The sequence below is a fragment of the Besnoitia besnoiti genome, chromosome II (genome assembly GCF_002563875.1).
Source record: "Besnoitia besnoiti strain Bb-Ger1 chromosome II, whole genome shotgun sequence".
Lineage (NCBI taxonomy): Eukaryota > Apicomplexa > Conoidasida > Eucoccidiorida > Sarcocystidae > Besnoitia > Besnoitia besnoiti.
The window spans coordinates 4953418-5227473 of NC_042357.1; the positions used below are offsets into that span (position 1 = coordinate 4953418).

Here is a 274056-nt window from a genome sequence, read left to right on the forward strand (position 1 = left end):
GCCGGCGCATTCTACACACACTTCGCTCTTGCGTGTTCCCCTCCCTTCCCTCGACACTTTGAAAAGAACCCTGGGCTCGCGACGCGGCGCTCGACTCCCCCTCGCCCTCCCAGCCGCTCCTGCGGCCTTCGACCAACAAAGACACACGCCTCTCTCTGTCCATCCTCGGGTTGTACAGCACCTCTATATCGGCTCATTACTCGCATGTTATTGAATTGTTCCTGTGTTGATCCCCGTCGGTATCCTCCGTCTGACTCACACGCCTGGATGTCCGCTCACAGTCCAGGAGGTAAATGGCAGCGCGTCGCGCCTCGCGGGTTTGAGCGTGCGACCTTCCCAAAAGTACGTCTCGCTCCCGGATCGACTTCCGCCTTGTCTGTCTCCCGGCCTTTCCACGTGCAGACTCTCTAGAGCCTCGCATCCGGAGCCTCACGCGCGGCCTGCTGTCGCTGTTTCCTGGCACGGGTTTGCGCGGAAGACGTCTCCCTCTGCGCAGCGCGAGAGGAGACTCCTTTCTAGCGCCGCCTGCCGAGGATGCACAAGTTGTGGGCGCCGCGTTTGCGTTGCCACTTGAGCTCTCCGCGCGCTCGCCGCGATCAGTCTTCGCTCAGTCGTCTTCCTCGCTGCTGTCGCTGGGGTCTTCGTCGAACACAGCCTGCAGCGCGACGCCGACACACACCGGAAATCTCGAACTGAGGCAGGTAGATACTCGCCACATGCAACCGCATGCGACCAGCGTGAAGGCAAGAGTTTCAACTATCCGTCTCCTCTGCCGTTTTTGCAGCTTCATGTCTCAGCCATTTCCGTTCAACATTCTCTCAAGGGGATTTGCCAAAAAACTTCTCCAGAGTCCCCCTTTCCCCGTCGCGCTCAAACGCCCACCCAACCGGCTTCCGTTGCTAACGCAGGCGGACGGAATCTATGCCATCGCTTGTGTTGAGCCAATTACGCATATAAATATAAATAAGTGTATGCACGGTGCTCAGTTGCGGAGAGTTCGGACACTTAGAACTGAGCTCAGTTTATGGCTAACCCCCCCCAAATAATAAATATATATACATATATGTATACATGCATGCGGCTCCATGTTCTCAGCTGACTGAACCACGGCGCAAAAACTGCGGCTTTCAGTTTGCTTTTTACTTTGAAGAGATCCGCGAGCGGGGGGCGCGTTTCGCCTGTATCAAACGCCTCCATGGCTGCCTCCCAAGATACCGCAGCTGCGACAGGCTCCAGCGCAGGCCCAGTAGTGGATGCGCCGCAGCTTGTCGGCAGCTCTCCGCGCGTCGTTTGATCTTGCGCAATTGATGACGCAGCGAGCGAAGACCAAGTCGTCTCGTCCCTGTCACTCTCTGAGAAGACGAAGTCGCCGCCCTTGGGAAGCTGCTGCGGCTGGCAATCGTCGACGCAAGGCTGGGAGAGGACAAGAGACAGAAAACGACAAGAAGAGCTGCGAACAGCCAGACTCAAGTGAGTGGAGTGCAAACTTTGGCAGTCCAGAAGCGCGAGAGGAGCCTGGCAACGCAGAAGGCCCAGCGACGCCGACAACCAGAAATGGGTGTCGCGCCTAACGCGTGAACCAAAGACACACAAAAAAAACCCTGAATGGAACGCAACCGAAGCCGCATTTTGCTCGACTTTTCCGAGGGTCTTCTGCATATGAACAGAGTGAGCATTTCTCAAACGCCTACGGGGTGGAAAGACTTGTAGTCTGCAGAGAGAGGAAGCAACTGCCCTTCACATGAACACCCCAGACGCTGTGCAGCCCAAGAAGGATAAGACATACGGAGAAAAAACCACGGAGGGGCACAAAGCCCGACGCCCAGGACGCAGAGATCGATCAAACTAGAGCGCGCTGAGAAAAGCACTCAGCAGCAGTCTAAGCAACGCCGAGGACAGCATGAGGACACAGGACATACAAAGGCGAATGCGAGGCTTGCAGGAAGACACTGTTCGCCCGGAGAGCTGCCGTTTGGATTCGAAAGGTCGGTAGCAAGGTGGCTGCGCGCTCTCTAACACACATCCCTTAAGAAACAGAGAGACGCTTCGGCGAACTCGAATGCAGGGAGACGAGTCACTCACCATTCTTGCCCAGCGGTTCGGAATCCCTAGTCGGTGGCAGAGCGTTGGATTCGGCGCCCAGTTGGCGGTTGTTCGCCTCGACTTCAACAGCGGCAGCATTTTCTCCAGTGTGAGCGTCCCGCGCGCTTCCTCGCCTCCCTCGTCTTTGCGCTCTTCGCAGCCGTCGCCCTCTCGCCTTCTGCGCTTCCCCCTCTCCTCAGCCTCCTCCTCGTTTCCGTGCGTCTCGCGCCGTCTCCGCCCCTCTCGCCGCCTGAAACCGCCTAGGGCCTCGTCGGGCCTCTCGAGCCCGCCGCCCTGGGCATCTCCCTCATCTTCCCCTCGTTCTTCGCTTCTCTGGAAGTCGGCCGACCCATCGCCCGAGGCCCTGCCTGTCCTCTCCGCGCGCTCTGCCACCGTCGTCTCCGCCTCCTTCCCGAGTCTCGCAGCGCCGTCGCAGCGCTGTCCCTCCGGCATCGGCGCTGTCCCTCCGGCTTCGGCTCTGTCCCTCCGGCTTCGGCGCTGTCCCTCCGGCTTCGGCGCTGTCCCTCCGGCTTCGGCCGGTGGGCCTTTCTCCGATGGGGTCTCGGCTCCGCGGACGTCGTCGAGGAAGCCCGCCGCGAACGCCCGCTCGCCCAGCGAAGCGCCAAACGTGCCTTCCTGCCACGCCTCCGCCGCGCATGCCGCCGCCGCCCGGCGTGTCTCGCGCAGCTGCGCCCGCAGCAGCGCCAGCCGACGGCGCCAGGCAAGGAACTCCTTCGCTTCGCTCTCATCCTCCGCGGCGGAGAGCGCCGACGAAGGAGCAGGCGCGGACGCAGGCGGAGACGCAGAGACGGGCTGAGGGGAAGTCGAGAGCGGAGGGAGAGACTGCACAGACGGCGCCCCAGAGAGCGGAGAAAACGCTTCTGCTTGCTGGCGTTCTGCTGCGGCCTCTTCGCGCTGCGAGAAGGAACGACGCCACACCCAGACGCAGCACACCCGTGCGGACTCGAAAATGGCGCTCCAGCTCGCTCCAAACACATATACGAATAAATATATGCATATATATATTATCGAGAGTTATTTTGTGTACCTATAAGAAGATGCCGTGAACACGCCTTGTCAACAGCTCCGTGCTTCCTCACTCTCTCCCCCATACAGACGTGGAAAGCCGAGCTCTTACCTCGCTTTCTTCGACGAACAATTTCCACCGCATGCGTTTTCCCGGGTTTTCTTTGATAACCACTTCGATGTCTGCGCCCACGTCGCGGATTTGCCTCTGCAGCGCGTTCCACTGCCTCTCGAGTTCTTCCTGTTTTCTCTTTTGAAGCTGGTGCTTCTGGTGTTGCTCCAGGTGCGCCGCCTGCGGGTAGAGCTCGCCCTCGCGAGTCCACTGCGGCAGTTTTCGCCTCACGCGGCTCCACGCGAAGAAGGTTTTCCGGTTGTTGGCGGACTCTGTCTCTCTCGCGCTCGCGCCAGCAGCCGCGCTCCCCCCCGCCTTCTCGTCTCCGTCTCCGAACAACCGACACAGAATTCTCTGCTTTTCTTCCTCTGGCACGCCTTGCCACAGCGGCAGCTCGCGTCCCGGAGGCGCAGGCACCGCTGCGGAAAGAGGAGCTGCAGAGAGAGGCGGAGGCACCGCGGCGGCGCCCGACGGCCGGGGGTACACGAACGGCGGGGGCAGGCCCGGCGGCTGCGTCGGGCGCGAAAGAGCCCGCGGAGGATCGCCCGTCGGCTCCACGGCGTCGGAAGGCGCCCCCCGCTGCCGCATTTCCGGCTCTGCGTCTCCCTTTTCGGCCGCGTACTCGCTCGCCAGCACTCCCCAACTGCGCCTCGAGCGCCGGCGCTCCCAGCGCGAGCGTCTCTCTGCATGTTGCCCCTCGCGTCCCTCCCGAGCGCCTTCCCGAGCGCCGTCTCGATCCAGCCCTGCGTCGCCTTTGCCACTGCGCCCGCCGCCCGCCGCGTCCGGGCTCTCCGGGGCCGAATCCGCGCGCATCTGCTCGCCCGACTCCAGCAGAGCCGCGCGCCTCGCGGGCGGGAGCTGCGCCACGCCCGGCCGTGCCGGAGAAGCTAGCGCAGAAGGAGGCTCCCAGAGAACCGAGGAAGAAAACGACGGGGGAGGAGGCGGTCTATACACGCCGTCGAACCGAGGTGGCGGCGACCGAGGAATGAACCTGCGGGGGAGGAAACCAAAGAAAGAGAGATAAACGTATCGCCGCGCAGGCCGGATCAAAAATCCGTCAGGGGCAAGATGGAGTAGATGAATGGAGAACTTCGCAGTGCTCAGATACACGCAAAACGAGATGAAAGAAGTGTATATATATACACCTACAGTTTATTGTACGTACCGCGATCACATGCATTCATCCATGTATAGGTATAAGCGACTACAGGGCGCGATGCATACGTATTGACATAAATTGCTATACGGTATACGGTTTGCTGGGCGTGTGAAAAAGAGTCATCCTATCTTGCACGGAAGGGAGAAGAAGACTCTAGCAGCGCCATTGCTTGACGAACTTTGTGTTCCGTCGTCATTCGCCTACCAAGCACTTATGACTGTTTGCTGTTTCTTTTCCATATTGAAGAGACGACTGATGTCAAAGTCGGCAGCCTCTTCTTCGCTTCCCTCTTCTCCACCACCCTCCAGCGTGTCTGCTTCTCTTTCTTCGCCGTCTCCAGAGACCTCGGCGAAGTGCTTGTGGGACTGGTAGTTAGAGGACTCGAATATACGCTGCCCATCGTCGTCGCTGTCTACCACCAAGAAAAGTTCATCGTCTCCGCCGCGCTGTTGCAACACGCTCCCGCCAAACACCTGAACGGCGCCTCCAGTCGACGAACCGGGGCAAGACGCCGACAAACTCTCCAGGGCTTGCGGCGAGACTCGAGGTTGCTCTCCGTCGCTCTCAGCGTCTCTCGAGCTCAGACTCGTCTGTCTACAGGCCCGGCGCCGGCCTTCTTCAGGCTGCGCAAACGAGCCCATTGGGGCGTTCAGGAGGTCAGCCTGCGCCTCTTTGCCTTCGGCAGCGATGAGCAGAAGCTCTTGTGCGTCTCTGTGGAGATCCGCGAGTCGTTTGTTTTCCTTCTCTTCCTCCGCCAAGAGTAAGTGAAGAAGCCGCGCCGTTGTCTCGCGGTCTTCGCTGTGAAAAAGCGCCTCTCGCCCTTGGTCACGCGCCGACCCGCCCTGCTCGCCGGCTTGACTCGCGTTCGCCGCGCCTGCTGAATGCGCTAAAGCACGTTCTCGTGTTTTCGCGGCCAAAAAACTCCCTCTGGCAACCCCTTCTTCGCTTCTCCTCTCCCTCAAGAGCTCTGCGTTTCTGTCCCCTATGCGCGCGCTGCATGCGGCGCCCTCGCTGAGGTCCGCGTCGTCTTTCATCTGCCTCGCACACGCTTCGGCCTCTTTTCGCCGCCTTTCTCCCAGGTCCTCGACGCTCTTTTGCAGGCGGCGAAGTCGCTCGAGGTGCGGCGGCAACTGTGGGCCGCTCTCCTTCTTTCCTGCGACCTCTCGCTGTCTTTCGGCGTCCGCCTCTCCTCGCTGCAGCACCCGGTTGGGCTCGCTGTCCCCCCGCCCCGCCTCAGGCCGCGGCTCTGCCTCTCTCGAGCCTTCGAGTCGGCGGCTCTCCGCCTCTAGCGCGTTCCTGAGTAGCTTCAGGCGCCTCTCGAAGCGGTGCTTCAGCCAGCCAGTGACTCGGCAAAAGGCGTCGACGCGCCCCTCGCGTCTCGCCGCCCCTCCCGCGAAGTCTGTGTCATCCTGCAAGCCCTCCTCAGCCATCTCCATCGCCCCGTCGCGGCCGCTCGCTACTCTCGCCTTTGCAGCTGCAGCCGCGCGCAGCCCTTCAGGCGCTGCTTCTTCCACTTCCTCCGTATCTCGCTCCACAGGAGAGGAGGAAACAAGCTGCGTTGACGGCTGAAGCCGACCAAGAGGCGGCTGCGAGAGGGCAGAGCACACAGGCGCGCGCCGGGTTGTGACCTCCTGCGCGGCGAACGCAAAGAGCCACATCGTCGAAAATGGCGATACACGGATGGAAAACTGGCGTAGCGAGGAACGGGACCCAGCAGGAACGCAGGAAACCAAACAGACAGCTGGAGAGCGAATCGCGCGCGTCTGTAAAGTGGCCTAGTGCATGAATACACGTGGACGAAATACACATAGGCAGCTATGCCGATGCAGACAAATACGCGTCGGTCAACCCCAAACCGTAAAGAATCTGAGGCAAACCGGGATGCACGGACCGGCGTGAACGGCCATAGCCACCGCGGCGCATGCAAACATTTGCACAGGAGTTTCGAGAGAGGAAGAGAGCGCATCTTGCTTCCTACACAGGGCCTCAACGTACACACATGCGGCGTCAGGCGCTCATGCGTGGAGACGCACACATCGCAGCGGGTTTTGTGCGCTTCCTGCTAATGTTAATGGCCTTTCAGTGCCCCTCGCGTACCTGGAAGTCCTCTTCGTCCATAAAGTCTTCGGGCCGCTGCGTGACTTTCTCTCTGTTCATTTGTCTGTCATGCCGCGAAGAGCGGAAGCTCTGTGAAGTCCATCCTGCGCGGCAACATGAACAACACAGATTCACGCAACTGGCGCAATCGGCGTACAACGTGTTTGCACTCAGAACCCGCTCTCTCCCTCACGCCTTCTCTTTGCCGTTGCCCCTAAGGTGTAGTTAACTCTGCCGCTCTCGGCGTCGCGCTCGGCTGCGCTTCCTCTCGCACACACATTCTTCTCCGTCATCTCTCTCGTTGGCGCGCCTCGATGGCGCGCTCTTTCAACCTTCCTCTGTCTCGCGCTGCCATGCCTCTATGCGCCCGTGGCCTCCCCCCGCGCTTTTCCTGCTCTCCCTGGGTCTTGGACACCCTCCCCCTTCCCCTCTCTCTTCGCTTCGCTTACCTTCTTCCGAGCCTGCGGTGTTCCTGTACCCGGCGGAAAAGCCGCCCCTGAACGCTCCATGGAACTCCTTCTTCCCCTGCTCATCGGTTGCCCACAAGGTCGCGGGTTCGAGGCCAACTTGCGCATTCGATTCTGCGGCTTTAGCTGCAGCAAGAGCCTCATTGGCGAGGCGTTCTGCTCGGCGAGCGCCCTCATGCAACAGCAACGCCCTCTTCTCTGCCCTCTCCGCGTCCTGCTCAGCTTCGCTCGCTCGGTCTCCTCCTTCACTCCCGCCTGCCGCCTCTTGGTCGTCTCCGGCGCGGCGAGCCGCAGGCGCAGCAGCTAGCTGCCCCTGTGCGCCTGCGAGCGCCTCTGGCGTTGCCCTGGCGCCTTGTCTTATGTCTGTGGGTCCGGGGCGGGCAGCTGGCAGCTGGCTCGCCAAAACTGCGCGTTTCGCGCGACGCGCAAACGCGGCGAGCTGAGCGGCGTGACGGCGGGAGGCGGCGGCCGCGGCGGAGAGCAGCGCAGGAAGCGAAGGCTGCTCATGTTTTTTCAGACCCTTCTCCGCGCGAATCGACTCATACAACTCTTCCAGAGAGAGCGGACAGAAGGGCGTTCCTAGAAATGCCGAGGGCCTCGGCGTCGCTTGAAGGTCGGTCATCCTGGTGCCCGCGGGGACACACGGCGAAGGGCGAAAGGCAACACGCAGACGAGGAGCTAAACCCTAAACCCTAGAGCGTGGCGGAATGCTGTGCGCGGTGGGAGGACAGACGCCAACGAGGCGTGCGAAACCAGCCCTTAGCTCGCGTTCGTTCTCTAGGCTAGGAGCCACACGGCAGGAAACGGCATGGTTGTTGAGAAGAGTAGCGATGAAAAGAGACAGACACCACGCCGCGAACACCCGCCACGCGGCGGGCGACACGGAGGAGCCCAAGAAACCGGGTGAATCCAAGGGGGGGAGACGCACAGCGACAAAGAAGAGAGAGTCAAAGGCGAGCTGCGAGCAACGGTTTGAGGTAAGAAAGCGGGAGGAAGCGCGTGCCTGCTGCGCCTACGGCTGAAGCACATACCCAACCACGTGAGACAGACAAGAATGATACGAAGGAAGAAGACACCACAGAAGAAGGGCGGAACGAGAGAAGAAGCTGGAGAAGAACAGAGTAAGAAGACTGTAGAGCGACGACGTTTCAAAGAAGAAGAGAGAGACAGTAGAAATTGGCCAAGCTGATGAGACGAAGAGAGGAAAACTGTAGGAGAAAACTCGACAGTCCGCGCTAAGCTGGGTCGCAGTTTTCGCTGTGGTTCAAAAAGACTAGAAAGCACACCGAAAGACGCACCCAAACTCCTTCGCTTTTACTAGGGACGCTCGTGGCCACGTGGTACGATAACTCCCGCTCATAAAGTCGATGAATCGTAGTAGAGATCGAAGAGCTCGAAAGGCAGCGCATGCTCGTTGCATGCGCTCGTCCGAGCCGGAGCTGGAGAGGACGGCGTTCCCAACGTCTGCATCATCAGAGCGTTAGCAATCCTCTCTTGCAAAATCTCCGCGTGAAAGGATGCCAAGCAACTTTATCGAAAACAAGCTGTGACGACCTTTCGCAACTTACTCTAGGTAAAAAGAAGAAGAATACTTGAGCGCGTGGTGCGGTCATCGAGTGCCTGCAAGTGAACAAGTCTGCCTTTTTTTCTTCGAGCGCACGGAAACAACTGGGGAGGACTGAAACATGCATCTACGCACTAGCGAGATGGATTCAGAAGAAGAGCCTCAAATCTAGTTCACGTCGTTTGTATACTGCGAGCACACTAGCAGGGCTTAAAGGATATGCGCGGCGGTGACAGTCGGGGGGAACGGATGTAAATGGTTTACTGTCGTTATAAAGAAGTTTGCTTTGAAGCAGCGCACGGTGGACACTCACGGAAAGACCTCTATTCCGCTTCGTCCCCTGCTGGCATGCCGTCCCCAGAGTAAGTTGATCCGCTGCCCTAGGCTACAGCCAGGTGCTTTTATCTGCAACGCACATGGAGGCGCAGCGAAGACCTTGTGACTCGTTTCTTGCCACTTCCGAGTGAGAGCACAAGGTAAACGGAAGATGGTGCATCATGGGCGAACGCACGGACGAACAACTCACACAGCCCGCCCAGTCACGTTTGCGAAGTCGCACGTTTCCGCCACCGCAGCTTGCCCCCTCCGCTCCCCGCCTTCCCCGCCACCGCCAAGTTCAGCAGCCACCTGCTGGGGTAGGTAACGGGGGAATACCGGTGTATAATGCCAGTACGGAGGGCGAATAATCGTTCGCGTTCAACGAAGGAAGTGACAGACAGCATAATGGTCTTACACTTCCACCCATCGGCCTACTCTATGGAAGACCGCCACTGCTTCGGAGAAGGCAAAAACGGGCGCGTGCACTTTTTCCGGCATGCTGGTTTTCAGTGTGAAAGTGAACGCCCCCCCTGGATGACAAAGGGTCATTTTCGTAATACCACTGCAAGTTGTTCCCTACATCTGCTACCTCGTACTATGGCAGCCGGTGCATCAGTGGGCCGGCAGCTGGTCGGTCGCTGTTCCATTACTGAATTTTTCTCTCTGCATTCTAGCCATCAGGCGTCCGGGTCCCTTACCGGAAGCCCTAGAAATGCAAACAGCGCGCAAGGCGCCCGACCGCGTGTAGTCACTCTCTTTACTAGACAGTGCAAAACATACTGCGTCTCCCGCGGCCAACTGCCAGCCCTGCTCCACCACGGACTCCGTGGCGGGTTAGCTTCTTACGTCAGCACTTTGCCCCAGAGCCGCTCAACACTGGAACGGGTAAGCACAGTGGATCAAATGCATGCGAACACCGATCGATTAGGGCGCAGAAACCGTCAGACCCTGCAGGCATGCTTCCTCAAGGAAGCGTAATCTTGCTTGCCAGCAAGATCCCTGATGTGTATCCTGGCAGGCGCTGTGCGCGCTCAACAGGGAGGCTCACAAGCGAGGTATGCATGAATATGAACTATACAGCCGCAGACAAAGGGGTCAAATCGACTTTCATCTCTTTTCAAAGCTAGGCGAGGCAGATCCGTGCCTCCACATCCTGTGAGAGATGTTGCCACAGTCCACTGCGGAGTCAGTCTCCGCCACGCAGGCCAGTGCATCGCGTGTGCTCGTCCATTCAGATCCAGTTGTCAAGCACCGGAGATTGACACGGAGACAGCCAGAAGGCCACGGGATACGGTCGGTTCCCCCCAGCACTTTTCTTGCTGAAGGTGGGGATGTAGGCGGCGGCGTCTTTGGAGACCTTCATGATTCGCACATGACATCTGATGAGTGACTGCGTCGCAATCATTCATGTGGTTCTGCACCGCTTATGCGTGGTGAACCAGGAAATGACCCCACTCATAGTTTCTTACTGTCCATCGTGGACATGACCCTTGAGCGCTTCCGGTGGCTCTCTCACGCTGCGTTCCTTGTCCTCGGCCCCCACGCACGTTCATTCACCACGTGGGGATAGGAGGGGGACTCGGCAGTTTCGATGAGTGTACGATCACTCTGACGCATGCACGCTAGTTCCACGAATGATCTCCTTGGAGTTACGCGAATCAGCACCAGGTAGCTGCACTCGTTGGCTGCGTATTCAGCCACTTGTCTTTCAGCAACGATCTCCGACAGTGCTGCTCTATTCTCCAACACGGCTGCCTCGTCGCTATTGGTTTACGGGCCTTCCATGTGTTTTTGTAAGACACACTCACAAGCTGGAGCAGGCCGCTCGCGTTTCTGGCTGTCCGTGCGACCGACTCTGCGCTCTGAAGGAGGTCGCGGACCAACTACACACTTCCTGGATAACCATCTGCAGAATTATAGGTGTTAAGCAGGACTGTTTAGCTTCATGTTTTGCTGTCTAGTGTTAGTTTTTTTACTCCGTTCTAGAGGACGAACTAAAAACTGCCTCACTGAGTTTTGTCTAGTCTCAAAGGAACAAAGTCGCTTATGATGTCGAAAACTCGGCTCATGCAGGTAGCTCCATGGCTTGTCTTGGCTGTGCGTCCGATGCGTGGAGCCACCGGATTTCTGTTTTCGTCGTCGTCGGGGCCCGGTTGGCAGGAGTTGTCAGCTGCCGATTTTTCCAACAAGTCGAGCACTCCTGTGGCGAGCCAGTGGCATCTCGAATTCCCGTTTCACTAAGCTAAGCTAGTAGAAGGCACGTCATGGCTGGAGCATCAGGGCAACGCCGAGTCAACAGACAACCCCCCTGGTAGCCGCGAAGCAGTGGGACGGCTTTTGGCCCGAATTCGCCGAGGTAATCGGCCTACCGAGGCGGTGCCCAATGGAAGTGAAACAGGTCAAGAGCCGCGCATGTCACTGAGGCAGAGACTCGCGCAGAACTGGAGAAGGGCGAAGGATGGGATGGGGTAGAGACTCGCCCAGCACTGGCGTAGGGCGAAGGCAGTGATGCGTCGTGCCATCCCCACGTGGGTTTCTCGCCTGCCTAGCAAAGCACGAGCGTGGTCACGCAGGCGTGAGGACCTGATGTTTCCCGATAGAGAGCCGCACGACATCATTACTGCCAATATGATGGATGACCTGGAGGTTGGATTGGATTAGTTTCGGAAGGAGAATCTAGGAGAGGAGGCAACGAACAAGGGCACTGGGGAAAATGAGGGGATCTCCGTCACTGTTGTCTCGGCGTGGAGCGGAGAGATCAGTCAGATCAACATTGGCCGGCTTTTCGGAAGGGGTTCCAACTCCCTCGTGTATTTGGCGGAGAATGTTGGGACAGGTGACAAATTTGTTGTCTGAAGATGTTTGTCACACAGAGCTCAGACGGGACAGTAGACACGTCTCGGTCTCGAGATATGGGCACACATCTCAGTATGATTCCTGGTGTTGAGACTCCTCAAGAGGCTCGTGACCGCCTGAGACTTTTGGTTGCGGATGAAGCAGTGAGCATAAAGGATGAGGAGACGTTGAAAGTAGTTAAGCCAACATTTGCGGACGTACCGGTGAAGAATTTCTTTCTTCGCCTGCCAAAAGCAACGGCGGATCTCCACCCGTATTTCGGTGCAATGAATTCTGTTCCCCTCCTGGGTGAGCATGATTCCTGGGGTCGACACGTGTTGACCCTTCGCATAATACGGATAGCAGCTATTCTCCAGACTCGAGGACTTGTGCACGGAAATATTAAAGCGGAGAACCTTTTTGCGATGCCGGGCGGACGGGTTGTTCTGGGCGCGCTCGGCCGCCTGCGGGAAAACGGCTCTTTTGGACCAGTGGCGGGAGTGAAGCCGACTCATGCACCTCCTAGGTTCAGTAGAGGCGGAGACACCGCGATGTATACATTCGTCCTCGATGCCTGGCCGGTGGGGTTGTTCGTGTACCAGGTGTGGTGTGATTTTATCTTACCGTTTTACTTGCATTCGCCAGGAGTTGTAGGCACCGGCAGAAGGCGAAGCATGGATCGAGAAGGAAATAATAAGCTCGATTTGAGCCCTTGTCGTCGCATGCCCGATGCGGTTTCGAGACTAATCAAAAGTTCCTGAACTTGACAGCACGCGACGGCTCCTGGCCGTGACCGCGCTCCGGAGCAGGAAGGATAAGGTGGTCCAACAAGGGCTCACGGGTTTATTCCCTCCGTATTTAGAACGCGCATCGGGGGCTGCGTAGGGCTGTATTTCTTGTGTGGCCGCTCCGGCGATAATATGGCACCAAGGTACTGCGGGCGAAAAAACACGTGGGGAGAATGCAACAACCAAATAGCTTTTTGATGCCATCACGTTGACATGCAAGCGTTCGTATATGCTGTTCTAAGAGGCTGGATGCTGGCCTTGTGCCGTCGGGCACAGTGAACACAGCAAGATGTCGATCAACTCGCGTATTCGCAGGTTTGCCTGATCTCCTTGCACAGCGACTGATGAGCTTAACAGAGATACAAACCATGCACCACCGTTCACATACTGTGCTGACATGCGATGCTCTGGTAAAATTGTGATGTGAGTCACGCCCGATGCAGTCATCCTTTGCTTGCGCCCCTTTGAGCCTCGCAAGTCGATGTGCGAACAACGGTTTGGCAAGACAGAGAGCAACCGGCAGGGACTCTCTTTTTCTAGGTCGTCATCTCCATTAAGCGTCGCTTTTTAGAGCACGGGGGAGTCTGGCGTGCAGCGCCAGCGTGCGCACCCTCGACTTCACTGCAGAGGCCCATCGACGGGCAGATGCTGCCGCGCGCAGGCAGACACCCTTCGGGCGGAGCTGACAGCAAGGTTTGGCTTTTGCGGTGCGATGCGACACTCGAATGGCATTTGCACATGCCTGCCTCGGCCGCAGCTGCTTTGGCGTCGTCTTTCGCCGACCGTCCAGAACTGACCTTGGTGACCCAGCAAGGTACACACGGTCTTCGGCATCCCAACGGCGGAGGCTCTCACGTCTCAGGCGCCGGCTCGTGCACATCATGTGAGATCCTGTGGTGTTGCTCATCCGCGTAGTTAGTTGTTCCCGTGTACTCGCAGCGCCAGAAGACCCGACTCGTGCTGACCGAGGCGGGAAGGCCGGTGTTTGTCTTGCGCAGGCCAGCGCACCATGGGCTACACAGACGTCAAGCGCAGGCTGGGTTATGTACTTGCACTGAGTCCACATGGACAAGAACGATGTGGCAGCGTCCCTCCAACCTCTGTTTCTGGGAAAGTGGCTTATCAGGCGCACAGAGGTCACCGTCTTGCGGCGCTGAAGCGTCATACACTGAGTGTGTCCGCCATCCGCGTAGCGTCTTTGTCTCACGCGAAAGTCAGCAAATGCACACTTCAGACACGTGAAAAAAGGCAGTTCGTGACGCTGTAGTGCTCAGGTTCCAGTAGCAACGCCGTCCTACAGCGGCGTTCCTCGGCCGCCGGGTGCTCGTGGCCAAAATGCACAGGAGGACCCAAATCAAGTGACGACAACGGAATGCCCTCATTGCTCAGTCAGAACCATCCGAGCAATCTCCATTTCGCTACTACGTGTAGTGGCAAGCCAGAGCTACGATGGTGACATCTGCGTGTGGACTCGGGTGTGCACCGCACTGTACTGCGCAGTCATGGCAACAGTGATATCGTCCTTAACAATGAACTGAGGCGCTATATAAGGCACCGACTCTTCAGCCTCGAACTCAGCGCGCGTCGCTGGTCGTGGATCAACACGCATCTGTATGTTGTTGAGAGACGCTAGCAACCGGTAGTGGCGCTGTTGAGGTACAGCATCTACTCCTGCCCTGCACCAGCAAACGTGCACGTCGGTTGCAGAACGCCCGGAAGGTGTAAATAAGCCCTCGATTGAATGGAGTCGTTGTACGTGAACAGCAGTTTGCTCTCCAAAAGACAACTATGTGAGAGTCGTTCTGATCAGAACCAACACTGAATGTGAGAAACTGGGTGGCTCAGCTCTTGAACTGCGTCACCTCCCCAACGTCGACAGGGCCAAACACTTGATAAACGTTTCATCTTGCATCATGCAGACCTCGAAGGTTCTGTCTCGGTGCACGCCATTACAGCGAGGATCACATTATTTGCGGTGCGCACAAACTACAATGATTTGATCTTTGATATTGAATGCAGCAAAGCGTTACATTTACGTTGCCCCATTTTCAGTGAAGGAGTGCGTTCGTCGCTAGTGTCCTCTGCCTCCAGCAACAACGAAATCGCAGGGTGTACTTTAAGCAGCGTACTCGTCTGTTGGGAACGGACGGGTGTGCCCAAGCCAGTACGGTTCGTGGCATGATAGGAATTCAAATGATTCCCTCGTGCGACGGCAGGAGATGCGCTGGAGATACGTGGCCAGCATTAAGACATTCAAGATCTAAACCAGTAGTCCAACTCGTAGTATACACTCCTCAGAAAGAACTGATGCATAAATGAGATATAGCAGCAGTGCGTCCCCACTCTATCGTTCTTCGAGCCGCATTTGCGCAGCCTGGAGAAGACACCTGATACTGCGTCGGGGGCCTGCTGCGGCGCCATTGGGCCGCAGCGCGTCGCAGCCAGCCCGGCCGCCTCCTAGCTGCAACGTCTCCCACGCGATGGAATCCGCGACGGGACAAGGTTTGCCACGACGCAGCTCGGTCATGTCTTGCCAGTCCGTCGGGTAGCGGCCCCGGGGAAGGTCTGGAGCTCATCAGTAGATATTTTTGGCTGGCTGGTTCTTTCGGAGTCCAGACATTCTATACTCTTTTTATCTCACGGGCGTCATTGCCGGATACGCATACCACTCTGCATCTAGAGTGTGAACCTGGAAACAGACATCAGAGAATAACCACGATGGCGATGCATGTCTTCATATCAGCCACTTCGCTGGTGTTCGCTGCGTGGCTAGCGCATGGAGCAGACGGACTGTGGCAGCCCCATTCAAGTCCTCGGTCTCGGTCTGTCCTCAGTCTCCACCCTAACGGGCCTGGCGAGGATGCAATCCAAGCAGGGAAATTCCATGCAGACTTCTTTGAACTGAGGAATGAAGACTTGAAAGGCATGTCGTGGATTGAAGGGCCCGGCAGCGCCGGCGCACCACGCGAAGAGGCTACCCAACCCGCAGGACGATTTGCAAGGTTGTTTGAAAGGCTTCGTTGGGGGAAGCGGGCGAGGAGCGAACCGCCGGCTACGGACGAAACACCTGCAAGGCCTCGGTTGTCGATGGGGCAGAAACTTGCTCAGCACTTGCGGAGGGCACAGGCAGGGTTACGTCGCATCGCTCCCAAGTGGCTATCTCGTCTAAGGGCGAGAGTCCGAAACTGGTGGGCACCGGAGGGGCCTATTCCAGTTTTTCCCGAAAGCGAGCCTGAAGATCTTCTCGCCCGCCAAGTTGTACAACAACGGATGTGGCTATTAGAATTACGACGAAAGCGGGACCTTGGAGGCAGTCAAGAGACACCTGTCGCTTCAGTGACTGTAACCTCAGCGTCCACGGGTGGAACGAAGCAGCTGAAGGTTGGCCCGCTTTTCTGGAAGGGTGACGACGGGTTTGTGATGTACTCGGCGGAGGACGTAGAAACAGGCGAAGAACTTGTTTTGAAGGCCGTGACCGCGCACGGGGCAGATACAACAGCAAGCGTGGCGGTATTGCAGGCTGAGGCGTCATGTCTGAAAAACCTTCAGAACATCAACACCCCTCAAGAAGCTCGAGACCGGTTGCGGTTTCTGCTCCCCGACGACACGTTCACTGTGGCAGAGGCGCCGCCGGCTAAGGCGTTATCCTTGTCATTTTCAGAGGCGCCGGTAGCGAACTTTTTCCTTCGCATGCCCAAACCGGTGACAACCCTCCTCGCGTACCTCCAGGCGATGGAGAAAGGCGTATTTCACGGAAGCGACCACAGGCCGCTCCAGCATCTGCTGACCCTTCGTGTCATACGGCTGGCGGCGATCCTGCAGACGCAAGGACTTGTGCACGGCGGGTTCACGCCTGATAATCTTCTCATGATGCCCGATGGCCGATTGATGCTAAGCGGGTTTGGCGTCGTGCGAAAGAATGGATCCGTGGGCCCGGTGACAGATGTGAAGCCAACATATGCGCCTCCGGGATTTATGCGTGGCGGCAAGACCGTGAAATACACTTACGCGCTCAATGCATGGCAGCTGGGGCTGACTATCCATCAGATCTGGTGCTCTAGGCTGCCATTCCGCCTGAAGACGCCGGGTATGTCGCGCGCCGGAAACAGGCCAAGCATGGATCGGCCGGGATACAATATTTTTTATTTCGATGACTGTGATGTTATTCCTTCCCCCGTAGAAGGACTTATTAAAAAGCTCCTGCACTTCCGCGGCTGGCGCCGTATGCTCGCTCTGTCAGCCTTCCGCAGCTCTGAATATGAAGCGATCAGACGTGATGTTGACTCACTGTTCGAAAGCTATAAGGCAGACCTACGCCAGGAGGAGGTGTCGGCTCAGCCCCAGGTCCCCCGACCGGGGCGGCGGATAGCCAGCAAACGCTGGGCGAGAGTCAACAAGCGGTGGGCGAGGAGGCAGCTAGCATGCCGCGCCTATCGACAAGTCCCAGAGAAGGTGACGCTGAATCGATGACGGTGTCCAGCAAACCCATTGCAGATGAGGGAGCCCCCACAGATTTAAGTGGTGAGGGAGACCAGCTCGAGAAATACTTTTCGGCTCAGCCTCCTGTCTCCGCCACCGGGTCCCCAGCGACTGATAGTCAGCAAATGCAGGGCGAAGACGGTGCTAGCATGCCGCTGTCATCGGCAGGCCCAGGAGAGAGTGAGCCGGGAGCAATGGCTCTACCTGGCGATCCGGGCACGGAGTGAGGTCCCCTCGCAGATTCGAGTGGTGCGTCCCTTTCAGGAACGCAGGAATGAAGAAGCACCAAGCAAGCATGGCTTTGCAGCTCGAGTCCTCGGTCCCCTATCACACTTCTTTGTTAGCCATTCTTTATATCACTTGTTGCGCATCCGAAAGTCCTTGCAGGGATTCGTCGTTGGTGACGCCCACACCCAACGCGATTGTTGATGTGCCGTGCCGGCGAAACGTTCGTCACTGGGGTGAGAAAAATGCGTTCCGCGTGTTACGAAGGGTGGATGCGCGGCTCCTCTGTGGATGTCTTTGTTTCAATAGAGTTTTTGCTGTTCACTGGTGATTGAATTACCTCGAAATTAGCAACGTTCAACTCGCAGTGAACGGTTTTCGAGTCGAAGGTCTGTTTCCGGTTTCTATGGCTTTCGCAAAGCAGAAAGGCATGTGTGCTGCACGCACCAGGATCGCCTCGTCGCTTAACAGGGTCTAAAGGACTAAGTTACTATCTATTGTTGAAACGGCGCATTGCCAGGCAAAGCGCAGCCGTCCCTTCTCCGTAACACGCTCAAGAGCAGTACAGAGGTAGTCTATACTCCTTAGCAGAGGCCTCATGTCTACCTGCGTCATAGGGTTACACTGGTGTAGCCTCCAAAGTGAAGCATAAATCAGCCGCCGTGACTACAGAGAGTGTCCTCAGGTATCTGGCACCACATCAGCTAGAGACGTTATTCGGTCCAAGTCCAACATTCTGTTCAATACTGACGGGCTAATTTCACTTCTCCTGCCAGCCGTCGGGTGCCGCAAGAATACAAAATTTTGCCTCGTGCGTTGACCTAGCTTTAAGACTGTCCCCCCCCCCCCCCCTCCCCAGCAACAGGCGCCTGTTGTGTGGCCTGCGCGGAGAAGATGGGCCAGATATCACTGGCTATTCCTGCTAAGTGTAGATCCGTGACCACTCTTTCCCTGCTACCGGCGCTGCACTGGTCGGATGAATACGTGCGTTTGGAAATTTACTCCCCGCACACCTGCAGTACCAAATTATCCCAGGAGGAGCCACAGGATACGCATATCGTTCACGAGACCTACCCTGCCTGCCTACGCACAGAAACTTGCACCTCGAGATTCAGAAACGAGGATGGCTGTCTGCGGACTGGCCGAACAGCAGAAAGCCCGTAGATTCGCGCAAACGCTGACCATGCAGGCGCATTGACGCGAGCGACGATATCGCCACGTGGGCAGAAACGCGTGAAAGACACCGACACGATGACTTATGCGGCACTGTTCGTTTTCTGCTTCACAACGTCTTCCTCGTTGAAGAAAGGCTCTTCCCTTCCGTGTGTCTGTCCCATCTCCCTCCCATTTGCCTCTTATTGGCTCTCGAATGACAGACTCGTAGTGTCGACAGGCAGGCACGCACACGTCTTCTTTGCGTTTGCATACTCTGACAGCCGCGCTGAATGGCCATGAGTGATAACTCGTTTGTACGCGAGGAGGGTCTGAACACCCACGGCAGGTGCGTCAGAGAACGAAGGGAATACGGTTTCGAACCAAGTACATAATCGCATCCGAGGGTTTAGCGTGGAGGCAACTGCGGAGATGCCGATGCGCATGTCGCATCACGCGCGACGGAACCAGCAGGCCGCTGTCTGCATGCAAAGCTCTACCCGGATGCATACATACAAATATATATATATATACATATATATACACACACGACGAAGTGTCGAGACGCAGAGAAGCTGAGCCGTTTGTCCGTCTAGACAGGTCGTGCATCGATTCATCATCATCATCTCGCATGCGTATACGTGCAAGTGAAATACAGACACGTACAGTTACGAACAGTTGGCATCAGAGCCTATGCTCTTCAGCGGCCCGGTGCCACATCCGCGGTCGCCGCCAGCTATTGTCTGTGAATGGCCTCCTCGTGCAGAAACGAACAAATACACGCATGCGTGCATGCATGAGGCTCTCCGCCTCAGTACAGGGGACCGCGCCTGCGACTTGGTGAGACTGAGCGAATCGTCCAGCGGCCGACGTTTTGATTCATTGATGCATGCGCGTGCGCTGCCGTGTTGCAGGCGAGCTGTCAGCCGTCTCGTTCACCGTCTAGCCGCATTCGGTGTGAGGCGGTATGCGGCGAGCGACCTGAATCCTCTGCGAAAAGGTGTATTTCTCCGTTTTTCTGAGACGCCTGGTGGACGCTGCCGTTCTCTCCCGCGCCATGCTCTCGGCCGAGGCTCTCGCGCAGGAGCCTTCCGTCGAGCAGCTCGCAGCCCCGCACGCGCGCGCCTCGCACTGACGCAGGCGACGTGGGCGAGCAGGCAGAAGACAGCGAGTGGCTTTGTCGCCGGCGGAACTCGAATGGAGACATCGAGGCAGAAAAGGCACTGTGTCGATCGAACGCCTCCTCCTGCCCTGCGCAGCCTCTCTCGCGCTCGCGCTCCTGGCCTTCCTGCGCAACTGGAAACAGAGGAAAGGACGCAAGCGTTTTGTCGTGAAACGCGGGGGGCAGGGCCCAAGTCGGCGAGGAACAGCGCGAAGCTTCGCCCATGGAGGTCTCATCGATCGTCGCGCTGCTCTCCGGAGACAGCGTGTCCACCGGGCAAGCAGCCGCCAACGAGGAAATCAAACAAATCCCGCCATCCCCCCACAGACGCGGACTGCGCGAGGACGAACCTGAAGCCGCAGAGACACCGCACACGCGAACGCGGGGCCCTACGAAGGCGTTTCCTCCTTCGCTAAATAAAATAGACTGTATAGTCGAAACATCATTATTATTAACAATAGACCCCAAATACGAGAAAGTCAGATAATAATAAAATAATTTACTTTGCAAACGCACCCGAGCATACACATCCATATACATACATCTACATATATACATATAGGTGTATATGTATAGACGTGTAAGTGTGAGTGGTATTTCGAGACGCGTGTATGCGCGTACGCACCGAGGACCGCACGCGTTGCCGCAGGCAGACATTCCGTATCAACGCATGCGAGTCTCTCACGCGCGGCGCGTTTGGCGCCGGGCGCCTCCTACTCCGGCCTACCGCGTCGTCGCGTGGGAGTAGCCAGGGCGAGTCTTGACGGCCGCAGATTCGTCGCGCGCTTCGCCGCAGCCTCAAAGAACAACTTGTCGTCGCCGATGGTCTGAAAAGGAAAGACACGGCAGCGAAGACACCATCCCCTAAACCCTACCTCCTGAACTCGAGGCCCAACTCAGCGGTAACCAACGAACCGCGGCGGGAGGGCGAAGAAGGCGACGCGCGCCGACGCGACGCCGGCGAACCCAGCGCGCGGACTAGGAAGCAAGGAAGGGGGCAGCAGAAGACGCACGCTCACAGACTCCACCGGTTTAACAAGTCAAACTCTACCCGGGAAGCGACCATTAACATATACAGCTGAGAGCCTCAACTTGGGTGCCACCACTGCCCAGAGGACGCAACGACGGTACGAAAGCCAGGCGCAGCAGGCCCCGCGCACGGAGAGGGCAAACGAGACACAAAAACCTGGGAGGCAAGAGAGGCCGAACCCAACAGAACCCGCATGATACGAGCTTGAGCAGAACGTAGTTTAGGTGTTGACCCTTGGAGATGTACAGCTCTCACCCTGGAGAGGAACAGGACCGCCTGCGCGTCCGGAGTCAGGGCAGCCACACGGCGGGGTGAATGAAGCACGGGAGGCGCCAAGAAAACCAAGCGACCTACTTTGAGCGCAGACATCCACTCGTCGCACTCGCGGGCGGTCGGCGGCCGAAACACGCAGGACGAGCGCGCGGAGAAGAAGCGCTTCCGCCTCTCCTGAGCCACAGCATAACGCACGCGGCGCCGTCTCTCCACTTCGACTGGCGCAGCCAAGTACTCGTCACACCTCTGGCCTCCTGGGGAGCGCTGCCGAAAGCTGGCCGTACCTCCCTCACACCTGTCAAACTCTACACGCACCAAGTGTGCGCAACTCAGATAAACATAAAGACACGTTTCTGCTACTGTGGCGACGACTGACTACCTGCACACCCTGAAGGGTTAGGTAACCTCGCACTGCCTCAAGCGAGAGCTGTGACAAATCTAAACTTGCTGTGCAGGAATGAACACGCAGCACAGCAGTTTTTTGTGAGCCGCCCCTCTCGGGAGGGCGATCGGATGCGTTCTACGCTCTGATACCCGTGCATGCATCACGAGTTGCTGAGTTGTCAACTCGCGGTAAGGCCGCATTTTGTCACACGCGTGCGCATCGTCGCGCGTTCGCCTACTCGGATTTCAATCGTCGCCACCTTCTGGTCTCGCATCTTGCACTTGCGGACCTGTGAAGGCAAAGCACCGCCGCAGGAGCATTGGTGAGCACGCAGGCAGACAGGGCCGCGCGCCGCCCCCAACGCGTCAAGGGTGCCCGCGCCCCGAAAAAAAATGAGAAAAAACAACCTGAGGCCAGCCGCAGCGAGCGAGATGACGCACATGCATGGCCCGCCCAGCCCGCCCTCGACAATGCCACGCACCCCCGCGTACATATCTATAGAAAAGTGACACATATAAATATCCAAATATAGATGAAGTGACACGAGTTCCGGCCTAGTGCAACGGCGTTCGCTGCTAAACCATAAACTCTTTCCCTCGTTGGACAGGCGCGAGGCGCCGGCCGGCGTCCGTGCGTGGCGCCCGCCCCGCCGGAGGCGTGCGCCCCCTTTCGAGCTCTCTGAGCTCTTGGGGCGCGAGACCCGCAGGCCCGCGGCTGCAGCTTCTCGGCTGCGGCTCACCTCGGCCTTGGCGAGGCAGATGCTCCAGCAGGCGGAGCGTGCCTCGAGTGCGTCGTCCGACTGCTTGAACATGTGAAGGAAGCGGTCCCAGGTGAGCAAGAGGTAGCCTGCGCGCCACTTGTGCGAGAAGCCCGAGAAGGCGCTGCCCGCGCCGCCCGCCCCGGCCTGCCGCTCCACCAGCGCCTCCTTGAAGACCAGGTGACTCGCAGGCAGCGGGCCATACTGCAGCTGCTTCGCCAACTGAGCAATCAGCGGGCACTTCACGCACGCCGGCAGCGTCAGCGCGTCCACGAACGCCCGCCCCTCCGCCGAAACCGCGTCAAACAGACCTGAACGCCCGAGCGCATCGACGGACGACAGACGGACCGCGAGCTCAGATCTGAGAGACGCGTCAGGTGCCTCAAAAATAGAGCCCGAGACGCTCAAACGGATACAATGGCCGCCACAGTTGGTTTAAAAAGCAAAACGAAATTGCACGGAAAGATTCACGCCCTTGAGCGTCCGAGGACCGGCTTGGCTCACCGCAGCTTTTCAGAAGCGAGCGCACCGCGTTGACATCCTCGTGTTCCTCCTCGGTGGGTCGCCTGCGTCGGTCTTTGTCTCTCTCCACGCCTGGCGCGGCGGCGCGTTCCTCGCCCGCGGCGGAGAAGGCGCGCGACGCCCCGAGGCTCTCCGCCGTCTGCGCCTGTCTCGAGACGGGCTCCTCTCGCTCTGGCGCGTACGCGTCTCTCCCGGCGCGAGGGGAGCCACCAAGCGCCTCATGTTCGCTCAGTCGGTGTCCTCTGTCGTCCGCTCCTTGTCTGCCGTCGTCTGCTCGGCCTTCTCCGTCGCTTCCGCTCGCTTCGTCTGCGCGTCTCCTTCGCCCGCGGGCGGCGCTGCGCCGGCTCAGCAGGGTGCCGGAGGGAGCAGCGTCTCCGAAGTCGTCGGGCCCTTCCTCGCGGCGCCCACTGCGCGCGCGCTCGGCTTCTTCCTCGGTCGACGCGCCATCTGGAACATCGGCGAACTGCGCCGTGTCCACGAGGTCGCTGTGCGTCGGCTTCGAGTAGGACGCGCTCTGTCGGGTGCGCGCTCGGGAGCGCTTGGCGCTCTTCTCGCTGCGCCTGCGCCGCTCGAGGCGCTCCACGCCGCCGCCCGCTCCGAAGGAAGGTGAGCTCGGCGGGGAGGTGCTTTCGAGGCCGCGCGACGCCAAGCTGCCGTCGAGCGCCGGTCCCTGCGCGGAGACGTACGCGGGAAAGTCCTTGGTGCACCACAGCTCGCGGCGCTTCTCGCGAAGCAGATACGCATTCTCCTGCTGACTCTGCCGCAGGCGGTCGGCGATCTGAGAAACGGCCGACGCCGGCGAAGAGCTGAGCGCCGGGCGAGCCGCCACACCCGACGAGAAGGGCGCAAAGCCGCCCGCCCCTGCTGGCGGCAGCCGGCGCACGACCTCGGCCGAGGAGACGAGCCCAAAGTCCGGAGACGAAGGAGAAAACAGAAGCGAGTCTCTTCTCGAAGTCGAAAACGCAGAGGAAGGCGACTCTGCGCGCAGGCACACGCACGCCATCGAAAACCCAGCCGCATGCGTCGCGGCTCACACAAACGGCGGCGGCGCCAGGATCCAGTCCGCTGTCGACCCTATGAACCCGCCACGCAGAGGGGACGCGTCAGCTCGACTGACAACAGGATGCGATGAATACGAAGAAGAGAGAAATACAACGTCTCCCCGTGCGTGCACGCGCGTAGGTATGCAGAGGGAGATTCGTTCGGACTCCTGTCTGTTTCTGGACGGCCTTTCAACTGCGAATGCGCACGCATGACGCGGTGCCTTTACGGCAGGCTAGAGAAGGAAAGAAGCCGCGAACAGGCGATAGAGCGACGCCCTTTGCGCCGAGTGCTGGGCAGAAAAGTCTCATTCGCTCACCGAGGATGTCTGAGACTCTGTCGAGAGTTAGAAGGACGACGGAGAGGCAACTTTGAAGCTTCAGGAGGAACGACTGAAGCACATGCCGCAGCGTGTCGCAGCGCCACTCTGGGAGAAGAGAGAAAAGAGAAAAGCCCAGACAGCCACGCGCGTGGAGAAAGCGAAGCAAGTGGACTGACAGAAGAGGCGAGTTCGCGAGGGCGGAAGACGAGGCTCTGGAAAACACACGGACTAGCGACCGTAGAATGTAGAGACAGGCAAGCGTGGAAGACACACACAGGGCACACACAGGGCCCACTCAATACCTGCAGGATTAGTAGAACCATTTAACTGAAAGTATAAGATGTGTATTACAACTGGAATGCAACCTATGGGCGAGACGCTCACGTGCACGTGCGACAAGGAGGACACTCCACGACACACCAGAGACTTGCGCGGTCTCGAGAGCCCGTGGGAAACCAAAAATAGGGGAACTCCGTGGGGCGTCTGCGTGTGCCCTACTTTCCAAGCACTGGAGTTCAAAGAGGCAGCAGAGAAGCGCCCGCACGTGGATGAGCTCCTCCTGTTGAGCTTTCTGAGCCTGCAGAACGAAGAGCCCCACACAGGCGAATCTACGAGCGTGCCGCTTTATACCGTACCTGAGAAATGGTACTTTTTAGCATATTATGCGGTGTTGAAAGTGAGCCCATCCAAAGCTGCCGCGTGGCGGATGTCGAAAGATACGTGTGCGTGCGGGGTGCCCACCATACACCAACACCCTAATCTAGACGTTTGTGCATGCGCCAGCCTAAGCTGTCACGTGCAGCTATGACTGTTCACTTACAACTCCCGCAGAGGCAACCCGTGCAGAGTCACATAAATACAAACGCATGCAACAACGACACTTTGAGGCATACGGCTTCGCACGAGAGACCAGACGAGACGGCATTCCGTCTATTGCGTTTGGTGAATCGAGACGGCGCGGCTCCTGAAGACCAATCAGCCCGTCTGCTTACTGCCGCCGCGAACTTCCGCTCAAGCAACCAAGTGCACTGAGGGCTCTTGCGGGTCGCCCCTGCCCCGCCGGTCGCGCCGCCTGCGGGCCCGGTCCCTTGGGCTCCACCGGCCTGGCCTTCGCCTGTGTTCAACGCGTGGAGAGTGTCCTGCAGAGGCGCAGGAAAACAGAAAGACAGAGGTGTTTCAGGGCCGCGGAAAGCCGCGAACATCACGCCTCGCTATATGCCATCTACCACCTGTGAAGGCGCCCGCTTACTGCACACGGGGAGGCAGATCTCAAGAAAGCATCTGGTATGCCCTCGCGCTGTCCGGGGACACCACAATCCGCAAGTTGCGCGTCGCTCCTGTGCGTCTATACGAGCCGCTGAGCTTTCAGGCGAGCCGCAAAAATGCAGGCACGAGGACGTGGCACCCCTGGGTGCGCAGCTGCTCAGAGGACGCCGCGGGGGAGCACAGCGAAACAGGCGACGAGGAGAATGAGGACAGCACGGGATGCGGCGAGTCGGGCCTCAACGAGAGAAGCGACACGAGGACGTGGGCGCCGAGGCAGAGAGCCAGAGACGAGTCCGCACTGAGCCGAGAGAACGATGCGAGAAGACACAAGAAAGCGAACTAAGCAGCGCCGCCGCGAGGGAAGACCCGAAAGCACGAACTCGCAAAGGGTTCCTCGCGTCTCCAGTCTTACCCGGGAAGACTCTTCACAGGCTTGTTCGTACGTAATCCACGCCTGCCGGCAGGCCTCATCGGCTTTCAGGGCCTGCAGGCGATACTGTAGACAGGGACGCGCGCAAAGACACAGAGAGGACAAGGGGTTAGATGCCGCGACAAGAAGAGCTCCCACAAAGGATTCGATACAGCCGCCATGGGCGTTTTGCAGTCCCCCTGTATTTGGGAGTTGCTTGCGCCTCCATCTCTGTCATGCGTTGTGCCTCGATCCCGCCGCCCCTGGCGTCCAAGGTCTCTAGAACCTGCGTGGGCGTCGGCATGCCTGCAGAGCGTGTTGAGGGATGCGAGAACTTATTGTCTTGAGTCTTTTTCTCTCCCCCGGCTCCGAGCGTTGGCTTTTCAACCATTTGCGTGTTGTACGCGTGTCTGTTCTCTTGCGTCTGTGTGTTTCACAGTTGCTCGTCACGCGGGCTGTGGCGTGAGGTCTCCGGCTCCGGTGTGTGGCTCCTCTGGAAGGCGTGTGCGCGCTTCTCACCTTCTTGACGGTGTCGAGGTGCTTCGCTGCCGTCCGCTGGTACTCGGTGCAGAGCTTTTGAAGAAAGTTCTGCACGAGCTCGGCGTCGACAAAGCTGCCGAGGAGTTCGCTTTGCAGTGCTGTCTGTTGATTCATTTCGAGGAGGCCGAGGAGCCAGGAGCTGGAGGACATCGAAGGGAAGAGCGTGTCCTGCACGGCCTGCTGGGTCTGCCCACACACGACCAGTTGCCGTTTCTTCTCGCTCTCGCCCTTCTTGTCCTCGTCGGAGCCCTTGCCTTTTTCGATTTCCCTTCTGGACAAGCCCGTCTCGGCCTCCGCCCCTGCGTCGCCCTCCGCGCCTCCCCGCTGACTGTCTTCGCCTGCGCCGCCTGCACACCCGCCCAGGCTGGTCGCCGACGCACTCTTTTTCCTGTCCCCGACGGACAAGCCGTCCCCCGAGGAGCTAGTTTTCTTTGCGGCGGTCGAGCCGCTTCTGCCAGACCCAGACTCGTGCCCCGTCGAGCCGAGCGAAGGCCGACCAAACTGCGGAGTGAGCTGCGACAGAAACGACGCTGCAGATCCCCACTTGTTGGCCTTCTGCCACGACACGCCGCCCGCGGGCCCCCGGTGCCCCGGGCGCTTCCCGCCCTTCGCGTCGTCCCCCGACGCCCCCCCTGGTGGTGTCTCCGAGCCGCCCGCCAGAACCCCCGTTCCGGGGGCCGATACGGGTCGGGCCCGGTCCGGGTCGGAAGAGACACCTGTCTCCGCAGACTTCCACGCGCCAGAAAGCGGGCAACCCGTCGACGCCGTCGACGTGTCGGAGCACGCCGTGAACGGGCCAGACGTGAGGGAGGACGGAGGCAGCGAAGACGAGGAGGAAGATATGGAGCGCGGATCAGACGACGGTGTGGCGTAAGCGTGCTGTGTTGAGAACGAGATTTCCTCTTTTCCATCTGTGTCGTTGAAAGAAGACGACTCCGCAAAAGAATCGATCGGCATGTCTTCGTACGTCGACCCGAAAGACGCACTGTGGGCGTCTTCGCTCTGCCGGCCTCGTTCTCCAGTGAGAGCATCGTCTTTTTTTTCTGTGGAAAGAGTAGGCTGACGGGTCGCGAGGCGCTGGCGGTCTCGCTCGTCAACTTCCCCGTCGCCGGGTTCGCCCTCCACGGAGACGCGAGACGAAGTTCGCCCTGTCTCGTCGCCTTTTCTTCGCATCCGCTCGCGCAGAGAGGACGAGAAGTCAGGAAAGAAAAACAGCGCCCCGGTTCGCTTCCGGCCTCCTTCTGAGGAGACCGAAGAACGTTTTCTGCACTCCGCGCCGTCGCTGGTCCTCCGCTCACCGTCCGGCGGCGTCCCTACACCTGAGTGGGACTCTTTCTTCAAAGCGTCCACCGCGCACGAGGAGAAAAACGTGGATCGCTGGCGTGTCTCCTCTGCATTTGCGCACGACGACAAACTCCTTCGGCGGCGGCTCGTCGCGTCTCCCTCGCCGCCGAACGCGCTCTCCCGGATTCCTTCTCGCGCTGTCGGCCCGCGGCCTGCCGCGTCGCCGCTGCGCGCCGTCGGGTCCGAGCACGCGCCACTCTCTGGGGCTGCGTCCTCCGCCCGCTTCCGTAGCTCCCGGGTCGTCTTCTCGCTTTGGAAGGCGCCGGCCTCTGCGGGTTTTTTCTCTCGCTGCGCGTCAAAGGGGTCGACGGCGGTCTTCGCCTGGAGCAGCGAGAACGGGTTTTGCTCGTGTTTGATGCGTCCCGACGCGACGCACTGCCGCAGCAGCTTCGCGAAGTCGCCCTCCGCCTTGGCCCGGGCGCGGAGGTACTTTGTCGTCTTGCGTGTGACTGCGACGCTCTGCTCCACTGTCGCCGCCAGCACGGCCGCCAGCACCGCGGTCAGACGCCCTACCGTCGTGCTCCGCGCCTCGCGGTCGCCCTCCCAGTCCTGCATCGGCAGCAGACAAATCTTCCGGCAGGCCACGGCCTGAAACAGACGCTCTGCGCTCTCACCGCCAGCGCCAGTATCCACATGAGCCGAGGGCGCTGACGCCGCCCCGCGAGGACACGCCATCCCGGGGGAGCCGGCGCAGGGACCGGCTGCGGTGGAGAGGACGAGGCCGTCGCGAGGGTGAGGGCGCGCTGCGACAGTGCAGAGTCGGTCGGGAGGGAGAAGGCGAAGGGCGAGTCGGCCTCGCGCTCGCCCGCCGACCGCGCGGAAGACGACAGCCTGCGCGAGAGCTTCCCAGATTCGAGGGAGTTGACCCGAGCGTCTCGCAACGGATCCGAACTCGACAGCGAATCAGGAAAGACGGACTCAAACAACGCCTGCCGCGGCCCCACGAAGGGCGAAGGCTCAACGGCAGGCGCTGCAGACTGAAAACTCTGCCATCCATCTTCCTCGGCTTGCCACCAAGGCGCATTCTTGTCTCCACTCGAGGGCCCTCCGTCCCCCCAGTCCGCGCCCGCGTGTGGCGCCTGCATGGACATCGCGGAGGAGGCGCAGATCCAGTCGACGTCGAACGCAAAGGCGTCGTTCTCGCCTCCTGCGTGATCCCGCTTCTCGAATTCTTCGGCGAAAGCCGCACCGCGCGCCTCGCCTTTGGCGCGTGCCGCCCCGTCCTGCCGGCTCCCCGCCGCCCCGCCAAAATCGCCTTCCTCCGTGCCACCCCTGCGCAGCTCTCGCAGGATTTTCTCTCCCTCTTCTTCCTCCCCCCCAGCAGGCACGTCGAACGCGGCAAAGGCCGCCTGCGCGCTCGGACTCGCTCTCCCCGCGGCCTCCCGCCCCTCGGCCCTCGCGCTGAAGCGGTCTCCCGGGGCTTGACCTGCCGAGGGCGAATCCACTCCGGGTGTATGTACACCTGGAGCGACGCCACACTCGCCCCCCGAAGTCCCGCGCCTTTCGTCTACCGGAATCCGCGAAGCAGAGGCCCGGGAGGGGATCGCAGAGGCGCCGACGAGCGCCGAGGCCGCTGTCCCGCCTGTCTCGATCTCGAGGTCAGCCGTCAGAAGGCTTGTTTCTGTCTCCTCCTCCCCAGCGGCTTCCCACAGCGCGACGACGTCCACAGCTTCTGGCGGCCCGCAGCCGCCGCGTGCGCGCGTCCACGCTCCTTCATGTGAGTCCGCGGGCAGGTCTGCGGCGCCTGGCGCGGTCGAGTCAGAAGCGCGCACCAAGGATGCAGACTGCACGAAGACGTCCCCCGCGGCGAGGGCGGCCTCGTCTAGGGGCGGACTGAAGGCAGAACCCTGCATGCTCGGTAACGTTGCGAAACACACGCGCGGCACACAGCGCACGCGGGCGCATGCTTCTCGCGTAAATGCTTGAAACGAAGCTGCAACGAGGACCGGAGCGTCAAGCAGCGGCGCAGATGACGAAACGGAGGAGTCCAGCCAAATCGCGGAGACAAAGGCATCGAATGCGTCTAGGAAGAGAGGGAGGGACGAAGACAAAGAGTTTGACGCGGAAACACGCAGAGCAACGCCACGAGAGGAAGCGCCGAAAAGCGCGAGGAAGTAAAGGGCACGGAAGGCCGGCACAGTTGTGAAGAGTGAAACAAGGAGATGCGGCAGGATAGAAGGAAAGAAGGAGGGGCGGAGAAGAAGGTGGATTTCGAAATATGGCGAGAAGAGACAAACAGTCGCGGGGGAATCTGGGCTAGCACACGGCCCGTTGAGTGCGTCAGGGCTCTCTCGGGGGAGGCAAGCGTAGACGGACAGGCGAAGTCTCTCTCAGAAAAGGAAAAAAACCGGAATCCGGGCGGAAAGAGATCGCGAAAGGAGCGGCGAAAACGGGTTATGACATGCTTGCAGAAGAGAAGGTCTGATAAGAACGTCGGGCAAGCTCTGCGAAGGCATGAGGACAGCTAGCCATGCGCTGCGACGCCTGTAACAAACGTGCGCGATCCTCTCGGATGCGTTGGAGCAACAAACGCAGAAGTCGCAGATCAAAGATGAAGGAGGACTGGGCGAGGCCCGTTCGACGCCTACAGCCGCCTCGGTGTAGTGGGTCCCTCGCCGGGCCGCTGCCGTTGGCCGCCAGGGTTCAAAAGCGAGTTGAAAAACCACGTCACTTTCACACATCGAGGTGGAGAGAAAATACAGGACCGCCGGAGAGACGCTGGTGCACGTCACCCTGTGGAGGCACCAGACCGTGCGAGAAAACGCAGAATGTTTAGCCTTGCTTCAGCAGAGGCGGGAGAGCTGTTTCTGGCGACGGCGCGCGAGACCTACGGCGAACTTCCGACCGAAGAGGCGCCCGGCGAGGGCCGGATGTGTGAAGCCCTGGCGGTAGGAGAGGAGAAAAACCGCGGAAAAGTTGCGAAAAGTTTTTTCTTGGGGTCAAACTCTCGAGGGTCGTGCCGCAGTCGAACGGAGAGCGATGTGCAGGCACCGCGCGCCTCTTGTCGCCTCGCTTTTTCGCACGGAGGGCGAACTCTACGATGGGAGGCGAGGCCGTCGACTGGGAGGAAGGGCGGGCTCGAACAGCCCTGAAAAGCGAGATTGGAAACGCCACAAGTGTGCGTTTGGGAGGAAAACATGCTCAATGATGCCGCAAGGAGGGCGCCGCGCACCGCGCAGACAAAAAATGCGAAAAATCGACGGCACGCTCGGCGCGCTGTGTAAACAGGTCAAGACAAACGGGGAGAGGGACGCCCGTGCCGCCAGACGCACCCTCTATATGTCCGTGAAAAAACAACCGCGACAGTCGTGCATTCGAGGCACCTATGCCACGAGAAAAGGATTTCCTCCTCTCCCGCAGGACACTGGTGGAAAAAATGCAATATGCGGTGCGAAGGAAGGTACAGGCGGATGTATGTCCACCGCAGGGCGCCCACGGGAAACCTTTTCTCCAGAAAGAGTCGAGGAGTTTCCGATGATTTTGTGGAGAGCAGCGGTTTGTGACCACCCTACGCTTCTCTCTTGTAGCATATTTCCGCCTCGGAAAGAGTCGTCTCCAACAGAAGTGAAGGTGCATGTGCAATAGAGTTGCACATGAGCATCGATTATGGATGGGCACGCGTGTGGCACACGTATCTATCCGTATGTTCACTTTAGCGTCGAAGAGATCCATACGTGCGACAAACTTTGGTGAATACGCTCACTCCGCATCGGAGAGATTTATTTGCCTCTTCCTGCAGTTGCAAACCGTCACAGTTGCTCGAATCTGTCCGCCGTATTGGCCTGACGGACGACGAAAGGCCGTCAGGCTCACTCACGCATGCGTACATAAGTTTTCAATAGATATAGATATAGATATTTATTGTAACGATCTCGGCGTGTGCCGTGAAAGTGCTGCGAGCACATTGACAGGCGAAAAGAAGACCACGCGGGCACTTGGGAAGGAGTCAACCGCGCATGAACAGCCTTGTCGAGAGCCTCTCTTGCGCGTGCTTCTACTAAAGGCACGAATCCTTGGTAGCTCCTTCAGTTTTTCCCAACTCACCAGAGTAGTGCGAGCTCTCACACGAGCGCCTGCATGCCTCATCATAGTTCTCTTTGTAATTCGTGCACACGAGGGGAGGCATCGGTTCTATTGTGGCTACGAAACGCGCCTTCAGCGAAGTAGGTAGCTTGTCTGGCGCGGAGCTGCGGCTTTCCGCATAAACACAACCTCACATGTGCATTTGTAGGCGGATTCAAAGCTGTAATTGCAGCGCGACTGCATGCATGCGCCGATCTGTGCATCCTTTTGCCATACACGACTTATCGTGTGAAGCTGTCTTCTCGCAGATCGATATCAGCGGAGTCAATCCGGCTCGAAATGGAGACCCTTTCGCAGGGCGGAATGCTCAAAATAAACGAAACGGCCTGGAGTTGTCGCTCGTGGTACTGGGATCCCAACGCCGACGTCGATGCCCTGCTCTGCGTGCGGCTCTCTTGTTGTTCTGGTGGTTGTATGCCACACGTTTCGCCGGGTGACTCTTTTGACTCTGAGCCACGGATGCGTGTGTGGCAAACTCCTCTCGATCTGTTGGCTGAGCTACGCTTGTGTGAGCGGTTGATTCGTCAAAGGGCGGCGTTCTGTCACCTCAAGGAGTTCACTTAGTTCGGAAACTGCGGGTGATGCCTCCATCGCTCTCACCTCAACGGCGCTCTTCCCATGCAGCGCGGAGCGCGTCCGCGCGGAAAACAGAGACAGGAAATGGAAGCGACTTTCGGTAGGCTGGCGCCATTTCTGCTAAAGCCTGCTGACGCGGCAGCTCTCGGCGGCGGGGCTCTAAAAACAGTGATATTCCCTCCGAAAAAAAGGTTGTCGGTGTCGATACACAGGCTTCACACATGCGCCTTTACCCGAGGAAAGCATACAAGCGTATACGCATCAAACGCTTGCGCATGCGCCGTCTAGAAAGAAAAGGTTCTGGGATACGTGCCCGCATGCATGCGCGTGAATATCACAGAAATGGCGAGATACTATCCGCGCGTTGATACATGGAAACAAGATAACTGGAAACGGCGCGCTTGACGCCCACAGATGCGCCGTCAAGAAGCGGCTACTTCTCCTCGGGCAGAACATTCCACCGGCGGAGAGCGTCTTCGAGGTCATCGAGCGTGAATTTTTCGCCTGCGGAAAAAAAGGCGCACAAGCTAGTCATGCTCCAGAAGAGAAAAGACCGCGAGACAGCGGCGCACATCCTTTACAGCTCTCTGCGCCGTACGAGGATGACCCAAACTCTCCGGACGCGTGGCGCTGCGCATTCCTGCATACGCGTTGCAGTCTGCGTTTAACAGAGTACTCCATTTCATCACAGACGTGGACTAGTTCACATGCATCGCACGCAAAGGCGTAGTTTGGGGTAGGGGGGGGGGGGGGGGGGCTGTATCTCATTCCTTCGCGTACGTTTGTCATTCGTTCGCAACCCATAGCATGACACATATCTTGAGAAAAACGCAACTCTATCTACAGGCGACCATCCCTTTTTTGTCCTCTAGGTTCAACTCTCTGCCACCCATGCGCCTGTCGAGGTGCGCTCTGTGTGCAGAGGCATCTGCCTTTGTAACTACACACATAGATGGAGAGGCATAGCTAGATAGATTCACAGACAAAAATCGATACAGGTAAATCTATAGAGGTGGATAGATAAATGCATATGCACATGCTTGTGCACATAAGCTCTGGTATCTGAAACAGCTATGGCGTTACAGTGCGATGGCCCCCCTCTGTAGCTCGCGTGCGAATGTGCTTCGCCCGACTGACACGAAGGCAACGCAGTCACGAGGAGAATACGAAGCCAGAGCGTGCGGGTGCAAACCGAGAGGTGATTCGCGAGTTACCTCCGAGTTCGTCAAGTCCGACGATGGAATGCTCAGTCTTGCCATCTATCACCAGCACCAGCTGGAAAAAAAAAGCGAGAAGAAAAGCTGAAAAAAGATAAAAAGGGGCACGAGCTGAAAAAGAGCGGAAAAGACGCACAGCATAGAGCGCAAGGACGCCGCGGACCGAATGCAGCTACAGAAGCGCTTTAGGAGTGGGATCCTTTCCAGATAGACAGGCCAGTGGATAAACTTTCATGCACGGCTGAGGCATGCTCACACAGACGCATAAAAGCGTATGTCGGAGCGCATAAAACTGTATATTAGTGAATCTATATATCGGTAGGCGCCAGGCGAATCCCGCACACGCAACCCTGTCTCGGTTCACGCAGACAGGCACGGAGGAGACCGTGGGCGACCCCAGAGACAGCAGACGACAGGAAACGCGAGGAGTGAGGAGAGACTCGGGGAGCGTGAAGAACGCCGGCTGTGGAGTTCGCAAGGAGAGGGCGTAGCTTACCGTTGGCAGACACCAGATCTTCAGACCTGCGCAAAGGAGGGAGAAAAGGCGAAAAAAACTGTTTTCGGAAGTCACGCACGGTGAAAGATTCGCCACGGCGCAGCCCCGAGGGAACGCATTTCCGCTGCCTGGCGTCTTCCTCTGTGGCGACCGCGCAGGAGTCGAACAGAAGACGTCAATGCGAGTTCAGGCGCGAGCGGAGGAGACAGCCCGCCCCTTATTCAGTGCTCAGTCAGGGGAGATCGCGTCGCGCAGCCGCAGAGAAGAGTGAGCGCGGAGCAGAAAGGCACGAGAAAAAAGAAATGTTTGCAGCATCGCAGGCATCGCACTCAATCGGCTTGCCCTACAAGTGCTGCTCTGCACACGCGTTGCATGAGTCTTGCACAGAGCCACCTGTCCTGTCTTCGGGACTGAGCAACGGCGCACGATGACTCCTGAGGCCAGATCGACAAGCGCGGGATGTTTTTAGAAAGCAGTTTTCGTTTTCTGCCCCGGCGTCTCTCTTTTGTGAGCAAGCGTACGTTCCGCGAGGAAGGGGGACTTCTCGGCGTTGATTTTGATGCACCGGACGTCCATGTGGCGATGCGCCATCTGAGCCAAGCGCGCGTCAACGATCTCACACATGCGGTTCGAGGGCCGAAAAAAGTGAGCCACCTGAAAAGAGAAGACGAACAGGAAATTCCTATCACGTGCGGGCACCCGAGAAGAGGAACAGAGGGTCGCAAGCGGATGCAGACGCTGCCGAGGCGCCGAGAGAGTGGAACCGGCAGCGAGTTGCAGAACAGGGAAAGAACGCGAGGTCCGGGTGAAGGGCACGCGCGAAGAGCGCGCCTCGAAGCGCCCAGTGGCAGGGAAGCAGAACAAAACCAGAGTTAGCCCCGGGCGCAGGACGTCGCTGGTTTCGTGCGAGTTCCCAGTTTCTCTCCTGTCTTCGAGCTGCGCGGTGGCTGCGTCCCTCTTCTTCACCCGTAAGGCACGAGCACGCAGCAAGCGGGTGTTTCGCGTCGGGGCTTTCAGGGCCTTACCAGTTTCTTGGACTCGCGGGCGGCTTGGAAGAAGGCCTTTTCGTCGTGGAGCTCCTGGAGGCCGCCGTGGCCCTTCTCCCGCATCTTCTCGCGACGCAGCTGCTGTTGTTGCAGCTGGCGCTTCCGGCGTTCGCGGAGCTCCTCGAGATCGTCGTCGTTGAGGTCTGCGTACTTCTGTGCCTGCTCGGCGTTCGCAGCCTCGAGCGCCGCGTCGAGGTGCGCCTCCTTCTCCTCCAGCGCGCGGAGGATCTGCTCCTCCACGCGCTGCTGGAGAACTGCAGCTGAGGCAGGATTCGCCATTGCGAAATCGAAAAAAAGACGGAGGAGACTCGTGAGGGACGCCGAAAGAAGCCGGGAAGACAGCAGGAGTGAGGGCGACAAAGAAGGGCGGCAGAGAGGCGACGACGAGGGCACCAGAAGAGGCAGAACACGGATGTGTCGCGCGAAGGAAGGCGCGGAAGACAGGCGAGAGACAGCGAATGGAAAAATTGGGGGGAAAATCGAGTGGAAAGCGGAGAAACGGGTGAGCTAACGATCACGAGCCAGCGGGAAGACACGGGTGCGAGACAGGGGTAGAGAAAGGAGCGGAAAGACCAGAGGCTTCTTGAGGATCTCAGCCTGGGTGGACAGCCGAATGTTGCGTAGTTGCGGAAGTTTACTGCGAGGAAAACGAGCCTTTTCTCTGTGGCTCATCAGTGGAAACGCCGCACAAGACAGGCGGGAAACGCGGAATCAGTTCGACACGCACGGAAGACAGCAGATTTTCCTCGCCCGCGAAACGGTCTGCTACGAGATCTGCGTGGACTGCAGAAGTGAGATAAATGTACGCAAAACAGAAAGAGACAGACATTGAAGAGAATACCCGAGAATTCAGCTGTATGTACACCCTCCAGTTCGTGCCCGCCCAGCGCCTTTTCGCTCTCACCCCTTGCCGGTGTGCGACGGCGACAGCGCAAAGTTTTCTTGAGAAAAGCGTCGAGACGAAGGGGACGCTTCGCTGGCATCTCGAGCCAGCGGAAAGCCAGGTTAATCGGTCTGAAGTCTGCCTCTCTCGCTTCGTTTTCGACTCCAGCGAGGTCTGGCGAGGGCCCTCGTGATTCTCTGCGCCATTTCGGCTCCCTCTTGGGTAGACACGTTTCACATTCCAATTATCTGGGGCGGATCTCGCCGCGGACAACAGCGGCAGCAAAGGAGAAACGCAGTCGCAGGCGGTCGTGCGTCGATATGAGACGCAGTCTGACTTTTATGAGGAGGAAAGAGCCACATATTCTCGTCTTTTTCGGATTTTCTAGCTTCCTCCGCGCCCGCCGTTTCCCTTCTTAGTCGCGGCTGCGGAGCTGACGAGTCGCAGGCGGGGTCGCGGCACATGCGGCGCGCGAGAAAAATCGCGGTTTTCAGCGCGACGCGAACGGCGCATGCGAATCGACAGGCTTGCAGATTACGCATTTACTTCCCATTTCGTTTTTCCTAGTTGTTTCTTTGGCCTCAACGCTTCTTCGATCAGGAGGAGCTTCCGCTAGTCGCGCGAACGGCCTCACCTGTCATCGTATCTTCAGGTAAACAGAGCGGGTAGGTCGAGAAAGTCCATACGCCCAGCGTCGGACCCCGTCGAGCTGCTGGCCCGCGGTATTCGAGTTTTTTCTCTCTAAAAAATCATAAAAAATTCAGGGCAGCGCCTCTGACTTCCAGGCGGCTTGTCGGCATCAATTCCGCCGCATTTTTTTGCTGGAAAATCCGCTCGCCCTTCGCCGCGACACGCAGCGTGGGTTGAGCTCCGGACGACGGTGAAACAGTGGGGCCTACGCAGGCCGCTGCGCAGTCAAGAAGGCAGACTTTCACGTATTCTCTTCGATGAGTGAAGGGAGAAAAGTCCGGGTTTTTTTGCGTCGTTCTAGCCAGGGAGCGGCTACCACGTGTCTGCCGCTGAGTCGAGGGAAAAATCAGCGCTCTGACATCCTCGCTGCTTCTCTGAAATTCGGCGCGCTCGTTGTGGAGCCGTCCAGTGGTTCGGTTTTTTACTTTAAGTCAGTTGCGCCGAACTTCTGCTTCTCTGGAGGCGTCTTAGACGCGGGCCTGAGCAGGGATCTTCCGAGGCCGACTCATCCAAGATGAAGACTTAAAAAGCTCGAAAAGGGCGCCAAGTCGCGGGTTGCTTGCCCTCCGTCTAAGGTCTCTGTACACCGGAACTCTCTGCACCACTCGACTGTTGCGCGTCTCGTCTGAATCTGCCGCGTTCAACTCCAACGAACATCGCTGCCTCCAACACATATATTTATGTGCATCTATTCATTTGTATGTATATATGCGAGGCCGTTGCATGCTGTTTCTCGGAACCTCTTTGTTTGCGGACAAATGCACGCGCATGCCATTTCTTTGATTTTTATCTACTGTTCTTTCATTTCCGCGGACAGGCTACACGATGGCGCTCGAGGAGAAGAAGCCGGAGGGCGAGGAGGCGCGGGCGAAGCGTGAGGAGGAGGAAGACGAGTTGCTGCGGAACCTGACCGAAGTCGAGTCTATGTGCCCCAGCTGCGAAGAGAATGGAAAAACGTTGCTCCTGCTTCACAAGATCCCTCATTTCAAGGAAATCATCCTCGTTTCTTTCTCCTGCCCTCATTGCAACTACAGCAACCGCGAGGTGCGTCCCCGCGTCTCGCGAAAAGGGAATCAGACGGCCGAATGGCTTGAAGTTTGGCCCTGCAGAGTACTCAGATGGAGAGGTATCGTTGTCCGTCTGTTCCTGTGTATGCTGACGAGCCCTGTGGCCTGTGGCGACCCTGCGAGCGGCTCAAAATGCACTGGATGTCGTCCCCTTCGAAGGCCGGGTTGCAGATTGCGAGAAAGAATGCTTGTCTGCGCATATGCATGTGTCAGGGCGTCTGTCCCGCTGCACATACTTCTACGGATTTTCCCGGAACTGGGAAATAGCTGTCCTTCATTTCTGGCCTTCCCGTTTGCCTCCGCTCGTTCGCCCGCGTCCGCGAGCTTGTTTCCAGTCTTCCCTCTCGGGGGCCTCTTGCCTGCAGAGAAGTGTCAATTTTCTTGTCTGCGTGCTCCTCTCTCTCCTTCCTACATACACGCTCCTATATATATGTATATGTACATGTATATGTATGTATGTGTGTATATATGTTTGTCTATATATGTGTATGTTTGCTTTCTTGACGCGTAGAAGCAGATCCGCTGCTTTCTGGAAGGCGCAGAACTTTGTTTCCTCTTGCGTGTGTTTTGCAGGTTCAGTCAGCTGCGGCTTTGGCGCCGCAGGGGGTGCGCCTCGAACTGACCGTCCGCAGGCCGGCAGACTTTGACAGGCAGCTAGTCAAGGGCGAGCACGCCACAGTCATTCTCAAGGAGCTGGAAATCGAGATTCCGCCAAAGAGAGAGCGGGGAGAGCTCACCACCGTGGAGGTAAAGCCCACAGGATACCGCAGAAAACGCACGGATCCCGGACTCTCGTCCTGCACACATGTCTGTACGTGTCAATATATATGAATATATATGAACATGTATTCTTCTCTGTCTCACCTGTATATACATGCATGCATATTTGTAAGTGCCTGGCGCGTCCCTCTCCTTCTCTCGTTTGCACTGGGGCTGGGTTTTCAGCATTTGGCGCGTTTAACCGTTGACTTCGCGGCGCTGCGGACGCCAGCGCGGATGAGCATGTTCCTTGAGCGAAGTGTGGAGGCACGCCCCTCTGCGCTCTCTTGGCTTCGACTTGGCTGCGTCTTCACGAAGTCGGTAGGCAGGTAGATCGACGGATGTGTGCGCGTCCATGGCCGCACCTCGCCTTTCTGCTTCTGCGGCGGTCGCCTGGCCTCGCGTTTTTTGGAACTTGAGGCCGTTGCCTGCGCCGAGGAGCTTCCGCTGCCCCTTGGTCCTGCGCTCACGCGGGTGCCGCTGTCACTCGCGTGTCTGTTGCCTTGTTTTCTTCAGGGTTTGACTCGACACATGATTGAGACGCTGCGGCTGGACCAGCCGGCGCGGCGCGTGCAGTGTCCGCAAGTCGCCGAGCAGATAGACCAAGTGATTCTGAAGCTGGTGCGGTGCATCGCGAGCGACGCCCTCGAGACGCCCTGGACGCTGATTCTTGACGACCCCAGCGGCAACTCGTACATCGAGGCGCTGCCTGCCGCCGCCGAAGCCGCAGCGGAGGTGCCCGCGGGGACCAGCCCCGAAGACTTTGCGCCGCTCGACGGCGGCAAGGCGCGCGACTTCCAAGTTCGCATCACTCGCTACGAACGCAGCAAGGAGCAACTTCACGCCATGGGATTCTACGAGGCGCAAAACGACGAAAAACGCGCCGGCGAAGAGGAAAGAGAAGGTACGCAGCGCGCGACGCGCCCGCCAGCCATGCGCAAAGACCTGAGCTGAGGACATACAAGCCTATGCAGACGAAGACGTAGCTGAGGGCGGAGTCCGAGCACGCAGATGCATATATGAACATATATCTATGTATATGGGCCTGAAACCGTGTATACGCGTCAATGATCTCTCTATAGACACCAGCCGCTTACGCGAAGAAGTGCGAGAGAGTTGCGGGCGCGCCTGCACACCTTCGGTGCGTCTGCCTCGACTGTGTCTTGGCACGCGTGCGCAGTGTTTTATTCTCTCTTCGTTTCGTTGTGAAGGGGGGGGTTTCCATCGCTCTGCCATCTGCATTTCTCGCGGGGAGCGGTGCGGATGTCGTGTTGGTTTCTTCCGATCTTCAGGCGCGGATATTCCGGCGCAACTCCGCGAGGGCGCGAAGCCGCACGTGTGGGATCTCTCGCAGCCGCTCCCTGAGGACGTGAAGGCGACCGCGGCCCGCGACGAGAAGGACAAGGTTTTGGAGGAGGACTACGTCTTCTCGCTGCCCGTCGCGTGCCCGCACTGCGGCACCGAAGGCTCCAACAACGTGTGCGAAATCGACGTGCCCGGTGAGGGGGACTAATTTCAGAAGTTGTGCTTCACTCGTTGTAGAGAATACAGTGTTATGGCTGCGCCTCGGCGCATTTCGGGGGAATCAGCGAGATTCACATCTGCGCAAGCGTGGAAAGAGAGAGGCGAGAGAAAAAGAGACAACGAGTTCTCTTAACGCGGGAGGGTCGAGGATGTCGCACTGAGGCAGTTAACTCGGCAAGATGAAAGGAAGAGAGGCGCGAATGTGCACGTCGAAGAGGGGAACGCGCTGAAAAAGGGAAGAAATAAAGAAAAAAATCCGGGAAAAAACCGAAAAATCAGAGATGAATTCAGGCCCTCTCGAGGTGCCTCCCCGGACGGAGACAGATGTCCTCATGCGCGTCGCCCGCGAGAGAGAGAGAGGCACGTAAGGATGAAGTGTGCGTGTCTGCTTGGTTTTCAGGTTTTAGGAGATGCCTGATCTTCTCCTTCCTGTGCCAGAACTGTGGAGGGCGCCACTCAGAAATTAAGGCTGCGGGAGCGTTCGGCCCCACCGGTCGTCGGTGGATTTTGATCGTGAGTCACTTTTCAATTTTTTTCCCCTTTTTCCTCTTTTTTCCGCTACAGCGAGTGGCTCGTATCCTTCAGATTCTCGCGGGTCATCAGGGGTCACCGTTTGCAGATTTCGTCTTTCCATCTCGGCTCGTCTCCGTTTCAGTCGGCGCCCTTCTCCGTGCGGCGCTTCTGCGGTGGCCTTGCTTCTCCGGTCCTCTGCGTACGTTTCGCTGCTGCTTCCCTCCTTTCTTGGTGTATCTTTGTTTCCTTGAGGCCTCCTGTTAATCGTTTTACTCTCGCGTGTGTCTGCGGGTGCAGGTTGAGAACGCCGAGGACTTGAACCGCGACGTGCTCAAGAGCGACACGGCTGTCGTGGAGATTCCTTCCCTCGACTTTTCCATGCAGGGCGGTGTGCAAGGAGGTACGTCTTCCAGCTCCATTTTTCGTCACGGCTAGAACTATTTTTCTCGATTCTCTTTTTCCGCGCTCTTCTTGTTCGGGTGGTGAGCGGCGGGCGGCGCGTGTGAACCTGTCGAGGAGATGGAAAGTGAAGGTAAGGCGTATGTTCGTTTTATGGACTCCAGTGCATGCGCGTGTGCGTCCATTTCTTTCTGCCGCTGGCAGGAAAGATGGCGACGCGTTCCCACGCCTTCTCCTCCCTCTTTGTCGTGTTCGCGAGGCTCTGATCGCTGAGGCGGGGGGGATTTTTTGGTCATTCCCGTCTGATTTCCTTCGCTCTACCCGGAGCCCTCGTATAGGGTTATAGTCAATCTTTTCGGATTTTAAAACTCTTTTCGGCTATTTTTTTTTGTGCCGACACGTAGGCGAGTTCACGACCGTGGAGGGGCTGCTAGGGAAGCTCGCCGAGGCGCTGGGCGAGTCCGCCCCGTTTGCATGCGGCGACAGCGCACCAACGGAGAAGCGCGAAAAGATGTCAGAGGTCATCGAGAAGATTCGCGCCCTGGAGAAGGGAGAGAACTTGCCTTTCACCTTCATCGTGGACGACTGCGCGGACATGTCTTTCATCGGGAGGAGGCGCTCTGCGCTGCTCGAGGAGAAGAATAGGCACAGGAAGGCGAAGGAGGCTGACCAGCCGGCGGAGAAGGCCGAGGGCAAGCGCGAAGACGCCGAAAGCTCCGCGACGCACTACAAGGACGGCGAGGCCCGCGAAGAACTCGCAGAGATAGTGGACGAAAAACTGAGTGAAGAGGATATCAAGAAAGCGAAAGAAGGAGACGTGCTTCTCGCCGTTCAAGTCGACGCGCAGTTGGTAAGCAAGGGTTTCCTCTGTGTACTCATTCTTTTCGAGTTTTCGAACTGCTCGCGTCTTCGTCGTCCTCTCCAGTGTCTGTTTTCTCTTTTCTTGTCCCCCTCGTGCCCCGTTTGCGCAGTTCCCTTCCTTTCATTCGGACTCGCATTGGCGCCTGCTCAGCGCCTCCAACGGCCTATGTCGTCTGCGGTCGCGAGGTGTCTTCTCGTCCTCTTTTCCTCTCTTTCTTTCGCTGTTTTTCACTTGCCTTCTCGTCGCTAGCGCGATCCTTAAGTCCCAGACTGGAATGGAGTTATCTGGGTGCGACCGTTCAATCAAACCAACGGCGCCGGTTTAATGAGACAAAGTTTTGTCGGGGAATTAGCTCCTCCTTCTCGTTTCGCCTCCTTCGCTTCGCGCTCTGAGGCTGAATCGTGCGCGGTTGCTGTGCGCACGGGGTCGCGCTGTCTTCGGTGTGAGCGCCTTCGGTCAGACGCTCAAGTGTGCCCGCCTCTGCAACCGTTTTGCATCTGTTTCTTTTGTTGGCTTTTCAGACGACAGAGAGGTACAAGCGGACGAAGGAGCAGGAAGACGATCTCGGCCTCACGGACATGCAGGTGTAGAGAGCCTTTTTGGGTTCCGACGTCTCTTCTCGAGCAACTCTCCCTCCGCGCTGCAATTCCATCGTCTCAAAGGCCTCATCTGGGCCGCTAGCCGCCGGAAATCGAGTGCATGCGCCTCTTGCCGCGAAGGAATAGGCTGCACAAAGAGGAGCGAAAAGTTTTAGGGCGCAGAATTTCTGCGCGGCGGCTGAGATACGCGAAACGGCAAGCGAAGAGCTAATACATTGTCTATGTAATGCGCAGACCCAGAGCCCCCGGAGGAAGTTTTCGCGACAGAGACGACGACGGAAACTGCATGGAGAGCCAAGAGGAGGAGGTGAAGGAGGGAAATCTTTTTTGACAAGGGCGGCGAGCGCTGCTGCGTTTTGCAGTGTCTAGGAGAGTCCGCAAATGCAGAGAATCTTGTCGTTTTTTCCGAGGCTGCAGGGTTCACTCCCTCTCGCGCTCATCGCCGCGCAGTTCCTCGCGTGTGGTTCGATTTTTGTGCGTCACCAGTCAGAGTTTTTCGAGAAATTTCCCTTTTTTCGGTCCGGACAAAGAGCTGCGTAGTTCCGCTTTTCGACGCAAAAACGAAATCTGAGTTCAAATCGCGAGGCCCCACGACAGCAGACACCTGAGCGGTTCAGCGCAGGCAGAGGTGTAGAGTTGCGCAGGGTAGTGTTGGTGCGAGCGGCTGGCGTATATTCCCGCAGCGGGTAAACCCTGCGCTCTATACGCCTGTGAAATACGTCCACGAGCTCGTTACATCACAGCCACGCATCAGCTTTATGCATGCAACATGTGCACTCTCAAATATACATGTATGCGTCCTCCACCAGCACGCTCACACACGCACGCATCGGCAAATATACATGCGCATGCCTAAATATATATACGTGTAGACGCATGCACCTGTATAAACACACATCGGCTTCGGGCGGGGGGGAGACGGTTTAGGGCTCTTTCATCCGCCTTGCTCGAGAGGAGACTTCACTTTTCTTGTGCAAGAAGCAGCTTCGTTCTCATCTCGTTGATCAGCCACCTGAAAGAGACATAACATAAGTGGATACATATGTGACGGCCAAGCAACAGACCGAGGTGCAGAGCGTAAGTGTAAGCAGCTGAGATTGAGAGACGTCCGAAGATGAAGGAAAATGTGTACGTCGATGGAGAGCCAGACAGAGAGAGCGGTACCTCGAGCGGGGAGAAGTGGACTTTCGAGATGTATGAATAATCCTGGTTCAACAGATGGTCTGACGGCTGGCGATACAAACACCATTATGCATGTGCACACGCATATATATATAAATATGAGAATCAGTTCACTGCTGGCAGACAACGCACAGCGAGAAACTAGCAACGAGGCGAACGAACGCACAGAGACCAACGGTCTCCTCGCATCTGACCTCTTCTTGCTTGAGGCATCGGGCAGCGCAAGGTACTCCTCCGCAGAAAGCGCGACCAGCTCCCAGCCCTCCTCAGCCAGGCATCTGCGCTTCGTCTCAGTATACACTCGGCTCTCGAATCGCTTGAGGCAAAAGACAATACATCCAGAGCTCGGTCGGATGCGCATTCGCTGCAGCTCGACATATATATATATATATATATATATATATATATATAGGTACAAACGTTTACGGAATTAGCTTTCTCTTATCGAGTTAGCCGCGTGCGCATATTGCATACACAAATATATATATATATATATATATATATATATATATATATATATATATATATATATATATATATATATATATATATGGGTGTAGTCTGCAGCTTTGATTTGCCACGGGAAACCCACGCGTGTGCATTCACTCCGACCAGAGGCTCGCTTCCATACGAACGCCCTGGGTGCGCGCATGCATGTGGATAGACAAACAGATAGAAGCACATCGAGATCGTGAACGCAGGTGCGCGCGATCCGCGGCACCACCCACTCGACTCGATGCACTACAAAGCGTGAGAGCGATGTGTCCATGGCTTGATATATATAAATATATGTATATATATATATCTTTTCGTGTGTATGTGTAGTTATATATATGCGCGTCGTTTGGTGGCTTGGCTCGACAATAATTTTTTTTTTGCATACTTTGAAAGGCGGGTAGAACAGCCAGGGCGTGTCCCACTCGAGAAATGTTTTAGTCAGGGGCGACGCTGTCTCGAGGAGGAACGGGCCCTGGAGGTGAGGGTGCAGCAGAAGCGCAGGATGTCGAATTTCACTGCGAACCTCGGAACAGGCGTTTTCCTCACGCGCATCCCACGGAGAAGATGCGAACGACGTCTCAGTCGTCGCTGTGTGAGGCACAGAGAGGTGAGAGGACGCCTTCTCGAAATCTGGCGATTCAGCCTTCGAGTGCGACTTGTTCGTCTCTTCAATCAGCTCCGCCAGTCCCAGCAGGAGCGGCGCGTTCACGTGCGCTTGATCAGCTGGCGGCAGAAACGATGTCAGCTGCAAAAACCGCACCGGCCGCGAGACAGAAGGCCACCCAAAGTCCCACTAAACGCCTTCCACGCGCACGAAGGAAGCAATAAAAAAAACGAGACACGCCGTCACACAAGCAGATCGCTGAGCCGGTGTTCGCAGAATGGAGTCCCACAAGGACGACGCAAGCAAACACCTACTCCTGCTAAACTGTCCATGCAGGCGAATCGCCACGCAGCGAACTCTGTGCAGCAAGTGTGCATTTAGTGAATTCGCAGAAAGCTATACATCGGCGCATATGGAAGTCTCGACCAAAATTTTTGACAGTGTTTCTGCAGCCTGACGCCGCGTCTGCGCCGGGTTCCCGCTATCTCGAATTCAAACAGGCGTCGGGTTATACTTTCAGCGGCGCCTCTCTAACAGTCGCCAGCCAAGCCCGCAACGACGGCGACAGGATTTCGTAGACCTGGGAGAAGCAAAGAGAAAAGCGGCGCAGACAGACAGCGCGTAGATGCGAACTTTGCACATCACCCTACATGTCCACGCGCCTGTGGTGTCTAGCGAGCAGAGAGGAAACACACTTTATCGGCCGCAGGCGCAGTCTCCACAGGGACCGCAGGGTTGCTACCGCACAGCTTGCCGCAGACTGGAAGCGTAGACTTCAGAAAACTCACAGTTGTGTGGTGGCTGAGAGAGGTAGAAACGCGAACGAAAGCAGACCTCTGCTCGAGGGCGAGTCAGTGGAACCGATGAAACGAGTTTTTCTTCCTACATTCGGGCGAAAGACGCGCAGGCGAGCTTCCATAAGCTTCAAGGGAACGAGCGCCGCGTTGACATTTCGTACTGCCCGGCGGTAGTCCGCTTCGTGCTGCGGGAAAGAGAAAGAAAACGCGAGCGAAGACATGCGGAGTGTAAACGCACTCGGTGCAGCAGCTCCACTTCTCAGCGAGCAAGGAAGCCCTCGGAAGGGCGTGGAGAGCGAGATGTGCACCAGAAACGCGTGGCGATGCCCACGCATGCAAGAGTACCTCCCAAAGCAAAGTGTGCGGAGGAGCGCGAAGATAGACACAGAACCCGTGAGCCAACGTCATGTGTAATGCCGCATTGTCCGGAGCTAGACGGACAGACAGCTAGATAGGCTGGTAGAGAGAGATGGATAGAGAATTAGAGAGAGATAGAGAGGAAAGAGAGGTTCAGCTGTATACAGAGAGAGGCAAGCTTTCAACGGGTCGCGCGGCGCGCTACGAACCTGCTCTGCGTCGAGAGAAGGATATGCGAAATTCACTCGCAGGCGCAGCTGCCGGAAAAGCGCCACCTGCGAGACACGCGAGAGAGCTTGAATCCAGAAAATCAACATCTTCTCACATTCACAAGCGACAGTAAAGCTCTTGATATCGCTAGAAAATACAGTAAAGCTGCAGCATGAAGCAGACACCGACGACTCCGCAATGCGTCACCTGCTTCCGCTCGGAAAGATGCATGCACGCCAACGGGTCCAGGCTAGCGCAAACACTTTATGTTTGTGATATTGTGAACGAATGTAACTCGAACTCGCATAGAAGAAACGGCGTTGATAGTCACGCATGAGCAGAAGATTCATCTCTCCTGACTCCACTTCGCGGTCCACAGGTCTCACAGGCGCGGCTCCCTGCGCAGGCAAACTGCACTGGCACGCCCTGGACATATATATATGTATATATATATATTTATATACACGTATGCATGAATATACATATGCATACATATTTTAGTTTTTTGTATGGATATTTACATATGTGTGTATGTGCGGCTGTGAGCTGTTGACGGTGTGTATCGGCCGCTCTTCGCTCTTCGCCGTTCGGTCGTTTTGCTCTGCCGCAGCTTCAGCTTGCGGCTGCTCCACGCACCACGTTGCTCGGCGATATCAAGTCGCACATGACTAGCGGGTAGCCCAGCGAAATGAGCAACGAGGGATCTTCCCAGGCGCGTAGCCTGAGCGGAAACAGAAAAACTACAAAAAAACTGAAGTCCGCCTCGCCCCTCAAAGCGGAAGCTGCGCGGCCCGCAGGTCACAGGCGAAGGTACACTCCGCGCACGATACAGATCTGGAAGCATGCATCGACATGTCTGCGATGCTGCACCGACAACAGCTGAAAATAGAACGCAGAGGCCTATGGGACCTGCGCTTCGCCACTGGCATGCGCGACAGAAAACAACTCAGCGGACGCGACTCGAAAGTATATCTCCTGCGAGGTTGGGAGGCCCAGAGTTGCAGCGCGACTCCCTCTCGAGACGTGGCTCGTCGTCAGTTAGGCTCCGAGCCTGCACTGCAACGCAAGGCGAGTCTGACCGTTTGCCGCAGATGACGTTGATCTTCACGACGTTTTCGATCTTCTTCGTGAGGCCAATCTCTGTGCACTTGGGTAGGAAGTCCGCCAGACTCTGCGACGCGAAAATGAGAACATACCGATGTGCGTGCGCGAAAAGGGGTTGCGAACCAAGGCTGAAAGTTGACTGCGTCCGTCCTGGCTTCACCGCTGTCCAGCCCATGTTTCGCTGCACTGCCCACCTGTCCCAAGCTACGTTCGGAAGCGACATGCAGCGACTTTTTTTCGGACTTTCCTCTTTCTTGAGTTACCTGTCCAGGGAGAAAGGCGAGCCGCGCCACAAGATGCGAGCCCAGCACCGCCTTGAAGTGTCGAGACACGTGCGGAGAGTTGAACGCAGCCTGGAAGATCCGATGCAGCTGCCAGGGACGGAGCTTCTTGTCCAATCTCTCCAAGACTGTGAAAAGACACACAGCGCCAGACAGCGCAAGACGCAAACAGAGACTCAAGAAACTCTGAGAAAGGAAGCGATGCCGAACGACAAAGCCTGAAGGCGCCCCACACCTGCTTCCGAGGGCTGCGGAGGCAATAGGCAGAAAAACCTACAGGCGACGACACACAATGGAGCGCAGGTTCTCTGAGGAGGCAGCGCCGCTGCTCCACAGCAGCACTCTGGATGTCCGTGGACACCCAAGCGCAGCTAAGCGACTGACTCCCGCATCCAAGAGGACACACTAATAAATGCATGAATACAGATATAGACATGTATAAATATACATCTGTATGTGGGTACAGGCATGCAATATTTGGACCGAAATTATAAGAGAGAGAAAAAACGCCATGCAGTTTAAGAGCGTCTCCTGGAATCGCCATCCAGAGTCGCAGCATTCCATGAACTAGTGCGCCTTCCATTCGGCGCCTTGCTGTACGATGTAGTGCCCCGAAAGACAGAGGACTACTTCGATGCCGGCGATCGCCCGAAGCCATGCACTGTGACTTCCACGCATTTTCTTAATGAGCAAGTTCCTGCGCGAAGCAGGCGAAAACATGCATGTGAATGGAGCAAGGGAGGTAGACAGACAGTTATATATCTACACACAGAGATCCAGATACCGCAATATAAAGGTGATGTGGAGAGATATATGCTCGCACACAGCATGAGCAGGTAGATGGGTAGAAGGATACGCGGTAGCGACACACGCAGGCCGCTCAACGCTTCAGAGGACAGAGGCGTTAAGTCACCTTCGGAAGTGAGAAAGTCGAGGAACTGTTCGTTGTTTTCCATCTGGCCCTTGGTCATGCCGTAGAAGATTCTCGCGAGGCACTCGCCGTGGAACGCGGTGGCGCGAAGGCCCGCCTGTCTCCTCAGCTGCAGGACGAGGTATCTGTCAGCCTTCAAGAACACCTCCGCCTCTCTCTTTCTTTCTTCGTGCGCCCTCGTTTCTCGCTGGGTCCGACCCTCCCTCCCTCCCGCGGCGGTGCCCCCCTCGCACCTCGGCATCGACTCGCAAGCAGAAAAAGCGAACGAACGACTGGCAGACTGAGAGCGAACCGACCTCGATGCAGCGGCCGGGTTGGCATGTCCGGTCACTTGTCTGTCGCTGGCGGGACTCCTGGTGGGTAGAGACAGCGTGGCTTCCCTCGCGAGCTCTAAAAGCACCGGTCGCGCGTAGCCGAGCGTCTGTACGGCGCGTGTGAATTCGCGGGGCTTGAGCGAAGGCAGAAGCGACGTGAGACGCTCCATCAGATGAGTCCACAGACGCAGCTGTGCGCGTTCAAAATCTGTCTGAGCAAGAAACCCGCGGGGACTGAACAGTGCGCCTTGAACGCCGCTCGCTGCGAAGTCTGGAGAAGAAAGAGACTCGCCTTCGCGGGCGCCAGGACGCGACAGCTGGCGCGCCGAGTAGGGCGGTGAGGACGAGGCGGAAGAAGAGGCGTCGGGAGAGAAAAGTCCCCAGGAGGGTGACCACGAAGTGGAGCTCAGCCGCGCATCTACGCTTGGTCCCTGAGTGGTTTCCGCAGCAGATTCAGCGGAAGACGAGGGCGACGATGAGACGGTAGCAGCCACAGGAACGTAAGAAGGCGCGCGAGGGCCTGAAACGTCCAGGCCGCCGGCCTCCGTTTCCCTGCGTCCTTCTCCGCCGTCCCGCAGGATGAGGCTCGCACGTCCCAGCACGTAGAGAAGCTCTTGCGCGTTCAAAGTGTTTGGCGAGAGAGAAAACAGTTGGTCATCGGGGATCGGCGAAAAGAGAGGAGACGCAGATGGCGCGTCCAGCTCCGTGGGCGGTCGTTTGGCCCTGTGATGCGCTGCGCTGAGAGAGAATACTTTGATTCGCGACACCTTCCCGGACGCTCCGCGACGGCGTGTTTTCTCGCCAGGCGTCTCCTCGCCATCGCATCCTGCAGCGGGATCGCCCGCTGCCTTTTCTGTCCAGTCTGGGTCTGTCGGCCTGCGCCTCGACTCGCCGGTAGCGTCCGCGAGCTCGCTCTCGCTCGCGCCCAAGTTCATCGCCCGTACGCTCTCAGTCGTGAACTCAACGAACGCGTCGCCTGGGATGCCTGGCGACGACAGCGAGGCCCCTAGTGCTTCGTGGAGAAGGCGTGCTTCTGCAGAGGATTCACTCGCAAAACCCAGAGACAGCGTCGAGGGGCGCGAGGCCGCAGCGCGACAGCCCTCGGCATCCCTGGCCTGCTTTCCGCGGCAGCCCTCTCCGGGTTCGAACCCACGCCCAGCGTCGCTCGCGCGCACTCGCAGCTGCTCCGCAGCCGCAGACTTGGCTCGCTGGCAGCGCGAGGGAACTGACGAGGACGCGAAGGAGAACGAGGCCGGCAGGAAGGGGCAAGGGGCTCGGGGGACGGCTAGAGGCTGCTGAAGCGGAGACGACGACGACCAGAAAGAGAAGGGAGAGAAAGGAGGACGCGAAGGCGTGCGAGCCGAGCAAACCGCGTCGGTGCGAACCGGTGCGCCAGGCGCGCAAGCCCACGCCCGGGCACGGAGAGGAGGCGAGGGACCTTTACATGCCGCAACGAACGATTGCTGGAGAGGCGACGACCCAGAAAAGGAGAAAAACGGGACAGACGAGCAGCAGAAAGAGGCAGAGGAGAGAGAAAAAGGACAACCCGAGAGAGGGGCTTGCGAACGGAGACAAAAAAAGAGGGACAAAGGGAAAACGGCTTGTCTGGAAGCGGCCGCCGTGTGAGCGGAGGCGCAAACCGGAGCCGACACGAAAGCGCGCGCGTGCGGGAGCGAAGACGGCGGACTCGAAACAGAACTCGAGAGAGGACGCGACCCGCAAGCCGGTTCACAACCAATCCTCCAACGGGCGGGAGTGACCGGTAAAGCCTCTGAAGGCGAAACAGACGATACAAGACGCCGGCTGCACCCTGGAAAGGGCCGTCGCCTGGCGGCGCGCGCCAAAAAGCCTGACCGGCTACGACGGCGCGCCGGCAGTCGAGACAGCAAGTGGCGCGGCAAATCAGGGGCCGTGGACTTCAGCAGCTCACGGGGCGGAGAGCACAAGTTCATCGACAAAGGAATGGTACTTCCCATGACGTCTAGTGCGATGACACATGGCCTGTGCTTTTGACAGACGGAGCAGGCCAGTGCCCACTACAGTCAGTTGCCGCCTGCATGCGGGGTATGAGGGCGCCCACGGGGCTTTGAAGGTCGTAATAAAGACGAGAGAAAAAAGATTCAGGAGGAAGACAGGCCAACCGAATACGCAGCTCCCCCCCTCGAGGGGAGAAGGACGTGGAAGACGACAGCGGCGCGGTGGCAGGACGAAGGAACGAACAGGGCCGCTGAGCAGCAAAGGCAAGAGAAGACACGACATGAAAGAGCCAGAGCAGAGGGGAGAGTAATGCATCGAGAAAAAACGCTAATACTCCATAACGTCTCAGAAGAAAGAGGCAGACATGAAGGAGCGTCGACCTTGCTCTGAAATCAGTGCGGCGCGCGGCAGTGTGGGATGAAAAGAGAAGAAGCATGCGAGAAGGACGCGAGGGCTTCGATCGGAGCAGTGCAGACTCAAAGAAATGCTCGCCCTATTCGGAACTCCGAAGTGAGGCGCGCGAAGAGTTACCAAGCAGCAGCGAGCGGCGGTCCACCGGGTGTCTTTACACGGGCTCACCAAGCAACCAGCGGCTTCAGCAAATCCAGAATTTTTCTTTACGGCACTGCGCATGTAGACTCTGAACAGAGAAACGACAAGTTGTAGCCCATCTGCCACGACGGCGCTGACTGCATGGCCAGCTTACGACGACGTTGCCGTGCCGGGACGCGCGCTGTATGGTCGCCTATTGGATCTCTCTCTCAACCTGCCATGCCTACACACGCACTATATGAAGACTTACAAAATCACAAACGCGCATGCAATGCGCGCGTGTACTCGCTGATCCGTACGTATGCAGATACAGACGAATCGCCATCACAGATGCAACGTGGCATGCATCCCAAGCGCCTCGGCATTCCGCACCGTTTGAGGCGAAAGAGTCACGATATCTGCATGAGCCCCGCGAAACTGTCTCACCGCGCAATCCCGTGTGGTGCCTGGTAAAAGCGTGTATCCTGTTTTTTTAGCGGCAAATCTCCGCTCCAAAAGCCTGTTGCCTCAATGTCGATGCTCTGAGACTGCAACGGCGCTGCATGCAGAAAAGTCAAGTTTGAAAGAGTGGACGCTGAAGGAACTCACTGAACGTCCATGTTGGGACCATAATGATTCGACAGGAACACGGGAGGCAACTTGAAGCTTGATTCCAGTCCGCTTTCTCACAGATTGTGGTAGTGTAGTCGTTGAGCTATGCGGTGTCATTGGCTGTTGGCAACTGCACGAATCTGCAACTCTACACAGCCCGGGCCATGCGCTTTTCCATGTCCTTTCTCTCGGATTCGCGCCTCTCGTGTGACTTTCACTACCCAGTTCGTGTGATTTCCTTCGTGCGGGGGTACAGATGCCTTCTGCTTCTGCGTGTAGAGGTGTAAAACGGCTTCTCGTTTCACAGCGGTCCTCGATGTACCAAGTCATCCGTAGACCGGCACGCCGCTCGCGTTTGGAGTCGTCTGGGTCCCTCGCGTATGCAGTCAATGCAAGAGAAGGCAAAACTTCATTACGTGAGTCCTGCCACTGTATCAACTCTAGTGACGCAAGGCAGGAACTCGGCTCCTCTTTTAGGAGGCGCAGGTTGTCTTCGTGTCGCTCAGCGTACCAGCCAACTGTAACGAGACATGGACGCCAAAAGCTGTACATCAAGTCCGGTGCCGTGTGATCGATGCTTCTCCGCAGTCTAATTTTTCAATCATCCTCAGTAACTCAGCAGAGCTTCGTTTCGTCCCCACCGTTGTTTGCTAAGGCGCAGGAGATATTCTGAGCGAGCGGACGCTCCCAACTGCAGAAAGGCGCACGCTTGCGTGGTGTTGAAGACCGTATAACAAACGCTCGGCAGACCCAGGCCAGGTCAGGCGAGTATCCTAGTGCAGACCTCTCAGCCCAGAGAAGTGGGCCAAAGCACAAAAGTAGCCAGCTCTCGCGCTTCCCGTAGATGTTCCGAGTGTGTGTGGAGGATATGGTTGTGGGCATTCGCTGCAGTGATGAGTCAAACTATCTCAAGGATATCAGTGGCTCGGCCTCAACCCACCTCGAAGACATAGCGAAGATGGACGGTCCCGTTCCATCTGAAATCACTCAGACTAAACATATTTATACATGGTGTTCCATGTAGGGCGGTTTTGGCTGTTGGTACTAGGTAAACGGCGATTCGAATATTTTCTTGAGCTAATATTTCGTACCACAAAGGGAAGTCTCTCTGTGGGTAACGAAAGCCAAAACGAAGTACCGACAGGTTGAAATTTCAAGGCCAGAGCTTTACCTGGCTCGCTGGACCCGTTTCTGTCGATTTGAAGGTTCATATGGCAGCAAATGGCACAACGTAAGGCGCCTTGTGCCAATCTAGGCTGATAACGGGCTACAGTCAGGGTGAGTGCACAGGAAAGGCTGATAACGGAAGTTCATCTTCAGTCTCCTGTTTTCCTGGAAAGAATTCGCTTGGTTAAGCCCCGCAAAGGCAGTAGCGCGGTATTGTCGCCCCCAGGCATAAAACTACGCTCCGGTGCCGGGATGCCGTATTTCTGTGGCGCTAGCGTGGCCGTTCATGCGCTAAAAAATTCTGAACTATCAAATAACGCTAGAAGAATGGGGGTCGCACCCAAGACCTCGACGAGCAAATTCTTGCCTCTTCAACACAGTCGCTCCTCATCCGAGAGAGGGAAGCGGCGAGTCAATAAAGGCTTGAAAAGCTACCGCATCACGGTATGTCGTGTGTCGGGAAAACAAACAGTTTCCACTCTACATCACTCCGGTGCCTGTAGGGGACCGAAGAGCAAGCGCGAAGGATCCACGCCCAAAATGCAGCATTAGGCACCGTACAAGTCCTTGACAGAATCGTGCCGTTTAAATCGGTCGCGTTCTGTACTCCCCCCTCGCACGTTGGCAAAAACAGCCAGTCACACGCACTACCAAAGCGCGATTATCTGTAGATTTGGCGTACCGTCTCAGTCTGCGCGCCGTCAACAAGGGGCTCGTCGCAAAAACGCTCTACGCCCTCCCACGGCCAAAGAACTCTTTCCGCGGAAAAAGGCCCACAGCGCCGATGCAGACAAACGCTCTCTACTCGTCCCGGGACAAGGACAAGGTTACCGCTACGACGCGTCCACCTCTTGGTACAGTGCATGCCCAACTCCGGTGCGTTCTTATCGTTCAGGGCCGCCCCGCCGTAGATGCTGCCTCCGGAATGCAAGCATCTCGAGACAGCGTGGTCGGTACAGAATCAAATCTGGTACATATTCAAGTGTCCCTGTGCAACGATCTTGGCACTCCCATTCCGGATCGGCCTTGCCGACAAGGCACGTGGTCGTAGCGCCACACAAAGATCATAGATTGTGATACGACTACGTAGTCATCTGCACAAATCGCTGGGGGCTGCGGCGTCTTGTGCGACGCAGCGAAACCAGAAGCTTTCAATCGACACAACGACAACGACGCAAGTATACCGCGCTCGACTGCAGTCACGTCTGCGTCGCAGAATGGGGGGCAGGGAAGGAGGCTGGCTTCTCGGGTGGTCATATGCCTTCCTTGCTGTGTATTGCCTGGCAAGATTCTAGTCATACTGCGGGGACCTGTCAGGCTATCGGGCGGCGCTGAGAACACGACCGCCATAGACGTTGTGTCACCCTTTAGCACGACGTGCATAATCTTTGAGTATTTCCGCGGGAGTTTATGGTTTTCCGTGTTGTGGGGTCTGAGTCCGTAGCTCGCTCTCGTTTCGCTCGCTTCGTCATTGTTCGCGTCTTCTTTGACGGCCTGTCGCTTGTACTGGCAGCTTGCTTTCTGCAATCGCTCAGGAAAGTACGTTCATTACAGCCTGGTATCTCGAATTGACCATCTATATCCCCTTCGTACTGGTGCTCGTTCATCATTTTTGTCTCTCATGATGCCGGATTCTTCGCGCCCCCTTGGCGCCGCGACCCTGCAGTTCTGTACGGGCCGCTCTATGTCATCATTCGTTGGCCTGTCTTTGATACTCACCGCTCAATTCTCCACTATTCATGTGCGAGCGAAGGAGGGCCCCGGTACACTGCAGACTCATGGCTCGAACATATTTAGTTGTTCTCCCCACAATGGGGACCCCGATAGTGCTGAGGCCGCGGTGACGCTCAGTCCGGAGAGTCCCATGATGTCGTTGGAGTGCTCAGACGGAGGCGAGTTTATGCCTCGCTACGGGACGCTCTCTACACTGCTCGACGTGTGCAAGTCGTCCGCGACAAATAAAAAAGAGTGTGAAACATCTCGTGCCGCACTCACAGACTTTGTCCCCAAGGCAGAGAGGCAGTGGTATTCGACAATCCAAATCCTCAACGAGCAGAAAAAACCGAACGGATACAAGTACACATTCCAGGTTCCAGATGAAGGCTTCCCCCCAGTCCGGACACAATACAAATTTGGGTGTCAATACGAAACTGGCGAATATTGTATGCTCACCGCTACGGTTGAGCCTGCATCGACGCGCGCAGGTAGTCAGACGGCAACGTGTGTGTACCTGGAGGATGGTCCTGCAAATTTTCAGCTAAATATGACACAATCTCATAATGCCATAACTGTTGCGTGTGGTAAACTCAGTGTCCCTTTGCCAGAGAAGCATCATTTTGAGTACTGTTCTGGAAATTCTGTGGAGCCAGAGCGATGTGTGCCGAAGCCGATGACAGACATCCTCCCTCGGTACCGCCCTGTTTATTGGACTGGCACCAAGCAATCCGTGGAAGGAGCAGTCTTCGAGATTCCTGAGGAGGACTTCCCCTCGAAGCCTGTATCGTTCCGTATCGGGTGCTCACGCTACGATGGTGCGGGTCCGTACTGCAATATCAAAGTCAACGTGGCTGCCGCGGCCACGACAACGGAAAGAACAACTCTTGAGGCACCCCGGGGGCAGGTCACGCCGCCGCGTGGAGGAGGCAGTGTCACTTGTAGCGGAACTTTCTCACTCGGGTTGGTGGTCCTAGGAGTTCTACTCGCGGTATGAGTACCGCTGCCACTGAACGTAGGGCGGCGGGGGGCGTTAGCGGCAGCCTAAGTAGATGCTCTGTGCCGCGTGTTCCCGCATCTGTCTATTGAGGGAACGCTCCCGCCACAGAGCGAGCTCAAAGACGCTCTGCATCTAGAAATCCACGACGAACGCAAAGTTGCGTGTGCCGCGTTCCTTTACGGAAGTCGGGAGGGGTGCATTCCGCATGCCTCGATGTGAGATGTATCGTGAGACTCCGATTACTGGCCAACAGACGAGCATCGTGTGGACAGTGGCATCTGCTGGTGAGGCTTTTCGGAAGAGCTACGCACTCTGGGCGTGCATTTTCTGACGTTGTCCGCAGCTTCCGTCACTGCCTACAGTCGCTTATCGCCGCGTGGGTCGCAGGTGGCAAAATGCCATTTAGGCCAGCTCAGTTTGTAGGGAGGTTGTGGATGCCGTGGACGGCAGCCATTGAACTGCCACGACGATCCGCTGCTGAGAACTTCGGCGGGGTACTCTGTTTGTGTCAAGCTGTCTTCGGCCCTGGTGGCGGCTCCGTATAGTGTCGTCGCCTCTTGCGACAGCCCTCCCCCAACTTCCCTTACGAGAGGTGCCTCCGCTCGAAAAGCCACCACTGCCGACATTGCGACGAGCATGTACGCGAAAATGTTCACGTCGTTTCTCCGGCGCCTACGAAAATGCCAGTTGCGTACACTACGCATGCCGTACCTGAAGAACTCTGTCCTGAACCTCCACTGTGTGTCACCTCCGCGAGGGTGGCTGGCGAGCCAGGTAGGCGTACGTTTTGCTGGCGGCGTTCTAAAAGAAGCGTGCGCGAAAGAACGCTGGTAGAGTAATCGATAAGAGACAGTGCCGATATCTCAACAGATGTAGTCTCCTGTGCGCCCACCGCACACCTTCAAGAAGGAAACAACTGCCGTTCTCTCGTCGCTTTGCGGATCACTTCCACGCTGAGCGGTCGGTCACCTTCCGTCCGTGATCCCGCATTCCAGTCGCATCAGTGTGCTGTCGCAGGCGGCCCTTAGAGCAAACTATGATGCGCACGTCATTTAGTTCTGTAATATTGGTAACATTTGATTCGGTGCAGGTCCGCTGGCGCAGGCGTCTCCATGGGACAAAACGCTGCGATTCGTTCAGCATCCGGAAGCCGCGCTATAGGGTTTCCAACCTTGCTCGAACCGCGCCCTAGCCGGTGGGATTCCAAACGGGGGGGGACGCACTACCTGACGCTGGGGGATGTACCAGGATATTTGTTTCCGTGTCGAATGGTAACGAGCTCTCCACATCTGTATCAGGGTTGACGCAGGATCATCACAGTTTCCCCCTATAGACACCGCAGTACGCAAGTGCGCAGGAAGGGTGTAAAAGAAGAGTAGAAAGAGGTGAAACGACGCGCTGTCTCGTCTCAATCCACGTGGATCATCGAATCCGGGGCGCGTCGCGCCCAGCGTTGTCGTTAACAACGAGGAACTCATAGCGCTTTCGATGCGCCGCGCTGGGCGTGCTCTGGGTTTGGGTCCGTCATCGGCGCTGCAGCTATTTTTTGTCTCTCGCCAACTGACAGTCGCAAGTCTAGTCTTCCCTGACTCCTCTTGGTACGACAGTAGGTATCGATTCAAAGGGTTTGGTTTCGTGTGAAACTGGTTTGCCTTCCGTGCATTGTTACTCCTTTCTTCTCAAGCGCAGGGTTTGCCTGTCACCTACTACTCGTTTGATTTGTTTGAGCAGCAACCTCGATCATTGCGCTTGCCGGAATGCCGCCAGCTCCGTATCGCAAAAGCAACTCGGGGGGGTTACTACTGCAGTTTCCTATGGTATGCTTTATGCAGTTGATATTGGCTTTGTGCTCCCTGCTTTTCCTTGAGCTCGACGCGGTAGGGGTACACGGGAGTTCCCGGGTCGGGAAGTTAGTGCAAAAGAACCGGGACATGCGCGGTGGCAAAATAGTGCAAAAGAATCAAAATGAGTACAGCTGTTCTCTGACGAATGGTCAGGACATCTCTGCAGAAGCTGCTGTGGTGCTGAGTCCTGAGAATCCTGAGGTTTCGCTGGAATGTACAGGTGGGGGGGAGTTCATGCCACGTGATGGCGCGAAGGAGCCGTATCTCACAGTCTGTCCTTCATCAGCAACATACAAGCAGGACTGCGAACTGGAGCCCGTGTTGCTTACATCATACCTCCCGAAGGCGCAGGCCAGCTGGTATGCCATAACACCAATTCCTGTAAACAACGATGAAACGCACGGCTATAAGTATGTTTTCAAAATACCCCCCGATGGATTTCCGCCCATTCAGACGCAATACAAGTTCGGATGCCGATACCCCACACACGAGTTTTGTATGCTTACCGCTACAGTGGAGCCTACAAAAGCACCTGCGGAGGACCACAATGTGACATGCGTATTCTCGGACGAACGGCCAGTTAATTTCGAACTGAGTATCTCAGAAGACAAGAATTCAGCCGCTATTGCTTGTGGTGAATATGCAATCCCCCAGCCCTGGCCTGCCTACACCAACAGCTATTGCTCAGGGGGATCTGCGGAGCCAGCCGCGTGCGCGCCGAAACCGCTGACAGACATCATTCCTGGATTTGAAGCGGCGTGGTGGCGGGGCAGGATGCATTCGAGCCACGGTGCTGTGCTCACAATTCCTGTAGGGAAGTTCCCTCCGCAGCCTGCAATTTTCGTTGTTGGCTGTTCGCGCTATGTCGACAGGGGACCAGTTTGCAATGTGAAAGTTAGCGTGGCTGCTGGAACAGGGACGAACCGTCAACAGCAGGACGGCAGGACCGGAACCATTATGACAGGATCGGGCAGTCTAACTGCGTCTGGAGTAGGTTTCTTGCTTGCAGTGACGCTGTTGGTTTCTGTTCATTTCAACACAGCCGCGTAGCGTCATCTTCCCCACTGATAGTGTCACAGGTGGACCGCGGAGAGCGGCTGCGGGATGTCTCGAGCGGATTGACTGCAAGCAGTTGCGCGTCGGACAGGACAACGGAAGAGAGTTCGTGGAGAGACCCGAAAGACCTTGAAACCTGAGACAGTAGAACTGGACCCCTTACCTGCGATGCTGAAGAGCCCCTTGCGCCAGTGATGGTGACAGCTCGGCTTCCCCCAATCACCGTAAGGTGGACTGTCATTTTTGGTCGGGTATTCTGCGAGGCGCCCTTGGCACCTTATTACATCTAAGGGGGGGGGGGGGTTGTTGTGATTTTTACATATCACGTGGAAAGTGGCGAGGGAAAAGTGATGCGGATGCAGCACACATCTGTCAAGCAATGAACGCATGCAGTGTAGACGAAGCTGGTGTGCAGGTATCAGTGTACCCCTGCATTTGCTGTGGAGTGATTCAAGGAATTCTTCGGAGAACTGTTAACCTCTCAATGGCACTGTCCTCGAGGGTATCGGTCTGATGTATTGGTTGTTTGCCCAATGCAGCAAGTGTATGTAGGGACATCGTCTCTGTTCAAGTTGTTGATGACCGTTGTATGCTGTCGGCGGCAGTGGTGGAGTGCCACTTTATCTGTTCTGTGTGCGTCACGCAACTGTGTACTCTGTGTTTTAGTCGAAGAGGCTATCGTAGCGTTGACTGTAAACCTGTTGAGGACTAGAGCGTGTGATGTTGACACAGCAATACGTGCAAGCCGCGTGTTTAAAGATACTTTCCTGTCGGTTTCGCTCTCCCGGTTTTTGGAGAACCGAAGGAGACAGGGATGATGAAATGTGGCAGTTTTACCGCTGTAGCTCGCCTCTCAGATTTTCCGCAATACAGCGTATAATCGGCATAAAGTGGCAAGGCGGGGAACACAAGGGGAGTCGTCGCCGCAGGGGAAGCTCACGAGTAGCCGCATATCCTGTGAGTGCGAAGCATTGATGCGCAGCTCCGGAAGGCACATCGCAGCCTATTCAGGTTGCTGAGCGACTTGCCGGCAGTAGGCAATAAGTTGTTCGCTTATGCAGGCGCGTACTCCGGCGATCGATGTTGCGGCTTCATTTCTTCAAGTGCATCAATAACTGCGTTTGTTCCTCGGAAGTTAATGACGACGTTTCACTGCTTGAAGGCCCAGCTCTCCGAACTCCAGTTTTCCCCCATGCGTGACACTCTCAATTGCCCTTCCCGAATTACCAGCCGAGCAGTGCAAATCGCGCACTGGTACTGTCTGTGTTACATCCACATGACAGAAGCACGCATGTAGAGCACCGGGGCTGCCGCTACTCACCCGTGCGTGAAAACGGTGCACGCGGTTCGCTCAGCTTGTGACTTCCGGGCTGTGGACAGCTCGCGCTGAAACTGTGGAATTTAGTTCACTCTGGCCCCTCGCTGCCAACAAGGCAGAGAGAGAGGAGTGGGAGGGTGCGTTTGCCTTACGTGGTTCGGTCTATGCAGACGTCTTTCCTGAAGCTTATTTTACTATGCTCGGTTTACAATTTGTCTCTGAAGCAGCAGACACCAAATGTATCGAGATAGAGAAAAAATGATACGTGGGCCGGGGCGGCTCGATGGCGCTGCATCGGGGTAGCGAGGGGCCGTCCGGTTACTACGGGGGTAGGGCGTTCACCCCAGTCCGCAGGCAGGGCGGGGCGAATCGCACGGGGAAGCAAATCGTAGAGAAGCCAGTTTTCTCTTCGCCTGCTACGTGGTGCCGCTTTCCAATTTACTTAGTTTTATAGACAGCTGAACCGTCGCGCGCAGCGACTGAATTGTATATTTCACATGCCGTTCTATTCGCTGAATGCGCTCCCTGTCTTGAACACCGGGTTTCTCTCCCGCCGTCCGTCGCCTCTGCAGCCCCGAAGACTGCGCGGGCTCGCCTTTGCGGGTTTCCTCGCATACTCTAGCCCGCGCGGTGGAAATCTTACGCGCGCAAGCAGCGGGACACGCGTTGGCTTTGTTTAGCGGTAGCTGCAGAACAACTGCTTTTCAGTTTCTCCAGCCTTTCCTCTATCTATCTAGCCGACGATAACGTTTTCCGCCCCACAGGGTATCAGCGTGGCTTCTATTTTCTTTGGCAGGGTTTCTCCCTGCTGGAGGTCCCCAACATGTAGTCGTAGTACAGAAGGAGCTGCGTCCAATAGTGATGCTGGCTGAATTGATTTTTCGTAGGCTTCGTGAAGAGGTTCCGTGAAAACACGGTATTGCTTTGCAAGATTTCTGCTCTCCGTACCGCTCGATACCTGCCCCCGTTCCTTCCTTTTGCCCTTTGACAACTCCGTCTAGCGCAGCTGCTACACGATTCGGACCGCTTGCTCTTCCGGTTTTTCCTTCGTAATCACGATGCCACTGCCCTGGCGCTATCGCGACGAGAGGGCAACAGGATTGAGCGCACGCTTTTCCACGCGCGCCTGTGAGATTCCGTTGATCCTGACTGTATGCCTACTGCTTGTCAGTGGATGCAACGCTCGGCTCCGCACCGAAGTTGAGACCCTGGGTACCACGCTCACACGCGCCTCGGATAGTTCGAACCACTACATTTGTTCTCCGAAGACGGACGCAGGTCCTGAACTGCTCGAGGTGGGCGGTGAACTGGAAGACGGCCCGCCGGCTACGACGACGACAACATCTTCCAGCCAACCGAAAAGCATCGGTAGAGCTTCTGTGACCTTGAATCGCGAGTCTCGTGCGTTGACTTGGGAGTGCAGAGGTGGAGGGGACTACTTGCCCTTCAGCGGGCTCGAAAGACGCCCAGAAGTTTGCCCGCTGTCTCTGACGGAGAGAAATGACTGTGATAAAGGCAAGGTCTTTCTTGCGGATTTCATTCCGCAAGCAAAAGCGGACTGGTTTGCAGTTACAGAGATTCAAGAGGTGGAATCCTCAAGAACGACTACGCTAACGGACACAGAGGTAGAACCGGCAAGCCATAAGTACGTCCTGACGATCCCAGAGAATGGCTTCCCTCCCGTCCCGACGCGATTCAACCTCGGGTGCCGCTACTCGAACGGAGACTACTGTATGATCAGCGCCACAGTCGAAGCTGTGCACGCTGACGCGGCTGAGCAGACGGCAGCATGCGTGTATTCTGACGAGAGCCCAGTCATTTATGAGCTGAATATGTCAGAAGAGAACAACTCTATCAGACTCATTTGTGGCGTAGACCGCTTTCCTCAACCGTGGGTGTATGGCCACGAATACTGCTCGGGGGATTCCGTCGACCCAGGCAGGTGCAAGTCTAGAATGATGACAGACATTCTTCCCACCTTCAACACAGACTGGTGGAAGGGGATACCAGAGTCCTCTGAAGGCGCTGTTTTTACAATTCCCGAAGACGACTTCCCCGTGGAAACGACCTCGTTCCTCGTCGGATGCTCACGACTCATCGACGACGCACCTTTCTGCAACGTCAACGTGACGGTGGCGGCACGAACGCGCCCGATGCGGGAAACAACAACCCCGCCTCCCTTGTCTGGCGCGGTGTTTTCGGAGGTTGGAAGCCTCCCTGTCTCGGTATTGATCCCTGCAGTCCTGATCGTGGCACATGCAGTTGCGTAAAAGTAGCAACTGCGAAGAAAGGGCGGTGCAGAGCTCGACGGAAATCCGAGGAGACCTTCCCTATGCGACAAAGTATTTCGCGCGTTAGAAAGGATTGAGACGAAGGAGCAGGGGCATGCACGGTGGAGAGACGCTCAAAAGCGCTGCGTAGCCGTTATGGCTTTTGTTCACCATCATCATGCGGGGGGGCGATGGCGCTCCGGCATGACCTTGCGGTGATCATGTCTGTCGCCCGCCATTGGCTCCCACTGGTTTCGCAGCCTGAACTCGGTCGGCGGCGTCCAACTTATTAACTCGTCCACCGTGGAACTTGTGTTTGTTTGATGAGTCGCGGGTGCCGTCTCGGATAAGACCCCATGATGATGTCATGTTTTCACGGGAACCGGCTGACCAGCTCCTGCGTCGCCCCGGCAAATAGAGTCGCGAGCTAGTGTGTTCGCCATCTGGCCGTCTGGGTAGTGACATGCCAAGGCGTAGACGTGCAGGAACGGACGCGCGCCGCCAACCGCAGAGGGAATAAGCACCCGATCAGATGCCCGGTGGACCTGGTAGCGTCAGGGGTGTGGTTGGACTGCAGAGGGTCCGCTCGGAGCAGCCGCCGTTTTCGACTAAAAATTGTTCCACGGCACGGCTGCCCCCCCCCCCCCCCCCCCGGGCCCTCCAATTAGGGAATGTGTCGGATTTCAGCCCTCCATGAGTGTGCTGCCGACTGTCTCGGCGTTGGCCAATGAACGAATCGCAGTTGATCGCTTCCTTTGTATCCTGCACGGCACGAGTTTGTTGAATGTATTATCAGGTGCATACGCCGCCGGGGTCCCGTCATCGTTGGTATCCTCCCCATGCCTGAGCCATCTGAAGTTTGTGTTGATGCACTTTTTAACTGCCGGCAAATCGCGTCTTGCAAATATGTCCGCAGTTCAGATCTTCGAGTCACATGTACCGTAGACAACCACTTGGAGAGGAATTTGGCGCGCGGGAATGGTGGCGATGTTGCACTTGCATTACCTTTAGCGTTCGCGGCCTTCGTCAGGCAGGCGGTGGTTGGCGCCAAGAGTGACAAAGATGGAGTTACACTCAGAGAGACAACTACGAATACGTGCACATGCGCCGGCGAGGGACAAGCAAAGGCTTCACATGAAGGCGAGGTCACCCTCAGCCCAGAGAACCCGAAGGTGTCCTTGCAATGTAAAGGAGGCGCGGAGGGGACTTTTCTGCCTCGCGGCGGCACGGCGGGCCCCGACCCCAAGATCTGCCCAGTGACAGCGACGAACAAAGGCGAATGCGACCGCAGTGAAGTCTCCCTTTCAAACTACATCCCACACACAAAACCTGGATGGTATGAAGTGACACCGCCACAGAAGCAGGGTGGACACAGCGGCACCAAATACGTCTTTACGTTACCCGAGGATGGCTTTCTCCCGGTCGAAACCCGGTACAAGTTCGGCTGCTGGTGTGCAGATGGACAATTGAGCTGAATATGTCAGAAACAAGCGACTGTGTCACAGTCATTTGTGGCCGTTACGGTATCCCTCAGCCGTGGCCAGAAAAGTGTGCGCGTCAAATTATGACAGCCATCATTTCGGGGTTCATTGGTTACTGGTGTACGGGTAGAATGGATCCTGCTAAAGGGCCTACCCTCACAATTCCGCACGACATGTTCCATCCGCATGCTACGTCGTTCGCTATCGGGTGCTCACGTTATATTGATAAAGGCCCCTTCTGCAACGTGAAGGTTAATGTGGCGGCGTCGACTTTGCCAAAGAAAGGCCAAGGATCCAGGGGACTGGGCAGGTCCCAGTCAATGAGTGGAGCCCTATTCACGTCGATAGCTGTTGCCATGCTCGTAAGTTTACGTGATGTGGCGTAGGCTCTGTTGCCACGAAACGAGCGTACGCTTTGGTGAAAGCAAAGGCTCCACTGTTGCGCATTCCGTCGTTTTCGTCCCCTCATATGGTACAACGCGTGAACCGAAATGCGTTTGAATGCAGCGGGGAGGAGGATTATGCTTCGCTTGTGTGCCCGTCTGGAAGCGCAGCTCGAATGTAGTCCCAGGTGCTCTACCTTGAGGAAACTTCGTTTTTGCGAATTTCGAGGCAATCGCATCGCCTCTCAGTCCGTGGTCCGTCCACTGCGGGTTATGAGTCTCCCTGGTTGAAGCGTTCTTCCGCACTACCGGCAGGTTCGGTAGTGTTCAGCCTTCAGCCCTTAGCCGGCATTTTTGTGTTTGCAACATGCCTCCCGCTTGTTCCAGTGCAGCGTGATGTTCGACCGGCACTATATGTTGTCCTGGGGAACGTAGGCACAAAAAGATAGGGACTGCCGACTGTTCTGGCCACATCATAATTCAGACCTGCCGCACCTTTGAGAGAAAACAGCCACTATCGTTCCCGGAGCGGGAATGCGCGCTGGAGACCTTAGCAATACCAGAAATTGGCAGTGTGCATTGCTTACAACACCAAACAGGGCTGGGAGTCTCAACATGGAGGGATAGAGGAGGCTAACGGAAGCCCACTCGGCGGCATCGCGTCCGAAGACCTCACTGCGTTGCCCTCTCTAGCGTTAACATGCCTCGCCGTGCGTTCGAATGCAAACACTTCAAGCCGCTGGTTAGCGTGTCCGAATCGTTCTGACTGCCCGAACAACAGTAACCGAGGTAGCCAGCTGCATCAAAACATCTCTTATAGTCGCGGTGCCCCACCACGTGCAGGGGGCCTGTGTTACGTAGAAAGCCGTGCCTTACAAGTATGGCTTATCACATATCATAGTCGTGCACCACCTCTGATGCTGAGAGTCTTCGAAGGGTTCTATCGTTTCTTTCTTCCTCTGCGACGCGGCAACGAAAAAGCATCGCTTTCGCAGAAGCCTGCAGTTTCAAGGAAGGATATTTTGCAGCCGAACGCAATGCGCCGACAAGCGGCGGCAGACGTGCCCGTGGCAGCCGAATCGTGCGGTCTTAGAGCAGAGAAACGGGGATGAGAACGGATAACCCAGAATTTCCTCCCAGGGCGAAATCGCGAGTTTTCCTGGGCATCTGCATACGTGTGCTGCGTCCTCTCTACGGATATCGACATGTGCACCGCTTAAAGAATCGGGAAGAGAAAACGCACTCGTGTAGGCACAAATTGGTGGATGCTCTCTTTACCACATCACCAGGAGCAGTTGCCTCCACAAGACCACCTTTGTAGTAAGAGTGACACGTGGCAGCGGCTTTTAGCCGCTGACGCAACTCTCCGTTTCTGTGCCCAGCACCGTGCATCTCTCTAATGACATACAGGCATTGCTAATGCACGTGACAAGCCTTCCTCTAGCACTTGAAGCAACTTCGAACACACAACTCTAGATGTGAACTCGATTCAAAAGATCTTTCGAGAGATGGTCATGCGCATTCTGCAGTACGGCACTCACACCTACTGAAGGCTTCCAGGGCGCTTTCGCAGCCTTTATTATGAAGAGTGACGAGCAATAACTGCCGCCTGCTCCCCCCGTCCCGGTTCTGACGCGACGCTGAAACTGCTACGCGTGTACCGGCGTACAAACAATGTGTGCGTATGCTGACACGACTTAGAAAAAGGAATCCGACACTTCGAATGTCGCAGCCTTGCTCATGCGTTAGGTGCGTCCGGAGGTCTTAAACTTCCACTTGTTTTTGCGCGATTGCTTCTTGGAGCTGTGAGGATTGTCCTCCTCAGCGCAGAGAACACAGCTGTTTGCAGCGGCTGGCCTGTCGTTCTAGACAAGGGCGTGGGCGCTCTGGACTGCCCCCGCGGGAATCCGTCGTGAATTGCTACATTGAAACCGCACTCCATCGCGCCGACACGCGTTGCAGAACACATGCAAAACGCCTTCGCGTAACCGCAGCTCCTGATTCCTCTTTTTTCTCCGCGCTCTGCCCTCCCCGCTCTGCCCTCCCCGCTCTGCCCTCCCCGCTCTGTCTCAAAAGACTTGACACTCCTCCGCGGCCCGCCCGCTCGTCCTCGCTGCCTCGGCTCGCGGAGTTGACTGTGCGAAGGCACGTGTCTTGGCGGCGGGGGCTCCGCTGATCGCGCAGCCGCTGAACTTGGTTTTTGCTTTCGACTGCGTATGGCGTCTTTTTTACCGCATACTGCATGAAGTGCACTTTTGTACGGCCGGAGCAACAAACTCCAGCTTGCCCCCTCAAACTCATCTCTCCCGTCCTGCCCTCCTCGAGTGCTCTGCCCGCGCGCTCCGCGCTCGACGACGGCTTGACGCTCTTCCGCGCAACAAGCCATAGCCGCGATATTTTTTTTTGCTCCGTTTCTTACTGCAGGCTCCCCGCTCCACATCGAGTGCCACGCGTCGCACGACAGCTTTTTCCAGTGTGCATGGAGTCGAGCGGCGTCGGCGTTTTCTCCCAAGATGACAGCGCCCCCTCCCCCGAATACTGGCGGGACGAGCGGCGCCGTCCATGACCGTGCCGGTCCTTTCAGTCCCGCGCTAAAGCCTGGGCTTGGATCTTGCGCCTCATGTGTCCATTTTTCCTGCTCTTCGTACTCCACGACCGCTCCACCGACCCCGCCTGCTTCCTCGTACTCTCTGCCGCGGTTCTGCGGCCTCCCTCCCGCCCCGCGCCCAGGCTGCGCATCTCCGCGGCAAATGCGCGCCGCCCCCGTTTCGGCTGCAGCCAGACCGCCGCAATTTGCTGCCCGGTCTGCTCCCATTCTCAGGGCGTCTTCTTCCGAGTCCTCGGTCCCTCCTGTCTGTGCCTCTGTCCCCCCCCTCGCTCCGTGGTCGCCGCCGCTCGGCTCCGCGCCAGCCAGGAACGGAGGTTTCGAAAAAAATCCCTTCGCCCTGACGGGGGCGCTTTTTCTGGGATGGGGAGGCGACGAATCCCGTGGGGTGAACTCTGACGACCAGCAGAGAGAAGAGGGGAGAAGACCGTTCGAGGAGGGAAGCAGACACGTCCGCCTAACCGCGGACGCATCACAAAGGGGCAGGTCCGCAGACGTGCCTGCGCGAAGGACTGGAGCCTCGCTCGTTTTACTTTCCGCCGGAAAAGAGACAAACGCCCTCTCCGCGGAGGCACTTGAGAGCGGCGAACTCGAGCGCAAGAGAAGCGCTTCACAGGGAGGAGGGGGCTGCTACGGGCCTGCCCACGCGGGCGGCGAGAGAGCCGCGGCGCCCAGGACGGATGCGCAGCCGACTTCCGCATCGCAGATGCAACTGCGGATTGAGGAGAAAGTGAAGCTCCAGTTTCTGAAGCTAACTGACGGGTATGCGTCTCAAAGACCAGCCGCGCGTCTTCTCAGCAAACATCAGACCTCCGGCCGCTCGCCCCAGCACGCCGCTGCACGCGGCTCGACTGCCGCCTCCCCTTTTGCGTTTCCAGCCTTGTCGCCGCTGCCGCCGACCGCGGCGTTTCTCCACGAGAAAGTGCAGCAAGAGGTGCATAGAACGACTTCGCTCCCTGCCCCCTCTTTCGCGCGTGCAAGCCGCCGCCCTTCTCTCTCTTCGTTTTCTGAGGCAGCAGCGAAGCACCCCGAGAGCAGCCTCGCTAGCCAATCCGTCGACGCGTCGCCGACCTCGCCAAGGGGGAGCATCCGGACTGAACAGACTCTTCTTTCGTCTTGCTCCTCCGTCTGCAGCTGCACAGAGGCGTTTCCGCTCAGCGCCGCCTCGCCCTTGCCGGGGCAGGAGGCCCCCGAGGCAGAGCGCCAGAGCTGCAAAACCGAGGCTGGCAGCGGAGAAGAATCCCAGCAGGAGAGCAAATCAGAGCTGCGCCCTACCCTTGTGGGAGACGGAGAAAAAGGAGAGACAAAAAACTTGAAGCAACCAGGGGAAGGCAGCGAGGAGTACACCCGCGCCGGCAGCCTTCGGGAATCAATAGAGACAGAAAGAACATCTCACCGACCGCTGGAGGGGGTCGTGCGAACTGGCACAGCTGAGCAAGCGCCAGGCAGAGAGAGCCGTGACCCCAAGGAGCCTGTTCAAGATACACCTGGGAGCGAGAGCGGGCATCAAGCTGAAAACGCGTCCCTGGGTTTGCAGGCAGACAAAAAGTCGCTGTCGCGTTCCCCCTTATCACGCCCAGCCGCCCACTCTTACTCCTCTGCTTCGTTGCCGTTCTCCGCCTCTTCGTCCTCGTCCCAATACGACGCTCGCAGTCCGTCGCACGCGCCGTCTTCCTGGGACGAAGAGGAGTCCGGTTTCTGTTCCCTGCCCGCGCGCCGCGAAGATCGAGACGCCGACGCTCTCGCGAGGAGTGCCTACAACTCCTCCATGGAGCGCGTAGTGTCTTCGCCGCGCCCCCTCTCACCTGCGTCTCTTGACCGACGCGCTTCTCCGCCCCTTCGACGCGGAGATCGCGGCGGCCGCCTTCCGTCCTATTCCTCTCTGCACTCCACTGTGTCGTCGTCGTCCATCTCGTCTTCCAGATTCATGGGGCTGGCTCGCACGGCGCAGTCGCTCCAGGCGCGGCTTCTGCTCAACTTGCAGAAGAAGCGCGAGGATGAAGAAGAAGAGTTCTACCAGCTGACCGAGCGGCAGGAGCGCGAGATCTCCACTTTGCGGCGTGAGGTCTCGGAGCTGAAGAAAGCGCTCAAGAGCCAGGAGAGTCAAGAGGAGTCTCGCCAGTCTTTCCTGCGCGAACGAGAAAACCAGTTAGCCAGCGCACTCCAGGACAGAGAGAAGGCGCGCGAGCGAGAGCGGAAACGGCGGGAGGAGAAGGAACAACTCGAGGACCGACTGCGAGACACCGAAGAGCGTCTGGGCGAGAAGGAGACGCTTGCGAAGATGGAACGCAAGAACCTGGAGGCAGTGTGGAGGAAGCGGCTCATGAAGGAACGCGAAGTCTTCCAACACGAAGTAGAAAAACTCCTGAAAGCGAAGGAGGAGCTCGAAAACTCTCGCAAAAAACTCGCCAACCAGGTGAAGGCCCTCCGGACTCGCTTGGGGCGAGCCGCGCCCTACGCGGTGCCCGAACCGAAGAAGGACGGAGATCAGGCAGAAAAGGAAAGCGAAGGAAAAGCGACAGCGACCGCTGCGCCAAGTGTCGCGCAACCAGACTTTCAGACGGCCAAGACTCATGAACTGACCTCGTTTGTGGCACTTCCACCCCCGGCAGAACGTGAAGAAAAAGAAACTGAGAATGAAATGCATTCCCAAAAGGAACCGAAGGGAGAACGAAGAGACGTAGAAACGACGAAAGAGGGCGAGCGCCTGAGCGCCAACTCCTCGTGGACAGGCGTCGCTTGCGGTGAAAAAACCGGAGTCCCTCACCGTGTTTCGGCAGACCAGGCACCAGAGTCCCCTCTGCCCGTCTCCTGTTTGGCTCACGGAGACTCGCAAAGTCACGACTCTCTCTCTTCTGCTCCATGGACATCCGCCAAGCCATCTACAGGGCTACAAGCGGAGGATCGAACCGCCTTGACATCGCACGCGGCCGCTCACGCCTCCCCTCACGCCATCCACCCCTCTGCAAAGAGCGACAGAGACGAGACGCAGCAGGGAGATAGAGAGCTTTTGCGCTCGTTCTCCTCCCCGAGGAGACTGCCTCTCCCGATGCGGCTGCTTCGGGGCGCGAGCGAACGCGACATCACGTATGCGAGGAACCCAGACTTCCAAAGTTCGCCACCTCTGTCGTTAGCGGAGGAGCTCGCAGCTGTGGAGGAGCAAAGCAGAAGGAAAAATGATGCGGAAGACGCGGAGAAGAGGACGCGGCGACAGCGGAGAGACCCCATAGGCGACGTGCGAGTGAGAGCCGCGGATTCGGCTCTTGGCGATGCAGACGCCACTGGGGCGACGGATATGACAAGGTTACCGGGACAGAGGGAATGCACAGAGAAAGCCAAAGCTTCTCTCCTCGGGTTCGATCCCCCGATCTGTGGAGTTGCTGCGGCCGACGCGCTGTCTGACGACACAACGACGTGCTCGTTTTTCTCGCTTCCCGGCAGAGACTGCGACGACGCTTTCGCGCAAATGTCGTCTCTCACGCTGTCCACGGCTTCATCTTCCGCGTCTCTGCCGGCAGTTGAGAGGCCGGCGCCCTTCGTTGACCTCGAGGGTCAGCAGCTCTTGAGGGAAGAGCCAAAGGCCGAAGGCGGTGGGAGCCAGCGAGAAGCGTCTGGAGCCCCTGGGGAGAAGCTGCCGCTCTTGGCGAAAGCGGCCGCAGAAGGCCCCGCCCCGCCGCCTGTGCGTGCCGCGAGCGCCGACTCCAAGGCTGTCTCGTGCCCGCGGCGCATCCGCTCGCTTGTGTCGATTGTGCGTCTGTCCATCTTCTGGCTCTGCCCGAGAAGGAAGGATCCCGAGCTCCTGTCCGACGAAGACGTGGTCGCCCCACGAAGCCACGGGCGGGCCGCGGACTGCCAGGGCTCCGTCCCGCCCGAAGGCGCGCGCCCGCCAGACGAGCAGCCTCTCCTCGCTGAGGAGGAGGGAGAGGACGGAGAAGCAGCGGTATCTGGAAGCGCGGCTCTCGGGTGCCACAGAGAGGTAACCAGCGCAGTCATGCGGCCGCAGGCGCAGTGGGTGTGAAGCAACCGAGCTCTCCTCCGGCCCCGTTCGGAATTTGGTCGTCGCCAGGGGCACGTCTTTCACAGCTTGTCCCCGAGCGCTGGAGCAGGAGTGGGATCTCTGGCGACTTGTTTTTGAGTGAGGGGAGGAGGGGATGAGCTGCTCTCTGCCCAAGAGACCAAGCAGTCACGTGGCGCCTTCGGCGCTAAGAGCCATATTCTGAATTTTCATCCGTGCATAACGGCGGCAGGCAGCCTAGTGAGAGAGGGGACCCAGAGCGAACAGCAACAGCAGAAAAACAGCAGAGGGACGCGTCTGCTGCGAACTCCAGCAGGTGTCTCTCGCTGCTCCGCGCACCAAAAACATCCGGCAATAAACTCAAATTCAGGCCGGCGGCAGTGGCCGCAGCGTCCCCTTCGTGCCACAAGCCTTCACCATGACGAGACGCGCGTGCAGGGCATTGCCGCCGCGAGATGAAGCTAGGATTTGAAGCTCTCAGTCCGACATACGAAATATATTTATCTGTGTAACGGCGAGAGATTGCGCACGTTGCCGCGCTTCCATGCATCGTGTCAGCCGTGTGCATCTGCGGATGACGCTTCGGAGCCATTCGTGTCCGTATTTCAAATCTGCTCCAAGTGCGAATGTGAATCCGCGAAGACGAATTTTAAGTCCCCTTGCAAGGCGCCAAGCATGTCTAAGGGCCCTTGAAAGCACCTGCAGACACGTATACATGTAATTTTGCGAACGTATCGGATGGGCATGCGGGTGCCCATCCAACATGCACCCTGGGGCTTGCTAGAGCATTTCCACAAGGCGTGACCCAGATCCCTCAGCCAGCAGGCCAAAGAGAAGACTCATGCCATTGACATGTATGACTACGCATATACGTATATACATATACGTAGTCAACTCCCCTATCCTTTTTGAAGAGTCTGCGCAAGCCTCGACCGTGTACGTAGTGCCGGCTGTCGTTGGCTGGCTTCCTGTGTTTCCATATTCGTTTCGTTCCGTCTGACTTTTCCGTCTGCGCCTTCCCATGAGGAAGTTTCCCAAAGAGGGTGGCGGGCCTGCGTCCTTCTTCGTGCTTGCATGTCTGCTTATGTGACTTCGCAGTTCTTTTTAAAACACGCATGGACGCGTATTTTCTCTCAGAACGATAGTTACAGCGCCCGCAGACTGCGGGCTGCCATCGACTACCCACTGACGCACGAACCCGCGGTTCTTTTCATGTCGGTTGATCGCGCCCCTAGACTGTTTCGCAGGCTCGCAGCCGCCTGGTGGAGTAAGAAAACTCGACTTCTGACGTCTAGGCCTACAGACGTCCAGCGGTTGCAGAAACCGAGATGAAATACACCGCTCAACGCCTCTACGACTAGGCTACAGCCACGTCCTCCTCAGCGAGATCAAAGTGTGTCATACAACTATATGTGAATACATACGTTCCTCTCCACGCGGACACGCCTGCAGCGGTCTACTGCTAAGGCATTCCTCCAGAAGCTCTTCTGTTCGCAGCTTAGGTGCCTGGAGACGATTAGCGACACAAAACTACTTTCTTGAGGCTATCTCCGGTTCCGCGCCCGCATGCGCAAGAGCGACCCCCCGTGTCAGGACCGTGCCTCGAGGGAGTGCCGAAGAGAGAAAGCTCTTGCGTGCGGCTTCTCTGTGGACAGCGGGGCGTCTGTCCGTTCGGCAGAGCTGCAGCCGCGCAAACTCCGTTCGGGGCAGAGGGGCTGGGTCAGTCTGGAGCCCTTGGCGAGGAGAGCCTCGCTGACAAATCAACAAGCCAAAACGAGTGTCGCGACCACCTCAATCGAGCCACAGAGACGTGCACATAAATTGGAACCTATGTACAGACATAGATTCGCTCCTGTAAGGACTCTCCACAGAGTCTTTGTCGGCAGCGCACACGAGAAAACCGTAGTACCTTTTCTCTGCCGGCATTCCTTCTTCGCCGCTCTGCAGATCCCCCATTTCATCGAGTGCAACTAGCGCGCCTTTCCACTGGAGATGCTTGCATGCAGGCGCGATACGAGGGCGTCGAACCCGCGACCGACAGAACACCCAGTGCCACGCACACACATAGGCAGCTCGGTGCACATGCACAGTGAGAGGCTGAACCTACAGCCAGACCAGCGTGCCGACACACATCGCGAAAGCACTCACCACTCCATCGTGGTGATGCGGAAGACCGAGCCGTAGAACAGCGTGAGGACGGTTCCGGAGAGCGCGATAACGTTGAACGGCATGCCTGGAAAAAGGACAAACCAAAACCAGACGCACGCCGCGGGCAAAGAGCTCTTTTCTGCCTCGTGTGGCTTTCAGACGGCAGGGAGGACGCGCTTTTTCTCGTTTCTAGGGGTCAGCCGCATATCGGCTTCGAATGCGTAGAAGCTGTAGGGGTAGCACATCTCCCGTCAACGTTGTTCCACGACCTGCGCCTCCGTTTCTCGCTTCTCTTCCGCGCAGTGTTCGCCCCTCCGAACCCTCTATCTAAGCAGGTCCCCGCCACACCGCTCTTTGAAACCCTAAACCCTAGAGCTCCTTACTGAAATCGGGGAGAGGCAGGTGAACGATCATGCCCTCGGTAAGATGCCAGTTCCACGAGTCGCGCTGCCCCGGCGCGTAGAGCCCTTCGGCAGCGACTTCGAGAGACACATCCATGCCGCCAGACTCTGTGGCCTTTTCTGCCGCTGGAGGCGCGTGGGCCTGCTGCCCCTGCGTCTCGGCGCCTTCCGAGAGACCCCGCCGCAGAGGGAGACTCGCGCACGCTGAACCCGCGCGACAAGTGAGCGGACTCGACAACACCGACGCTGGCGGCGGCCAGTAGAACTGCGAGCTCGGCTGCGAACGGGCACACACGCAGAGCACACGCGGGCGCATGCATGCAAGTCACGACCCCGGTGAACCCCTCAGGTCTCCCTGGAGAGCAGAGTGCGTACGCGAGGGAGCCCGCTTGTCGAGCCATGACCTCCGCGGGCCTCCAGCCCCTGCCGACGCTCCCGCGCAAAGACGGAAGACTCAACAGGCTGCACAGACTGCGGAATTCAGTCCTTGAGACGGCGGGCGAGCCTCAATCCGTTTGCGTTCCCTCACGCGTGCGCGTAGGTGCCTGGAGGGGCGGGGCGTCCCCAACAGGGCTGCAAACGTGCGCCTTCGATGCTGAGGCACATGCGCGCGTGTGCATCTCTTTCGGAGTAGTTTCGAAACTCCCCTGCCCCTCTCGCGACAGAAAGCGCGAGAATGCACTGCGCGTCAACATCAGAGAAGGCCTCTACGCACCCCAGCACTGCGAAGAGTCGAGACGCCCCTCGCCTCCCCTCCCTGAACACCCGCACTTTTAGCCCTCTATCCCCGGCGTTGCCGTTGTATCGCGCGAAACCTGTACGCTCACGGTCGCAGACACCGCCCACAGCTAGCCGCCTGCGGAGACCTCTGAGAGGACAGAGGAACGCGCGGGTGCGCCCTTCGCATCTTTTCGGAGCAGCCTGAAAGTCTCCACAGAGCCCCTCGCGGCGCGCCGCTCACCCTGTCGAGCACAATCGCGCCGCCCACGTCCGAGCCCTTGTCGGGCGAGAAGGCAAAGCGACTCGCAGGCCAGTAACGTTTCTCCACGCCGACGCTGAACTCGAGTTGACAACGCGGAGGCAGCGCGAAGGCGAGCGAGAGAGACGCGGGCACTGGGTTCTCGATGAAGGACGACGAAGGCGCCTGCAGCCGCAAATTCAGCGCGCGCGCCGCCGCCGAGCCCGCCCGGAACGGATGCGTCGCCCGCGCGGAGCGGAAGGCCTGGAGCGCGCAGAGAGCAGAGGAGACGAAGAGCCGGTCCTCCAAACGGCGGAGAAGAGGCAAACTCCAGCGCGGCAGGCCGGACAGAAGCTAGAGCGAAGCCGCAGACTTCTCGCGTTTCCCAACGGCGACGAGGAAGAACAGCCGCGCAGAGAGACCGCGCGCAGAGGGACCGCGCGCAGAGAGACCGCACAGGACTGGCGAAGCTCGAGGCACTCAGCAGCGTGGATCGCTTTTCGTGAAAGTGGCACACATGCTTCCCACGAGAATGCGAAAAATGAGACGGAGTGAGGACTCCGCTGACATGTGAGTGGATCACGACATCTCATTCTTTCCCATCTGCGTTTGCGGAAAAACCTGAGTACGCGTGTTCGCCCCAGATTTTATCCCGATATCTCCGCCGCGCTCACCGCTTCGCAGGCCGCGGCGTCGCCTTCTGCGCGCGATTTCGATTTGAGAGGCTTCCACGAGAGACGCGCGGTGTGCAACAGAGGGAAGATGAAGGGCGGAAAGCTGTCAAAGTACCGAATGGAGCGGCTGAGCTCGCTGCGATTGCGGAAGACCAGAAGCCACGCCCCTGAACACACACGCGGGAAAACCGGCTCAAAGCGCGTTTACGGCTGAGAAGAAAGGAATCGAGCGGACGGCTGCGGCCGCAAAAGAGATGGAAACCGACACAGCCACGGCGCGGCATCTGGAAAGACAAAAGAACGACCCAAGAGACAGAGAAAAACAGAAGAGGACCGCGTCTGCATGGACTCTGCAGGCTTACCCTCGCATCCTCCCCCCGACTTCTCGTCTAGTTACCCACCCCCTCAACCCTAGTCTGCCACTCAGCTCTAGTCTCTCTCGCCGGCTCGCAAAACCTCGCTCACTGCCCCCCCCCTATTTTTCCCGGCGCTCGGCTTCAGGCTTCTTTGGCGAGCCGCGCCTCCTCCTCATGTCTCACCCTCCATGCGCTCAAGCTTCGAGCTCAAAGTGCCTCTGCCGGTCTGCTGGCGCTCGATCTCCAGCGCGCTGCCACTCATGCCCGGAAAGCGAAGAATTTCAGACGCAGACCGTGGAGCGTCGCCCTCGCGGCCTGCCTCGGCGGCGAACGCGTCGAAGATGACCAAATCTGAGGACTCGTCGACTCTGCAGCCAAGCGCGAAAAAAGCAAGCGGAAACACAGCTATTCAGCCTCTGGAGGACGTGTCCACGCAGAAAACACATTAAATACAGAGTCACCTTCGGCACCTGCCGAGAGGGAGAGGGCCGTGGCGAAGCCTGCATCTTTGCGTTCGCATGACCGAGGACCCTAAACCCTAACAGTCTACCGCGAAAATCGGCTATTCTGTCGACTGATTTGAAACACTCTTTGCGGCGCTTACTCGTAGACGGCGAACATGGATCCGCCGGCGGCCGCGGCGGCGCTAGCGAGGGCGGCAGCGTCTCTCTGGGCCTCTTCGTGACCCTTGCTCCCTTCCTTCTCCGGTCTGTCTCGGCCTGCCGCGGGCGAGCGCGGGAGTCGCAGAAACACGCGCGAGGCGGAGGCCGCCACGCAGGAGCGGAGCGGCGCGCGGGCGCCTTGGCGGTCGACGAGGTGGAAAAGATCAGCCAGCGAGAAGGGCACTGCGAGGAGAAGCGAGCGACAGACAGGCCAGACATCGAGGGACGGCACTCGCGACCCAAGACGGGCGCCATACGCTGCGGAGCGAAACATAGCGAACCTCAGAGAGCGGGGCGGGGGGCGGCGGGGATGGGGGGGGTAGGGTGGGTACGCCGGCCCGTCGGTAGGGACGCACTGAGGGGCTCGCGGCCGCGGCGAAGCCCGGCGAGAACGAAGGCTGACGCAACTAGCTTGAGCGAGTTCGCTACCGCGCGATTCAGCTCCCGGGCTGCACCGCCCTCTGCGCAGTTTTCGTACTTTTGCAGCTTTTCTCACCTTGTCCGGCCTTCGGCGCCTCGAGCACCACCGTGAGGAGCGCGCGGAGCTCGACACGCAGGAAGGCGTCGTCAGCCCCGCCGGCGTTGGCTGCCGCCCCGCGGCCGCGCCCGTCCGCGCGCGCCTCGCCTTCTTCGGTGAAGGCCAAGAGGCGCAGCGTCTTGAAGGGCGACGACGCGACGGCCAGCGGATGCGCGAGAGACAGCAGGCCCGCCTGCGAGGAAAAGGGGTGAACGCAGAATAGAATGCGTCTTCGCGACGCAGACAACAAACTGTAGACGAAGAGATGGATATGCTCAGGAGGCTGGCCGTGCCGCGCACCAGAAACTTGCAAAAGGACTCGCCGGCGCCTATGGACCCCAGGAAAGGCACAGCGCGATCCCCGAAGAAACGGATAGAGGAGAAATGAAGTCAACCCAACTGAAACATGTGAATCCAGGCAGAGATCACTGCATGATAAGCATATGGATTCTGGCATACACTGAGTGCAGATGACTGCAGTCGCACAGTTCTCTTCACGTCACACGGGAATACGTCTACATATAAGCAAATAGATATATATATATATGCAGTGATACATACATATATGTGTGAGTACATATGACGGCATACAGCCATAGCGTTCGAGCATAGTAGACCCCAAGCAGGGCAAAACTTTCAAGTTATAATAACCCATTCACTGACAACATGGAGTCCTAAAATGTGGTCGCATCACCACTCGGGTACTGAAAGCTCGACGCGCGTCCTCGTCTCGCATTTTCTGCGTGCGCACCCGGCGCCTGCACGCGACATACTTCTCCTCGACAGGGCAAGAGCTCGCGCAGCGAACTCAGGTTCTCTGTGCAGGCGACTTCCACCGGCGAAGCCGCAACTTGGAGCTTCCAGGGCGCCTTCACGTCTCCTTCGTCGGCCGCGGCTGCAGCACCGCCCCAGTCAGCCAGCGCGCCGCGCGCACCGTCGAACCCCGCGAGCACGGCAGCCGAGAGCGCGTATCCCAGGTCTTCGTTTTTCAGCATCGAGAAGGCGGTGCACATCACGCCGCCCAGCGAGTGCGTCAGCAGCGACCAAGTTCTGCAGACGGGCGCGCACGAACCCACGGCAGTGTCTAGAGTTTACGATTTTCGATCAGCGACAGCGAAGCCAAAGACGAGAAAAAAAGACCCCAGTCGTCCTCCTTCGGAGAGCTCTACACTCCGCAGGTCGCCGCGCACCGGGCAGCGCCTCAGCGACGCATGTCCATCCCAGCGCTTTACTCTCTCTCTTTGGATAGGACCGAGGGGGGTGAAAAGCGCACGACATGAGATGCGGCACTGCGTATCTATCCGCACTCAGACTCGCTGAGAACCCGAGTCTCTGCCTCTGAAGCTCGACGACCCGCTCACACGCCCGCCCGCGAGACGCCCAGGCGAGCAGGCCGCCAGGCTTCGGCGGCTGCTCAGCGCCGATCCTCAGCCTCGCCTGCAGCCCCTACATGAAAGGTGAATCACTCACGCGAAGAGCGCGAAACGCCTCCTGGCTGATGGAGTCAACTTCACGGCGGGGAAGCGCCTCACCTCTGCGAGTCGTAGAGCGGATTCGTGGAGAGCGCCGCGCGCAGGAGGGCGCCGGGCGGCTTCACCGGCGTCGGAGGCGGGCCCCACGCGGCCTCAGGCCACCTGCCCTGCGTGAGCGAGGCGTCGAAGAAGAGAATGGGTGGCGGCAACGACGCAGGCAGGGCCGCAGACGGCGAGGCGAGGAGAGACACGTCCTGCTGAAGGTGCAGCGTCAGCAGCTTTCCGATCTCCTTGGGAAAGATGTCGTAGTGCTGATGCCGCGTGATCGCTGCCTTCTCCGAAGCGAGCGCTGCAACAAGCAGGGCAACGAAGGGAACCGTCTGGCGAAGAAGGAGACACTCCCGCTGAAAAAGGCCCGGGTGCTCGAGAGGCGGGCTCAGAAGGAAACAAGTCCATCCGATCTAGGAACGTCTTCAGTCTCATATGCATGTACATCACTGTGGAGGAAGCCCCACAGTCTTCACACACGCAAAACGCAAAACAGGCAAGACGGTTCGCTGCGAAGCCAGGAGTGTTTATAGATCTATACGCGCACAGCGGCGAAGGAATACGCCCACCGAGTGCTCTCTGGTTCCCTGCGACACCCATTCCGGCGTGCATGTATGCGCCGCGAGGCGCCGAAGAAGTCAGCACGCTTCGTCCTCTCAGCGCGAGACGAAGCGCAGCTTACGGATCTTGGTCTTCAGCCGGAAGTCGAAGTGTGCCACAAAGAGACTTTCGTTCTTCAGGCTCTGCAAATAGAGATTCTCGGTGAAGACATCCAGATCCTCGTTTATCGCTGCGTCCTTCTGCGCAGCGTCGTCTGCCTGGTGGGATTGCGCGGGGCGTCCCCCATCCTTTTGCGCGCTCTCTTCTTGAGAACGGTGCTGCGTGGCTCCCCCTCGTTTCTCTTCCTCCTCCATTTTCTCTCCCCTGGCCGCGACGTCCGCCTCCACGGCGCCCCTGGAGGCGGCGGAGCCCGAAGTATCCTTTTCGAGGGGCAGGTCCCTGTCCGCGCCACCGGCCCGGCGAGTCGGCGCGGGAGGCGCGTCGGCGCGGACGTCGCAGAGCCCAAGAGACACGAGAAGGAGAAGCGAGGAGGCGAGGAGTAAGAACGAGGAGAGACGACCAGCTCGCGCGCGCGGCCCTCGCATGCCTCGCAGCCGGTGCCAGCCAGCGATGGGGACGCCAGAAAACAGGCCGGAACAAGAGAAAAGAGCAGCGACACGAACCCCCGAGAGAGACGGGGGAGCAGACCAAGAAAGAGAGGACGCAGATGGGGGAGAGGAGGTTCCCTGCATATCCTCGGAGCGAGGCGAGGCACAGTCTGTGAAGTGGATAGACTTCATCGTTACCGTTGTGTTGCGAGACAGAAGAAGAAGGGATGTCGTGGAAACTAAGAGACCGGGCTCTCTCGAGACCCGGTCGCCGACTCTCTTACAGCCGAAGTAACTGGGAGAGGACTGAAGATTGCTCGTTCATCTTTCGCCCTCGATCGCCCGCATGCGCATGTGACCCGGCTCTCTCGTGCTAAAGAGAGAAGAGAGCAATGCTCGTAAAACCCCACTGACGGGTGGCCGATGTGCTTGAGGAAGCAGACACATAAATGCCTATGTGCGCGGATGCATGATTGCACACTTGCACAGTTAGACGCTTCGGGTGATACGGAGAGGAACAGAAGAGACGAAAAAGCCTCGATACGATACGTGCACCCGTCTCCGGGTACGTCCGGCTAGAATGGATGCTGGATGGGCAAACAAACACGGACGCGGACTTCTTTGGCTCTTGGTCTAACCGCAGACGATAATCTGTACTCTGGGGCTTCGGGGGAGAATGGGGACACGGAGGAGATGCCGCGCGCTTCGTAGGCATCTCTGTCTTTGGCAGCCCGCTAGGTAGAGCCACGTGTTGATGTATGAGCTTTAGTGAGATTCTCAGTGGAAACTGCGCAGACGAATTTCCCCATAGGGAGCTCAGAGGAGAGGCGAGAAAAGTCGCCGTCGCCGGCGCACGTCACTTGACAAGGAACGATGACGAGAGACACTCCTTCACGGTAACGGAAAAAGGTAGCACGGCGAATCAGCGCGGATTAACCATTGCCACATTTCGGGGAGTTTCAGTTTCGATAACGCATCCGCCATCGAAGGAAGATCGACCTTGCTTCCCTCGCTTGTCTTGCATCTTGTAACACCGTCGGCCTGCGGTGTCTGTACACCGGGTCTCTGCGGGTCAGGTGGACGTACACCAGAGGCGCGGTTTGCGCAGGAGCCTGGGGGAGCTCGCAGTCAATCGAGAAAAAGGACCGGATCAAATTCGGCTTTTTTGACTCAGTTGCATTTCTTCTTTCTCTTTTTTACACGCGCAAGCTTCTCCGCTTCGGTCGCGGGAGAGACCGGTGGCCACGAGACATGAACGCTCCCAGGGGAATCGGACCGCCGAGCGTCAAGCGCGCCGAGTGTTCCGCACTCGGCACGCACACGTTTGCGCACACAGCCGAGTGTCAAGTTTTACGCTTAAGTTCACTGATTGACGCGAAGCCGGAGGGTAACCCGCCACATAACGCCACGCAGAATCTTTAGCCACTTTGACTTTGTTATGAAGCATGCAAAAGGCATCCTGTTTTCTGACATTGTTTCCCTAGATCGTTCTCGGGTTTCTTCGAGTTTTTTTCCGTTTGGAAAACGACCCAGGTGACCAAAAATCCGCGAGGCTTGTCGATAGGGTTACCGTTCCGTAGCTTTACCGCCTGTATTTCCTTCGGCTCGGAGAAACGCGCGAGTATTTTGCTTGACAGACAGACTAATTTGTCGAATTCGTGCTTGTCTGATCTCCCTTGTCTTTTTGAGACGGGGGCTTCCTCCTTTCCGTCGGATTTTGACGGCTACCAGCGGTGCCTCGGTTTTCGCAGTGCCGCGCGTCATCGGCGTTCCGTGTGGCCTTTCTCCGTGAGGCGTGAGCAAACAGAGGAGTCATTTGATCGTATCTCCGAGCGCGCTTCGCTGACATTCAGGCTCGCGGAAAACCGCGGAAACTTGCTTCTTTCGCTCCCCAGTCTTCTGGGATTGACGTCACCTCCGGCGTGCGCACAGCCGCGCCGGGCCGACTGCGTAAGAATCAAAAACTTTCGCATCTGCAGGTTCCATCAAGTGCTGCTCCTTGGCCAAACAACTAAGAGACGCATGTCTGCGTGCCTCTCTCTCTCGTTCTCTCTCGTAAGTGTGGCCCCGCCTGCGAGCGAACCGTGGACTAGCCAAGGGACAGCGGGGCGACCCTAACCCAAAATCCAAGTTGGCATGCTGCCCGGAACCGACCCACGGCTGTGGACCGCCCTGTGCGCCGCCCGCCGTTTGCGCGTCCTTCGTCTGGGCGTCTTCTGTCGCGTGGCGTCTCCGCGTGCTCCGCTGCGCAGCTCTCCGCGAGGCGACGAGGGGCGGCCAAGGCAAGAGAAGGGTCAGAAGGGACTCCGGTTACTCTAATCGCCGTCGGGGAAGGTCGCGGAAGGCCTCTGGACTGCGAGGGGCATGGCGAGGGCGCCGCATGCAATAGGGACTTCTTAGCGCGACAAAGGGGACAACATAAAAGAGGGAAACCGTCCACAGAGAAACAGTGCCGGCGGCGTCCAGAAGCAGGACGGAGCAGAGGCAGACAGAGAAGGACTCGTACGCAAGCTCCGACCGCGATCAGAGACGGAACGCCTTCAGACAGACCCGCGGGAGAGACGCACTAGGCGCGGCAGAGCGGCAGTTACAGTCGAGCAAGGGCCGGAAGGCCACACGCACCCGGGGACGAGACTCGAAGCGGCGGAGAGGAGGAAATCGCGAGCGAACGTCCCCGAGAGGAGGCGAGGAGACGGGGCGACGACGCGCAGAGAAAACACACACAGCAGTCATGGGGGCGGGATGGTCGGACTCGAACAACATTTACATCTTTGTAAATGAGCCAATTTACTCCCCAGGTACGCGCAGGTGTGTTTGCTGTTCCCCTCCAAAGGACCGTGTTTTCTTTCCATCTATCCTCCCCTTCCTCGATGCGGACTTACGTTTTTCTCACGCCGCTGTCGCTGAGTTTGCTTCACTCGAGATTGCTGCCTCCCTCAGGCGAGCAGGTGAATGGAGAGATCTTCGTGAACGTCGTCGAGGACATATCGGGCGGCCGGCTCATGCTCTACCTGGATGGAGAGGAGGACGTCAACTACACAGACACGCAGTAAGCGGCTTTCCTGTTGTTGAGGCGGTCTCTGCATGCCGACACGTGGCAGGTTGTGGCGGTGCAGCAGGGCGAAGCGCGGCTTCGATCTTGTCCTGTCGTGCCGATAGGCACGCCACGAATCGCTTGTGCGCGCATTGTCTATGGATACTCGAGGGAACGTCGGTATTCGTGTGAAGGGCTTTTTCCCACGTCTCCGTTGAGATCGCGTTGCATGAAAATGGAGTCACTCGCGCCGTGTCTCCGCACACGTGAGCCTCCCTCAAGGCGGCCCCGTGAGCTTGTGCGTCTCTCCAGCGTGGCTGTCGCTGTGCGGCAGTGAGGGAGTCCTCTTCAGGACTTTCGATGCGAATTTACTTCACTAGTTTCTCTCTTAGTTGCCTCACTTGCGCACACTTCGTTCGAGTTTCTTTGCTGCCCCAGTGTTAGACGGTGGACGGTGCATGCGATTGCAAGTGCGGGCCGCTCTCGCGTCTGCAAAAAAAGAACGTACGATACGTGGAGGCTCTTCCCATCTTCCTTGCACACTACAGATGCATGCATATATATATATATATGCATATATATATATACATGTACATATATGTATGCTGCATCTATCTTTATACATATAGCTACTTACATACCAAGGCGCATGTTTACATATTTGTGTGTATATCTGTTCGTGAACGGATATGTGTTTCCGGCACATGACTGCGGGCGTCAACTGTGTTCTAGCTCTACACATCTCCATCAATATATATATGTATTTAGGTCTATACAGATAGGAGGGCGCGTAGACGCGCGCGTGGGTGATCCTGTGAACGGCTGGTAGTGAGATGGTGTGCGTGCAGGGGGCTGCGGTCGACGTATGTAACGGAGAAGAAGCTCTACTACACGGCGTCAAAGAATCTGTACACATTCGAGAACGGCGTTCTGCCGGCGGGGAAGTACCGCTTCCCTTTCTGCTTCGTCCTGCCGCCGGCGATTTGCCCGAACTGCAGCGTTGCGGGCCTCGTCGGCAAGGGTACCAAGACAGCGCGGTGCGTGTCCCCCCGGGGCCTGCTCTGAGGCTAAATCGCCTCAAAAACCCGCGCGTCTGTCCTCTCTCTCCTTCCCGACCCCATGCGGCTGCCTCCGAGGGTCTCTCGCGCCTCAAGCATAAGCTCGCAGCAGCCGTTGTGCCTGTGTGCGCCTCTCCAGCCTCTGCAGGGGTCGCGCGTCTTCGCCGACCGCGCCCAGCATGCGTCAGCCGCTGCCCCGTTGAAGCCAGGCGCGTGCATCCTGTCTGTCTCCATTTCCAACCTTGCGTAACAGTCCAGGGGCCGTCGCGTCGACGGCTGTTTGGTGGCGGCTGTGGGGTTGGTTCTTGTTTCCTTCGTCGCCCTCCTCCTCCCCCTCCTGCGTGTCGCAAGTCGTGGGCCTTTTCTTGCATGCCCTCGTCGCTCAACCTCCTCGCTCAAGCCCTTTTCTGACTCACCCTGTTCGCTGCCATCTTAACATATAAGATCACGTTGTGACGCTGGTTCCTTAGTTGCAGTTACCTTTGTACTCTAGATAATTACAGTTGTCACTTTAGCGTTCTGTTGGGCCTTTCGTGCCTGGTCTTCTCGGCGTCCTCTATCTCGCCGCGTGTCTGCCCTCTTTTTCTCTGTCGGTTTGCAGGTACGCGGGCTACGTGACGTACAAGATTCGCTGTCAGGTGGAGGAGACGGTCACGACACCGCCGCCGGAGCTGTCCAGCGTGTCGCCGCCCGTGGCGAGCGCCGGTCTGTCGATCTTCACGGGTCGGATGAACGACGCGGCGTCGTACTTGTCTGACGACTTCGAAGTCATCGAGGTCTCTGGCGACACGCCTGAACAGTTCGACAACCTCATGAAGGAGGCCCCCCTGAACGGCTTCCTGCGAAACAAACTCTCAAAGTCCGCACGGACAAAACCCGTTGGCGACCTCGTCCAGGAGGTCGAACTGGTGAGAAAGAAGCAAATGAGACTTACGACACAGCCGCAAGGCGAGATTCACACACGCCGCCAAAAGGCGGCCGAACCCAATCCGGATTCAGCATTTGGAGGCGAAGAAGAAGGCGATCCTAGCGAGCCTCGCGTCAGGCGGGAGGGGGGGATGGGGGGAGGGAATGATGGCATGGGGTCGCGTCCGCGCCTGCGCACACGGGGACGGCCACGTAGCATGCGTATCGCTCTCACACGTATATGTACATCGGTTTTACGTCGCGCGCGTGCAGCATCTGACGGCCTCGCGTCGCTCCCTAGTTTGTGCTTTTCGTCTGTAGTCCATCAAAGTCCCGACAGAGGAGCCCAACGTCACGCAGAGCGACATCGTGCAGCACTTTCGAACGCTCGGATGCGTCCCATCTGGCTCGCTCGCCACGAGCGTCACTGCCGATCGCCTGAGCTGCTTCCCGGGAGACGGTAAGAAATATAAACGAGACACCCGCGTGCGCGATGTGCCTGTAAAGCTGCTCGATTATACCTAGCTGAATATGTATTCATTTGTGTATCTATGCGTGAATATCCTCATTGGGATGTGCTCGCGTATCTGTTCTTCACCAGAGGATTCGTCCCTGTGCACGTGTCCGTGTATGTATGCGCATGCATGCGCTTGTGTATCTGTATCTATGTCTATCTATGTATCTATCTATCTTCCTATATATACGCAAGTTTGGATGTGTGGGGGTAGACATGCATGCATATCTGTGTGTATTCATGCGGGTTTACGCACGTGTATTCGCAAGGGTGTGTGCACGTGTGTATCCGTGTGTGCATCTATTTATCGATAGAGCTTGTGTATGGGATGAGTAGATGCTGTCTATTTGACATAGGCCATGTTAACTCGTATTAACATATGAGTTAACATGGCCCTATGCATGCATATGCATGCATACAAGTATGCACGCGTAGATACATAGCGTTTTGAAAATGATTGTTCGCCTTCGCACGCGTTCGCAGGTGTGACCGTAAACGTGGAGATTCAAAACAGGACGAGGAAGCGAATCAAGGATGTCGAGGCGTGCGTGGTTCGCGAGGTGGTAAGATCCCCCATCTCTGTTGCTGACATCTGCTTGTGAGGCGGATCTGCCTCAAGTCGCGTTGGTCACGCCTGCAGCTGCTTCGCTTTGAAGGCCCTCGACGCTGCACTCTGTTTACTCCTTTCTTCCCCCCAGCGGGCGCAGCTTTTCTTTCCCTCGTTCCGTACCCGTCTAAGCGCATGCACCTCTGTGTTCCTGGCTGGTGGCATCGTTCGCTTGGCTCTTCATTTCGCATGCTTCCCTACCACTGCAGAGTTTTGTCTACGCCGTCTCAGACGCGCATTCGCAGAGAGGCCACATGAGGCAGCGGGGGTCAGGCACCGCACGCTGGAACAGCGCCGCGCGAGCTTTTCAGAGTCTCTGCCTTCCGGTCTATAAGACGCAGGGTTTTTACATATGTATATTTATATGAGCGTACCTCATGCAAAGGTCTTGCAACACATTGGGTATATGTGCGCAGGTTCCATACATAGAATTGGACGTGCCGCGTTTATATGTACGAATGGATACGAGTAATGTACTAAATAAAACTTGTTTTAGTAACCTTTTTCACAGACATATTCGTCATTCCACCTATTTGTGTGTGTTCTAGAAAGAATCGACCATTTAACACGTATACATTCGTCTTCGTAGACACATAAATACTCATATTGATACATATGCATGCATGTCCGTAGTGGATATGCATGCGGATCCAAGCTTCTCCGAAGGGTCGTTTTCGTAGGCTTGTTTGTGGGTGTTTGTCTTTTTGTGACCATGCATCATGCAAAAAAACGCACCCAAGGATGGGTGCGTTGGTGTGCTGCATACGTGTGAGTTCTGCGTCTGTTGTTAACTCCAGAGGCAATCGGTTTGATTATCGGAGGTCTTGCAGTAGTAATGTGCGGATACAGATCTACGAGTGCATATGCGTTTATACACAAGTATGCACGTATCTGCGTGGATGCGCGTGCGCTTGAATCGCGTGCATGGCTGGTTACGTGTGCCTTGTTCCCCGGGTTTCGAGGCAGCGAACACCTCGGAGGGCTTCCGTTTAGTCTCGGTGTCCGTTTCTCTTGTGATTTTCTACAGATCTTTTCAGTGAATTCGCGCGAGAAATTCACCGCGAGAGAGGTTGTTGCCTCCGAGAAGGTCCCCGGCATTCCCCGCCAGAAGGAAGCCAAGGCCTCAGGGCGCGAAAGCTTGCACATCACCGTCACCATGCCTCCCGGAACCCAGGTGCGTGTACCGTCAGACCTGGCTTTTTGTTTCTTTATTCTAACGCGTGTCGGCACTCTCGCCTCTGCTGCTGGTGTGATGCATGCGACAGGCGCATGTGTCTGTGCCAGTCTCGTCCGCCGAGCGCACGCCAGCGGGGTGGTGGCGTTCACAACTGGAGAGTGCAGAATCTACGCACTTCACGCGAGGCGGCGGGTGAGAGTGTCGTCCCATGTGGCTCTCCGGGGGCACTCTCTTGGGTTTTTTTGCGCACGTGTGTGCGCAGCCAACGATGTCGAGCACGCTGCTGCGGCTGCAGTACAAGCTGGAGGTGGCTCTGAAGCTGGGCGAGAAGCCGTTTGTCTCCTCCCTGGACTTAGTCGTCCTGAAGAAGTCGCAGACGCAGAACGAGTACCTCGCAAGTCTCAAGGCGCCGCGCGGTTGGGACGGAGTCGCGCTGTTGCCTGGAACCGACCTCGCGATGATCAAAGTGAGCAGCCGATTCCCGAGGAACACACAGAGGAGAGTGGCTAGGCGGGACGAGGAAAGACGGCAAAGCAGAGAGCGGCCGCGCGGGAAGTTCAGCGGAGAGGGAGAGGTTTCACGCGCAGTTAGCGTGCGACTGGCGCGCGGCACAGGCCACTGAGCGAGATGGCAGGCGTGGGTCTGCGGGGAAGCGCAGAGTGCACAGACTCCCTTCGCGACGCGTCCGCTCGGGTCAGCGCGAAGCCATAAGACTGGTTGATAACGTAAATACTAACAAGCCGCCTGTATGTTAGTAGTTACGTTATCAGCCAGTCGTTCTCGCACCGCTCGTCACGTACCAAGTATACATTCGCACTGTTGATTATTTATGTCAGTTGCTGATCTACAAACAGGTCACAGTATACAATATCTTCCATACATGCACCGAAACTATAGCTATGGTAACATCCAATGTTCACGCTCATGGACGCAGTATCCAGGACCCGCTGGGCTGTTTAATTCGCGTTGCGCGTGTGTCTCCAGGTGCGCGGCGCGCCGAGCCCCGACCGCGGCGAGTACACAGGCATCGGGACAGTTATTTTTTGATTGTTTTCGCGAGGCGGTGCCGGTCCGTCGCTTCTGCGTTTCAGACAGCTTCGCGCAAGACAAGGAAAACGAAGTTTTCTGCGGAAGCGGAGAGATCGGATTTGATCGCAGGGCGCCTGGCCGCGGCCCCTGCCGAAGGCCGCGGGGGCCGAACACATTTTTTAGGGCTCGATGGGGTAGACCGACAGTCTCTGGTGTTCCAGCGACAAAGAGCGTACCGCGTCAACTGGGCTGGGGCATTGCGCAGTGGGACTTCGCACACGTCTTCGGGCTGGAAGTGTGCGTGGCCGCTCGGACATCTGCATGAGCTGGTCTGCAGAGTGTTTTTCCTCAGAGGATTGCGTGCGTTTCAGGCGCCGCTGTCGGCTATCCGACGGGGCGCTGCGTAGCGAAGGCTAGGAAGCGGGGTTGGCACACGGTGGTTCTCTAATTAGTCGGCGGGACGTGCCGCCTACACGCAGGTTCCTGTGTGGTGGAGTACGCAGGACGCGCGCGCATGCGCAGTAGCGAACTTGGGAATGTGTAGAGTTCTCATGCACCAGGACGGCGTGCAGCGAGCGGCGCAACGGACACGGACTTCCCTGTTGTATTCTTCGCGGGGAGCGGAGGCCGCTGCGAGGCTGCGTGGCACGCATCCGCACACAGACCAACGGGGCGACGCAGGTCTGTCTTGTCATTCGCTTCGAACGTGCCTCATTTTTTTGCCAAGGCGTTTGAGTAGTTCCACAGGATGATGCGCTGAACCCAGCGCGTGTACCTGCGTCGAGGAGTCGCGAGGCGAAGACGTCAGCCGGCGGTGTAGCTGTGCGACTGGTTCCGGAGCTGCGGCTCGTCGCCCGGTCGCCTCTAGAAGTAGTCCTTTCAAGCGGAGCGGGGAGGGGGGCGGCGGGGAGGGGGAGAGAAGGGCAGGTGCGGACGTGTGAGAAGTTGCAGCCTGGATACGGATATCCGATGCGTCACAGCAGGTCGACGGATCCGTTTCTTCAGAAAACGTCGCTATATCTATATAAAAATATAAGTCTATACAGGTGCACGTACATCGGCGAGCGCGTGTGTCAGTAGATACCCAGCTTGCCGTGCCCGTTGGCGCGTCGGTGAGGATGCCCACGGAGGAAACGCTTACACCACAGTAGATCTCTGCGTGCATAGGTGACATCGCTCAGGTGCCTCATGCAGGCGTCTGTTGAATTATGTTTGCGTCGAAGCAGCTTGCGTGTTAAGGTACTCCAGCGTTCTGTTGTCTGTGAGCAGACTTATTGACAGGTCGGCATGTAGTTGCACAGCATGCGTTGCTACTGACTGCGAGTGAGCTTCACTCTTGTCGTTCCGGCGTGCATCAATATCTCTATCTCATCCACGCTAGGTCACACACGTATGTCTTTGCACTGGGTGTCTGGGGGCAGGCTTGAGTAGCGGACCTGGAGGACCTGCAGTGTTGAACTAGAGTGCGTATTGGGCTGCAGGCCTATTTGTGTAGAGGTGCCGTTATTTGCCCCGAAATCGTAGGGCAGAGGATTTGTATTTGAAGCGTCTCGCATGCAACGCTAGGAGCGAGCTGTGCGGTCCCTCTCGAAGGTGCTGCACACATCTGTGCCGCCGATACACGCTCGCGTAACCATATACACACATACGTACATGCAAACAACGGTCTGGCGTCTTGGTATTGCGAGCGGCAGGGGCCGCAACCTGGTGAGTCGTTCAGCGGAGAGAGAAGCGAAAACGCCTTATTTTTTCCCAGCACGTTGACGCAAACACCCGAACTGCCGTCGTGGCGTTCTCTGAGGCGGATAATCGCGCTCGACGCTTCTCTGGCGCCGCCTGGGTCTGACCCCTCCGTATCGATCTGCCAGCCTCACCTTGCGCGAAAGCGAAACTGGTCTATCTAGCAGCTTTTCCGCTGTCTGCAGCGTACTCCTTCGTTGTAAACTATTGACTTAGTGCCGACATCGGCAAACCGGAGCCTCGCATTCACCCGCTCAACGCCAATCGTGCCAGCACCTTGAGTGCGCAAACCGAGCGATAGCGGCAGACAGCTTTTCTGTCGACGGGAATCACGATCTTGTCCAGCTGGCATACGCTGAGTGCAAAGCTAGAAAGACTAGTTTTACTGTTCTGCAATTTGCTTGTGCCCTTTCGTCTGCATTCTTCTTGGTGTCGGCGCTGCCCATGCGAAGAGAGGTCTCTGCGGTTCATCGGACTTGGCTGACGAAGCGTTCCGCAGACGTGTGCGTCTGCCGGAGCACGGAAGAGTTACTTAAAAAGAAGTCTGCAGATGGTGAATACACGCGATAGCGCAAACACGTGAGACACGGCCAAGCGAACACTGTGAGGGCATATTCGGGTGAAGGAGGGCAAGGCCGCATGATGCAACTGCGCCCACATTGGACTCCATCCCGACAAGAGAGCAAGAGAGATGCGAGGCACTCGGGCTGTACAGAGAGGTACATACATCCACAGAAGTCTGCGCCTTAGGATGCCAGAGACTGACACTGCCCCTGGTCTCGGAGACATACGAGTTATGCCTCTCATACAACCCGTCCGACTTGTTCACAAAACGGCATCAGATAATACAGAGCGACAGACAAACCGCAACATCAGGGAGGGTCGTTTTTTTGTCTTGGTCTGGGGATTCGTTATGTTCAGATTTTAAGGAGTTGGAAGAAGGCCTCGGGAGGCACGCGGACGTTGGATATGCTTCTCAGTTTCTTTTTGCGCTCTTTTTCCTTCTCGAGTAGCTTCATCTTGCGTGTCATGTCGCCGCCGTAGCATTTGGAGAGCACGTCTTTCTTCGCGGCGCGCACAACTTCGCGTGCAATGACTTTCCCGTTCAAAATGCATTGAATGACAACTTCAAACTGGTGCTGGGGAATGAGTTTCGCCAGCCGCTGAGTGTACTTGATGCCCTGAACGCCATCCACAACCCGCCCAAACCAGAGAAGGAGATTTGAAGCATTGCCTCCAGCCCCACAAAGGCACACACGAGCTCAGAAGGTGGCGCGGAGGGGATCTACGAGGCCCGCAGAGGCCCGGAACGAGGACCTCCGTACGCGCTGGCGCAAAGCAGTGACAAACGCCTTCACGCGGCCAACACCGTCAGCAACCCAAACGGAACACACAAATATACCAGCTCTCAAGGCGGTGTCACCGCGGTGCACACACACACATTTAAACACCATGGGCGATATTTGGATGATTTGGTTCCGCAGGCAGCATTTCCACGGATGTGTTCTGGCTGCCTTTGTATCTGCAAGCGCAAGATCAATCCCAACATAAACTTGGGCGTGGGCTCACACACAGGCATATGCGTGCATACTGCCTAGAGACACCCTTTGGGATGTGCGCTTTCTACGCCTTCCCGGTATCGGGGAGTAAGCCCGATATCGTCGGCATGGATTATTTTAGGCGCTGAACACAAAAAGCGTTTTTCTTTCCCGGCCGCTTTTTCGGTGCGTTGGTGCGTCGGTGTGTACCTGCTCTCGCGCCCTGTCCCGCTGAGCGAGGAAGCTGAGAGCATCCACGCGTTCCCCGTTGAAGCGAAACCCGACTTTGACAATATCCGCAGGGGCTGTTCCTGAAGAGGAGAAAAGAAAGCCTCAAAACAACCAACGCTGTCCGCAGCGCCCACCGCGGTGACACCACCGCTCGACATCGACTGCGCAGCCGAATCTGCATTTGTTTCAATAGTACTCTAGCATATCGATGCCCCATATCGCACCACCCCTGCATTTTCGCAGAACGCCCGTGACCTTAGAAGCCTCGCCCGAAGCTAAAGTCGAGGACGGAAAAGTGCCTGCCAACATGTTCCGAATGAAATCCACTATGCCTCTAATTAATGGGAAGGAAGCCACGACAGCCACATGATTCCAGGTGCAATCAAGGACACACTTGTTGTATCTTCCTAGACGACTACAAAGCGATAGATCCAGTGGACACTCTGTCTTGGCACGTGTGTCTGCATTCACATCTCCACGCACAAAAACATACATCCACATATGAATATATATATATTTGTACCGGCGTCGATGTAGTCAAAGGAGATGAGGCCGCTGGTGAGCGCTTGAAGTTTGTCAAAGAAGTCGAGGATGACCTCTGCCAGCGGGATCTTGTAGACAAGAATGACGCGGCTTTCCTTGGCGTCTGCGCCAGCGCTCGCGAGCAACTCGTATTTTAACTCCTCGCCGCGCTTCTCCATGCAGAGCTGCTGTATGGCGGGGACTGCCTTCTGCGGCACGATCAACGTTGCCTCGACCTGTACAAACATCCGCGAGGGCATTCAAAATGCCTTCTCTAAAACGAAGTGGCTGTCCTTAGAGACGCCACACACACATCACCGCTTCCATGCCGACCCTAGATGCAACGGCACACAATGGAGGCGCAACTGGCGTCAGAGTGGCGCCCAAACGGAGGGACGACACTGAAAGAAAGTCGCTTGCGATGACGCCCGACGCCGTCGGGAGCATCTCAAGCCTGTGGACCGGCTGAGAGGGGACAGCGAGAAAATGGCAAAGCCGCTGCCGGGTTCTACTTGAACAGCGCAATCGAGGCAAAGACAGGGGGCTTTTACCTGCTTTTTAAAAAAAAGTATCAGTTTAACAAAGCTATTTTTTACATTAAATAAATCAAGTAAAAAAACCAGCGACTGTGCCTGTGAGACGTGGCTTACCATCGGCTCCTCTACCCGCTCGAAATAATCAGGAAAATCCGACGCGGACTGTACTGTCAGCTTCTTCTCACCCTTCTTCTTCGGCGTCACCTCGTACGGAACTGTCGGGCACGTTACTAGGACGCTCACGTCGTGCTCAGTTTTCAGTCTGAATAGACGCAGAAAACATAGTCGCTGAATACGCTTCCTCCTACGCCTTCTCGTTAGCAGAGGTGTAACACCTCTCTCCACAAAGAGAGAAAGACGAGCCGTACACGTATATCAATACATATATATATGTACGCTGATGCAGGCACATCTATAAATCTATATATCAATATTTAGATATATGTATATACACGCACGAGCAGTGAAGTATTGGCAGGCCCGCGCGAGAGCAAGAGATATGTATGCAAGTAAGCTGAGATGCCCGCGAGCACATCGACAAGTACTATATAGACACGCAAAGATATGCATAGGCATGCACACGCACACCCAAAATGGCGAACCAGGAGAACAAAACGACGGCAGGTCTTTGCATGCGCAGATATACGCGGACCAGTTTCTCGTCGAATGCCCGACTGCATACCTCTCTTTGAAGACGTCCAAGTGAAGAATGCCAAGGAATCCACACCTGAAGCCTTGACCGAGCGCTGCGCTGACCTCAGGCTTCGCCTCCACCGCAGGGTCTGTCAGGAGCAAGCGCCCGATGGCCACTTGCAGTTTTTCGTAGTCCATGACGGCCTCCGGATAGACGCCTAAAAGCAAACATACGGCAGCACGCAAGGCTAGGGGTACTGCCTGACTACTGCATGCACCAGATGCGTCCTCTTTTTCCTTGGCTATTTTTTGAAGCCTCTTGAGGGACACATACCCCCCCTACAGGTATAGGTAGCTCCTGCCTGAGAGTCGGGTCTAGTTCAAAATCTGCTACAGCCATCGCGATCTACGGCTGTCCTCTGCAGATGCGCACACGGGATCGGAGGCTGGAATTCCAGCCGGGAAGAAAAGCTTCTTTCCACACATGGCGCAGACTCCGGCGCGCGCTTACCTGCGTAGACGGTGCACTTGGGCGGCCCGAAGCCCGGCAGCGCCTCGCCGACGTGGTTCTGTGGAAAGAGCGTGTCCCCGACGCAGGCGTCCTGGGCTCGTTTTATATTCGAGCAAATGTACCCTACCTGAGCGCGGAAACAATCGGGCGCAGGCTCGCACCTGCGTACAGGGACAGGAGGCTCTTGTCACCCACGCGACCGCACCTAGTTGTGTGCAACGCACAGCTATGCAAGCAGACGCATTTGCAACTGCGGACGGGTTCCGGGTTTGACGTGTAAATGGAGCCTTTCCTCTGGCTACGGAGCGCAGCGACGCGCAGGCTTTCTCCCTCCGTCGGCGCAGGGGTCGCAGTGGAGGCCGCCTCGTGGCCCCGCCGCCGCCTCGCCCCCCCCCCTGTCCACGTCCCTGTCCCCGTCCCCGTCCCCGCCGCCCTTCACCGAACCTGGCCAGCTCGCAGGGCGTTGGTCGGCGTCATGAACGGATGGAGGATGCCGACGTCTTTGACCTGAACTGTTTTCCGCGCATGCGCCGCGACTAGAGTGGCGCCTGGCTTCAGAACGCCTTCCTGAGAGCAAGACACGTGCATCCAAGCGGGGGAAGGGAGGTCCACGCAGCGCATGCACAAGACTGCAAAGCCGCAGCTGAGAACGCAACACCCCTGGATCACGGCAAAGGGAGTGGAAGTTAGTTCTCGCGAATCCCAGGGCACCTCACGCAGCAGGGCGAGCGAGCCCCGAAAGAGAGCTCAGCACAGCAAGAAGAATCCGGGCGCACCTTGAGCGCGACGAGCAAGACGATGCCCTTCTTCGCATCGAACCAGCTATCGAAGACAAGCGCCTTTACGGGCGCGGCTTCGTTGCCTTCAGGAGGCGGGACTTTCTCCGCGATCGCTTTCAGCAAGTTGTCGACTCCTGACAAGAAAGGCCGGATAATTCGAAAACGTGCAAGGTCAAGCAGCACACACACACACAGGTCAGGAGCTGCCAAAATTGCACCTGCTCAGTCCGAAATGCAAGTGCCGAACACAGTGCTCGTGTGCTCGTGCCGATTCGAGACCACATCCAATCTCTAGCAAGACAGAAAACGCATATTGCCAGGACGCAGATTCGTAGAACGCACACCAAAGACTCGGCCGCATCCGACGCGGCTCATGAAGCAGATGAGCCAATGTGAAACCGCCACGAGGCGCCGTAAGGCTGCCTGTGACATCGCTCCATCAACGGGAGACAGGCCGCGTCCCCCAGTGCATGCATCGACGAGGCAAGGCCCCAAAAAAACTCCGTCCACCATACACATATATATATGTGGATGAGGATCTCAGTCGTCGGTGTGGTACCTTGGCCAGTTTTAGCGGAAACCGCCAAAACGTTGTCTTCGTGCTCGCCCGTCAGCACGGCGATGGACGCCTTCACAGTTGAAAACTGCTCGGGTACCGCCGCGAGATCAACCTGCCACCATAAAAAAAGAAATTTGTTTTTTCTGAGGTCAGCGAGCGCCGCAGATCTTCTTCGCATCAAGCCACGTCTGCGTCAGCACTGCAGCGGACACGTGAGCAGACCGCTCGCAGCTTTCTGCAGAATTGACGGCCTTGAGACAGAAATGCCACAGTCTCGAACCCCTGGCAAACATGGATGCAAAAACACATTGTTCGTGTATTTCGCCATTTGTCTGAGGAGATCTGTGGAGTGCAGCTCGCGTGGGAGGATCCAGGAGGCGTCTAGTCTCGCTGATGCGTTGGTAGCCGTGGGTACCTATGTGGAACCGAGGTAGACAGACGTGTCTGGGGATTTCCGCTTCGTCTGGGCTTTACCTTGTTCACCGCAACAATGAGTCGCTCCACATTCTGCTGCCGAGCGCGGCGAAAGTGTGCGATCGTCTGCGCCTGGATGCCTTGCAGGCCGTCCACAAGCAGGACCGCTCCCTGGCACGCTGTGAGGCACCGCGTGACTTCGTGGGAAAAGTCACTGTGACCTGAGGCAGCAAAACAGCGCAAAAGTCGCGCCGCTCATACACGACGCACACAAGAGGCGAGATCCAACCCGCTGTATCGCCACTCGCTTGGCAGCGCGGGGCGCCGCTCCCCGCCTCCAGTTGGTTCGCCTTCTTTGTGTCCGTGGACCCTATCATGCACGCGAGTTCAGTAACCGCGACAAAGCTCCCAGGCTCTCGATAGAGTTTACAATACCTCAAAGTTTAGGTTCAAGACTAGCCGTGATCAGCGCATGCGTCGTCAAGGCGGCCTCTCGCTGGCAAGCTGCAGGTAAGGCGACGTGAACTGAAGCGGCCACAGCGCCGGCAGCGAGCAGACGGGCAACAGAGCAATTCAGCCTCACCTGGGGTGTCGATCAGATTGAGGAGGTAGTCCTCGCCAGTGTCGGGGTGCGCGTAGAGCAGCGAGCACGTCTGCGCTTTCACCGTGATGCCTCGTGCCGTCTCCACCTCTGAAAAGCGGCAAATGGAACACAGGCGCCCACCTGCAGCTATGAGTGCTGGGCCCCAGGAGTCCTTTCGGACGCTTTTCTCAATCCCCACTGCCTATGTGTATGCAATGAAGGCACTGAATACGGGTCAGTCGCGCAGATGCTTCCTAGAGATGCATGGATAGAGGGTGCACTTCTTCCGGCCTTCCGCGCAGATCGATCCCAGCACTGACAGCGCAGCAGCGCAGGCCACTTCCAGGTGACTGCGGGGTTCCCTTGGCTGGAGGGCGCCTTTCAAGCCTCTCTCGTGTTTGACTCCTCCGAGACCGCCACGGACTGCAGCGATCTGATCCGCCTACGCGAACCCGGTTCCTTCACCAGCCTCACCCAGCGAGTCGAGGAACTGCGCTTTGGACCCGCGGCAAATCGTGCCTGTCGACTCTAAGAGCCTGTCACTCAGCGTGCTTTTTCCATGGTCGATGTGCGCGATAATGGAGAAGTTGCGCACGCGGCGGGCTCCAGCGGCGAGAACGGCTTGGAGGCGAGCTCTGCGGCTCTCTATCTCTGCCTTGCTCGGCCGGCCAGCTTGAGACTTCGTAGAGGCGAAACGGGCTGGCGGGCGAGTCCGGAAACGCGGAAGGACTGGAGGCAGACCGAGGGAGGCGAAGAAGCTCGTGCGCGCGCGGAAACCTGCGGTCGCAGGGTCCCGGGCGGCGGGAAGTGGAGGGAAGACGCGAGGCACAGGAGACCGCTGAGATGTGACCTTACAGCGCACGCAAAGCTGGGGTCGCGCAGCTCGACAGAAACGCATTTTAGGGGTCAGGGACTCGAGGGAGACTCCTCGCCCCCCTCCGCAGGCCGCCCCCCGGTCGCTGACGGTCGCAAGCCGCGGCTGCGCGCCTCCCGCGAACAGAGAAAACAGAAAGGGCGGCGAAGAAGATTCAGCCGCAGGAGAGAGGCGGCGAAGCGCCGGCGGGAGGAACCCTTTCCACATGCTCGTAGAGGCCGCGAGAACGCAGAAAAGCGGTCAACGGCATGGGCTGCTGCTGCTGCATGTGCGGCCGTCCAAGCGCGAGGCGACGAGGCCCCCCACTCGTTCCGCGTCCTTCAGCTCCTCAGGGAAAAAGGCAGGACTGAATCAATCAAGGCTGTAGGGAGCGGCGATAGTTGAGGCGAGTCGGCCGTCAGCGACCGGGCACTGATGCCATTCTGTGCTGTATCGATTCTCAGTGCATGCGCCGTAGAAAAAGGCCACCTTTGCGAAAGGAAGCCTGCCGGTAGGGAAATGCTGCGTATACCTCGGGTTCTTTCCAAACAGAGGCGGATAGAGTCACTTCACCCACTGCGACACACCTTCCCAACAAAAAGGGAAGAGGGAGACCTCTTAGCGCGATGTGTGCCAACGCCGACAAGCGATCCGCCAGTGCGCGTGTCTTCTCAACGGCGCGCGGTTCGAGGCATCGTGAGGGAGGCGTGACACACCGCGACGCAGCTTGCTTAATCAGTCGCGAAAAAAACATCGCCACAGAAGATACCGGAATAAGGAGACTGCTGCCCATGGAGACGACCCGTCCCCAGTGCTAGAAGCCTTCTCGGCATGGGCATAGAGAGGCCTAGCGTCTGCGTGTTCAAGACATGCACGGGGGCCTGGCTGCAACTGAAATCACGAATACTGCATCCTTTCATTCTCACACGCCGCGCAAGGGCTGTTCAGAAATCGAATACGGTACCCAGGGTATCGCCGCCATTCGCGCACACTAGTTGAAGAGACGCAAATGACATTAAAAAGGGTCATTCCCCGCAAGGGCTGTTAAGAAATCGAATACGGTACCCAGGGTATCGCCGCCATTCGCGCACACTAATTGAAGAGACGCAAAGGACATTAAAAAGGGTCATTCCCCGCGACCCCTCATGCCTTGCAGGCGTCCACCTGCCAGGGGAGCGCTTGAAGACGTCCGTACCACACCGTTGTATATCTTGCCTCTCACGCAACGAGCAAACTCAGGTTTCGTCCGTTAATATAGCTGCTACCTGGGACCGCCCTTACAGGGCAATCTGCTGCCCAAGGGAACCGCGAGAAAAGGGAAGTTTCAAGAAGCCCGCGCCGGGGAACGAGGCAGCCCACTATGTTTGCACTTTTTTCCGGCCTCTCGCGAGGGCATGCACTGCGACGAAACCGAAGACGGCAGCGGAAAGCGATATTTCTCGAAGCGGACGTGTCTGGCCTCGGTTCGCGGACAAGAAGCCCCTTTCGAGAGGTGTGTTCTGTCAAAACGACTCGCAGCGACTGTCTAAATTATCTAAAGTGAATCCGCTCTGGTGGCCCAATGCGCACTGCTCGCTGCCTACATACGCAGTCAAAGAGGAGGAGGCTTTAGAAGACACCGTGACTTTTCTATAAGACTCGCGACGGCCTCGGAACTGCATGACTGCGCCGACCTGCACGAGGCAAGGCTTCCCACTCTACTTCGTGCACAGGAAAGGCCCACGAAGAGGCATGCAGAGTGCGAGGGTGATCTCGCGACGCGTCGACGGAAGGTCCATGTGTTCAATATCGTGTTTCACGGTGTAGATGTTCGGAGTACCTCTCCACAGCTCCCGCGGATCAAGCACAACACAAGAATTAGGTGCACAGTTGACGAAGTGCCCCATGCTGGCTGCGGACGCAGGCCCACCACGATGCCATCCGCCACGGTCGGTCGGGCACGAATTTGCGGACAGCACTGCATTTGCTGCGCCTCTCCCTTGTTCACGGTCGGAGCGAAAAGTCAGCGCCTGTTCGATTCGTTCCCACTTCCACGTGTCTGTTGAGCCCGCGCGTGAGGCCCGACGGGCATCGTCTGGCCGCGGCAGGAAACCCAGCGTCGTCGCTAGCGCAATACATTCACGGCCCACGGCGCCTCTGGCGCACGTTTCAGGATGACCAGCGTTCAACTACGACAGATATGCGTACCTGATATGAATCACAGACGATTTCGACGGTCAAAGCACTACGAAGTGTCCAAGAAATGTGTGCCACTGACACGTGTACGCGCATTCGCAAACCTAGTGGTGCCCGAGCGCGATAGTGGGATCCTCACGCCTGCAGCCACTACTCTCCGCCCACAGTCAGGCTCAGCGCAGTCGGCGCATGTCTGGCTTTCACCCCTTCACGCATGTGCAATGTGCAAAGCCCCCCCGCCGCCCCAGAGTCGCAGCCTTCACGGAATCCTGCCGCGACTTTGCCTTGTTTCCGTTCCCTCCTGCGCAGAGTCGCGTGGACCCGCGCGGCCCTCGCTCTTGAGACGTCCCTCCCTCCTCGGCTGGAGCACCTGGTGCTTCCCTGTATCCCTTCCTGGAGAAAACACACGAATGTACGATCTCCCGGTAGCTGCCGCGCGCCGTTCGTTGACGCGGCCTTCCGCCGCTCGCCGGCTCAGGATTCCCGCGGGTCGAGCTCCTCCCTCTTGCGGCGACCCTCAACCGGCGGGGGCACGCGGTCACTGGAAACAAATGTGAGACACTTCGTCGAGACAGTGCATGCAAACAACCCCGAATGCCCTTCGTACAACGCCTCTGTACGACGCGCCTCCTTCGGGGAGAGGCTCGGAGTACAACATGGACGCGCAGGAACCGCACACGACTCGATGGCCGCACGGCTGGAGCACGCACGCAGGGGGTGCCATGCGGCACAGCAGGCAGACCCCGTCCTTCGTCGCTGCACTTCCTATTTCGTGCGAAAACTGTTCGCTCCTGCCTCTGGGAGACATCGCGGACACGCCGCAGCAGTCCTCACTGCTGCTCGCATGAGAGGACCCGAAGGAACACGAGCGACACTCCTGCTTTGACTCCACGACGAGAGACGCCGACGAAAACGACGCTCGCTCGCCTGCTCGCCGCGCGGCTGGGGAGCTCGCCGCAGACCCCGTCAGTGCTGAAGGAACAACGACAAACCGCAACGCGGCACAACTTGCATCTGCTGAGGCCTGTGGGCGCCGTTGTCTAGACATGCACAGCAGTGTGAGGCTTCAATCTGCAGACCGGAGTGGAGAGAGCGCGCTCACTTCCACGTTCAGGAGCCCGACCTGGAAGCAGACGTACCTTCCTCGTGCAGTGCTGTCGCGCTTTGATGCGCCGCCGCTTCGTAGTTTCTGTCGTGCCTCAGCGCCCCGACGAAGCTCTCGCGTGTCGGCACACTGTCTCCCCCGTCGTCCTCCAAGACCGACTCAGCCCAGCTGAGGACTGCGCCGACGCCTTGATCGAACTCCCGAGCGGAGACGGCCGGGCTGCCTGCGGCGCCACCAAAGCCTCCCTCAGCAGCCGGCACGGCGTGAGTGCTCCTCGACAGGAGAGAGACGCAATCCCGCGGCTGTCGCGGCTCGAGGCCTGGAGGCGCCCCTAGGGCGGCCACGCGCTCAGCCTTGAACTGAAGCAGCAGTTGCTCTTGCTGGGGCGTGAGCGTCTTCCGCCGCTGCATCCCCGGCGAGAAGGCGTCGTCCGCTTCATGCTGGCGGACTCGCCGTCGAAACAAGCCCGCCGCGTCGAGCTCCGCCGCCAAGAGGTTCAAACTGCACTCGGCGTCTTGGTGGGCGCTCATGCCACGCCCGCTGCGGCTGACGATCCCCAGCCGCGAACAGTCCTGGACCGCCGCCGCGGCGGCGGGTCTGCCGAAGGCATCTTCGACGCGGGCGCTCGCGTCGCCTCCCGAGCGCGCCCCCAGCGCCGCCACTGCGGCCGCCAGGCTCGCTTCGGACGACGCGCCTTCACGGGCGGTGCCTCCGCCGAAGAGTGCACTGATCGCGGACGACGTGGAGGCCACTCTGCCCTGCTCAGAGTCGCCCACGCGACTTGCACTCGCCGTCGTCGCTCCCCCCTCGCCCTGCAGCGCCTGCAGATCTTCACTGGTCCGCGTCAAGCGCCGACCAATGGCGCCGAAGCGATGCGCTCCCGCGGTCGGCGATGCCACCTCGTCTTGCGATGCGAGCATGTCTGTGCTGGAGCGGTTAAGGCGCCTGCTGCTGTCCGTCCTGCCGGAGTGCCACAGGGACCCGAGGCCCGCCACGTCGTCGCGAAAGTCGTCTCGGTCACCTGCGAAAGAGGTCTCCGCCGTCGCCCCGCTGAAGCTGTGAAGCGACCCCCGCGCGGTCGTCTCTCCCCAGTCTTTTTCGCGCGCACCGCAAAGGGGGCTCAACCCCCCGAGGTCTGGGAGTGTTGCGTCGGCGCCTCGGCCCGCGTCCGCGCCAGCCGCCGTGACGCTGCGCTGCGCGGCCGCCAGCATCTCCGCAGGCCCGCCTCCAGCTGCTGCCGCCGCCGCAGCCGCCGCTGCAGCAATCACCACTCGGTTACGGTCGATCTCGCCGCCGCTCGGGAACTCCAACCAGCGGGAGCCCGGGTCGCCTGCGGGGCTCCCCAAGCCCGCAAACGCCGCCGCCGACCCGTCGCCTCCTCGATGCCCCGCCCCTGAGGCCTTCACGGACGCTTCTGCTGTCTGGGAAGACCGAATGCGCTCCACTGCAGCAGCCGCTGCGGTCAACGCCGCGACTGCCGCCGAGGCTGGGTCGCCCGCGTCCGCGGGTCTACGGCGAAACTCGCCTCTCGAGAGCTCGTCCCGAAGACCGGCGCCACGTCCAGGCGGAGCCCACAGGCCTGGGGGCCCGGCTATGGCAGTCGCTGGAAGGGTAGCAGCAGCGCGGCTTCTTGCCGTCGCCTCTTCGGCGTCGCGCGCGTGCCGCTCGGCTCGACTCATCCCCGAAGACGGCGCCAAAGAGACAGACGGCCCTCCAACTGCTGTCGGGCTCGACATCGACGCGGCCGTCGCGGAGGAGGCAAATGGCAGCCAGCCGCGGTGGGCACCGTCTACACTGCTGTGAGACTGTTGTAGGAGCGCTGCGGCCAGCAGTTCGTGTGCGTGTTTCAGATCGTCGCCGACAGAACGCAGAAGTCTGTCACGAGCTGACGCCTCTTGCGCAGCGGCGAGCGGGAAAAGGGAGTGAGAGATACGGTGGCGTTCGTCATGGGGCGCGAACGCTGCACTCAGCGCGGATTGACGGGCGTTGCTCGCCGCGTCGGCCGCAAGTTCAGCACGCGTGTCTGACAACTCGCGAGAGGCCCCCGGGTGCATGCGAGAAACCTGGAGTCCCAGTAAGTGGTCGCCACGCAGAGCGTCGTGCGCAGGGACTACCGCCCTGTCGCCGGCCCCAGCAAGCTGGGAGAGTGTGCTCGAGACATCTGAGTCCGCCTCCGCAAGGTGGGGGAGAAGTAGGCGAAGAAGACCCGAAGGAATTCTGCTCATGTCGTCGCTAGTCACGTTGGCAGGCAGGTGCTGGCCCGCAGGCGGATGGCCGCTTGGGGTGTCCCGTCTTTCGCCGTCGTCGATCTCTTTGGGAGGTTTCTGTTGGAGCTCTTTTTCTGCGTCGGCCCGTGAGTTAGCGTGACTCACGGCTCTTGAGTCGTCCTTTTCAGTTCTCTGTATCTTCCGCTCCTTCTCCGCTCCCTTGAAGATCTTTTCCACACTGCCCCATGACCCCGCCAATCGAGGGTGACGCTCTTCACGACGCAGGGGGCCTTCACCACTCGGGCCATCCTTCCGGCTGCCTTGGGCCTCTCCGTCCCCTGATTTGGCGCTCTGGTCCTGAGAGGCGGCGCTGACTGCCGAGCTTCTTCTGCCTCGGCGACCAGCGAGCTCCGCGCCCCCTTTCCTCGCTCCGGCCTCCTCCTCTCCTCGATCCCCGCCGCCGCCGCGAGCGTCCCGCCCCGCATGAGCCGTCGCCCGGCCTTCCGTCACCTTCCCTGCCCCAATCGTCGTCGAGCTTGCTTTCTCTGCGACCCGCCGGCCGGACGGCTGCGTGGCTGCCGCCGCGCCATCACCCGTCGCCTGAGAGCCCGTGGCGAGTGCAACCGAGCCCTGCCGGACCCCGCTCGCCCCCGCGGTCGCCGTCGCGGTTGGTGCGCCCCCGCTGGCACGGGCTACGGGGGCGCCGGCACCTCGTGCGCTGGTGGACGTGTTTCCGCTCTTCGCCTTCGCGCTCGTGCCTCGCTCTGCTGCCTGGCTTCCCGGGCGACGACTGGCGACGGCGGCTGAGGACGCCGTGCTGCGTTCGCCCTCGGCGGCTGAGGACGCGGCTCTCGGGTCTGCCTCCTGCTGGAGGACGCGCTGGGCGACCCCTTCAGGGACGATCAGCACCCGCTGGTCCTGGCCTCCGCTGCGCTGCCTGACCACCTTCCACCCGTGGTGCTCTCGCAGCTGCGTCGCCTGTGCTTCGTCGAGGCAGTCCAAAGCCCAGTCCGGCAGCTGCCCCCGCCGCAAGTCGTACGGCGCGTCCAGCGCCTGAAGCGCCGCCAGGAGCTGCCGCAGCTGCCGCACCTGCTCACACTCGTCCGCGCTGGCTACAGTGGACGTCGAGGCCGCACTCGTCAGCGAATCGCGCGCGGAGCCTGCCGCAGAAGCCTCTTGTCCAGTCGCTCCACCCGCGCGCGCCGCTGTCGCACGCTCCGGCGACCCGCCCCCCTCCTCAGACGCGGCGGACGAAGGCGCGCCTGACGGCGGTCGCTGCGGCCACGCCGGAGTCGGGTCTCCCCCCGCTGCCGCACGTCCTGTCCCTCGCGGGTTCTGGTCCCCGCCGCGGTCGGCAGCGCCCCACGCCATGGCCTTCGGCGCGCGACGGCCTGCGCTCGCGCTTCCGGCGCCCACCACGGTCGACGAAAACGCACTGCCCCCCGGAAGACACTCCTGACTGTCTGACGATATGGAGGTCCGCTTTCGCAGCGGCGTCGCAGAGGCCTTCGCCGCGCTGGCTTCCTTCTTCCCGCCTGAGCAGGACGACAAACCTACGGTCGTTGCCTTCCTCGGCAAGGCGCTTTTCGCCGTCGCCAGCGCGGAACCAGCTGGAGCAGCTCGAGCCTGGGCTTGCTGACGCGGCACCGTCACCTTGCTTCCCTGCGCGTTCCCGGCATCTGTACGACCAGCTGCCTGCTTCTCTCGACTCGGTGTCGCCGCCGCGGAGGCCGGGGGAGCAGCTTCACCCGCGGCCCCTACGCCCCCAGCCGCGGCGCCCGCCCTGACCTTTTTCTCATGTCTCCTGACTTTGCCAACGACCACAAACTCCCAGTCGTCGTCCTTCGCAGTCTCTGCAAGCGCCGCCGCTGGTGGCTCGTCCGCCTCTCTATCGCTCGCGCCCTCCGCCGTCGCATCGAGTCTCGCGCCTCGCCTCGCCCTGCGGTCGTCGGACGGCGCGGCCTGACCATCACTGCTGCTCTCTGAGCTCGTCCCCCGGCACGTGCTGCGGCCGCTGTTTCGCGTGCTCGCCGCCGCCAGGGTCCCCTTCGGGAGCGCAGGCGCTGCGGCAGCCGCGTCACACGAGGACTCCCGCCGCGACTCCTCTGTCCCGTCGCAAAGCTCCTCAGACGACTGGGCACGACTGAGCTCCTCGTCTTCCTGCTGTTTCGCAGCAGGCAGGGAGAGCTTCTTCGCGGCAGCGTCACGCTCCGAGCTGTGTGCTGCCGTCTCGGCATGTTTTTCCTCCGCCTTCCCTAGGAAGGTCTTCCCGCCCCCGCTCGCTTGGCCGCCTCTCTCGCGGTCCCTCGCTGCGTCTCTGTGTCCAGTTTCCGTCGGAGCGTCTGGCTGCGGCGGACTCTGTTTGCCAGCGAGCAAGGTCCCTGCGCTCGCCCTGCCCTCCGCCGCCTGCGTGCTTTCCCCTTGAGCTGCAACCGGGGGCCGCTGCATCTCGATCGACCCGGCAGCTCCTGCGGTGTTCACCGGCCGTTTCTCGGCGCCCGCGAGGGAGAAGACGCGCGGAGTGACTGCGCCGCTGGCCGCGGTCCCGTAGACGCCCCTGCCGGCCCCTGCGGGTGCCTGCGGCTTTTTTTGGCCGCCAGCCTGCTGCTGGCTCACTCCTCGAGCGTCGCTGGCGGAACCGGCGGTCTTCTTGGCGCCGCCACCTGGGCGACCGCTGCCCTTGCTGGGGAAGGCGCCCGAGGACGCGCTCTGAGAGACGTGGCCTTTCCTGTGAGCCTCTTGCGAGTGAGACCGAAGGACGTCTTCTTCCTCCTGAAGCTGCTGCGAGTACCACTCTGCGCAATGCTCCGCCCAGCACTGGTAGAGCAGCCACGCGGCCGTCGTTCCGCCAACGCCGACCAAGAAGCCCGAGAGAATAAAGAGCCAGCTGTACCGCCGGAAGTGCTCCTTCTTCCCGTGCGGAGGCGAGCCCGCGCCCTCTCGCTGGTACGAGGAATAGTTCTCTCGCCCGTACCCGCTGCGGCCTCGCCCGTTGCTCCGCTCCGCGTCGCCCCCCTCCGCCCCGCGCGCGACGTCTCTCCCCGCGCCCGCAGCCACGCGTGGCGCCTTGGCTACGGCGGTGCTGGTCTGAGAGGGGTGGGGTGAGACGCGGGCAGGGCGGGAACCCGCGTTGGCGGGGCCTCGCGACCCTCGAAAAAAGGCGCCGCCGAGTTCGCTCTGGGCGCCAGCGGGACTCGCTGAATACGCAGATCCCCCTGCTCGCCGCCCGCGGCCGGAGCGCGCTCCCGTGAAGCCGTCGCGAAGCAGCTTTTGGACTTCGCGCAGAATGCCGCGCCGCTGCATCGCAAGGAGGCCCTCGAGCAGCAGTTCCTCCGACTCTTCGTCATCTTTCGCGGGCAGGCCCTGGCCGCCACCACCGCCGCCGATTTCGTCTTGCGTACTCCCGCTGTCCCCCACGCCCGCCACCTGTCCTCTGCCCTCGCTCTGGGCTCCAGTGAGGCCTCCGTCGAGGGCGCCCCCGGTGGGATCCACCGCGAAGCGGGCTGTTGCAGGAAAAGGTGCGGCGCGTTCGCGTCGCTGCCGCTTTTCTAGAAACCGGAGCACGAGCTGGCGGTAGCACCGCAAGCCCTCGCGAACTCGCTGAACCCTCAAAATCTGTCCTGCGCGTCGGGGGCACGGGGGTGGCTCTACCCGCCCGTCCAGAGCGTCCGAGTTGTCAACGTCCATGAAAGAGCACAGGGCCGCGACCACCGCGCCGGCGGTGGCGGCTGCGTCGAGCGCCGCCGTGATGGGTGCCCCCGACGGGGGGGGCGTCGACGCCTCGGTGTCGGAGGCGAGGGACGAGGCGGCCGTGCCCTTCGCCGCTGAGAAGCGGCGGAGCCCCAGGGACCACCTCGGCGGGGAGAGAAGCGCCGTCGCTTTCTTCTGGCGTTGCAGGAGACGCATGGCCTCTTTGGGCGAAGGCGGCGACGCGCCCGGCGCCGCGAAGGCGAACGACGGGTGAGGGCGGTACAGCTGATAGTAGTTGTATCCACTCACAACTGCAAAGTTCGGCTTGGGTGGCGGATGGCCCGGGAGCGGCCGTCCGCCGGCAATGGGGAGGTCGAGCGACAAACCCGCGAACAGAGAAGCCGCTTGACCGTCAGAGCCGACTTGCGGCCGCGTCTCCCTGTCTCCTCCACTGAACGAGGACGCGCCGCACGTCTCTTTCCGCCGAGCTTCTTCGCGCTGGCGTTGCTCCAGCGTCATCCCGTGCTGCAGGTGCCAAGTGCGAACGCGCCGCAGACAGTGCATCGCTTGCCGCTGCCGGCGGCGCTGGGCATCGACGTCGCGGGCCAGACAGGTTCCTGGAACGAAAAAGCGACCGCCGCACACTCACGCCGTGAAGCCGCCGGAAAGGAGACACACAAAGAGCGGCCCTACGCTTACACTAAATCAACAGTTATAGTGACTACCGCTTCCAAGCAGGCAAGATTGCCGCAATACTGAAATCCACCACGTTTAGCTGTCTTCAGCAGTCCAGTGGGGGGGTGGCGACATGCAGTTACAAGGAACTGAGCGCCCAACAGACGACACACGTCGCGCCGCCTCTACAGTAGTCGACTGCGCACCCGGCGTCACGAGGAATGCGCAGCAGCGCGCAAATTCAAATGTGCTTGCTTCAGACAGCCGCCCTCCGGCGTCAGGCACACCTGCGAAAGGCGTGATCCGACCAGAAAATCTGACAAAGAGACGCAACGACAGACGCAAGCCCCCGTCTCCGCGGCAAGGCTGCGCGGCAGTCCAGCCCTCACCGAGGGGCTTTCGGAGCGCCGCTACTCGCTGGGCCTCACCTGTGACGTCGTCGAACTCAGTGCAGCCGAGGCGGACAAAGGGCAACACACCTCGAGTGAATTCCTCCTCAGAGGCTTCCAGCGCGTCAGGCTCGAGCAGCGCGACGGCCAGCCGGCTCCGGAAGGCGTGGTAGAAACTTTCGTCGTCGACTGCAGGAAGACCCATCTGAACGAGGCAGAGACAGCAGGGAAGCAGAGGGCTGCGCCGTGAAAGGGCCTGGACATCCGCCTCAACAGTCTAGCCTGCCACTCCGCTTACAATTCCCCTGCCGCTAGGCGGCGACAGTGTAAACTAATTCTTAGTCATGGATTTTTATTGTTAAAAAAAAAAATCAAAACGACATGTTGTTTGTGCGTAACTCAGGGTTTCCTGCACGTTCGTATGAGTTGAACATTTTGCAAAAAGACTGAGAAAGAAACATGGAAGAGAGAAATCTGCGAGGCTGCGCTGCGTCCTGACAGAAGGGCCTCCCGCCGAGAAGGATCGAGCGAAGGGGACTCTGTCGGCTGCTGACTGCTTCTCTGCACGGGACGCTGAGGTCTGTCTCTCTGCATTAGGATGATGCTCAAAGCATCGGCGCCCGAAGGCCCTTGTCCCGCGGCCATCCGCCGCTCAGCTTCACCTCCCTCTCCCTCCCTTCGCTCACTCCGTAGTCCTCACACCCAGTGTGTCTCTGTTGTCCCGCGAGTTACTTCTACTTATACCTAGAAGTATAGGTTTATGGATAATTTGTCGACATTCAAGAGTAGTGCTTCGTTATTTGTCTGTGCCCCTCGAAACCCTACCTGTTTCCTGAGTTTGTTTTCCAGTCTCTTGATGCAGTAGCCCATGACCTGGAGCGAGGGCGGGACCCGATCGCCGCCTGCCGCGTCGAGTCCAGCCGGGTCTCCGACGGCTTGAGCTGTCGCGGCCTCGTCCACCTGCCAGCGGCAGAGCTGGTCAGCGCGTTCATCTGCTTCCTGCTGGCGCAGGCTGCCATACGCGGCATCACTCGGCGCAAAGCGCAGCGCGCGGCATCGGCCGCCCCGGCAAACCGGCTGGCGCGCGGAGAGCGTCGCCTCATCAGGCTTGAGCCGCGAAGACGCGCTGGCGCCGCCCTCCGCCGTCGCCTTCTCGCCCCGCGGCCCAGCCTCGTCTGCCTCTGACAGCATAGGCTGCCACCCATCCGCGCGACCTTTGCTTCCGGTAGACGATGAAGCGAAGAGAGACGCACCCGGGAATGGAGAGGACCAAGCTTCCCCAGCCCCCGCGAGCGTCTCTCTCCTCGCGCGCCTCTCGCCCTCGACGTCCTCTCCAAGCGCTGCAGACGCGCTGCCCATCTCGCCCGACGACCGCCGCTCGAGCTCCCTCAGCAGATCGCTTTCTCTCTGGCGTAGGTCCTGCTCCAAACCTGCGCCTCGACCTGCCTCCACCGCCTGCAACGCCGCCTCAACGCTCGCCATCTGGCTCGCCTCGCCGGCCTCGCCGCCGCTATCTTGAGCTCCTCGCGTGCCGCACGGGGCGCGCCAGCCCCCCAGGCCCAAGCCGGGGGGCGCTGTCCGCCCCCGCGCCTTCTGCGCTTCGAAGGTCGTTCGCTGCTCCGCCTTCCACGCGCACCACGTTTCGCCGTGTGTCTGCTCTTCGAGGGCTTGCTCCCGGGCGGCCTCCGCGAGAAAGACCGTCTCTGGGAGAAAGGGGTACCTTTCCAGCATGGACAGAAGCGTGATGGCGTCGCCACTGTCTCGCGCGGCCGCCGGCACCTTCTTGGATGCCCCGCGGGCGGCGTCTCGGAGGGACAGCAAGAGCGAAGGCGGGTAGAAAGCGGAGATGTGGCAGAGTTCGAGGGACTGTGGAGGCAGGAAGTCAAAATCTCCCTCTTCTTCAGAGTCGAAAAAATCGTCGAACACCGCGGCTTCTTCTTCGCTCGAAACGCCGTCTGCGTCTCCGCCGATCCAGTCCGCGTGCGGATACGAACTCCCCCCCCCCGTCGCGCCTTCCCCCGAGACTCTCGCGCCGCCAGTGCGCGCCGCGAGGTTGGCATAGCTGCCGGCGATCTCTGCGTCCCCGCGAAACTGAGGGCCCCCCGCGCAGCCCGCCGCCGCCGGGCGCGGCTCGCTCGGTCGGTACGCGGCGCCGGAAGGCTCGCGCTCCATCTCAACGGGCGCGTGGGGAGCCCCGTACAGCGGGCCCCCGTCGGGAGAATTCAGCGCGAACAGTGCGTACGCAAAGTCGTCGGTCACCAGCCACCACCCAGAAATCATCGACGAGGCCAAACCCATCAACAGGAAGGCACGGCCAATCACGCGGAACAGGAAACGAAGATCGCAGCAGTGCTGGAGACCCATCCATCCTGCGAAACGCAAGAGACACGCACACCTCGCACTTCAGAAGTACTACACACCGGTTCACCGGTATGCAGTCATCGGGCTGCGATATCGAGACAGCCGCGGTATTGAGGAGCCCGGGCGACGACGCGTTGAAAGAAGAGGGAAACGCTATGGAAGAGGTCCCAGAAATCGTGGAGGCGGAGTTCTCAACTACACTAAGGTATGCCTGTGTCGTCCCTTCCTCTTGTGTCAGCACCCCCTGCGGTACACGCAGGCGCCTTTGCGAAATGCTCGCTGCGTCGGTTCGTCCCTTTTCTTCTCACCTGAGTTGAGCTGCCTGCAACTGGCAGGCACAAGGCGTGCAACGTCGCGCTTCACCTTGGAAAAACAGTCTCTCTCGTCCTCGCTGCGGCCTACGTCGCCGCTGTCTTTTCCGCCGACGTGGACGCCTCCTCCGCGCCTGTCCCCGCCGCCTTCCGGCGCCGCGCTCGCGCGCTTCGGGCCGCCTCCAGAGACCTGCGCCCCTGGCTGCTGGCTGCCGCGGCGCCTGCCGCTCCGACCGTGCCAAGGCGCGCCCGGCTCAGAGGAGTTCGAAGGCTGGGCTTCCTTCGCGCGTTCACGCGCATTCGGCTGCCGCAACGCGAGTTTGCGCCGCAAGAAAGGCAGAACGCGACCGCAGCCGCAGGCATTCGCCGCCCGACGCAGCAAGCGCCAGAAAAAGGCCAATATTTCGGGTCCAGCCTGGACGCCCGCCACACGCACGCACGCAGGACGTCAACTGGCGACCCCTAAGGACGGCGGGCTCGCGTGCGAAGCTCTGGAAACAGAGAGACGGAGGCCCTTCCTCAGACTGAACAAAGGTGACAACCGAACGCACACGCGAGACACTGCACATCCTGGGCTGAAGGCTTACCTCTCCAACGCGCGCAACCGAGGAAGGCGTGGCGGCGTAGTGGAAGAAAATGACCAGAAGCATGATGCGAACCGCCGACTCGCCATACAATTGCCTGCAAGCACACCGGCACGCACGCGCCACATCCGACTCCTTGAAAAAAAAAAAGCGACAGCGGAACTCCCCGCCTACAATGCAGGAGCCAAGATTTATTTCCCCAAAAGGCAAAAACGCCGTGGCGGCCGTCGTGGCATGTAGGCGAATGCGAAAATGGACGACTACAAGCGGTGTTGGAAGCCTCTCGGGCAAGGCACCGCCTCAGCGCCCAGAGATCGAGACGGTGGAGACGCCCTCGCAGTCGAGCACGAGGGAGACGTGGCAGAGACGCAGCATCTCCCGGACCGTGCGGAGTGCAGGGCGCTACCCGCGCATACGGCCAACCCTAAACCGTAAACCCTAGGTCCACCGGCGCGTAGCAGAGGCCCGCTGAGTCCGAGTCCTCCGCGGCGACGCACGCCTCTCCCCGCGTAGAGAGACTCCATGGAGAACCCGAGCGACTAGCTTTTTCAGCGAGCAGAGACTAACAGAACTACAGAAGAGCCCTTCTCTGGCGAGCCTTACTCGACGAAGATGTCGTGGTGGAGGTCGGACACGATCTGCACCAACGAAAACGCAGTGCCTACCGCGAGTCCAGCATAGAGCGAAAAACACTTTTCACCGCATCCGGTCTGCAGCGCGCAGAGAGACAGGGACAGAGGAAGCGCATGTGGTTGGGAGGGGAGGGATGTAGGAAGCACAACTCGGCCCCCGCTGGAGTTCCGGGTCTGCGCTCGAAGCCGCTCGAGTTCTTGCCCGAGGGGCACGAAAGCGCAAGAGAACGCGGAGCCGGCAAACTGCAACCTCCACGGTGCGCGCCGAACTGCACGCGCGGCGGCCGCCGAGAGAGCGTACCTGGCGCAGCACGAACTCCGCCAGGAAGAGGAGTCCCAGCATGGCGCATCGCAGCGCCACCTCGTCCGAGGGCCCGTCGCCGAAAAGTGAGAAGACGAAGGGGAGGAAAAGGACGCGCGCAGGCATCAGAGCCGCGACGAGCAGAAACACGGCTGCCTTGATGATGGGAATGAGACGCAGGTTCCGCCGGCTGATATACGACGTGTAGCTTTCCATCTGAAGGCGGAAACAGCAACGACCGCAAAGAGCAGCATGCGAACCTCACGCCTCACCAGCAGCGCTCCACTCAGAGTCTTCAATGCACCCTCCACCCCGGCATCAGCAGAGTTCTCCTGGGCCTCTACCGCATGCGAACCAAGAATGCGTGCAGATAGATAGATAGATATAGATAGATATAGATAGATATAGATAGATATAGATATAGATAGATATAGATAGATATAGATATAGATAGATATAGATAGATATAGATAGATATAGATAGATATAGATAGATATAGATAGATATAGATAGATATAGATAGATATAGATAGATATAGATAGATATAGATAGATATAGATAGATATAGATAGGTAGATAGGTTAGGTAGATAGGTAGATAGGTAGATAGGTAGATAGGTAGATAGGTAGATAGGTAGGTAGATAGATAGATAGATAGATATACAAATAAATACATACGTAGAGATGTAGGTATAGATATAGATACAAACAGGCACAGATATATAGATACATATATATATATATATATACGTAACAGACATGGATAGCTAGATATAGATGGATACAGACAGATAGATATGGATATAGATACTAATATAGATACAGACAGATAGATGCAGATAGATATAGATGGATACAGATATGTATAGGCAAATAGATTTAGGCATAGATATAGAGATCTCCACTTTGCGGCCGCCCCTCCGAACGCGTGCAGGTCTGTGTACGACGGCGAAACCGCGCGCTGGAGCCTCCCATGACGTTTTTGATTTGCCGAGTACACGCAGCGAACCTCTTTGGCACGCTCGAAGGCGTGTGTGAAAGCCTGGACGACGTCACTGTTTGGAGCGTGCGCGGCGAGCGCCACGTCGAGAGGCGTCTGGCCCCCGAGGTTGCGCCGGATCATGCACCGCCACCTGCAAAGAACGGGCCAGCAGACGTGCTGCATTTACCCTCTTCATGCAATCGAAAAAAAACGCGGGGGGGGGGGGGGGCGGGGAAGCGAACGATAGCATCGCAGACGTTCTTTTGCAAGAGAAATAAAGCAGCAAGTCGCCCCGCACAGGCTGCTCACGCTCCTGAGAGACGGCGACCGCAATAAGGCTCCCGCGCAGCAAGCGCCACCCGAAAAGAAAACCTGCGCGGAGCTGGCCAGGACGAACTTTACAAGGCTACAGCACTCCCACCCCAGCAGCCTCCAGGCCATAGCGCCGTCTGTTTAAAGATATGCAGCAGAATACACGCGTCTACGAAGAGGATTGTCTGTCTGGCAGGACACGGGATTCGTCATAATGGCAGACATATTTGTCTTAGCCTCCTACAATCTGAATGTTCAATGTTCGACTTCTGAAAGGACCCTCTCAGGTCCGGAAAGAGCGCAGGCGCTACCGGCGCGTGGAAAACTCACCAAGAGGTCGGCGCGACTTCGCACGCGACGATCTCAAGCGCCTCCAAGCAGCCAAAGTGCGCGGCAAAGTGCAAAACAGTTGAGCCATTTCCCAGATCCGCCTGAACACACACATGTTGGCATCGGCGATATTCAGCAGCAAAAATTCCAGTCAAATCGTGATGAATTTTCCCCCCACAAGCCGATCGCTTTCATGAAGACGGATTCGCGGGCAAAAAGACGGCCGCGATAAGCAGTAAAGAAGCCCGCTCGCGAGGCGCAAGGCGCAAGGGGGGACGGCGCACACGACTGGCAGAGGCAGAGGCCCTTGAAGTGCGAGTCGCACGAGCGAGTGGAATCTACACGGTTAAGAGCATCGTCGTGTATTCATTCGTCTTTTTCCGGCACCATTGCCTCTTCGGGGTTCGACCCTACCAGCACCGAGTATCCACGGTCGAAGATCCATGGCTGTCGCATCATCTCGAAGCGACTTCTCGAGACGTCATCGAGGCGCTCTGCGAGACCCTCTGCGGGCGGCACGCGGCCTCTCCAGTTCGCGAAAACATCGGCGGCGCCCTCGTCGATGAGGAGAAGACGAAGCAGCAGCGAGAATCGCTCGCGAACTGCGATGGCGACTGGGTGCGGCGAGAAGTCGAACTCCAGATTCCGCGGAAGCGTGTCAGGCGCCTTCACCTTCGCAGAGTCCTCAGCCGGGTGCAAGGGCGACTTCGCCAGCTGGCCACCGCCGCCGCCAGCGCGAATCCAGGCCGCGCTCTCGTCCAGCATCCGACAGAGCTGCCGCTGCTGCGCGTGGGAGCACGCCCCTTCCCCGCTGGTCACGAACCGCTTCACGGCGGCGAGGAGGCGAAGTCGCGCAAGACAGAAGGCGAGCAGGAAGGCCTGCACCAGCAGCTGCGCGTCCTCCCGTCTTCTTCGAAGATACGCCACCGTCAGCGCGCTTCCAGAAAAGGGCGCGAGTGCCGCGTTCACTTCCCCCCCTTCTGTCTTGGCAGACAGCGCGCCTGAGGCGAAGCTCTTCTCGGCGTCTTCTGCGCCGCAGAGCGCCGCGCTCGCCGACGACCCACGAGCGTCTCGGGATGAAAAAGACGCTGCGGACGGGCCCGGAACGAACAAGCGAGACGACCAGAGGTCTGCGTAGGCGTTGTCTGTGTAGGGTTTCGCTTTGAGGCCACAGCATTCTCCCTGCGATGAGCCGTCCGCCCCTTCCTGGGCAGCAAGTCCCTTGCTTTCGACAACCTCAGCAGACGGCGATTTAGCGCCCCCGTCTTCCCTGCCGCTGAGCCCGGCGCCTGGCGAGACACCACCCACACTTCCGCAGGCCTCCGCGGCGCCGTTGAGAGCCAGGAACAGCTGAATCGCTGTTCGCGCGCGGTGCAGCACGCCCAACAGGTCGCAGAAGTCATCGGGGGCGGGCTGCACGAGTTGGCGGGGACCGCCGCTACCGCCTGCGGGCTCCTCGCGCGCCTCTTCGCTTCGCCGAAAAACGTATTCTCGTCTCCAACTGTTCCCCGCGCAAAGCTCCGAGAAGGAACCCTTCAGGAGATCCGAAGCCTCCTGTTCAGAGTCGTCGTCTCCCGACCGGCCTGCGGGCGTACCGTCTTCTCCCTTGCTCCACTCCTTCTTGTGTCTCGCGCCTCCGCTGCCCTCGCCGCGCACTCCGGCAGAGCCGAACGGATCGCCCACCAGCACTAGCTGCCGGCAGTACGCTTCGTCGACCGCCGCGGCGATGGCGGGAACGCCGGCGAGCCCGAGGACGCAGTGGGCGGCATGCAGGTGAACGGGCAAATGCGCGAGGCGGTGCTTCTGCTGCTGAGCGAATTTCAAAGCAGCCTCCGCCGCCGACGTTCCCCTGGATCCTCCGCCCCCCCCCTGACTTCCTGCCGGCGTGCCCCCGGCCGCGCCCCTCCCGCCTCCCTGCTGCTTTCCGCCTCGCGACGCGCCTCCCGGCGCGTAGTAACCCCCCGAAGGCGACGCGGTTCGCACAGTCGAGACGGGGACGAAGAACCCATCAGGGCCAAGGGTCTGCGCCGACCCCGCCTTGCCCCGCGTGCGGGGCAAGAGAATATCACAGGTGCACCTACGCATGGCGTTCGCGTAGTAGAAAAAACAAGCTTCTCCGGTGGAGCCGTGACGCGTGTCTGCGGGCGTCGCGACACGCGCCGTGAATCCGGGACGATCTACAGTTGAGCTGCTCGTCCGCGAGTGCGCGCCCCGCTGGGTGCTCGCGCTGTTCGACGGGGTCCCACACGCGGCTCCTCCGCCGTCTTGGGCGGCGGAGGAGCCACCGATTCTCGGGCGCAGGAAATAGGGAGACAGTGGCAAGAGCAGGCTGCGTGGAGGCGATTCGAGGTCGATGCGGAAGTTAAGGGCACAGAAGCGACAAGCATCCACCAAGAAGGGCCGCCTCGTCCACGGGCGGCTGAGCCAGTGGACAATTCCCTTGTTTTCTGCTGCTTTCTCACCAGCGTGCCGCTGAGACTGAGCCGCTTGGCCGCCCTGGGCTCGGGACTGCTGTTGAGCCGTGCCGCCGGTGCCCCCAGCGCCCTTCCCACTGCTGCGGTTGCCACCCGCTGCGCCGCGCTGGCGGCCGTGATCACTGCCTGTGCCTGTCAAGCCTGGAGGGCTGCAGCCACCCCCGTTCCCCGCGTGTCGAGCTGAACAGACGAGGCCGGTGCCAACTTGAAAAATCGGCGGAACTCCACCAGCGAGGGGACCGAGTGTGGTTTCGAGGCAGCTCGACTGGGAGCAGCCCTCGCACGGTCGCTGGGACGCGCATGCGTCGCCCGCCACTCCTGCACCGGCCCCGGGTCTGCCGCCCCCGCCCAAACACCGCCACGTGCTCACTGAAGCGCCTCCACTCCGCCGCAGCCACGGGAAAGCACAGTCGCTGTGCGGCGAACCCGTGTCTCCCGCGGAGCCCGGAGCGGCCTCCTCGCTGCTGGGCCCCGCCAGGCGCCAGGCTGTCCCCGTCCCGCCCCCCGCGGCTGCGACGGCCGCAGACCACCATATCATTCGGAAAAAAGGGAGCGCTGCGAACGAAGGGTTGCCCGTCACGGGGAACAGCCATCCACTGAAGACGGCGGGGAAAGCGTCGGAATCGAAGAGCAGAGGCGCGAAGATGGGGCGCGTATACGGGGTCTCGGTGGCATGCGGCGAAAGGTTGGAAAGCTGCGACTGCGCAGCTGCAGGGACGCCTGACTGGCTGGACGGGATCAAATCGGACTTGCCAGCGAAATCGAGTGCGCGAGCATACTCCCAGTAGTCCTCTAAACTGCTACTCGTGAAGCCATGCCCCGCGTCCACACACCTGCCTATACCTGGGAAGTAGCACGGCGCGGAGTACAAGTCGGAGGGCTTCCGGCCCGTTCTCCGCGGAATCGCCGCCGCCGCGGCCGCCGGCCACCACCGCCACCACAGGAGGTAGGGAAAGAGACCGGCGACCCCTGCTCCAGCCTCTTTGCGTTCTTCTTCATCTGTCTGCGCGCGGCCCCGCAGTCGAGGCAAGCGAAGCCAAGACAGACGCGAAGCCGAGAGACTAGCCCGCGCCCCCCCTCGTCTTCCCCTTCCACACCATCCCGCCCCGGAGGCGCCGCCCCTCCTCGCAGCGTCCCCTGAGGCCGCGGTGGGGAATGCCGCAACGGCGGCAGCGGCCAAGTTTCGCTGGGCGCCGTAAAAGTTGGTCTCGGCGCCCGAAAAGTCCGAAGACAACTCCAGAAAGGTCCCCAGCTGCCGGCACGACCGCGTCCACGCGGTCAACAGCGCAGCCAGCCGCGTGAGCGACGAGACACAGAACTCCTCTTCGTCGAAATCAGGCCACAGAGAACATATGCTGGCCCACAGCCCCGCAGCAGCTGAAGAGGAGAACGGAGACACCGCCGCGCACCCGGCCGTGGGTCCGAAACCCGGGAGCGGTGCGAAGAATGCGGTGTTGATCAGACTACTCATATAACCGAAGGAATCCGTTGTTCCAGGACATCCCATGCTCAGACTCCAGTCCTCGTCTTCTTCGCGGGCCGCTGCCAATTGGGCAACGGCCGCTAGCCCCTGCGCGTGCAAGAGATAGTCCCGGCGGCGCGGGCAGAACTGCAGACAGAGGACGCGCGAGACGGCGAGGACGCAAAGAACAATCAGTTGGCAAAGTGCTTCAACGCATCTGTATACTCGAGCTACCCGTTCCCACACCGCACCGAGTAAGGGGACCCAGAGACGCCCCGCCCCCGCATCCACCGGGGCCTCCGGAGCTTCGTCGTGCTCAGGGGTGCTGGAGCCCTGTTGGGGCGAGGACGCCCCGTCAGGACTTGAAGGGCAGACCCCCACTCCGCGCGCGGAAAGGCTCGCCACCCATCTTAGTGGAAGACAGATCCAGGAGACGGCCTGCCAGACTAAGACAAAAACCAACCTCACCGTTCGCCAGCACCGAGACAGCGGACTGTCGCCACTAGTTGCGAAGCCTGCGCCCAACTTGTTGCCTGCCGGCCCCTCGTGTGCGTCCGCCGTCGGCGGGTGTGCGGCGCGGCCGTGGTGGAGGCCGGCAGTGGCACTGGCCGCACCGTGAGGATGAGAAACGGAAGGCCCCTGACGGCCCTGTTGCCCCCGGCCCCGCCGCATGGTGCCGGGGGGTATCGCGGGGTTTCGATCCAAGTGAAACAGGCGGATGGAGCATGTAGGGCTAGCGACAAGAGGCAGGTGAAGATGCAGACGAAGGTGATACAGAGTGGGACACCTCTGAGCAGCCAGCGGCTTTCAGGAGGAGTGTGTAGAGTGCTGCAGCGGACTGGCACGATTGGGGCGCCTCTTCAGGCGCGCACTCCATCCAACACACAATCCATCCAGAGAAACGGGGGACAGCGTGCAGCCGCGTTTCTGTGCAAAGCGGATGTCGTGCCTTGCACTCCGTAGTGCCGATCGCTTAGTCCGTGGATTCGGGGGAGTCCTCGATGTCGCCGTTGCCCGCAGCGAGACCACCAACGAAAGCCACGGGGCTTCGCTGAGTTCCCTGGAAGAACAAAAAGTGAAGCGCTAGTCATTCATGTAAGACACGTCAAGCGGGTTCGGACACAGAGGCAGAGCAAAGGGAACTGGCGCATGCAAGGTCCGATCGCCTCATCCTCAGATGCCGAGGGGCTGCCCCTACATGAAGAGTTCCCGAGCGACGAAAAGACAATCCGGTTGATTCAGTCAGTGAGCACTCAGCTGCGTTGAAGGAGCAAGCAGAAAGAAGCCAAGACACATGGAGTTCAGAGGAAAAACTGCGGGCGAGCCTTGATGAGGTGGAGGAGGGTCGGCCGCAGCCTCCCGCCATACCGACGAATCTGTCGACCCTTCTTGCGGCGTGAGAACCGCGGAAGCGGTGAGTGTGTGACGCTTGTTAAGGAAAAAGACAGAACAGAGCATGGAAACGGCGTTTAGAGGCAGCCGTGGCCACGGAAATACGCATTCTTCGCCGCGTGTGCCCCCCCCCCCGCGGTGCGTGTAAGCAAACACAACACCGCACGTCTGTAACTCGCCAAGTGTTCCATGGCCTGCCTACGATTCTGCGGTCATCTAGCGAAGAAAACCCGTCCTGAAGAGCATTCATCTGTCTCCGGCGTCTTAACGAAACAACAGTACAAAACGTCTCCAGTCGTGGTAGTAAAGTACAGCAGTGTGTTGGCCAGGAGTCCCCAGCCGGCGCGTTCTACACTTGCATGCTAACCCTGCAATTTTCAGCCTCCGGGTGGCCGCGCACGTTGCGTCACCATCGGACTGGAGAGGAGAGTACGACGTTCACAGCGCGGCCAAGTTTGGAGAGCGGAGGGCCATTTCTCGTGTCAAGCTCATACTCGATCAGGCAGTGGGCGAGGGAGGGGCAAATGGCGTCCGTGCGAGTCCGCGACGAATTTTCTGCATCACCTCTGTCTGCGGGTCACCCCCACCTCAACGGAGCGACCTGAGCGTCGCCGACCACACCAGCCCGACGCCGGTATAGGGTTGGCGTACGCCGAACACGTCCACTGAGTTCGGTGGTCAACAGCGGCTACGAAAACACTGCGTGCAGGACGATTCCCGCAGACGTCCCAAATGGTACGAATGCAGTGGACGGCACCAAGCAGCTTACTGGCTACTAACTACGGGTTGCGCCCTCGTCAGTTGCTGAACAGACAGACCTTTGCAGCACTCTCTGCTCGCAGTGCAAACTCGTCTGGTGCTATTCGCCTATTCATATCTTCTCACCAAGAAAAGAGTCTTTGTGTGTGACGGGACCCGCCGAGCTAGCCACTCCGTCGCCGGGAGGGGCGGATGAACCACGTGAGTTGGGGGCCGATCCTTTATTCCTCCGATATGGAACGCCGGCGTAGACCGTCCTCAGCGTGCTGCTCTCTTGGCTGATGTTCGCCATCTAGAGCATCAGACATCTTCCACATACGCCAGCACTACGGTTTGGTGGGCGTGCAAGCAAGCCCATGATTCCCAGTACTCTTCAGCAACACTGCCGTAAAGGCTGAGATGTCTCCAACCGGGAGATCGTGCGTTGTTTGCGCGCAGAGTGCCTGAGACAGGACCGATGGTGGTCTTGAAGAGCCAGACTCGCCAGACAGCTTCAACCCACTGAACTGCGTAAGACTGAAACAGGAACGCCGCACGTCTGTAGCGGACTGGGCGTATGCTCACCCCGTGGCCAGTTGTATCGTTTTGATGCGTGGATTACAAGGTGAATGAAGGCAAGCCGTGTCAACAGTATGTGTTCGAGGGTGGCACCCTCTTATTCCCCTTTCAGCCATATTGTTAAAGAAAGCAGTATAAACAGGAAGGATGCTGTTTCCTAGCCTATGTAACTCCTGCCGTGTTTATATTGTGGCCGACGTATTTCGACATTCTTGCCATCTTACCAAGAGCACCACCGGTCTACCCCTTGCCGAGTGGTGGTTCGAGTCGCGTTTCAAGGACATGCTCCTGGAGCTGCCCTTGTGTAGCAATGATGCAACAGTGGATTCTCTTAGCGTAGTAATGCCGATGCTCTCCGCACCTCCTGCTTAGATTGAGCCGATATGTGTACGCATGAGATAACGATTGCTTCGGTCGCAAGTTAGCAAATTCGAGTAGCCGACTCCCATCACTAGCCACAGTCGCGCGATACAGAAAGAAATCGGGAACATGGAGGAACGCATGACGTGCTGCTGTGTCTTCGTTCACGATTGCCCGCTCGCTTTACGCTGGCCTTGCTCGCTACGTCACGCCAAACATCCACCCCGTCCCCCAATCGTCATGCGCCGACAATGGCACATAGCCAGTTTCCCCAACTCAAGCGGATGAAACGAGTGGGAAGCATTTACTACCTCGTAGATAGCTCGTTCCTCACTGCTACCGTTATCCCATCGTTAGCACTGCCTGCGTTAACGGGTTACAGCCGTTCACGCCCGATCTGTGTAGCCGGCACGCAACCGGGAACATGGATGCACTTGGTTCTCTTTGAGGTTGCAAGCGCGTCGCCGATGGCGGCAGGCAGGCCAGCTGTGTCTGGCCAGTTTAGGGTGTAGAGGCGGTAGCGGGGGGGGTCCTACATCAGTGGCTTCTTAGTTCTCTGTGACGAAACAAGTATGACAAGACGTGACGGGCGTGGGCTCCGCCTGTGTTGTTGCTCCCCGGCCACATGGGGGAGGGGGGGGGGGGGTCGCAGGCGGGCGTTGGGGGGGGGATTGGGGGGCCTGTGTTTTGGAAGGCAACTGGGAAGCTGCCGGCCCCAGTTTTCGCTTGATAGACCAGGATGGCGCAGTGCGGGCGAGAAGTGTGTCACAGAATCGATTGCGTCGTGACACTCCACTGAAATGGCGGAAAACGCTTTCCTCTTGGAGCACCCCTTAGGTGAACGAGGTAGAGCCGACGCAAGACGTCTTCGCTCGCTAATTCTGGAGAGCGCGCAATCTCCGCCGCGCCGCACGGACCCAGTCACCAGTGAGCGGTGGACACCTGTCGCCCTCGAAGAAAGATTTGCTGGGTCACGGCGGGAAAACATGTCCAATTGTGCCTGGGCATTCTCTCCTATCACCTCTAGGATGTAGGCGATGCCGTCACCGCGCTGGATGGAGTTGAAGGTCACAGCGGGTCGCTCCGCACACGCGGCATGCAGCGCATGTATGACTGCGATAGGTCTTGCCCGGGAAGACGAATCGGCATGCATCGCCGTGCCTCGCAGCGACCGCCTTGCTTCGTCCGCGAGCCCCGGAGCGCACACGTGAAGGTTGACCGTTATTGGGGAGCGTGACTTCGTTTGATAAGCGGGCTGCTTTGCATTATTCAGAGGGCTGAGACTTCTTGGGGTATTGTCTGTGTAGCTGTACGGCGAGGAAAGGATATCCGTAAGCGTGCAGCCTGCGACATTCGCACGCGGTGTGCTTTGACTGCAGCTTTTACAAGTTCCGGGGGAACGCGCATCAGGGTCAGCGAGCGTCAGGACGTGAAACCGGCTCATTTTGTGGGTCATACCAGGATTCCCGCTTCAGTGTAAGGTGTAAAAATGTCGTGCGACGTCGGTTTGTACGGCCTGGCCGTCATGGGCCTCAATCTGTCGCTCAATATGGCGAGCAGGGGGTTCAAGGTCTGCGTGTGCAACCGGACGCCGAGCAAGATCATCGTCGCTGTCCAGAAGGCGGAGGAACAAAATGTGAAGAACTACATAGGGATCGAGTCCATTACTGAATTCGTGAGTAATGAAGGAAGAGAGTCTGCGCCTCGTAGGAATCTTGTGGCTCGGAATGTGCGGGGCGGCTCAGCTGGCCGAGCGTGTAGAACTTCTTTTCCTCAACGGATGCAGAACTCGCTGTGTATTTGTCTCCGGACGTCTGAAGCAAAATGTCCATCGTGTGTTCGTCGAATAAGGGGGCTCCGGGCTAAATACTTTCTTCGTGTCATGTGCGGAGTGTGTCCGTGACTCAAAGGCCGTGGGTTGTAGTGCCCCGGTATTTTGTTGTGCAGTGTTTACCTGTTTGAGCCTGAAGCGGACTGGTAGCGGCTCATCTTCTGTGTGTCGCACTTCACTGCTGTCCGTACAACTGAACGGAACGGAACGAACCTCCAGACAAATAACTTCGTATTCTGTTCAAATTCCCCGTGGAGAACACAGCCAACGAATGGCGAAAGGAGTTCGTCACGTGGCTCTGTGTTTCTTCAGGTTGCTGCGCTTAAGCGGCCGAGGAGAATCGTCATGATGGTTCAAGTAAGTCAGCAGAGCAGGTCGCCTTGCCAAGCAGAGCGCGCATCGTAATCGATGAGCCGTCCCAGGAAACCTGCTCTCGGGGGCGACTCGCGTGCTAGTCGGTGTCTAGTGCTGTTTCATTGTCTTTCGTGTGTGCTATGTCCGCTCGCTTGTGGCGGAGGGGCGACGCCGCAGGTGAAGTTGCTTTGGTGCCGTCGACCCGCGAGCAGTGCGCCGGGTTAAACGTGTCGATTGCAGCCTCCACTGTGTTGCATATTCTCAGTCTGGTGCTCCAGTGGATGCACTTATCGAGCAGTTCTTACCTCTCCTGGAAAAAGGCGACTGTTTAGTCGACGGTGGCAACGAGTTCTTCGAGAACACGGAGCGCCGTGAACGTCTGTGTGCAGCTCAAGGCGTTCTGTAAGTGACGTCACAAAAACCTCATCGAAAGCGCCCAAGTTTTCATGTTTCACGCAGTATGCGTAGGCAGCTCCCGCCACGGAAACCATTTTTTTACGAAGCAGGCGTGTCACTCTTCCGCACTGAACAAGGAACTCGCTAGCATGGCCACCTGTTGTGTCAGCTGATGGGGGGGTCTTCATGGTGTTGATTACGGAGAGGTCACAGTACACAATATCTCCTATATGTGTAACGTAACTATAGCCGTGGTGACATCCGCTAATCACGGTTGATGGATCCCCCCAAGTGCGCTTACCAGCCGGGTGAAGAGGCACAAGGGCGGTCCAAAGTAGTTTTCACCGTCGTCTCTGTCTCATGGCTGCGAGACTGGGTGTGCCGTGCGCCGTGCTGCTTTTGTGCCGCGCCCTAGATATATGGGCCTGGGCGTCAGCGGTGGCGAGGTAGGAGCGCGTCATGGACCGTCTTTGATGCCTGGAGGCAGCCCCGAAGCGTGGGAGCTCATGAAGCCGATTCTCGTTCAGATAGCCGCGAAAATTGATCCGAGCGGGGCGACTCCGTCCCCAGGCGCTACAACCTTCACACAGGCAGAACTGGAGAATGCGTGTGTAACGCACATCGGGCCAGGCGGGGCTGGAAACTACGTGAAGATGGTCCACAATGGCATTGAGTACGGCGACATGCAGCTGATTGCAGAGGTGCGTCTTGTTTCGTTTCATTGCGTCAACGGGCACTGAGACAGTGCGCGGGTGTCGAGGCGCAGATTTGCAGACGTTGAAATGGAAACAGCTTCGTCGTCACCACTGGGTCTCCGCCAGTGCCTGGAGATTGTGCAAGGGAAGTGTACGGATCTGTAGATAGCGTGTAAATCAGTTCTTTCCAGATCGCCAGCAGCTCTGACTTCACCACCGCTCTTCAGAGCAGTTTTTGTTCCGTAGCTGCAGGTCGCGTGGGGTGAGCGATTCATGTCTGAGCTCGCATGCTAGCCTAAGGCGAGGGCGTTCGTGGACAGATCGGCCCTCTGTCCCTACGTGTGGCGGTTCCTGTAGGCTTACTATATGTTGAAGTATCTTTGTGGACAGTCAAATAAGCAACTGCAAGCAACCTTCACCGAATGGAATAGAGGTGAACTGAACTCGTATCTCGTCGAATTGACGAGCAAGATCTTCGCAAAGAAAGACTCCCTCTCTGACGGTAAGTATGTCTGCATCCTTTTTGACTGAAGACACGGGTGTGTCGCCGCGCGTTTGGTTTCGTTTGTGCGGCGGCTTTCGTGTGGCGCGGGCGACTGGATCTCGGATCGGCTCGAGTGGCGCCTCTCGCGTCCTGTTGGCCTGTCGGAAGAGAGACCTCACTCCGATGCTGCGCGGCGGATCCCCCCAGACTCGGCGCGGACAACGCTGCCGGGCGTGTGTCTCTTTTCGTGGGCTGTGTCGCAAGAGAGTTGCCTCTGCTTCGCCCCTACACGCGGAGTGGATAACGAGGTTGACAGCCGCTGGCCGTGTGACAAAATCGTTTCGGAGTAGCCTCCTGCCGAACCCACCGTCGCTCGGCAGGTGCACATGCGCCACCGTGCCAGAAAGCGTATTCTGGGGTCGCCGTCATGTCGCGTGATTCGCAAGTTCATCCTCGCAGTGTAGCTCTGCCGCTATGCAGTGCTGCGGAGTGTCAGTTCCTAGCAGCTTTAGCGGCATCCCGCGAGCCCACGTGGCGGTGTCTGCGCAGCCAACGCCGCACGCTGCGCGTTACTGCAGCAAGCGCTGTGGGAGGCACGAATCGGTTTATACCTGTCTCTTCTGTGTGTTGCTGCAGCGTATCTAGTAGACCAGATTCTTGACGCAGCTGGCTCTAAGGGGACAGGAAAGTGGACTGTTCAGCAGGCTGCCGATGCAGGAGTTGCGGTGCCGACGATTGCTGCTGCCTTGGACATGCGATACATCAGTGACGATGTCGCGCTGCGAAAGAAAATGGCGAGTGTCTACGCGAAGTCATGGCCAGCACCCTCGCAGACCGCATCGGCCAGCGCAGATTTGGCGCGTGAGTTGCCAGCGTTCGGTTGAAGTCCTCCGGAGAAGTTCAGCTCTCAGGCAGAACAGTCCCATAGGGAACTCGGCTGCCACGCACGAGTTTTCCCCTATCGCTTATACCGCCCGTTCCGTCTCCTTCTCTCCCCTCTGTTTGTAGGTGACGCGGCGAGGGCCCTGATGTGCGGGAAGATTTGCTGCTACGCACAGGGCATGCAGCTCCTTGCTGTCGTCTCAGAGAAAAGAGGGTGGCAACTCAACCTGGCGGAGATTTCACGAATATGGAAAGGTAACTTAGTCGTCGCTTGCGACGAAAGCCTGGGTAGAGCAGTCCCGATTCTGGATATCTGGCTCTGGGGTGCGGTAGTCGCAATGGAGGTTCGAACGAAAGCCCCGTTGGAGGCGTTTCTGTATCTTAAATGGGGACAACGAGAGGGGCAATCAGGAATGAGGGGAGGGAGCAGCAGCATCTTCACTCATGCGGGTTGCAGTTACAGCGAAGCTTAGAGGTAGGCAGTACATGATTGTCTTTCAGATACATGTTGAATGGAGGCCGGTACCTGTGTCCGCTTGGGGAAGGAGAGAGAGGACCGCGTCGTCGTGGCGTGTGCGTGCCTCACTGGTCAGGTGGATGCATCATCCGAGCTGCTTTCCTCGACACGATGAGGAAAGCCTTTTCGGCGAATCCCTCGCTCAAGAACCTCCTTCTAGACCCACAGTACGTTCGTTGGTATCAGTATCGCATGTCGGCGCCACAGTCGAAGAGGCTTGGAATAGACAGACCAATCGACTTCGTCGCCGAAAGCAGTCGGGGGGCGTTCACGGGCGTTTCATACCAGCAGACATACTGGCTCTAAATACCTGTCTCACGCGGGGAGCGGTCAGGCACTGCCACCGCATCTGGCGTTGGTAGGACTTAGCGATCATCAGTGGAGGGAGTGTGATTCCGTGGAAATGTTGCCTGTTCGCAGAATCGCGCAGACTGTTGTCGCGGGTCTGCCCTCGCTGAAACGTGTGGTTGCAACGTCGCTCTGTACCTCACCGCCCGTTAGGCAGGAAGACTTCCCCATTCATCTCTCCGTCCCTTGTCATTCATCAAGCTATTTCTACCTTGCGGCAAACGCAACTGCTAAACTGCCGTTGAATTTGGTTCAAGCTCAACGAGACGCGTTCGGCGCACATACGTTCAAGCGCATTGATCGCGAGGGTGTCTTTCACGAGGAGAACTGGGCGACTGACGTCTGAACTAGGTGTGCGGGAGCCGGCGTGGCCTGTAGGTTCGTGTAACGTCATCTGATTCGTATTTTTGTTGACGGAACGACGAGAAGTGCTTAATGCTTCCGTACGTAGCCTTGGGGCAAAGTCAATCAGTCAACCGAAGCCGCACAGAGTTCCCTGCAGATTCGCACGTGGGAGGAGGCAGCCAGGTATCCAAATTGTTCCATGGGCTTCCCTCCACAAATGATCGTACACCTCACCCGCGAGGTGCAACGCCCAACAACATGTTTCTTTGGTAAGGTGGAAACCGGCGACCAGATTGACAGCCGCATCTGTCTAACTGTTGTGTGGAAAACCGCATTGTTCTGCGCAGTGTATGATACTGACGAGTTTCACAAGGGCGGGTTGGCCAAACCCCCCTGCCGACGCTACTACGCTGCCTGGGCGCGCCTCGCATGTGGCCTTTCTAGCATGGTTGTGCGCCCGGTGGGGACGAAAGTTGGGGCGTTTGATCGAGTGGATTTATCGCCACCTGCCAGCGCGCTGTTCCACCTTCACCCGTTAGGCAGAGTAAAAAAAGCATACTACATACTCGCAACAACCAAGCAGGTGGCATCGGCCCTCACCGATGGCTATGAAGTCAGCGTCTTTTGTCCGAGTCGGTAGCATGCTGTAATTCATTAACCGAGGCAGACAGTCAAAACTGGGAGACTTCTGACATCAAGTTTCTACGAAAGAAGTGCACATTTCGTCTCCACGTCTTCAATAATCGCCCAGCATCTATACCGCTGATTACCTCTCAAGAAACTCGTAGCTGATTATCTCTCAAGAAACTCGTAGCGTGCGTCCCGCGGCGCTCTCCCCGTCCCAGCGGGTTTTACCAAGCCCAGCGTCTCAGCCAGTATCTATATGCGAACAAAAGTGGTGGGAACGTTCCCATTTCTGGGGACCACAGTGTATTCTTAGGGCTTGCTGCTAATCGCGACTGGTCCATAGTGTTCCCATCGTGCTGTATCTTCGCCCTTAGGGCAGCATCCTCACCCCCCCCCCCCCCCACCCCCGCCGCTACCTTAATATGCATATCACTCCCGGTTCAGACTTTTTCTCTGCGGGCGCGCTCCGTTGGAGTGATTATCTAAGCTTCGTCGCTTGTGCTGCCCTGCTACGGGATCTAGTGCTCGTGTTACCGGTCTAATCCACGGGCGCGTCATCTTGTTCCCCGTAGTCGTTTCCTCATTTTTCCCACTGAATGGCTCCTCCCCTAACCACGACCCTCGCTCAGTGTTTTCTGCGCCACACTTCTGCAGCTAGTCAAACGGTAAGGTGATGTGCAGTACAGCTCTTTGGACTGCTCTACAGGCACCGTGGGTGTTTTACTGCACAAGGTTAGGGGAGCCTCGCTCGCGTGCCGGCCAGCCATGTGCGTATTTTCGTGACCCCGTCTATACTATATTGACGACAAACTTCCTGATGGCGGGTGCAGCGGCGTATTTTTCTCTGTTCCATAGTTGAGTTGCCTGATAAACCGCTGCCCACGCGAGGTTATTGAGTAGGAGGCGGAGCTCCCACCAGCACTATTCACTACGTCAAAACGTTGCGTTATGAAGTGTGAAGTACGTATTACAAACTAAGAATGCCACAGCTACCCTGAGGGAAAACGGTTCGGCTCGTTCACACCGTGATACGCCTGCCGAGGCCAAGGTGCTCTCTGTCTGTGTGTGTAAGTTAACGCGAGACTAAAATTGAGCAAGCACGACTGTGACGCTGTCGGTTCCATGGAAAGTCGCCCGTGGGGCAATGCGCTGAAGGGCCACGTTCTCTGAGTGCTCTTGGCGTCTGTAATTTCAATGGCTGCAGCCTATGACATGTGGCGCGGCGCCAAACCACGGGTCGAGGCAAGCACACGCCGAAGGAACCCCGTCACGGTTAAAGCAAAATAGATAATCCGGCGATGAACGTATATAAGAATCTCCCTGAGAGCGCGTGTAGATAATCCGCGACCTGAGTTGCAACGAGATCTTGCAAGCCTCCGAGAGCCTTCCAACAGCGTTATTCAAGTATGATTCCTGCCCGCCCGGCGAGCAATCTCGTTTTAATGCCCGCCGGCGAAGAATGGACATTTTCCAAGTACTTTGGTCAAGCCCCGTTCGCTCTTCTTTGATATTCGCGAAGGTTCCTGAGCACTCGACAGCGTCAGTCGTGTAGAGCTTGACCCCTAGTCTGCTTAATTGAGGATAATGAGAAGGTGATTTTGCCTCTCGCATCCCCAGTTCCACCACCACCACCGCAATTTTATATTAGCCGTCTCAGATTCGAGGTCCGATGACGGTGCCCGGTGCAGTCCTACATCTCCATTGCGGGCACGCTGATACAAAATCAGAGTGTGAGGCTAGTTGGTGAAGTCTATCGCGTCAAGCAGCTCTTGTAGGTGTAAGAGTACAGCTACGCAACTAAAGGGCATCACGTGGTTTCGTCTGCTAAAAGCACCACGAAAACCCTAGGCACATCTGTAGGGTGCAGTTTTTCGCTATTGCTATCTCGGCCCCGGGCAGGACCAGGAAACGCGATACACGGCTTGCTGTGTCAGACGCACTACAGCAAAAATGGCATTCGCGGGGCAGTCTACTCGATCGAAGCTCGCCGTGTTGAGCGAGAGGATTCACGGCTTCGAGAAACAGATGGAATGCGAGGCAAAACAACGCAGGGAAGGAGAGGAAGGCCGTTTGCTGGCAATCAGGGAAGCGATTGCAAAGCTCGAGAAAACGTTGAACGCCGAGATAAAGCGTCGAGTTGAAGCGAATAAGGCGTTGCAAGCTGTAGGTTCCGCCAACTTAAACAGCAGTGCTTCTCACTTCCATCGACTGCAGTTTTGCTCAGACACCAGTGCCAAGAGAAGGAAACGAAGGGAGGTGAAGAGCCGATTGTCCGGCTGAGCTGCAGTATCACGCGCAGCGCCAAGAAAGGTTCGACTCCGCGCGACAGAGTGGCAAACCATAATGGTGTAACGTGTAATGGGGGATGAGGGCACGATCGAAGTCGGGGCCCGTGAGTTCCTGTTTACCGAGAGGCTATCCAGGGTAGATGAGCCCTGTCTCCTAGTGCCACTGCGTTTGCAGATGTTCGAAAGCCAGCTGCTTGGCGTTCAAGACAAGCTCTCGTCCGTCTTTGTTGAAAAGTTCGAGCAACTGCAATGCGCGCTCGACGCACTGAACGACAGACTTGCATTGGTTGAGAAAGAGTTTGCAGTCGAGCGAGAGAAGCAGACAAAAGAGTGGGAAGCGAAAAATAATATGATCGCAAGGGATATGACGGCCATACAAGTACGGAGAGACTCTTGGCGTTAGCCGGCGTGCGACGCTTGACGGGAAGCGCAGACTCTAGTTCATTGAGTGACAGCGACTGGCACGGCGTCAAAAGGCAAGACGCACGACTGTGGGCATTCTCCAAGTCCTGGCGTCGACTGCCATTTCGGTGCGAGCAAGGTCGCTAATTGTGGTACGCTGCGGTTTGCGTTTTTCTGTCGCATGGATGCATGTTCCGTGTGACAAAGGAAGCCCTTGAGAGTGACAAGCAGACGCGGTCTGAAAGGGAAGTCCAAATCGCGAAAAGTCTTGGCGAACTGGAGTTCAGAACAGAAGGGAAATTTGAAGCGGAGAAGGTAATGGAATCTCAGCTTGCTTTAAACAAGAGGCCTAGGGGTGACGTTTAAATGAAGACAGAACCACTATCCGGCACCTGTCTTTGGTACTTCTGTCATCCCAGACTGCGCGAAAACAGAGAATATGACCAGATCCGCAACGAACTGGTTAAACAAGAGGCCTAGGGGTGACGTCTGAATGAAGACAGAACCACTATCTGGCACCTGTCTTTGGTACTTCTGTCCACACAGAATGCGCGAGAACAAAAATATGATCAGATCCGCGACGAACTCGAAGAGGCGAAACGTGTCCGAGAAAGAGGGGAGGAAAAATTCCAGACTTTTGTTCTCGAAGAAGTTGCCGCGTTGAAAAAAGGTTTAATTCTTGAGTCACAGGTGAGCCTCGGAAGAAATGCGATTCTCAGCATACTCCCACTCAGGGCTGATCACCTCATCATGAGATAAAATGCCACTCCATCCAGGTCATCCGAACAGCCCAGCCACACATCTTGGAAGAGGCGTCGTGGATCACATCAACATATTGCAGTTCCTTCTTGGGATACCCGACGCTGATGTTCAGGCGAGGGAAGGAGCGGACGACGATATTGTCCAAGCGGTCAATCATTACACCACTGCTCTACAGGATGCGTTACGCTTGGTGACGACAGTATAAGATATCGGAAGGGAACGCAGAAGACCGAGGGCCTCTCGCCCTTTTTCCCTTCAACAGCCTTCAGATGTTATCCCCCGGCTCAACCGCTGTGCTCATTTTGGCGGCGAATGCAACTCCTTCTGCTTGCTCCATGTTATAGCCGCCCTAAAAGTGGCCAAACAGCGTCCAGCGAGAAACCAGCTGGTTCTCCTCGCGCGCCAGACTCGATCCGTCGACGCCTGCAGGCAGGCACTGGAGGATCTCCAGTGCACGCCGTTTGCTTCAGACGTAGTTGACAAGGTCGAAGGCGAGCATTTTCACTTGCGAGTGAAATCGCGTTCTTGGCTTAGCTTGCGTTGAAAATATTAACAGAGAGAGACGTCTTTGTCTCAAGTTCCGATGTGACCGCCTTGTCAAATTTTTGTTGCCACTGGAACCTCCCAGTGTTGAGTAGGACCTCTCGAGGGAAGAGCCACTATTAATTTTGGCCGTCTGTGCGAACTGCGCCCTCATACCGTTACTACATGTCGTTGCGTCTGCGAGGCAAGATCCCGAGATACGTGCTGGCTATTTGTACAAATGGTCCTTCCCACGTTACAACGTCTTGGCGTCCATCAGTTTCAGTTTTTTGAATCTGGCAGGAGCGGGCCGCTGGTGAGCGATGCCACTAAATATCATATGCCGGCCTCGGATGGAAAGCGGTCTTACGCGGGTAGTGCCGCCACGGGAATTTGCTGCCTCTATGTTAGTCGTAGACATCCAAGATGACATTCTGTCCGACGACATCTGTGCCTGGAGGGGCCGCGTTGCAAAATTTGTGACTCGGTGCTAGGTGTTTGTTGCGTAATCCCAAGCTTCTGTCTGTGAGCCGGACTCGTCTGTTGTCGCCTTGCGCCAACTGGCCTTTCTGTCAAATTCATTATATCGCCAAAGGACACCCTGTCCTAGCGGAAGGGGAAAAGCCTGACAGTCGTGCTTGGTGTGTCTTAGGATTACATGTTACACGAACTCCAGAGAAGGGAGACTCGAGGTGCGAACCTGTACTGAGCACTAAACGCCTTCCCTTGGGTCGAGCGTGCGTTTTTGGTAGTCTTGACGGTCACACGGCGGCTACAGCGTCGAGCGGTTGGCGACTCTCACGGTACTGCTCCTGCAGAAGAATCGCCGGCAGATGACACCTGAATGCCACCATATAAGGCGGATAGCGATTTTTAAACGCACCTTTCGTCAGGAGCTCCACGAAACGATCACCAACCAACCAACGCAGAAAGCCCCTGGTGGAGACCCTCTTTCAATGCCTTGCTCAGGAGAACGGGTGAAGTACAAGCATAAACGACCCTGCAGGAGAGTTTTCCGCGCAGCGTGAGGCAGCTGCCTCCGGAATCATTACTGAGCTAGACGTACAAGCATCTCAGCATCATTCATGGTATCCAGTGGCTGCATGCATACGGGAGCGTTAAAAGTGATCTCATCCAGAACCGCTGGTTTGCTCCCGTGTATGTCTTCGCTCAGAGATGAATACACTCTTGACGCAAGAAAGAAGAAGCACCTCCTCGCGTATGGTTCTCGTACACGGAAGCTGAACGGACAGCCCGCCAGCCCTTCCCCAGAGGCTGAAGCCCGGGTCTTCTTGTGACTCGCTCTGCCATAAAACGATAGCAGGAATCGTGCTTTGCGGTTCGTGCGGACCTCTATTTCTCATGCCATGGCATCCTTTCACTCAGCGGCGATGCTGCCGAAAGAAAGAGGCACCCCTTCCCCGGTTTTTTCCTATTCGTAGTACTTGCCTGCTATCATCGTGAAAAAGCATCGTGAGCGCTGACTGAACAGCTCGCGCCGGTCTGTAATTCTCCTTCGACCCTACGGAGGAGCAGGCACGCGGGCCAGGGGTCAGTTACTAACAGACTTTTGAGGACTAGTGTGCGCTAGTAGTTTTCCGGGAAACGCGCGTCAAGACAAAACGATGCGCGGCAACAGCGCTCCGCGACCGTCTACGATATATGCATGCGCCTGCCGAAAAGAATCGCTTCAGTGACCACCGAAGCTCTTCGACTGGCATATGAATTCTGCGGTAATCGCAAGTTCGTTTCAATCCCACCTGATACGGCATCTCCGGCAGTCACACAACACAAGGTTCGAGTCCTGGCAACCGGGGGATGAGAAGAACCAACTGCTGTTCGGATGCAATAAGTGCAGTCGTTGTCTTTTCGATGGATTCATTTGCAAGGGGGGCAGTTTTCAGCTTCGCACCTCGCGCATAGCAGTGCAGGGAATGTGATAGGATGCTTGAAAAATTGTGATGCTGTCTACTTTGGCGGTTCGTTCTGCTCCCATAAGTTAGTCCCTCGCCGTCCTTTTGACGGTGTGCCCATTCTGGTCCCCTCCTCTGCCACCATTTGTTTCAGCTCCGCTCTGTTCTGGTGTCTAATCTCTCCGCCGTAATAATATCAGTTTTGTATTTTTTTTTTCGCTCCAGATACCATGGTGGAGATGTACCTCCCTCATTGCCAGGGCAAAATGGTGGCCCTTGGACTCTGTGGTGTTGACGACTTGCCTGAAGATGTGCGATTGTTGGAAGACGCGGGAAAGGAGGTGGAAAACTCCATTTTCCACCTTGGTAAGCATGGATTTCCTTGAACTTGAAGAATCCCCACGGGAGATGTGGCTCCTTAGGGTGTGGTACGGCAGAAGAAGTGAAGGACAGACGCCAGAGGAACGATCCAGGCAGCGAGCGCGTCGGGGTAGCCCAGCCCTTTTCTTGATGTTGCAGACGCTAGCTGCACCGTCAAGCCGGTAGACCGGTGCTGTACTGCGTCGAGAGGATAATCGAAGTCGATATGTTCTGGGGTTCACGTACTTTCGCCGAGTCTCTGTGCCAGACGTCAATGAGGCCCTCCACCTCAGGCATTAAACTACAGCGTATGGCCGTGGGATCCCCTCCTTTTCTGAATGCCCGCGCTCGACTCCCTCTTAGCCTCCTAGACGGCAGAGGTGGCAGGCTCGTCGATGATGAGTGGTTGGACTGGCAGATAATGGGGTCTCATTTGCCGCTGGCGCTCCTCTCCCCCCTATACAATACCCATCTGTGGAATGCGCTGAGTATGTCGTGTCCATGGTGCGTTATTTCAGAAAGGTCCAATAAGGAGCTGAGAGAAGAGGATCCGGTAAGTTGCACACTCGGCGACCGGCACCTCACTTCGCGGATGCATGTGCTCGCTCACTGCATGTGCCGTGTGATCTCCGGGTGCCGTAGGACTTACGTAGAACTGGATTTCCGTCCTCTTTGCTGAGTGCCAACTGCAAAAAAGAAGGGAAGAGAGGGCGTACCGACGGCGTGTGAAGCAGGGCATCGCTAGTGCTTCCGCAGTGTGACGCCGGGGGCCAGTCTGCTGCCAATATTATGGTCGAAGGTGCATGGTAGTAACGCTGATTCGGTGCGAAGCAGACGGACTTTAGGGTTTGTGTCAGTGCCATTCGTATGCATTTTCGTCTATATCAAAGTTCCCAACAGGATGCCGTGGTACGATATGCGTAGGGAGGTGCTCGTGCGTGGCCTCCGATGCCCGCGTGCAACCATCATGGAGGACGCGTTTGCGCTGTTCAGAGATGCAGGCCTCTGTAAAAACCTCCTATACGGCACAACGCCGAGTGGCTCATTAAATTTACATGTTATTTGACGGCCCTCGCATGGATGATTATGGTAATTATATGGCTAATACATGCGCACGTACGTTTTACTACTGAGGGGCACGCCCAGAGGGCGGGGATGGTTCATGGGTTCCAGCCATGTAGTCGGGATACACCGACCTGCCGTCAGTACTCATGCCGATGGCGATTTCGCTCACGCATACGCGCAATGTGATGCAGTGGATCGTTCGTTTTACCTCCTGGTCTTCTGTTGCTTTTTCCCCGACACTGCATTATTTTCCTGTTAGAATGACAAGGTGTACTTAGAGGCGATAAAACAGAACGAAGTGGCCCTGGAGACGAAGCGTGCGCGTTTGCAACGCATCCGAGATAAGATTTCTTTGCTGTTGTCCCGAGGTCAATCTGCTCACAGCTGCTGCGCAATCTTCGCGGGCAGTCCTCCTTCGTCAGGCGCCTCAGCTTGCGCGACATCTTCTCTGCCATCCCATTCAGCGGGTACTGAGAGAGAGCATCTTGACACATTCCATGATTGCTCACAAGAATTCCTCTCGCTCGAATCAAGGGCGAGCGAGGACAGATTCGACGCTCCTCGGGAGCAGCCGCAACGCCGCTCTCCTTCTCGCTCCGGGGACTCTTCGCCCCCCACAAGTTCGGATGGCACGACTGCGCAAATCAGACAGCAGAATTGTTCACATCTCGCGCCGGAAGGTGATGGCGGCATCAGCAGGCGGTCTGCTGGAGCCGCGGGTGGTGTGCACGAAACGTGGTGCACTTCCCGTACGCCGTTTCCGCGTGCGTTAGACCACCGAGCTGACGAGTCGGGAACAGCTAATGAGGGAAATGGTAAGGCCGCCGAAAGTCTTTTCCTTTGACACAAATGGTGTCGGCGTTCAACGGAGTGAGATAGGCGGGTGTTGTTGTCGGCAGAGCATAGAGCGACTCAAATAGACCGGCTTCTGAGTAAGGGGGCGGAACTTTTGGATGACGCGCCGGATCACTTCCGTCCGAATAGGCAATCTGTCGTATGCTGTAGCGGTGGCTCTGTGAAGGCATGCCAAAACGGGCAGAAAAGTGGAGTGCGATGGGATTTTGCTGATGGCTGTCCGCACGAACACTGGAATGAGTCGTGGTCGCCGAGAAGCCTTCGGCGAATGAATGGAGCGTTCAGCGCAAACGCGTCAATCGAACTGGACAGCAATGCCGGTTTCGGGTGTCATATTTTGGCATCGTAGGGGTCGAGGTGTAAATCCGGTAAACCGTACCACTTGTGTGTGCTTATATGCTTCGAAAGAACCCTCGTGCTTACATCTCAGTGTGATAGCTGCTTCTCGCGCATTTCACGAATTCACAGTCTGCTGGCTTCGATGCTGCTGCGACAGACGCAGCGTGCTTGGAGCGGGTGTCTCCCGAGGTGGTCGATCCCATGTTTCGGCCTGACTCGATTCTTCCCTGCTCCATGGTCGCCGTGTTCCTCGTTCGCTTTTCTGCATGAACAAAGCGATGGTTTGTTGTTTGGGTCTTCCCCTGCGCGCTGAGCGCAGGCAGAGTGTGTACGAGGGGTCGCCGGTGCCGACCCCAGTGTTTGGTCTGACAGGTCGAGATATTTTGACGCCGTCTGAAGGAACAATCCAGGGACTGGTGGCGGGGATGTGTCGAAGTTGAAGGATGTGTGTGCTTGTCCTACAATGGAGGGCCCCGCGCGGAAAACTAGGTTTCCTTTGTGTGGCGGATGTACGTATGCACATTCACGTTTCTGTTTAGCCGCAGGAGGCATGCTAGTAATCGACAGCGGGGTGTGGTTCGGAAGAAGTGAAGCGGCCTTTATTTCTGTTCCGTATTTTCCGGACCAGAGATTTGCTGTGCTGCCATATAGCGCCAGTGCCTCCGCCGGCTGTGAAACAGAGCATACTGGTGGCGAATACCATCAAGCCCCGAGTAGAACAAAGGAATGCATCAGTGTCGAATCTCCACTTCGCTTTCCGTGCCTGATGGCGGGGTAACAAAGCGCGTTGATTTTGACGAACTCGGGGGTTTAGCGCTCAATATCTCGCCGCTGATTCCGAACAGCCAGTATTCAGAGGGACCGTGCTGCGGCAGTATCTCTGCAGTTGAGATTGGTGTACCTTTCTATCCCAGCATGGTGCAGTTGGTTTCAATTAATTCAGGCCATCACCAGAAGTCAGAAGTACCAGTAGCAGAACTGATACAGCGCACTCAAAACGTCATATTGACCAATATTCTACGCATTTACAGCGTCTCGCGGGCCAGCACTCGTAGGGGAGGGTTGGGCGAACCCCTCCCCCTTTCCCCCCCCCCCCCCCCAGGGAGGGAATTGGGAGCTTTGTGCCGGGAGCTACCTCTGTTCCTCTGTTGAGTCGTAATGTATGTTCTGCAAACACATTTCCATTTCTCACAGGATGCGCTCACAAAGCAGTGACAGGCGTCCACGATTCTCAGTACCAATATCGCTTCGAACGGAGATCGGAACGGTAACCTGGTATCCTTGACATAACGTGTAGTTATACGAAGCGTACATGCTTTGATATCTTTACAACTCACGGCTAGAATTTGTCGCCTTGGGCGATGACGCTGAGCTGGAGCAGTCTGCATGGACAATATAGCCAACAATACTGGTATAAAAGTGGGCACCGATACGTCCTGGCTGTCAAAAGAAGAGCACTCGACCTGCGTTCCTCACAGTCTGGTCTCCACGGGTCAAAAGCGGCGTTCAAGCATCGTCAGCCTAGGGACAAGCCTTTCTCTTTTGAGACACCTAACTGCAGCTTCCGATTCCGCAGCGGGCTTACAACGAAATAATTCATTTAGGACATGTTGGAAAAGCGCAAGAACGTAGACCCTCCCTGTTCAGGAAAACGAAAACGACACGCGCGTAACATCGTAAACATGCCGAATATGAACCGTATGTAGAAAGTTCGGCGAGCGCACACCACAACGCGCTTGAATAAGAATTTGTTCAGAGCCACATCAAAAGCCTTCTTACGTTCTGATCGAGCGGCACTGTAGCACCGGAAATGGTCACGGGTCTGCCACCCTGCCTAACCTTGTTTTTTCACATACTGCTCTCTTCATTGAATACGCATACAGCAGGAATCGCGCATACAGCTTGCGGCGTTCCCGGATCTCATGAAGAGCACAGCCGCACTTACGCGTGTCGGCACAGCAGCTGCTACTTTGATGTTTCCATTGATGCTCATCCTCTGCTCCGGCAGTTTTTAGTCTTCGATGTGGGCCTGCCCGGTCTGCTCTCCCATTCGGGCAGCATTGATCTTTGACTGGAAGGACATCACGACGGAAACTGCGTAGACAGTCAGTGCCAGAAGAGCGGCTACCGCGAGACACAGCAGCACGCCCAAGAAAATGACCGCAGTATTAGAGCCTGTGTCTGGATTCGGTGTTGTATCCATTGCCTTCAGAGCCGCTTCATTAGTATTCGCGGTCTCTTCAGCAACTGCCTGCACCGTCTTGAACGCGTCCCTGGTGAGCTCCTTAAACAGAGCGTCCTCAGCCGCGCGGGCCTCCTTTATGTATGCTTGTACTTCCTCGACCGCCTGCGCGCGCTGACTCAAGATCTGCTCCGAATCTCGAGCATCATCCGTGGTGCTGATTCCACGTGTTCTTCCACTACTAGCGTGCATTTCTTCTGGTTGCTGCCTGTTGCTGGCGAGAAGCTCGTATCTGCGAATAAGGTCGAAGGCGAGTTCCTGAGTTTGTTTGGTCTTCGTCTCAACTGTGGCCCGTGTAGCGTGCTCGGCCGCCGCTGCCAGATCTTGCATGTTGTACACGGCCGCGCGGACAGCAGCGAAGTCGTCTGGCGTCGCCTGATCAGTTCTGGCGCGCCCTGAAGCGTCTCGATGCGTCATGTTTGCCTTGGCAAGCTTCAGCAAGCCAGCAAATGCGGTAGCCTGGTTTGCTGCAAGAGCGTCCGCAAGAGCCTCGACGCTCTCGGCTCTTTTCGTTGTCGTGCTCAGGAGCACGAAAAGTGTGTTGAAAGCATCCCTCGCTGCTCGCAGTCGGTCAGCGATTTCTTTCTCCGAGGACTTGTCATACGCCAGTCCGGCATCGAGGAGTTCTCGAGCGCTCGCGTACTTTTGGAGAACGTTCATGACCTTTGAGTGGTCCGCCAGGTACGCTTCCCTGCTCGCTGCGAGACGGTCTAGAGTGACTTTAAGGCTTCCTGCAGTATGCCGGAGAACCTCCGCGACAGCCGTCCTCTCTGGGGTCGCCGCCAGCTTCGCCGCTAGCTGCTGGGACTCCGAGACGATTCCTCTATGTCCTTCTATTCCAGGTATCCAAGCAGACGACGTATCAGGCCGAAGAGGGCGCGGACCGGGGACCGGCAAAGGCCTAGCCCCGGGCGCTAACCCTGAATCGCCTCGTGGTTCCTGAGGTCCTGCAGTGTCCCCATTAGAGGCTCCTGCAAAGAAAGCACGGTGAGAAAGATAGAAGTGTTGTGCCGTCGTTACATCGCGTAATATTTAGCATTTCTTTGTAACTGGAGTGCACAGTTCATAGTGCCTTCCGCTCCAGCCGCGTCAGCGGCAAGTAAAACGGACTGCATTCATCGTCTTGTATGCTCGCGCGCAACCTCATACAGAAAAAAAAAGATGCAGTGTGTATACCCTACGACCATGGACCTTAGTCTCCACGGGGCGCTAAGGCAGCAAGGGTCGCGCACGAATTGCACCAGTGTCAGCGCGTGTGACACTCGGAAGAGTCTCACCATAAACCTCGCTGCGCGTGTCACGTAGCCTGTTGACGCACTATTCCTGTGAGCTTTGTGTGTGACCACATTTGCTCGGACAAAGGTTTCCGCTGTTTCAAAGGATCCGAACGAGCGAGAAGTCTTGTGCATGCATGCATCGAAGGGTAGATACAGCGACACATCGCCCAGCCCACTGGCATCAGAAACCACAGACGCGACTACAAATGGAGCCATCATATCCATTTAGCAACTGAAGATCTACAGCACGCCCGGTCGCACAGCTACACCGAAAAAGGTACTGAGTAAAGTTCGGGGTTCGATCTTCCAACGGTGCCTACACTGTGTGGGGTGGCTGCAGGAGGAAATCGCGAGCAGGAACGCGTCCCAGATGCCATCAGCCACGGTGGTGGAAAAACGTACCGTTAAACGCGAGCGCCGTGGCGAGAGACGACGCGAGAAGTACAACCGGGAGAACAAGTAGTCGTCCCGCCATCTTGCTCCAGACCACTGCTGCCAACCACAGAAAAACGCAAAAAGCGGGCGGAAAGGTGTAAGCTCACCCGAAACCAATCATCTATATCAGAAGTAGACATCCTCGGGGGTGTATAAGTAATGGATTCGCACACAAAACACGCGATCCAGAAGTGTGTCACTTAGTAGCGCACGCCCCTACGCAGTACTGCTGGCCGCCGGGATCGCTGGTCCCCTTAGGCCATTGCTCCTGAGCGCCTCCAACTAGTGTGAAAGCTGCATAGCCACGGAGCGGCCCACAGCCCCTCTTCTCTCCCAGCGGTGGGGACTACGGTGTTGAATCTGCATTCTACGCGTTCCTCTTCTTCTCCTTCGGTCTAAAAGTTGGCACCACTGCTGTGCATCTCCTTGTCTTGGCAGTGCAGCCCCACATAACATATGCGTAAGCTGTCATGAACTCAAAAAGGATACGATGAGGCGCAACGCTTGACTTCACCCTCGAAAATACAGGCACCTAATTGGTGAAAACCCGGGACTGACGCGCTACTCAAAACTCGAGAGAACCGGCCCGCCTTCCAAGGCCAGCAAGAATCTCGACGTCCGTTGTCACTCCTGCTTCACGGGCGAAGCACTTCCTCAGGGGAATCAAGCTGCTTTTGTGGTATGCCTTGATCCAACTGAACTGCGCACTTCGATGTGGCTCAGAGAGGGCAGCCCGCGCCGGCCTGTGGCTCGCCTACCTTTTCACATCGGATCCGAGGCCAAGAACGAGAGGAACCCCTCCCGCGGAGATGAATGGTACATGCGCATACGAAAAAAATGCTCGAAAAAAAAACTGCAGGTTCTGAATCCACACGATCCTGTTCCGCCTATAAAAGGGCCGCGCTTCGTCTGCGTCTCCGTCGGCGGGGCCGAAGGGCGATGACGAGAACACAGAGAATAAAAGCAGTACCCGCGTGGAAAAATGTATCAAATTGTCCAAATCGAGAGGCTCACGAAGTCGTATCCTCAAAGGAAGACGATCAGCCGCTCAGTTACCGCGAAAGAAGTTCCGCGTTAGGTCGATCGCGCAGGAAGGAACACATGAAAAAGCTACACCCCAACGACGCAGACTGTGAACCCCGTGCCTTCTACGGAGTTCCACAGCCCCGAAAACCCGTTTCTGAGTAACAACATGGAAAAGAAAGTGTTTCGATTGATGCAGATGCCCTTTGTCATTGACGCTACCAGAAAGGCCTGCAGTCGTAAAGACGGACCTTCCGCGCAGCTCCAGCAGAGACGGGTATTCGGGGAGTCAGCCAGTTTATCAACAGGAGCGTACGCAGTCAGTCACACGGCATGCAGCCGCAACAGAACTTTGCTCTCTCTTCCCGTAGGTGTTCGATTACACTGCAGCACTGGCTACTATATGTCGCTGCCGTTTTGAGATATCTGTTCCTCGAACGGGCGTCTTTTTCTTGACTTCACCTTGCCTGCATCCCGTCGCCTTCTTTACGGTTAACACGTTATCTGTTAGTGCCGAGCAGTGGCCCCCACGGCTAAGGTAAAAAGTTCAACAGCCGGAGATTTTTCCTGGAAATAATATTCGAGATTCGTTGTTTTTTTACATGAACTACCTTTGACTGCACTGAATAACAGGGGGACCGGTTTAGGAATACCACTAGAGTGCGTCGAATTTGACAAATAGTGGCCCTGGCAGCCGCGAGGGTGTGCAGGCCCCAGACGCCCCATATATGCAAACCCGGCAGCAGCGAAGCATATGTCAGACGCCCAAAATGAGATGCGACAATTAGACCTAGTACCTTAATTAGAACGTGATATTCTTGCACAGTGTTGGCAAACCGTCACTGACAGGGTATATCCGCCCAGATAATGCTACACGCCGCGTCGCGCACGAGATGGCGTATCCACGGGTACGTAGGATCGCCATTAAATTTGGACGCGTGGTGCTGCATGCTTCGCCGGGACCTTTAGGTGACACGATCTGGAATGGCAAAATGCTTCATTCGCTTCAGTACCCGCAAGATACTGGAGTTTCTGCCTCAGTCTTCCCTCCCGTAGTCGTCGCCCCTCTGCGGTGCTCCATCTCGCAGAGACTTAGAGGTGTGGAAGCCGAAGCGACTCTCCACCGACCAAGCGAGGGATGGTCTCGTTTTTAGCAAACAACTGCCTAAGGCTACAGAGTCTGTAAGACTCGTACTCCATTGTCACTTAACGTACGCAAACACGTCGATATGGTAGCAGCGCAACGTAATGTTCTCCAGGAGAGGAAAAGCAGGTATGCCTGCAATCAGGTTGCGCCGCACCGTTCAGTCACTGGGCACCTGCAGTGGGTGGAAACGTCAAGGATATGAATAAAGCGTTCTTCTCCATAAGCCGAGCAGCAGGTCTTCCGATATCTGATAATCTCTCAAGGAAAAACAGGGCAAACAGCGTCTCAATGGTGATATCCGCCAAGCAACAGCATGTGCGATAGCACGTTGCGACGGCGTTTTTTATCGTGATGAGAGATCCGGTGCGATGGCGTGCGAATGGATATGGTGGCGAAAGCACTGGGAACAAGGACAGTGATGGCACTCGCTGTTGGAGAACTGTGTCCTGTCACATGGACAGCAGCAACAAGGTCAATCGTTTGCTTCAGGACTAGCGCGTAGACATCGTACTGAGCGAGCAGATGCCCTACAGAACGGAGAAGGCCGCCCTAGGGAAGTCAGTGCTTCCATGTAGTCTCTTGCCTGAGGGGGAAAAACCCAGGTGAATCGAACCGCCGAAGCCACTAGGGTTACGGAGTAGGCTACCGGGTCTACAGTAGACCTGGATGCAAGTTACGCGAGGAATGAAAGGAAAGACTACGGTATCAGAGGCTGGACCTGTCTACAAGCAGAAGGTGGGCACAGGTAGGGAAAGGGTGGGGGACTAGATGCGCGCCACTGTCAGCGTCGAGGCCGTGCCATAAGTAGCATCCCGCAAGTTCGCCGGCTTGATTGCTGTGGAACACGCGGGGTTTTTTTGCATGAGCTGAGGTTTTCACGGTAGGTGCCCCCGGACAAGGCCAAACTGTTTTGCTTTACAAAAAAAAATTGAAATATATTAAAAAACAATTATTATATTTGAAAAAAACTTTTTGGGGAGCGCAAGCTTGACAGAGCCTCATCACGTGAAGGAGGAAAGCCTATAAATGTTGTAAACTTCTTTTGCGCCCATTAATATTGGAAAACGCTCGTATCCCCCGTATTACCGCGGCTGCTTAGCACGGAGTTAGCCAGGAGCAGAAACGTCATGCGTTCAGCTTGCGCGAGGTGGTGGGTTTCGTCTCGCCTCACTACGATTGGTTCCAGTGATACGGAAAGCAGCAACAGCCGGCGACTAACGATCACGCGGAGGCAGCAGCTTTGGGCGCCCCGTCGCCCGTCTCCGGTTGACCCCCGCGTACCGATTGAGGCCAGCAGGAAGCGCCGAAAGTGATGAAAGTGCAGTGTGGAGCTTCACTATTCGAGTGTTCGAGAATAAGGAGTGATAAATCACACCGCATCACTTGCGGAGAACCGCACCGTTCCCTTGTCCACGAGGAGTCGCACTAGGTCCGGGGTTGGCGTGCGCACATCGGAACGTTGGTGTCTCTCGCATGCGAATGCTTCCGTGCTCTTCTTTTCTCGTGCAGTTTCAGCAGCAGGCCGCAGCATTGGCGCTCGCGTTCCGTAGATTACCGCGCGGACTCACCATACGGCAATCGCCCGCATCCGGGCAGTTTCAGTGCTTTGCCCTAAGCTTCGTGTTTCGTGGAGCAAATCGCGAACTCCCCACCACAAATTATCCCCGCACCCGCAAGAACTGAAGAGGCTGTTCTCCGCGTCGTCAACATTCTGGTCCTCGTACTGGCTTTGCCATAGCAAGTGGAGCGGTCCGAGTCCCGTCAAAAGACGACTGCATCGAGTTCATCCGGGTGAACGCTTTTCATGGTAATTCCCCCCATTGAGCGCCGTTTTCTGTAGGCGCTCGAGTCGCCAAGGAAGCAAAAAGTAGCCCCTACGTTTTGTACTCTAGAGCCTGTCTCCTCAGTTTTTGTCACTCCGTGTGGTCCGACATCCTCCTTTTCCGGCTTCGGTGGAAAAAGCCTTTGCACCGGCGTTGCTGTACTGTTTAAGAATTCCTGTATGTGTTTGTGCCTATGGTAGCTGCCTGGCGGCTTTCCCCGTTTTTTTCTTCCCTATCGCTCCCGGGAAAAATCGCGGCCGTCTCGCACGACTCCCTTCGCGAGTTGGTTGTACGCGTCCTCTAGGAAAGAAGAGGAAAACTACCCCGGTTGCCTCTCACCATTCTGTGCGTTCGTGGTAGTCGCAGTTGCCCCCGGTGGCCGTTCGGCGGTCGAGCTGTGCTTCCAGGGCAGAAAGACTATCTCAGCCGGCGTCCTTCGTGCTGGTGCACGTGCCCAGGTCCTGTTGGTGGTTCACTCCCTTTTGAACAGCCAGACGGTGGCGGCGAGAGTCCGCACAAAGAGGGTAGGTAGTTACCCTTTGAGCTTTCCCAACGGCCTGCCGGGATGTGGTCCATTTTCGCCCCAGAGGCCCTTACCTCGCCGTCAGAGGTTGTCAACAACACGGCCGCGAGTTGCCAAAGTCGAACAGAAGCTGACAGCGGCCGCAGCAGTATGGATGCGACGGCGACTGCGAGTGGCGCGGCAGCAAAGTCCGGGCGCTTGAGTGATGATGCGCAGGAAACGCCTGGGGGCAACGCCAAGAAAGCGAATGGCGTGGGCTCGCAGAGAGGTGGAAACGGCTCGGGTGCAGGAGCCTCTCAAGCTGCGAAGCAAAGGCAGCGGCGCCAGCCTCCACAAGCCCGATCCGGCGAGGACGCTGCCGCAGTGACTTCCGGTCCTCAAGCCAAAGAGGGCGAAGAGGAGGACTGGGTCGAGGCACAGAGCAAGCGTCTGGGGAGGAGCCAAAAGGCTTCGACCAAGGTGCGTGTGCTGATAACGGATGAATGTAGAGGGAATCCGGTGTATAGGGTGTCTTTCTTCTCAACGCAGCTGGTGTGCGATCTTCACGTCGACTTCCTCTGCAGGAGGGGATGAGTTCCCGATTCATGGTACACACAGATTTGGCAAGGTCCACGCGTTGTGTGTGCCCGCTGCCTATTGCCGATTTCTTTCAGAAGCAGGCCCAGAAGCAGAAGGACGCGATTGACGAAGCGCAGAGAGTTTTGTCGTCGGTCTGGGCTCTCACGCAGGTGCGTACTCCCCCGCTTGTCTGTCGCCACGCGGGTGCATGCTCTGTGCAGCTGCCTGCGTCGACGCTGCAGAGGCAGAAAAACACCTGTTGTCAAGCCCGAGCGCCTGTCTGTTGGCTCGTGCACTGGGATGTACATGTTTTTATGTCTATGTGTGCAAAGAAGGGGAGGAATCTTTGACGTGGAAGCACGTATGGTTGCGCAAGGCCAATGGTGTCGGGCTCCTCCTCATCCACCCCCTCATCCACCGACGATCGTGATTTGACTTGGTGGTGCGTACGCCTCTGCTGCCTAAAATGGTGGATGGCCTTCACAGAAATGGTCACCGTTTGGTCAATGAATGGTCATCAACGTGCGTTGGTTGAGAAGATGCCGCCGGGATCCGATACTAGGTGTCCAGGGCTGTGCGCGTTTGACAACCAGGATAGTGTCGGGCTGTGGAACAAATGGTCCGAGACGCATTCTATCCGTGTTGTCGCGGAGAAACAGAGCTGTAATCACTCATGTGGTGACCTAACACTACGTATTATACTGACTTTTCAGTCCGTACAAACATTGAGATACGTGTGGTATTCATGCATCTCTGGTTGTGTGTGCGTGCGGCTCTGTTCGTCAGGCGCATCCTTCGGTGGTGCCTACATATGAGCTTCTTGCGCTTTTCCCGCTGGCGTCTCCCCTCCTGTCAGTTGCGGGTGCAAAGGCGTCCAGCGAGGCGTCGCCGAAAAGAGGAAGCAAAGGCGGGGCCTCGCAGGCAGCTGGCGATGCGCAGCCCTCTCAAACCGGGTAATCTATTGGCGAACGGAAGGCATGTGGATCGGATAGTGTTGCTGTCTTATTTTAGGGGCTGGAGGCGTGAGCCTGTTGCGACCTCGTAACGCCTTTTGTTTTGTGGTCTGCCAGGATTCAAGATGCCAAGCCAGTTCCATGAGTGAACCAACGCGCTCTGGATCAGAGAGATCGACCTCGCGATTGTTTTGAATTCCACCAGTACATTTGTGCCATCTGCACGATCTTTTTTGCTTTCCTACATCGTGTCGAAGAAAAATGGTGTCCGCGGTAGTCACCAAGCGGTAGTGTCAGAATTCGTGAGCAACAGAACGCAATTCCTCTCTAGGTTACCAAGCGTGTGCGCTGTAGCCGTGGTATCGCAGCCCGGTTCTACCAGGTACTGGCGTAATCGTGGGAAGACGAAGCCTCGTTTGGAACGATGAGCTCCGAGTTATTTCCATCTTTTCGGGGTGGTGAAGCGATGTCACTTGTCGCTGCGAATGAAATAGGATTCGTGATACAGAGCCGCTTGGATCCCGTTCTGGGAACCGGGGCGCGTCGCCTGGATGTTCTCAGAGGATACGCAGGGTTTCGAAACGGCGTCAGATAAGGTCGATCGATCGGCGAATGTGTCGCGTTGAAGGTTCTTGCCGTGGCATGTTCCCTCTCCTTATCTGTGTGCTTCGCAGAGCACCCGCGCCTGTTGGCGTGTACGAGACGTCTCATGGGGGGCGCGGCTCCAGCGCCAACACGAACCGCCGCGGAAACGCGGCGCAGCGAGGTTCCGGAGGATCTGGCAAGGCGGGCGGCGCAGGAGGCGTTCGCGTCGCGTACGTTCAGGTGCTAGGCCAAACTGCCGGCGCAGCTGAAAATCCGACAGGGGCGACGGTGGCGCGATCGGGGGAGCAGCAAGACCCTCCGGGCAAGCCTTCGTCTGGGCGGAACAACAGGCAGAACAAGGCCTCGTCTTCTGGCGAAGATGCCGGCGCTGGTAAGGATGCAAGGTCGTAGAGCGGCGCCGTCGTAAGGCACTATCTATGCCTGTCAGCAACTTGGATTACCAATGCACTGGACACTCAGGGACAGAGACAGAAGACTGGTACGTGTAGGCACCCGCTCGCGTGGCCGTGGAAGTGAGTGGCTGGAGATGTCTTGTCGGGGCGGTGAAGTAGCAGATTCGCGCGTGGGCACCACGCAAGTGGCGACCGCGTACTATGCAACGAATATGAAATCACTTCAGCGTGTTGTGGGCTTAGATGCGACTGGCGCGTCCGGATCGTGGCTGCTCAGGCAGAGGGTCGTATGTGCACGTTTCTGTGATACGTACGTACAGATAAGCCGTCTACGCAGCACCGCAGACATCAGCAGACCAAGCAGGGTCACGGTGCCAAGCAAGGACAGGCCGGTCCTGTTATTCGCAACGACAGGCGGGGTGAAGCTGGATCACGCCATCAGAAACCGCCTCACCAGCAGGTGCCGACTGCCGCCGAGGATGACGATGCCGTCGGTGATATGATTCGAAGGAAACTGCGCGAAGCCATGACGATCGAGGACCTGCAACTCGCCGTCAACGAGGTGGGGACTGCCAAGAAGATAGGTTGTTTTCCTGGCTCTGGAGAAGGCGCTGTGAAGCGCCGATAACGCCTGTAGCTACAGCACGGTGTCTGGCGTCGCGTCCTGCGCTCTCCGGCTGGTCGATTAGGGGTGAATCATTGCAGCTGATTGCGTAAAGGTTCGGCACACGTATTAGTGTGGTTTCTGGTCTGATAGGCACCTGTTCAGTCACCATCTGTTAGCAATACAGGCTCAGCTTCACGGTGGGCTTCACTATGTGCCAAGTTTGTTGCGCGGTGTTGTTCGATCTCCTCAGGCGCGCGGTGCTGGCTTGATTTTCGAGGCACAGTTGGGAGAGAAGAAGTTGCTCAAAATGAGTGCAGGTGGCTTCTAAGGCGTGCGCCATTCAGCTCTTCAAATTCGCCGATCGCGGCAAGGCCCGAAGTCGGAGTCTGCATCGACTTTGAGAAGGGGTTTCTACATGGACTGTCGTTTGGACCCTCGAGTACGGCGTAGCAGCGAATGGCGTCCGTTTCGTTTTGGTGTTTTTGGCCTATTGGCAATCGCCAGTGTGACGGCAATCGGTTCGTGGCTAAATCGACTAGAATCTCTATAGTGCCAGCCAGTTTCGTCGCCGGGTCGGCGAAGGCGTGTCATCCCTGGTGTTGATCTTTTTTTTTGAAGTCAGCTGATCATCTGTGACCTGGACGTCATCTGCTCGGCGGTGACGCGGCGGTGTCGGGGGCCAGAGGCGGCGCTATCACTGTCAGGGGCCAAGGGCGCCCCCAGCGTGACATATGCATATATACTCAATGTACGTATATATTCATGTGGATGGGCCTTTCGGAGATGTGGTCTCAAAAGAGAACAAGGCCTCAGCAGCTAATCTGCGTCTGTCCGGTGGGGAGCTGTGGGCCGCGCATAAAGACGAAAAGGACTAGCGCATTCGATCTGTAGTGCTTGATACTGGTTCGAAGAGAGACTAGCTGCACCGAAAGCCACCAAGCTTTGCGGTTTTCTCGAGGGACCACGACGTCAGCAGCGCTGCCCGCCGTATTGGATATGAATCAGAGTGAACGCGGAGACTGTCAAAGAGGACGGGGGGCCCCCATCAGTTCGTTTCTCCTTGATTTCGTTTGTCTGGGCACGCACGAACGGCCGGAGAAGGGCGCGCGCGGGGAGCGGGTAGTTTGATGCTAATTCGGGCTGGACGTTGCAGGCGAAGCCGCTGGAAGTGGCGCGTCCCCAGGTTCCATGCAGTGAGCGAAGTGGTGGCGAATCTGTCGATGTCTTTTCTCGAATGCGTCATTTCAGAACTCTCACTGACGCCGGTAATATATTGGACGCAGCCCGTCGGTTACGAGTGACACCACGTGAGGGAACACTATTGGCTGTGTTGCAGGCTAGAAAACATCGCTTCCTGTAGACGCGGTCGAGCAGAGACTGTCAAGAACCCTTTCACTCTTCTGTTTGCTGCGTGTCAGTCTGAGGTGCTCCCACATGGAAAAAGATCAGAGAGAGACTCCCCACACTCGCTCAAAGTGTGTGTCAGATTCCGCCTTCTGGCACATGCGTGAAGCGTGGTTGCCATAAGCCAGTGTCCCGTGATACACGTACAGGTACCAGCAGTGGCGGCTGGGCCACCAGCCACAGCTGCGTAGCTTCGCTCACCACCGGTGTGCTTAGGTCCAGGATTCTGTCTGTTCTGCTTTTTTTTTGCATGGTGGGGGCACCCAACGGATGCACAAGTACCGTAAATGCGGTGTACGTTCGCGTGCCTCAGCGTGCCCTGAACAGTCTCGCTCCGCAACCTGGTGGACGGCCTGCTGCCGTGTCGCTGCATAATGTGAAAGCTTGCCGAGGCTAGGTAGACAGGCTGCTGGAGAAAGAATTAGGACTGCAATGGAGATAGAGCACTGACAGACCGGTTGTCATATTACTGGCGGAAGGAGCCTCTACACTGAGGGGGCAGAACCCTAGAGGAGGGTGCAAAGGTTGGATCAGTTGGCACTGCCAAGTTCAAGACGAGGGCGCCCACCCTAGTCAACCCGTGATGATGTTGCGTCGTTGAGGGAGGTTTCCCTGTGATACTCGTTTCCGTTGCCCGCATGTCCCTTCCAGTCACTGGAATGGTCATAACTCGTGGGTGAGCTTCTCGCACGCTGGTGAATCTGCCGTGTAGGTTTGACGTGGAGAAAGTCCTAAACGAGAACGGGCCTGAAAACCTCAAAGTCAGATCATCTGCATCGGTATACGCCACCGCCCCAGTTAGTGACGGCCACGATTGGTCGGGGCGCTGCCATGGGCAGGCGGTTCGAGTTGCCTTCGCACTCTTCTTCAAATAGAAGTTCGTCTGTAGGGCCCATCATCCGCCCTACCGGTTCGCCGCGTTCAGTCGCTGGGCGCCCAGCAATACAACGATGAGAAACGCTGATACGATTTGATACTATCGTGTGGGGTTGGTGTTGTTTGGATTTTCACCTGCAGAGCTCGTACATTTTGCTGTAACGAAGAAAAACAGGCAGTGAAGCGATAGTGCGCAACATAGACAGCGACTATGCGTGCTTGAATGCATGGACTACTTGTTCGATTCGGCTGCCGGAGAACAGGCGTTCTGCTTCGCAGGTTTGGACTGGCACGGCTTTGAATATGCGTCCGTACTGCGTGATGGCGTCGGTGGCGCGCTGCGGTTCACGGCGGAGAACGCTGTGCATGTGAGTTGGTTCACGCCTCGTATTTCCGGGATAGTGGGTGTCTACGATGAAATGTTCTCTGCTCCAAAAGCGCTTCGTCAGCTACATTACCACTTGTTGTGTGTAGACAAGTTCCGGGGCTTTCCGCCACCACCGCCGCGCTCCGTAGTTGCGTTGAGTCAGGTGCACACTACTGCATCGAGTGCCGCCGCCAAGTCTCCGCGCACGGAAGACATTGACTGGGCGAGTCGCACACAGTGTAATGCAAACACTCACCTACGCTGCCAATGGAAAAAAAACTCAGTGCCATAACACCGAAAGCACCGGCCTGTGCAATTTGGAGAGGCGTTCTTGCCATTCGGATATCAAGCATAGGTTTCTACCGATCCTGGCACACAGCCATGCCGTTGCGCTGTGCGCTGGCATCCTCCACGGCGCAACGCGCATCGACTCCAGGCGGGCGGTGCCTCGCCTTACTTATTCTTCGACATATGTAATTTTTTCCTTCAGCCTGCGCACTGTTTTTTTGTCTTGGTTTTGCTGCCTTTTGTTTTGCATTGATGGCGCAGTTGCAGTGCCGAGCGTAAAGTCGGGATGTTGGATCCATGGGAAGGCATGTTACATGCATTCCTGTTAGGTACGCCTTTGTAGAGAGTTAAGCCACCCTACCTAGGTAACCTGGGCTCCTTCGCCGACTCCGCGTCATTGTCTGGTCGGCCTCTTTTAGTGGGCCGTGACCAGCAAAGTCGCCTTCTCACGCGTCGAGCCGCGAGGCGTTCATGCTTGGGGTCTAACCCGGTCAGCAGCCTTTTTCTACAGTGCTAGCAGCCGAAGGCGGGCGGGGCCGGAGCCGATGGCGTGGCGCCGGGGAGTGTAGGAGCTTTCTGGGGCTTTGAGTTTACCACGGCTTAGAAGGGCTATTTGCCAGCGCCTGTTGGCATTGCACCGCCGTCTGATTCTGCCGCGGAACGCCTACGGGAGCCCGTCCCGCCTCGCCGCCACCCGTCTTCGCTCGCGCTGGAAAAGTGAGCTAGGAACGGTTTGCCGCTACAGTGAGCCGGAAGCAGGTCTTGAGCCCTCTGACGGTCGCATTTTGCACCTTTGAAGCACGGGCTGTGATCTCCTCTCTCACTGCTTTTCCATTGTATCTCGCCAGGGCCGTTCTCCTCTGCACGCCGTACTCAGGGTCGACCTAAAGGACTACGTCCGTATGCGGAGCCACTGACGCGACCGGTGTGATTGGTAGAGGGGGTAGTCCGGCTACGCCGAAAGAGGCTTGATGTGTCAGTTGGACGCATCATTCAGGCCACGGTCCACCCATTTCCTCAAATATTTGCTAGGCGGCCACAGACGGAGTTGTGTCGACAGGGCTCTCCTCGGGTAGGGATGAGAGGGGAGATGAGAGAGGAGATACCCACACAGTGACGGAGCTGTCCAGTTTCGGGCATAGAGATCGAATCCCCTCAGCAGCGGCTACTCCCTCCTGCTCTTGTCATTTTTCATCAGGAGCAGGCTTTTGCCGCGCCAATATGAGGTGTGGAGTAGGCCGCATGCGACCATTGACTCCTTCCCCGGCATGTCCAGTATCTGTTTCCTTCAGTCTGCTCGCTACAACGGGAGCGTTCAACCTGATACCCCCGTGATTCTGGATACGATTTTCCATTCCGGGTGTCTCCGCACTAAATTCGCGCCGCACCAGGTATTGGCGAACGCGAGTGTGGGTCGTTTCGTCCTGATGAAGTTCTCTCCCTTTGGACTGGTGCAAGTTGCATCGTAATGTCGGGCGGAGACCGTGTGGCAGCTATTCACACGCGAGCACGCCTGGAGGATGCTCGAGACGATGGAGCTGCACGACATGGCCTCGCGTCTTCCTCCAGTCCTCGGGTCTCTCCTCATTTCTCATCGCCCTCAACCGCGTTGTTGGCAAGGTGGTGTTCTCCGGACGCTGTCCACGTAGAACCGTCCCACCCGAGTCGCTGGACAAACAGTGTCGAGGAATGTGGGGACGCCGCTGTTCCAGGCCCGCCTACATATCGTCTGCTTGACGTTGACGCCGCCGCCACGAACGCGAGGCCTTCTTTGCTTTCCGCCCGCACAAGCGGCCGCTGCTCGGCCGCACACCTGCGGCACGGTATGCCCGAGAGCTACTTTGAAGCGCCTTCGCAAGGCAGCTTCCACAGGGCAACTTCCTCGAATATTTTGGACATGCGATGCGGTGCTTTTTGGAAGGAAGCTTTTTGGTGGGTCCTCGCACCCTTGTTATTCCTTTTTCTTTGGCTCGTGTGGTCCGCCACCACATCTATCTACTCTTCAGAGCAATCTCGCGTGGACTACGGCATTGTGATCGACGCCGGCTCCCATGGAACTCGTCTCACAGTCTTTCGTTGGCCAGCGAGGCGATTCGATCCCCGCCATCCTCTAACTGGGCCTGTAACGATTCCTCAGGCCGTCTGTGACGCTACACCCGGTCCGGAGCTTAGCAACTTCACGGATGGCTTCTCTGATGCGCGGCGCCTCTTTAAATCCATGCTGGATGAGGCCCAGTTATGTCTGACGCGCCGCAGCGTGCCGGTGTCTTCCTGGGGAGAAGTTCCACTCTTTGTGAAAGCGACAGGAGGCATGAGGAACCTGAGTCAAGCAACCCGAGACGCAGTCATGGCCAATCTCAGAGAGGCGCTCATGGACCCGACCCTAAATCCGTTCAGATTCCATCCAGCTTGGGCTCGAGTCATTTCTGGAGAGGAGGAAGGTATATACGGCTGGCTCGCAGTCAACAGTGTTCGAGGCAGCCTCTCGGCGGACCCAGAAAAGACCGTCGGGGCACTTGATATGGGAGGCGCATCCACGCAAATTACATTTTCGCCTGTCCATACGTCTGTTCTGGAGGACTTCAACGCGGTGCACCTGGGCGACACATCGATTCACTTGTACTCCCACTCTTACCTCGGTTACGGCTGGTCGGACTCGTTAAATCGTGTCAGCACCATCCTGGGCGCAGAGACGCTCCTTCAGCGTCTCCGAGAGGATCCGGAGTTCGTGAGGTCCGCGCTGAAAAAGGCGCAGGCTGGTCGCGCGTCCGGCCCGGACTCCTCGCTTGCCTCGTCGGTCCGCCGCACCGCCGTGGGCCTGACCGGGGAATCGAGGCGTCCTCAGGCCAACGCAGGGGACCACAGGCCCCTCTCCCGCCGCCGAGAGAAAGAAGACGCCGAGCAGCAACTCCATCTCGCGGCTGTACATCCCTGTCTGCCCAGAGGGAGTGTTCGCTCCTTCCAGATGCCGTCTCTGGCTTACCCAGAACGCCGTTTCTATGCCGACATGAATATCGGGCAAATCGCAGCTTTCATGAAAGCTGCCGCGTACACAAAAAACGACATCATGAAAACGGTCAAGTCCATGGCGCCATACGGCGTCGAAATGCGGCACGCCCTTCAGGACATGCAGCCTCTCTCCCGCACTCCATCGGCAGCAGTTTCCTTTGCTGCGGGCGGTACATCTGATCAAACGCCACCCGACGTGGATGCTGCGGGGAGATCGGAGTCTGCGAAACCGCCATCTCAGGTCCACGAGGAAACAGGTACAGAAGGCGCAGACACGCGGAAGAGTTTACCACGCCACAGACGCTCGGCAGCAGATGAGGAGAAAACCGGCCCGGAGGAAGGGGAGCATGGCAAAGGAATGCAGCGCGAAGAGACGCCCGAAGATGCAGGAAGGAAGAAGGCGGCAGACTCCGGACGAGAAGGAAGCCAGGAAGCGGATGCGAAACTGCAGGAATATGAGGATGCTGCTGACAGAGGAACGCAGGGAGGCGTTGAAGTCACCTTAGACGTAAAGCCCAGGGTGGCATTCGTGATTCGCTTCGTTGGTAGTGGCGACTTCGAAACTTGTCGCAACATAGCCTACAAGTGAGTCGGCTAGCGTGCTTGAAAGTTTTGGCGAAGCTCCGGCATGCCAAGACTGAACGCTACGCTCAAAGCTAGCTGATACGTATTCCTCTCGTACCAAGGACTGGGTGAGACCCGCTGTCGTCACGTGTCTCTATGGAAAGGTAGGGCTGTATTTCCATGCACGTGCAGGGAGCCACACGTATCAGTCTAGGGGAACCAACGCGCCTTTCGTAAATCTCGAAGTGTGCTCCTTCTGTGCTACTGCAATTTCCACTGGACTGACAAAGCGCCCGTGGCAGTACCAGTCCATGTTTTCTTCGCGTGTAACAGCTCTTTCGAATCAATGGGGATGTATTATTTGTCCTGTGGGCAGCTTTCTTGAGGGTGAGATGCCCTAGCAGGCTCTTGGACTCGCTTTGCTGCTGTGCGTATGTTGCCATCACTTCCCTGTTGAAACAGGCTCTTCCATAATTCCCTCTGTTTCATCAACAGTTGCTCCTTCAACGGTGTGTACCAGCCCCGTCTGGAAGACAGCAAGTAAGTTCTAACGCAGGGGCGCTCTACTGCGAACAGTAGCATACCTCCTAAAGTTCTGGAATCCTGAAACTATTGGGTCGCGCGGTGCGTTTTGTGTGCCGGGCGTGTCACTTGACAGACATGCGTGACCTTTGGTTGTATGTAGCGATGTCCGCAGCTGTGCGGCAAGTCTAGATTCCGGTGTCCTCACGTGGTGTGTGAGCGCGTCGAATTTCAATCCGTTAATGCCTGGGACGGCAATGATCGGAAGCACTGGTTTTGCTGAAGCTTGTCCTGCTTTGATGTGGGGGACGAAATGGTGACTCCTACGTTAGTGTTATTCCGATAGTACTGTGCTACAAAGGGCCTTTCGGTCGTGAATCAGGTTTATCGCGTTCGGCCAGTACAGCAAGATTCACGGTGTTCTTGGACTGGATAATCCGCCGACTCTCTCTCAGTTCCTCGAGTCCACGGTTGCCATTTGCGGGCACCGCCTAAAACGCTTGAAGGCAATGAGGAAAAGGGGCTCCTTTCGCGCGTACGGAGATGTCAGTGCCAGGCAAAGCATGCGTCAAACAGACTTCATCGAGGGGCGTTCGAAATTCTGTCACTGCTCGGGCGTCCTTCCTCGTTCAATCAGATGATGTAACGCAAACGCGTTCGCTCCCGTCTCTTGTGGATGAGCACAGCAGATGTAACTGATCGGAAGAAGCGGTGTTTTGCGGCGGTGAATGAACACCCGGATTTGCGAGACTTGTGCTGGCTCTAGAAGGCCATTTACCGGCGAATGACGTATACTCCGTAACAATACTGTGGCCGTGGTGAAATAAACGCGCACCGGCAGCGTACTTGTATCCCGTTCTTGTACCTGTGAGTGCCCGCCTGTGCTGTTCTCATGTGTTTTTTTGCAGAGCTCTCTTCACAAGCTGTGCTGGAAGGCAGTGTGGAGCTTCGCCGTTTTGCGGCAGGGATTCGGCTTCCCTCTTGAATCGTCACAAATCTTCTTTGCCTCGCTCAACAGCACCGACGGCGAAAATGACTACGCCACGCCCGGATGGGCTTTGGGTTCAATGATCAGTGAAGTGAACTACTTCCCGTGGCAGGCCCCAGTGGAGTAAGCACTTTGAAGAAACCGCAGTCTACTCTGGAGTGCATATCTATGAACGTTCTAACTTTGCATACATATACAGTGAGAGCGACTCAGAAGAAGCCTTGTGCTTTCGGGAGGTGTTCAGACTTAGGACGCGGAGAAGATATCTTTGGTCTCTGTGGAGAGTCATAAAAGCTGAGTGGAAAGGCTAGCAGGAAACGAGAATGTGTCTGCATTGCCGTGCCAAATTTTCAATCGCGCTGGACTGCACTCGGCGCTCTTTACTTCGTATGTTGTTTTTTGCGCAGGCAATACCACGGTCTTTTTCACTTGGCGGCAGCTTTTCTCCTCATGTCTATCATTCTAGCTATCATCCTCTACCACGAGGTGTCATATCTGCGCAAGCGCCTGCAAAGAGCTGAGCAGTCCGCTGTCTATGAGACCGTCCTAACGGCAGCGGACTCTCCCCACTCTATGGGTGCGCAGCACCGCATTGACTGTGCACCGCCGTGAACCGCGCGCATTGGTTAGCATTTCTACCCCAATAATGCGCTCGGTGGCATTTAGCAATGTGAAATCCCTGTGGGCGGCAGCCCATCATAGCTTGGGGTGCGATCACGCACCGTAGAGCAATGAACGCGCGAGGTGGGGAGTAGAGCTGTATTCCGTTGTAGTCTAATGAGGCGCCAGCGAGTATTTTAAGACTAATTTATCGTACCGGCCCCTGTAGAATTTTCGAGTCAGCAGCTATGTAGGACGACCCGTCGTTGATGCGGTAAGGTCGATGTCAAGTGTGTGTCCGGCCTCTTACAAAAACTTCACGCCATTGGTGCCGCAGTGAACCCTCTCGGGCTCGGCTGCTTATCACAAGCTGAAGATGTCATGAAGTCGTCTTTGTCATGAAGTCGTCCTACAGCAGGGAGTCGAATGGCCGCGTCCCCTGGTGCTCACTACTCACAGCGCAACGTGAAAGGACAAACGTGGGCCGCTGTGAGTTGCCCTAAGTTCGAAGAGAGACTGGAAGTCTGCGAGACTATGCGGCATTCAGAATCCGGTACCCAGTTTTTTTAGCTCCGACAATACAGAGCCGCCGGCTATTGCAGAGGAGTTCGTTCACTGAGTCTCCAGGTCACACCGGAAGTTTGCTCGTTCCACAGTGTACGAGCGCAGAAAGATGTGGCTACACCATCGCAACGCAGTGAGGCAGTGTCTTCACGTAGACGTGATGCTGGTCGATCGCGTTTCAGCAGCATGAGTTCACCCCCGAGTAGAAAGCGGAAGGCCCCGGGGATGCCAGCTGCGGGAACGTGACACCCCAGCGCAAGGAGGGAGGCCCAGGCAAAAGGGTTTATCTGGCGCGCTCAGAGGCAAGAAGCGATCCCGAAGGGCCCCTCGAAAAACCTTAGACGGTCCCTGTCTTGCGGAAGTTAGGGCCGGGGTGCCGATTGATTTCCATGGTAGCTAGCTACCAAGAAAAGTCACTTGGGGCCTTGTGTCAGCGCAAACAAAGTAGCCGTAAAGCTCTCAGACTGCAGAGGGACGCACCCGCTGGTCGCCCTGCCCTGACAAAGGCCCCTTTTTTGGTGCAGACACTGGCGTTGCGGACAGTTGCTGCGCTTGGAGGTGTCTACTAGTAATTTTCGTGGCGCCCGGGACCCGTGCGTCGAGGGCTAACCATTGCATGCGTGCCATGCGTGTGTTCAGGTGCTCCTTGCATGTAACCAACGCACAGTCATGTTTTGCTAGTTCCCCTGCACCCTGTTTATCAGACGTTTCTTTGTTTGGTCGGGTGAGGCCACTAAGTTCTGTGCCAGAAGTGCCGCTCTCTCGTCGTGTGCCTGACTGAAGTCTACCGCTGGTGTTTGGGTCAGAGTGGGTCACCATTTCATAGCCGTTCAATCGAGCGGTCACAAAGTCGAGCTTTCTAACTGCGGTTTTGTTACCATGTCTATCTCCATCCAGATCTGAATCTCCTCATATCTGTATGATGTGACTTTGTCGTGGCCTAGGAAATGACTCGAAATCTCCCGGAGCTCGCTGGTTGGGCGAAAAAGTCACTGCAGCAGAGCTGGAATGGCACGTACGTACGGCTATCAGACCTCGCTGCAAAGCTACGCCTGCCAGACGCAAAGGGCGGATATGCTGGCCATCCTGCACCTCGCGACGAGGGTAGACAGCATATTGCATCTCTGGCAAATCGCCTACACAATGTAACGGAGCGGTTGATGGACGGCCCCTTTGCGAACGCCAGAGATGCGCCCGTCTTCAGGTTCAGCGGTGACAAATATTCCCATTGCTATGGAGCTCCCGATCGTGCTCCAAACAATGGCAGAGCTGGAAGAGCTGTTTTCCTCGCCGTTCTCGGAATTTCTGCGATGTCTCTAGTCGGTGGTCCCGTCTGGTTTATATTCTTTTACCAGAGTCACAAGGCGAAGTACGAGAAACTAGCTCGTGGAGAGGAGGATTTGTGAAGTGCACGGCTTCAATATCCTGTTGGGAAAAAAACGCAGAGTGCTCAGTCCGAACAGCTTTCATGTGAGCTCGGTGTCTAACGGGAGACCCCTTCGCTCTGGATAGCCCTACGGGTGCGCGGGTTTTGTGTTGTTCGTCGTTGTGGCAGAGGATTGGATGGTCTGCATTCAAGGAAACTGGGGGTTGAGAGCTCCGGAAGAGCTCGGCTTGTTACCTTGGAGTTAATGCGATAAATCAAGGGTGCCACTGTGCGCAGGAGTCTGAGCGTATCCTCCGTATGGTGTTAGAAGCAGGTGACTAACCACGCATATTATCGGTGTCGTTATGTCATTGTCTGCGTCGCCTTTCAACTGCGAGTTTTATAACTCTTTCCTTTTTGCTAAGGACTCGTGCTGGTCATGACACTCGCTTTTCGCATGTATCATGTCCGTTCCTTCACGTAACCACGAGAATGAGCTCTTGAAAACAGGTTAACTCACATGGTAAATCTGCTATCCAGGATTGTCCAGATGCCGCGGAGAGGAGTTTCTCGATGGAAATTGGCGAGCTTTCGTCGCGCAAATCTCTTTCGCTATCTCAAGAAGGGCGTACAGTCTCTGGCAGTTAGCTGGTCTTGTAGGACCCTGTAGAGAGTAGAGGCGTTCGAGTGTTCGGAGCAGTTCTGCGAGCTCGTCGACATCAGCTTCCGTCAGAGAAGTATCCTTCTTTTCTACTGTGTTGTCAGCTTGGTTTTCTTTGTCCGCCTTTTTCCTTGCCATTTTTCGGATGGCGTCAGAGTCCTTCTTTAAACCGTGAGCGTCCTTCTCAAGTATTTCCTGAACTCTGCATAGAAGACAGTGCCCAGTTAGGATTCCCCTCACAGGAGGCTGCAGCACCAGCTGCATTCTGTGCCAAGGTGCCTTTGTTTGACAGTGCACTCCGGCTTCGGAAAAGCTCTTGAACAATGAGGCCACACAATTGTGCTAGGTAGTTGCGCTTTATCTTCATTGTAATTCGCATTTTGGCTTGGCAGGCCTGCTTACACGCCTTACCTATGCATTGCTTTCACAGCCGCATACTGATTTCGCAGCCTCTCGGTCAGGCAGCTGTCGAACAGCCACATGCCGGTTTTCTCGGACTCGTCCATAAGATGTTGCAGTTCTTCCTTCTGGATTTCCTTTTGCATGTCGTCCTGCAGCATTTCACTTACCCTTGAGGCGACGTCCCTCCGGCTTCTCTGGAGGGTGCGTAGAGATTCGCGTTTTTGTTCAAGGGAATCATGGTAGAACAGAGGCATTCCTCTAACTTTCTCGTCGCTTTCTCGTGGGACATCACCGCTGCGGACCGAAGTCCGCTCTATTGAATCTCGCAGAGCTGCTACCCTCTCAGCCGTCGCGGTGTTCTTCGCCCGGCGTATCTCTGGAGGCGTGGGTGGCGATGTGGGTGAGAAGCCAGCGGATTTGAGGCCGTCATCTCGGCCGGTCGGCGTACCCGCCAGGAATACTCCTGGCACAGTAACCGTCCTCTCCGTATACCGTGCTGAAAGTTTCTGTATGAACTCGGAGATAGTGGTATTCCGATGAGGCGTGCTCGTAAGAGGTCGCCTTAAAGCCCTACATCCATGTGCGGGCGTCTGTTCCTTGACCCCCTCAAGGGAACCTGTTTGGCCGTCCTTCCTTTGATCATCACCTCCCCACCTCGACAGTTTGCTTGCGGGCGACTTCTGTGCCGCTCCCTGTCTCCGTGCGTCTCTGTCGCCACCACTTGCTTTATTCCTCTTGTCGTTGTTCGCTGCTTTGGTGATCCTCGTCTGGCGACCTCCCGCGCTCATTTCCTCCGCAGCATCCTTTGGAGAACAACGAAGAGGCGCTGCGCCGCTACGCAGTAACATAAGAAACTGGGCAGCGTTCACACTTCCTGTCTTCGCCGGGTCTAGTTCGGAGAAAAAGAACTCCTGGAGCTCCGTCCTGGTTGCCTCAGTCGCGTCTTGTAGAAGTTTGCACTCTGAAAACGCTGCTATGGTAATGGCTTCTGAAGAACTGCAGCCCATCGAAAAAGCATCGGCAGTATCTTCTGCGACGACGACATCCGAGCGGACCAGTGCGCGAAGGAGCTGCAACTCTGTCATCTCTAGGTTCCACAGCACGGCCTGGCGGAATGCAGCGAGAGAAGTCAATGCGTCAGGGGGGTCAACTTCCTCAGGCACCACACGCTTCATGTTCCTGGCCAGAAACGCGTTCCGGGACTTCTTAGCTCTCTCCGCCCGAGTCGGGTCGCTTTCGCTCCAGAGTGCGAAGAGCTTTCTTTCGAAGTCCTCTCTACACACATCTTCAGCAACCTCAACCTCTGCGGTCGCCGCCACGTCGAGCCGCCAGGAACCCCCGTCAAGAGGTACCGCCGCTCGAAACCGCTCAGCTGACGCTGTTTCGGTTGCACGAATATCCCTCACCCATCTCTCCGGCAAGGATTCTGGACTACCCTCTATCGTTGCGCCTTCTCCGGTAGTATCATAAGTATCATCGCAGGTAGCGAGAAACGAACACGCCGAATCCTCTCTGTCGGCCTGCCCCGAAGGCGGGATGCTGTGGTCCTGCATCACAGTATGTCGGGCCTCGCACTCCGGAAAATGCGTCCCAACAACTTGACCTCTCGTTGAAACACTCTTTCTTGCGGTAACCTCAATCACATAATCGCACCCAGGATCCAGCTGGACGTGGGGGAAGGTTACGATCTGCCGTCCCGTGGACTCTATCAAAATCTCTTCTAGAGGCGCACGGGGGTGGGCGAAATCCAGAGCAACGGAGGGCATTCCAGCTACATTCCGATTACTTTCGTACCCTGCGAGGCGCCCCGCTCCTGCCGGCGGAACAGTGGCGTTCGCGTTTCTTAACTCGCGGCTGCTTGTCGCAGCAGATTCACGCGAAGCCGGTCCGGGCGAAACGGCCTGATTACTACTGCGTCCTCCTGGCTGCTGAGTCGGCGGGCGCGGCGTTACGAGAGGGAGGCCGCTGGTGGCGGCCACCGGCGTAGGAGACTTTTGGCTCCCCTCGAGAGGGGCTGAGTCTGAGAGTGGCCGACGGTGGATTAGAAGGATCCTGGCGTGAAGGACAATTCTGTCGAGTTGTTGCACGGTAACACTCAGGGAAGCACTGACTGGTTGTAGACCTTTTGGAGACATGCGTTCTCGGAGGACGATGTTGTCTCCATTCGTCACTGTGCCGTCGGACCAGGAAGCTCTAAACGAAACGCTGCTGACTGCCAAGCGTATTCGAGAGGGGGGCGGTTGATGCGGGTAGCCGTCACCATCCTGCTCTTCCGGTTGTCCTCTGTCACTTCTTCTCGTACTTCCCTCGACTTCCAAATCGCGTGAACCGATACCCACAGAGAAACCGAGGGCAGGACTGGGCGGCGGGAGCGCCGACTCCAGTATAAGCAGAAACCTATGTGGCTGTGCTTCAGGGTGACCACTAGTTTTGGTGGAGGTCGGCTCATCCCGCTTTGCTAGCGGATCCTGCCCGTGGCTTCGCGGTTTAGTCAGTTCGTTCAGATCGATGCAGATTAGCGGGCAAATTGGAAGTTGCCTAAGATCGGGCTGGAGTCCACCTCCCCTCAGCTCCGGTCGCGCTGCTGCGGAGTAAGCGGCTTCAACGACGGCGTCGAACTTGAAGGAGTTTTCTGAGAGCCTTGACGTCCCCTCGGGTGCCCGTTCTGTGTTCGCCGGCAACTCGGTGCGGTGCTGACCAATTGAGAGCCGGAGGTAAGGGGCCAACCCTCCATGTGGAAGATTTAGAGTTACAAACAGGGTAGGGAAGAGTGAGGTGCTGCAGTCACGAGTATCTTCGTGTGAGCGCGAAGCACTGCCAGCTGCTCCGCTAGATTGCCACGAACCACCTTTGAGAGAAAATCTCGGATGGACCTCCAGCTCTGCCTTGAACCAGACATTATACCAGGAACCCAGCAGAGCGTTTTCTGGTACAGCAATGAAAAACTCTTGCATCTGAATTCCGTGGGCCATCATCAGATAGTCTTCAATGGACATGAATTCGCATGAGGTGCCTCTCGTCGACTCCGTAGGGTGGCTTTCCTTTGAAGCGGGCTGGACGTCTGCCGCGTGCTTCTTTCCCTGTTTCATCGATGCGCCGCCTCCGGAGGGGAGACTAGGCACCTCGAGCTCGATGCTGTCTTTCGCACATTTGTCAGACAGCCAGTGGACTCGCAAAGCGCCGCTTCCTGCTGGGGAGTCCAGCCAGAAGAAGAACGCGTGTTTTCCTGGGCTGAGGTTGAGCTGAATTTGTGCTCGAGAGGAAGCATCGAGGGGGAGGAATCTGGGGCCGCCACATATCTCCAGTGCATATGCGGTGGTTGGACGCGCCGCAAACGAAGCGCAGCATAGATGGCCATCCGAGCTATGTGCAAGAAACCGTTTTTTTCCGCGATATGACCTACCTTTCCCCCGCTGCCATCCTTCCAGGTCTGCTTGCTCTGCACCCCAGAGCTCAATTCCTTGCACCACCGCGTTGCGCAGTTCTGGCCCGAGCAAGGGCATAACTTCCTCGCCCTTCAGACAACCGAGACGTTCCCACACAGATCTTTGAGAACCCGTATGCTTCCAGTGCCGGCGGACGAACGCCACACTCTGTATGATACAGACCCCGCCCACATAGCGTCGCATGGTATCGGCTTGCGCTGCAGTCCTGCTTCGGCCGTCAGCTGTTCTCCCGTTTTGCGGCAGGTGTGTGGAGAGCGCGTGCTTCGGGATCTGGTCCGCCACGCGCATGAGTTCAGTGCCTGCGGTGGTGATAGGTGGCTGGGCGTCAAACTCGAGAAGGACTGGAATCGGCGAAAGCTGACCTCGTGGGATGCAGCGGGTCATTGGTGGACGTTCTTGAGGCTCGGGACATGTCGGGTCACTCTGACCGTTCTGCCGTGTTTGCGATTCCACCTCACTGTGCCCTCTGTCTCCCTTCTTTTTCCGTGTAGTGTACCCTGTCTGAACGTTCATACAGCAAACTGCTGCGCGCAACGGAAATTCTGCAGGAAGCACACCCTGCTCGTAATCGAAGAAGTCGCTCGAGGATACCGTCTTGAATTCTGTCCCTGGAATATAGATGTACAAGTGGGCTGATCGGCAAAGCTTAATCAACCTCTCCCACATGACCCATTCAGTTCCATCGTATGTGATGCCATCCGCTTCAACCAGCTCATACATGGTCTCGGGGGGCCATGGCATTTGGTGGCGTTGGATTATTTCCGTCAGTGCAGACCCCGGCGGTTTTGCCTGCGCATAAAGCAGGTCACCAATTCACGCTAGAGTTTGGCGTCTAAATACGTCTGTCCGCTTGATCGAGTCCCCAGATAGCAGATTGCTTCGGTTCACAAGGGGAAGAGAAGAAAGCGCCCGAGGTGAGGCAGCTAAAAAATAAAAAATCCCCATTACATTGACGACATAACTTTCGTGGGCGGGTTCATAGTGCGTTGGAACCTCTGATTAACAAGCTCGAAGCACGAGTTGGTCGCGGCCTACGGAACTGAAGGGCTAAGTACTGCGATATTCGTGTTTGGCGAACGGCTAGCTGGTATGCCAACCCAGCGAATGACGCCGAATGAGCGAGAAGGGTCCATGAAACGATCAGCTGTGTGCTCATCTTCGTGAACGGAAACATTACAACTCGCCACTATAGCTCGTAAAATCATGACTGAGGCCGGCTCTGACACGCCGCACGCAGGCTTCATTCCTCGACCGCCAGTCTCAGGGAGTTGTGGTCGCATGTAACACAAGTGACGATCACAGGTCGAATAAAGGACGAGCGGAACTAGCTTTGTAGGAAGTGCGCGATCTACTGTCCAATGTCGGGACCAGCCTTTACAATCGAGTCAAAAACCTAGTCTACAGTATAGCTGAAAGCGAGACCAGTAGCGCTGCTAATACCAGCGAATCACGGGGCGAACCACGGCAACCCGCAGCCCGAAAACCCTTCTCTGGTAGAATCTTCGGGACACATCGCTTTTTTTTTCTTAGAAGAAGAACCAGGACACAGAGCGCCCGGCATAGTCAAGGACGCAACTTGAGTGACAGTTTCTGACTAGGTTCTGCATCATGGATGGCGTTTTCTAATAGTGCCACCGCGCTCGAGAACGTTCGTATTTACTGCTATTTCCTTCTCGTTCTGGCATTCGAACGTACGACTTTACCTTGGGTGGAATCCACCCTCCGCCTGCATCGAGTTGTTTGTTAAGCTTTGGCACATGTCCATCATGGGCAACAGCGGCTCCGCTTGTGGGCTTGACTGAACTCGTGGCCGAAGATCCCAAGCCGAATGCGGTGCGGCCAAGAAATACAGACGAGTCTCCCAAAGTAACTTCAGGCAGAGGGTGCGGAAGGACATCCCCAAAGAAATGGTTCAAGAGTTTCCCCCAGGGTTGACACATAACGACAGAACCATTGACACCCCGTCGGAGCTCGTTAACTCTCCGCTGTGTTTCCGCATGAGCTTTCTCAGCCATGATCTCTGCTCGATTTGCTGGATGGTCAGCGCTCACGAGGGAGAACACACCACCATATTCCTCTTCGCAGTCTGCGTCTACCCATGATAGGGAGGACCCGCCAGCGCAGGATTGCTCTGGGGCTGTTGCAGGTGGTGCATCTTGGGTATCAGCGGCAGACCTTACTGGACCATTTCGACCTCCCTGTTCTTCGGGATGAAATCTCTTCAGAGCGAAAGCTGTGTTTCGCAAACAGACTTGTGGTCTTCCTGTGGAATCGGGGCCCAAATCGCATAGTAGAAAGGAAATGCCTCCGGCTGTGGAGTCTGCGGCGCATTCTTCCGTGCTATCGCTGCCGCCGATACCCTGGATCTCTGTAGCCCGAATCTTGATGCTGGCCCAGAAGCCTTTTGTCAAAAAGCGACGGACGGTACTGATTGTCAGCGGATACATTATCTGTCTTCTTCCACTGAGGGCCTCGATAATCGGGGTATCCGGGACGCCGTAAGCTATTTCTCCCTGGAATGCCTTCCATATTGCTTTGGTAAGCAATAATGGCCAGAGCTCGTGTATGTGCGGGTCTCGGCAAGACATAGGCGCGAGAGGCTTGTTCGAGGCATCACAAGGAATGCGGTCATCAATCTCCACCCAACGCCATTGGGAATGCAAGAACAATTTGACATAGTATAATCCTTGTGGATTGTAGAGAGGCCAGCCAGACTCAGACTGAGGATAGATTAGTTCCCACAAGAATTGTCCCTTAGGAAGGAGGACAGCATTGTCAGCGATCAAGCGAAACGCGGATGTAAGTCCAGCGACCCAATGGGGAGCGTTCGGTTCCAATGTAAAGTTACTAACATTACGAGATAAAAACGCATCGAGCCCCACAACGACACTCTGGGTATCTCGGGCGGTGCCTGTCAAGATAGCTTCCAGGTCTACATGAGCCAGTAACCTATCATCGATAGCACATTTCATAGACGCTTCCGAAATTCCTCCTCCAGCTTTCCCAGCCGCAGCTGCTTTATCAACTGCTGCTGAATGGATCGGCCCAGATGTACTGGAGTCGCCCTTTGCTGTGTCTGAATACTGTCTCTCCCCGTTTCGAACCAAGCCTTGCTGCAGGTTGTTTCCGGCATAACTTTCGACAGAACGTGGTATTCCCCCTTTTCTCTGCAAGGAAACGTAGACAGAGTCATTTTCTCGCCCGTCGGAAGCTTCAAGTTTCGAGCGGTTGCTGCCTGTCCTTCCTGCACGCGGTTTCTGTTTAGTGCCCGAATCGTTAGGCACGTCGTGTGCTGTCCCTGAGACACCTGGCGGGGCGACCGGAGGAGACGTGAGTGGGTAATCCTCAGTAGGGCTGGTGGAGTCCCAGCAAGCCGGCGCTCTCTTCCAACCAACTGTCCGTCCTCTTATCTCCTCGGGAACTGATCTGAGAAGGAACTTCGTATCGACAAAGCATTTTGCTGGCTCCCCAGAAGGGGGACTCATAAATTCTGCTGTGAGCGTTGATGTCCGGACTTCTTGCAGGGTCTTGGACGTTTCTGGCACAGTGAAGCCAGGGAACGTGCACGGCAATGGTGGCCATGGCTCTGGTCGCGGTGCAGACTGGAGGGGGACTCGGCTTCGCCTGGCTGACAGGCTTCGATCAGCGGTGCTTCTGAGATTCGAAGCCATCTCACCTTCCGCTCACGAAGGATTCCCAATGAGAAAATGACCGTCGACACGTTACAACTGTCGTCACGGCAGTGATACTCTTGCGACAGACGACCGCGTCTACCTTATCAGCAAATACCCGTGGACTGAGAAATTCACTTGGCGGCTGTCCCACGACTACGCGCTCTCTTGTGGATTCTCTTTTTTTCTGTGCCTGCGTGGTGTTCTGCGCATGCAATCCGCTGCAGGCGAATACTTCACGTCGGGTAGCGTGGCAGGGATAAGGACGACGAATGACGGCAAAATCAGAATTGACAACGAGGCAGTACAAGGGTACCAGCGATGCTACCTCGGATTAGCACACCTCTTATAAGGGTGACGAGTCTGGCAGGTGCCATCTAACTACGTATCAACACTTTGCATGTGTAACCCGGAATGACTGTTCAGTTCATACTCTCTCGGCCGAAGGGCCTGAAAATTTTATGTTCATAATGAGCATCTTCAGAGCTTTCGTACGACGAATATGACCCTCATTTGCTGATGTTTTTTGGAGGGACGATGACACCATTCAGCACAGACTGAGGCGGACAAGCGTCATTACTTCCATCGTAGGCATTGATCACATAACGATTGCGGGGATGTTTAGGACTATGGTCTCTTATTCACGGGGACAAATCTCCAGTCTTTTTTTCATACCGATGTCGGTATGAAAAAATGTTTTATTGCACATCCGAGAAATCTGAGTCTACGAAGGGAGACCTAAAGCTGCCAGATTCTGTGGGTAAGGTTAATTTGAGGCCACCAATGAATGCTTGGTGGAGCTGGAGACGGGCAAAGATATGATTTTCCCTTTCCAGAGAACTGAGCAATACAAGCGGCATGCTCGTTTGCCGTGGCAACGACTAGATTGAAGCGCTGGCTATCTCCACTTAGGAGTTTATTCCATCTCAACACAACAGAGCAAAGCCGCATCTGGCCAAACGAGCAACTTTATTACATGTCTCTAAAGCCCATCTTGTACCACATTCCCTAATTCCGCGGCTTTACTTCAGTCATTCGCGTGTGGCATCCGACAACCCCACCGGAAGACCGTCTGTCCCCGGCCTTTGAATGCTGTAAGAAAGTACCAACAAATAATATTTTCATGAATTCCCGTAGCTATTTCTGCTATCGATGTAACGTAAATGGAAAGATGCAGTAAGGACCAGAACAAGGGGAAGGGAGTTCTACAAGCCAGCAACGAATCCTTCTACTGAGACACTCCCGTACGCTCGTGCGCGCCGCTAGCTTGCGCCCTCTAGACGGTAGGTTGCCGTATTCACAAATGTTTCCCGGTCTTCATAGATAGGCACATAACGCTAAGCTCTGGCCCTGCCAATACGCATTTTTACGCCGGCTCCGGCGTTCTTAACGGCAGGACAGTGTCGGTACTGCCAGTGAGGGGCCCAAATATCATCTAGGCGCTGGACTGAGCTGCCTGCCCCACGTCAAGTCGCGCGTCTGGCAGCTCGGAAGCATTGAAAACCAGAAGAGCATGATCATCTGGCGCCACACGTAAACTGAACCAAATGTGGTGTGTAAAGTTACCTTCCGCATGTTTTTAAAGGAGGCGTTAGAAGCGGCGAAGCACCTGAAATGTGGTGCAGTTGGATCAAGTGAGAGCGCGGCGCACTGTCACAGAAAACCGGCAAAGTAGCAACTTAAGGAAATTTGCGTGTCCTCGGCAAACAAAAATTTCCATCCATGACTGTATCTGTTCTGCCCCATGGAAAATGTATCTTTGTACAGTATTTTCGGGAGTCAATGGAAAGACTGTCCATACCTTCCATCATTATTTTCCCTGGATGAATTAGGTCTAGCCTTGCCGACACCGCATGCATGCTCACGCTTTCTTTCGGGCAAGGGGGTCCGTTTTCGCTCTCGTCTCGATGCAATTGCAAGCTCGAAGAGAAGAAATACTGCCTTTACTTTGACCAGCAGCTACCGTCTCATACACATAGAATCTTGTATCTGTGTGTAGCCTTTTGTTAGTGCCTTGTCGACCAGAGATGCGCTTTGTTGCTTCACCATCGAGGCTCGGATCCGGTCCGTTTTCGGAGACGACAGAGCGCGAGCAATTTTCGAGGTCAGAACACCGCACGGTGGTGAGCCAGTAACTCGGCGTGTGACTTCTCTCCAGTGCAAATTAGTATGCTCGATTTCCTCCCAACGGCTAAAGATCTGTGTTGTTAGATGCCGGCGAACGAGTACATGGCGGTATATCACGTCCGAGGCAAGAGACAGTAGTGCCGGAAGGCCAGCATTTGTAAGTCCATTGAGGCGCATTATTTTGAGTGGCACAGTGACCTGGCTACCCAAGTTAATTCCTAGCCGCCCCATGTCGCTGCAGACTCCCACCGAGGGGTGATGGCGAGGAACGGCAACCAGCTTTGTCGGGGGTAACTGGAATCAACGGCATAAGTATCTCCTCTTTTATCGCTCATCAAGGGCATCGACTCTGGTGGGGGCATCTCGTGGTGCAGGGGTCCGCGTGTTTTGGTCGTTTCTTGCCTTAAATTTTGCGCAAAGAGGCAGGACCGTAGTACGGCTGGTATTCCGACGCCTGTGGTTCCTGGCCTTCTTGTCCCGCCGTCGCGGAGGATAGTTGGTTCACCGGGGCAGCTCACATACGAAGGACTACAAATTCTTCTTTCATCCTTACTTTTCTGCATGCATACCCTGAGGTGGCGTGGATTTCCTTTCGGACAGCATGGGAACTAAGCTTGCTCGAATATATATGAGCGGTGCTGCGACGTTCACACCCCTTGCCTCTCCGTATTTATGTAGGCGGCGCAGAAACTAGACTGTATCTCTGGTTGCGACCAGCGCTGTTATTGCTTTGCTGCTGTATTCATCGTGCCTGAGCCCCAATTTCCTGCTTCGGTCTCATGTCGGCTTTACATCCCCCCGCTGCGGACCTTTGCAGCTCGGGTGTTGGTTCGATCCGACAGCAGCATTGTTCTGCATGTCATATTCCGTCGTCGGAATCCATCACCGCGGATGCTATAAGCGACTCAAGGCTTCTGAATGAAGGCGATGCTGCGACTTCAGGGCCTCTCAATCCTCCCGCGGTCGCCTGCTTGCGGCACCGCGGTCTGAGTCGGTGCCAGTGCTGCTCCGGTTGCAGCCACTCAGCACACGCTTCTGGTTCGAACGCGAGAATAAATCACCGTTCGCAGACTAGGGGGACGGCTGCGCTCCAAGATCGCATGGTCGCGCTGAACGGAAGCTCCTGTCGTGAAGTCGGCTCGGGTATTCGAGTCGCTCGCGGTTCCCGCCGTCACCTTCCCGGCCGCCCGGTATCGCTGCCAAGCAGCGAGGCATCCGGTCGCGCGTCCATCCGTCGGAGCGAAAGGCACGGTTCAGTGAGATGCTGCCCTCACCGGCACACTCGCTGTTGTGGTCAGCGCCGCCGAAAGCAGTTCGCATGCCAGAGAAGAGAACCGATTCGGCGGGCCTCTTCGACTAGTGCCCACGCGCCGCCGCGTCAGTTGCTTGAGGCCCAGATCGGTTTCCCGCTCGGCAGCTCTCCTTCATGGCAGTTGGTTGGCAGGCCCTCAAAAGATGACAAAGCTAATTCCGCAGAGGACGCTGGTGTAGCTCCTGGGCGTGGGACGTGCCGACAGCAGAGCGGCGACTTCTCTCGGGGTCTACAGCCGCATTCTGCTGCTGATCCGCGCGTTCGTCACCCGTCAAGCTCCAGAAGCAACTCACATGAATTCGTTCTGTATGCACCGCAGAATCCGTCGTGTCCCATTACGGCTTTAGCAGCCCGGCTGCTTGACCTCATTCGAACAGGCGGCCCGAGCGACCGATGCGCTGTTGACATCGGAGGAACTCTCGCGAAGGTCGCATTTGTCACCGAAAGCGAAACTCCCGCAACGTCCCGTACAGCGCACTGGACTCAAGACATCGCCCGCGCCGATTACTCTCAGTGCATGGCGCAATCGACGGCCGGGGGCAGGCGTCGTACCCGCTCTCTGGAGCGGGCGAGGATACGGGCAGCTGGGTGTGACTCCCGAGACAGGCCTGTACTCCAGGGGCGGCAACAGCCTCGTCGAACGAGGGAGCGACGTATTTCAAGTCAGTGTCAAGAGTGTGTGACAGGAGACCATGTGGGCCTCGGCTACGATAAATCTGTTTCAATAGAGAGGCACGTTGCTCCGACGTCTCCCCTGAAAGTGGGTGCGCGGCTTTCGGCAACAAATAACGCGGGACGCGAGAGCGAGGCTGCGCCTGCGTGCAGAGAAGGTAGCAGGGTCCGGGCCTCTCTTCGTCAGGAGGACGCAGCGGGCTCTTGCTCGTCAGAGGACACTGCAGGGTCTGACATCTTTGGTTCCTCGCCCTCACCGTCGGAGTCAGGTGCTGCAATCGCACTCAACTCGTCCACGGCTTCGAGCACCCAGACAAGCTGTGCATCTCTCTGCGGACCTGACGGTGAAGCGGGCGGGCGAAGGACAACGTTCTCTTCGAGCCTTGGGGGCGCTGACAACAGAACGGCCGCCCAACCATCTGCACTTTGCTCGGATATGAGGCCTAATCGAAGCGAGTCATGTCTACGACGAATCAAGGGCAATGCAGGGGCGTCGCTGACAATCCGAGGTGATTCTGGACAAATGAAGCGGTCATGTACCGATGCCTTTCGGACTTTGTGACGCGTTCTGGGCCATACGTTATTGGGCGGTGTACGTGGTTGGAATGACGGACTGGAATCTAACCGTGCTGTTGCTGGTTTGGGGAAAAACCTAGAACATGTGGTGTAGTTCTTCGTTGTCTCCCGTGACGTGCCGCTGAGGGTCTTTAAACGTGTTCATTTTCGTAAGATCCACTCACTTGCATGCTGTCTATGATATCTGTGCGTTACAGCGACACCGCATCACGTCATCCGCTTCACGTACTTCCGGACCAAAGATGTTGCCTCGCTGCTTTCGTTCCTACGAGGTAAGCGCGATATGCCGTCTGCCGGTGGCTATGTGTCCACGGCGCAGACGTATCTTCAATAAGCAGGGCAGGCCGGGGCGTATTCGAGGCAAATCCTGTGTGACCGCTGCTGTCTGTATTGGCTGAATGTCTGTATTATTGTCGTGCATTAGAGCCGTTCAGTCCTGAATTATGAATAACAGAAGAGGCCTGCCATTGTCAATTTTTATCTAGCGTTGTTTGTTTGGCTTCTTGTATCTACGTAGCTCAGTTAGCACGCCGAACCAGACTAGAGTCCACTTAGGGTACTTGGAAATAGTAGGGAGGTTGCTTTGGTTGCGTCATGGGGGCCTTCAATGATTGTGAGGTGCCAAGCCTCTCTGTTGAGTAATACGACTCCCGTCGATCCTCTCTTTTTGTCGTGCGTATGGTTTGCAGCGTATGGGTTTGCGCAGCCGGGTGGTATACTCCGAGCCACGGGCGGAGGCGCTCACAAATTTGGGCCTCTTTTCATGCAGAAGCTTGGCGTTCAGTTAAAAAAACGCGACGAAATGGAGTCGATCATGAAGGGCCTAGTGTGTTTGGCGTCGTCTACCAACTCCGTCTTTCGATTCGACTTACAACACAAGAAGAGGATCCATGTGCATGTAGTAAGACCTCATCCAGAGCGGGCAAGGCAATGCTTGACGATGAAACTTCGAGTTTAGTCGGCACTGCATTTGTGCCTTGTCTGCCGCCATTTGAGAGTGCCATGTTCCTTGAATTCCACACTCTCCTAAACCCTAGACCCAGTCAGCGACGAGTCGAGTGTGGTGCTCCCATTATCGGGAGTCATGTGTCTATGGGCAAGCAGCAGAAACACTGCTTTCATAAGCAGAGGCAGGTGTCTGTCAGCGCATAGATTTCAGTCGGCCTTAATGATGTCCGGACGATGGTGGCAACCGAGTTGCTCTGGCCAACGGCGCATCTCCCCGGAATCACCAATTCGGTTCATTGAGCGGGTTCGCTGTCGGCCTCCAAATTGCTGACGAGACTAGATAGTGGCAATCTGTAGTGTGCTCACCGTGACCATGTGTGTTAGACGCTGGGTTCTTCATTTGCGCCCCTGAGGCTGACTACTTTAGGTGTTCGTCGTTTTCACCTTACGCTGGAACGGCCAGCGCCTCTTACGCGGGTGCTTGCCGCTACTCTCTCTCTGTGTTTTAAAGCTCGATTCAAATACCTACTTTCGTGAGTGGTTGGTACGCCGGGCATTCCACCTCGAGCCGGTTTCTCTTATTCAGCCTGTCAACTGTCTCTGTGTTTGCTCGTTGCTCAGACCACCCCTCTATATCCGTTCCTCGTCGTCAATATCGGCTCCGGCGTCTCGATTTTGAAAGTGAGGAAGGAGAAATTCATTGGGATTGCACTTCTCTGAGGGATAGATTTTGGGCAGATGGCACATAAGCCCTTTGTTCTCGTTGTGGTGCCGCCGCATGAGAAACTCGGGGAGCCAGCACGCAGTTGATCGAATATATAACCTCAGCTGTGAACTCGTGCTGTAGCCCATTCAAAGGATATATATGCGCCGCCATGTATACCCCTGAATCGTACCTGCCTACCAGGCTCCCCCTACTGCATCAAGAAATCTATCTTTTCGGTTTTTGTAATCCAAAGCGCGGCATCTGTGCCGTTGGTTCAGTATGCTGACCGATAGCAGAAGGTATTCTATGAGTATGACTGTGAGTGTGGCCGCATCCGCTGTTCTGTGCCGTGGACTCCATCCGGATTTGCCCGTTCATCAGACACACGGTCCTAGTGTCTCTTTTTATGATTTCTGACTGTTCGAAATTTTGCTGGAGAGGGATATCTGCTTGTCTTCCAAGAACAGCAGGCACTGAGAGAGTGGCGTATTGACATGAATCCGTGTTTCTCTGTGGCCAGGAGAAAACGCGTTCCGAGATCAATATCGGCCACAGATACCATGTTTCAACCTCGAAACACAGATCGTAGGCGTAAGCACGTACGGCTGTCACGCTTTGTCGTGTGGATAATTCACGCATTGCTGCAGGCGACAGGTCCGTCGTCGTTTGTCCGCATCACGGGTACGTGCATCGGCGGTGGCACAGTTCTGGGATTGGCAAGGCTGCTGTTCCACGCGAAGACGTTCAAGCAGGTGGTAAAGCTCTCCGAGAGAGGTGAGCGTCGAAGCGGTGTCTCACAAGACGTGACTAGAGGTAGTATGGGGATGATGAAGATCTGTCACGGCAGAGGTTCGATAGTTTATCAGAGGTGACCCGGGAGAGCCTTGATAGCGGGCGCCACCCAAAGAAGGCATCTTCAATACAGTCTTTCGCTGGCTGTGAATGCTCCCGGCTTCCAGGCACAGACTTGCTCGACCTCAAGGTTGGCGATTTGTTCGGTGATGCTGCGGGCAGCCGGTGCCTGCCAGCAGACACTCTGGCTAGCAGGTAGGTGTTCCTAACGAAGTCACGCTGTCCCGTGCAGACGAATCCGCTTCCCGCAGTGTGGCCGACTCTCGGGGCGGGTAGCGTGTGTGGAGCGTTGCGGTCGAGGCGCAGTGAATCCTATAGTCGCTTCTGAAGTGTGTCAAAAATTCAAAGTTTTGCAGCTAGATACGCTTCTCTCGGTCGGATCTCTTGCTGTTCGTCGCTGTGTGTGCGCTGTATCTAGTTTTGGTAGACTGTATCTCATGACATTCCAAGAAGATGGGAATCTTCTGAGAAAGAACTTGAGGTACGTTCTTGTATGTAAGCCTCACTTGAAATGTCCAGGTTCTTCAGTCTCAGCTGCCTCCCGTGTCAGGGCATTCTTCTTTCTAATTATTGGTGCAGCTAGATATTTTGAGGCATGTCGGTGGTAGAGTCCGTTGGTTCATTGCCGAATTGTATGTCGCTTTCGTAGATCTACGTTTTGCTAGCCTATTTCTTTTTGCCGTTCCTTCTTACTTGTTTCGCGTGCGCACTCAAGAGCTCTGATACACCCGGTGTTACATGCCGCGTGCTCGACTTCGCAGGTGCCGAGTCGCGCACTAGGAAGTAGTTGTCAAAACGGGCGCACTGCTCGATGCTCCCAGTCTTTGTCGTTCTGTCACGTCTGTAGCACACCTCTGTCGCTGTCCCTTTCTCTCAGGTTCGTTTTGAGGGCACTTGCTTCGGCAATAGCCTCACGTGTGACGACTGTTTAGCGTTTAGGCTTTTTGGGTTCGCTGGTCGTGTTGTTATGTTTCTTTGCGTGTCTGCTGACTTCGAATGGTTGACCATACTTATATTCCTAAGAACTCTGCAGCATTGCCTTCTTGTTTGTCGCCCCGTGCCACAGGAAGGAGGACATTGCGCGGAGCTTGATCCACATGGTCAGCTACAATCTCGGCTACCTTGCCTACCTTGTAGGGACCGCCCATGGAGTTCGCAGGTACGGAGGCTGCGTCTCTCACACAGGAAACTCGAGCCTACGATGTGTTCCGTGGCAAAGGGGTGCGGTAGCTTCACAGCGTCACATATCTCCAGACGGTTAAGACGGCTGCCCCGCATTATGCATTGTATTATCTGAGTCGCGCTCACTGCTATTTGCTATACCGGGCGCATGTACATCCAGGTATGCTTTTCGCCTCTGACGGAGACTATGCCCTGCGTGCTGACTTACTTGCTCGTCGTTCGGTATCCGCAAATGCGTACCAGTAGTTCCCTTGCTGTAGGATTTAGGTATCCCTCTTCGGTTTTCTCTTCTCCCTCTTCGCACAGAATTTTTTTTGCAGGAAAATATATCAATAATCATGCATTTACAATGGAGTCGATCACGCACGGAGTCAACTTTTATATGCGCCAATACGATGCCGCATCCTCCGCTTCCATTCCTGCATGTCTCAATCGGTGCAACTCTTCCCTGGGGGGCTCAGCAGCTGCGTCTATGGCTGGTGACGCTGCCGGAACGGGCTGTGGGCCTCCTCAGGATAGAAGAGGCAGTTCTGGATGCGGACCTACCCACGGCGACGTGGGAGGGCTGCCACCAGCGAGCAGTAGTTCCCGCGAGAATGAAACGACTCCCTTCGCCAGGCGGAAAATTTCTGCTTGTTTCACACAAGCGGAGGAACAACCGCGGAGGAAGCTGAGAAGCTTGTCAGCGCCGCCAAGAATGGGCGTGGAGCGCTGGATTTGCAGCGGTCGCTGCGTTTCGTTCACATCAAGCACTGCCTCAAGACGGAAACGTTCTCACCCATGTGGAGGCCGCCCTAGCATAGCCACAACACCCGACGGTGGTGGTGAACAGCAGCTTTACAGGGAGGCTCTCGACACAGCAAGGATTAGGAGTGATGAAGGCATGGGCGTGACTGCACTGCGAAGTATTCAAGGTTGCATGAGGCTGGCGGGGCGGGCATCATGTTCGAAACCAACAAACTCGTCAGCAGAAGCAGGTGGTGAAACCGGGAAAGTGTCAAGTTGTTGTAACCCCCCGCTCGTTAGCGTGTTGGCAGCCCAGGGAGTATCTCGTCCTCACTCTTGTTTTTGTTCTCCGACCAAAAGACTGGGTGAAATAGGACGCATCCAGGATGTTCTCGAATGCGACGCCTCTATAGGGTGGGTTCGTTCAACCCCGGGGAGCGCGGTGTTGAACACCAGGCCGCAGCAGCATATCAAGCCGACTCTAAAATACACCGCCCAGCGCGTGTCGCCATCAGCTGCACCTAGCTATCCTCATCCACCGCCATTCGAGGTGAGTTTGCCACACTTGTATTCGCCACAAAATTATCCTAGTAATGGGTGAGCACTCATATTCAGTAACGCCGAGCGAACCGCGTTCTGTATCATCCATGTTTTTATCCATTTCAGGTGCTCTTTCTTCGGCATGATGGCTACTTGGGAGCCCTAGGCGCTCTGGTAGCTTCTGAGGATTGATCAAGGGCGTGGGTGGTAGGATGGGGGGGGAGGAAGAATTGCTTCATCTGAGCTGTGCCGCTGCCCGATCATCTGTCGCAGCCGCGCATATTATTTCATCGCGACGACCTCGTGTAGGGGAGGTGCGAATCCTTGGGTGTTTTCCTCCGGTCTTCTGTTTCATTTTCCGGTACCGTATCCGCGGTATCCGCGGATTTTTTCGATAGTACGGAGGAATCAAAATTGGCATCGGGTCGAACAGTCGCTGGGACGTTGCGGTTGTCTGAGGCGCGTAGAAACGGTGGGACGTAAGAAGAAGTTGTTTTTTCTGCGGCTAATGTGACCCATGAATATGCATGGATGTATTCGCCTTTGTTCTCCCACATAAAGGAACGCGTGGCTCCCTTCGAGCCACTTTTGGCACCCCGCTGTTTGAGAATCACAGATTCACGACTCCGTAGTCTGTTTACAATCATTCACACTTGTAAAGAATGCACGATGGAAGAGTGGTTTCACTGGTATTCGTTGCCGGGACAACTTGCGATTTCGATCAGCATAAACAGCGTAGCGGACCACTTGGTAAGTGAGTATTTTCGTGCGACATTCCGTTCGGCCGCTATTTCTAAACCCCAGAGTGGAGCACGTCACTGAATCTCCTCTCAGCATGTCAGCGGAGATGGGCGACATATTGGCAAAGGATGAGAGACGTTATTCAGCACAAGAGTTCTGGCCTCAGTTTCCACCTGGCAGGCACATCTCTGGTGTTTGCGGACAGCAGCAGTTGCGGGAGCCTGTCTCCCTTTGGTGGAATACGTGGAACACTTATTAGCACGATTCGATGACTAAGTCATATCTGTGTGCCTCGCGCGGTCATGGGTATAAGAGGGTTTCTACAGGCGGTGTGCGCAGTAACCTGGCTGTGCAATACGTTGCGCCGCTTTGGGCACGGCAAAATCGTGGGGACCCGCCTATTCATGGGTAGAGGACGCGTAATTGGATGGCAAGTGGAACGTAATTTCTGGCGTCCAGACTGTGGTCGGCGCAATCGAGGCAGTCAGGGTACGCCATGCTTTGCTCTTTGTGTGCCTCCAGTCCTGGACAGTTTGTTGTAGCCTTCTTCCCTCGTAGACGGAAGATAGCTTGGGTGCCTGCATGGTTTCGTAGATACAGTTGTGGGGAACAGAGTCGGGTTCCGCTCCAACACCGTATCTTTACCCCCTGAAGACGTACGGCTATACGCCTCTGAATTTGTCCAATACACTCACTTATTACAAGGGGGAATTCGAAATACGCAGATTCTCCGGCGCCACCCGTATCAGTTGAACAACAGGTACAGCAGCTTATCAAAGTTGAAATACAGTGGACCTTCGGGATCACATCTAGATAGCGTAATCATTTGATGGTTGGCCCCGCAGAGCACTGCAGGGATGAGTAAGCACGCGCCATAAAATAAATATCCATTCTCGTGTGGATGTACATTTCGTATCACGTATACCAATTAGTACTCGGAACGTATTTTTGACCATGGTGTCTGCACGGGTTAGCGCATGAATATTAAGCTATTAGAGCGGCAATGCCGAACTCCAACGGAGGAAATATGAATCTAGACTAGCGGGCCAATTCCACAGTACATCCCGAACGCGAGAATGCCACGAGGATCCGCCGCTAAAGAGGAGTGAGCCAGTTGATGTAGAGTATCCTCTTCGCCCTCAATGTCACCATTACAAAACCCGAAATGTATATTTCTGACGGCGGTGGGGTGCCGCAGCAGCCAACGTAGAGAACACGTCTGCAGGAAAGCTCCTGTTACAACTCGTAGAGCTGTGCCCTGGATACAAGCGCACAAGAGGGGGGCGTCGCAACCCATTGGCATTCACCACCACTTTATGGAAACAGCATAATCCCCCTACCTCGGCTTCCTTCCTCTATCCCCATCAGCTATACTGACGCTCTTGCACACTCTGACGCGTTCGGCTCCTATAACGATTCAACGGTATTTCGCGGCTGCCGCTAGCCAATACACTCACCGCATGCTCTTGCGACGCAGAACTATGACCGGTATCCTCAGCATGTCCGCTTAATGTACCCCACTTTCTGCTTATTGTACTTGGACATATTGAAGCTGTTATTCCGTACTGTACACTGTTTTGTGACAAATGCACCCCACGCGGAGCTGCGTTTTCTGCAGGTCCTTTCGTTGCATGCTATGTCTTGCCCCCCTCTTCGCCTTCGAGCTACCGTACCAGTCACTGGCGGTCCGCCTAGCTGGTGCGTGCATGTCTTAGCTTGCAAGCAGTTCTCTGGCACCCCCCAGACACTAACCCCTCGGAAACAGCTTATCTCCCAGTTTACAAGCAAAACGGTGGCGAATCCAGCTGCCTGTAATGCTAGAAAGCCCAGCAGGAATAGGTCATGCGAGATTTAAAGGGGAGAAGAGGCTTCCGATGTTACTGTCTGCCCAGGGTTCTGACAGCGGTTTCACTCTTGGCTAGTACATGCCTCGATGACTGAACGGCCCAACGCGTCTGTCTCATTCAGCCTTGCGGAAACAAAATTTCAAGCGGCCCACATATGAAAGATTCTACGTTTCAAGTTGGAAGGCTCCTTTTTTTTGCGAATCCCTTGGAAGCCGCATGGTTTGTTGTCATTCATGTCGAGATCTTCTGCCCTATGTCACTGCAGCCAGCTTCTCATGCGCGCCTCTCAACGTTCCGACTGTACCTTGAGCCTCACGTCTAATGTTTCTGGTTAGACGTTGGAAAATGCGTATCTTTGAAGACCCTGTGCAGGAGTCGTGCTGGAGCTATCATGTAGATCCTGGTAGAGTGCTGCCCTCGTGGACATTCTTCTCTGCGGAACCAACTCTGCTCGGATTCGGCATACGCTTCGCGGGATCCAAGCGTCTCGCCGCTCCCCATGCACCTCCGCCTGCCCTCATGCCTGGTCTCTATCGGTGCTGAAAAATTACGGTGGCTATCGGACCTTCACCTGCAAAGACTGCAGCTAGGCTGCAAGTGTTGTAGGCCTTCTGATGGCGTACCCAGAAGACGGAGGACACCATATGGCCCCTACAGCAGCCAAAAATACATTGGCCAAGAATAGCGAGTTCTCAATGAAATCATGGCTTCTCTTCGGTCAATAAAACGATCCTCCAGCAGCATGTATCTCTCTTCTGATGACCAGAATGCCGGACAATATGAATCGTTCTTGTGTTCGGCTAGCGTGTCTTCCCATACGCCGACAGCTCAGTCTCCGAGGTCGGGGAGCCCACGCGAAAAAGTGGGAGCTCCAGAACACAGGGTGGAGGAAGCTGAAAAGGGGTATTTCGGTCAATTTATGAGTGGAATTAGAGCTTTTCTTCTACAAAAGTGTGTTGCCGCTGCATGGAGCACCTTCGCTGTGCGTGATGCCTCCACCAGAATCAGTGGCTCCCCTTCAGTCACGTTGGATCTGTCCCAGGCAGGAAAGGAGAAACCCCTCTTGGATTCATGTGTTCGGGCATTGGGCTGGAAGCAAAACACTTCTCTTTTCCCAGCAGGTATGCCGTCCACAACCATGCATGTCGTCACGCGGTTGACGATGAAAAATACGGATCAGTTGTTTTCGCCGTTTTAAAGGCGACCCTGGTGCACAGTATAAGAAATGGTTTGCATCGTCTACCTCGATTATGAGACAACGCGTAATTGAAGGTTTCCAATCGCACCGGATGTGGCGTTCAGTCCGGGTATTACCGTCCCCTTTTTTTGCCGTTGATATTGGACAAATCCTTTAGGCTGCGTCTTAGAGAATGTAAGCCGTTTAAGGAAAGCGCATGTCAGACAGGACGGCCACGACCGCCTGTATCTCTATTCATGGCACAGTATTGGTGTTCTGTGCACCGAAGCTCTTGCCGAAATGTGTGTTGACTCAGCTTTGGTCTACCGGTTTTGTCTTTTCAGGAGATATTGCCTGGATCGGGTGCGCGCTCACTGACGGAGAACACCTCGAGTACTCCTCGGTAGCTCATGTGGTCAACAGATTTCCCGGATTTCACGAATTGACAAAAAAGCGCTGGTTGGCCCGCGTGCTAACTTGCATGGCATTGTTCGATCCTGAAGGTTTTTCGTTCTTTCCCAGAACGTGGCTCTTGCCTGAAGACCGTCAAGCAGTGGAGAACGCCTTACGCGGTCCAGCCATTCATCCAGCGCAATTCGTTCGTACCCGCACTGGTTGTCGGAGGTCGTGGGAGCCAGGCTGCCCACTCCAATATCGTAGGGGTGTCTGCTCATTGTCTGCTTCAACCAGATCAGATACCCGCTGCAGCAGCCGTTCAGCTGATCTAGTGAAGACAATCACTACGCACATTCGTATCCCGTCCGGGGAAGGCAGTTCTACATTCTGAAACCGGATGGTGGCGCTCAAGGGGTGGGGCTCAAACTGATCTCCGATTTTGATCAGATACCAGAAGATATTCTCGAGGGGCGTGACGGATATGTCGTCCAGGAGTATATTTGCAACCCATATCTACTGAACAATCGTAAATTCGACTTCCGCGTGTATGTACTAGTTACTTCGGTGACTCCGAAGCTCAACGTAAGTTGTGCAACAGCTCTCTGTTCAGTTCAGTCCACAAGTCGCTTTCTGCTCACAGATCCTCGCATTCTCGCCTCTGGTCCGTACGCGCGGAGACCTAGCATCCCGCCTGGTGCGATGGCGGCAACATGGCCATCGTGACGTTCCATATTACCTCAAAATGTATGCCATGGCGAACACAGGATTCGTTTACCCATACATGTTTTCGGTTCTGTTTTCTGTCTTCAGGTCTTCGTTTCTCGGCGTAGCTTAGTACGCTTTTGTACCGAGGACTACCAGTCGCCTCGGTCCGATAATTTGCATAATGAGTTCATGCATCTAACCAATTACGCCATCAACAAAGACCATCATGCATTCGTCCGATCGTCAAATGTGCACGACCGGGGCAGCAGCAAGCGGCTTTTGGATGACGTTTTCGAAGACCTACTTGAGCAGAGTAAGGTTCTTGTAGACACAATTCATTTTCCCGTCAATAGTAAATTTGAGCGTCCATAGCAAATTGATTGAGCCAGGTCTCGTGTTGCAACACCCATGATAACACAGATATTAGGGAAGACTGCATCACTGTCATAATAATCCGGAGTTCAACCACGGCATTTATCCGGATTCACTGGTCGAGGTGACTGGTGGGAGACTCTGGAGGCGGCTCAGCTCCCTTTTTCGTGCATCACCAGGTATGAAAGGCAGCAGTACTCCGGGCCGCCGTTCTGCTCGTAATAATTAATCTGCACCGGTACTCGAATTTTTCTGTGCAGCCAGTGTCGGTGTGCATGCCGGAGAGTCGGCTGAGCCCATAATTTCTCAGCAGGCACACACGTCTTTTCAGAAGATTGGTGCAGTCTTGCCGCTCCCTTATCGATGCAGACGTCGACGTCGAAAGTGTCTGGCGCCAGATCCTCTTCATGGTGCAAAAGGTCATGACCGCGTTCAGTCCGCTGCTGGCGTTAAAATATAACAGCGTATATCGGCACCCTACCCCGCGGTCGCGCTGTTTTCAAATCATTGGACTCGACATCCTGCTTGACTCAAACTGCAAAGCGTGGCTTCTTGAGATGAACGCGAACCCATCGCTTCGGAGCGGTAGGGATCGGGATTTATCCGTCGGTACCACGCAGGGGATGATCTGTCGACATGCATTTGTGTATGAGCTATGCCAGGAACTCCTGCTCGTTTTAATACCTGGAACAATAAAAAGGAAGGTAGATAAGGTGCCGTCCATTGTCGTCTAGAGCCAAGTGTGGACGTTCAGCTGCCGTTCCGCTTAAGGGTCTAGAGACTGTTACCATGCTTCCTTCTTTATGTTTAATTCAGATTACGACTACCTAACGTCAAGTGGCCTGCTGGCGACCACCGAAAGTACTTTGGATCGGAGAGTTAAAGAACCTCTTTTATCCGAGGCTCTTGTTATTGTATACTTCACCTTGTTGCGGCCAACGCTCCCTGTGCCAGCGCGGCCGAAGCGGCCAACCAATTCGCAGAACCGTCAGCCGTCTAAGGCTCGGTTTTATCATCATCAATCTCACGCGTGGCCAGAGGATCGTCAGATTGCTGCCAGACAAAGAGTGTGGACAAGTCAAAAAGCGAATGATGACAGCGAGATGGAGCGCACTGGTGAGGGCAAGAATTGCATGATTTGCTGTGGAGTAGCATGCGACCCTGGAACTTCGAGGACAGAGAGTACTTCCACCTGTCGGTACAGCCAAGCGGTCACGCTCCTCTCTCCGAGGGAATGGTCTGTGTCCAATACAAGAAGTTGTGCCAGTCACGACGCAGACCATCGGCCGCCGTCTTACTGGGAGAGGGAAATCTCTAATGTGCCAATGGGCATCAATTATAGCATCGATTGTATGTTCAAACCCACGGCGGTACCTTGCGTAATCCCGCCAAGAGGCCGCGACCCTCTTGGACTTCGCTCTCAGAGTGCTAACGAATTTCCGGGCCCCGCTGTCCCAGCAGCTTCCATGCGGCACCTGTCATTGCCGAGTAACCGGACGGCATCGCCCCGACCAAACACAGATGCAAATGATGCATTGTTCAACACGCTGCCCTGTCAGGTGTCAGCTCGATGTAAATTACCGGTGTCGCTTTTGTGTCCGGCTCAATTTCTGGTGGAAAAGGTTCAGAAAGAAGAAGGTCCCTATCACACTACCGTGCCGCGGAACGCAACTGCATCGGTCATTCCAACGTATCGGACACAGGAGTCACATCAAGTTTCCATCAAACGAAGGCCCGCGCGCTTCCCCTGCCCGACCTCAAGTGGGGGGGCGCTTTTTTCGCCCCCGCTGCGTTCCAAGATGCCGCACCCTACTGCACCGTCGGAGGCTTCTGGTTATTTTTTGAACGTTTCTCCGCGGACCCAACAGCAACCGGATATGCATGGAAACGGGAGCTCCCTGCCTGGTTCCAGCGCGCAACAGAAGAATCCAAACTACTTCAACTGCAGTGGGATGAATATTGATAGTGGCGAAGCAGAAAACCCTCATTCGATCTTCGCAATCCGGCGAGCTTTGGAAGTTCAACAAGAGTCGATACCAATGGAATCCAAGAACCGTGAATTCACAACAACTGCGGAGACACCCTCGTCTGGATCAGCCTGCACCCTCGATGCCTGCCAGACGTCGGATACCGCCACTGGAGAGTCCGCCGACTGTCTGCCACAGCCGCACGAACGGCTCGTGAATACATGCCCAGATCGATCCCGGCGAGAAACCATCCTAGAGGGCAGCTTCCTAAAGCAACAGTGCTGTGTGTGGGTTCCAGTGGTCACGGCGTCGGCGACGTCTCCAAGTCGCTTTCCGTCGAGAGCCCTCCTGCTTCACGCTTGCAAAAAATTATTTATGAGAGTCACTCGATATCCTTGCAGTTTCACCATTGAGCTCAAGCACTGGGTCACGTTAATCTCTCGCACTCCCTTGATAGAAATTGTGCAGCGTATATGGGTACCAGTTCTGGCAACGTCGCAAACTGCCCTGCGATATCCCGACCGAGGATCAGCCAAAGCAACTACGCGGACATGTCGGCGTTTCGCTCAACGCCCCCTGGCAAAGCGTGACCTCATATTTTTGTACATGCAAAAAGTCAAGTTTGCGCAACCAGGAGCGAACTTGCACTCAGAGCAACGAGGCTTGTGTTTTTGGACGTTCTGGGAGTTAATATGCATACTCTCCAGCCTTACCCGCCTCGTCCTTCGAAACCGGAAGTTGGACTCAACGCAAGAGAGGATGGTTGAAATCGAAGCCTATTGTGAAGCGGGAGGTCGCGGCCCTCCACGAAATGCTACCAGAGAAATTGCGGATCGTATCCGTTCTGCGCCGCCTCATCTATTCATATCAAGTGGCGAGTGCAGCGAAATTGGTACCTCATCAGCTCAGAGTGTCGAGATGGCCGCAGGATCCGGCATCTTGGATTTTTTAAACAATTCAGAAGCGGAAGCAGGGGTGCAACCGGATACAGAGGACGATATGGCAATGTTAGACGACAGATCCCCGAAACGCAAGACAGACAGTGAAAAACATTCAACAGCTGATCCGTGTGGTCAAACATTTGGTTCGCTAGGCAGCAGCTCTGGAGGTGGCCCTCGAGATCGACTCAAATCGAAGACCACTTCAAACAGCCGGAAGACGAGCTCAACGTCGAGTCCGCGGTCAAACGACATGGCTGCCAAGAAACAAGACAATACGTCTGCCGGACGACAATTGGGCACGATTTGTAATCGACTCGATGAGAAATTCTGCGACAGTCCTGTATTTGTCCCGTGGTGGCCCGAGTTGGACAGTGCGTTCCGTTCCCTGCATCCGACAGAAAGAGTCACCGCTGTAGACTCGTTGTTAACGACCCTGCTTGCCGAAGCAGACCGGTTGTACTTGGACTCTCTCTGAGCCACGGATAAAGGCTCTGCCCTACGTTCATATGTCCGGCTGTGCCCGGAATGCCCGCCTTGTTGACCGTGAAAAATTTTTTACCAGCGTTTGTGAGCTGTAGTAGAGGTGAACGTTATGACATTGCCGTCTATTCTGTACCATTCCTTAACCATAGAGCAGGTTGCCCCCCAAGCCAAAAATGAAATTGTGCGTGGAAAGACGGGCTCGTGTTTCGTGCGTACCTCGGAGCTCTCTGGGTACAAGCTGTGTCTCACTGCAACAACTGTTCTCAGATCGCCGAGATCATGAGCCACCCTGAGGCGCAGTTACTTTCGATCTGCCTAATCCCCTTATTTCTCAGCCCCAGCTCAGTTTCATCGTTGTTGATATTTCATTGATATGTTGATAACAAAGAATGCGAACAAACCACCGGTTTTGGATGATATTGCTATTAGAACTACATAATATGCTAAAAAATACCATTCAGGTACGGTATGAAGCGGAGTTACAAGCCGGTTTAGTGGTATGGAGTTATCTGGGTGCGATAATGCAATCAAACCAAAAGCGTTTTGTAAGGGAATAAATCGAATTAGATAGGGTAGGCAGTTACCAACGGTCATGAACATATGACAATAGAAGGCTACTTTAGTAATTGTAACCGCTGTCCACTCTCTGGGGTGCCCGGACACTGCTTTCCGTGCTTACTGTACGTTTTCTCGCTAGAGGCAGTCCGACTACGCTCGAAGTAAGCGTCGCTTGTATGTGGTTGTCACCATGACGGTCTATGGCGCTCCTTTGAATCAAACGAGAATGTCCCTGCCAATACTGTATAGATTATGGTTGCCTCTGCTCTTGCTTCAGAGGTTCCACCAATCAGGTGCTTTCTATGTCCGAGAGTCCGACTGGTTGCTCGTGTTTGCTTGAACGTCAAGGAATTACCTCCGGACTATCATTACTTGCGAGAATACGACTTCTAGGGCTATCTACTTATTGCAGTATGAAAGCAGGCAGGTTGTGTCTCGAACACAGGGCGCACTCTTCCAGTGAGAGATTCTTCTTTCGCTTTCGTGCGGCGTCTTCTCCTGCGGAGCGGTGAAGGACGCTGGCGCATTGGGCTCAGCTTAGTCATTACGACTTGGATCTCCTAGCCGTGTGACCGCAGAGGCCGCTCATTGAGATAGTTAACCGGCCGCCTGCCGAGCTCCTGTTTGAAGAATCCACATCAGGCACGAAGAATCAGGCGTGCTCGGGACACTACTTTGGGACGCACTCGGGACTACGCAGTCAGCCCGTAGCGTGCTTGGTAGTGAAGGCATGACTCCGTAGAACAGGAGAGTCTTGCACTTCTCGCCGGCCGCGTACGTGAGTACCCCGATTTTTCACAGACGTATTGCTAAGCTGCAATTAGTAGCTGATTCAGACAGCGGATGATTGGGCTGTCTGGCGGCCCTGCCCGTTGAGACAGGAGAATTGCGGGTTTGCTATGCAATGTCAATGACGTGGCAGAAGCAAACGTAACCGACACACGCCGGGAAACCGGTGAGGATAGTGAAATAAATCAGCTAAGGTTCAGCAGAAGCGCGACGAGCTCGCTTGCCAGGGTGGACCGGGAAGAAGTCGATACCAAATATGCTTGCGTCACGTAGCGCTGGTAGATGCGAATATCACCTCCCGTTCATGCTGGACTGGCGTGAAACACCGTGTCTCAGCTCTCGATTTGCGGCTCTGGAGTTTAGTCTCTGGTACGCCAGCTTTATTCGCTGATGTCGACCAGCTCGTGGTGCTGAACCAGTCGATGCTCTTTCTGTCTTTGTCACAAACAACCGCGAACGGCCGTGTCCTGCAGTCTTTGCATATGTGTCTGCAGTATCGTCGACTGGTAGCCAGACAGACCGGTGGAGAATTAGGTGGTGGGCATGAAACAAAAATCCACGAGATGCAACAGGATAGCGAAGAAACCATAAATCGAGTGGCAAGTGGTGGGCGAGACTAACCCCTAAACCACTTGCCCACACGGACTTCCCTCGCTGTTGAGCCCCCACAAACCGTGTGGGACTAGAGCTGCGGCAACATCCTCGCAGATGGCAGGCCTCCCTCGGCCGCTCGGCTTTGTGAGTAGTCGCATCGAGTGTCGCATCCTGTTTGCAGAATGCGTCGCCAGTGTAAGAAGCATTTGCGTTGTCAGGCATGACGTGATGAGGGATTTTCCGTCAGGTCGAGCGTGCCCAGAAACACTCATGCTAGAAAAATTTTAGCCTGTGAGGTCGTTCGCTGAGAATAGTTGTCTGAGCGTCATTGGTAGCGTTGGCATCGGAACGCCCAAATCGGCCTTGGAAAACTTGCGGACGTGAGGACTGGGACTGTGTTTCGTGGTCGTTCTGCAAGAAAAATCGCCGGCTCTGCGTCAAGCATCAGCAAGTCCAAGGGCTGCACGTAGCCGTCCGTTTTAATCGCGGAATCCTACATGCCAGCCGTTTTGATGATGGGCCGCCTAAAACGGGAGAACGTGTTTTGCTCGAGCCTGCCTATACTTGTGCATACCATGACAACTACTGAGATCTTTCCTGCGCCTCTCATGGTTAAATCCACAGAGACCGCGTCTGTTGGCTGCAAATCCAGTACAGCTAGGCGCCATCTCGTAGCTAACGCTTTTTGGCTCTAGCTAACCCCTTGGCAGAAGTCCATCCTGTACCTGTTCGAAGCGCGTTTGAGGAGCTTGACGGCTTCCCAGGCTGGCTGTTGTCGTATTGGGAGAAACGCGTCAATGTTTTTTCTAGAGACATCTGGTTGCCTGGGAAAGCTGATTTAGCGAGACAACGGAACGTGTGTTATCCAGGACTTTGTCAAAACTCAGTTGCATGATGCCCCATGACGCCCAAGTAACGCACACCGCTCCGCGCACAACAAAAGAACCTGGGAGTCGCAGGCGCTTTCAAACAATATGTATCTGGCAGTACGGTGCACAAAATAGCGGATGCGACTACGGGACGCACGACGTCGATGCCCCATGGCATTTGATTTCGTAGCCAGCAGGTCAGCGTGCAACGCAACTTGCGAATGCTGCGCTTTGATCGAGCATTGTCAAAAAGCCGGTGCGCTGCCTTGCGGTCTGGTGGTAAGTATCGTAGCCTGATTCACGTATCCGAGAGCAGATATCGAGAAGCACCAATACCAGCAATATGTATTGGTGACACGCACACGAAAAGCGGCGCGTTCAGTCAACCTGACGAGTGGCACGTCGCGTGCGAAATATTTATTGGGATGAAGAAACACACCCGGCCTTATTTTTTCTGTTTTGCCGGGAGCTGCGCTTGCGCACGTTCGCAGCTCCTGAAAAAGACGGCGGCGCGCTTGTGTTTTACGATGCGGGTATTCTTGTTCAGCATATGCCAGCTGCCACACATGGTTACTATTGTTTGACAAGGGTCGGTGGCGACACCAGCTGGTTAGATGAAAAAAAAGCCGGCGCTGATAGTATTTGGCTAACAACTTCAACAACGCGGCAGTCGAATAATACGCAGGGTTTCAAATTCAAGAGTGAAAAAAATGCGGCGACAAACGAAAACGACTGCTGTCGTGAAAACCAGACTCAGGCCTTCGCGCGAGTCGAGCGTGCACCGCGGATCAGCGTTGCGGCCTTGTGGACAGGGGTTCCCGTATAAGCTCACGATTTACATGGGCCAAAAGAATTGCAGGCTAAGTTCACTTTGGTTGCATGCCGGCAATGATATTGAAGAACTGATGGCGCGCTTGCAAAAGCTGTAGATATTTGGCGGCTATCTGGGCCGCACATACACACTCGTATGAAGTGCATATATGTAAGAAAAAGGTGGGCGGTATCGGCGGGGGGATCGCTGGTTTTTGAAGGATTACCATCCGACGCGTTGGACCAAACGTCGCCCATTCCACCCATCGCAACACGACACTAATAACGTTTTCGGCTCCGCCATCTGCGCCGGTGTGACGCCAGCAACGGCCGCTCTCTCGAATGCAAAGTTGGTGACTCGGATGAACGCCCGCACGGCCAGGTACCCCTCTTCATTGGAGGTGGGAGCGTTGTTGCTCAGCAAACTCGAAGTCGCTGCCTGACCTCGATTTGTTGCCTCCCTAGACAGTTTTGAAAGTTCGATCAAATTTATTCGGCCAGAGCACGCGTGCGAACAAGCTTGTCATCCAAAATGCAGTTGTGCAAGGGCATACATGCAGGCATCAAGTACGCAGATGATACTGCCTGAGATATTTTAAGGTCCGTCCTGGGTTGCTTGATGCACGGGGCGTACCTGGCCTCTGCGTCCCACAAGCTAACGTATAGACGCGCATCGACAACGTCATGGGTTGTTAACGTGTCAGGCGCCAGTCTGAGCCGAACTCCAGGTTCTAATGTAGAATGTCTCGCACGCATATGAAATGACGTACCGGCTGTACTCTCAGGACGTCCTCGTAATTATTGCAGTTGCGTCATTCTCTACCCGCCCCTAACAAGGAGCATTTCGTGAAACATGGTCTTTTGCGTTCCGCTTCCGATTGCCTGCGACCTGCATAGAACTGCGTTGGCTCACGGAACAGAACGACGTTAAAGCATGGTCTGCCTAGTAGCATCGATGTCGCATCGAAACGCGCGTCGATTTTACTCGACACCGCGGCGTTGCGCGCATGTTAGATGATGTGAGCAAAGCGGAGTAACACCGAATTTCCGTCCGCTGTTTTGCAGAATCCTTCATTACTTTCGCCGTTCCCTGAGCTTCGTCTGCGATTCGGCTCTATTAAAGAACAATGACCAATCTGAGGATACTTTCTCTGATGTCGGTTTGGCAAGACGCGTCACACGGCTACGCCCCGGCAGCGGGGACGGGTCATCGAGAGTCTAGCGTTGATGAAAGCAGACAGGGGACGTTCGATGGAAATTGCAGGCTTATGCCAAAGCGCATTAACATATGACCCACGAACCGAGCGCCTGGCAAGTAACGAAATCGGGGCCGCTCACAGCACAGTCCAGTCAATTACCAAATTCCTCACACAGCCGACACACAGTTTTCCGGCGGATGGCATTCCAGATGTGTGCTACTTTATAACTTACGTCATCTGGTTTGGTGCGTGATTGTACAATGGTGTGCCGTCGTCCGGTCTGTAAATTCTAGTTTGTCACTCATTCACGCCCGACTGGGGAACAGGCTCCACAACAGTGGCCTCCTCGAACGAGTCTGGTTTATATGCATCAAGAGCAGCGCGGCAGAGTTCGATACTACGTCATTTTCACCACATTAAAAGTTTGATTTGCGGAGGAAATCAGCTGCAGTCGGGGACGTTGACTTTTCTGCACTCGAAAAATTTACTTTCACAACGTGAGGGTGTGACTTCGTCAACGGACGTCTGTCTGCGACGGACCCTGAAGCCAGACCGACGGCTAACGCTTTTCAATCGGCAGTGCCTGTGCATCAGGCTGAGACTGGACTAAATGCACTGGCAGGTGGCGCTAGGGTCCTTATTGCCCCCCATGCCACGCGCGGCAAGACACTTCGCCGCAGCCAGGATGTTACAGCAACTTTGTCGGCAATCAGGTAAGGATGTGATTCTTGCTGTAGGCTAATCGAATCCGATCACCCATTTTGCAACGACGTTTGAATTAGCCTTTTGCGGGTTCCGTTCTCGCACGTGGAGTCGACGCGCCGGTGCCCGCCTTCAGCAAACGCTGTCTTGGGCGTCCGGGCCTCAGGCACTACCAAACCCTCTAACAGCATTTACCCACTCCGAGGAAAAGGTTCGCAAATCGCTGAGTTCCGGGCAACACCCTGGCACTGCTAACGAGACCAGGCAAAAACCAGCATGCACAAGTGATAGCATTCTGTGAAACACTTACTATGTTTCGCACACCGCCCAGCAATTGTGAGGCACCGCGCGTATCTTTTTTTCGAAGCTGCTGACGTTTACCCGCGCAGAACTACTAGTTCTTGCGGACCACTCTGTTTGTCAGGCATTGGGTCAAGTGCCTTTCTGCACGCACGCACAACGCTCGTTTTGGCCTGAGGCCAAACGTCCGTGCGAGGTCGCAGAATTCAGCTTCAAGCTGAGCCATGGTATAGTTCCGATGTTCATTATTGTCGGTTGGAACCGACGGACTCTAGCGGGTCCCCGCATACTCAATCTTTTGAAGCGTCACACCTGCATTGCCTCGCGGTGGATGCACGACATACCATGGTAGCTGCGGTACGTCTGCATATGTGCCTCCAGGCGATTGCATGTCCTTCAAAAGACATTGTCCTGAAGGGAAGCTTCACGGAACAGTCTGTTCGTGAATGACAGGGCTTTTGCTGTTTGACAAAACCGGCAGCTGCAGTTCATGTTCCAGTCAAGTCATGAAGGCAATGCAGCAATGTAACGCACATTGCCCCTGGCGCGATACACAGTCCCATTCAGCGTCCATGTCATGCCGCGTTAGGAGGTCGTGCTGCTAGCTACAGGCCCTCGCCGCCAAGCGTACACCGGAGCCAAGCCAGTGGACGATATTTTGCCGGAAAATTTTTTGATAACCAACATTGCTATAGGGGCTGTACTCAACCTATATGTTTGTGTGAGTTCGGGACTTTGTACCCTAGCAGATTGACTCCTGAAGGGACGGCGTGCGCTTTTGTAAAACATGGGCCGCGATTTCTCAGCAAGAGAGATACAATTTTTTTTTTTTGTCGACATTCCTGAACAAACGGGCGGCTTGTGATGCAGTTACTTTGAATTCTGCTCGAATGGCAGAAGCATATATCTGCGTGCGTTATACGGGTCACACAAAAGATTGACCAGCTGTATAATATCTTCCTGCAGCGATTCCTTAACTAACCCGCAGCTTGCGTGTTGGCGTTCGAGCAGTGAAACGACACACGCATTGTCAGCGCGCAGCACATTCTCTGCAGGTGCAATCATTTGAATCATAAAACGGAGCTTGATCGCAGCTTGTCTTTTGCAAATTGTGTACCATTCAAACAACAGAGCACGGCGTGCTCCAGCGGCCGTTAAAATGTAGTATTCCTACTAGATTCATCATCCTTCTCCTGGCGTGACCCGCTAGTTGCTTTGTACTATACATCCGATAAACGAATCGAAAATGAAGGGTAATGTCGGTCATTGTCTATACATACAAAGCAGAGCTATGTGGTAGGGAACACTTCTCTGAAATACATACCGACTAAATGGAGGCTGTTGCTCGTCGACACAATCCTCACTGCCTTGTGGTGATCCCTACGCGCGTCCCTAAAGGGCGATTGCCAGAGCCGACGTGAGGGTACTAGTGCAGGTTGCGTACGATTTTTGGAAGTTCAGTGGAAGCCATGTGATTAAGATATGAGATGCAACAAGCATTCGAACATACGTGCGTCACTACCGCCATTCGCCAGCGAAGGATTTACAGCAAGACCACAGCATCGGATGAAATTGCGAGTGTGAGAGGTAGTCCGCAGGCCTATTTGCTACTACAATTTCGGGGGCAGGCGGTTCCAATATTCGGCGCTGTACTGCCCATGGCCTGGGCCGAGTTTTCTCGTAACCTCTTATCTTGCGTGGTTGTTTCTCGGTTGTGACCCACGCGACCGATAGAGCATAAACACTGGGATGTGTGGAGATCACCAAGGTGCGACACTTAGGCATGTCTGATTCGTCCGGACGATGCGGACAAGGCGATAGCGTGCTGTGGAAATTCCCGCCTCTGTGACGCATTCCCGAAATTGACGATGTACACAGGGGAGTGGTCCAGCGTGCTACGCACGCGGCAGAGGGAGTGCACGAAGCTTTTTCATATTCTGAATTACAGCGCATGTATAATTGTCGCCGGGAGCATCGATGTAGAATCATGGACGAACCGCAATTGTGATAGCGTTCTAAGGCCAGAATGCACTGGTGCCAAGTGTCTGTTTGACTGTCGGAATTGAACAGGAGGAACTGCCACTTGAGCGCCTGTAGGTGATCGCTGACAAGTGACGCCGTCTTGCGCATAGGTTCTGACGCGCGACAGCCAGTAGTACTATTCCGGAGAGAATATGCTAGCGATCAGACTATACGTTTGCGTGGTTTAACGTACTGCAGATGGAGGGCCAATGCGTATTCCCCTTATGGAGCGATTAGTTCAGCTTTCGGGCGCCTCCGAGTCTCCGAGGCTTGCATTGTGCAGGCAGAGTATCTCTCCTAAGAAGTCCTCAAAAGGGATAGGGAGGAAGCATGGAACGGACATGCTCGCTCTATCGTGTGTCCTGCGGAGGGCGGAAAATCACACGCAGTTTTGCTGGAGACGTAAGTCGTGGTCTTTGGCGTTGCTAAGCGAGCTCCGCGTTTAGCAAGAACATCCCGTTCGCGCGCTGTGGCGGCGGTCCAGCACCGCACACCGGGGCTTGTGTACCGGGAGTTTACTATCAGTTGGTGCAGCACTGGATGCACAGTGATTTCACAGTAGGCAGCCAAAGTTTATCCGCATTATACACATTAATCCCCTCAGGCTGAGGGCGGGATCGGATTGATTGAGGAGTTTGAAACCGTCTTCGCCTTTACTAGTCTTCACGAACTAGGGGTGAATAGTAACGGAAAAAGAAAGTAATACCGTGCGAACGGCCAGTGATACCGCTGCATGATGAGGGCCTGCTGTAAATCCTTCGAGGATCAGGAGAGCGTAACGTCCGGTTTCAAACGTCTGTATTCCGCGGAATATCTTCAGGTGGCTGCTGCTGGGGTACACATAGCAACGAATCCCTCGTGAGAAACGATAAAGAAGAAAGGGGGCCAGCATGGTAAGTGGTTCGCTGCCCAGTGGGGATGAATGGGTTCATCCTGGAGACAAGGCCCATGCCGTCATGGCGGCTTTCACCGCCACGCATTTAACAGTTACCTGCAACGACGCCTGTAATTCAGCCGTCGCTCGAAAGGAAGTGTAGGTGAAATGAACCAGCATATTATTGGACGGTGTTCTGTGAATTTGTACATTGGGAATCGGCTGATTTTCTCAACTTTCATTGAATGGCTTTTTCCAACGGACCGGCAAACATAGCTCAGCGACAACCCCTCGAGATCAATAGTCGACATGTCCTCGGCGAGGAACTGGCGACGCATCAGAGATATTTGTTTGGGCAGAGATATTGCCTCATCGCAGGAAATATTAGCATCCACCATATGGCTGAAAAAGATGTTTTAACGGGAGGAAAGCGTGTCGGCTGGATTGCGTTGGCTGTTGAGTGGCGGCGTACAGAGAGCTCGTGTCCCGGAATACATGGCACCATACGATCAGGCGCTCATCAGGTGATGAAGAACTCCGTCTGCGAAACGAGCCGCCAACGCGCCGACGCCCAGATTAGCGACATCAGACACGTGGAATTGTTGCAACATCCATTTAATTTTTGGAAAAGAAGGTAGTGTGAAAGTGAAAAGATGCCACCGTCGAGAACAGAGTCGTGTGGCCCAACGTCTGAGAACGGGCTCCGTCTAGCCATTAGAGTTAGACTCGAGATGTTCAACGCAGCTCTACGGCAGGAGGCTTCCAGCGGCATATGTGTGAAAGAAAACGTAGTCAGATGAGCATTTGCGGCACAAGTGCACGTGCAGAAGCCAACGATGTATAACTGGAGGAAACTGCAGAAGAGGTGCAGTAGGCCGCGTCAGGTACGGAACCACACCAGCGGTGGATGCTGCATCGGTTCACGCAAAAAAGAACTAGGGACGTACATTGAACACTTGGGTGACGATGGCGGAAGAATAAACATGGGGGGAGGGGGGTGTGCAGCGTAGCGCAGCCGTTCTTGATTAGAAGGGATCACCGCGAAACCTTTTTTTACAGAGAAGAGCTGCTGTCTTTACATTCTCAACCAAGCCAACGTAGATATCAGATGCCTACCACAGACATGACACACGCCACGCCCACTCACGGGTCAGGCACTGCTCCGTCGTTCCCCTGGAATTGCCTTCGCCGTTTCCAGGCGGCTCCTTTGTTCGCGGTTTGCATGAGCACGGAGTCCGCTAGAAGGGCTAAGCCTTGCGCACCAGGAGGTGCAGCTGTGCCTTCTGTAGGAGAACCGTCGGACGCCACGGTGCTTGGGCCCAAAGCGTTTCGGGACACAGACTGCTGGATAGTAGCCGCTGAGCAGGATCATATAAATGACAAATGCCGAAAGGTAGTGGAAAAATCCTGACCCGCTAAATCACGGTTAAAGGGACGTGCTCGACGCCCGGCAGCCGGGCGGCCGATGCGTGTGTTGCGTTCCACGTTGGATTCAGTCGACTGTCACATGATGACGATCCCAGGACTGAGTAGACGACCGAAGAGGAGTCCGTGTCCTCGGCGGAAACAAAAGAGTACATCATGCCAAGAAGCATCCGATTCGAAGATGGCCGACGCTTCCGCACACGCGGGGATCCAGCCTACGACCCACTGCCATCAAAGAAATGAATGGCAACATTATCGTTTCCGTGACTGTCAAAATAGCGGCGACTACACGATACGTCATGCCAATTGCGATTGGGGCGCTGCGTCCCACGCGCTGTCCATACCCACGGTATGTGTGAGGAAAGCAGCTTTACCTCCGAAGATTGCTTCAAGATGCGAAGGCTCTGCCCTAAAGACGCAAGCTCCCAGTGCTGAGGGCGTGCCGCTCTCCTGCCGTCGTTGGGCACCTTGCCTCTTTTGATGCAGATATTCGGAGAAATGCATCTCATCTTCTTGTTCAATAAGTGCTTGAACCCTCATTCGATCTTGGAGCTTTTCCTGAAAACAGCGCGTCCACCCCTGACACATCCAGCGGCGGAATAATCTCGGAACGCTAATGCACGCGCATTCCGAAGGCAATGACTACAGTGAAAGGCATAAAACCGTATATAGGGATATAGTGGCACTTCCTAGCGTCCAGATAACTGACCTGCTTAGAGAGAAGTGCATCCCACTTATTCTCTTCCATTGCTCCTCGGCTTTCTTCATCAATTGTTGCTTTTATGCTCTCTAGCCAGCTGGTTGAGGATATCGTAATCAAGACGCACAACCGACACGTTCGATGCTTCATCGAGGGGACAAGCCACCACAGCGCGGCGTGCTATCCCGGCTTTGTAAATGAAGTAGAAGGGCAGAAAACCTTTGTGACAACACGGGAACAAGAACTTCAATTCTGCTTAAACCCGCTCTTCCTAAACAGTCACTGAGGATGGACTGGAGCCAGCCGTCATGTCAAACACATGTCGAACAGGCCTTAGGGACTCCTATGGACGGCTCGCATGCTGAGGGTAGGTTGGTGGGGAACGAAAAAACAGGACGCGTCATGCTCCGCACTCGGAGGCTGCAGGATATCAACACATGTGACACCCCAACGTCAACTACGGGCCGACGAGATACCAAACCTGATGAGAAAACGGACAGGACGCACATTCCAGCAACGATTAACAAGAGTAGAGGGAGACCCTGAATGCCACCTGTCGGCGGCCACCTGAACCCCGTTGGTGTCTGCTCAAGCCATAAAAAGCGCCCCCGCTACTCACCCCTCTTTTGCAGTCTTCGGGAGCTTGTCTGTCCCTGTATGCGTGCGACCTTGCGATATCTCTGCCGCCTAAAATGCACAGTGCAGTGACGCATAACAAACTCTCGTTCGGACTTTTTAACAAGCGAATCCTCGCGCGCGGTAGGTGGACTAGTGCGACGCGACAGCCTTGATTACCGTTCCAGCAGGAATAGAAACCGCACCAATCGCCGATGACGACACGGATACACACCTGTCCCAGACCCGCCCACGGATGAATGCGCATGGGTTGGCTAGAGGACACGAAAAATCACAGCTCATCGCTAAAGATAACCTCAACCTCGGGCGGTGCACTCGCCTGGTCGTAAACTGCACCCTGGCAGCTGCACCAGCTCTGGCAGACAAACAGATTATCTTGCGTCAAGTCACTGGAAACACATATATACTTCTCTCTATAGATTTGCTATGATGGTGACACACTTCAGCGCAAGAAGAAAAATGTGTACGAATGTTGATTTATATGCAAGGATTTCCTGCTCGTCAACTGCCTCAGCACTCAGGCACCACGACCCTCCACCTGTATTTATCCTTAGTCTCCCGTGCCTTTGCCCCTGCCGAGACAGTGGTCCCTAGATTATGTTCCTCTGAATCTCCGAGGCCTGTAAGGTAAGAATATGCTCCGCATACGTGCGAGTACCAAGCATCTTCGACAACTGTGGCCATTCAATTACCTTTAGTCTGGCGCGAACGCGTTCCTTAAGCGCCTCTAGCGCGCCGCCTTGTGAATCTGCAGGCGATGAGGGCGCAACATCCTCCGAGCGGCTAGCCGATCTCCCGTGTCTGTGGGCATGAGGCGGCTCCTGTCTTGTTTCTTCACATCCTGAGGGATGATAGTTGGTGCTGGCGCTTTTGTCGCATCGGTGGCCACGTTGATGATCCGCAGACACATGGTGCTTTGCTCCTTCGGTATAGTCCGGAGAAATGCACCGACAACTCTCTCCAGATTTGCCTTTGGCGTGGCCAGTCCTGGTTTCTTGGTATCTGCTTCTCCGCGAGATCAAGGGGCTCCGACACTCTTGGTTGCTGCTTCGACTCCCGCCGTCGCCCTTGCCTCCGACCGGGATCTCCGTCCTTGAGTCGCCTCTACTCGACCCTTTTTTCCGCTCCGGACTGTGACTTCTGGTATAGCTCGGCCTGCGGACACAACTGAAGCTCGTTTTCCCCCCCTTTGTATTGCTGTGTCGCTCGGTCCTTCTTACTTTGCCTCCTCTTCCGTCAACAGATTCAGAAGACGTTGAGTCGGACCGCCACCGCCTCCCCCAGCCGACAGATGTGGACATCTTGCTCCTTCTCGAGTGTTTGTCGCATAGCATGTCATTGTCTTTGTGGCGCTCCCGCTTTTGTTCTGCTGTATCTGAGTTTTTCACTGCTGCTTGTTTATACATATTCTGAGGACCTCGAACAAAACGCCTCGTCAAGTGCGGATCGCTACAGCCCACGCCAGCCCCATCTTTCTCTCCAGCGTAGCTGAGGCCGGCATCTTCCCGGCACGGCTGTTCATAGAACGACCTCTGCATGCAACCACGCATTGAAAAAGCGCAACACCGCAGTGCTGCCACCTTCCTTCACGTCTTCCAGTGAAAAGGAAAGCAAACCTGCCAGCGAGGAAGGGCTCTTCACAATGCACAGACCGCGGTCGCAGTGCGCACGACTAGGGACTTCTCACAAGAAACTTTGCTTATCATGTTTACTGTAGACTGGCGTGGCCCGCCCCACCTGAGAAAAGCCAAAGGCCTGTTCGTTTGGCACCGCGACACAGTTGGGCTACCCATCACTAAAGCAGCCCAAGAAGACTCGAAACAGAAGTGCAGCGGGGAAACTGAGCCTGTGAAACGTCCCATGAGCAACAACTGGTAAGGACGGACGGGGGGGTTGCTATTCTGCCGGGCTCTGGTGCAAACTACGCGATCGCCCGCAGGTGCGGACAAAGGCCCGAAACCCTCGTCCCAGCACATCTTGCTTTCTACATGAAACCTACACGCACCGAACTGGAGGCATGCCCTGTTCTATTTATTTCTAAACATAATTGCACTAGGCGGACGCAGAGAGTCACCGCCCTTCAATCATCCGCCACAACGGATGTGGGGCAAGTGGCGCGCGGAAACACCACAAGTACTCGATTCCATTCTATGTAGCCGTGTCTACACTCATTCATGTACGACCTCGAAGTCGCAACAGCATAATGAATAGTGAAAGCCCGCCCTTGCTTGCTCCAGACCAGTAACTTAATTTGGGTTCTTCCGCCCGCGGCATCCCTCTAGAGCGCTTCCTCTCTTTGCCGATGTCCTTGTTTCTGTTTTCGTTATTGACATGCATCCGCCGGTAGCAATCTGAAGGCAAGCAATCAGGAACGCGCAAAGTGCCATGTTGCGTGACAGGTATGCGGCTTGATGCCCAGCTTTTTGTGCGACGGCAGCTGCTCACCCCCCGCGATCCCATCGAACTCACAATCATGCAAGCAGACCCTGTAGGGGAGTTTCCTCGAGTGGCAATACTTGCTTAGCACCAATAGTGTCCCCGCCTACATCAATGCACCATCGCCCTGCTGCATTCGAACATTTAAAAGGAGACCATTTCTGCAAATCTCCTCCCTGATGATTGTTCCTGGAATCTGATAAATGCGTATTCGCTCGATGGCAGCTATGGCAGATTGTGTCGCTCAACGTTGAAACAGTTCGTAAATTTTTGAAATAAAGTGGATGTTGTTCCATTCTATCCCTTATGGAAATCACAATGCATGGCTTCGATGAGACATGTCTCGGAGTGCTGTCGTGCGACAGCCGGTAGAGGTGAGAACTAGCGTAATCAGTAAACTTCAGATCAAACTCCTGGACAGATGTAATGGAGTTCACATATGCGAATGAGGTCAGTTGAAAAAATGTACACAAATAAGTTGCATGTAGTCTCAAAATGAGGTGATCCGATAGGCCGACAGAAAGGCTCTGAAGCTTGTCGAACCTCACCATGTAGCGGCGTTATCGGGGCCACGACCTTGGTAACGCAACAATCCTACGGAGTTCTGTCTCAAAACGCTGTCTCCGGTCCATCCTCAGGGCCCTTACTGCGAAAGTTAGGAACGCGGGACGAGAAGACGTTTTGATATCTACGAATGCATATGACTGGCTCGTGTCACGATGTTTCCTCCAGGGAAAGCAACTGCATGTGCGGCCCATACGCACAGACAAGGTGGAAAGAAGGCCGCGAGCAGCACCCAGGCCCGGCGTCCTTAAACAAAAGTCTGGGACAAAAAAGCTGCCGCAGCCCAAAAGGTGCCGGTAAAGACTGCGTTGCCTCAGACGGAAAACATGGGATGCCCACGCCAATCCGCCTCGCGTCTCGAATACGCCAGACACCTCGTAGAAGCACGTCAACGCTACAACACCACGCAGAGACCCGCAGCGATAGGGCACACATAAAGTGACCAGAGCACGTAGGTCGCGCCACAGTTTGGACGACCTCCTCTTAATCAATATCCGCTGATTGGATGTACCCAAATATCCAATCGAAGGGAAAAGCACATGCAAACACAAAGTGCATCAACGCACAGTTTTTCGTTCCTGCTCATTCACGCAAGTGTATGTTTTTTGTCATGAAGCCTGCCGTCGCGGAAAGTATCAGCATCTGATGGACTTGAACTTATTACGCCAGAGAGAATAACAACATGTGAAAACCTAAAAAAAGTGTTTCTTCCAAAGCCTGCAACGGGACACCCATGGGCAGCTACAATACTTCCGCATGCCCCTCTCTCAGCTAGCTTGCATGTCGCAAGGTCTTCTGGCCTGCGGCATGGTGGGCGACGTCTTCGCAGGAAAAAGGCGATAATGTCGCGCAGCAGCGTCTTACTTACAGCTACTGTGGGCTACACTTCGAAATCATCCAAGGTAGGGTTTTGAAAACAGCGCGGCCGCTTTTCAGCGTTGCGGCGTTCTAGGTGCTTGATGCCCAGTCGTTGCTTCGCACTCGCCGTTGAGACCCGCCGTCTCGCCCTTGTGTTTCGTGGCGCGCGGCAGCTGTCCCCTATTCGTCCGTGCTGGAGACCACCTGAAAATTTTACATGTCGCGGCTGCATGATTCCAGCGACGCACACACTGGCAGGTCGCGGACACAAACACACAGACGCGAGGGGCGAGAGACGCCGCGTCTCGTCTCTGAAGTTATGGGATGTCGACGCACGTTTTCACAAGAAGGTCCCTTTTTTTTTGGAGAATCTACTTTGCATCTACAGAGTACTCGTAGAGGTCGGCCAGCCTTCACAGGCATCCATCTAAGCTGTCTCCTTCCGTGTTTGTGAATTCCGCGGTTGTGTTGCTGCGATGCTGCACCAGTGCCAGCACTTCTATTAAGTATTGCGTTACGAATGATAGAATTCGCATCGGGTTTTGTCTCCCTGTGTCGCTGTTGAGCCATTGACGGAGGACATCTTGCGTTGTAGGCACTGTAAGCAACGCGTGCTTACAATGATGTTGTCGGTCTACGTTTTCACAGCTACAAACTTCATCTTCCTACTGGTTTCTTCTGAACGGCTGCCTTTCGAAACTTTACACAGGGATCCAGCTCGCCCCCACGAGCATCACGACGTTGAAGGTGACCTGCCGGAGGGTAACGCGTCTGCGCCCGCTTCAGCACAGGCAGTGCAGGGCGGCGTGGATGGAGGAGACAGCGTATGCGATTCGGCGTGGCGGGGTGATTCGTCTGGCATGCCGTATGAAATTGTTTTCACAACCAGACAAGCCCTCTCGGAGATGGGGGTCCGCTTTGAGGGAGGCATGGTGGTGCCTAGCTACAGAAATCGGGTGCTCGTCCCGTCCTTGGCCAATTCTCTCAATAAGGAGACTTTGAAGCGCTACGAGGAGCAGCTGAAAGCGCGTGGAGTTACCCTTCCAGTACCCGAGGTGGTGGTCCTCTGGAATTCGAAAGACAGGTTGACTACATGCGGGATTTGTGCTTATGGTGAGAGACCCGCGTTCCCCGAGAGCTGCTGCCTAAACCCTAAACTGTTCGTGTAGGTTCGCGTTCTTCGAAACTGCAAGGATGGAAGGTACTGTCGTGAAAAACCTGCTGTGGAAAGAGAGAGCTAACACCACAGCCGCGGTAGGAATTGCCTGGCCGCATGTATTTTCATAACGAAAAAAGCGAGTCGCCCAGTGGTACGTGAGTGAACATCTTCAGAAGCAAATAAGTGTGATCGGCGAACAGATACGCATTTTCACATTTATACGGATTATCATGATCCCTGTGTGTACGCGTGCTGTATTATGGTATCGTGGATGACGAACAGCGGACTCCAGCTGTTGAACATTTGTTTTGCCGAGGACGAGAATGGAGAGGCGGTGTCGGTGCTGCACGCGTTCTCTAACCAGTGCTTTGACTTGAAAGAGCAAGCCAGTCTGTCCCCGAGAAGCGTGTTGAAGAAGCTTCTCCAGAATAACTCTGCGGTGCTACGTTCCTTTTTAGATGCTGTTTACACATTCGTCCGGCTGGTATCCAAGGATCGAACAGACAGCGGCGGGACCATTTTCCATTTCGCGCCACTGGAATATCCAAGCGGGAGACCTCAGTCTGCCCATCTTTCAATTCCTGCTGGCTTGCTGGAGATTCAAAATATATATCCGGATATGGACGTAGGCACCACCGGCGTGGTCGCATGCATTCGCCGAGGGCATATGCCGATTTTCGCCCCCAACGCGTTAACGACTGCGAGCCAGGCACCTGGTAATCAAGAACCTTCTTGTGAAATGTGCGCGCATGCTGGGCGTTTCGTCCCTTGACAACACACGTTGCAGGGATCACAACAGCACACACATGGTGCGAGCCCTTTACCCTCAATAAGTACTGGAGGTAGTTTCGGACGGGCGATAGAGTTCAGCCTCGTTCGGACCGTCTCCGTTTCGTAGCCAATCTGCCGAGGCTGTCGCGATGGCGGCCTGGTCGGCTGCACCTTGTATTGATATTGGATTCTCGGCATCAGCTATTCAGTCTTCGTGTGAGTCAGCTATTCGCGGTCTGTCATTCTACTCTTTTGTTTGAAGCTGTATGCTGGTATGTGCTTCAGTTTTCCGTCCGGGGCCGTTCAAGGAGGACGTCGATGTCATTGGTGCGCAGGCATTTCGCTCCTTGGAGCCCGATACCTCGTTGCTGGAAGTCACATTGTCAATAAGCGGTAACAGCCACGCTGTCGCCCACGTGATGCGGGAAGGCAGCACACTCGTCTATTTTGGCGTATTGGTTGGACCGCCTATTGCGCAGAGTGCATTGGTCGTCAGATCTCTGAGGAGTAACCCGCAGTGCTCACTGCAGCGGAATACAGCCTCCGGTCCTGTATTCCTTCGCTGCGCGAATTGGGAGTTCCTCATCCGACATGCAGGTATGTCTAGGGGATTAGCATTCGAATCATAGATGGTAAATAACTGGGATTTAGTAAGCCTCTCACCGATAGGGCGCTCTTAGGGGAGTCGTCGGAAAATCTCGATGGCTTTACTCGACGATACCAGTATTCACGGCGTTCTCAAGTGTGATTACTGAAATAAGATTTTTTCCCTGTGGGCGTGGAATGCAGCTCAAGAGCAATCGTTGCAGGTGGCTGATAAGCGCCGTATGTGGAAACTGTGGATCATGGGAGGCATGGCAGCCGCGGCCGTAGCTGCGTCGGCTCGGCTCATTTGGAAGGGATACACGAAGGACAATGTTCTCGGTTCATTAATATGGAATACCGCTTATGATGCACTTCCTGAACGAGTCAAACGTAAATGGAAGCTGCAGCGGAACACTACATACCTGCTCGCAAACATGCACCCGGTACACATGGCAGCGGCTACAAGCATCTCAGTGACAGACAAAATTTTGGACAGCCGCGTGCTCAGGGCTTTAGTAACTTGGTCGGGCCTGCGTGCAACCGCGAACGCCGTTGTCTTAAAAGGACTAGGCTTATACGGGATAGCTGCAATTGCTGCTGCGGCGGCTGCTGGCTCAGGAGCGTTGCTGGGTGCCCACGCTTGGAGAACGGGGAAAAAAAAAATAAAGGAGAGGCAGCTAAAAAAACGAGTCGGTAGTGCGCTGTTCCATCAGGACGATGACGATGTCTCGAGGGAAACCAAGGTAGGTGTCATGTTCATTGTTATTCGGTAGGCAGAGCCTCATGTTCCCACCGCCTCATGGAATTCGCTGTTCAGTGCTGTAATGCGGCCCGCTTCCTGTGAAGCAGGTCTCTTCACCAGCAACCTGAGGTTTGATGCTTAGTTCCGGTACGCACGTACGATATCTAATCTTCCATGTTCCCGAAGTCATTCATATATACCGCGGGCGGACTATTTTACTTTCTCGGACCCACCGAAATTGGTTAACAAGCGCCTGCAGTTCGCACCAGTGCGACGTTATTTAGGGTGGGGCAGCGGTAACGTGACCGTCGCTTTTGTAGAGTCAAAGCGGGCAAGGCGCATGTAGGCGCGTTGTCGCCGTTCTTAGCAAGGGTGTACCTTATTTGCGTGCTGCCCTGTGTTTGTTTATTTTGGGGGGGCATCCATTTCATTGCATATAGTTTGTGGAAGGCAGTTAACATTGTGCCCATGTGGACTGTCGGTCCCGGCTAGGTGGAAAATGCAGACATAGTCTTGGGCATCTGGCATGACGCGGAGTTGCGTCAACTCACGTGTATCGGCCGCATGCGAGATGTCTAATTAAAGGAAATATCGGCAAGCGGGTCGAGAGTGGTCTGCCGCTCTTGCGTTACGCAACGCGTCCTGCGAGGGACCATGCGTCCCTATTTTTTTCTGGGTTAGGGATTCGCTGCCGAGGGGCTAATCACGGTTGGTTCGCTGCGTAGAAAAAGCGTTCTGACCCGCCAGGCGGGTCTTCGTCTCGAAGACAATACTTCTGCTGGGGTGGTTGCAGAGTTTTCAGAACGATTTGCTAGTCGCTCACGATTAGTAGTATTCGAACAAGTTGACATCATTACAATGTTCCACCGGTGCAGAGCTCATCACGTCGGCATTCGCACGAGCAGAAAACTGACTACTCATGGCTGCTGCCCTCGTGAGTACGCAGAATGGTCACAGGGCCACATTTTAGCGTAAGGAACAGATCGAAAAGCGTCCGCTAGCGAACATAGGAACTCACTGGGCTTTCACACGTTCACTCCGCTTCGAACAGATCGCACCGCATATCTCACAAGCTGGCACCGCATCAGAAGTCATCATATTTTTTAAACCGGAATCGTGAGGCCGGCGCCGCCTCGCTCATGACTGCCGCAGTGAGGCAGTCTATGAGTTATTCTGGAAGTGAGGTGTTGCCGCAGGTGATATGTTTTTGGTTCGAACGATGTTTTCGGTAGAAGTCACTGCCTGGGCCCTCTCCCGTCGAAGGCTGACTTTCAACTCGCGTAGACTCAACCGTCCCAGCGGGCACTTGTTGTTCATATCCGGATGTGTCAGTAGTACTAGATTTGTTGCACTTTCTGTTTGCCTAAGGTTATCAGGGGCATCAAGGGGGAAGTACTCGCATACCTGGATAGTCATATCAACTTGAACGTGACGTTCTTTCTTCGATGACTTCGGCCGCACCTGCTGATTTTCAGAAGTCGCTGATGAAGATCTGCAGAAGCCTGAATCGTCCTGGAACGCGATATATGACTTTGCCCGGCTAGCCGGTGGCTTGTCTGTGGGACATAGGGGCGGCATTGCTGCCATCAGCATGGTCGGAGACGGTGAGAGGCTCTTTTGGTACCCCTTGATTAGAGTGTTTCTGTACATTGGGGTAGTGTATCCTATTCCTCCTTTGGTTTGCGAAACCGAAGCGCGGCGTGGCCCTCGTTCTCGAAGGCACAAAAGGACCGGAGCGTCTACGTTCCACAGGGCGGGGATGGCGTCTTGGAAGTAACAGCGTGGGCCACCGTAACCGTGGGAACTCCGAAGCGGGCGCTTCGGTCTTGCGGCAGGAACGGAGTAGGTGCGCTTCTGAAATGATGAGCCACCACGTGCCGCATAGCGTCCTCTCTTGAACTGCAGAACACCACACAGTGATATTTTACGACGTGTCAGCGTTCGTTAGCTGGGGCCAGTCCGCCATGACCAGAAGGGCGAACCAGGGATATCATTCACGACGTGTGGGTGTTCGTTAGCTGAGGCCAGTCCACCATGACCAGAGGTTCAAGACACATTACATTTTGAGAATAACTGGGAATGGCAGACGCTACGAATCTAGCAAACGCATCACCGTGCCTAAGACACTAGTGAATTGACTCCCCGTGTCTCACCAGTTTGATGAGCATGTCCTTGAGCAGGGTGCCCAGTTTGGCAGCAATACGCAGCTTCTTGTCTAGACCACGCATTGGAGCGGTTCTGCGAATGCTCGCAGGTATCTGCGGTGACGAAGACGTGGGTCTCTGGCACTCCTTCCCCTCCCCTGCCGCTGCTAAAACGCGATACTTTCTCGACGGTGCAGGTATCGGGTTGAGTCTTGCAAGCAGCTCTCTCAGGGGATTGATTGAAGAGGACAGTGATATACTTAGAGGGAGTATGCGTGCCAGACCTTATTTCAGCGAACGAAACTGGTGAGTTGGCGCGGCCCCCTCCTTCACGCAGTCTGGACGAATATGCTCGCAGATCACACTGGAGCGGGGCTTGTTGCGAGTAGTGTGAGGAACTGCACATATGCGTTTTGATGTTAGCCATCGCCTGGTACCAGACTCAAAAACTAAGCCGGCCATGCTTTTCCAAAGGGCCCTCACGGCGTCCGGCGCTTGATCACGCGGGTCGGCTCTTCCCGACTTAGCCCGAAGTGACAGACTCCTATTTCGATTATATAAAATACTGATGTATCTTTTCGAGGTTTTGTAGTTTCAGGACACGGTTTAATCAGCGCCTAAGGTAAACCCGCCGGTGCCGCTTCATATGGCCTCGAGAGTTCAGGCAAGTCGACACCAGTTAGGAATAAGATGAGGAGTGATAATGACGTGGCAATCCATTCGCTAAACGGTGGCCCGCGAGCAAACATGTCAGTGATACTGCTTACAAATCCAACCTTAAACTGTGCCTAAGTACCAACTGCCGCACGGATGAGTTGGAGTGCCGCGGGAGTAGTACACTTCTCTGCCACATCTGATGTAAAAATACGACCCCGTTTTAGCGCTCAGGCTTATCAACGTGAGACATAGCTATCGTTCTTCGCAAGTCAGCGCCACGTACTCTGGGCCTTCCGCTGTAACGAAACGGCCGCTGAGACTTAGTTAAAGGGACGAGTTGAACAAATTATATCTCTTCGCCAAGGCACATCAGAAGGCGGCAAGGCGTTTTCAAGTCACACGTCGCTTGCGGCCCACGTCGTTCACGCAGTCTCGAGCACATGAAGAGCGAGCAGTTACGAGGGCGGTTTGCTTGCCTCCGACCTCGGGAGACCGGATTCGTCCAGATAGATGAGTGTCCCCTCAGGTTCGCCTACGTGCTCCCCCATTCTCTCCGAGACAGGATCCTGGTTTTTCGCCATTAGCGGCTCTCCGTCTTCGGGTTTTTCCGTGTGCTTTTGGCGTGTAACTAGCGCCTCGGGGTGTTTCAGCACTATGACAGGCTTCCACTGGGCGTGCGAAAGGTACACTTGGTGGGGAGCATCTTCGGGCGAGTAGTGGCAAACATAGACCAGGCTGTCGACTATAACATGTTTCGTTTGGAACCTGACTCGACTGGATTCTCTTGACTCTTCCAGGGTATGACCCCGACTGAGTTGGCGCCCACCGTCGCTCCGATGCACCAGTGCCGGTTTTAGGGAATTGCCGCATCGCATCGAGGGGGGGTTAGAAAAGGGACAAGGCCTGGCACGTGCATTGGTCTCAAGTTCACCCTCTGCAAGGCGGGGTGCGGACGAAAAAAATCCTGCACTGCCTTGTACCTGACGCAGTTCCTTCCGGCGTCTCCGCGCGGACGGTTTACCCCAGAAGCATACTTCGGAGGGGAACAGGACGGGAATTGGCTGAGTGAGCTGCTGGGACCGAGGATTTCGGGGCCGTCTGCTGTTCCGAGCATGTGAAACTCTCCTGGTTGTTGCAGGCGGATATTCTGACTCCCATGATGCCGACTGGAAACGATTGCCCTTTCCAGAATCTGCATGCGAGTTCGGTGGCAGCCCGGATAGGCTGCGTGAGGCTGACTCTCTTTGAAGCCTTTGTCCCCTCCACAAGTGTGGCCCGAAGCGCGGGAATGTCTGCTTTTTCTGACCCCGATCATTAGTCTGTCGAGTAACCGCTGAGCTAAGTTGCTGACGCTGGTTTTTAACCCGCCTCGGCTTGCTGAATTGGGGATCCACTGGCTTCACCTCTGCCTGCCACACATGGGATCGCATCGCAGTTCGGAATATTCACATCCTCTTGTGTAAGACGCTAAGTAAGTGTCCCCAGGTAATACGACACTCTCACTTGTCCCACTCAGGTATACTCTCTGCATGTCTTCTGAGGACTCACTTGCCGAGCATCGCTACAGACGGAGCATTACGATTGGCTGGAGGCTTACCGCTTGCCGGAGTCCTAGCAAGGTACTGGAGAACCCAAGTTTATGCAAGAACCGGTGGAGGCGTCCCCTTCCTGTGCCTAGATGCTGCCGAAGACTGTCGCCCGCCCGAATTTTCTCATCCATCTTCTCACGCGATGAAAGCACACCATGGACACTTGCACCACTGGGTGCGCTCAACACAAAATCAGACCTCTGGGATCCGCGATACCCGTGAATAAAAACAACGGGCTTCAGCCACGTACATACATGGCGCCGCTTCCGAGACACAACGCTGTCTTGTGTCTGTGTTTTCACCACGACACAGTCAGTTTCTCGGTCGGCTCTCCAGAAATTCCAGATGCTGAACAAAGGATCCAACGACCGAAATCAAATCTGCAGCACCGCCTGCAGTGACGCTCGCTGCTAACTATCCACACAGGTCGTAGACTGTCGACAGTTGCGCGCACTGTCGACGCAATCCCTACTGTTACGGGGATATACCAAAGTTCCTGAGACAGCGCTGAGGCCCGAAATCTGGGGGCCAGCTCGGCTTTCACCATGCCGTTCCAGCTCCACACAGATACTGGCACGAAAAACGCGGAAGACGTGACACCTTCAAACTACTGACAAACAGCCACTCGCCCGTAACACAACTCTAGGCTTGTCTGAAACCTGTATGACAGACATCGTGGCACTCTCAGTGGGTACGAGCTAGCCATCAATCCATGCCTCCACGAGCCGGAAAAGCAAATGGCATCGGATTGCACCAGGACATCGAGCGACCTTCCGCACGTTCCATGTGGTCTTCGTCTGAAGTGCTCCGATAAAATGTATAACATCGCCAGGCCCCCTCATTACTGCCATCCCGCATCCTCAGCACCATACGATCGCTTCCGGGGCGCGACAAATGAGAGGCGGCAATGCCCTCAAGGATCAAAGAAAGTTCCACTCAGATTGTGGGGCAACAGATTCGACTTGATAGAGTATAGGGGCAGCTTTGGACCATGTTATACGAGGAGGCGGCAGATGCCAACTCTTCAGCACGTTGTACGTCGCACTATTTTGTATTCCGGTGTGGACCAGTGTGTGCAGGAAATGCTGAGTTTCAGCGTTCAAGTCTGGCCGTGAGGACAGCTGCAGCGCAAATGCGGTCCCGAGATATAGCGTAACACCTTGCGTGAAACCAGTTGCATTCGACATCCTTGTTGTTGCGTCCTCGACAAGCAACCTGCAACCGACACGTGCAGCACGTGCCAGAAGATAACCAGTGAACCGCCACATCTGCTTCTCTGAGATGCTGTGTTTGATGCCTCTGACCGTGTCATGATTGAAATGCATCCGCAGCGAGAGGGCAGAAATATGCGCGTGCAGAGTCCCTTCGGACAATATGAAATCACGTTCGCGCCCGCGATACCTCGCTCATAGCCGTGCAAGGAAATGTAAGATGCGACGGAGCTGAAACGCCGCAAAAATGTACCTTCGAAAAAAGTTCCAGCGTACACGTCCTCAAGGGAGTGCCTTTCAGAGTACGAGCTTTTACGATGTTCAACCATCATAGGTGTAACGTCCACCGTGGTACTTTGTTTGGCGAAGTAGAACCACGCGGCCTCAACAGCAGCACACACCCCTTCAACATATCTTGATTCTTGGAAGCCTCTCTGAATTCGCTCTACTTTTCTGCGTTACTGCCGGTATTGTGGCTCCTTAGCGTCGGGGATACCCACTCATGGTTCAGGCTTTTGATTCGTTGGTAGCATCTACCAAAGATGCCCTCTGTGACGGCCATCACTTGCGAGAGGCCCCTCAGTGGCTTGAATGCTCGCTGCATCGTTCAAGGCTCCTCTCACTGTGCAACAACGACCAGGACATGATGCCGCTAGGAGAACCATTTTGACCTTTTCACACATAAAGAAAAAACAAGCCGGGGTGGCGGTTCCTGGCCCAATGATTGCGCATCAGAAATGCACCGCAGTGTCTGCTCAATTCAAGCCGATTATAGAGGCGTACATCCTGATTACGATGTAGAGTGAGACTGAAGCTTCCTGGTCACACACTCTTCGTGTTATTCCAGAGATTCCACCGTGCTTCACCGATACCGCAGAGCGACCATCGCGCGTGTGCCCGCTGAACTAGCGGATGTACGCAGCGATAACGGGAAGTGACCTCACCCAACCTTCTGTGCGCAGTATCTGCTCTTGTTTTTCTGAAACGACAGGAAAATTGTGCCATTTACTTTTCAAACTGGCGATTCTGCACAGGTAGGGTTATCAGGAGAGAAAACAGCCCAGCAGTCTACGCATGCGTGCCGCAACCACGATTGCGACTGTGCCACAGGCTGTCTTCGGATCGATCGGTCCCGCTCACTTTCACCTTTTTACTTTGGTCCTTGCCCCTTTGCACTTCCAGCTGTATCCAGCGCCCATTACGTTGGTGAAAACTCTATGCAAGCGGATACTCACACATTTTCCCCACTAGCCTCTCCACCTACTCCCACCTCTTTCTCTTCCTGCTCACCTGCTGAAGGGCCGAACTCGCGAACCGTGTCATTGCGTACTTCCCTCACCATATGCATTTTACTTTGTCGCTTCTACTTGTGCCATATAGGAGTTGCGGATTCTTTACAGTATACATTCGCGGATGGGCGCCATCTGAAAGCCAGCACTGCAGACTTCCAGTGCGCGCCGCTTCGATACTGTGGCGTACCTCCGCTTTCACATCCGGTGGAGTCCCCGCTGTGGAGGGGCTTATGTCGATCAACTCGCTCCTGTATGTATTGCTTGTGCCGCTCTGCTCCATCCTTCTTGTATTTCCAGCAACTGACATCGTCCGGTCCGAGGCAGCTGCCTCTGTCGCGCATTCCCTTCAGCAACCTGACGAAGACGTTGCAACCTCAACGCAGCGTGGTGTCTCCTCACGTTCTTGGGCCCGTTCTACCCCGTCTTGCATGCGTTGTGCGCAGCAAACTGCATAAATCGTTCACCGCGGACGCTCGGCGCCGCACGGGTTCCACAGAACTGCTGAACAGCGCAACCAGGGGCGACAGCAAAACGTCCTCTTTCTCGTACAGCTCTTCTGGCACCGGAGGGAACCACCTGGAAACGATGGCCAGCGAAGCGAGGAATGGGGCGCCGTGCTGCGGGCCGGCTGTCGGCGAGCATTGGCAAATGCCGTCGAAGGAAGGGAAATTGCTTACAGGCTTGGTCGTCAACAACTCCATGGCTGGTCGAAGGGTTGAATTCGTCCCGCAGGTAAAGATGTGGGAGATGAGTTCCCCAACTGCGTTCCGTTTTCGCCGAGGTTGGCGGCCGACCTCACCCTCCTGGCGACCGCCGCGCAAGCTCACAAAGGGGGGAGTCGCGGTGACTGTAGCACCCCAGAAACTCATCTGTCCCCATGGTAGTAAAACTAAACCAGACATCCAAACAGTAGTTAAATAGGATCGCGGATCATTTGTACAGATACGATAGCTATATACTTTTCTGAGGACTCCGAGGCGGTTCATCGCTTGGACGGGAGAAGGTGCTTCATCGTCCCCCGCCTGTTGCTAGGGGGCGCGCGACTATCTCGGACTCTTGCGTCCGCGTCGAATGCACCGCTGGCACTGAGGTGCGGAACGCGTGCTGCTGTGTCCTCCTTGCCTGCAGAAGGGAAACCAGGTTTGCTGGTACGGATGCGGTCCGACCGTGTACGACGCCAGCCACATGGGTCACGCCCGGACCTACGTCACTTTCGATGTGATTCGCCGAATCATGAGCGACTACCTGAACTACGATGTGACGATGTGCATGAACATCACCGATATTGATGATAAAATCATCAAACGGTCTATCGAGCAAGTGAGGACCCCACTGTGGCCTCGTCTGCAATGGGCCCCTCTCCCTGCGTAGTCTGCGATGTTGGGGTTCCAAACTGGCGACCATGTGTAATGCCGTCAAGCGCCTCGCAGACGCACGTAATCATTTGCGAGGCGTATCACATGCAGCGCTCTCTGCATACACGTTGGCAGCAGGCAGAAACGCATGCACACGTGCGTGGATGTGGCTGCATCGACTACACATTCTGAATGGACGGGCTTGTCCGCGTGGGAAACTCGTGGATATACGAGGAAGACACTCCGAACGCGCCGGTAGATACGTCGTGTTGCCTCTGTCTGTCTACGTTGACGGCATCACGTCGTCATCCCAGACACGTAGCGGGATGCGCCAGGGGGAGACGTGAGTGCGTCGTGTCTGTTGTCCCGGTGCGAGGCTCGTGTGAAACAGACTCGTATGCCCTCGGGTTTCCGCGACCCACCTTCACTCTGCTTTCTCTCTCGGTTTCCGTTCTGCAGGGCGTCGACTTTCTCACGCTGGCGCGACACTGGGAAAAGGAGTTCTTCAACGACATGGCTGCTTTGAACGTCCGGTGTGTCAAGGGGAGAGAATACACGGGGGAGCGTCTTTTGATGTAGATATAGGCGGGACGCCGCTAGGCTAATCATGCAGCAAGTACCTAGCCTCGGACTGTCACTGAGTAATACCAGCCACATGAAAAAAGAAGTGCATGTGAGTCACATGCGGGTTCGCTAGCCTGCTGACGTGGAGGAGATTCCCGCGGAACAGGATTCCAGAGTGCGGCGCAGTGTACACGCTTGCTCGACAGCGCACTGGGCAGCCAACGGCATGACGAGAGGAGTTGCTTGAAATCCGGGTAGTCTCATGAGCGTACCCTCTACCTCCCTCGGCAGTACCGGGAAAAGATGCTGCGCGAGCTCTGTTTCCCTTTTGCTTCGCGCGGCTCGCTTCTCTCGACTGAATGCTTTCTCACTGTGCTGCCGCTGATCAATCACAGGCTGCCGACGGTGGTCACGCGCGTCAGCGAATACATTCCGGAAGTTCTGTCTCTCATCCAGCGCATTGAGAAGAACGGCTACGCGTACGAGAGCCAGGGTTCGGTTTACTTCGACACGCAGAGCTTCCGCAACAGTGACAAACACATTTATGGCCGAATGGAGCCTTCATCCGTCTCTGACGAATCCCGGTGGGTTCAGACACAACCTGTGGAACGGCAAACTGCGGGGGGGAGGCGGGGCAGAGGGGAAGCTGCTGTTTGAGCTTATCACCTGTTTTGGAGGTCCTTCGAGCCTGATGGAGTCTGCTGCCCTTCACTAGAGTCCTCGAGGGAGAAGGCGAACTGGGCGTCACGTCCTCGGAGAAGCGCCACCCGTGCGACTTTGCGCTCTGGAAGAAGGCGAAGGAAGGCGAGCCTTCGTGGGACTCTCCTTGGGGCAAAGGCCGACCTGGTAAGATGCACCTTCGAACGAGGGAGGTGGATCTAGGCGTAATATATGGATTCTTGTTCTCACTTCCGGGCACACCTCGTCTTGCGGAATGCAGAGACTTGCTTGCGACCCTCTCTCCCCAGCGCGAGTGACTCTGGTACGACTGGAACGCGTCTCTGCGGATTGCTGGGGGTTTCTGTTGAAAATGAAGGCACCGGAGCCCGAACGGTGCTTTTCATGTCTCGCGCAGGCGGCTGGACACGGTGCAGCTGCATGCGGAAGTCGCAGCGCCTGTCAGGACTGCATTCGTTGGGCGGCCAGGGGGTTCGCGCAGTTTTGGGTCTAGGGTTGAGTCGCTCACGGAGACTCCGAAGGAGAGTGTTCACGTGTTGCCTGAAGACGGCGCCTTGCGTATTTCTTCCCCAAAGTGAAACGCGGAACCTGTCGTCAGCCCAGCGCGCGGTGTCTGTCATCTGTAGACATGGAGCCTGCGACTGGGTTGCATATGTTTTCTCTGTGGCTCATTCGTTGCGTCGACTTCGCTTGTGGCGCTTTTCCGTGCCCTTCTGCCTCAGGCTGGCACATCGAGTGCTCAGCGATGGCGGACAGCGTCCTGCCGTTCCCGCTGGACATCCACAGCGGCGGCATCGACCTGCGCTTCCCACACCACGATAACGAGCTCGCACAGTCTGAAGCTGCTGCAGATCGCCCACAGTGGTACGCCTCTCTGCCTTCGGGGCGCTCTTGGTGCCTGCTCGAGCGCCCCGATTCCGGCCAGCAGCACGGGGATACTGACCCATGCATATCGGCGCACCCCTGCACTTGTACATGTATATACATAGGCTCATACATACATACACTCATACATTCGTACATGCATATGTTCATACACACATACATGCGTGTGAAAATTCGTGCGTCGGTGAATGTAGCAGGGCACCGCCTCTGCGCTACGTTCGGCCCTCACCGCCCGGCCGAGGCAGCTTGGCAGCACAGTTAGTCTCTGCAGATCTTGTCGTCAGCTCGGTCTCCTGGATAGGCCTCGGCGCCGCAGCCCGGCTGCAAAAACAGAAGGGGTGGGGGAGGAACCTGTGACTCCTCTCGATCGTGTAACGTCAACCGCCTATCGCAGCCGGGGGGGTGCTCGAGGCAAGGGACAATCCGCGCCTTAACAACGTCTGTGAGATCCAAATAGTCGAAAACACCTGCAGCATACTGATCTGTTCTGTCGACCTGTCACTGCGGCTCCGCCGTTCACGCGGAGATGGTGCTCTATGAACGCCGCGGGGTCTTCGATCTCCACAGTTGTTGCCCGGTTGACTGTTGCGGCGTCTCAGGGTCAACTACTTCCTTCACTCCGGGCACCTGCACATCCACGGGGCGAAAATGTCCAAGTCCCTGAAGAACTTCATTACAATCAAGGAGTGCCTCTCGCGCTTCACAGCGCGGCAGATTCGCCTGCTGTGTTTGATGAACCGGTACGCCTCTTTGTGTTCTCATAGCGCTGCCTCCCTCCTTTTGCTTCCGCTCCACTCTACCTCTTTTCTCTGTCTACCGTCTCCCCTCTTGTTGCCACGTTGCGTTGTCTGTCGCTGCTTCTTCCCTTTTCTCACCGTCGCCCTCCTCTGTTCACGGTGTCGCCGGGCGTCGACTTGCGTCGTACCTTGTCTGCCACCAAGAGGGAATACGCCGAGAGGCGCGCGCCAGCTCTCCTCGCGCAGCGGCAGGTGGGGATAGAGGTGAGAGAGCGACGCGCATCCCCAGCGAGGTCGCAAGCGCATCGAGTGGCACCAGACGCGAGGGTAACCCGCACAAAGCGTAAACCCTAAACCCTCCACGGCACGAACGGACGTTCACTGAGCTCCCTCCGTTCCGCTTTCGTCGCCAGGTGGGACTCGTTCATGAACTACAGCCCTGACGGTGAAACAATGCAGCAGGCCATCGACGTCGATCGTGCATTCGACAACTTCTTCGCGCTCGCCAAAGCGAAGCTCAGAGACGCGTCGCCGCCTTCCGACTACTCGCAGAAATGGAGCGCTGACGAGTTCGCGCTCAACGCCAGTCTGCGAACCGCGAAGGAGCAGGTACGCTTTTCCGCTCGTGTGCGGCAGGTCACGGCTGAGAAAGACGCTCGAGTTCGGTTGCGCCACGACGCAGCGCGCATCGTCAGTCAGGGCGGCAGGGGGGTCCTTCGGGGAGCGAGGCGGCTTACAAGCGGGCGCGTCTGGGTGCGGCTGCGCTGCGGGCTTCAGGTTCATGCGGCGATTCTCGACAACTTCAGCACGCCCGAGGCAGTCGTCGCTCTGCAGCACCTCATGTCCGCGACGAACAGCTACTTGAACCAAAAGAGCGGCGGCGAAGTCAAGGCTCCCCTCGTCAAGGAAGTCGCGAAGTACATCTTCCACATGCTGAAGGTGCGAGAGACATCATCCCAGGGTCGTGACCGGCTTGTGCCGCTGGTGGATCGCGCCCGCCACGCGGCGGCTGTTTCTGGAGACAGTCACACGGCACCTCCGCAGCGCGTCGCACGGCGGGGTGACTTTACGTATATCGGGCTGGGGTGCGCAGTTCTAGCTGCACACGAGTCACACCCTCAACTACATGGTGCAGGTAGCTGCCAGCGTGACGCTGCAGTCGCGCACTGCCTGCCGCTGGCGCAGTGTGTGCCGGCTCTCGTGCGTTCTAGCAGGTGACGGAAGTCAGCAAACTTCGCTCGCGGAGGGCGAAGTCTGGTCGTTTGAGTCATTGCACAGTCACACGGTTCGTCTCTGATCCCGTGCCCGCTTATGTCTATGCGCGCCATTACAAGCCGACAGACATTACACGTCCGACCGCAGACGCAGACTCGTATACACACCCAGGGAACACGAAGTTGTCGGGGTGCGGTCATTCATTCAAGGTGGAAGGGGACATGCGTCAGAGATCACTCTACATACGGTGTGTCTGATTATACGCGCATCTCAGGAGTGGTTCCTTGTTACGTTGAGTGAGAAACCATACGCTCTGGTCTCTCTATTTTTACATGCATGCATCCGCTTGGCCTACGCGCAGTGTGAACTGCCGACTGCCGGAGCTCTTTGGACAGCAGCACACACGCAGACAGGGGGTAAGCTCTCGTCTTGAGTTGTGTTTTCGTGACGGTTTACAGATTTTCGGTGTCGTGGAAGACGACGAAGAGGATCTGATGTACGCGAGGGCGCAGGGCTCCACAGCGGCTGCTGCAGAGGCGACTGACGGCTTGGTGCATTGCCTTGGAGCCTTCCGAGAGACGGTAAGCGGTCTTACACATGAGAGGAGAGCAATGTGCATTCGTTTTCGCTTCTGTGCAGCAGGCCACTGCTTGTGCATGCGTCGGGGCGTAGCTTCGCCTAGACGTCAGGTTCGCTTGCGCGTGCTTCTCCTCGAGTCTGACTGGTTAGCTTTTCGTTTCCCGCGGGCGCGCCTCCGGCTGTGCTCGCGAGACTCTAGAAGGGGTCGCTTCCGCGCTGAGGACAGGGGAAATCTAGACTCAGAGTTTCGCGGAGGCCGACACCCCGATGGCATCTTCGGCATGCGCGTGCGCTCGTTTGCTTGCGTCTGCTTCCCCAGGTGCGGACAACCGCGACGCAGGGCATGAAGGAGGCGAACCAGGAGATTAAGCGCGCGGCACCGTCGCAGAAAGGCACTTCAGCTGACGGCGACGCCGCCGCCAACGGAGGCGGCGACGTGCTGCAGTCTCTGTGCGCGAAGATGCGCACACTGCTTCAGGCCTGCGACGATGTTCGCGACAAGAAGCTCACCGACTTGGGTGTCCTCCTCCAAGACCGCCCCGACGGCACTTTCGTCTTCAAGCGCGTCAGCAAGTGAGACTCGAGCGGCTCCGCACGACGCCGGCGCGAGGGCGTGTGTCCCTCGTTTTTCTCTCTCGTGTCGCTTCTCTCTTAAGGCAGAGCTGACAGTTTCTTGGAGGATAGTCACACGCTGGCGAACCCCCGTCAGAAGAACTCTAGCCGCAGAGGAGACCGTCGCAAGCGCTTTAGGAAATGTCTTTGTCCGCTGGATATCCAGGGCTGCGGGTGCCCTCCCGTGCTCCACAGCCCTGCGGGGCTCCTAAGGGGGGCCCTTGTGCTGCATTAGATACCACGCCGGAGATGACAGAACGAGCAAAGGAGGGAGATGAGAGGGAGGCAGAAACCTGCGACGGGGGACGCTGGCATGGCTAGACAATGCTCGCAGACGCCCAACCTCCAAGAGAATGCCCAGCTATAGAGCGAACTCAGAGACCTGGGCGACGGCAGTCGCTCGCCGGCGCCGTGGTCTGCGTGTGGAGCGCCACCGAGCAGCTCACATCCTGTAAGCCGCGAGCGCCTCCCTCTGGCGGCGCGGGTCTGTTTTCCCAGAGCTCGATCTTCGAGCTTTACGGCCGCCGCGGTGGCCTGCGGCGTGCCGCAGCAGCCGGCGTCGCTCCGCGAGCTGATCAGTGCGACTCGGCTCCTTTTCACGGCTCCTTAGCAGGGGTTCAGTCTCGCCTTGCACTTTTGAGCGTGGCGACGTGTGATGCAGGGAGGAGCTTCAGCGGGCCTGCGAGCTGAAGGAGGAGGAGGAGCGGAAGCGCCGCCTGCAGAGAGAAGAGCAACAGAAAGCCGCGGTAAGCCCCCGCTGACCTCGTTGCCTGGGCAACTCCACTGAGGCAGCATGCTCTTTGCAAGCGGCCGACGACGCCGGGAGTGACAGGGTGACCGGCGGGAACTAGGGGGACGCGAAGTTGAGACAGACGAATGTACACCCGCGTTTACAGCGACTGGCAAGGATCCGGACACAGCCCTATACGCCGTAATCTGCGCCCATCCCTATATATAGATATATATAGTATTTAATGTGCCTACGGGGCGCGACTGCTGTCTGCGCAGGGTGATTTAGAGAGGCGTCGCGCGCAGAATTGGATCCTGAGCAACTACTCTCTTCGCGTTGAGTTCTTTGTTGTGCATGCCCATGCACAGGCAGCGCTGCAGGCGAAGAAAGAGCGCGAACGCCAGGTTCCGCCCGCCGACTACTTCCGCGTGCTGCAGGCGGATCTCTACGCAGACTTCGATGAACAGGGAGTTCCGCTGACTCTCAAGAGCGGGGAACCTGTATCGAAGACGCAGCGCCAAAAAATGTTGAAGGTGAGTCGCCGCGTCTCGTCTTTGCACCGATATGCGGCGACGCGCTAGACTCCGATCTGTAGCTCTCCAGCAGATCGAGGCTTTGCACACTCGGCTCGGAATTTCGCTCCCACGTTCAATGCCGTCGTTTTCCCTTGCCGTCGCTTCTCTCCTCAGCAAATCGAGAAGCACCAGAAGGTCTTCGAACAGTGGCGCGCCTCCCAGGAGAAGCAGGCTTAAGCTCCAGCGCTTGAGGCGGAGCTTGGCGGAGAGCAGCCCTCTGGTGCACACCGCGGGGCAGTCTGCAACAGAGGCTTTTCGCGAGGAGTCCCATGTTTTTTTTTGCGAGGGAATCTGCTTCGCGTCCTTCAGCCGTGTTGAGACCGTTTCCCTGCAGGGTGCGTGTGTCGGGAAGTGGAGCATTTGCAGAACTGCTGCGCAGACGTTCCCGTTTTTCGTATACAGACAACGGCGCGCTGACGCGCCAGCAAGGAATGCGCCGCATGCAATTTCACTTTTTCTCTAATGTTTGTTGTAGCCGGGGTGGGCGACGCCCGAGGCCACTCTCTCGTGGTCACGTAGTGTGCGGGGTTTCGGGCAGACACTCTGTGCTGGAGTGTTCGTGACGTGTGACAATGAAAGGCACCAAGCTGGAGGTTTGGGCTTTCGCCAGCCAATGAAAGTTTTCTCACCGAGTGCAGAATGAGAGCGGCCTCCGTCGAACCTGGCCGTTTCGCGAAGAGTTCACAAGGCTTGCTCACGTGAAGATCCTACAGCGTGACCAACCCTGCAGTCAGGATGCTCGACTGAAGGTGCCTCTTCGCAGAGATTGGAGAGGCACAGAGCTACATCGGCACAAAAATGTATCTTCGCATTCACGTTCTGAACCCAGCTCACGTGCCGCTTTGAGGCGCTGCTCATAATTGAATCGGAAAAGTCAAGAAAGTCGTGTACCTCGCGAGCCACAAAGCCCCGAACGTCCCCACCCTAGAACCGCAGGTTGTCTGTACACAGAGCTGAGCTTCTTCCGTTCTCGGCAACCTCCTACTGTCCGTGGGAGCCGCTCGTCTCTGTCTCTGTTGGCCTAGTCACGTGTGCTGCGCGTCTCATTTAGAAAAGTAGAAAAACGTAATGTACCCTATCTCGCCCCGGCGAGGGCAGCGCTGCCTCCTTGGTTTTGAAGTTGGAAGCCGTTTCGGGGTGAAGGCCGACGTGCTCTAGGCGACCCCGCCACCGGTCGCATAGCACAAGCATCGCATTGGCAAAGGGCGGCTGCACACGCGAGACGTGAATAAAATGAACCAATATTCACTCACGCACGGAAGCCGTCACCCAGGTGCCTTCGAAAGAAGTGCGCTCGCTCATAGCGGGTTTTCCAGGAAAAGTCTCGATCTTGTAGGAGCTCTGACACAAGTACCAGAGCGCAGACCGTTTTCTTCAGACGATTCCTATCCTACCGTAACTTCACGGGCCCATTCTCTAGAGCTGAGCCAGATGCACTGATGTTTCGCTCTCTTTTTGATGAGTGTACGGCTTCGACAGGGCAGGCGCCATGTATGCTATACGCGTACATCTGTGTGTATGCAGTGTATGTATGCATGTAAATGCGGCGCGCGTTCGTGTTTCCCACTCTACAGTTTCGAACATGTGACGTGCAGATCGATCCTCGTCGTAGAACTGTGACGCAGAAGCATCTGCCTTCGCGTGCAACTACAAATAACGTCTGTCTTTGGCGGACTAAAACTGAAGCCCCGACAGAATCGTGTCTTGTGTCAATCAAGCCTGAGATGAGACAGGAGAGACGTGCATGCGCCGACAGCACTTCTGCATGAAGATGTTTCCTACTTTTGACGCGGGATCGGGTGAACAGTCGAAAAAACTGGGACAAAATATAACATCTGCGAAATCCGTCTGCACTGTCGGGCCAGGGTGGAGTTCATATTTTCCGTGTGGCTCAAAGTGGTCGGATGACGCTGGCCCTTTGGTGAAACAGAAACTTTCTGCATGAGGAGACACGCTGGCCGCGGCCGCCACACCCGGCGTCACATGTCACACGTTTCTGCGTGCCTACTGTTTTTCATACTCCTCCGCTGCGTAAACGACTTGAAGTTGAATTGGAGCCGCTGTCTCTCCGTGCAGAGGCATTCCAGACTTTGCTGAGTGCGGCACACATGGTGCTTAGGTCCACGCCGCGTGCTGACTGTGTGAACGGGCTGTGTGACGTGTAAGATCTTCCGCCTTTCCGCGCGCAGCTCTGTTGTCGATTCTATTCTTGGGAGGGCGCTGAGAGCCGGTGTGAACTCCGTTGCGCCGACCCGACGTGATCTGCATGGAGGACTGCATCGCAAGTTGCTTGAGTAAGCTGCTCGTGAGACTTTTTTTTCTGCGTTTCGTCGTTGAGCCGTCCAACTGTACTCCAGAAACTGCACCTCTTGGTTGGCAGACGCAAGCATAGCGGTGTAGGTCATGCAACAGCAGGAAGCGGGTCTTTGCCGACGCGACTCCACCCTGCGTGCCCCCCGGCTCCTGCCAAATCAACTTTTTTCTCACTGCGTCCGTCCCAGAGAAGCTCGTGCGCAGACGCACCGGCCGGCGCCTGAGATTTCTTACGCCGTCAGGCAATGGGCGCCGCTGCGTGCTCCTGAGGATTCCTCACCTGCGGCGCTGTGGTGAGGCCTCCGGCGTCCCCGGAATCTCTCGAAGGCGTCCTCGCCTGCTGCGCTTTTCCCTCCTTGGCCGTGGGTGTGCACCGCCGCGATGGACGCTTCCTATTACTCCCCGCTTACAAAGCTCTACCAGGGGCATCTCCAGCAGCCGTCGCTGACCCTGGATCTTCCGCTGCTTCACGCTGCGCGCCCGCACGCTCTGCCTCCGTCGCTTCTGGTGCCCACGCACACCTTTGCGCTTCCTCAGGCGAAGTCCTCGGCGCGGAGCTCTCTGCCGCCTTCGTCGCGGTCTTCACACGTTCTCGACTGCTCGTTTGTGCCAGGGCACCCGTCGCTGCTGGTTTGCTCCACTGCGCCCGCCGGCCTCGTTGTTTCCGTGGACCTCGCGACAGGCCAAGCTGTCCAGAGCTTCCTGTTGCCTCCGCTCGCGGAGCCGCGCCTTGACGGGCTGTGCAGCGGCGTCGACCCCGCCGTCCCCCTTCCCTCCCTCGCCCGGCCGGCGCCCTCTGCGGCCTCGCTGTCTTGCGCGCAGATGCATGGCGACCCTTCGTCGCCTCTCCTCTTCCTGGGAACCTCCGCCGGAGACATTTTCGCCTACGACTTGCGCTTCGCTGGGCGTGGAGGCCCGAGGGATACGCGGGGGTGCCCAACGCTCCACTTGGAGGGCGCACACGACGGCATCGTCTCGGCTGTGCGAGCGGGGGGCGGCGCTAACACTCTGTGCGCCCGCTCGACGGCGCTCCCCAGCCACGTCCTGATCTCCGGAGGCCTGCAGGACAACTGGATTCGGCTCTTCGACCTGCGCTTTCCGTTCCACTACAGCTCCGGCCCCCGCCGACGGGAGGCGCGGGCGCGGCTGGGGCGAGGCCGCGCGAAAACGGCGAGCGCTGCCGGCTCAGGGAGACTGAGAGCCGGGGGACGCGAGGCCGCGTCCCGTACCCGACGGACGCCATTCAACTCAATCCCGCTTGCCGCGCCTCCGGAGCCGAGAGAAACGTATTCTTTTCCCCCTCGTTCTCGTCGAGGCGGCAGCGCCTCCGCACACGCAGGCGGGCGGGCGACGCGGGGGAGGACGAGCCCCACGTACCCGCTCACGGGTCACTGGAGGTGGCTCAGCCAGAGGCGCTCGTCGGCGACTGTTCACTGAGCGGGGCGGCGGAGCTTGGCTGCCACTGTTGCAGCGCCGTGGGCTCCGCGTGCGGCATCGCGGCAATGGATCTGTCTCCAGACTCGTCTCTTCTGGCCGTTGCTCAGCTTCGGGCAGTTCTGGCAGAAGGGAACGAGTCTGACGCAGGCCTCAGGGGCGCGCACAGCAGCTCGAAACAGCAGACGAGCTTCCCGCGGCCGTCTGAGAGGGGACGCGGTCAGCTCTGTCCGGCTTCGCTGGGAGGCGCCCTCTACAGTTCGACGCCGGACGCAGAAGGCAGTGTGAATTTCGTGAGAGTTGAAGGGCCCCGGGCGACACAGGGCGTCGTGAAGGAGTGGGGCGGAGGCGTGGCGTGTGCCCCAGACGCGGCCGTGTTTCCGCCGCGTGTTGAGGGGTTCGCCGATGGGCGCCACGTGACTCAGGCGGCGCCCTCCCGAAACGGTGTCGCCGTAGCGGCTGACTGCGTCGCCCCCGTAGCGCGTAGTGAAGCGCACAAGGCGAGAAAAAGTGACCTTGCCTGGACTCCCCCGACAAGCCTTGGCGCTGCCGACGCAGCGTCGAGCGGTGGTCGCTCGCCGGGCAGCGCGACGAGCGCTCAGGCGAGGACTCGGGCGAAGAGGTCGGTGTGGAGGGTGGAGGGCGAGACCGCGATCCTCAGTGTGGCGGAAGGCTTGAAGGTTGTGAAGACTCTCGCGGTGGCTGACGCGGCGGCGTTCACCTCCGTGGAATTCAGTAGAAACGGGAAGCATCTTTTGATGAGCGGAGGCGCGACGGACAGCTCCTTCTGCGTGGATTGCCGCGCGTGCAGCTGCTGCTGTCTGTGCTACTTCGCCCTCCGCGACACACCCGCCGTGGAGCGGTTGAAGAGGGAGCAGGGAGTCTCTCGGCGGGCGACGGCGCCGTCCGCGCGTGACGAGGCGGGCGCGTCAGACAGTTCCTCCGAAAGCGATGGGTGCTGCGAGTCAGCCTGCACTGACCGCGAAAGAGAAGCCGAAGGTGCCTCTGAAGCGTGGAAGCAGAAGAGAGCCGACACCCCTAACATACGGAGCAAAGTGAAGTACGGACTAAAGTGCGGGGTACAGGGCCCCGACCCAGAGAATCGCCCTGCACACCGGGCTCAGGTCGTGAATCTGCTGCAGTCCAATCGCCTGTCAGTTCTGAAGTCCCCCGCAGATGGGGCTCTAGCGTTTGCCGATGCTGCGCTGCTGCAGCACTCGCTTCATTCGAAGGAAGGGAATCAGCAGGAGCCCTGCCCCCCGTCGGAAAGTGCCTTTCATTCGCCCCTCTCTTGGCCGGCGGCTGACTTCGACCGAGTCCAAGCGTTGCAGTTCCTGCCGCCTTTTCTGGAAAGTCGACTCTCGTCGGACTCGCTCCGCCTCCGACTCTTTTCTCCCCACAGCCGCCTCCTCGACTGCCGCCGGCGCGCTTTCTGGAAAGATCCCGCGTCTGCTTTTCCGCAGCCCTCGAGAGACGATCGACAGCGGCCTTCTGCGCCGCCTCCAGCCCGCTCGGTCGACACCGCCTTCGCAATGGCCGAAGCCGCAGGTTGCCCTGCGGCTGCGGTCTCGCCGCCTCAGGGGCTGCCGAGAGAGAACAAGAGCGAGCCCTGCAGGGACTCTGGGGCCTCTCGAGAGGGGCAGCCGGGCGCGTCTTCGGGTCGGCCGGCGATCACGCCGTTTCCCAAGTGCCACCCGCAAGTGTCTCAGTTTCTCTCGGCCTGTGGGCCTCTCCATCCGCACTGGGGGAGACCGAGCTGCATGCAGGAGCGCTTCGTGGCGTCGCTCTGGGGCGGCCTTGTCGCCGGCGTCGGCGGATCTCGTCACTACCCAGGCCTCAAACTGTGGCAGGCGACTACAGGCGTCGTGCTGAGTTGGACGGAGGGAGAGTTGGTACGCCGGGTTCCTTTCGGGTTTCCTGCCTAGTCTTCGCCGTCTCCAGCCTCTGCGTTGCGCGCGCTTCGGGCTCCCCGTTTAGGCGCCTCGGTACTGGGCGCCGTGTTTTAAAGGGAGGACGAAGCAGGGAGACGGCCAGGAAGCGCGATCGCGCGATTGGCACAGATATCGGTCGATACCTGCGTTCGTTAGATGTTTTCCTAGGTGCTGTCTGGTCTTGGAGTACCTCCGTTGCGTCACGTGTCTAGTTTGCTTTGTTCTCGGTGTGGATTGTCTCTGCAGGCAAGCGCCGAGGCGGTGCGCTGCATCCGCGGCCACCCCGACTTGAGCACGGGGCTCTTAGCGACCGGCGGCGCGCTGCCGGCTCATACGCGTGGAAGTATCTCCAGAGGAAACGGCCGAAGACCGAATCTGAGCGCCTCTGTGGAGGGTGGACTGAGGCGGACTCGGCGGCGCGAGACGGAACCCGGCGTGACTCTCTGGTCGCTCGTGCATCGGGACGTCCTGCTTGAGGCCGCTTTGAACAGAGACGAAGACAGCAACTTCCTCCTCGTCGATCCGACGGACGATGAGAGCGACTGCTGATTGGAGCAGCCGTGGCGCACCCGCGTTCGGCGCGCCGTCACCCCGTGCTACCGAGCGTGCTGTTACGACGCGCGCCCGTACCTTCAGAGTACTCGGCTGAAGCCGAGCTTATCGAATATGGGTTTCAAGTGAGGTCACCGCATTGTTCTACCGATACCAAACATCCACAGCGAAGTGGTTCATGTGGAGCACGCTGGCGCCACGAGGAAGCTCTGTTCGTTTATGCATTTTGCTTGTCAAATGCAGTATCAGTGAGCAAGTTGCTCAGGATCGGAGCATTCACTGAATTCCAGGGATGTGACCGTGAGTCACACACACGATGGCGCGCGTTACGTCTCAGTTAGGAACGCGAAGGGCAGTCAACTACTGCCTATTTCCACGGGCGGAACCTCCTCGAGGCTGCTCGGAGTGTGTGCAATAACGTGTGCTTTACAGCTGGGGGCATGGGGCGACTAAAGAAACAAACCACTAGCTTCGCGCTCTTGAGTATCAGGGTCAAAGGCTGCGTGCGCGTTCTTTGCTAGCCGGGGCGAAAGTTAGCTTTTCCTTCTAGCCTTCTATTGCGTTTCCGCCGTCCAACTCTAGTCTAGACCGCGGATGCTGGGGCGGAAAATCTCCACAGCTTTTGCAGTTCAGATCACTTTTTTCCGTTCCTGCTGCTTCATTTTATTCCCTGCGGCTCACGACTCAGCCTCGGAGATGCAAGAGCGCCGCGCGAGACAGGTAACACAGGACCTGCCAAGAAGGTAGTGATTGAGCAGTGACTGATCGACTGGTTTGTAGGCGGAAGATACGCACAAGAGGACTGACAGTAACTCACAGGAAAACAGAATCAACAAGTAGCACTTCTCCCTAGAAGACAGACGCCCTGTGAACTGAAACCCGAATTTCAGCTTCGTTCTGAGCCTCGTCGACGCCAGTCTTCCACCGCAGTTTTGATTGATTTAAGCAGGAAATCAGCCTGCTCAGTGTCCGTGCTCACGGCGTTCCTGGGCAGGTAAAGAAAGCAACAACACCAGACATGACCCATTTGCAGGAATCGCGGGCCTGCTAGCTCGCAAGCGGGAGACTCATGCAGCCCGCAGCCTCCTTCCTGCGCGACTCTCGACGCACAGCTACTCCTATCCGGAGTGCGGTCACCTTCTGCATCGTGAAGAAAGCTCCAAGAAAAACGTAGCTCCCACAACGAGTGCTCACAGGAGGCACAGACGCCTTTGCTCGAAGAAAGGAGCAAATCGATACAGACATGCAGACAAGCACTTTCTCCTCTACCCGCCTCGCAGTAGCAAAAATATTCCTTCCTCGCTGACACTAGAGACTGGAAGCTATCCGAAACCGTACCATACGAAGTGCGGGACTAGCACCACGCAATTCCTATTTTCCGCGACACTTCTGGCCTGCTTCCGCTCCTGAGCCTGCCGAGAGAGGTCAGGAGGCATCGAGGTAGAATCATAGCCTGCCGCTGGGGCTCCGGCAGGGAATACTTCGAGCGACGTGAGCCGCTCAAAACATCGAAGCTGGAAGGCGGCAGCATTAGAGAGCGCGAAGTCTGCTGCGAGACAGAACAAGACAACGCAGGTGAACGTGGTAAAATGAGAGTAAAGTTCATTTGTCCGAACAGCTGGTGGAGCACATGTGGGTTTTTGGGCTATCTTATCGCGACTGCGATCTCCCGGGAGAGGCCGCCGTTCCGGCGAGAAACAGATCTTTTCAGCAAGCCACTCGACGTGGCAAACGTGGGACATGCCTGGACATAGACGCGTGATTAAACTATAGCGGGCAAATCACTGGGCACGTGGGATGCAACAGTACGCGAATGCAGCTGACGGCTGTGAGCTGCTGGTGCCGTTCATTGCTCTTTCGCGACGCACGCACAACGAGCCGCCGCCGTCTATACGGATGTTGAGCCCTTACACACCGTCACGCCGAGCGGCACACCCACGCCGCCGCCACTGTCTGGAGACCGCGGACTGAGCTACGCCGGCTGCCACTCTGCGCCTCGCGTTCGCTCTCCACGGCCAGAGCGCCCCAAAAGCCTGAGCCTGCCCTGCGTACCGCGCGGAGAAACCGGCTTCGAATCGTCCTTTTCCGGTGCCGCGTGCCAGAAATGCTGCGCGTCCGCCCACAGGAGAATGACGCCGCTACGCGGCACCCGCGGCTCGGAGTCCGCAGCCGCAGCTGCCTGGCGCGCGCCCTCGCCCATGCTGAGCAGCTGGTCCCCGCGTTCCCCTTCATCACCACGGCCGGGAGGCGCCGGCGACAGGGCGGGCGCGGAACGCGCAGACAGCACATCCTCCGCGACGCCTGGCAGACGTAGGAGCTCATCTAGCTCCAGGTGCAGAAGGCCGGTGTACGGATTCAGGTGCGCTCGCAGGCGGTCTCTATCGTCCGTAGCGCCCTGCGAGGAGCTGCCATGCCCACGCGCCCCACTAGGCGGCTTTTTCTGTCCGTCTTCTCGAGCAGACAACGGCTCTCCGCGCGCAACCGCCTGGCGACTTGCATGTGCATCGTGCCCCGCGGACGCGACGTCGGACAAAGAATCGACGATGGTGCCGCGAACGCCGAAAAACTGCTCGAGGATGCTTTGCATGGCTGCCAGCCCCGATGCCGTGCTTCGCTCAATGAAGGACACATGCGTCTTGGTTCGGTCCGCAGCGCCGAACGCCGGCCTGACATGATGCGACGAACGTGCAACCTGTACGACTGTCTCCGCGGTCGTAGTCCCGCTGGACTGCAGCGGGATCAAATCTAGACGTTCCAGCCTCGGCTTTAGGTCGGCGGGGTCGCTCTCCTGCTCGGCTGGCGACGCGTGACTCATTTCAGAGGCGCACGAGGAGCGAACCCCATTCGGGCTGCAGTTCACCTCGCGGAGTCGCAGAGACTGGCAGACATGCCGAAGCGGCACCCGCAGTGCTGAGATGCATGATGCGGTCGAGTGCAGACGGAAAGGAACTGCTGCCGGCTGCAGCGCTGCCACAGCCGACAACAAATCGACGACCTGGGAACAAAACGAAAAAGTGCGATTTGCAAGGCAACAGCTCGTGTGCGCATCCGAAATTGTGTGGCTACAGCTGTTAAACACTTGGGGAAGAACGTGCGAGCCCCATACAGTTTTCCGGGAGGCATGCGTCTTATTTCGGGTCCTATATCGGCCAGTCACGCGTTCAGCGCGCGTATTAATGTACCAGAAAAACGCTCGAATGACTCTGATTTGCGACTACGGCTACGACGGTCACACCTGCTTCTGATGAGCACATCCAAGGCGGTCGGTGCGTGTCGTGTCACTGTCCTGCAAGACACACAGCGAGTCTTTCGGGCTGGTGGCAGCAGCATTTATTCTTTTGTTCTCCATCGCTGACAAGTGGTACGCCGCCCAGAGACAAAAGATGAGTTCTTCAAGCGGTTACCTGCGTAGTCAACGCCTGCAGCTTGCGCTCATCCTTCGCGTGTCCACGGATACCGTCGGCACGAAGAAGAAGAGCCGCCTGAAGAAGCCCCAGTTTCCGCTGCTCTTCTAATGAAAAGAACGACGAAACACGGGGACCGGGAGACTGCGGAGAGGGAGAACATGCTAGGACGTCGATGGAAGACTCAGCCGACAGCCACGTACAAAAAGCCGCAATATCCGCTGCACGCATGAAATGCCAAAAACAAGCTAGGCACTGGAATCCACTTTCCAATAATACCAGCACAAGGCTTCCGCACCTCGAAATCTAAGGTAGGTCACCACCAACTCTCGAAAAGAATACGCAGTCGTGCCCGCCCTCGCCCGACCTATAAGACTCACACGATACCTATAGTCAAGTTCCCTGACTTGGCGTTGCACACGCGCTGCCCTCCGCCACACATTCACCAGTATGCTCCCCCTGACTTTCATGAAGAGGAAGAATGTAGCTGGCACAATGCCAGGCCGGAGCGCATTGAAGAATCCGAACCAAGACGTATGCTCATCGGCTGAGTCGGTACTAGCCCCCGTCCCTGCGGTTACGTGAAACTGTTCATTTGTTCACCAGTATTCTCAAGAAAAGATGCTAAAACTTTCCTTATCCTTTCCGTCTTACCCGCCAACAGCGCAGGCTCCAGGAAAGAGCCAGAGCAGCCCCGTTGAAGGCCCTCGGAGGGATCAGCGCAGTGGTCGATGTGTGTCTTTTCTAGCTGCGTAAGACTCCGCGCGTCACGACTGGGACGGAAATCTTGTACCAGAAGCGCAAGCGATAGATTCAGCGCCCCTGAAACAGATATCGTCTGATTAGCCTGTAACCCATGCGCCGGAGCTCCCGGGGGCGGACCTAGCAATACGTCTGGAACAAAGCCTTCGACCAAGTCCAGTATGGGGGGACCCGTCGCAAAATCAGTGGGCGCCTTGGCGCTAAGCCCTTTTCCGTCGACGGTTTCGTCATGAGACTCATTCAATCTTTGCCTCACATGCTCGACAACCTCATGAATGCCGGCAATATCTTGTGTCAGGCCGAGGAGCGCGACCGCTGCGTAGAGGTTGAACAGATCATCGAGTCGCAGTGTTGGCAGAAGGGGCAGGAGGGCATCGAAAATCCGTTGGATGACAACACGATCTTTGCATCCACTGTCTGAAAGTGCACAGACGACGGTGGTGGCAGCTCGTCCGTCAGTGACTCGCCAGAATCTTGTTGGGTCCACGTACATGTCGAGGAAGTCTTGAACAATGATGCCTTCTCTCGAGAAGCTGAAAAGAAGATCCTGCCAAAAACGAGCAAGCGTACACAGGTTGAGACAGGGAGCCGTTGGGTCTGTCGGAGTCAAGTTCCCACCAGAGAATGGAATAACAAAGATTAGTCTGAAAACGTGGTTACAGGCCACAGGTACCCACGTGCGCAGTAGGTCTTAGAAGTAGAAGGCACCTAAAAGCCCGTGGAGTCTAGAAACATCTCGCATACGATATCCCTGAACAGAGTGAAGGCAACTAGACGGGAGAAACACGCGAGAGACACTAAACCCCATAAACCCTCCCTTAGAACGTCGAAGTACAGTTGTGAATCTCGTGGCTGGCGTAGTCCATGAATAGGCGACGAGGTCGCTGTGGAGACCATCCAGCCCCCGAAGCAGAGCCGCACGGGGCTGGATTCATCACGACATCCCTCTCCTACCAGCTGCTTCAGCTTGTGTAAAATGGAGCTGCATATTCAGAAGCGATACGTGATCGGGGCGCCACGTAGCAGCTTGAAGTAAGCGCTCTGCCTTTCAAGCCGTGTCTGCACTGCACACCTCATCCGAGCCCCCTGCTCCGGCGCCGTGAAAAGACAACTCACATTGAGAAGATGCGGGCTGTACCGGTTGGAATTTTGCTTCGCATGGCCTGCTATGAGGTCCACGCTTGCTCCGCTGTGTGCGCCAAGCTCAGAGAGGGACACAGAGAGAAGCACTGCGTCTTCAGGATCGAAGGTAAGTAGAAGCCGAGGTAACAGGGCGATGAGCCGAACAACCAACCAGTTGTCCCTGACCCCTAAGACGGCGCACGCCCTGAATACCATACAGATAGACTGCAAGAACATAGAACAACGCACACAAGGTGAATAGATAAACTCAACAGCCAAAAGCTGTTATTGAATTGACGCACATTGTGCCGCGCACCTTATCATGGCTGTTTAGTCTAGTGGTATGATTCTCGCTTTGGGTGCGAGAGGTCCCGGGTTCAATTCCCGGAACAGCCCCTCTTTGGAATACGCCAACACTTTCCTCAAAGAATCCAGGTTTACCACACATTTTCTATTTTTACGGCTGCAGGTGCTTGCTTGCTTGAAAAAAGCTACGACAAGTGCTGAAGATGCAAAAAGGCAGCTGGTCGCTTTGGTTCAAGGCGTCGCCCGCTATCCTTGCATTCCTGGCTCAGTGCACTTCCGGGCAACAATGGCGACCAGTGAGCGGCGGCCATTCGCTGTATCCCACTCCCAGCACGCTGAAGTTCTCAACTGCTCGCCGTGAATGGAACTCTGTTCCCGGACCTCCAGTACAACCTCGCTCGCCGACAGAAGCCCTGCGGCGCTCGACACTTTGCCCATGGCGTCAGGTGACCCCATCCCGCCACACGAGAGTCGGGGCTCAGCACCAGGCAAACTGGAAAGCTACTCTCCTTCTGCTTGTCATTCCGATATTCAGTCGGAATTTCAGGCGACTAGTGTGCGTCAGAGCTCGTGCACCACGCGAGCACAGCACGACTGACTATCCTGCTGCCGCCTTTTTGACTTCTAGTATTTTCGAGTCTCGAGTCGCCTCACTTCGGCTTTGAATTGAGGAAGACGTTTTGCAACCTCATTAACCACCAGCCCAAACGCCATCTCCTGAAGGACTTTCAGCTCTCGCTCTTGCACGTCGGAGGTGCGCTGGAGGTTCATGCTCTTTGTCACTGCCCCCAGCGTCTCGTGTTCGCTTGCATAGTAGTCATTGCAGGAATCCGTCGCGAAGGTGGGAGTCATGCTTCTCGCATGTGCGTGCTCTCTTGCTCGCTGAATCGCCACGGCAGTGACTGTGAGCTGATGCGAGTGCATGCGGCCTACAACACCTGGTAAGACGGTCCCCAGCAGGTAAGCACTTAATGAGCTGTGATGGTACTGCAGCTTCGTCAACCCATATAGAACCTGGGTGACGTCGTGGGGGGAAAACTGGCGGCGTCCCTGGAGCGCGACATTTTCCGGCAAAGTAGTGCTACGCTCCGCACCAGGGTGAAGGGTCGCTACCTCTCTCACACCCGGAGGAGAGCTGGCGCATGCAGTGCTCCAGAGGTCAAGCAACCTATTGGCGATATCCGCCAGTAGGGGATCGTGCGTAATATTGAGGCGGGCCAGGCTGCTAACGATGCTAGCAAGATGAGACTGTGTCAAGCCTTGTAGCTCAGTCTCCCGCAGCCGGTTGCACAGGGCGTGCACCGCTTGCTCGGGTTCGAACCTCTGGGCGGCGAAGGCCTCCAGCAGGAATCCGCAGCTCGCAGGAGAGGCTACTCGAGCCGTTCTCGCAATCACAGTCGATGCGGCGTACAGGAAATCCGTCCTGAGGTAGCCGACCTGAAAGGCACGAAAAGAGAAGAAAACTCGCACCTCAGTTCGTGCCCGCTTGCGGTGGAGCACAAGATGCCTCCCTCTCTTCGCCGCTTCGACCGCCTATTGTTAGTCTCGCGAGGTGTGGGCTCTCGCAGAAGCACAGACTGCGCAAATACGGATTGCTTCATGCCGCATACTAGACGGGAAACGTAAACCACTGCTGGGATGAACACCACTCGTCGAAGCCAGAGTTATTCGTGAACAAAGGAACAATACAAGAGCAAATTGGGTCCCTCCAGAGTCCAGAATCAGACGCAGGCCACGTTTGTTCCGTCAGCATCCGCCACCTCACCCTGTGCATAGCTTTAGCCAGAGATGCGATTTCGTCCACGTGGAAGTTCGTTATGTTCCGGATGACTTGCGCCTTTAAGGGTTTCAGGAGCCATCTCTGTCGCTTTAGCTTGTGCAGGGCGGTTGCGTGGAAGATGGCGAGCAAAGTCTCCTTGTCGCTCCCACAAGCTCTTGCAAGGCCGTCGGGGTCCGCTCGATACGTGCCAAGCAGCCACTGTGCGCGGTTTTCTGCAGTTCGCCCCTCCGCCACCACTGAACCTGCGCCCCCGCTCGCTTCACACACCAGCTGAGGAGCTGACGGCGCTACCGCGCCCTCCTCGCTCTCGCGTGCGGGCAGCGCGGTACGGCTGTCTGTGGCTCCATCCTTGTCCTGCTTCGGGTGTTGATGGGGTTTGTCCTCAGCTGTCAAAACAAAGGAGATCTCCTCCGTTGGGAAGCTGGACGCGCCCATCTTACCACTGCGGAATAAAGACCACACAGAAAAACTGCTCTGGTCGCTGCCCATTTCGCTGCACAATCGCTTCACGACATCGCGCCGCCGCGGATGTCTGTGCGAGGCTCTAAGTGGATGCCCGAGGCGTCGCGGCACCTCCAGGCGTCCAGATGTTCTCACGCACTCCCGCATTCCAACTTTGAAAGAAACGTGGCATTCTTGACAAAGCAGAAAAGGTAGATACAGTATCGAAGAGCAGAGCGTGTGACAATTGCTTGAACGCAAGGCCGAGTGAACCAGATCTGGCAACACAGCAGGAACTGCAAGCTTCCTTCCCCCCATCTTTGCCAGGGCTAAGAAGTTCCCAAAGGGTGTCAAAAGGGTCCTCAGCTCCTCAGCTTGTTTGATTGAAGAGCCTGACACGGCTGCTCGGCCGCACTCGCCACGTCGCAACTGCAGCGGCGACAGCAGTTATCTCTCGACCCTGGGAGGACCAGAGAAAAGAGACGATGACGCTATTCATCGCGAGCAAAAGCCAACTCTAGCGAAACCTGAAAGTTCAGCTCCATAAAAAATGGGATCTTGGAGTCGTCCTAAATTTCCGGCGACGGATGCCGCTTCCTCGCCTTCAGGTCCGTCCAGCAGCACTTCGGGTATTCCTGTCCAGACGTGTCCATTCTGGCAAGGAGAAAAAGTGGGTCTTGAGATGGCGCGAGATGAGACACACGGACAAAACGCAGTCGTAGACAGGCGACCAGCTGGCGAGTTTCACAGAAGCGAACGAATTCACGCGGGTCGCGGCACCTAGGTCACGGCCGGTTGGATGGGAAACATCTGCGTGTACGAGCTGCCGAGGCCGCCGTTCCGCTGCATGCAGGACGGTGAGGACACAGGGACAGAAAACAGCCGCTTTAATAAAACATCTCATGAAAACGCGTAGGGTACGAAGACGCCCCAAGCCGTTATCAAATCCTTGTACGTACGGAAGCCTCGTCAGGGCCCCAGACGCCTCCGCTCAGACCAGTACACACATATCGTGGCGGGAACACATGGGATATCCAGAATCCTTGACAGCAGTGGGTGGGCTAAAAAATATCCCTTGGCGACGGAAGAATTCCGCTGAGTCAGAGACGGGGCCCCCGTGCGTTCGCAGTTGCCACAGATATCCCTCAACATGCCCCTTTCTGCGGATCTATCCGAGTCACGGGCTGCTTCCCCAGATGGGAGAAAAGAGCAGCTGTCTTTTTCACCGTTCAAAAGAATAGGGTTTAAGATCTTCAGGGACGATGGCGATCAAATTGTTTGATGATGCCCCGTAGTTCGTATGCCACGGTGACCGCACATGCGTCAGCGTAACGCATGCAGCGCGGAGATAAGGTATAGGCGGTCGCCAGGGACGGGTATCGAGCTGGAAAGGTTAGAGGTTGCGGAATGGGTGCCTTTGAAAAATTGTGGTGAGGTTGTTAGTGGTGAATTTGAGATCCCTTCCCTGTGAGGCAATGAATCTACACAAGGAGTCTAGTGCGCAACCTCGGTGGCGTATGGGATAGAGAAAAATTGACTCACGACGACGAGCTGGTCAAGGGCTGGTTCATTCGCGCATCAGTTACTCTCTCAAGTCTGCAGTTCAGGTATCGTAGTTCAACGGGTGATCAACATGCACTCATGGCGACGGTTGAACTCAACTTAGCTTCGACTGCAAGCGTTTGGGGGGTCATCAATGGAGGGCACTAGATCGCCACTGACGCGTTCGCCGAGCTGCGGTCGACCTCGGACAGGGACCCAAGACCCACAATGCGTACCCGTGGCTTCCCTTGGTGGCTTGCATTTCAGACAAAACCGAAACTTCTCCGAGGTGAACTGAGTGCGCCAAGGAGTCGAGGGGCTGGTTGCGGAAACTTCATGCGGTGCATATTCGCGGCTGAATTCTCAGTGGTTGCACTGTGGAAACGCGCACGAGAATCTGCCAGAGTCGGCGTCACCGCATGGCTTTTCTCCAAAACCCGCCGAGGCAGGTGATTTCATTCGCCTGGGCTCAGCGCTCAACCTCAGTCGCCTCGTCCAGGATCCATGTTGACTCTCTGCGTGGGGCCGTAGCTAGCATATCGTGCTCCGCCTCAATAAAAAACGGTTTTATAACCGTTTTCGCGTACTTCACAGTTAAGAGTTGTGCTCGTGGTTTCTGCAACTTCCACCACTGCAATGACGCGGCGCAAGGGTTCCTCGTGAAGCTGGTTTTGTGCATTCCTCACAAGACGACTCTAACGGGGATCCGGACCTCCAGAGAGACCAAAGCTGACCGAGCAGCATCCCATGCCGCTTTGACTGAGGCCACAGGCCTCCGCAAATGTTCATAGCAGTGCAACCGTCGGTGGATGCCGTTTCCCACGATCAACCACTCTGTTATGAGACCGTGTCCTAGACCTGCGTGGTATTGGCGTGTCAGAGTAGCAGGTCCACGTGCACGGCCGGTACAATCACCCACTCACGGGACGACTTGGCAGCCTCCGAGGTTGTACTATCCGTTTGATGGCGGTGCCGCTCCGCTTAAGTATCAGAAACTAAAGTGGAGCCCGGGAAGAATTGCGCGCCCGTCCAACGAGGGACTACTACCCTAGCGATTAGGTAAGTGGCTAGAAGTAGTGAGTGCAGAGTAGTGACCTCGATGGCAAGAATCCAGACAGTCCTGCCGATTCCTTCAGTGTGGGCCGCAACTGGCAAAGACCCGAACAGCTACATGTGTTAGTAACCTGTGTAAATCGGGACCTGGTGCAAGCAGTCTTGCATTCATCCACTACCACCAGCCAAAAGGCATAATCTGAGGGCGCGGGACTCGCTGGATAGAAGGCCGCTCTGGATGGAGGGCAAGAGTGACTGTCTCAGTAGCGCCGCCTCGGACGACCGCATGCCTTTCGCGTACGCTCCAGTTTACGCTGGTGGGTGGCGTGCTTCCGGGAATAGGGCTGGACCCTGTCAGCACCGTTGGACGAGATTTCCTTGCGGATATGGCTAACCTGCTGTGGAATGCTAGCTACTCAGCAACGAAACTCTTTCAAGCGGGCCTTCTGTCAGTCATGTGCAGGGGCTGGTGACGAGTCTTCGTTTACGAGCATGTCCCGGTGCCTTGGGGTTGCGGGTCAGTGACTCTTGCATTATTCCTCGTTTCAAACTAGGCAATTAGTGCCCACATGACACAGGCACGCGGCATCAGAGAAAGAGTCGCAATAGCAACTGTCGTGCAATCTGTGGCACGTGCGCCTCGCCATGGGCTCAGCACCATAGGACTCACCGCGAGAGTCCACAAGCCGCCGCCAGCGGCACAGCATCGAAATGGCGCAGGTAGTACGCCTCTCTATTTCTGCAGTCCGGAAGATTTTTTCTTATTTCTGAATCAGTTTCCTTTGTTATTTCCCAAGATTCTTCGTAGGACACTGTCTTTCTGGTTCAGTCAGGAAACACCCCACCTATGACGAACACGTGCTCGCATTCGGCCGCCGCCTCTTGGACGCTCTTCAGCACATGAGCAACAGCGCGCCGCGAGCAAACAGCGAGCTGGCACTAGAGGGGACTTGCCAGGCTCAGCTGCGAGAACAAGCAATTCCTTTGTTTCTCACGCTCGGAGAGTTTTTCATGCTGGAAGACGAAGCAAGTACATGAGTCAAAGGAGACAACGTGAATCAGAAAGCTCTGCAAAAACAATAGCAGGTTCTTTCTGGATTCAAAAGACACGCGCCTCGCACCTCGCTCCGTCCCCGTCTTTGCTCAACGCGTCGTCGTCTTCGGCGTGATACGTGATTTTGTTGTAGTGTAGTTGCGTGTGAAGAGAAGCCTCGTGAAGGAGTATCTGTGTTGCTGCAGGGGACACGTTCTGGCACGAAGTATCCTAAGCAACGCACTTTTTTCGGTCCGGCAGAGGCTAACGAGTTCCCCAACTTATCTCGCCGTTTGAGTCCAGTTTGGCTGTCGCGCCGCTGTCAAGCCACCTATCGGCAACTGCCTGGGGTTTGCGGTGGTGTTCTTCATCTTTGTAAAGTAACTCCCGACATCACCAGTTCCTGTGGAAGGCTTGCGGAGAACTGCCTTCTCCGGCCTTGTTGCTGCTACTATTTCTCTTGTGCGTCGCGGTGTGGACAGGCCGTGTGTAAACTGGCAGACATCGCCGATTGTCTGTGCTACTCCGGACGGTTTACGGATATTCATGACTTACCATTTCTCGCGAGCTCGTCTAATTGACGCGTCCCCCGGCCGGCTCCACCTCCTTGGTTTCTCGTCTTTGTTTCAACCACCTACTTCAGCACTTACTCTCCGAAAACGTCCTCGCGCTAGTCCTCCACGTCTCGTTGGCGTTTCCCGTCCTCATTTGTGATCCAGCAGTTTTTGGGACCGGGTGTGATCTTTCGAGTATTTTTCTTACTTGAGTAGCCTGCTGCATGCATCCCGTGTTTCGCCGTCGCATTCGTTGGTTTTCTGAGGCCTTCGCCTGTAGCTGGGGCTCTTCGACTGGCTGTGTCGACCCGAGCATCCTCTCGTGTTGAGTCTTTTCTTAGCGCCCCTGCTTTTTGTTAACGATGGGAAACGCTGTCCAGAGTCCGCGCGGCAGACACTACGGCTATTCCAGCATGCAGAGTGCAGGAGGCCTCGACTTGCCCCTGAACATCCGCAAACCGCCTATGTGCTGCGGAGGCGACAAACATTCCGGGGCTCCTGATCACGGATACAGCGTCATGTGCTGCCAATCCAATGGCAGACAAGTGGAGCAGTTTAAATCCAGGTACGGGATAACTGCTTCGGTCCAGTTATAGGCAGCTGCGGTGTTGGTATAGTTCTGCGTTTTGCGTCGGAGATGCTTTTTTCCATTTATAACGTAGGCATGATGCGGCGCACCAAAACGGCGATCAGCCAGTGGGAAGGAGCCACAATGGAGCTAGCTGGGAGGCGAAATGTGCGTAGAGGGCAGAAAGACGACGTAAACAGCAGTTTCCCACTTCCATGTGTTCCATAGGATCAGCGCGACGTTGCATATATATTGGGAGCACAGAATGTGGTATTCGGGGATGAAGCTAGATTGCAGAGAGAGAGACCGCAACTACCAGAACAGCATCGACAGGTACAACAGGGTCGCTTTCGTCCGTGTACTGTTGCAGGGAGGATGCGCTTACAGCGGCGCGCTACTACCGCGAGCGAAACTTCGATTTGGCGCTGCACGCTTACAGCGCGGCGTTGGATTTCGCAGCTCCGGGCGCCGCCTCCGGCGAGAGGGGCGACGCACAAACCTCCGAGGTTCTGGAGCTCATGGGGCTGCCCAGGCGCGGGAAAAATATGAGCCTCAAGCTTCAGTCGTCCATGGGATGCTGCGATGATTGCAATCGCGATTCGTCTGTCGCTCAAGGCGACGCCAGCAGCAGTGCCTCGACGACGCTTTCTCAGGGAGGAGGTAGCAGCTCGCGTCTTCAGTCCGACGATTTGCGGGAAATTTCCCTGGACGATTCATCCCAGCGGGAGAAGTCCAATCCCTGTGAGCACCTGCGGCTGCAAGCGGGCCTTGAGGCCGGCAGATTCTTCGCGCGAAGCTCCAGCTCGCTCGCGTTGCAGGGCGCAGAAGATCCCGCGGGCATCAAGGCATCCAACCTCTTGAGCGCGAAAATCTGCGACGAAATCGCACAAATGTATCTGACTCGCGGCGAGAAGGAAGAAGCCCTCCGGTATTACAGCAGGGCCGTCTGCCTAGCGCCCGAGGCAGTCGTTTTCATCTACAGACGCGGCGTTGTGCTCCAGCTCCTGGGTCGCGAAAAGGCTGCCATCGAGGCGTTCAGACGCGCACTGGGCGTCAATCCGAATTACAAGGCAGCCCTTTTCAACCTGGGCACGTGCCTTATGCGTCGCGACGACGGCCGCGACGAGGCCCTGAACATTTTCCAGCGGCTCGCCGCCCTCGAACCCGCTGATGATCAGGTGCGGATGAGTAGTTGAGCGCAAGTTGCACGCCGAGATGCCAGCATGTCCGTGTCCGCCCGCCTCAGTTTCTCTTCCCATGAGGATCTGCTTTCGTTGGAGGTCCGCGGGAAAGTAGAGCAGATTGTGTATGGAGTGTGGTCAGTGGCGCAGAGCGGCATCTGCTCCTTGCAAGCGGTTGTGAGGAAATGCGCTGCGCTGCCCAGAGCCTCCTGAAAATACTGTGTCGAACTCTCCGTGTGACATCGTGTCATTTGCACCCTCTTCAGGTCTTGTCGCTTGTCGCCCACTGCTATGAAATGGACGGTCGGTACGAGGAAGCCCTGGCGTACAGACAGCGAGTTGTGCAACTCGATCCGCAGAACTTCCGCGCAAACCGTGAGCTGAAGCAGCTGGAGCAGCAAATGTCGAAGGAGGGCGACCAGCTCGGCGCGGCCAGACTGCGGAGAGCGGGAACGGTCATGTGAAGCTTTATTTTTCGTACGGTGGAACCACGACAGAGCGAGGCGAGACTCTCTCGCGACCGTGTAGTCCAAAATCCATGAATGCTCACGGCGGAGGGAACCGTCTCAGGTTGCGAGACCTGTAAGCCAGGGACGAGCAAATGGAGCGAGGGATGGTAAAGTCGAGGGAATCAATGCTATCCAAGGGATTGTACAAACTGATAGTGCTTCGTTGGGATGTCTGCTCTCACCGTTTGTGGGCTTTCTTAGCGCTCCTCTTCGTCAGGCATGTGACGGCACGAAGGAGGACATACAACTACGGAATCGTGCACCGGATTCGTTTGTGGTTTTCACTCGTTTCATTGCTTTTCTGGATGTGTGTCTTGCGGAGCTCGCCGGAGTCTTCTTTGTTGTGTTGGTGTGTTCGTCGCGTCCCACGGGGTTGTGTCACGACAGAGGCACGGAGGCAAGCTCCGTGTCTAGCCCATCCGTTACACGCGTCACTCGTAGCCACCTACCCCGTATCGTTTCTCGTCTGGTGAGCCTAGTCACAGCCCGACTGGGCTGCGGAAGCACTCCTCAGGGGCCAGATCGCTGGAGATGCTTGCCTCAGTACCCCGGAATGTTGTCTATTCACAGTGAATCTGCTGGATCTCTGTTCGGATATACGTTTCGGGAGGAGTGCAAAGCGCGGCCGCGAAGATTATGTCGAAGTCATAGAGAATACCAAATGCCTTCCGCTGCTGTATTTTAGCTGGCTGGGAACAACGCGTGGCGGCTGCGGGCGAGTGTTTCTAATACTTAAGTGGCAAAAAGACTAGCGCCGCGTTGGCATCGCTTACATCTGTTAGATTTGCTAATGCGCCGTACGGCAAGCAGACATCCTACTATGTTTTTTACTTTGCTGTTTCATGGTTTCTTCGCGCTCCACGTGTTATGGGTGACAAGGTGCTCAGTGTTGTTCGACACGAACAGTAACGTTGCCGGAGCCCATGCAGCTTCCATCCCCGTGATTTGTTTTCCTACTCTTATCCATGCCGCATGTGGAGGAACACTTTCGTACACGCCGTTCGGTGGCGTCGCTAAAACTTCGTCATCTCGCTGTGACTTTCTTTGAGTGTGCGAGAGGTGTCCAACCATGTGGAGACGTACGCAGCCCCATGCGTGGGTCCTGTCACGGCGAGTCTGCGCATGAGCGAGGGTCGGACTCCCTTCTCCCCCGCTGCCCGAGCTCCCCCGCTGGTTCATATGCTAGATGGCTTCTCGAAATACACCGGCTGTCTGCAAAAGTAGACGCGCGACTCTGACATCCGACACGCGTTGAGCTAGCAGCAGTTGCGAAGCATCGTTTCAGTTGAAGCCAATCTTCGGTGCGCCTTGGAAAGCCAGCCTTCGCGTCATCTCCTCCCGCATATGTGGGATGCCGTCTCAGTGGTGTCGCCGTGCCCTACTTACGCAGCTAAACTCTAGTGTAGCAGCAAGCGATCAGCTTCAGTGCTAGCTTCCAGTGTAGGAAAGGAATCGAAGACGTGCTGCTGCTTCGTGGATGAGTGAGTAGCTTCACCGTCTCGGTCGAGTGCATATGCCTCACAAAACGGAGCCTGAGACGTACGCTGTCGGGGTACGACAGCGAAGACCTAGGAGACTACTGTAAGCTAGTGAGGTGGAACGGAAGGGCGTCAGCTTGTTGTACCGTTGAAGACGAGGAAGAGGGAAATCTACCCTAGCACAAGTTAAGCGCCACAAACGCTGGCATTTACACGTTTACCGATCTCTACAGTTTAGGCATAGACACTCTGTGCGCGTACTGAAGGACAAGCGTTGCCAATGGCTGCCTCGGCTGTTGACAGTATAGACCAGCGCTGATCTGTATTCGCCACTCGATAAGCCGCCAAAGCATGTCTGGAGTTCATCGCCGCTCCACGATTTGTTCTGAGAGTCGCGCATGCACTGGTACCTTACCAGTTTGCTGCTGTGCATCGCTCTACAGCTCGGAAGGTCCCTCCGCAACCGTACTATAGGAAATAACAGACCACTTATCAATTTTTCGTGGCGTGTTTTCCGGGAAAGGAGGCTGATTTTTGTGCCGCATTCCTCGAGTCTGGAACTTGGCTGGAACGGAGTCTCGTTGGCACTGAGCATCGAGCCATTAGCTCGGCATGCGGTCTTCGTCGAGTCGGGCATTTTCTCGTCGTTATGTATCCTGCGCATTTTTTATGGAGAGTCTGCGAGAACCGTCAGCTTCGTTGAATTCTGTTTCAACTTGGGAGGGTGAGAAGGGGGACAGGAGGAGCGGGCTATCCGTGAAAACTTTTCCTTTTTTGTCTGCTTCGATGTCAAGGCGTGTGCGACTTCTCGCGGAGTTCCAAGCCCCTCGTCTACGCTCTATGATGTAGGCCGTTGAACGGACCCGTGACGCAAACTCACCGTCAGATCTGCCCATCCTTTCAGTACACCATCAGTGCTGATGGTAGTTACTCTGGAAAGGAGCGTTTTGGGGAGAAGCTCGTCGTCGAGTTCGGCCGGCTATACAAGCGAGCAACGATTGTGCGGAGGCAAAGACAGCGCTGAGGCGACGCACAATGACACAGGGAACGCGCAAAGAGTCCAAAGAGGAGCCACAAAACGCCCACGGCCATCCGGGCTCAAGGAGTGGAGGCGACGCATCCTCTCCAGGTCGGAGCCCTTCCAGCGCGCAGTCTCCTCCGTCGCGGCCCGTGGCGAGGCGCCCGTCGTGCTCGCTCTCCTCTGGCGCCAAAGACTTGCAGAAAACGCCCGCGTCTGCTTCAGGGGTGCAGTCCCGTAGCACCACTTTGCAGGAGGGAGGAGGCGAGCTCGATTCGCAGACCCGGCCTTGGCCTTCGTCCCTCGAAGACTCGCCTGCCGACTCGGCGTCGGGCTCGTCCGAGGCGACGGGGAGCGCGCTGGGCACGCAGCGAAGCCGCGGAGAAGGAGCGAGAGGAGAGAAGCAAGTTCACAGGCGACGACGAGGCGCCGCGGATACGGAAGGGACGGAGGGGTTCGAAGAGGAAGAAGAGCGAACTGGCGACGAACCAGAGCCGGGCGGAAGCCAAGACGCCGAGAAAGACCGAGCCACCGACGCCAGCGAACACTCGTCGGAAGCGTCGCAGACGGATGAGGAGGAGTCTGAATACTTATCTGACGACGATGAACCAAAGGGACCTCCGCGCATTCGGTGTCACCGGTGTGCTCAAGTCATGGAGTTCGATCCTGGCAGTCGCTTCGTTCAGGTAACTCGCCATGTCTTCATAGTAGAGAAAAACTTTGGAACACTTTCCATGGCCAGTATCTACGTCCCTAGTCCACGTGTACTCCCGCGTGGCTTCACTCGGCGTCGGTACCCCCATTTTCAAACAGCGTTTCTAGCGCGCGCGTGTGTGAGTCTGCGCGCACTGCGGCAACCCGTCGGGATGCATGAGCACTGAACGTGTGGATTCACCGCTGCGCGAGCTGGTTTTACGGCGCGAGATACGCTACGCGGGTAGCAGTAGATGTTCCAACTCACTCCAGCGTGTACAGTGTATATACTTCTTGATCTGCATGCGTACTAAGAAGCGCGTTCGCGGATCTGGCGATCGAGGGTGGAGAGACGCTGCATTGTGGCGGTCTGCGTCTTTCGCAGTGCTACCGCTGCGCGGCGATCAACTCGGTGCTGTGTCAGGTCAGTGACGACGGCGCGCATGAGGGTGGCAAGGTAAGCGATTTGCTCTTCGCCTCGCCCTCGGGTTCTTCAGCATCTTCGTTTGTACGTATGTATGCTAGAGGGAGCGCTGCGTGTGAGAAGAGAGGTGACGAAGAACAGCTGCGCCTGCAGCCGCAGCGGTGGGGCTGCAAAAGGCTCCGATGGAAACGCGGATGCCTGTATGCACGTGTAGCTGCGCGTCAGAAATTTTGGTCAATAATTGAAGGGATATCCCTCTGCATGGAGCAACGGAGCTATTTAGGCCCAAATGAGAGGACACGACGCATCGTTTTCGTGTGCAGGCGTTGCTGCGGGAGTGAAACCCACACGCAAAACAGTCGACTCCGAGGCGGTGGTTGCGCATCTGCCAGCGCCGGCGCATGCAGGCTCAATGTGTGTCTATGCAGAAAATGCAATGTCGATTTCGTTTAGGTAGTCGGAGTCATCTGTCCATGCTGTATGACGACGAACCTCGCGACATCCGACAAAGTCATGGTTCGCTGCGGCCTCTGCAGCACCCTCTCTGTGATTCCGGAGACGAAGACGCCTCCTACGTCCTAGCCTTGGAGTCTAGAGGGTTCCTCTGATTGGCCTGCGAATTCTGCGTACCCCGTTCAAGGCAGACAGTACACTCGACAGCCGTCGTCAGGACGAGGGCCTTCTGCAAACAACGCAACTACAGGCGCGGCTTTTTCTCGATGGAAATCGCCGCAGGCGTCACGAATGCGTAGAGGATGTCTCTAGTTATTTATACTCGTAGGGAGGGAACACGTCGGGATCGAGGGGTGGGGACGTTCAGGCGACGTTTCATTTGAAGAGAATAGGGAGAATGCAGAGGCTTGCGGATGTGAATTCTTGATGCTTGCGTGGGAGTCGTTAGGGGAAGTCGCGTGTGCGGTGGGGTGCGCACTGGAACGACCCAGTCGCTCGGCGCCGCCAGATGCACACGCACCCGGTCCCACAGCAGACCGCACGAATCTAGAGAGCTTGCGAGCGCATATGTTAAGACTGTCTTATTCGAATGTGCGCGAGTCTGAATGCTTCTGTGCGTGGCGCTTGAAGACGCGGAGGCTTCTCTGTTTCTTGTGGTCCTGCATGCGTTCTGAACTGTTCATGTTTTCAAAGTTCCGAAAGCCTCGACGAAACGGCATTTGATTCAGCGAACGAGACTTCCGCCTCCAGCTACGTTTCAAAAGTGGATGGCGAGCTGCCCTGATCGTGGGCTTGTTCTTGTGCTGCACCCGCTTTCCGCAACTGTGGAGTCGCTTGACGCACAAAGCACCGATGGGGAACGTGGCATAACAACGCCATATTTCTGCGTGACAAAGTTCAGAGGTCATATCATGGATTGCCGGGACCAGAATTTGGTGGAACCACTTTTCTTTATTTGGACACGGAAGTGCGTATGGTTACATCCTGGCTTCTGTCACGCTTCACGAGTCGCCACGTTCCATTTTACGTACATTATTGATAAAGTCAAACTAGCCCACTCGCATCTGGTGAGTCTGCAGGCGGCCAGTAGGGGATGCAGGACAAAGCAGAGGCCAATACCACCTACTGGCAGATAGCATATTGAAGGTGAAGACCCAGACAGTGTGGGCCTAGCGGACTCTCGAAAAAAATCACCTGGCAAGTCCCAGCGAACCCAGCCGACCGTCTCGCATCTCCGTGTTACCACAGGTCCAACATCAGCGAACCGTCTGCTGAAAAGGCTTTTGTGTCGTTTCCTCGTGGAACAGAAGATGCAGAACGCTTCGGGCAAACCAGCAAAAGGGCAGAGACGGCATCCACAAACCTTGTGTAGTGCTGCTGCAATCTCTGCCACTTCTTTCGACGGTCGAGTTTTCGTTTGTTTCATTCGCTCTGGTGAATAACAGCGTCCTTCGTCACCACGGGAGACCTACACCGGCAGTGAATGAGTCTAGGATGACCGTATCAGTTCACGCAGGTTTCTGCGATGAGCGTAGCATGTCGCGTCGCCAAAGGAACCGGTATGCCGCGAATACGTACTGATGCAGAGCTCAAACAGTTGCGTCCCTTGTTTTCCATCGTCCTCCCTCTGCAGTTGTCAGCGCTTGCGCCACCCAGTTTACCGTACAGACCACTACAGAGATGTTTTCTGTGTGTGTAGCTGCAAGTTCGGCTCACACATGGTTGCACACCTGGTGAGGAGTATTGAGAGACATGTCATTTTAGTGGCTCGCCGGCGTACTTGCGCGCAAGCCTACACCGCTGTTTTGTCTCCGCCGCGCGCGCTGCATCGCGGCGTTCTTCCGCATTTTTTTCCTTTCGCCCAGGCTCAAGACAGCGTCCCAGAAAAATGAGTTCTTGCTACGTCACTGCATGCTTACAACCGTTCTCGTCGGATGGAAGCGGCTGCTGGCTGTTTTCGGGCACTGTTTTGGAGTGACCAAGACATCAGAGTGCGCGAGTTCCGCGACCGTGCGCAGCCGGATCGGCCCCTTTTCGAAGCACAGGACGAGCACATGCGGTGAACTTTCTTTTCCCTACGATTACAAGTGGTTTTTTAGGAACAACTGCCTTTTCATCGTTGTGGTTCAGCCAGCGGGACAGTTAGGGAGCCACGGCGGGACGCTGTACGGGCTTATGGCGCGCGCTGAGGGACGGCTGCAGCCGGACGTTGTGACATTCCGATAAAATCGGCAGCCCTACGGTATGTGCTCGCGGAGTAGAGGTTACTGCTCACGAGAGATTATGTATGATGCTACCGTGCCTATCCGTTATCACAGGTCTGTACTGCGGGCGAGAGGAATGCAGGCGAAGTGTACCGGCACGCCTGACACTAGACGCCCAGATATGCGCTGACGTTTTCAATTCGCTGAACCCTAAACGTGCCTTTTCACCCCTAAAGGAGGCTGAAGAAGATGGAGGGGAGAAGTGATTCTGTACGAGACGAAGACGCGTCAGACGTATATCTCATCCAAGTGGGCGGTATATCCGTTCGGTCGCTGCCACCACGGCCTCGAACCAGACGGCACCATGCGCAGGGCGTCAATACGGACACATGTGCATCGGGCATCGAGGGAAGCGGATTTTTTTCTGAGAACATGGAAACAGAGGAACGAACTCCTTCTCTAGTCGAGCCTCCCGCGGCAAAAGAGGGAACTGGAGCTGCGGTGGAGGCCGTCCATGATGCGTCCCGTGATAAGAAAACTGGGTTTGAATACCTAGATCACACTGCCGATGTTATTATCCATGCTTGGGGGCCTTCGCTTTCTGTGGCGTTTGCAAACGCGGGGAAAGCACTGTTCAATTACATGACTGACATTGAGCGTGTCGAGCCACGGGAGAGCAGAACGATACATGCTGCTGGAAAGGACCTTGAAATCTTACTTTTTCATTTCATGGATGAACTACTGTTTCTGTATGGCAGTGAATACTTCGTTGCCTGCGATATATGTGTACAGCGTTTGGAAGCAAAGGAGGGACTCCTCGTGTGTGAGGCGAAGGGAGAGGTGTTTGACCCCGCGAGGCATTCGCAGGGTACCGAAGTCAAGGCAATCACAATGCACGAGTTGAAAGTACGGCGAGCAGCAGGCAACGCGACAGAACTGCAGGGGAAGGAAGCAAATGGACTGGCAAATGAACTCTTGTGTAGGCGTCATGATAAGCATGAAGCGGATGGTGGAGATTGTAAGGCCGTCGAAGTTTTCGTGCTTGTCGATATATAGGGGATGCCTTTTGTTTGCTCCAGTTGATCTGCCGAGGCCTTCCAATATTTGTTTCTGTCACGCGTGTCATCGGGAAATCTCGTGCTTCGCGCACGTCGCGTCATCATCTGCAGTCACGTTCCCGTGATACATATGAAATGTGTCCAGGCAACTTGCGTCTCTGTTTTCTCCGGCCGGCGAATAGACGTGGCGGATTGACGCTTGTTCGCTTGAGCCTTCATTTGAAGGGAAGACGCGTCGGTACATGCATGCGGGCACGTACGTCAAGCGGATTCATATACTTCGTCTCATGGACGAAGGCAGGTATGCCTCGTGTATCAAATTGGCGATTCATGCAGCAAAGTTGCTGACATCTGCATAGCAGACGAAGACAGAAGCGGAGTAAACTAGAGGGATAGTAATGTTGGGAGGATCTGAAAACAGTTTGCCGCAAATGGAAGGTACATCTGCACTTGCAGACAGGACCGATCCTGAATGCGCGAATTGCAAATAAAAGAATGAACTGAGAACTTCCCTCACGCAATGACAGTGTCGGCGTAACCCACGGGATCAATTCCTTGTGTATGCGTGCGGGGGGGGGCAAGGGGGAGGGGGCTGAAAAGACATGTAGCAACCCGAAATGGCGCAGCTATAACTATGGCAGGGCGTGCATATGTGCATGCATATGCGCTCAAAAAAAATTCGGTTGCTCTAAAGGGATGTGGGCGATGTTGATTATGGGCTGCGGTGGGAAGATCGGGAGCGAACGGGCCGAGGACGCCCGAAAACCCGCGTCCCTCCGGGGGGCCCCAACAGTCACGACAAATAGTACATGTTGTCGGCGAAATACAAGGTGTTGAAGACACTTTCCAGTCCTGAGGTCCTTTGTCGTGTCTCTTTCTTTTCGGAGAACCCACGACGCGTGCAGACCCTTGAACGAAGAATCGACGCACGATTGGAGTGTCGCCATGTCTCAACGTGGTCTGCACTCGCCGCGGTGGAGCCCCTGCCCCTGCGGTTTCGCTTCCGGCGCGACCCCCGCAATATCTCCGGCGGCACACGCCATAGGGCGAAAGGGCACTAGGGGTGGTTGGTACGGCAGACGAGGACATTGCTAAGAGGCCCTTGTCATTGGACATACCTTTGAATTTTAGTATAGGTTGTGCTTTGTCACATTTGCTCCCGCATGCAGGACGGGAGATATGCGCGTTCTTTGAAATTGGTACTAGCCTAGATGGCCTTCCACTGCCTCGCAGGGCGGCTGCATGGGGAGTGGCAGACACAGCCGTCTAGTGCGGTCTGTACAGGGGTGGTCGATCATGGTTTTCATCGAAAACCGTCTCTGCTCGCTGTGAAGCTGCCCAACTGAATAGAAGCAGACAGAGTCTCGCTCGGGTGCGGATTTCCGCACGCACTATCGTGGGCGCGTTTCCCGCGCTCGCTCTGCTGTCTGTGCTAGACTATCGCGGCGGGCTGACGACTACGGCAGAATGGAGTAGACTCACTTTTCTTGCCGGTGCGCGGCTCCTGCGCCCCGGAAAGCCCACTTAAAACGTACGATGAAGACGACCGCGGGTGCGCGGGAGCTGCGCCGTGAAAATGCCATGGCGCAGGAACCTGCGCCTGGGCTAGGCGCCTCGGCGGGCGGGCTGTCTCTGTCCAAACGGAGCTGTCGCTTGGCTGCGTCTGCCTCTAGGCCGCGTGGCAAACGGACGCTCGCCAAGGCAGACTTACTTTGGTCTTCACTGTTTGGTCTCGGAGGAGTCTTGGGCCTGCACATGACTCGCGAAAGAGGTCGCGGAGCGGAGCGCCTCGGCAGCCAGGCTGAAGAGGAGCCCCTGGTCAATCTCCCTCTTCCTCCCGCGCCGCTGGAGAACGGTGGCGAGACTGCCGCCGTGAAGGCGCCGGAGGCCGGTCACGAGAGTGGCGCGGAAAAGGCGCGGGAGGGTGTTGCCGTGGAGCAGGTGCCCGGCCCCAACCGGTTCCTGTTCCCGACGAGGTGGAGAAGCACGAGACAAGAGCCCTTGCCGCGTCCGCGCTCGCCATTGCCGCCGCCTCCTTGGTCGCGTATTGGTACCTCCGGCAGTGTGAAGAGCCAGCTCTGGAAGAGACGCAGGCTCTGGAGGGGATCCAGGCTCTGGAGGAGACCCAGGCTCTGGAGGGGACCCAGGCTCTGGAGGAGACCCAGGCTCTGGAGGCTGTCTCCGCGGACGAACGGCAAGCGGTGGGCGAGGACGCAGAAATGGAGAACTCAGATATCGTCGACGAAGCCGCGCTCGACCTGCCCGAAACCGCAGACAGTGCCGAGGCTGTCTCCGGGACGTGAGGCTCGGAGGGCTCCAGTGCCGGCGTTCCCCTCGTCTCGGGGCAGTGGCGAGCTATCAGTCGGAGTGCACGGTACTGCCGAAGTGAGTGTGGATCTTGCGCCGAGACCTGGATCTTTCGAGACGTTCCTCGTGCGTCTCCTTCCGCCTGAGTTGCGAGGTCACGCCAAGCTCCTCAGCGTGGTCGCGCTCGTGACCCTAGCCCACGTGGGGAGGCGGCTGCGCGGGCGCCGAGGGAGAAGACAGGAGGGCGCGGAGGCGGAGTGCGTTCAGACTGCTGACAAGAAAGTCGCTGAAGTTCAAGCTGAACTGCGCGCCACCTTGGAGAAGCACGCCGCGGCGGAAGAGGCGCCGCGAAGGCTTCAGGAGGACTCCCGCTCGGAGTTCGGTGCCAAGAGCTTGGCTGAAGGCCGAGCCCTAGATGCAGAGGCGCAGCGCAACGACGCGAGAAGCGCTCTGGAGGCCGCTGAGGAGAAGGTTCGCCAGCTGCAGCAGGATATTGGCGATTTGGAGGCCCGCGCCAGTGCGAGGGAAGCGGCAATCGAGCGGCGGGCAAACGACTACCTTGCTCTTGGTGAATCGCTTGTGGAAGAGTTGGAGAAGGCCGTACAGTCGTTGGCGCAGACGCAGGAGCGACTCGATCAGGCCGTTCAAGAGGCAGCATGGAAGAAGGCAACTCTAGATCTCGCCCAGCGTGCTCTTGCCCAAAAGACACACGAGGGGATTCTCAGTGGCGCACAAGAGCCAGCAGTGCAGGCTGCTGTGGCGCTGGCGCAGGCTCAGCCAGAGTTGGAAAAGAAGCAAAAGGAGCTGAACAATGCAATGAAGGATGCGCAAGTTCATCAGGCTGTGCTGCAGAAGGCGGAGTCTTTGGTGGAGCAGATCTTATCTCATTTGGGAGCGCAGGAACAGGAGCTCGCTAGTGCTCAAGCCGAGTCTGAACTGTTGCGGCCAAAGCCGACCTGCAGAATACGCAGTATCTCCTGGCGGCGCAGGAACAAGAGACGAGCGGTATGACGGAATCAGGTGAAGCACAAGCGCAGCTGGAGGATAAGGAGAAGCAGCTTGTCGACGCCCTGGAGCGGGCAGAGATGCGTAAGGCTGCTGTGACGCAGGGCCAGGCGGAGCTGGGGAAGAAGGTCTAGGAGCGCTCTAGGACTACTGAAGATGCGGAGCTGCAGAACGCACTGGCAGAGGCTCATGAAGCGCTGGTCGAGAAGGAGGGCACTCGTCAGTGCTATGGAAGAGTCCGCTCGCAGTAAGTCTGCACTGGAAGAGGCTGAGCAGCTGCTGGACCAGCAAAATGAACAGCTCGCTCCCGCTGCGAGTTACCTCGCACGAAGCATGAAGCGGTCGCGGAAGAAGGCGGCGAGGAGTTCGTACAAAAGGATCAAGAACTTGCTAGCGCTGTGGAGGAAATGCAGTCGTATAACAACGCTGCGGTAGTAAGCTTGAAAAGGAATTGGCCGCGAAGCGAGAAGTGGTCACGACCGCTGTGGAGCAGGTGCCGCAAGAACAGACTGCATTGACCAAGAACCAAACCCGGCTGGCAGAGACGGAGGACGCGGTGAGCAGCGCTGTGCAGAAGGCAGAGGCGCGAAAGGCCAAGCTGGCAGGAGCGCAGCAGGCACTTGCCGCCGCGCTGAAAGAGACGGAAAAGGCCGAGGCTGCCTTGACTCAGGAGCAGGAAGCTGCCGTCGCAGAGATGCAGGAGCGGCTAACAAAGAGACGAAAAGCTCGCAGAAAGTGAGGCGAAACTGGCGGCTTACGAGGCGATGGTTGCGGCAGGTGTGGATCAAACAGAAGGTGCAGGTGGGGTGACGGCCTCCGAGGAAGGCTCGAAAAAACTGAAGCAGTAGCTCGCTGACTTGCAGCGTGAATACGCTGGCGACGGGCAGGCCGTAGAAAGCTTGAAACATGTTGTGGAGTCGAAAAAAACGCAATATGCGTCAGTGCAGCAACGCATCGCGAGACGCGCATCGAGTCTTTGACTGACGAGACTGCCTAGCTCGATCAGGCAGAGATGCATGATCCGGAAAAACTCCATGGCGTCCTCGAGGAAAGGGACGCCGAGGCAACGAAGAAAACGGATGCGGAGGAGCTGCTACTCATCAGCGAGGAGCTGAGTACTTTGACACCAGCGCTGGAACGTGCCAAAGACAGCACGTTGTCCCTTGGTGAAAGATTGAGCCCGTGAAAGGTGTTCTCTAGGGATCGAGTGACATATGGTGTGACACACGCAGCCCCTCCCCCTCCCCCCTACCCTTCGCCCCAAAGGCAACTGGTGGTTGGTGAATGTAGGAATCGAGGATATAAAGGAGAGCGAGCCAGTTGACTGAAATCCCAAACACCCTCCCGTTGACAAACGAGGCAAAGCACTGGTCAGGAGAGTTGTGCCAGAGCGGAAGAGGGGTATGACGGCGGCCCTGCTGCGCCTGTCCTCTAGCGGGTGAACGCGGTCAGCGCGGTTCTATCGTCATCTGAAGTATTCGCAACATTTCCGGTGTACATTTCCGTGTGTGCTGAGCAGTGTTCGTTCTCCTGGGTTCGAATGTGTCGAATTTCACTGTTTTTACTTTGAGGGGCCTCAACGGGTCTTTTCTAGCTTTGTCACCTGTTGGTTTTTGTTTTGCTTCCGGCAGACAAGGCGCTGCGTCGAGGTTCATACCCTATTCATTGTTCTATACTGAACGGCCGAGCATCAGCATGCAGGAGCGGGAGGCTTCACTTTATTTGCTGGAAAAACAAAAGGAGGAACTGGGCGAGTTGCGAGCCGCTCTGCCGACGCGCGCGGTGATAGTGCGCTACAGGGTCTGCAGCAGTGTCTAGTTTCAACGACGCACTAGGCAGCGGATGCACTGAGCCTCATGCTTAGCCGGCACGAGGCACTGCAGGATTCTCCGGCCGGCATGTGGGCGAAACCGCATCTGCTCGAAGAGTCTCAAGCTCTGCTGACACAAAAACAGATGATGGATTAGTCAGGCGGTGTCGCTGGATAACTCGATGACAGAAGTGGCCGCCGCGTACAGAGATGCCGAGGAGCGCGTAGCTGTGTCGCTCGAGCTGGAGTCGGCAATCATGAAAATGATAGCGATCGCCACTGACCGCCTAAGCGCCCTCCAGACGCCGGTGGACGAACTTTGAAAAAACCCTCGGGAGGCAGACGCTGAGGCGACTGCGGCGCTCCAAACAGACGTTCCCAGGGAGTTGCCAAGCCCCGAGGAAGACGAAGGGGTTGCACCACTACTGGAGCCTTCCAGCAGTCCATTAGAGGTTCCTGGGGTTGCGCCAAGTTCCCGAGTAGCCGACTGGCTTGCGTCGCTACCTCAGCCTTCCAGCAGTCCATCAGAGCCTCTAGGGGAGGTTTCAAGCCCAGAAGAAGACGAGTGACTACGGTCTATCGCCACGGGGTAACGTATCAGCGGACAGCGGCGTCACATGAAAGCTACTTTCGTCGTCATTCATCGTGTGCCGGAAGCCACCGCCCTCCTGCCTGATGCACGCCCCAGTTCTCTTTTCCGCGGTTCCGAGTCTGCCGACGCGCTGCAAATTTAGCAGTACAGAAGAGTGACGAGACGAGTCACGGAAACACCACAGCGAAGTGCACCTTTCCACCTGTCAAGAGGTCCGTCCTTTCTTCCCAGCGGATCTTGCACCGCGGGACAAGGCGCACGGTAGACAGCTGTGGAACGTACCGAGTCAATTGGAGGCTTTACCTGGAACGAAGCCTTGAGTACGCGACAAGCGATAACCGGGACTCAAGGCGGTACCTCGATGTAGGAGGTCCCACATTTGCGTGACGCAGCGGTTGGAGTTGCTTTAGATTTTCACGTCTTACAATGCAGCCTGGCGTTGCGTGTTTGTGTGACAGCGCGTTTGACACTGGCGGCAAGTCTTCCTCAGTCCGCGTTGCGTACCCTGAGGTGTGTGCTGTGAAAGAAGCTGCAACGATGAGCGAGCGCCACCTGCCCGTGAGGCCCACCACAAACACTCTGGAGAGGATCGTGGCGCAGATGGGCACCTGAGCGCGAGCGCTACAGAACCTCAGGGACGAATATATGGGTCCCCCCCCTGCTGCAACCTTGGTGTGGCATGTTTACAGCGTTGGCCAGAGGACTTCATCTGGAAAATTTTGTGAGAGGCGAAAATCAGGACCACTCGTTGCCGAAACTTCTGAGTCCCATATACATACACCGGTAGTATATCTGTCCTCTATCATGAGCTGAACTCCACTAGCGAAACGCGAGTGGGGTATTGTAACTCGTGGCAACACCCAGGCTCTGTTCCACCACGGACACTGAGTTTCACCGCCCGGAAGCTTGAAACATGGGTGCCGCCACGTGCTATGATTTGTCGCAGCAAACGGCCGAAAGAGTCGTCGAACAAAAACTGTGCCTCAACTGCGCAGACGGGACAGCATCGACAAAACACAAGCTCGCGTATGCTGTTGTGCCTCAACTGAAATATATCGACACAAGCCCTTTTGATTTAAATCGTGAGGGGAGGTGGCACTCAACCCCCCCACCCGCTCGTGGCAATCCGCTTATATTCAGCCACCACTGCAGTGTTACCCTCAAAATATATAGAGTTTTTCGGCAAGTTCGCGATACAACACCCATGTTATCATCCACCATACCATGTTATAACTCTTCTGCTCGTCCACGTTGTCTCCGGTTGGCCTCTCTAAATGAGCAATGCCTCCCGCACGAAACGGCAGCTGCGACCAAAGATTGAGTGTGTGTCCATGCTTCGCCGCGCAGAAGAGTTCGCTTACACGAGGACAAGTACAACGGCCTCGAGGCCACTCTCACCTCTGAACGGCTGTGACTGTCCTTCCATATCAGAGTGTCCGGAGACTCGTTGACAGGCATGGAGGCGTCCAGCTATGAATCGATTGGCAGCTTGACAATCAGTAGAGCTCTCTCTGAATGGTTCCTAGAGAACATGAACCTTCACATTCCCCGTTTGACCTTTACACGACCTCATGGAGTGGCGCACCGCAGAGGAGAAATAAACGCAGCTCCCTTGTGGAGACAGGCGGTAACTGTCACCCCGGGGGGTCTTCAGTGCTGTGGAGTATCGTCTACCACGTACATGGGACTGAGCAGCGAGATGCGGTCATGCAGCACACGATGGCGGGACACTACACTGCGTCTGCGGAGGATTTGACACGACAAAAGCTGCTCTCACAAGAGCGAGTGGAACCGCTGCATGCGAGCCGTTTCCCCGCGTACTATGCAGGGCCCCGTCGCAGAACCTGACCTGTCTGCCCTCTGTCTAAAAATAGTGCTCACGATATTCGAAGTCTGTGGACCGCTCTCGCTGAGACTCGTCCATCATGTGCCTGGTCTACTTGTTTCGCCCCCTCACTCCTCTCCGTTTTCGGAGCGCCGGCTCCTGTCAGCGGGTGTGTGGGGGAACTCTTTTTGTCAGTCGCCAACACAGATTCCCCTTTTGTTTCATGAGAGATTGCTTTCCGTCTGCGTAAAGTATCCCTCGTACTCCTATCGACGCCACTTCAAAGGTCCATTCACTACAACTGAACGAGCAGTCAGCTCGCATTCTGAGAGCAGAGTTCCGTGACGCCAGGTGACAGACTTTGTTGGAAATATACGGTGCTGCGGTTGCGCCCCAACACGACCGTCTACTCTTTGCACTCCAAATAGAGCTCGTGCTGCGCTGGCCGTGGCTTCCGACATTAGCCCGTAAAATCGTTACAACCTTTCGGAGAAGCCAATCCATCAGGGCACCGAATCGTATCTTCGGGCTGCAGCTGCGTATGTGCCCGAAATGAGCTGGTGCACGCAGACGACACCACGCGTGTCAGTTTGCGCCGGAAGCCGTCGCCCCGACTGCCCGCCCCATCCCCCGTCGCGCGAGGCAGCGTTTCGTTTAACGTGGTGGCAGAGTTACGCAGGTCTTGAAGAACGTCTGTCTTCTATGCCAGTACATGTTACCAAACGAACATATTTAACACCGGAAGATCGGACAGAGAAAAACAAGAACACCAGTCTGAGAGCGTTTGCCGTCCTTCTTCCCCCCTCCCGAGCAACCGAAAAGGAGGAAAACGCACAACACACGCGACCTCTCAGTTCTTGTATCCACGCGACCTTCTTCGTCCACGAGCCTTCTCGAACTTTCGGCCTGTCGCGCGCACGTACGGGCGCGCCTTGGAGCCAGGAGTACCTGCAGACAGCAGCCGCGCGTCACCACGCCCATGCACGCCACGCACACGTGGACAGACACGCCACAACTGAGTTCACTTTACACACCCCACCCCGCCAGACGACCGGCACCACGTGCTGCTGAAGGGACACCCTCGAAAGCGCAATACCTCTTACACCGCCGCCTTGGCTACTACTCCCCCCCTCCCCCCTCCTGAGAGACCCTGAACCATACCTGGGGCAGGACCGAAGTGCTTGTCGGCGGTGCGGCTCTTCGTGGCGGCACGGAGGAGAACGCACTTGGAGCCCTTGGGGCGTCGGAGGGCGAGCTGATCGAACGTGAGGCACTCTCCGCCAGCCTTCTCCAGGCGACGACGGGCGGTCTCCGTGAAGCGCAGCGCGCACACGCTCAGCTTGGGGACCTTAACCATGCGGATGTCATCTGAACGCCAAACAGAGGTAACGCACGCCCACACAGAAGTGACCACTTTGCGCGCTGGCGCATCTCGCAACGCCCCCCAAAACACGCCCACACCTACACCGCGGCCGCGGGATATACTACCGTTTCGCCTCTCAGCGGCTGCGCAGGGCGCCGCCTAAACATAGACTCCATGCTGAGGCAAGTACGTACGCGCGGCAGCCAAAAACGGCGCGAAAAACGCAACTACGCACCAGTGACGGAGCCGACAATGACGGCGACGTTGTCCTCCTTGCCCTTCATGTGCCGGGCGAGCTTGGAGAGCGACATTGGGGCCTTCAGTCTCCTGGGGCCCATGAGACGCTTCAGGACGACCGCGTTGAAGCTGCTGTTCGTGCGGCGAGCCAAGAACTGGTACAGCTGCAGCACCGCGCAGACAGACCCACACGACGCGACTCGTTGCGCAGCGCAGCGATTCTTTCTCTGCCTTTCAGAGACGCTCGCCCCAGGCCCCTCCTCCCTCCGTGCGCTGAAGCCGCTGAGCCACCAACTGATTCGAGTCTCTCCCGAGACAACCAACCTCCGCCCTGCCAGCTTATTCTACACATGTGCGTACACGGTACCTAGCTCTCTGCACTCCCTCCTCCTCTTCCACGGTTCCTTACCTTCACGAGGAGGCGAAGGTACGGGTTCTGGGACTTGACCGCCTTGCGGCCGCCCTTCTTCTTCCTGCCTCTGTGCTCGAGATCAATACCCTGTAAACGAAACGCGACAGGCAGCGCAGCCATTCACACTCAGGCGATTCCACAAGCACCTACGCGCCCGCTTTGCCGCCGCATCAGCTCACACCACCCCCCTTGCCAGTGTGTCCGGGCGATTACCACTAGACGTGGTGTTCTGTGGCGAAACTGGGATGCCGAAGCATGCTCTATATCGCTGGAGGCAAAAAACGGGTACAGAGTAAAAACCACAGAGCCTGCGGCCAGCGTCACCCGCGGCTTCCAGGGCAGGACGCGAGGCGGCCCGACGCCCGATTGAACCGTAACACAGTTCATGGGGCGATCGAGCTCGCGCAGTCGCCGGCGTGGCTCCGTCCAGAAACGCCACCAGAAATCCGAAAAACATGTCGCGAGAACTCGAGACCACAGGGCATCGGCCGCTAAGTAGGCCTGGTACCCGTTCGCCGCCGCGACGCCCCCCTCCGCAGTCAGGAAGGGGCGGTAGGGGCTGAGGATTCGAGAAGTGTGGACGATCGAGAAACTGAAAGGCACCAAGAGGGTCGGAGACAACTTCTACAACAGCAGAACAACTAAAGAGGTCGGATCCCCGCCGTGCCTCGCAGGGTTTTTCGCGCGGTTTCTCCACGCCACACACACTACCGCCGATCGCGCGCTGCCCACTACAGACTCCAGCACTCGCGACGCCGCGCGTTTTGCACATTGGTACAGGAAGACACTTCCTCCTCTGTCCCCAATCTGTTCACAGATCGACTCGTCCTCTCAGATGTCAATCGTGGAAAAAGCCTCGCCCAGCCGCCGACACGAGCACATGCACGCCAGGGGCGGGGCCGAAAAATGCGACTTGCGAGTCCCCTCGCCGCAAGAAGTGGCGGCAAATCTCCACAGAATTTTCACGGACGAAGCCGGCAATTGAAACCGAACGGATCCAGGAAACTGGACGAAACACAGTTCCGTAACCCGTACGAAGAGACCAACCCCACACCGAAAGAACGGCCGAGCGGGGAGGTTGGCGGAAGAGGGAGAGAGGAGACGCTTACCATTTTGTTGACGAAGCGAGAAGAAGAAGGAAGGACAGATAGACACGCACAGAGCGGCCAGAAAAAAGTAAAAAAGCTGTAGAGCCTAGCTTTCCTCTTCTCGCCCCTCCCGGGTCCACAAAAGCCGACGGAAAAGACGACGAAATCGGAGTAGTCAGAGAAGGAAAATCGGCGCCGAAACGTCGGGGGTGCTGAGAACCCGCTTGCGAAAAATCGCCACCATATCTTTTAACGCGAAGCACACAACAGAGCAGGGCGGGAGGAGGCGTTGAGAGCAGGCGGCTTATACGCGGGCGCACCACCGCCCCGGCTTGCCACGCGGACGAGGCGCCTCTCCGAAACATGCCCTCAGAGAGTGAGCGAGTGCGTGAGAGCTTGCGTGATTCTTCTTCCCCCGGTGCCGGTCCCTTTATCTGCCCTCTTTGCCCCCTGGGCGCGCGCTGCTACACAGCCAGCAAGTTAGCCGCTTTGGCACGTGGGGGAGGGGAATTCTGTCAAGCAAGAGTAGATCTGAGAGCCTGCAGACGACTGCGTAGGCGCCGTCACCGCGCGGACCCGCGGGCATCGCACCGGCGAAAGCGAGGGCTGTGCTGGGCACTGCAAGACTCGATTTGTCCCGGGCGAGCCGCGTGACCCAAGAGTGAATCTCATGCTGCCTTTGAAGTCACTGCGCAGAATGACCGCAGCCCACTTCAGACTGCACTTTTTTCGGACTGACGTGGTCGGCGGAACAACTCACGAGGACTCGCCGTCTATTCCGGAAAGTGCACTGGCTCCGAGCGGTACCGTATCCGACCACTTTCCGGCGGTGCGTCGCCCAAATCATGGACACACGAGTGTTTATAGTTGATCTTTGCTGAAGAATTTCTCTGGCGACGCGTGAACTTCTGTGAAACGATGAAGGCTAGTGCACCTCATGGCTCCTGCTGACCCCGTCCGCCGACGGAGTCGTACGTCTCACACACTGAAGGCTAGTGCACCTCATGGCTCCTGCTGACCCCGTCCGCCGACGGAGTCGTACGTCTCACACACTGAAGGCTAGTGCACCTCATGGCTCCTGCTGACCCCGTCCGTCGACGGAGTCGTACGTCTCACACACAGAGTCGCCTCGGTATGCATTCTTGGAGCTCCCCAGGAGGAAACGCAAGCTCTGGAGGCCTTCACATACCAGCTGCTGCCGGACGCGGCTGTCCCAAGGTGACGAATAGTGGGAGGATTTTATCTGTCTTGTATCTCTTCATCCTTGAACGAAGTTTACGCTTCTAGTGCTCCATATAGGTGTAAGCCCCATGTCCTTTTCAGGAGGAAGTTGCTAACGTCGAGTTCACGGGGCGGAAATCGGGCACAGCCGGCGTGTCGTCACAGTGCGCACGTGTGAGGACTCGCGAATCATGGCGATAGAATATACTTGAAGATCTTACTGACACGCGCACCCCCTAGCACTTCTGAGGTTACAACACACACTCGATATGAAAGACGTACTAGAGCCCGAGACTGCGTTCCCCGCTTCAAAGAATGTGCTGCCAGCCCTTGTGCACTGACTCCTGGGCTATCCCGCGGACGCTGAGGCGCCTCAAGGGCACAGGAGGGAAGAAAATGAAAACGCGGGAGCGAAGCGCGAAGGGGGAGTAGACTACGTAGACTAGCCAGAACGCAGAGAATACGCCTTGAGATAGAGTGCGACGAGATGAGGCTGCGCCTTTCCTCCTTGCTCCGCAGGCGCCTACAAGTGAAGGATCACTCCTTCTGCACAAACTGACAACTTCACTAAACATTCCGGCAGCAAGTGCCCTAGCTTCGAGGACTGTAGATTTGGTTCAACAGGCGCCATCTGGGCGCGGCACGACACGGAGCGTGTGCACCTTGACGGTGTGTGCGTACGGCTACTAGTGCCGCCACAGGCTAACGCAGCGTTCACTTTGTGATGCTTGCCGCAGCGGATAGAATCCCAGTCCCTTTTAAATCGCCAAGGTGTCGCTCTCACTTCGCTGCCGGGGCTCAGCGGCTTGTTTGGAAGATATTTCCGCGCAGAGCGCGGAAATATCTTCCAACGATGATATATGCTTCTGCCGTGTGAGCAGGCGAACCGGTACGTCTCTCCGCTCACTCCCATCGCCGGCCGCCAGAAGCTGTCTCTCGCTTCACGGCGATACATGGCTCCTGCCGCGCCACATCACTGCTCTCTTTCCTCTCAGCTGGGTAGGAGTTTGCAGAAAAACTCGGCGAACATTCGAATAGGTATGCAGCTCTGCCACTAAGTCATCGCTCTCCTTGACACCGGGATCGCCTCGACGCCGTCGAGAAGGCCTAGCTTGTTATACCCACGGCGATGCCAAAGAAGACCAGATTCGAATGAATGGAAGTATTCAGAATCTCTCTCACAGCCACTTTCGAGTTCACGCGGCGCCCTCCCCCTCTTGACGCATCTGTCAGTGTCTTGAGGACGACACTCTACATCGATGGATGGCATGCAAGCATGCTCTCAGGACTTCGTTCCCGCTGTGGAAATACGCTGACACACTCAGGTAAGCACTGCGGATAACAGAAAAAGAGCACTCGTTCGTTAGGAACAGGCCGTCCTCTATTTACTGGTAAGCGAAGAGTTTCTTCTAGCCTCTCCGACCTCAGCAAACATCAGAAGATTCACGCCCTATCAGCATGCTGCGAACCAGCCACCGGCAGCCAGCCGCCTCACCTCCGGAGTCCAGACCCGTTTTTCCCGATGCTTTTCTACACACGACTCGACAAGCCGATGCATCTTAACATGCAGCGCTAACCTACTATTTGCTGCCTGCTGTCTGCGGGTCTGCACAAGGCTTTCACGCGTTTTCTTCTTTCCCGTGCTACCCGCCGCTGTGCGGCCTAGCGATCAGCTGCGCGATGCAGCGACTGAATGCCTCTTCTCAATCCCGCCATCGGCAGAGGGGCGCGATTCAACTAAACCCAAGGGAATAAGAGTTCACGAATTCCCATCTTTGCTTTCCTGCTGTTGAACTGCATTGTACTCTTCGTGTCTGCCCATGCGTTGCCTTTCTGGGGTCGAGGATGAATGCGCGCGGCAACGAGTCTAAATGCACACTGTACTCCGTGGCGAATGTCTGATAAGGACCCGCCCTTCTTCAACGCATATATGCCTCCTCGCTGGGGGCCGCCTGGCAGTTCCCCGCCGTGCCGAGCTCACTTCTCTGAAAATAACTTGCGTGTGATTTCATAGACACGCTCTATCTGAAGTCCCGCCTAGGCCTGCCGAGGTGTCTCTCCGTGCTCTACATGCCCGGCCGCCTTTCACTCGTTTTTTCTCGCGCATCTGCCGAACTCCCACACGTTTTGCATGCCTGCCTAACGGAAGAATGCGTTTCGCCAGTAAACGCAGGGAGGCACGCGTCTGGCTACGTATGCAGGTGCCTGTGATGGACTTTGGCCTGATGGGTTCCTCCGCTGTTTTTTAGGTGCGTGGAAAACAGCCGCCAACTCACAGTGCCGTGTTTGCTGTGGCTGTGTGCGTTACTCCGTAGTTCGTACAACTTTCCCTCTCTCTGGATCGCGCCTCGCACCGTCCTTCAGTCGTTTTTTCTCTGCCTGAGCGGTTCCCTACCGCTGAGCGCGTGAAGAGGACGGCTGACGACCTGCGGCGTGGAGTTTTCGATCCTACGAGGGGCTACGCAAATCTGAATCGCCGCATGCCAGGCGACTGGCTTTCTTTCCGCTCGTCGTCGTCCCATCGAAAAGGCATTCGCGCCGTGGATAACTGCCTGCTACCGGTCGCGAGCTAGGTGGCATCAGCGCATGCTTCGGTCGCTCTGGACGTCCCCTGTCTTCGCCTGCCTGCGACTTCTCTTCCTACGCAGTTTTTTTTGTCTATTCTCTGCTGCGCGCGCCCTCCCTCTGTCGCGCTTCCCGAGATGGGGGTCGCACGCACGACGCTGACGGCGCTGCTGCTCAGCGCGTGGGTGATGATCCACGCGGTCTTTATCGCCAACTCCCCTCAGGAGCAGCTGGATGAGGACCGCCTGTTGCCTCTGCGCATTCGTAAGTCGACAAAGGAGAGCCTCTCGGGTGCAGCAGGCTCGCCGTCGCCTCACACAACTGGCGCGCAGGGCTGTGGAGCGCGATCTACGTGTGTCAGTTCTGCTCTCGTGGACATCCGCTACACCACCCTCCCTCTTTTTCTCTCTGTGGGCATGCTTCCATGTTGAACGGGCCTTCTTCGGGACGTATGCATGCATGCATCAGTGCTTGCATGTGGCTTTGCGCGTATGTAGGCGTGCGTGATCGTCTGCGTGGCTCTGTTTCGTTTCTGCGCGCGGTGCCGTCTGCGACTTTGTCTCGCTGTTCGCCGGTTTATCCACGTCTCCTCGCACTGTGATGTCTGCCTGCGATCTGCCGCAGCGTCTGTCTTCCGCATGCCTTGGTTTCGCGCCTTCGTCGAGACGCACATGGACGTGAAGCTCCTGCGTTTCTCGCCGGAGAAGAAGCACGCGAGCCCTTCCTTCTGGGTCTCACTGGCGCGGCGCGGCGGGACAGACACGCTCAGCTCTTCGCGCTCGCTCTCGAGATCCGCCTCCGAGGACGACGGGGAACATTCCTGGCTGCGGCCTCTGGCGTGGCTCGTCACCGCCATGACCATGGCGGAACTCGTCACTGTCTCGTAAGCGCACGCTTTCCACGGCAGGCCCCCCCTCTGCCTTAGGGGTGGAGCTGCAAAAGGCCAGAAAAGCTGCATTTTTAGACAAGCACCAGCCCCTACGCGCGCAAACAGACCAGCCCGCGTGCGGCGCCCGCTCTCGCCAGGACCAACGACCGGGACGGCAGACAGACGGCTGCCTCTGAGAAGGCGCGAGGCGCGCGAGCGAGTTTCGGCCGCTGTTTGCCCGCATGCGGCAAACCGCAGAACACGCTGCATGCGACGACCGACGTATAGACTTGCACATCAGGCGGTCAGCCGTGCGGGCAGATAAAGGGGGGGTGTTCGACGAGGCGACGACCAGTTGCGCGAGCCTGTGATAGCCGCACCGCGGAAGGTGCCGGTGGCGTAGGCGAATCGCGGCTCTCCGGCAGCGGCGCGTCTATGTCTTTTTGTGCTGCGTTGCAGGTACCTGCTCTGGGCGATACTCTGGAAAACACTTCTGCGGCCTCTGCTTCTAGTCTTATTCGTTCTTGCGCTTCTGCTCGGCGCTTTCTACGCCGTCAAGGGCTACTTTTTCGTCGTGGCGTAAGCAGGCAGACTTGCATGAAAAGATGAGCACGCGGATTCGGCTGCGTAGTCCTGCGCGAGGTTGGGACTCGAAGGCGAGACTACAGAAGCCTCTTAGATCCACAAACCATTCCGCTTGCATACGCGGAATTGCCATCACTGCACGCGGTTCAGGGCCATATATATCCATATACATGCAGACGATCACACATATATATATATATATATACGTATATATATGATCGGCTGCGTATGAGCTTTGTGTTAGCACTTCGATTTGGTCTGACTGGGTGTGTGGTTGTGTCTTCCGTTTTTTCAATGTTGGGGTTTTTCTGCGCAGACCCGCGCTCTTTCAGGAGGAGGCGCCGAGCGTGCCGGCGTCCGTGGTCGCGGTTGACGCGTATCTGCACAAGGCTGCCGGCGCGCTCTGGGGCTTGCAGGAGCGCGCACTGTACCTGGTAGATCGTTTTCTGGCGGTGCTGGTGACGCCGTCTTCGGTCCTCGAAGAGCAGAAGGCGCAAGCAGCTCGTGGAGCAGCATCCGACGCAGGCACGCCGCTCGCTGCACTGCTCGAGGCCGCGAGGCGAACTCTCTACGCCGCCCTGACAGGCGACCCAAGGACAGAGGCGCCGAGTCGATCCCGCGCGGACGCCGAGCTGTAAGGGAAGGGAGGGCAGAAGACGGAGTTGAGCGCATGCAGTGGCCTCAACACACACGCAGGCGCGTAGCTTCACGAGCAGCCTCAAACGCACGCCCAGGCAGACACGACGCGACACGAACGTGCACGTCTGCGTTCAGATATCCATGCTTCGCAGCAGCAGCCAATGCGTACTCGCCCCCAGCGCGCATCTCTTTCACTCGTTCGCATGGAGATATGTGCCTTGCGTGTTCGAGTGCAACTTCGCTGCTGCGCCGCTCGCTCGAAATAGAAAGGCGCGTTTTTGAGGAACGCCGTTCTCCAGTGTAAAGTATTTCACGCATGTACTGCATGAATGCCTCACCAAGTCGCCGTGACGCTGAGGCGGCTGCGTGCATTTCCAAGTTAAACACGCTTTCAAAGGGCGCCACACGACAAGTGGCATCCCTTGTGTGTTTCCGCCCGCGCCGGTGTGGCGTCTTTTTTTTGTATTTTCGGTCCCGCTGGACAAGCCCCTGGGGTCAAGCCATTCTGTGCCCGAGGCGCGCAGACGACCCTCGTCGATTTCCATCTTCCCTTCCTCTACTCCGCAGAATCACACGCATCAGTAGCGCTCCGATACACTAAAACTCCACAGAACGACAGACGTCGCAGGGGGCGAAGTCACTCCGGCGTGTAAAATGGCTGCATTTGTGACACTGACGCCCGCTCCCTGCGTAGCTCCAACGCTGTCTAGGAGTAAAGATCCTTGCGGGTTGGTGTTCGTCCGCCAGCGCTGCGGCCTCTTCGTTGCATTGGTCACCAGGAAGGTCACTTGCACTCAGCGCGTTGCGCTTTTCTCGTGTAGAACTGCAGTCACAGAGTTCCGTCGTCCGCAATGGACTGGGTGGGCGTGCCCTTCAGAAGCGCCGTTTCTAGCTTTTTTTTTTATCTGGTGCCACGGCGGCTATTCATCCGTTTGGATGTGGCGCAAGCAAGCAAATTTGTAAATATTGGTAGATACGTGGATATTGGCGTAGCGAAGTTGGTTCAATGTGCTCGCTCTTGTTCACCTCTTCTATAGGCATACCTACCATATATGTATTTTCACACATGCGTGTTTGTACACATACGTGCTTAGATGAGAACTGCAAGCACATAATGGCATAAACATACTTCGGAAGGTGTTTAGTCGTAGGACGGGCGAGTCGCCGGCTCGGAGGGGAGTTTGGCAGGCAAAGAAGTCGCATACACACTGCTCTAGGACGCGAGCACGCTGAATTCCCTAGTTTTCGACTGTTTCAGCGGACGTTTCTGATCTTGACGCCGCTACGCAAATTGATAACTTCCAGTATTGCAGCATATCTGGTCCTACGGAGGGCCGGCAGCGAACAGACATGACGAGTGCTTCTAGGAGAACGGGGCGGTTGCGTTCACCGAAGGTGAAACGTGTAGTGTTTTTGCAGAAGCAAGCTTCCGCATGTAACAGCGGAAATTCAAGCATGCATGCGACGGCAAGTGCCTCCGGGTTTCTGTCGTACACTAAACAGCAAGTTGCACGGAATCGCTCCAAAAGTGCCACAGTGGCGGCGCCTCGCTTTTCAGTCAATTGTCCTATGCACAGATGCTCAACTAATAGACGAGATATCTCGTACGAGATGCGACCACGCACGGCAGCGTCACACGGCCGGTTACGCTCGCGGATTTTGGAAGCAGCGGAGACGTAGGAAGGACAACAACTTTAACTCGGATGACGGGGGAGCAGAATCGTCAGCTATAGAAAGAATCACATAGGGCTGGCACGTAGGGACAAACTCCGTGGCGCGAATACTCCCCTTCGATAGTTAGGGTGCACCCCTCGAAACATGCAGTTGGAGGCCTTTTGCTCCACTGTGCAGCTAACACAGTCCAAGCCAAGTAACGTGACGAAACCGCGTGCCTCGCTCTTTCACTCTGGACGCGCAAGCTCCAAAATCCATGTTTAGGTTTTAGGGTCGCCGCTCCTCGACACACCACACCCTGACAGGGAGCTGCGTGACCCAGGGCATCATTCCGAGCTGCGAACAAGCAGGGTGCGTCCCCCTTTACCCGTATCTCGTACGCGCTCGACATGCGAAAAGGAGATGTACCGCTGGGCGTTGTAGTCTGCAACTCCGTCCCACCGTCGATTCTGAGCTCCGTAACCTCGTGCGGCCGCGCCCAGAAAAGGCGGAGGGGAAGCCAAACACATCTCGACACAGCGTTTACGGTGAACATGGTATCGGATAGCGATAGCGCGAGTCGCTCCAGTCTCCCATCTTCACCGTTCTGCGTGCGCCACTGCCAAGTGTTGTCACGTGCGTCTGCCTCGTGAATGAATGGATGCTGACTGACGCTCCACATCTGTGAAGGCATAGGCATACCGTGGACAGAGCCACTGTGCGAGCAAGTCACGTGGAAGACGTGCGCATCGCCCCCCAAAAATGATCTCTGAACACAGCACCACAGGGTGATGAATTCCTTGCATGCAGATATATTTGCCCGATGTGGCTCGCACTGTTGTGCAGGAGCGAGGTTGACGGGCCAGCGAGGAGTTCTTCCATCGAGGCACTGCAGCGGAAAACTACGACCGCCGATCATGATAAAACGCCATACCAGTCTTCACATCCAATTCGGCGGCCACTGTCCACGTCTTACAGGCAGGAGCAAAGCCCCCGCGGATCTGACCAGTCGGCGTCTTTCTTTAGCCGCCTTCTTGCCGGAAGCAAAGATGAATCGACGGGCGCAAGCAGCCTTCCGCTGCCCTCAAGTATACTGCAGCAGTTTCCATCCGTCTTGCAAGTGCGAGACTGGCTGACTCTCGGGTTTGGATCGAAGCCAGACGGGAGATGCATACAGGCTATGAGAGCCGCGGCAGCGTCAAAAAGAGGTCGCGCCTCCGGATTTCCCCCTGTCTGTAGAAGGACCAGGAGCTAAGAAGGGGGGGCGCATCAGTTCGTTCTTGCACTTTGGCGCAACGAGACGAGCGCAGATCTTGTCGTGTATATGTGTGTGCAATCTTTTTTGGTTTCTTTCTTGTCTGCCCTTCTTCACTGGCTCCACTCCCCCCTCTCTGCTTGTGCGAGTCTTCGCAAGCATCTCCGGCAACAGACGCAACACGTTCGTATAGTTTCTATCGAATGACGGGACTAAAGTGCATGCGCCGGTGATCGCATGACACCGTCGCGCCCCAAGCCGTCGGAGGCCCCGGCTTCGCTAGAATTCGACTCATCCCTTTCGTCCATATCTGTATCACACGCGGCCCGCGACTTCACTCTCCCTTCGTTGTGAAGCGCTCTTCCCGCTCTGCAAAAATCGAGTTCCCTTCGCTCTCCACACGCCCAGGGGCGTCTAAGCCAGCCTCCGCGCACGTCGACAGCGAGAGATATGGGGGCATGCCTTCTCGTGGAATATGTCTATTGCTGAGACGAGACAGGCTTGCCAACAGGTCTGCCTCGCTCTTGCTGCGCCAGCGCGCAGTGCGAGTGCAAGATTCTCGGCTGTCGTGTCGGGGAATGAGTCGAAATGAAGTTTGTCAGGCGCAAAAACGTTGCATCTGGCGGCACGCTGCACGATGCCCACGCGTCACATATGAAAATGTATAAAGCGTTAACACATCTACGAATATTGATAAACAAACTGCACTGGCCGCAGGCTGGGGGCGTCTGCGACCGTGAGCCCGCGGCAGCCGCAAGGTGCGAGCCGCGAAGCCCGAGAACGTCTGTGTCAGCGAGCAGGACACATCGACGGTGAAAAACTCAGCAGCGCTACGTTGGGCACGCAGGCGCGCGAGTGCACACAGCCGACGCGAGCTTATAAACGCGCTACACGCGCGCGCGGAGCCTGGCAGCTTCTTCGACTGAGGTCTCCGCGGCCAAATAGCGAAAACCATACGGTGCCAGTGTGTCGCAGGGAAACAGACTTTTTCCACTGTCAAGTCGAATGAAAAGGTCGCAGACCCCTGCTCACCCCGCAAAAAGAGGGTGAGACGGACAATAAAATGAAGCGCGATCACAGGAGGAAGAAACGCGGCTTGCTGGAAGCCGACGAAAACGTACAAAACGCATTCTGCACTTACGGCCACAGAGCGAGAAACAAAAAAATTGAAAAGAACTGCGGAGCCTCCGCGACACCGCACCCAAGCATATACGCACGCGCCTTCGTCTCGCTGCCGCCCCCCCCACACTGCCTGCCCCCTTCCGCGTCTCCTCCCTTACGCAAAAAATGCCCTCAGCGGATTCCCCGGCACATTGACGAAACCACCTATACACACACTGCTGATAGATGCTCACTGACAGAAAAGATCTGTGCTCAACACAGACTACGCACAACCGCGGCGGACAGGCGACATTTGCCGCGATGCAATCTCCACCCACATTCACCACATATAAATAGAAATATATGTAGGAACCCGAGGGCTACACAGACTCCTTCATCCTTATCTCTCTTCACGGATGCTTGGCTTCCTGTGCGCTGGCCGCGCTTCTCCGCGTCCCTTCTTTGTGTGCGCCGTTGCTGCATTCTAGCGACCGCCATCCCCCGCCGCAGTGCCCTGTTCGCCCTCCTCGGAGTCGACGCTCGTCTTCTTCTTTCGTTCTGCCTTCGTTCGCTTCTCGCTCGCCTCTACGGCGCGCGCTAAGGCTTCTGCTTCGAGTCGCTGCTGCTGAGCCTTCGAGGCGATCAGTGCCGAGACTTCGGCAGCTGCCGACGCCGCAACCGCGTAGGGCGAGGGGACCCCCTCGCCCGAAGCGGAGACAGGTGTCCCCTCGGGCTCCGCCTCGGCAGGGGCCTCGCGAGGCGCACCCCCGGCGCCAGGCCGCTGCTCCAGGCTTTGGCTCCGCCCCGGCGCCTGGTCAGCCGCGACAGAGATCGGAATGTTGCGCGAGCGCTTCACATGCCGCATCACCTCGCGTGCTCCCTCATCGGAGGCGTCGCTCTTCCCACCCTTTCCAGCGAACTTCGGTGCCTCGACTGTGTCTGCTGTTTCGCCATGAGGCTGCGCCTTTCGGTTGGATCTCTCGGCCGCCGAGGCGGTCGGCGCCGCCTGCGGGAGGTCTGCTCCGGCCTCAGAAGTGCCTTCTTTGCTGCCTTGCCGAGGCGTCCCATCGTCCGCGCGCGCCTCGCGCTTCTTGACTCGCGCGAGCTTCCCCGCGATCGCAAGTTTCACCTCGCTCGCCGAAAGCGTCTCGTGCTCCAACAGAGCCTACGCAGAAAGAAAAACACAGACCACACGCCACCGCGGGATAACGCGAACGCACACAACAAGCGACGAGACGGCAACTGGCTGGAGCAGCTCCTAGCACATCCTGTCAGAATACGTAGGAATTCCGAACCTCGCAGTTTCTTGCCTTCCCCTCTGTCTCTGTGCACTAAACCCTAAACCCAAAAAACTCTAAACCGTCCCTCCGCCCCCCCTCCCCCCATCCCCCCCGGCGTGTGTGTGTCTTCTGCGCTCCCTTCCGGGGTCCGGGGCGTTTTCGCGGTTGTTTCGCGGCTGGAGAGCCTGCGCTGCATGCGGGCTCGTACCTCGGCGAGGCGCTGGAGTTCGTCTTTCCGCTCTTCGAGGAGTTTGCGGGCGCGTGCGTAGCTTGCGTCCAGAAGTCTCTGAACGGCGTCGTCGACGAGTTTCTTGCGTTCATCGCTGACGAGAGCGTACTCCTTGCGACCAATGACCATCGGCGCCTTGCTGCCCTCGACGCCCATGCCGTAGTCAGTCACCATCGTGCGCGCGATCTGCGTCGCCCGCACGAGGTCGCTGTGGCAGCCACTCGTCACGTTGCCCTCGCCGTAGATAAGCTCTTCGGCCGCCTTGCCGCCCATCGCAACGTCCAGCGCCGCCAAGTACTGCCGCTCAGACTTGGAGTAGCTGTCGTCCTTGTCGACAGACCAGGTCACGCCCAGCGACGAGCCGCGGAACAAAATCGTCGCCTTGTGTAGCGGCGTGCTGTCGGGCGTGTAGAGCGCCATTAGCGCGTGCCCAGACTGCGTACAGACAGCGCAGCGCATCGAACACAAAGAACCTACGCAGGCGTAGACCGAATGCGCGCACACCCGCGACGGACTGCGAACAGCGGCCTCACGCGCCCATCTGCCTGAGCCGACCTGAGTCTCACCTCGTGGTACGCCGTCAAGCGCCGCTCCTCCTCCTTCATCACGACGCCCGTGCGGCGGTTCCCCACCATGAGGCGATCGAAGCTCTCATCAACCTCCGCGCGCGTCACCTAAAAGGCGAAACGAGACGCAGAAACCACCCCCCTGAACCGCCGGCGGCGAGAAGAAGATGCCTGCGAAGATCTTCTTCCTAGACGCGCCTAGGCGCGAAAACGCAAGACACGCCCTCCAGCTCCTTCCAGCAGAAGTTCGACGCTGAAGTATGAAAGCGTCGAATTTCAAGATCCTCGACTTTGTAATACCGGATTAAACTGTGGGTGTCCAGCAAATATTAAAAGAAGCCCTCCCAGTGTAGGCAGAAATGTAGCTTATCGGGACTCAAGTCAGCTCAGGGTATTCAGCCCCATAGGAGGAGTTCCCGCAGAGGCACGTGCGCGCTGAATCGAATCTACGGAAGCTGCTCACGTCCCTTCCCCATCAAACTACCGCGCGGTGACGTCACATCACACCCAAAGGGTTCACTACGAGTTACAGTACCCAAAAAACGCCCCAGGTGAGCCAGGCATTCCCGCGCGTAGGACACGCCCTCCGCTCTCGAGCTGATCTGCGGTTTCCCGTTCTGGCGACGTGCTGTCTCGCTTCCATGTACCTGCGACCCCAGACGCCCACGAGGCACTCTCCCCGCGGCTCGCTGCCTCTCTCCCCGCTACAGTCGCTCTGCGACCAAGTTGGAGGCCCGCCTCTGCGTTCGCTACCTGATCTTTGCCTTCTGTCGCCGCGCGGATCGCGGCGAAGTTGAGCAAGTTCGCCAAGTCTGCGCCGGTCATGCCTGAGGTGAGCGCTGCCAGAGTCTCCAGGTCTACGTCGGCTGCGAGCGGCATGTTGGCCGCGTAGTGCTTCAGAATCTGGGGGCAGCCAGTCGAGAGAACGCACTTTCTCTGCAGAAGCCTGCGCGTCGCGTCCCGCAGCACCGCCGCATGCATAAAAACCCGCGCCCGCTGCCCTCGTGGACCTGCGCGCCTCCTTGCCCCCGCTAATCCTTCGTCTCCTCACCTCGATTCGCTCCTTTTTCGAAGGAAACGGCACGTGGATGATGCGATCCATTCGCCCAGGCCGCGTGAGCGCAGGGTCGAGCGCCTCCAGCAGATTCGTCGCGCAGACCAGCGTCACGCCGTCAGACTGAACGCACGCGAGGCCGCAGCGAGAACGCGGAAACTAAGAAGCACATACTGACTTCACACCATGGAGCGCCGACGACCTGAAGCACCCGCGCATTCCCCTCTGCCGAGAAGGACGCGTAGAGCAAACCGGTCGCATGCGCGCTTAGACACAAGCAGAATCATGCTTACAAGACACAGCGGAACCCGCGCCGAGCGCCATACGCTCACTCAAAAGCGCCCCTATCTGTTGCTTTCGCATGCACATGGATATTTGCTCGCTCTCGATGAAGCGGCTTACTCCACTAAAAAGAGGAAAAAGACCTGCGCATGCCCTTAGTTCTACAGGTGCATCCACCCGGACGGCATAAACACTCATCCACGCACACCGCGTCTGCCGCTATCGCCATCTACATGCAGGTCTGCGCCTCTGCATATCTACATAGGCATCTATCTTCTCACCATCATGACCAATACCTATCCATCTACGTATGGGACACAATGTACAGATGACCTTGAAAAAAACTGATTACATAAATATATATATATATATATATTTATGAATGCGAGACGTACGGGTTTGAAGCCGTCGAGCTCGGTCAAGAGTTGGTTGAGCGTCTGTCTGTGATGTTTGTTCTCCGTCAGCGTCCTTTTGCCACCGAGCGCATCGATTTCATCGATGAACAGAATGCATGGACTCACGCGCCTGGCCTCTGCAAACAGCTGCCGCAGGCGACTCGCTCCTGCGGAAAGACAGACGCCAGAATTTGAGAATATGCACAAAAAAAAAAGCCGAAACTCCAACAGAGAAGAATGAAAAAGGAAAACTAGGCAACGATGCAGGCAAGAATGCATAATACACGCGTAAAAAGGAAAAACAAGCAGGCACCCACATCCACAACCCCCAACGCTGTCCCGACACACAGTCGCATACGGGCTGGTGCACATGTATATGAAATAAATACATATATATGTATATGCCTACACATATATATTTATATGTAGACAAGAGTTGTGTGTGTACAGAAATACGTGTTTCTACGATGCAGCAAAGCACACTCTCCGCCGCGCAGTGTTCGCAAGGCATCTCTGCAGGATCACACATGAGCATATCGGCACGCGCGCCGCGTGAGTTCAGCCCTCTACGAGGAACCGCCAACAAACCCAGGCGGATGTTACTACTGGAGACCAACATGGGTTCAAATCCCGCGTAGGATAAGACGCGTTTTGCTCACCGACGCCGACAAACATCTCCTCGAACTCCGACCCCGAGGCGTGGATGAAGGGCACGCCAGCCTCGCCCGCAATCGCCCTCGCCAGCAGTGTCTTCCCGGTGCCTGTGAAAGGCCGTGGACACGAAATAATGCCTGTGAATAATGCCTGTGAAACGAAGCGGCGGACAGCCTTCCGCAGGCTGAAACAGGCAGAGGCCGCACCTGCCGCACGCAAGAAACTAAACTCGAGAAATCCTTTTGAAGACGCATGCCTCGCAAAGGAATCCAGTGCCCTGGACCCACACTTCTGCGCCGCCCAGCCGCGTGCCACCCCGTGAGGGAAGGGGAGGAGGGGGGAGGAGGGGGGGAGGAAACTCGCCCAAAACGAAACAGAGGCGGCACCCGAGATATCAAAAACTAAATATATTTGTGCAAGCCTGGATTAAGACACCTGCACTCTACCATATGGGCTCTCAAACTCCTCTTCCCCTCCAAACGGACAAACTCTTGCGGCTCGTCCGCACACATGCAGCTTTGTGCCGTTTCGATGCGTCGACCCGCCCACCAATCTCGCCATCCCTCAAAGGATATGAGCACCAAAAAAACAAAACTGCACCGGAATCATCCAGAGAAGACGCCAAGCAGCAGCTCGAGCGGCGCACCTGGCGGCCCCTGCAAAAGAATGCCCTTGGGCAGTCTCGCCCCCATGGCAGTGAATTTGCCCGGCGACTTGAGATAGGCCACAACTTCCTCGACCTCCTTCTTCACTTCGTCGCACCCCTGAAGAGAAGAAACGTGGAGAGACTGCTTCCTTTACGAGTTCTGCGCGCCGATCTCTTCTATCTATCTATACATATATATGTACGCGTGTATGGAGGTACGTATGAAAGTGCGTACGTGTATGTATGTGCATATACGGACGTATGCATGTCTGTGCGTCTCGACATAGAGTAGCACGCAGGGAAGGCGGGTGAGTTCAGCCTCTTCGCATGTCGCCGCGCGGCTTTCACCTTGACGTCGTTGAAGGTCGTTTTCACTTGGTCGGGTTGCACGATTTTGCCCTCGACCCACTCCTTCGACTTGCCCTCAGGCAGGCCGTCGACTTTCTTCGCGGCCTGCTGCAGACCTGGCAGCGCCTCGGTTGCAAAACTCCAAATGAGCAGCACCGCGGCGACTGGCGACAGCAGCAGACTCCAGACGCCGACGCTGAAAAAAAAGGAAGCAGGCACAGCCGCATACGTCCCCTCACACCGACCTGCTGCTCAACTGCGACGCGAAGAAGTCGTCTAGTAGACAAGCTGTACGAATATCGTTCACCTTGGTAGTCGCCTTCTTGATGTTGGTCTGTACGGAGCACTTAGGACTATCTCTCTACATTAACGATAAGCGTTTGGTAATGGCCTTTTCACCCTAACTCGTGGTATACATTTCAGCCATGTTAGTTTTGGGAGCGCCGCCATCGACTCCAAACTCTGCGCCAACTGCCAGATTGGCAGTGGTACTGCACAAGCGAGTTGTATCTTACATCGTATCCCTGGAGGCATACACACTAACTTTTTCTGGAGAGTATATACTACGAGTTCAACTACTGGTTTAGAACCTAAAGGCCTTTGTTCACCGGACCCCACTGCACTGCGTAAGACAGCTAAACGTGTCGTCGCCCCCGTTTACTGGCGCCCAAGCGACCCCACAGGCCAGACATGCAGCAGGTAACAAAAAGCAATTCACGAAAAACGCCAAAAATGTGAGAAAGAAGTCGGCTCGTGCCTCCAGGCGCCCTAAACACTGACGCCGCCGCCCGGCCCTTTTCTGCATTTGCGCTTCTCGGGGCGAAACTCACCTGCCGACTTTCAGCGCCCGCCAGCTGCCGCGCAAGGCGCTCGCGACGAGGTAGAGGATCCAGCCGACTGCGCCGCGGCGCCTCGCGCCTTGCTCGCGGGCGGCCTCAGAGCCCACCGGGGCGAGCGGCGCGCCGGCGGCGCCGAGTCGCGCCTCGCTCTCGCGCGTGGCGCGCTCGAGTTGGCTCGAGAGCTGCTGGAGCCGGTCGAGAACGAGCTGCTGCTGCTCCACGTGGAGTTTGCGCAGCTGTGCGTCGAGTTCGCGCTCGCGGGCGTCGCTCCTTGCGTCGCGCGAGTCGAAGCCGCCACCGCTGCTGCCCCTGGCGCGGTCGCGCTTCCCGAGAAAGGGCGCGAGTTCCTTCGCGAGGTCGGGAAGGGCGCGGCTGTGAATCAGCTCCGAAGCGCAGAGGGCCTTGAGATACTCGACTACCAGGCCGTGGAGCGCCGCCGCAGAGCCCCCTGACGCGTCGGCGAGGACCTTGAGAAACGCATTCTCTTCGAACTTCTTCACGACTTTGAGCGGCTCGCCCGCCGCGTTCAACGCGGCAAAGTACCGCTGCTGGACGCCCGCGTCTGTCGGATGCAGCTCCGCCTGCTGCTCCAGCTGCCGCAGCTCCTGCCGGGGAACCTGCGCGCCGCTCGCGGCGGGGAAGAGCGCGGTCGCGAAGCGCACCGAAGGCAGCGAAGAAAAGACCGAAAAACACGCGCGCTGCGAAGCCTGCGCAGGCAGCAGCCGCGACAGGACGTGCCTCGCCGACAGCGCCGGAGACGCCGCCGCGGCAGACAGCGAGCGCGAAGCGAACTGCGAGGGAGGAGCTGCGCTGAAGGCGCTCACCCCCGGCCGAGTCAGAAGCTCAGGCGCCTGCGCGGAGGCGAGAAAAACAGGAGGCGGAAAGAAACGAGAAGACGGCGGACGCGCCGCACGCCCCGCCGGGCTCGCGAGGTGCGACGAAGGCTCGCTCAGCGCTGAGAAGGAGAGAGAAAGATGCGACAGTGAAGAGCGGGACGGCTCGCAGCGGCGTCCGCCGCCTCGCGCCGGCGCAGAGCGGGGAAGCTCCCGCGCCGCCCCCGCGCTAGCCGCGAGGACTTTGGCGATGCGACAGACCGTCGCTGCCCTGCGCCCGAGCGCTCCGCCCCCCGGTCGCTCCACAGCCGGGGGAAAACCTTGCATGACGACCCACGCGAAGCTGAACCCCCGAAGCAGAAAAGTTTTAGGGAAACGCGACGCTCTCCGCAGCGCTGCTTCCTCTCGAAGAAAAACGGCTCCCAGCTGCCACGAGAAGAACAGATGCCGGCCTAAGAGAGAACGACAGGAGAGAGAAAAGAGAGTGGAGAAAGGCGAGAGACGCCGAGCAGGAGGGTTTTACTCTGCAGATCTGCAGAGTCTCGGAGCGACGGTGGCGCTGCTCCTCTGCGGCGCCTCCACGCCGGCCGAGGAATTCCACAGGGAGGAGAAAGTCTCCTCTCTTCGCGAGAGAGAGATGGCGCAGAGAGAGAACGAGACCGCCTAAAGGAATGGATGAAACGCCAAAAACGTGACGCAGCGCGACCTCCCCGCCCCTACGCTTTCCTTCTTCCCGCGAGCGAACAATGGAAACTCGTGAGTCGTGGCGGCGGCGCCCACGTTTTGTCGAGAGCGTGGACGGCCTAGAGGAGGGCAAGAAACTGGCGAACGCGACGCACAGAGAGAAGAAAGAAAGAGCCACAGCGACACAACTGCCTTCTGTCGTCTCTGCGTCGCCTCGCTGCTCCTAGCTCGCCTTTGAGACGCAGAAACTGCGCAGCGAGGGCGGGCGAAGGCGGCTGACGGTTCGAAAAGGAGAAAATGTGCGACCAAGCGCGCGACACAGAAACGACATGCAGATGGCTGTAACCGCAGAGTCGTCCTGACTTGAGGGAACGATACACGCGCAGACGTTGAGTAGCGCGGCGCGCGAGCAGTGGCCGGTGAAACGACCGGTGAATCAGACTAGAGAAGAGGCACAGACGCAAGTGCAGAGCGTTACGACGCGCAGAGGAAAGAAAAACACGTGTCTCCCGTCCCGCTTTTCTCTTCGCACAGTCTTCTGTGACCGGCGGCTGCTCGAAAAGGCGCAGAGAGCAGCCTCTGCGTCCACGCAGAGAAGCGTACAAGCACAACAGAGGTTTCCGTACACAGCCACGGGACGCCTGAGCAGGGTCTCTTTCCCTGCGGCGGCAAAAACCTGCACGTTTCAGCGAAACTGGTGTCGCCCGCGCACAAAGTGACAGAGACACGGCTTCCACACATGGACCCCGCGTCGGCAGTCTCCGCCGCTCGCGGCGTTCAGACCAGCGAGGGTAGAGAAATGAACGAGAGAAACGGCGGGAGCGAGAAGAAGGTGGCCTGTCGGCGAGAACTAGAAAACTTGAAGGCTGTCACAGCGCCGCCACGCGGCTGGGCAGTTGGAGGCGCGCGCTGCACGCAGGGGATCGAAGGCCAAACGCCGACTTTCGTTGCGAATCGAGGAGGGGGACGAGACGGATTCTTGCCTCTACACGGAGTTTCCGTACTTCGCTTCTCGGAGTTCGAACGCGCGTGATGCTTTTCCTCCTGCCCGCGGCTGCCGTCGTCACACGCAAAACTCTGCGGGCGCGCAGCGCGGAGAAAACTTCCCGCCGCGCGGGGTGACGCGGACTGTCCTTTGCGCTGCCTTGTCTCTGGGCTCAGTACGCCTCGCTCGTTCGCGTGGATCCTTTCCTCGTGTCTGCAGCCTTTCCCCTTTTCTCCCTTTCTCCCGTTCTCTCTTTCTCTTCCGTTCGCTCCGGGAGGGCGCTTTCGGCGTTTCCTGTTTCTCTTCAGAGTCCAGTTGCCCCGAGAAGCTCGCGCGGCCCTACCCAGGAGGGAGCGGCGAGGCGCGAAAAGGCGCACGCCGCGTAGGGCGCCATAAAGCTCCGCAGAAGCGCACAGAAGCTTCTCCGCGCGTCTCTCTTTGGGTTTCCACGGCGAATCCATTCCAGAGTGTGTGTCAGTCACTTGGCTCTCTCCACGCTCCCTCCGCGTGCGACCGGTCTCGGAGGTAGGCGTCGCGTGCTCACGCGTTTGCCAGCAGTCTGAATAGGAAGCCGCCGCCTCTCTGGTCTCGCGCCCGCCTTCGGCTCCGCTGCAGGAACAGGATGAGGAGCGTCCCCACGAGGGCCGCGGCGCTCTGGGCGAACCCGACGCCGCGACCGCGGTCGTTGGGCTCCCCGCCTCCTCCTCCCTCGCTCTCTCCGGGTTTACCCGCTGGGCCCTTGGCGGCTGCTCGCCCGCGCCCCGCGGCCTCCGCCTCCTCTCTGTCTCCTCGTTCCGCGCCGTCTCTCCAGTCCTCCGCCGCCTCGTCTTCCGCTGCGTCTGCATGCGCCTCTGAGGCGAACAGGTCTTCGGCGACCGCTCCGGGCACTTGTCGCCCGCGCGGCGCCTCACCTGTCGCTGGTGTCTCCGTTCCTCTCCCGCTTCCGTGCG

The 274056-nt window shown here is 56.8% G+C and overlaps 39 protein-coding genes and 1 non-coding gene across 40 annotated transcripts in view; 24 read left to right on the plus strand and 16 right to left on the minus strand.

Annotated features, from left to right (window-relative positions):
- Nucleotides 1-607: 607 nt before the first annotated feature.
- BESB_040430 (uncharacterized protein) lies at nt 608-7565 on the minus strand (the record flags this gene model as incomplete). Its single annotated transcript, XM_029362629.1, has 7 exons — nt 608-655; nt 1144-1413; nt 2083-2997; nt 3221-4211; nt 4584-6010; nt 6477-6580; nt 6926-7565. The coding sequence occupies 7 exons, from the start codon at nt 7563-7565 to the stop codon at nt 608-610; spliced, it is 4395 nt and encodes a 1464-aa protein (XP_029221594.1).
- Nucleotides 7566-15166: 7601 nt separating this feature from the next.
- Nucleotides 15167-16918, plus strand: BESB_040440 (rhoptry kinase family protein (incomplete catalytic triad); the record flags this gene model as incomplete). Its single annotated transcript, XM_029362630.1, has 1 exon — nt 15167-16918. The coding sequence occupies one exon, from the start codon at nt 15167-15169 to the stop codon at nt 16916-16918; it is 1752 nt and encodes a 583-aa protein (XP_029221595.1).
- Nucleotides 16919-19226: 2308 nt separating this feature from the next.
- On the minus strand, nt 19227-29208 carry BESB_040450 (uncharacterized protein; the record flags this gene model as incomplete). The annotated part of the gene is made up of 12 exons (XM_029362631.1): nt 19227-19816; nt 20194-20293; nt 20851-20943; nt 21393-21443; nt 21894-22222; nt 22416-23411; nt 23794-23901; nt 24295-24373; nt 24789-24935; nt 25475-25558; nt 25991-27904; nt 27970-29208. The coding sequence occupies 12 exons, from the start codon at nt 29206-29208 to the stop codon at nt 19227-19229; spliced, it is 5730 nt and encodes a 1909-aa protein (XP_029221596.1).
- A 3239-nt stretch (nt 29209-32447) lies between these two features.
- On the minus strand, nt 32448-35052 carry BESB_040460 (thioredoxin domain-containing protein; the record flags this gene model as incomplete). The annotated part of the gene is made up of 5 exons (XM_029362632.1): nt 32448-32518; nt 33229-33289; nt 33728-33753; nt 34249-34381; nt 34753-35052. The coding sequence occupies 5 exons, from the start codon at nt 35050-35052 to the stop codon at nt 32448-32450; spliced, it is 591 nt and encodes a 196-aa protein (XP_029221597.1).
- Nucleotides 35053-37171: 2119 nt separating this feature from the next.
- On the plus strand, nt 37172-42060 carry BESB_040470 (ZPR1 zinc finger domain-containing protein; the record flags this gene model as incomplete). Its single annotated transcript, XM_029362633.1, has 8 exons — nt 37172-37390; nt 37987-38160; nt 38689-39076; nt 39465-39671; nt 40097-40209; nt 40507-40609; nt 41013-41458; nt 41992-42060. The coding sequence occupies 8 exons, from the start codon at nt 37172-37174 to the stop codon at nt 42058-42060; spliced, it is 1719 nt and encodes a 572-aa protein (XP_029221598.1).
- Nucleotides 42061-43029: 969 nt separating this feature from the next.
- On the minus strand, nt 43030-50323 carry BESB_040480 (uncharacterized protein; the record flags this gene model as incomplete). The annotated part of the gene is made up of 11 exons (XM_029362634.1): nt 43030-43081; nt 43446-43567; nt 44135-44264; nt 44406-44494; nt 44868-44933; nt 45240-45335; nt 45708-45782; nt 46354-46438; nt 46797-46888; nt 47085-47230; nt 48016-50323. The coding sequence occupies 11 exons, from the start codon at nt 50321-50323 to the stop codon at nt 43030-43032; spliced, it is 3261 nt and encodes a 1086-aa protein (XP_029221599.1).
- Nucleotides 50324-54258: 3935 nt separating this feature from the next.
- BESB_040490 (SAG-related sequence) lies at nt 54259-55344 on the plus strand (the record flags this gene model as incomplete). The annotated part of the gene is made up of 1 exon (XM_029362635.1): nt 54259-55344. The coding sequence occupies one exon, from the start codon at nt 54259-54261 to the stop codon at nt 55342-55344; it is 1086 nt and encodes a 361-aa protein (XP_029221600.1).
- A 1934-nt stretch (nt 55345-57278) lies between these two features.
- On the plus strand, nt 57279-58241 carry BESB_040500 (SAG-related sequence SRS57; the record flags this gene model as incomplete). Its single annotated transcript, XM_029362636.1, has 1 exon — nt 57279-58241. One exon carries the CDS (start codon nt 57279-57281, stop codon nt 58239-58241), a length of 963 nt encoding a protein of 320 aa, XP_029221601.1.
- A 2382-nt stretch (nt 58242-60623) lies between these two features.
- On the plus strand, nt 60624-61835 carry BESB_040510 (SAG-related sequence; the record flags this gene model as incomplete). The annotated part of the gene is made up of 1 exon (XM_029362637.1): nt 60624-61835. The coding sequence occupies one exon, from the start codon at nt 60624-60626 to the stop codon at nt 61833-61835; it is 1212 nt and encodes a 403-aa protein (XP_029221602.1).
- Nucleotides 61836-66212: 4377 nt separating this feature from the next.
- On the plus strand, nt 66213-70322 carry BESB_040520 (uncharacterized protein; the record flags this gene model as incomplete). The annotated part of the gene is made up of 1 exon (XM_029362638.1): nt 66213-70322. The coding sequence occupies one exon, from the start codon at nt 66213-66215 to the stop codon at nt 70320-70322; it is 4110 nt and encodes a 1369-aa protein (XP_029221603.1).
- Nucleotides 70323-72463: 2141 nt separating this feature from the next.
- On the minus strand, nt 72464-78895 carry BESB_040530 (uncharacterized protein; the record flags this gene model as incomplete). The annotated part of the gene is made up of 11 exons (XM_029362639.1): nt 72464-72552; nt 72851-72983; nt 73011-73145; nt 73830-74090; nt 74501-74667; nt 75040-75224; nt 75461-75701; nt 76015-76228; nt 76809-77085; nt 77568-77856; nt 78238-78895. 11 exons carry the CDS (start codon nt 78893-78895, stop codon nt 72464-72466), a joined length of 2649 nt encoding a protein of 882 aa, XP_029221604.1.
- Nucleotides 78896-81434: 2539 nt separating this feature from the next.
- On the plus strand, nt 81435-87046 carry BESB_040540 (arrestin (or s-antigen), n-terminal domain-containing protein; the record flags this gene model as incomplete). Its single annotated transcript, XM_029362640.1, has 9 exons — nt 81435-81501; nt 81644-81752; nt 82586-82774; nt 83397-83703; nt 84023-84161; nt 84699-84778; nt 85850-85996; nt 86262-86465; nt 86984-87046. 9 exons carry the CDS (start codon nt 81435-81437, stop codon nt 87044-87046), a joined length of 1305 nt encoding a protein of 434 aa, XP_029221605.1.
- Nucleotides 87047-89685: 2639 nt separating this feature from the next.
- On the minus strand, nt 89686-96155 carry BESB_040550 (putative GTP-binding protein lepA; the record flags this gene model as incomplete). Its single annotated transcript, XM_029362641.1, has 12 exons — nt 89686-89949; nt 90517-90617; nt 91061-91295; nt 91710-91857; nt 92278-92446; nt 92740-92866; nt 93184-93306; nt 93516-93652; nt 94078-94189; nt 94552-94712; nt 95075-95182; nt 95549-96155. The coding sequence occupies 12 exons, from the start codon at nt 96153-96155 to the stop codon at nt 89686-89688; spliced, it is 2292 nt and encodes a 763-aa protein (XP_029221606.1).
- A 2485-nt stretch (nt 96156-98640) lies between these two features.
- BESB_040560 (uncharacterized protein) lies at nt 98641-116590 on the minus strand (the record flags this gene model as incomplete). The annotated part of the gene is made up of 11 exons (XM_029362642.1): nt 98641-99074; nt 99242-105721; nt 106208-106373; nt 106994-108537; nt 108838-109255; nt 109428-109521; nt 110028-110134; nt 110358-110573; nt 111368-111491; nt 111983-112083; nt 112397-116590. 11 exons carry the CDS (start codon nt 116588-116590, stop codon nt 98641-98643), a joined length of 13878 nt encoding a protein of 4625 aa, XP_029221607.1.
- A 3886-nt stretch (nt 116591-120476) lies between these two features.
- On the plus strand, nt 120477-124840 carry BESB_040570 (6-phosphogluconate dehydrogenase; the record flags this gene model as incomplete). The annotated part of the gene is made up of 9 exons (XM_029362643.1): nt 120477-120662; nt 121131-121175; nt 121438-121574; nt 121984-122269; nt 122621-122765; nt 123384-123608; nt 123756-123884; nt 124223-124313; nt 124567-124840. 9 exons carry the CDS (start codon nt 120477-120479, stop codon nt 124838-124840), a joined length of 1518 nt encoding a protein of 505 aa, XP_029221608.1.
- Nucleotides 124841-127416: 2576 nt separating this feature from the next.
- On the plus strand, nt 127417-129123 carry BESB_040580 (SF-assemblin/beta giardin protein; the record flags this gene model as incomplete). The annotated part of the gene is made up of 5 exons (XM_029362644.1): nt 127417-127629; nt 127930-128133; nt 128364-128471; nt 128703-128846; nt 129031-129123. The coding sequence occupies 5 exons, from the start codon at nt 127417-127419 to the stop codon at nt 129121-129123; spliced, it is 762 nt and encodes a 253-aa protein (XP_029221609.1).
- A 2496-nt stretch (nt 129124-131619) lies between these two features.
- Nucleotides 131620-134242, plus strand: BESB_040590 (uncharacterized protein; the record flags this gene model as incomplete). Its single annotated transcript, XM_029362645.1, has 4 exons — nt 131620-131719; nt 132232-132266; nt 133038-133593; nt 134130-134242. 4 exons carry the CDS (start codon nt 131620-131622, stop codon nt 134240-134242), a joined length of 804 nt encoding a protein of 267 aa, XP_029221610.1.
- Nucleotides 134243-135983: 1741 nt separating this feature from the next.
- Nucleotides 135984-137966, minus strand: BESB_040600 (uncharacterized protein; the record flags this gene model as incomplete). Its single annotated transcript, XM_029362646.1, has 2 exons — nt 135984-137185; nt 137894-137966. The coding sequence occupies 2 exons, from the start codon at nt 137964-137966 to the stop codon at nt 135984-135986; spliced, it is 1275 nt and encodes a 424-aa protein (XP_029221611.1).
- Nucleotides 137967-142484: 4518 nt separating this feature from the next.
- Nucleotides 142485-145886, plus strand: BESB_040610 (uncharacterized protein; the record flags this gene model as incomplete). Its single annotated transcript, XM_029362647.1, has 6 exons — nt 142485-142901; nt 143099-143170; nt 143787-143953; nt 144628-144929; nt 145272-145513; nt 145809-145886. The coding sequence occupies 6 exons, from the start codon at nt 142485-142487 to the stop codon at nt 145884-145886; spliced, it is 1278 nt and encodes a 425-aa protein (XP_029221612.1).
- Nucleotides 145887-149961: 4075 nt separating this feature from the next.
- Nucleotides 149962-154188, plus strand: BESB_040620 (GDA1/CD39 (nucleoside phosphatase) family protein; the record flags this gene model as incomplete). Its single annotated transcript, XM_029362648.1, has 5 exons — nt 149962-152087; nt 152529-152606; nt 152971-153133; nt 153497-153699; nt 153984-154188. The coding sequence occupies 5 exons, from the start codon at nt 149962-149964 to the stop codon at nt 154186-154188; spliced, it is 2775 nt and encodes a 924-aa protein (XP_029221613.1).
- Nucleotides 154189-156638: 2450 nt separating this feature from the next.
- Nucleotides 156639-164286, minus strand: BESB_040630 (uncharacterized protein; the record flags this gene model as incomplete). Its single annotated transcript, XM_029362649.1, has 4 exons — nt 156639-156969; nt 157179-158737; nt 158765-161404; nt 162319-164286. The coding sequence occupies 4 exons, from the start codon at nt 164284-164286 to the stop codon at nt 156639-156641; spliced, it is 6498 nt and encodes a 2165-aa protein (XP_029221614.1).
- A 2906-nt stretch (nt 164287-167192) lies between these two features.
- BESB_040640 (fumble protein) lies at nt 167193-174119 on the plus strand (the record flags this gene model as incomplete). The annotated part of the gene is made up of 10 exons (XM_029362650.1): nt 167193-168906; nt 169171-169245; nt 169663-169874; nt 170543-170602; nt 171275-171401; nt 171587-171674; nt 171898-171960; nt 172546-172638; nt 172968-173937; nt 174054-174119. 10 exons carry the CDS (start codon nt 167193-167195, stop codon nt 174117-174119), a joined length of 3468 nt encoding a protein of 1155 aa, XP_029221615.1.
- Nucleotides 174120-179968: 5849 nt separating this feature from the next.
- Nucleotides 179969-182548, plus strand: BESB_040650 (uncharacterized protein; the record flags this gene model as incomplete). Its single annotated transcript, XM_029362651.1, has 1 exon — nt 179969-182548. The coding sequence occupies one exon, from the start codon at nt 179969-179971 to the stop codon at nt 182546-182548; it is 2580 nt and encodes an 859-aa protein (XP_029221616.1).
- Nucleotides 182549-192416: 9868 nt separating this feature from the next.
- Nucleotides 192417-192497, minus strand: BESB_040660 (uncharacterized protein; the record flags this gene model as incomplete). The annotated part of the gene is made up of 1 exon (XM_029362652.1): nt 192417-192497. The coding sequence occupies one exon, from the start codon at nt 192495-192497 to the stop codon at nt 192417-192419; it is 81 nt and encodes a 26-aa protein (XP_029221617.1).
- A 2127-nt stretch (nt 192498-194624) lies between these two features.
- On the minus strand, nt 194625-195584 carry BESB_040670 (uncharacterized protein; the record flags this gene model as incomplete). The annotated part of the gene is made up of 1 exon (XM_029362653.1): nt 194625-195584. The coding sequence occupies one exon, from the start codon at nt 195582-195584 to the stop codon at nt 194625-194627; it is 960 nt and encodes a 319-aa protein (XP_029221618.1).
- Nucleotides 195585-199971: 4387 nt separating this feature from the next.
- On the plus strand, nt 199972-202124 carry BESB_040680 (uncharacterized protein; the record flags this gene model as incomplete). The annotated part of the gene is made up of 5 exons (XM_029362654.1): nt 199972-200038; nt 200108-200419; nt 200612-200797; nt 201026-201150; nt 201831-202124. 5 exons carry the CDS (start codon nt 199972-199974, stop codon nt 202122-202124), a joined length of 984 nt encoding a protein of 327 aa, XP_029221619.1.
- Nucleotides 202125-204803: 2679 nt separating this feature from the next.
- BESB_040690 (uncharacterized protein) lies at nt 204804-205265 on the minus strand (the record flags this gene model as incomplete). The annotated part of the gene is made up of 1 exon (XM_029362655.1): nt 204804-205265. One exon carries the CDS (start codon nt 205263-205265, stop codon nt 204804-204806), a length of 462 nt encoding a protein of 153 aa, XP_029221620.1.
- A 3362-nt stretch (nt 205266-208627) lies between these two features.
- On the plus strand, nt 208628-216149 carry BESB_040700 (cysteine-tRNA synthetase (CysRS); the record flags this gene model as incomplete). Its single annotated transcript, XM_029362656.1, has 14 exons — nt 208628-208774; nt 209171-209362; nt 209857-209930; nt 210357-210545; nt 210677-210807; nt 211362-211503; nt 212124-212264; nt 212675-212870; nt 213039-213200; nt 213935-214057; nt 214375-214628; nt 215329-215413; nt 215766-215930; nt 216087-216149. The coding sequence occupies 14 exons, from the start codon at nt 208628-208630 to the stop codon at nt 216147-216149; spliced, it is 2064 nt and encodes a 687-aa protein (XP_029221621.1).
- A 2517-nt stretch (nt 216150-218666) lies between these two features.
- On the plus strand, nt 218667-219722 carry BESB_040710 (uncharacterized protein; the record flags this gene model as incomplete). The annotated part of the gene is made up of 1 exon (XM_029362657.1): nt 218667-219722. The coding sequence occupies one exon, from the start codon at nt 218667-218669 to the stop codon at nt 219720-219722; it is 1056 nt and encodes a 351-aa protein (XP_029221622.1).
- Nucleotides 219723-219787: 65 nt separating this feature from the next.
- Nucleotides 219788-222199, plus strand: BESB_040720 (uncharacterized protein; the record flags this gene model as incomplete). Its single annotated transcript, XM_029362658.1, has 2 exons — nt 219788-221611; nt 221897-222199. The coding sequence occupies 2 exons, from the start codon at nt 219788-219790 to the stop codon at nt 222197-222199; spliced, it is 2127 nt and encodes a 708-aa protein (XP_029221623.1).
- An 889-nt stretch (nt 222200-223088) lies between these two features.
- On the minus strand, nt 223089-230185 carry BESB_040730 (uncharacterized protein; the record flags this gene model as incomplete). The annotated part of the gene is made up of 8 exons (XM_029362659.1): nt 223089-223188; nt 223541-223751; nt 224255-225197; nt 225607-225827; nt 226261-226915; nt 227485-227715; nt 228451-229233; nt 229562-230185. 8 exons carry the CDS (start codon nt 230183-230185, stop codon nt 223089-223091), a joined length of 3768 nt encoding a protein of 1255 aa, XP_029221624.1.
- BESB_041430 lies at nt 227815-227886 on the plus strand. The gene has a single exon. It is a non-coding gene; the product is annotated as a tRNA-Pro (tRNA).
- Nucleotides 230186-234561: 4376 nt separating the features above from the next.
- On the plus strand, nt 234562-236412 carry BESB_040740 (tetratricopeptide repeat-containing protein; the record flags this gene model as incomplete). Its single annotated transcript, XM_029362660.1, has 3 exons — nt 234562-234764; nt 235138-235945; nt 236215-236412. The coding sequence occupies 3 exons, from the start codon at nt 234562-234564 to the stop codon at nt 236410-236412; spliced, it is 1209 nt and encodes a 402-aa protein (XP_029221625.1).
- A 2558-nt stretch (nt 236413-238970) lies between these two features.
- BESB_040750 (uncharacterized protein) lies at nt 238971-240652 on the plus strand (the record flags this gene model as incomplete). The annotated part of the gene is made up of 3 exons (XM_029362661.1): nt 238971-239639; nt 240032-240103; nt 240524-240652. The coding sequence occupies 3 exons, from the start codon at nt 238971-238973 to the stop codon at nt 240650-240652; spliced, it is 870 nt and encodes a 289-aa protein (XP_029221626.1).
- Nucleotides 240653-245321: 4669 nt separating this feature from the next.
- On the plus strand, nt 245322-247836 carry BESB_040760 (uncharacterized protein; the record flags this gene model as incomplete). Its single annotated transcript, XM_029362662.1, has 4 exons — nt 245322-245726; nt 245849-246084; nt 246194-247097; nt 247591-247836. The coding sequence occupies 4 exons, from the start codon at nt 245322-245324 to the stop codon at nt 247834-247836; spliced, it is 1791 nt and encodes a 596-aa protein (XP_029221627.1).
- Nucleotides 247837-248957: 1121 nt separating this feature from the next.
- Nucleotides 248958-249432, minus strand: BESB_040770 (uncharacterized protein; the record flags this gene model as incomplete). The annotated part of the gene is made up of 2 exons (XM_029362663.1): nt 248958-249037; nt 249192-249432. The coding sequence occupies 2 exons, from the start codon at nt 249430-249432 to the stop codon at nt 248958-248960; spliced, it is 321 nt and encodes a 106-aa protein (XP_029221628.1).
- Nucleotides 249433-252174: 2742 nt separating this feature from the next.
- Nucleotides 252175-254448, minus strand: BESB_040780 (ribosomal protein RPL18; the record flags this gene model as incomplete). Its single annotated transcript, XM_029362664.1, has 5 exons — nt 252175-252272; nt 252486-252692; nt 252923-253088; nt 253334-253423; nt 254446-254448. The coding sequence occupies 5 exons, from the start codon at nt 254446-254448 to the stop codon at nt 252175-252177; spliced, it is 564 nt and encodes a 187-aa protein (XP_029221629.1).
- Nucleotides 254449-258347: 3899 nt separating this feature from the next.
- BESB_040790 (uncharacterized protein) lies at nt 258348-260301 on the plus strand (the record flags this gene model as incomplete). The annotated part of the gene is made up of 4 exons (XM_029362665.1): nt 258348-258474; nt 258835-259093; nt 259538-259657; nt 259980-260301. 4 exons carry the CDS (start codon nt 258348-258350, stop codon nt 260299-260301), a joined length of 828 nt encoding a protein of 275 aa, XP_029221630.1.
- Nucleotides 260302-264795: 4494 nt separating this feature from the next.
- Nucleotides 264796-271764, minus strand: BESB_040800 (ATP-dependent metallopeptidase HflB subfamily protein; the record flags this gene model as incomplete). Its single annotated transcript, XM_029362666.1, has 10 exons — nt 264796-265476; nt 265800-266255; nt 266387-266494; nt 267140-267289; nt 267438-267563; nt 268118-268284; nt 268777-268878; nt 269418-269535; nt 269766-269961; nt 270596-271764. The coding sequence occupies 10 exons, from the start codon at nt 271762-271764 to the stop codon at nt 264796-264798; spliced, it is 3273 nt and encodes a 1090-aa protein (XP_029221631.1).
- A 1964-nt stretch (nt 271765-273728) lies between these two features.
- BESB_040810 (uncharacterized protein) overlaps nt 273729-274056 on the plus strand; it is a gene marked incomplete at both ends in the record, with an annotated part of 6716 nt that continues 6388 nt past the window's right edge. Inside the window, one exon of the mRNA XM_029362667.1 lies at nt 273729-274056. This exon is cut by the window's right edge and continues 1489 nt beyond it. Within this exon, the coding sequence (XP_029221632.1) occupies nt 273729-274056 (328 nt within the window).